The 288,358-nt window shown below is 43.0% G+C and overlaps 1 protein-coding gene across 1 annotated transcript; it reads right to left on the minus strand.

Moving 5' to 3' along the window:
- Window positions 1-8,529: 8,529 nt before the first annotated feature.
- Window positions 8,530-225,511, minus strand: GREB1 (growth regulating estrogen receptor binding 1). Its single transcript, XM_073625369.1, has 33 exons — window positions 225,383-225,511; window positions 156,333-156,489; window positions 137,766-137,879; window positions 137,291-137,467; window positions 112,328-112,510; window positions 111,476-111,607; window positions 110,487-110,600; window positions 104,381-104,497; window positions 102,855-102,992; window positions 101,131-101,316; window positions 99,640-99,990; window positions 98,369-98,497; window positions 97,301-97,408; window positions 88,803-89,000; window positions 87,067-87,247; window positions 84,082-84,271; window positions 78,515-78,651; window positions 74,529-74,868; window positions 70,550-70,665; window positions 70,207-70,409; window positions 68,521-68,610; window positions 65,472-66,049; window positions 59,634-59,736; window positions 54,936-55,094; window positions 42,391-42,533; window positions 38,311-38,472; window positions 37,018-37,222; window positions 30,449-30,623; window positions 24,636-24,854; window positions 23,205-23,340; window positions 21,375-21,575; window positions 14,032-14,170; window positions 8,530-12,246 (listed from the first exon to the last, which is right to left on the minus strand). The coding sequence occupies exons 2-33, from the start codon at window positions 156,487-156,489 to the stop codon at window positions 12,083-12,085; spliced, it is 5,745 nt and encodes a 1,914-aa protein (XP_073481470.1). The 5' UTR covers window positions 225,383-225,511; the 3' UTR covers window positions 8,530-12,082.
- Between the last annotated feature and the right edge of the window lie 62,847 nt (window positions 225,512-288,358).

The following is a 288,358-nucleotide window of genomic DNA, read 5'->3' on the forward strand; positions in this document are numbered from 1 at the left end:
CAGCACTGATCGCTGTATAAATGTCAATGGTCCCAAAAGTGTCCGATTTGTCTGCTGCAATGTCTCAGTCCCGATAAAAATCGCAAATCACCGACATTATTAGTAAAAAAAAAAATAATAAAAATGACATAAATCTATCCCCTATTTTGTAGACACTATAACTTTTGAGCAAACCAATCAATATATGCTTATTGCAATTTTTTTTTACCAAAAATATGTAGAATACATATCGACCTAAACTGATGAAGAAATTCAGTGTTTTTTTTTTTTTGATATTTATTATAGCAAAAAGTACAAAATGTGTTTTTTTCAAAATTGTCACTCTTTGCTTATAGCGAAAAAAATAAAAACCGCAGAGGTGATCAAATACCACCAAAAGAAAGCTCTATTTGCGGGGAAAAAGGGACATACATTTTGTTTGGGTAAAACATTGCATGACCGCACAATTGTCAGTTAAAGGGACGCCGTGCCGTATCACAAAAAATGGCCTGGTCAGGAAGGGGGCAAATCCTTCTGGGGCTGAAGTGAATAAACTTGTAATCAGTGGTGGCTGGTGGGGTCACCCGCAAGCTCCCGCCTCTGACTCTCATCATGTGCTTAAAAAAACCCAAACATTGCAATCCATGCGTCCCTCGCCCTGCATGTAGATTAGGGGGCTGGACGCATGGATAGGGGTGCAGCACCCCTGCGTGCTGCATTATGGGCTGCCGCTGCCTTCAATACTATTTTAAGAGGAGTGGCTACACACAGTAAAATATATACCCCTACCCATATTGTTCTGGAGCCACTGAGAGCAAAGCTGTCCCGTGTAAACATAGAAAGGCTTCTATGTTTACAAGTGATAGCGGGGAGCAGAAGCGCTAGAGCGGGAGGTGGTGGAATGGAGTTCTGCCACATTCAGGCTGCAAAACTGGGTGCGAGGGCCACATGACAAGGCCTGGCGGGCCAGATTCAGCCCGCAGGCCTTGTGTTTGACATACGTGTTATGCAGGTTTTTATATAGTGCCAACAGTTTGCACAGCACTTTACAAAATGAAGGCAGACAGTACAGTTAAAATAAGATTTATTACAAGGGGAATCAGAGGGCCCTGCTCATTAGAGCTTACAATCTAAAGCTGAGTCTACATGTATTACAATTTGGCCAGTTCAGCAGGAACCAGACAAATGTGGGTCTGTGTGTTCCTGTCTCTGTTCAATGGAAGCTGGTTAGGAGATAGGCTTCTGATGAACAGACCTGTTGGAAAACCAGGATTCGATCAGCCGCTGCAGCGCAGATTTGTGTATTTTGACAGGGGGAGACCCCTCTGTCAGAAAACAATAGTGCGGAAGGGGAAACCTTTTCGTTCAACCCACTGATTGAATAAAAAAACTCAACATGTATACCCAGCTTTAGATGGAGGGTCTAGTGATACAAAAAGTAATAACTGCGGAGGGTGAACTGATAGAGAATGTAAAAAGACAGTGAATTATTAGCTGGAAGCAGGATAGGCTTTTCTGGATAAAGTAGGAAATATTCAGGCAGATTGGGGTAGAGAGTTCCAGAGGATGGAAGATGCTGTGGAGAAGTCCTGGAGGTGAGCATGGGAGGAGGTGACAAGGGAGCTAAGAGAGCAGGAGGTCTTGTGAGGACTGAAGAGAGTGGTTTGGTTGGTATTTTAAGACAAGTTTGGTGATGTAGCTGTGGGCAGAGTTGTGGATGGTTAAGTAAGTTGTTAGTATTTTGGATTTTGTTCATTGGTTGAGTGGAAGCCAATGGAGGGATCAGCAGAAAGAGGTAGCAGACGCTGAACAGTTGGTAAGGTGGAAGAGGCTGGCAGCAGCATTCATGATGGAATGAAGGGATGTAAAGGAGGGACTTGCAGTAGTCATGGTGAGAGATAACCAAGGAATGAATTAGAAGGGTGTTGTTGGTTAAAGCGGTATTAAACCCAAAACCAAAAATGTGTTGTATTAGTTTTCTATTTTAGGCTTTTTCCTTCTGTTTGCACCTGGACAGTAACACACTTTCTGTGTTATGCTGCATACACACGGTCGGAATTTCCATCAAAAAAGTGTGATGGGAGCTTTTGGTCGGATATTCCGACCGTGTGTATGCTCCATCCAACTTTTTCTGTCTGAATTTCTGCCAGCAAAAGATTGAGAGCTGGTTTTCTATTTTTCCGACGGAAAAAGTTCTTGACGGAAATTCCGTTCGTCTGTATGCAATTCCGACGCACAAAAAAACACGCATGCTCGGAAACAATCCGACGCATGCTCGAAAGCATTGAACTTCGTTTTCTCAGCTCGTTGAGGTGTCACCGCGTTCTTGACGGTTGAAAGTTCCGAGAACTTTTGTGTGACCGTGTGTATGCAAGCCAAGCTTGAGCGGAATTCCGTCGGAAAAACCATCCAAGATTGTTCTGACGGTAATTCCGCTCGTGTGTACGGGGCATTAAAGTTCCCCCACTCTGCACGAATGAGCTCAGGGGCACCTTTGGACAGCAGCAACGTCAATCTGGGGGGAGAGTGTTGGATGTACTAGCAGATTTACATACACTAGCAAATTGAAGCTTAACTCCGGCTCAACACTGCAGTTACACAAGCAGTTACAGCAACAGTTTTTTCTTTTGTGATAAAGATTTTACATACATTTTTAAATAAAAGCTGATCATTGTAAGCAACCCTGTCAGTGGTAAATGTTTTTTCCCAACACTCTTAACAGTTACATTTGCAGGACAGTGTGTTCTGTTGAAAAACAACAGACTTACTGGCTGGACCACCAGGCAAAAAAACAAAGGAAAGTTATGAAACCATCACATCTAAGAGTCGGTAAGCTGCAATATGTTAAATGTTTGCTTTCAGGTTTAATACTGCTTTAGGACCACTATAGGAAAGAGGTGTATTTTGGAGACGTTGAGGCTACACGCTTCGGACAGTGATTGGATGTGGGGCCAAAAGGAGAGTACAGAGTCCATCATTCCATCCCCACATACCTAGCACCTTGGTATGTGGGGATGGACTGATAGTTGTGCCATCAGTCATGACAAAGATGTCAGGAGAAGCACGTGGGGGAGGAAATATTATGAGTTCAGTTTTGGATAGACTGAGTTTGAGGAAGTGGTATAGGCATTCTTTACAAAGTGAAATTTCACCATATTCACTAAGCTCTGGACAAGTGGCCGTGTAATTGGAAGTTAAGACAGCAGTATTTTTTAGTTGGTGAAAAAAAAAATAGGATTTTTATAACCGCTTACCTGTAAAATACTTTTCTTGGAGTACATCATGGGACACAGAGCCATAGTAGTAACTATATGGGTTATATAGGCCACCTTTAGGTGATGGACACTGGCACACCCTAGACAGGAAGTTTACTCACTATATAACCCCTCCCCTTACTGGGAGTACCTCAGTTTTTGTAGCAAAGCAATATACGTGTATACCAGAAAAAGGGGAGGGACCTCTGTGTCCCGTGAAGTACTCCAAGAAAAGGATTTTACAGGTAAGCTGTTATAAAAATCCTATTTTCTTTATCGTACATCACAGGACACAGAGCCACAGTAGTAACTATATGGGATGTCCCAGAGCAATGGTATCTGAGGGGAGGGAGACACAAACAAAAGTAGGGTGCCATCAGACCTGAGGACCTATACTGCTGCCTGCAGCGCATTGCACCCAAAGGTGATATCCTCCTGTCTTTTTACATCCATCTGATAGAATCTGGTGAATGTATGGACTGAAGACCAAGTTGGGGCCTTGCAGATTTGAGCCATGGAGGCCTGGTGATGCACTGCCCACAAAGCACTAACAGCCCTGGTGGAGCACGCTTTGATTTGAAAAAGTGGAACCTTCCCTTTCAAACCGTAAGCTTGAACAATTACTTGCCGAATCCACTTAGAAATAGTAGATTGCGACACTGCCTGTCCTTTTCTAGGACCTTCAGGCAACACAAACAAAACATCTGTTTTTCGAATCTGAGCAGTCGTCTTCAAATAGACCTTGACTTGACTGCTCTCACTACATCAAGAGCATGTAGCGACTTTTCTTCCGTAGAACAGGGTTCTGGAAAAAAATGAAGGTAGAACAATATCCTGGTTTAGATGAAAACCTGACACCACCTTCGGCAGAAAGCTTGGATGACGCAATACCACCATATCCTTTTGAATAATCAAATATGGCTCTTTACAAGAAAGAGCAGCCAACTCTGATATCCTTCTTGCAGAAGATATGGCAACCAGAAAAATTAACTTCCTTGTCAAAAGGATCAAGGGAGTATGCCGTATTGGCTCAAAAGGCTGTTTTTGTAAAGCCGACAAAACTAAATTCAGGTCCCAAGATTTCAAGGGTGACCTCACCTCATGAAATTATGGAACTGAGAATGCGAAGCAAGTGGTCGTTGGAACAATACCGATAAGGCCATGACTGGCCTTTGATGGTACTTAAAGCCAGCTTCATCTCTAATCCTATTTGCAGAAAGGCAAGGATTCTACCTATAACATATTTTCTACAATGCCAACCCCTGGATTCACATCAGGAAACATATGCCCTCCAGACTCTATAATAAATGACTCTGGAAGCTGGCTTACTTGCATTAATCAAGGTAGATAGCACTGATCCTGAAAGCCCATGGTTCTTCAGAATGTGGGTTTCAATAGCCAAACCGACAAATTTAGTGTTTGTAAGGTAGGATGGAATACTGTTCCCTGCAAGAGCAGGTCTGGACGTGGTGGTAGGGTCCATGGTGGTCCCCTACTGCCATCCTTATGATCTCTGCATACCAAGACCTTCTGGGCCACACTGGGGCCACAAGAACCACAACTTCCTTTCCTGCTTGATCCTGTGAAGAAGACAGGATCAGAATAGGAGGGAATGCATAAATCAGTGAGAACCGATCCCACAGGGTCACTAAGGCATCCATTCCGCACGCAAGCGGATCCCTTGTTCTTGACACAAAGTTGTCGACTTTGTTGTTGAACCTGGACGCAAACAGATCCACATCCGGGACCCCCATCTTTGGCATATAACCAGGAAGATGTCGGGGTGAAGGGACCATTCCCCCGGGAACAACTGCTGGCGACTCAAGTAGCCCGCCTGCCAATTCTCTATCCCTGGAATGAAGATTGGCGATATGCATGGCACATGCTCTTCTTCCCAGGCTAGGATATGGTTTACTTTTCCCTGGGCTGCATGACTTCTGGTGCCCCCTTGGTGATTGATATAAGCCACTGCTGTGACACTGTCAAGTTGAATCCTGACCGGACAATTTCGCAACCTGAACGTCCAAGCCCTTAGGGCTAGGCGTGCTGCCCGAATCTCTAGAATGTTGATTGGCAAGGTCCTTTCGGTCCTGGACCATTTTCCTTGGACAGTCGCTTCTTCCAGGACTGCTCCCCAACCTAAAAAGGCTGGCATTTCTTGTTACCACCTTCCAGGTAACTGGCATGAAGGATTTCCCCTTCTGCAGATTCTTGGATATCCTCCACCAACTGAGGCTCTGGCGCACCTTTGGCGATAGACGCATTGGAAAATCTAGCGCTTGGACCTTATTTTTCCAAACAGATAGGATACTGTTTTGCAGCAGTCTTGAATGAAACTGAGCATAGGGAACCGCTTCAAATGAAGCCACCATCTTTCCCAACAACCTCATGCAAAAGAAAATAGAAGGATCTTTCTTCGCCCTGACCACCTCAACCAGCTCCTTTATGGAGCTGATTTTTGCCTGGGGTAAAAACACCCTTTTCTGGGCTGTATCTATGATCAGACCCGAGTACTCTAGTCTTCTTAATGGTTTTAAAGAAGATTTCTCTAGGTTGAGGATTCAACCTAGGTATTCCAGGTAGTTGACTGTGGTGACCAAGCTTTGGTCTATACCTTGAGCCCTTATCTTGGCCAGAGGAGGAGCCAGAACTTTTGTAAACACCCGAGATGCAGTAGCTAGACTGAAAGGTAGAGCTACAAACTGAAAATTGAGTTTCTCTACCTCGAAACGTAGATATTTCTGGTGAGCGGGGAAAATAGGCACATACGGGTATGCATCCTTGATGTTGATTGATGCCAGAAGTTCTCCTTGTAGGATGGAGATAATTGATCGGATTCATTCCATGCAAAAAGAGCGGATATTCAGGAATCAGTTTAGATCTTTGAGACCTAGAATGGGTCTGACATCTCCATTTGGTTTTTAATTTTTTTTGGTTTGAATAAAACCCCAACCCCTGCTCATCCATGGGGACCACCATGATCACTTTTTGAGACAAAAGTCGGTCTAATGCTTGAAAGAGAGACTTCTTTTTCTCTAGATCTTTGGGAATGTTTAAACTGAGGAAACGAGGAGACAGGAACTCTCGGAACTCTAGTTTGTATCCTAGAGCTATTGTGGAGATCACACATCTGTCTCGAAACTCTTCCTACCAGACCCTTGAGAACTGCAGAAGTCTTCCCCCACCTCGAGCGAGCAGGGGCGCCCCTTCATAAAGAGGCTTTAGTATTCTGTCTTGTAGGTTTCCTGCCCCAGGACTTATTTTCACCCTGGGCTTGACCCTGAGGTTTACCTGGAGGCTGATGCCCATAGCCCTGGAGAAAGTGCCCGTTTAAATGAGGGACATTTACTCCTTTTCTTAACTGGCAAAAGGGTACTTTTTCCACTTGATATTTTTTGGATATATTTGTCTAAATCATCTCCAAACAGCTTTTCACCGTGGAAAGGAAAACCAGCCAGGAGCTGTTTGCATGGCGCTTAGGCTGAACAACTTTTCAACCATAAGATTCTACGCATATGCACCAACCCAAGTGTTTCGGTAAGAGATTGCACCAGCAATTTCTCAGATTGTGAAGCTGAAGAAGGTTCATCCACATTTGACCCCTCGGAAGAGGAGTCATCAGCCTCTTCATGATCCCCTGAGGGGAATTCATCTTCTCCCTCCCACTGTTCCTCTGCTTGAGGGTTCTGGGTTCTGGTAGATGGGGACCTATCGCATTTTCTCCCACTCTGGGAAGATGCGATTAAAGCCGTTAAATTTTCTTCCAATCTCATCAAGGCTGAGGAGAAAACCTCCTCAGTAATATAGACAGGGGCTGAAATGTTGGAAACAGTAGCAACACTTTCCGAACCCGATGGCTCACTCTGAGCAGCCCCCCTAGTTCCTTCAGGGGAGGATGGTGTTGCAGAGGCAATACCAGGGTCCTCAGAGCCTTTTTTGGGTTGTTTGCACCTCCCCTTCTGCCAACCATAGTGCCAAGCACAAATGCAGAGGTACTGACAGAAAAGTGCACCCACTGCTGAGCAAATAGTCCAGCAACTGCTGCTGCTATTAACTCTCAGCCTGATGCAAAGTCAATGTGCCTGGGGAATGCCTGTGTCACCACACTCACATGCCCCCATCTGCTCTGTGTCCCTCCGTCAGCTAAATGCAGCCTGCAAATGTTGCACTTTTAGCCTACATAGTCCTGCGTATGGACGTTGAAGCACGTCGACGCCGCGCTAAGCCACGCCCCTCCTCCTCGGTCTTCCTACTGCATCCCCCCACTCTTTTCAAAAGAGATTGTTTCCTGGATGTGTGGCCTCCGATCCGACCAGATCAGCATGTGGGGGGTGGTGGAGAGGAGGAGAGTCGATGCTATCTAAGGGGAGGACGGAGAAGCCCCGGTGGCGACTTCAGGCATGACAACATTTACATTAAAAGCCCATAAGAACTTAAAAATTCCTTAGGAATCTCCACTTACCTTATCCTGCTGCAGGGTTCTGTGGTAAACCAAACAGACCCAATCTTCACCCCTCACGGAGGGCTCCGTTACAAAACCTTCAAGGATCGGGGTCCCTTTTTATCGGGGGTTCCACTCCCTTGGACCCGTATAGCACCCCGCCAGGAAGCTTTATGGCTGAAAAAAACCAAAGCACTGAATCCCAAGATCCAGCTCTCGAAAAAAGAGAAGCGTTACAGGTTAAATCTCGTTTCTTCCGCCACGGGGCCCGGGTACCATTCAATTTGGCCTAAAAAGACACTTTGAATGGTTCCAGCTGCATAGCTTGCTCCAGCAAAGATTACTCCAGCGGAGCTCAGCACAGCACATCTTTACTTGTGACCAGCACCTTAGACACTGGCGAAAAAACTGAGGTGCTCCCATCACCTAAAGGTGGCCTATATAACCCATATAGTTACTACTATGGCTCTTTGTCCCATGATGAGAGGGAGAGGTGAAATTCTGTAGTATATCAGTGAAGAATTTAGGCAGAGCTGAAGACATTGCTTGTGAATTCAGGGCAGCAGAGGTACTATTTACTTATAGGGATCATGAGATATTTCTCTGTACTTGCAGCACTTTTAACCCTTTTGCTGCCAATGATGTGTCCTACACATCATGGCAATAAAATGGCTGAAATAAGCCAACATTGGCAATAGCAGCCATGAGCTTATTTTGGCTATATTCTGCAAACTCTAGGATCGTAGGTGAGAGATAGATAGATAGATAGATAGATAGATAGATAGATAGATAGATAGATAGATAGATAGATAGATAGATAGATAGATAAAAAATCAAGGACTCCATTATACAGTATATATATTTATTTAAAAATGAACATATTAAATTAGACAAATCATTACAAGACCAAAACAAATTGCACATACACTATTTACATGAAATAAAAATAATTTTAAGATTAACATGCAAACCTAAAATCCATGAAGTCGTTTTGTAGCTTAAGAAACTGTGTAAACAAGATCTCCCAGTCATGTTTTACACTGGGGACCAGAAGGGTGACTTATGGTAAGATTTAAAGAAATAGTAATGGATATTATGTAAATCAAAAACAAACTACAATGGGAATTCACTTTTAAAGCTACTCATATATTTTAGCTTTGTACACTATGGCAATGTAAACAAAACATTTTAGACTTCACTAGAAGAACCATATACAGCAGTGGACACTCTTGACAAAATTGTATTATAACGTACAATTGCGTCTGACCTCTATTTCCGAATGGTTTTGTGTTCAAATATTTTATTGATAAAAAGATTGGGAAAGTTCACAGACAGTAAAACCAATAGGCTCAAACAGCAAATGGCTCCTAGCAAGGAGCAAATTTGCAAATGATTTAATGTATGTGTCACCCTTACAATGCAAACATAGTGGTGGCAGCCAATAGAGAGTTTACAAAATACCTACTCCATGGTGAGAAGAAGCTGGTTCCAAGCACCATAGCAAAGACCTAAACAATTTGCTTACTATAGGTCTGAGACAGGCTGCTTATACATTATTGTTGATACTACAGATTAAGGGTGAGCTTGAGCCCAGTCTGAACCCGGAAGGCAGCTGTCAGTGCCGTGCCAGTGAGCTGCGGATGGGCGATTCCTTACCCCGCAGATTCCCGTACACAAAAGGGCAGAGATGCTCATGGTGTCATTGACCAAATATAGGCATGTGCCCATATTAGGTCAATGATGGTACAAGCATCCCTGTTCTTTTGTGTATATGAAGCTGCAGACAAGGGGATCTCCTCCCTCAGCTTAGTGTCCAGGGAATTAAATCTGCCTTTTGGGTTCAAAACCAAGAGCCAAACCAAGCTCATACCTACTGCAGATAGGTTACAGTTAGTTGCCCTTCAGCACACACAGGAGCTGCCAGTATTTGACATGCAGGAAACTCTGGGAGGGGCCATTAGGATTCTGGCCGTCCTAATTCTAACCGTCAAAGCTAGATTTATGCTAAAACAAGTTAGTCCACCCAGAACACAGATTTTACAGTCTAGTAGATGCTAGAAAGTTAAACTAGGCCAACAGTTTCTTATATCTCTCTAAAAACTCTTGTGGTGAGATCATTGTAGTTGGCTTCTCATCTCTGAAGACCCGCTGAATCATTATAGTGGGGTTTCACTTTTCCTGTTGTATTTCTAATATATTTTATATTATGCAGAATGCAGCAGGAGGAGTGCTTTAAAACCCAGTAGGCACAAAGTCAGGGCTATAACAAGGAGATCTTGCCAATAGAGAGCTCAAGAAATATAAGACATACATAATTGACTTGGTCCACCAGACTCCAGCATATTACTGAAGTATCACAAACTCCCCTGTTATGATGGGGCTTATGTATAAAAGGTGTGCTAACAATAACAATTGGTCTACCTTATGGTAACCAATCACCTTCCAAATGTAATTTCTTTAGAGCAAGTGGAAAAATAGTTATGGCTGCTGTAGACCACAAGAACTGTTCTTATTAACACACTATGCATGAGCCCATTGGTAGTAATCCTTTGAAGGAGAAGTGTAGGAGAAATACTTCCTATAATGAAGGTTTTTGGTGCATTAAATGTTATGCAAGTGAACCTGTTATGATAGAAACATAAGGGCTACCATTATTCTCCTCTTGTAAAAAAGCCAGTGGCTTTGCTGTTATTCTAACCCTCTGGCTTTAATACCTTCTTAATAATGGACCTTGAAGTATGCAGACCAGGAAAGGCAGGAGTTCTGTTCTACATACATGTTCTGGATCAGAGTAACCATAGAAAAATTCAAAACAAAATATATATAATGCAGTCAGTCACTAACAGATGAGTTCTTCCTTTATAATAGTGTATTTCCTGTTGATCCTGCCAATAGATCTGTCATTTTTCTACTAATTCTGACAGGCCAAGCTATCCAGCAATATGGGCACTTACATTTAGAGCAGTGGTTCTCAACTCCTGTCCTCAGGACCCACTAACAGGCTAGGTTTGTAAGATAACTGAAGTACATCACAGGTGATAATATTTGCTGATCAGTGATTGCACTATTCTAGTCTGCCTCTCCCCAAGGTAATACTTAAAATCTGGCCTGTTAGTGGGTCCTGAGGACAGGAGTTGAGAACCATTGATTTAGGGTAAGCCTCAGTCTCACACAAGCATAGGAAGACTACTATCCTGCATGATTGGGAGCTGGCTGTCAACTCTATTAAAAAAGCCCCCAGAAAGGGAGCAAACTGGTAGGATCACTAGGTATATATGAGACATGTACTCACAGCAGTATAGAAAATAAACTTGCACAGCTACATATACAGAGAAAAAACTGAGCTATTTATACATATTTCATTTTTGGGTGTGGATACACTTTAATGCAAGTATGTGAGCAGGACAGCCAGTCAGCTAGCATTTTTAGAAGGAGAGATCAGCATAGGCAGCCCCTGTGTTTTTCTCTTAGACACACTCCAGGCTTGTGTGACCCAATACTGTATGTCTGTTACCATAGCACAAGCAGATCGGAGTTCTAATATGCCAGGCTCCATTGTCAATCAGTAACTCAGAACCTCACTATGGGACACCAAACCTTTCCATGGTGTAGTTTCAGCTGTATATGAGACGTGGGACATGAGTCATGGCGCTGAAGGCAGGTTTTGACATAAACCTTTTAAATATGCCTAATAACTATGAAAAAGAAAGCAGCATCTAACATCCTTTGTTTCCCTGCATACAATTTCCTGCAAAACTAAAGGTGCACATTAATCTCTATGGTAACTGCAGGTGCCTATACTGACTGCAAATGCAGCATTTGACAGGCATATGGTTCTGTTTATAGAAAGTAAGACTCATGGAGGCACCAAAGGAAGGAATGGTCTTTATAAAGCTAGGTGTAAACACAGCTGTATTTCTGCTCAGGAAGCACATCTCCTTTGCAGTATATTTCCCTAACGGTGGGTGGTATGGCTACCAGTGTATGGGGTTTGGCTAATCATGTGGCAAACTAGCGCCTACTCACTAGCTGCCTTTATGTTAGCCAATTCCCTATTGCTACATTGTAACATACATGTCATTAAAAATGAAAATACTCTAACAATACATATTGACACAATAAAAAATAAAACATGATCTACAATTTCAGAAAAATAAAAGGTACAAAATTCCCTATTTTTCAGTGCTTCAAATATATACAAATACTTATTAAATACTAAGTATCAGTGGGGAAAGTCATAAATGTTTGTGTCCACTGTGTAATATTTTTTATGCAAGGTTTTGTTGCTTGTTTCAATACAGTGTTTCTTCAGTGCAACAGAAATAAGACCAGTGCTTTTAGACATCATAGAGAGCATGCACTTGGAGTATGTGCTGCCACAGTAACATCTGGTTAAGGTCCATTTGTGTTAAACATGGCGCCCAGTCAGGATGAACAAGGGTTTGTCTTCCTTGGCATTGGCTGTTTGGAACTCGTCCCGTAGGCGGAACTGCCATTCATCCTCCAGTTCTAACCTAACTACTGTCTGGCGAAGGGAGCTGCGGTCCTGACACACAACACACAATGTGGCATCTGAAAAGAGAATGTAAAAAGTTAGCACACCTCTAGAAAATTTGTATGGGATGTCCATGAAGCCAAACTTCACCTTTCTGGCAAATATGATGTGCAAGGAAATGCTTATAAAGTGTATGCAAAAGGTAAGAACTACAAGCAGGTCTAATAGGTCTGACTCTAGGAGCACCAGTGTCTGAGGACTGCCTGCTCTCTAGTGATGAGCCCCCTTCAGCACTAATATGTAAAATCCTCTAAAATAATGCACAGGGCATAGTTGGTGTCTGAACAAGAATAAGCTTTCCTCTCTACCAGCATTCTGGCTGTGCATAAAAAAAAAACTATTAAGCTTCCAATAAAAAGACAGCATGAAGAACACATAGTGTGTCACAGTAGTGTCCTATGCCCCCCTTCAGATCCCCCCCCCCCACAGTAGCATCCTCTGCCCCCTTCAGATCCCCCCCCACAGTACTATCCTCTGCCCCCCTTCACATCACCCCCACAGTAGTGACCCCTGCCTCCCCACAGTAATGTACTCTGCCCCCCCCCCCACCACAGTAGTGACCTCTGCCCCTCTACATAGTAGTGTCCTTTGCCCCTCCCCCAGTGGTGTCTCTGCCCCCCATAGCAGTGTCCTCTGCCCCTTCACATCACTCTACGTCACTGTAGTGTCTTCTGCCCCCCATAGCAGTGTCCTCTGCCCCAGCACAGTAGTGTCCTGTACCCCCCAAAGCAGTGTCCTCTGCCCCCCTGCAATGTCCTGTACCACTCTGCCCCCTCCACCCATAGCAGTGTCATGTGCCCCCCAAAGCAGTGTCCTCTGCCCCCTTTTACATCACCCCCCCACAATAGTGTCATCTGTCACCCCATAAATAGTGTCCTGTGCCCTCCCAAAGTGTCTGCTGTCCCTCTGCCCCCCCCCCCAAAAGCAGTATCCTATGTCCCCCTTCCGCCAAGCAGTGTCCTCTGCTCCCCCCTCCCTGAAACAATGTCCTATGTGCCCTTTATATCACCCGCCACCACTGTAGTGCCTTCTGTCCCCCCACATCATCCTCCACCCTCTTCTCCCCCATAAAAACACACAGCACTGTGTAGGTACCACTCTCTTACCTCACAGTGTGTTCACAGCAAAGCAGAGAGTGGGAGGCAGCACAGTACTGGATGGAGGGTGGGAGCGGGAGCTGACAGAGTTAACGTTTCATATTAACAAGGCGGTGATTGGTTGCCAGGATCGCCCGACGTCCTAGCAATGAATCACCTGCTAATTAACTCAAAAGTTTAACTGAAGTAGCTCCCGCCCTCCAGTACAGTGTTGCTTCCCACTCTCTGCTTTGCCGTGAAGATGAGAGCGACGCAGGCCAATGGGTAGATCATGATTAATGGCTTGCCAACTCCTTGCTTGAAGCCATAGGAGAAGCTATGTAAAAATAGCCTAAAGCTCCAAATGCTAGCCTAAATAATATACAAAACATTACAATGCAATATTTTTTTTTTTTAACAGACTATAAAACTGGTCTTTTTAAGGTGATTACACTTTCTGTCCTAGAAACACAACAGAAAACAAAAGTATACCTCTCCAAAGTGAGCGGAAATCCCTTTTTTGGCAGCTGTCATCAGAACAGGGGTCCCTATTAGATTTCCCATTTATCCCTGTTTTGATGTTAACTGTCAAATTTTGGATTTTCCATCACTTTCTGTTCTGGGGACAACGATTAACAATAAAAAATCTAACGCAAATTTTAACAGTGTCTCACTCTATCCAAAACTAGATAGACTCTAATGATAAGGAATCAGTGTATTGCTTACCTTTCAGAAATTGGAAATTTTTCAAGAAACTGGCTACAACAAAGGAATCGCACAGGTGGAGCAAGAGTCCACTAAATGTTACCCCAGTGCAGTTTACGTTGATGGAGTGAGGCCGTGAACTGACATAGCACACTGTAATCTGAAATGTAAAAAAAGTTACATTTGAGTCATTGATAAAAATTAACCTTTGATTGTAAAAAAAGGTTTATTGATTTACTCCTGCAATTGTATCCACATTCATTACATTTCCTCGAACATGGTCTAATAGTCACAGAAATAATATGACCATAATCAGTTGTGGGCAAGTTAGGCTCGGTTCACACAGGGGCAACACGATTTCAGCGCGACTTTGTACGGCGGCTTCAACGCGGCTTCAGCGCGACTTCAGAGCGACTTCAGCGCGACTTGAGCGCGACTTCAGCGCGACTTTAAGCAAATTACAACGCGACTTCAAGTCGCCTCCAGGACAGGCGACTTTGGCTGTGGCCAATCACAGGACAATCAGCTCTCTGGGAGGGAGGGGTTTGCCTGGGCAAACTAAATTTTTTCCCTGCAAAGTCGCTTGACTGTAGAGAGAGATCCGACTTGGAGGCGACTTCCATTGATTTCTATGGTACAGGTCGCCTACCAAGTCGGATCCAAGTAGTACAGGGAGTACGCTCTGAAGTCAGAGCGACTTCAGTAGTGTCTATTAAGACGCTCCCATTCACTGTAATGTGAATCTCTTTCTGGGGCGACTTGGGGCGACTTGAGGGCTTACAAGTCGGATCCCAAGTCGTCCCAGTGTGAACCGAGCCTTAAAGTGTCACTAAACCTACGAACCTACATCCACTATGTCTGGTCTCCCAGTAATATAAACTGATAAATACTTTTTCTCATCAGCAGTATGTAACAGTCTTATGACTTCTATCAGTCTCTGGTTAAAGCTTGTAGGAGGAGTTTTCATTCTATTCTGACTGCCCTATGAGACTACAGGACCCCTTACCCTCTGTCTGGCCAGTGCTGATTGGCCCTGTGTCCCGATTATATGCACCCCTCCAAAAAAAAGATAACTTTCCAGCTATACACACCAAAGTGAGCATGTGCAGAGTGCCCCCAAGGCTCTGTACTGTTAGGAGATGGATTGGGGACAGTGGATGAAGGGAAGGACCAGAGAAGGCAGGATCAAACAGCCTTGTTACACAATATGCAGGATTAACCCCTTACAGTGCCTTGAAAAAGTATTCATACCCCTTGAAATTTTCAACATTCTGTCATGTTACAACCAAAAACGTAGATGTATTTTATTGGGATATTATGTGACAGATCAACACAAAGTGGCACATATTTGTGAAGTTGAAGGAAAATGATAATTGGTTTTAAAAATGTTTTACAAATAAATATCTGAAAAGTGTGGCGTGCATTTGTATTCAGCCCCCCTGAGTCATTACTTTGTAGAACCACCTTTTGCTGCAATTACAGCTGCAAGTCTTTTTGGGGATGTCTCTACCAGCTTTGCACATCTAGAGAGTGACATTTTTGCCCCTTCTTTTTTGCAAAATAGCTCAAACTCTGTCAGATTGGATGAAGATTGTCTGTTAACATCAATTTGCAAGTTTTGCCACAGATTCTCAATTGTATTTAGGTCTGGCCTTTGACTGGGCCATTCTAACACATGAATATGCTTTGATCTAAACCATTTCATTGTAGCTCTGGCTGTATGTTTAGGGTCGTTGTCCTGCTGGTAGGTGAACCTCTGCCCCAGTCTCAAGTTATTTGCACACTCACTTTTTCTTCTAAAATTGCTCTGTATTTGGCTCCATCCATCTTCCCATCAACTCTGACCAGCTTCCATGTCCCTGCTGAAGAAAAACATCCCCACAACATGATGCTGCCACCACCATGTTTCACGGTGGGGATGGTGTGTTCAGGGTGATATGCAGTTTTCCATCACACATAGCGCTTTGCTTTTAGACCAACAAGTTCAATTTTGGTCTCATCTGACCAGAGCACCTTCTTCCACATGTTTGCTATGTCCCCCACATGGCTTCTCGCAAACTGCAAACGGGACTTCTTATGGCTTTCTTTCAGCAATGCTTTCTTCTTGCCACTCTTCCATAAAGGCCAGATTTGTGGAGTGCGTGACTAATAGTTGTCCTGTGGACAGATTCTCCCACCTATGTTGTGGATCTCTGCAGCTCCTCCAGAGTTACCATGGGCCTTTTGGCTGCTTCTCTGATTAATGCTCTCCTTCCCTGGCCTGTCAGTTTACAGTGCCTTGCAAAAGTATTCACCCCCCTTGGCATTTTTCATGTTTTGTTGCCTGGAATTAACATGGATTGTTTGAGGATTTGCATCATTTAAATTCAGAGAACATGGCCACAGCTTTGAAGATGTTTTTTTTTATAGTGAAGCAAAAACAAATAGGACAAAATAACAGAAAAAGTCGATGTGCATAACTATTCACCCCCGAAAGTCAATACTTTTGCGGCTATCACAGGTCCAAGTCGCTTTGGATAAGTCTCTATGAGCTTGTCACATCTTACCACTGGGATTTTTGCCCATTCCTCCTTGCAAAACTGCTCCAGCTCCTTCAAGTTGGATGGTTTTCGCTTGTGAACAGTAATCTTTAAGTCTGACCACAGATTTTCTATTGGATTGAGGTCTGGGCTTTGACTAGGCCATTCCAACACATTTACATGTTTCCCCTTAAACCACTCAAGTGTTGCTTTAGCAGTGTGTTTGGGGTCATTGTCCTGCTGGAAGGTGAACCTCTGTCCTAGCCTCAAATAACACACAGAGTGGTACAGGTTTTGCTCAAGAATATCCCTGTATTTAGCACCATCCATATTTCCCTCAACCCTGACCAGTTTCCCAGTCCCGACTGCTGAAAAACATCCCCACAGCACGATGCTGCCACCACCATGTTTCGCTGTGGAGATGGTGTTCTTTGGGTGATGTGATGTGTTGGGTTTGCGCCAGACAGCGTTTTCTTTGATGGCCAAAAAGTTAAATTTTAGTCTCATCAGACCAGAGCACCTTCCTCCATACATTTTGGGAGTCTCCCACATGCCTTTTCGCAAACCCAAAACGTGCCATTTTGTTAATTGCTGAAAGTAATGGTTTTCATCTGGCCACTCTACCATAACGTCCAACTCTATGGAGTGTACGGCTTATTGTCGTCCTATGTACAGATACTCCAGTCTCTGCTGTGGAACTCTGCAGCTCCTCCAGGGTTACCTTAGGTGCTTCCTCTCTGATTAATGCCCTTCTTGCCCGGTCCGCGAGTTTTGGTTTGCGGATGTCTCTTGGCAGGTTTGCTTTTTATGCCATGTTCTTTCCATTTGGTTATCATAGATTTGATGGTGCTCCTAGGGATCATCAAAGATTTGGATATTTTTTTATAACCTAACCCTGATTTGTACTTCTTAACAACATTGTCCCTTACTTGTCTGGAGAGTTCCTTGGTCTTCATGGCAGTATTTGGTTAGTGGTGCCTCTTGCTTAGATGTTGCAGCCTCTGGGGCCTTTCAAAAAGGTGTGTATAGGTAATGACAGATCATGTGACACTTACATTGCACACAGGTGGACATCATTTCACTAATTATGTGACTTCCGAAGGTAATTGGTTGCACCAGAGCTTTTTATAGGCTTCATAACAAAGGGGGTGAATACATACGCACATGCCAATTATCAGTTTTTTATTTCTGAAAAATAGTTTTATGTATATATTTTTCTAATTTTACTTCGCCAACTTAGACAATTGTGTTCTGATCAAACACATATAATTCAGATTAAAAAAACATTGAACTAAAGACTGTAATGTAACAAAATAGGTAAAAAGCCAAGGGGGGTGAATACTTTTGCAAGGCACTGTAGGTGGAGGGCCATGTCTTGGTAGGTTTGCAGTTGTGCCATACTCTTTTCATTTTCGGATGATGGATTGAACAGTGCTCCATGAGATGTTCAAAGCTTGGGATATTTTTTTATAACCAAACCCTGGTTTAAACTTCTCCACAACTTTATCCCTGACCTGTCTGGTGTATTCCTTGACCTTCATGATGCTGTTTGTTCACTAAGTTTCTCTAACAAACCTCTGAGGGCTTTACAGAACAGCTGTATTTATACTGAGATTAAATTACACACAGGTGGACTCTATTTACTAATAAGGTGACTTCTGAAGGCAATTGGTTTCACTAGATTTTAGTTAGGGGGGTCAGAGTAAAGGGGCTGAATACAAATGCGCGGCACATTATTCACATATTTATTTGTAAAAAAAATTTAAAACATTACTTTTTTTCTTTCCACTTCACAATTATGTGCCACTTTGTGTTGGACTATCACATAAAATCCCAATAAAATATATTTACATTTTTGGTTATAACACGACAAAATGTGGAAAATTTCAAGGGGTATAAATACTTTTTGAAGGCACTGTAGGTTTCACAGTGAGTATAACTAGCATGCTTCGCTGCATATACAGACTGATTTTACTGTTGTGGACTAAGTAACACTTTAAAGCAGAACTTAATTCTCGCAGTCAACACTGACTATTTTTAACCCTCATGCTGCTAGCACTAGTATATAGATAGGAAAGTGTATCATATTTACTTGTTTTAAACTTTTTTTTACATCAGTTACTTGTAGTCAGGTTTCCAGGCCTATGAAAATGATGTCATACATCACAGGAGTCTTCAGGGGGGAGGAGGGGCTTAATCAGCTAAACACGCCCTTTTGCCAGCATGCCTAAGCTAGGGGCAGATGAATTCCAGGAAGTAAATGCTACATGAATCATCTGCCCTTACTCAAGATGGCCACAACCAGAAATGCTAGGGTGGGTGTTTTTCAAAGTGTTTTTTAAACAAAATATAGCGTGGAGATAGGGATGGATGGGGGGGGGGGGGGGGTGCTGAATGAATGAAAAAAATGAATGAAATTGCTTTTTGGGTTTGCAGTGCTTAGATGCAGTGTTGTTCTGCTTTAAAACTGTCTTTCCTGGATGACGGACACCTATTAGGATATCAAGGGAGGGATGAAGAAAATCTGATTGTAGGAAGGCTGGATTATATGGTAAATGACTTAATACATTCACTTCTCTTGTTTTCTAGGAAAACATAATTTCTGTTTTTGCACAGGATGTATACACACCATATATTCCAACACCATGCTGGGAAATGTAATCTCACTCTGCATGGCTGTAGTTAAATGAATGAACACTGTTAAAGTTGTAGTCATCAATTTACAAATTTGCATTTCAGTCTTAGGCATTGCTTGGACCCAGATTGAGGTGGGTGTAAATTACAGACTAAACTGCTGTATTATATAACTGTGACCAAATAAATACAAAATAGTTTAAGAATGTTAAGAATGTTTTATTTGATTGTATACCCTCTCTATGGAAGCAGTCAGCACAACTAAAATTAGATTAGTACGTTTTCACTATTTAACAATAAAAAAACCTAACAATTACCTTCTCTTATTTGTTCCTTTTTGGTTTGTTAATTACACATTGGAAAGTGTTCTGTTATATCTGTTACAAAACTGCAAGAATAAAAAAAAATGCAGATGATCCTGCCAGAAATGCAGTGAGCTTCTAAATCCCTGTGAATACCGCAGTAACACCTCCTCCCTATGTTGTGGAGATAAAGAAAGGAGGGGGGAGGTGCTCTCTAGTCGTAACACACTTCCTGTGCTAGGGTGACAGCTTTGCTCCTCCAGAGATACAGTACAGTGAGTAACTGTTGTCTCCCTAGGCCAGCAAGTGGTAACTGCAGGACCAGCAGCTAACAAAAACAGAAAACTTCTGCTGCCAACACATCTAAGAACTGGTAACCTGAGATACACTATATATCTGCCTTTGCACGCACATGAACTTTAATGGCATCCCAGTTTTAGTCCGTAGGGTTCAATATTGAGTTGGCCCACCATTTGCAGCTATAACAGCTTCAACTCTTCTGGGAAGGCTGTCCACAAGGTTTAGGAGTGTGTCTATGGGAATATCTGACAATCCTTCCTAAAGCGCATTGATGAGGTCAGGAAATAATGTTGGACGAGAAGGCCTGGCTCGCAGTCTCCATTCTAATTCATCCCGAAGGTGTTCTATCAGGTTGAGGTCAGGACAGTCATGTTCCTCAACCCCAAACTCACTCATCCATGTCTTCATGGACATTGCTTTGTGCACTAGTCCAAATCATTTGGTGGAGGGGGATTATGGTGTTGGGTTGTTTTTCAGGAGTTGGGCTTGGCCCCTTAGTTCCAGTGAAGGGAACTCTTAAGGCGTCAGCATACCAAGACATTTTGGAAAATGTCATGCTCCCAACTTTGTGGATGGCCTCTTCCTGTTCCAACATGACTGCGCACCAGTGTACAAAGCAAGGTCCATAAAGACAAGGATAAGTGAGTTTGGGGTTGAGGAACTAGACTGGCCTGCACAGAGTCATGACCTCAACTCGATAGAACACCTTTGGGATGAATTAGAGCAGAGACTGCGAGCCAGGCCTTCTTGTCCAACATGAGTGCCTGACCTCACAAATGCGCTTCTGGAAGGATGTTCAAACATTCCAATAGACACACTCCTAAACCTTGTGGACAGCCTTCCCAGAAGAGTTGAAGCTTTTATAACTGCAAAGGGTGGGCCATCTCAATATTGAATCCTACGGACTAAGACTGGGATGCCATTAAAGTTCATGTGCGTGTAAAGGCAGATATCCCAATACTTTTGGCAATATAGTGTGTGTTTATATATATATATATATATATATATATATATATATATATATATATATATACACATTTGGTCTTTTGGTTTAGATACACTTTAAGTTAATATTGTATTAGCAGACATACATTGGTATGTCCCATGTATCTCACAGTTCAAAGTGCTTGCTTTCAAATTGTTTTTCTCTTGGAACCCTACGGATCAGGTGAAGAGGGTGAAGGGGGAGCACAGAGTAACTCATTCAGCTGTGCCTGCTATTTGAGCTTGAGCTATTGAACTATTTAGAATATTCCTATGTAAATGTTATAATTACCTGTCTAAAAAGGTAAATATTTTGAAAATGCATTTTAGCTCCTAATCTAAAAAAGAAAATATAATAAAACTATATATATTCCCCAAAGTGTACCTGTCTAACCCCAGTAGAAGCAGTCTTTTATGTGCTAAGTCAATATTCATAAAATGTTTGAGAAACATCTGACATTTTCAAAATATGTGATGTCAATAATTCCAACTAGCCAGTGTATTGCAGACTCATGCATTTTGGTTCTGGTCAAAAACTGTCTGCCAAACTAGAGAGCAGGTGACAGAGTTTGGAAGCAAATCAGGGACAAGGATATGCAAGTAGGAAAGTTGAAGTTCTAGGTACCTGAGGGCCAAGGTTAAGATAGCAATCTACCACCAGCACGGGGTGGCTTGAGTCAGTCACTGACAGAGGAAAGAATTGCTGGCTGTGAAATTGGAGGAATTTCTCCAGAAGTAGATGAGCCGGCGCAGCCAAGACGGTATGGTTGCTGTCAGGAGCACAGATGTAGTGAGCTGTCGAGACTGACATTGATGAATCGAGAGCCTGGAGGATAAAAGTTGGAAATCAAGATTCATTGTCAAGCTAAGACACTAACAGGAAGGGTTTCAGAGCTGGTAGAAGATAAAATGGTAAAAACAGCAAAAAAAGGTAACAGCATATCATAACTGCCTTTTCAGGATCAATAATATTCAAGCATATGATTGCCACTCTGGATCATATCATGTGCTGGACTAAAACAACACTTTTTTTGATAAACAGGGAAAATAAAATATATGTGTAGTCAGAGCTAGATCAACCACAAGCAACCTAGACAGGAGTCTAGGGCCCAAAGGTTATCCAGATACAACATCTAGTATACTGCAGTAAACCAGGAATCAATCAAGAGGATGGAAGGGGCTAAGCTGCTACCTTGCCTATGGCCCCATTCCTCCTTTATCCTTTCCCTGATAGTAGCCATTCACATCATTAGCCCAGTTCCAACATAACTTCTGAAGATTAATTAAGGATTTGACCTCCTGGTCTTCCCTAGGGGCAAAACTGAGTGTTTACTATTGTCAAAGTATTTGTTATTTTCTAACTTTTTCTATCTCTGTGTAAGCAGCTGCTGATAGTAGTGTCAGAGCTTTATCAGGGAGTGAAAATAGTCATCATATCAATATCATTTGGGAAACTTCAACTTACTCATTCTGGTTTTCTCTAAGCTCCATTTCCTAGGACGGGGATTGCCTGCTAAGATTACAGGGTATGCACAGATATTCCTATCATTGTGCAGTCCTACCAAAGCTGGCAGGATCAGATGATTACTGAGGTCCTACAGGTAATCCAAGCATCACTTCAGAATTGTAGCATATTGGCCATACCAAGTACCCATAAGAGCCTATTTCCAGGATTGGTGGACAAGCCCTTATTGTGGCCACTCATGTTTAACAACAGTCTTTTCACTCATCTTTTGTTTGGAACGAATCCTTTGACCTTGCCTGTGGTGGATGGAAGTGCCATTCAGACCCTTTTGGATGGAAGTGATTTTTGAACATGTGCCCACTTATATACATATCCTGTAGAGATAAATATTTTGAAAACTATATGATTCAGTCTGGGTTGCCCTCGTCCTGAAGAAGCTGGCAAGACCTGAGAAATGCGTAGACATCCTATAAGGAGATTGTAAACTATGCATCATTCTAGGTCACTGTACATGTACATTGAAATAGGGCTATAAAGTATGTCTGATGGTCAAGGTTACTTTTATTCTGTTTGTAAGCTGGATGAGCTACTTGTTTTATGGAGATGATATATGCATAATAAACTATGTGCATTTTATTGGGCTAGTTATTTGTTAGCATGTGTTGATCTACTTGACAACCTCTTTTTAGATATCCGTGGAAACTTGGCTATTTGAACCTTGAGGTAATCAGTGCAGCATAATAAATATATCATTTTGGATTACCAGTAAATATATGGCATTGTGTGAATATTCATAAATTCAGTTACAAAAACTGCAGCAAAAGGAGACCTATGTGCTACACTGGATAAGGCAGTTTTCTAGTATAGGTTAAATAACAAAAGCAAACCCCTCTTTCAGTTATTATAAATAAGCCTTTATGTTTGTCTTTGTAAAGCTCTGGCAGACTGAGATTTGGCTTGCCAGAACATTGAACATGCCATTGTTCTCACTTTGGGTTTGATGTGCAAAGACCGGTGTCCTCCCACAGCAATTTGCTTCTTCATGACGCTAAACCGATTAAAACGACAAATAAGCAGCCCAGAGCTGTTCACTCGGAGATTAAAGTCTACATCATCACAAGTATACCTGCAGGAAAGGTAAATACAAAAAAACAGATCATCAGCCTATAGAATACTTGTAAATGAAAACAAATATAATGTATATCACTTTTAAAGTGGAATATACCTAAAACTGTGATGTTTGTAATGTAATGCTATCATAAATCTGTTTTTTAACTGAATCGAGCTATGATTTTTAGAAATGTTAAAATAAATCAATATATATATCTTGCAATGGCGGTGACAGTATTTATCTGTAGACATGATTTCCCAAAATCTTCACACTTGTGCTCCAATAATTGGCTCACCGACAATGCAAAGAACTAGATGACAAATTGAAGGCAGTAGTTGCATGATTTCTAGCATCCCCGGCAATAGCTTTAGGTTTACTTCACTGGGAGTGCAATATTTGGTAAGAAACAAGATTAGTCTAGTTGCTAATTCATTGCAATTTTTTCAGCAAAACTGGAATTTCACTCTAAAGCTGACCATAGATGGTTCAAATCGATTTGAACCATTGAACCATGTATGAGCAGGCTGATTGTACCCAAGTTGACCGGTCCATCAACTTGGGTACAACCAGCATGTTGGGTTTTTCATGCTATAGCCGCTGGCAATAATCACTCTGTTCTCCCGACAGGGATGACTTCCTGCACTCCCAGGCCCACCACCAGGAGAACACAATAGCTCCATTGGAGGGATTTTCCCATCAATGGGAAAGAAAATCACTCCATCTCCAATCCATATAATAGGGTTGATCTATAGTGGTGGTGTTTGCAAAAATATGCAAATTCCATGAGAAGATTGCTACAGGGCAAGGGAGAAGATTGCTAAGGGGAGAACATTGCTAAAGCTGTTGAGCTGCGGTTTTACTTCCCCACCCATCTAAAAGATAACATGCAACAGCTCAGTTTCTTAACATGCAAAGTATTGCAGTAAAAATGATACCCCATGTCATGTCTGCCACAAAACATGACACAATTAAAGTAGAACTAGAGGCAAAACTTTGAGCTACAATGGTCAGTCATGTTCGTTGAACGACCTGAAAAGTGCTTGTGTTGTCAAGTAAATTAATCAGATTTCTGATCCATTTTTAAGTTTTATTAACAAATTGATCTCTGGAACTGACCGGAGGCTGTGAAAATAGAGACACATGTTCTCCACTTGCTATAAGTTACCGTCTACAGTTAAAAAGCAAAAGAAAATCTCATTATTAGAAGTAATTTTTGCAGAGCTTCCTATTTCATTCACAGCCTCGTTCTTGCAGGTTTCTGAGAGCCTTTTCTTCATTATTGGATGTGTGTGGTGTGTTTTTCCTCCTACCTGTTCTGGTTGTACTGAACATCCTGTGTCAGATCCACATTGAGGAGGAGGAAGTCATGTAGGTGACAGCGGGAGAAAGGTTCTCTCAGGTCTCTACTTTTAGTTTTACTGTTCCACTTCCACATGCCCAGCATGGCATACTGAGTGATGTTCTGCGTTGCCTCCATTTGCTGCAAGATGTACTTCAAAGATACATTTCTTTCCGTCCATGAGCACTCCCTAGGGTATATTAAAGTGGGTATGATTAGATACAGGTTATAAACATATAACAAGGGTTATAATGTAACATTATGTGGAAGGGAGACTTTGCATGTCTCTTCTTCCAAAAACTCCTTTCCCTTTCTCCTAGCAATGAAGTGGGGGGGGGGGGGGGGGTAATTTAACTCTGGTGGGTATTATCAGTGTCTGCCCAATGGTGGAAGAAAGCAGAAGAAGCAGATAGGATCGTGGCAGATACAGAGCCACAAGGGAGAGAGCAAACTTGTCAGTACTGCAGGGGGCCAAACTAGTGTACAAGTATGCTGTGCAGCCCCACAACATTTACTTCCACTTAAAATTGGTTGTAAACCTTTACATATGCAGACTGAAGTGAGTAGCCTCAGGTGATACATACAGATGATGCAAATCCTCCTACATAAGTTGTACCTGTTTATCTGTTGTACTCCTCTACAGCTGTTCAAAGTGCACAGTTTGCACAGCATTTCTGAGCTTCAATCTGATATACCCGGAAGAGTCGGATGCTAAAGATTCTAGTCTAGCTCTATAAGAGGGGGAAGATTCGATTTTGCAATGGTGCTAGTGGTATTATAACTGGTTATTACAATTCTGTATTTGTTTAAACTGTTTTAGAATTAACAACAGTGTCTTTAGAATTGTGGGTGTCTATGAAGTTTCCATTTAGTAGAGAAGAAACTGGAGCAGTGTGATGTGTAGATCAAATACCAATTAATGAGAAATAAAGGTTTTATTGTCACCAAAGAGCCTATAAGTGTGGAGCAATCTTATGAAATGCCTATGGTGAAATCTCTCTGCCAGGCCTTATTACTCCCCACCATGGCATTCTACAACTCCACTTGTAGCAGGAGTACAGAACTGGGAATTCTAAATCAGAGATCCTACCTCCAGAGGTTCTCAAAGATATTAAAACGCATATTTACTTTAAAGCTGAAGTCTAGGCAAAAAGCTAGATACACAGATGAAATACAAACAATGGAGCTATTTTATTGCAAATGGATTTATACATCTGTCCAACCAGTTATGAGATTTACACAGCAGGACAGACCTGTATTTTCTCTGCTGCAGTTAGATCAAACTTAAGCCTAGTACACACTAGTTGTTTTTCTTGTTCAACCCAGCAGGGCTGAATGAAAAAAAAAACTAAAAGCTTCAGAGGAGCCGCTGTACTGACCATGCAATGTTAGTACAGCAATCACCCCTGCTGCGCTATTGTGATTTGACAGGGGGACGGCCATTGGCTGAGAGCACTGATCAGGTGCCGATTGGCAGACCTTTTTCCATCATACCCCATCGACAGAAGCCAGGTGAACGGCCGGCTTCTGCCCGACCGGCTGTAAATGTTGGCCGGTTTCTATTGAACTGGCCGATGCCGCCTGACATTTAGCCCATCTGTACTAGGCTTTACAGGTCTTGTTTACAACGAAAAACCTAGCTAAAGAATAGAAGACTTTAAACGTACCAAACATATATTTTTTAATCAAGTAATCTTTATGTAGAAATTTTTTTTTTTTTACAAATACAAACATTCACCACAATTATCTCATACATTTACTATACTATATTTACTTACATAGTCATATTGCACTACTTTTTATATCTTAGTATTCCTATACATTGTATTTTCTCCATGTAAAAATCACTTATCTGTCTAATTAGACAGCATGATTATTGCACAGATGTGCCTCAGGCTGGCCACAATAAAAGGCCACTCTAAAATGTGCAGTTTTACTGTTTTGGAGGGTCGGGGGTGTCCGAAAACCAGTCAGTATCTGGTGTGACCGCCATTTGCCTCACACAGTGCAGCACATCTCCTTCGCATAGAGTTGATCAGGTTGTTGATTGTGGCCTGTGGAATGTTGGTCCATCCCTCTTCAATGGCTGGGTGAAGTTGCTGGATATTGTCAGAAACTGGAACACGCTGTCGTATACCCCGATCCAGAGCATCCCAAACATGCTCAATGGGTGACCTGTCTGGAAAGTATGCTGTCCATACAAGAACTGGGATGTTTTCAGCTTCCAGGAATTGTTTACAGATCCTTGCAACATGAGGCCGTGCATTATCATGCTGCAACATGATGTGATGGTCGTGGATGAATGGCACAACAATGGGCCTCAGGATCTCGTCACAGTATCTCAATAAATGCACCTGTGTTCATTGTCCATAGCATACGCCTGCCCATACCATAACCCCACCGCCACCATGGGCCACTTGAACCACAACATTGACATCAGCAAACCGCTCACCCACACAACGCCAAACACACTGTCTGCCATCTGCCCTGTACAGTGAAGACTGGGATTCATCCATGAAGAGAACACCTCTCCAAAGTGCCAGATGCCATCGAATGTGAGCATTTGCCCACTTAAGTCGGTTACGATGACGAACTGCAGTCAGGTTGAGACCCAGATGAGGACGATGAGGATGCAGATGAGCTTCCCTGAGACGGTTTCTGACAGTTTGTGCAGAAATTATTTGGTTATGCAAACTGATTGTTGCAGCAGCTGTCCGGGTGGCTGGTCTCAGACGATCTTGGAGGTGAAGATGCTGGATGTGGAGGTCCTGGGCTGGTGTGGTTACACGTGGTCTGCGGTTGTGAGGCCGGTTGGATGTACTGCCAAATTCTCTTAAACGCCTTTGGAGATGGCTTCTGGTAGAGAATTGAACATTCAATTCAAGGGCAACAGCTCTGGTGGACATTCCTGAAGTCAGAATGCCAATTGCACACTTCCTCAAAACTTGCGACATCTGTGGCATTGTGCTGTGTGATAAAACTGCACAATTTAGAGTGGCCTTTTATTGTGGCCAGCCTAAGGCACACCTGTTCAATAATAATTATTATTATCATACAGGATTTATATAGCGTCAACAGTTTGCACAGCCTTTACAACATGAGGGCAGACAGTTCACTTACAATACAAATCACTACAGGAGGGATCAGAGGGCCCTGCTCGTTAGAGCTTATAATCTAGAAGGGAAGGTCAAGTGGAAACAAAAGGTAATAACTATGGGGGGTGAGCTGATGGAGAAAATGAAAAAACAGTTGTTAGGTGTGGGTAGGGTAGGCTTCTCTGAGGCCCCTTTCTCACTGGGGTGGTGTGTGCGTCGGCGGTAAAGCGCCACTATTTTTAGCGGCGCTTTACCGTCAATTTTGCTGCGCTATTCGGCCACTAGTGGGGCGCTTTTACCCCCCCGCTAGAAGCTGAGAAAGGGTTAAAACCACCGCAAAGCGCTGCTGAAGCAGCGCTATCCATATATAGCTATATAGCCGTGCTGCTCATTCATTTCAATGGGCAGGAGCGGTTTAGGAGCCGTGTATACACCGCTCCTTCACCACTCCAAAGATGCTTCTTGCAGGAGTTTTTTTACAGTCCTGCAAGCGCATCGCTCCAGTGGGAAAGCACTCGGGCTTTCACACTGGAGAGACAGGAGCGGCGCTTTACAGGCGCTATGCAGACGCTATTTTTAGAGCTGTAGCGCCTGTAAAGCACCTCAGTGTGAAAGGGGTCTGAAGAGACGGGTTTTCAGGGATCTCTTAAAAGCTAATAGAGTAGGAGATAAGCGGACAGATTGGGGTAAGACAGTCCTTAGGATTGGAGAGGGAAAAGTCCTGGGGGTGAGTATGGGAGGAGGTGATGAGGGAGCTAGAGAGCAGAAGGTCTTGAGAGGAACGAAGAGAAGGAGTAGGTTGGTATTTAGAGACTAGGCTAGTGATGTAGCTGGGGGCTAAATTATGGATGGCTTTGTAAGTAGTTGTTAGTATTTTGAATTTAATTTGTTGGCTGAGCGGAAGCCAGTGGAGGGATTGACAGAGAGGGGTAGCAGACACAGAGCGATTGGTAAGGTGGATGAGTCTGGCAGCAGCATTCATGATGGATTGAAGAAGTGATAGACTATGTAGAGGTAATAATAATCATGCATGTTGATATGCCTCACCTGTGAGGTAAATGGATTATCTTGGCAAAGGAGAAGTGCTCACTAACACAGATTTAGACAGATTTGTGAACAATATTTGAAAGAAATAGGCCTTTTGTGTACAAATAAAAAGTCATAGATCTTTAAGTTCAGCTCACGATAAATAGGGGCAAACACAAAAGTGTTGCGTTTATAAATTTGCTCAGTATTTGCTCAATCTTTTATTATACATATATTAAAAAGACATCTGTATCATTAAAAGACAAACAATTTTGCAGTTTTGTCAGTATTGCAGATACATATATTGCTGCATGTCAGTATTGCAGTTACATCAAGTTATATTGTATGTTCTCACTTATCATCCCGCCAAACTTGGGCAGTTAATTGCTTGCTGTAACTTCAATGCGTTTCTCGGGTCCATGGCCGCTTCATCAGGAAAACTACAGTCAAGCTCTGTACTTTACAAGTGAAACATCAACAAATATAATTACAGATACCACTAACAATTTCTATCTTCTGGACGGAATCGATCAAGTCCTTTTAAATTTGTCCACAAGAGTCCTATACCAGGAACCAGGCTTGTGTCATAACTGGTTCTATGTCCCATTTAGGAACGCTCTATTGTCATCTTGCTGTATAAAAAAATCACTCTAGCTGTCCAGCTTAGGGCTTAAATAGGGACGCAGAAGGTCCTCCCAGGTGGTTGCTGCAGTACCTTCTGTGCCCCTATTTAAGCCCTAAGCTGGACAGCTAGTCTTTTGCCTTTAGTTAGAGTTCCACCCAAAAGTGGAACGTCTGCTCATTTGTTTCCTTCCCCCTCCGGTGCCCCCCTCCTGTTCCCACTTCCAGGAGCCTCAGCCGCAGATATTGACGTCACGGCTCGGCTCCCTTCTCTTCCCCCTGTCGCCGGGCCAGTAGAAAAGAGGAGCGGAGCTTCGCACATGCGCATTAGGGTTCCTGGTGTGAAGCCGTAAGGCTACACTGCCCGGTTCCCTTACCCGCAATGGCGGTGGCAGCACCCAACAGATGATGGAAACATCAGCTGCGGTGCTGACATCGCTGGACTCCAGGACAGGTAAGTGTCCTATTATTAAAAGCCAGCAGCTACAGTATGTATAGCTGCTGGTTTTTAATGTTAGCAGCAGTGGGCAGACCTCTGCTTTAAGCTTTAAGAAAGATTTTTCCTCATTTTCTGTCCAAGTGACAGATGTCAAGCAGATCCAGAAGTGTCCTCAACAGAGACAGCATTTAAAACCCGACATGAGCTCCAACCCTTCTCCAATCTATCTAAAGGGAATGTTTTGGCTGGAGCTGAGCTTTAACCAAGTCCCTGCCAAGTATATGACTGTGCTTAAAGGGTTACAAAAGATTATTCATGACTACTGACTCTCCTGACTATACTGCACACACAAGTAATGGCTGTTATCTCACATAAGCAGCATTCGAGAACCGAGTGTTTGCTCTTTTATTGTAAATCCTGCATACTTGATTCTTTACAAAAAGGAAAATTGTTTTTCGAAAACCCCACAGGAATTTTACATGCAAAATAGTGCTAAGTGAAGCTTTGCTTTACCATTTTGCAGTAACTCTAACAAACATTTAAGCAGCACTACAGAAATTATAGACATGGAGACCAATGAAATGTGTCCATTCTGGCTTGTACCTTGCATGGTCTCCTGTCACAGTGACATCCACAGTGTTCCACATCACACAAGAATCATCTGCTACAACTATGAAAGGCCAGACATCTTGGGGCTGAACCCCTAGCTCTGCCTGTCTGTTCCGCTCCAGTTCCAAGTTGTGATAAGACAGCTCCTTGATGAGGAAATGAGCAGCACCTAAGGAACAAACAAAACAGTGGGCATTATTGCACTGAAATGACAGATCCTTGTACAAACCAATATAGACAAAATAAAGGGTATGCTACATTGCAGGTGCATTTACGCTGTGCACACAGAATTATTTATTACCATTTTTGCTATTTCTTGATGACCTGGTAGCTGGATTAAAGTCAACCTGACATTATTCCTAACATACTAGTGTCTTACATCTGTTTGTCATTAGGCATCTTATCGCCCACACATACCCTTCTTTATTGTCAGAAAGGCTTTTTCTCACCCTAGGGACACTCATATCTGACAGGCAGAGGAGCGCATTATGATTTGTTGGAAATGGAAGCATATTACGGCTAATAACTGGAGGTATAGATTTATAGAAAGTCCTTGCCCAGGTCCTGAGGTCTCTAAAGGAGCCATTCTCAGACAAATAGATGTCTATGTCAAGAATGGTGACAAGTAAGTAGTTTGTGAAAAAATTAAAGCTTGATGAAAGGCACCAACATCCTATACTACAATCGAAAAAGGAAAATAATAACAGACACCTAGAACATCAAATAGGTAAATAGTTCACAACTGAAATAAGAACAACAGATAAGATGGCCTCCGTGGGTAGGCAGTCTTGCTCAGTCTCAACATGTTTCACTTATTCGTTATTCTTAATTGAGTTGAGAACTATTTACCTATTTGGATTTTTAGGTGTCTGTTATTCTGTGGGAGGTACCTGAGGGAGGTTCATTTTATTGGCTTTGTTTTATATGAATAATGTTTTTATACATATTTGGAATAATAAAATATATTGATTTTACGCATGTGTTCTTGCTGGCACCTAAAAAGTCCATTTTGTTCTTTTCCCTTTTTTGATGGTGACAGGTAAAGCAGTAAGAGTCTCAATAAACTGTCTGCTTGTACTGTGTTAGTTCTACTCTGTCCTTTCTCTGCAGAAAGGACAATAGCTCTTCATGCCCCTCTATCTGCTGCTGGCAACAACACAAAGTCAGTACTATAAGCAGGAAGAAGTTACTGAGAGACATCACAAAATAAAGAAGTAGGGCCAGTAGATTGTCGGTTCGAATTCCAACCACGACACTACCTGCCTGAAGTTTACATGTTCTCCTGTGCCTGTGTGGGTTTTCTCCCACACTACAAAGACATCCTGGTAGGTTAATTGGCCCTAGTGTATGAATGTGTGTTCTGTTGGCAGGGAGGGCTCCCCACCGGCAGACCACAATAGCGCTATGGGAGGGATTCCCCCATCAGCATTGACTGGGTTGATGGGCAAATCAAGAGATTTTCCTTACTGCATGAAAGAAAACTGCATCATCTGTAGCTTGCTTTAGGAACCTTAGATTATAAACACCTTGAAGACAGGGACTGATGTGAATGTGTATATATATATATATATATATACTATATTACTAAAGTATTGGGACACCTGCCTTTACACGCACATGAACTTCAATGGCATCCCAGTCCTAGTCCGTAGTGTTCAATATTGGGTTGGCCCACCCGTTGCAGCTATAACACCTTCAATTCTTCTGGGAAGGCTGTCCTCAAGGTTTAGGGGTGTGTTTATAGGAATGTGTGACCATTCTTCCAGAAATACATTTGTAAGGTCAGGCACTGATGTGGACTAGAAGGCCTGGCTCGCAGTCTCCGCTCTAATTTATCCCAAAGGTGTTCTATCTGGTTGAGGTCAGGACTCTGTGCAGGCCAGTCAATTTCCTCCATCCCAAACTCGCTCATCCATGTCTTTATGGACCTTGCTTTGTGCACTGGTCCAAATCATTTGGTGGAGGAAGGATTACGGTGTGGCGTTGTTTTTTAGGGGTTGGGCTTGGCACCTTAGTTCCAGTGACGGTAACTATTAAGGTGTCAGCATATCAAGACATTTTGGACAATTTCATGCTCCCAACTTTGTGGTAATAGTTTGGGGATGGCCACTTCCTGTTCCAACATGACTGCGCGCCAGTGCACAAAGCAAGGTCCATAAAGACATGGATGAGCGAGTTTGGGGTGGAGGAACTTGACTGGCCTGCATAGAGTCCTGACCTCAACCCGATAGAACAACTTTGAGATTAATTAGAGCAGAGACTCCAAGCCAGGCCTTCTCGTCCACATCAGTGCCTGACCTCACAAATGCGCTTCTGGAAGAATGGACAAACATTCCCATAGATACACTCCTAAACCTTGTGGACAGCCTTCCTAGAAGAGTTGAAGCTGTTATAGCTGCAAAGGGTGGGCCATCTCAATATTGAACCCAACGGACTAAGACTAGGATGCCATTAAAGTTTATGTGCATGTAAAGGTAGGCGTCTCAATACTTCTGGTAATATTGTGTGCATATATAGATATATATAGGTTTAGCTAAATGGGGTAGGATTAGAATACACATAAAGTGACAGATGGATGATCTGTCTCTTTAAACAATGCAGATATTGACTTGTGAGAGCCTGTATAGGCAGGAAAAGATGAATAAGAAAAAGTACACAATAAAGCTCAGGTGGATTTGGTCCACAAGGGTCGGACATTGGGGGTCTGGGCTGAATAGCCCGTGCTGCAGTGGCAGCCAATGTGGAGGTACAGACAAGGGCCCTAAGGCTGAGGACCGGAGCCGAATGCAGGAGGCTGAATGTGTATTTTGTTAGACGTATGCTAAATAACCCTAACATAGGTAACTCCCCTTGTGTTATATGTTTTTTTTCCTTTTATTAACAGTGGGCAAGGAGTCCTTAGAAGTACTTTTCTGGCTGGAATTTAGTTCCTGAAAAGCTCTCCTCAGAACAGTTGTCACAACATAGTTGGTCAGGCTGAAAATAATGACAAAGGTAAACCAACCTGTTCAACCAAAGTTCAACCAAACAACAAAAATAAATAAAAACTGTGTATCCTCAGAACCTAAGAACCCTGAACTTTTGTCAGTTATGTTGGGTGGCTTTACAGGGGTGTAGCCCCTTACTTACCTGAGCCCATCTCGATCCAGCGATGTTGCACAAGAGACTTGGCTGTCCGGGACTCTCCCTCCTTATTGGCTGAGACAGCAGTGAAGCGCCAATGGCTCCCGCTGCTGTCAATCAAAGTTGGTGAGCCAATAAGGAGAGGGGGGGGCGGGGTCAGGCTGAGGCTCCACTTCTGAATGGAGACAAGGAGCTGGGGCTCAGCTTGGGTGCCCCTATAACAAGCTGCTTGTTGTGGGGACACTTAACAGGAGGGAGGGGCCAGGAGTGCCAAAAAGGGACCAGAGAAGAGGAGGAACATGGCTGCTGCGCAGAGCAGGTAAGCATAACATGCTTGTTATTTTTAACAAAAAAATGAGACTTTAGTATCACTTTAAGGCTCCATTCACACCTTGGCGTTCCATTTTGTGGGGCAGAATCGCTGCAATTCTGCCCGCAATTCGGAAACGCTGCAAAATGCGGGACGCCCTTGCGATCCCCACTATTATGAATGGCACCAAATCGCGGTGCAATTTTGCAGTGATTGTCGCCCAACGAATCGTGGTAAAACAACGGTAAAATGCGCAAACGGAATCGCGGGACGCCCAAAAGAAGTTCTTGTACTGTACTGTGCATTTTTACCGCAATTTTACCACGATTTATTGGGCGACAATTACAGCAAAATCGCGCCATGATTTGGTGCCATCCAAAATAGCAGGGATCGCAAGAGTGTCCCGCAATTTGTGACGTTTCCGAATCACGGACAGAATCGTGGTGATTCTGCCCGCAAATTGGAATGCCAAGGTGTGAATGGAGCCTAAGTCCCACTTTTTTTATTGCAAAGTTTATTGATAGTGTGTGTTGCAGTGTGCAGAGGGTTCTTCCAGAGTCTTTAGTGTTAATATGCGGTAACACCCCTTTAGCACCTGCTAGGTTATTTACATGTAGAAGCTATTGGGATTGGAGCACAAGTATATCTTTCCTCATTTTATATCCAATCACACAGTCACTTGCCCTAAATTGAACAGATTGTACAATAATGTTGTAATCTGTGTTGCTGGTTTTAGTTGTCCCTATGGACCAGAGCTAAGAAAACTCCAAATGTGATACCAGAGCTAGATTTGTAACAAAAGTTTATATACTCGCTGACTGTGATAATATAGACAAGCACATCAACAATTATTTACCTGAAACAACCTCACAGTGTTCACCAATATATGCCGAGATAAAGCTGTAATTAACTAACAAAGTGTAAAAGACAGAGAATTTAAGAAAAACAGAAATAAGTTGAAATAGAAGTTAGTAAAAAAAGGCGTTTTGTTTCAGAGGTCAGAGGTGTCATCGCTGTGTGTGTGCGTAATGAGGAGACAAATAATACAAAACTGATAACGAATGTCAAGTATCAGCAAACAGCTCAGTGTTATTACAACCCGCACCGCAGTCTGATTTCAATTAATCGATGTAATTCTCTGCCCTGCTGTACTTCAGTCTATGCTCTGATTCATGCTGAGACCTTTACTGTAAAGTAAAGCATTTTGCAGATAAATACATACCAAAAATGTTCTACAGGAAAGAAATTAAAAAAAAAAAAAAAGCGTCTTTATTCTTAAAGTGGACCTCCAAGGCCACTTTCTGCCATGCCACCGCTACCCACCTCTTTTCTCACAGTAGCAAAATTATTATTTTTTATTATTTTTTTTCTAGGGAAATTCGCTCCATATTTACCGGTACTAGATTCTGCGTTATGGTTAAAAGTTAGGTTTGTAATCAACAGGAAGCCATCTGAAGCTTACCATTAATTTGAGGACCATATTAACAATAGATTCCATCATCTCGGTAGGGGAGCATAATTTGAACTTTGCGTCAGTTCTAATGAGTATCATATAAAAAACCCCAACATTTTGATCTACAGATAGCACCATCACCTTGGTCCAACCACAATGGAAAGGGGGATGTCATTGTCTATTGTCTCATCCTGTACTTAAGCCGGCCATAGACAGAGCGATTTTCTTTTCTGAAATCATGGGTTGCAGGAAAAAAAATGCTCAATTTCCCCATCACCACAGTCAATACTGATGGGGGAATCCCTTCCACAGAGCCATTGTGCTCTCCCTTCCCCAAGACCCCCCTCCCTCTGGTAGAACACAGTGATTACTGCTGCTAGCTTGGGTACATTCAGCCTGTCCATACATGGTTTGAATCTCATACGGTCACTGCTGAACCAACCAAGATTTGAACCATCTATGGCCAGCTTTAGGCAGATGATATTGTCTATTGTCCCATCATTTCCTTAGACAATAACATCTGTCTTTCCATGATAACTGGATCAAGGTGTCTGTGCTACCTGCATGGATATAAATGTCGGGATATATTCCTGACATTCATTAGAACTGAAGAAGTGGCTTGGATAAGCTAAGAAACATCTTCAACATTACAGAGCAAGTCCAGTTGAATGTGACTAGCTACTAGAAGACAATTAGATTTATGGTTAAAGTGATTGTAAAGGTACATTCTTTTCCTAAAAGAAAAATGTTATACTTATCTGCTCTGTGTAATAGTTTTTGCACAGAGCAGCCCTTTACCTCCTCTTCTGGGGTCCCCCGCCGGTGCTGTCCGCTTATACTCTTCTCTGAGTCCCCCCATAGCAAGCAGCTTGCTATGTAGGCACTCGTGCACGTATGCTCCTGAGCTGGGCTGTGTGCCAGTTTAGCAGGAAAGACTATCCTCCAGTGACAAATTAACAGGCTCCACAAGCCAGCAATGTAGATTTAAGACAAATGCAACTGGTGACTCAGATGCTTCACAGCATAAAATCCATTTATTTAATGTAGGCAGAGGTAAAACATCCAGAAAACAAGCAGCTAACATGCTTCAGCCCTCAGGGAGTCTTAATCATAGCTTAGAAGGTATTTTACCTTAATGCAGAGAATGCATTAAGGTAAAAAGAAACTTTTGCCTTTATAACCAATTTAATAAAAAGAGAGCAATAGTCTTGGCTTAGAAGCATGAGAACAAGGCTTTCAAACCTGTCCAGTCCAACCTACTCTCTACAGAATCATTGGATGGGTCTTTCTGAAGGCACCACAGCCACAAGACAGTCAGTGGACAGTTTGAGAAATTCCAGTCTATGGGTTCCCTAACCTCTCTTACAATGCAAGCTTTCCAATCTGGAGACTGGTCAGGAACAATGCCCTCTTTAAATCTTTATTTTTATCTTAGCAGCTATAAATCCAGAAGGCCAAGTTCATAAAGAAAAATATGCTCAGCCGCTACATGGAATATCATCAACATATGAAATGCAATAGCAGAAACATGGTACAGTAAGCATGTTAAAAAGTAAAGTTCAATATGACCTTATGGTAAACATTACAATAAGGGCCCATCATATAAGCACACTGAAATACACTATAAATTCCCTTTTCGAGGAGGATTTTATAAGGCTAGATACTGTTGACACTTACCCACTCCGGAACTGTTGAAGATACTAGGCAAGACCAGCATAATGTGGTTGGGCCAATACTTTTTATAGATCGCCATCTCATACTCCTTAACGACTAAGATGTGTAAATGGCTGCTGCCATCCATAGCATGATACAAGTTAAACAGACCGTGTTCATGGCGGCCCGTCGTGGGTGTGAAGATGGGGCTTTTCACACAGTCAGCACTCTGGTCATAAGAGAAGAAAGTCTATGTTACAAAAGAAGAAACTATACCCAGGATTAGTGCAAACTACCGAATTTACAACAGATTTTATGTATCAAAAGTGAGCCATAGGTGTCTGCTTATCAAGCAGCAGAAAATAACCCCTGCTGAGTTCTCTGACATTCTCAGAGGAGATCTCTCTCCTCCGAGTGCCTGTTTATGAGGAGTGAAGCAATCTACATATGCTTCGGGCTGTGGAGAACGCCTCCTGGTTCTGTAATCTTGCGAGACATAGCAAGATTGCAGTACCAGAAAATCAGTGAAACACAGAGGTGTCCATTTATTAAGTAACAGTGCATTGCCGCTGCTGAGTACACGGCATTCTCAGAGGAGACCGGCCATCTTAGTACATCATGCTACACCGCAATAATAAAATAATAAAGTTAAAATCCCCCCACACAAGATATATAGAGATATAAATATATCGATAAACATGGCAGGGGGGGGCATTTTCACTGTCTTGGGGGATCTGACTGAGCAAGAAGGAAGTCAATAATCTCCCTCCTCAGTGTTCCGTGGACTCTCTCTTCTCTCCCCGATTCTCCACTTCTGGGCTGGAGAATCTGGGAAGGAGAATTCTGATACAGATCACCAGTGAGGTGCTGAGATCGCACCTTCATAAACTGGTCATTTCTGTTTCTGTCAATGACAGATTCTCTGTGTACTGAGATGATCAGCGGACATGTTCTCTGCTGATCATCTCAGTTTCATAAACAGCTAATGATCTGAGATGAGCTATGATGATCATCAGGATCGCAGCTCATCTCGGTTTCATAAACAGACACCACTGTTATTAAGAAGTCTGGAGTAAAATTCACTTGAAACATGAAAGAAAAAGTCTAATATGTTGCAATTCTACAATGACAATGGTCCATGACATACAATATACTAAACAATACTTCGACCAGAGAGTCTCTTGTATCTGACAGTAACAATCCAACAGCTTAGGCCCAGGGACAAATCCAACAGCTTAGACCCGGGGACAAATCCAACAGCTTAGGCCCAGGGACAAATCCAAAAGCTTAGGCCGAGGGACAAATCTTTGCTCTTACCTTATCCGAGACAAGTGGTAATCTCATGCTTTCAAGCTGGCCGCCTGGTTGACTGAACACAAAATGGTGCTCTTTGGATTTAGGTATGATGAAGTGTAACTGTATTTCCTCTCCCAGCATGGAATAGGAGAATGCAAAAGCGTGTAATGTAGATTCATACATCTGTCCACAAAGATAAAAAGATAAGTTGAGTAATATTATAAGAAAATATACCAACATTTCTGCTCTTTGCTGGTTTGGAAGACAAATGCTAATTCAACAGGTGGACCCAAAATAAGAGGTCTTATTCAATATAGAGTTAAAAAGTCTTAAAGCTAAGCTCCAAGGAAACCGCTAAATACACAGATGAAATACATAAAATAAAAGCATCCTGTTCTGAGATTTACACAGCTCTGTCTGGAAGAAAAAAAGAAAAGGAGACCTGATTTTTCTCTGCTTCTGTTAAGTAACACAAATCTTGTCCTTTCCCTAGCCTATGACTGGACAGTGAAAAAAGAAGCAGTAGACTGATAAGCTAATTTCCCTTTCCCTCTGTTTTCTTCTCATGTCCCTTTTTAGCACAGGGCACTGCCGCACAACTGATTGACTGTATGGGGGAGATTTACTAAACCAGTGCACACAGAATCTGGTAACCAATCAGCTTCTAACGTCAGCGTGTTCAAATTAAGCTTTGACAATACAACCTAGAAGCTGATCAGTTACTATGCACAGCTGCACCAGATTCTGTGTGCACCAGTTTTAGTAAATCCCCCCCTTTGTGTTGTTAAGCCTCTCCCATTCCAAGTTCTGCTGTACATGGGATTGCAAGAGGTACTTACACTGCTTGCATATTAAAAATACATTTAAAGTACCATTCCAGGTGACAATGGTGTTCAAGACAAAGAAAGTGAATCTCCCTAATAGGGGCACAGACAGCAATAGAACCCTGACAGCAGTTCTAAACCCTCACTATTCTATCTAAATCTAAAAAAAAAACGTTGGCATTTAGTTATACTTTAGGCTGGGTTCACACCTCTGATGGATGCGGCTCGCAGCAGGGGTCCAGTGTGTCCCCGTTCTCCATTTCAGGGACGAATCAGAGCCAAATTTTTGCCTGAATTCGGCCCTGAAACAGAGCCAAAGATGCACAGCACTCCTGTACTAGCCGCCTCTACAGTTGCAATGGAGATATGTGAACCTGCTCCATAGAGAGCAGGTCACAACTTCCTGTAATTCGAATTGGAGCATAGGTGTGAACCCAGTCTTAATGATGTATTAATGAAAAATAAGCTGCGTCTATTTGCCTGTTATATATTTCTGGAGTTCAGCTTTAACTGCTAATTCCTTTGAGCAATAAGCCACAGCAACCAACTGCATTCTTTGCAGTCCTGACTTGTGCAGACCCTAAGGCTGGGTTCACACCTATACGAACTGGATGCGGCTTATACCGCATCCAATTCGCAGGTCATTTTAAAATCTGTTCATTTGAATGAGGCTGGTTCACATATGTGCATTGCATTCACACTCTGCATTGCCCAAAAAACGTGTGCGTTTTCTGGGCATTACGGTGCGAATTGCAGGCACATAATCTTCTATGGGAACGCATCTGATTTGCAGATGCGTTGCGTTGTGAATAAGAATTCTCTCCCCCTCCTCACTACACCTCCCCCTCTCCCTGCTCAGCTGATCCGCAGATAAAATGGAGAGGAATCGCTGAGCAGCTGCCTTTTCTCTTCGCAGAAAAAACGAAGCTGGAATTTGAACTGCACATGTGTGAATCCACCCTAACTGGTTGCTATGGGTTAATGAACTAAAGAATTAACAACTAAGGTGGAACTAAACCCTCCTATCCTTTACAGCCAAGGAAGCTGCCATCTTAGCCTCTGTTTGATCTGCAACTGCCATAGTGCTGCTCATGTGATCAGTTATGACACCAGCCACTTGATGGGTTAATGCAAAAGCAACTGTGACAGTTCTCATTTACAGCATAGCCTTAAATATAATTGATCTGTGAAACAGTAATAGGCAAACCCAAATACACAGCACCGCGCCAAATCTTTACCTCCTAAAATATTCAAGGACCATTTGCGCGCTGGCTCCTTGCAGCTCATATCTGCACCAACGAGGATTATCGAAAGATAAGACCACTGGGGGAATGTGGTTCTTTAGGTGAAGACAACATACTTTGTATGCAGCCTTTTTATGGATTATTAAATAAAGCACCAAACCAAATTTACAACAGGGTGTAACCCTTTTCTTTCAATATTTCTTCTTTTGGAAACGGTTGAATCAATACGTTTATTTCCCCTTTAAGAACTATTTACTCAATAAGTTACACCAACAGGAATGCCACACTATTGGGCCCTACACACGATAGGATTTTCCGACAACAAATGCTGAATGTGAGCTTGTTGTTGGAAAGTCCGACCGTGTGTATGCTCCATAGAACATCTGTTGTCAGAATTTCTGCCAACAAATGTTTGAGAGCAGGTTCTCAAATTTTCCGACAACAAGACTTGTTGTCGGAAATTCCGAGCGTGTGTACAAAATTCCGACGCACAAAAGTCCACGCATGCTCAGAATCAAGCAGAAGAGATGCACTGGCTATTGAACTTAATTGTTCTCGGCTCGTTGTACGTGTTGTACGTCACCGCGTTCTTGACGGTATTTCCGACAACATTTTTGTGACCGTGTGTATGCAAGACAAGTTTGAGCCAACATCCGTCGGAAATAAATCCAGGATTTTGTTGTCGGAATGTCCGATCGTGTGTAGGCGGCATAAGAGTTGCAAATTAATACTCTTCCTGTATTAAAACTGCCACAGGAACGCTAGATACAGCTCTTTGGCTCTCTTTGAGAAGCGCTGTGCCTAGCAGGAAACATGTCAGAATAGAACTTGTTCCTGCTGACTCTTCAGATAAGACAAGAATATTATTTTGCATCTCGGCATGTGGTAATCCTGTTGTTGGTACAATTGATTGCTTCAGTGGAGACTAACTGAACCAGCACCTGAGACACGATTGTGGCATGTGGAGCCTGATATTGCCTGAAGCAGCATGTGACATATTTGACATTTGATATATTTATTCAATATGGTTGTATGTGCAGAATACAGTAAAAAAAAAAAAAAACAGACAATTAGCTTCCATCACTTTCCTTGGACTTCAGCATGGGTGCTCAACCTGCGGCCCTCCAGCTGTTGCAGAAGTCCCATCATGTCTTTGCGAGTCATGCTTTTAACTGTCAGCCTTGCAATGCCTCATGAGACTTGTAGTTCTGAAACTGCTGGAGGGTCATAGGTTGAGCACCAATGGACTACAGTACCCTTATTTCTTATTAGTTGCTTTAAGTTACTACACTTTCGTTTGCCCTACCTGAAAGAGGCTTATTGCAAAGAGTAAGGATTTATTCTTTTGTAAGCATTCTTTTGAAAGGCAATTGTAACAAATGACAACAAAAGGTTGAGTTAGACCTGCAGTTTAAAACACACCTCAGAAAGACATGCTGCCGTGTCCAAAGAAATGCAGTGCAAATAAAAGCATGTCAAATGCAGTCTCTGAACTCTCATCTGCACTGCTCAATTAAAGTCAATGGGATTTTTTTGACCCACATTTGACATGTTTTCCAATTGTATGTCAAAGACAGGAAGCGAAAACACCGGTCAACATGAACCCTAATAACAAACAATATCCTAATGCAGATAAAAAGTTTATGGACTGTGTCAACGGGCTTTAAGATTATTTTGATGGCATCAGTTTGAGATGCTTCTGAGGTCAATCAGAATTAATTGGCAGGTGCATTTAACCTGCAGTTGATCTCCTTCTAACCTGGCCTGAGGTACAGAAATATGGTTTTGGAACAGTTGTTATTGGCCACTACATTTAGCCCTTCAATATAACATATACCCATATATCATAAAATGTACACAGACTCACAACTATAGATCCTATTATTTATATTTCCTTTTATATTTATATTTTTATTATATATAATACATTTATATATATATATATATATATATATATATATATATATATATATATATATATATATATATATATTTTTTTTTTTTTTTTTTTTTCTTATATTCATGTTACTTACCTGAAATCTGGGGTTATATCCCATGTACTGATGGCACTGCTCACAATGGTGGTAAGTATTATAAGAGGCATATTTTGATAATCGCATTCGTGTTGTTGGTCGTTGTACATATAGATCTTCATTTTTCCGGTATGTTGATTTATCTGTGAGAAAATAATAATATATAATTATTGTGTATCAATAAAAAAAAAATCCAAGTTTATCTAAAGCTCAGTCCTTTCATCTTATCTTATCCTGGTCAGTAATACTTAAGCCAGCCATAAACGGTTAAACGAATAAACGAATCTCGGCAGTTCAGCAGGGAGTGGCTGAGAATCGAACCATCTATGAGCAGGATGATTACACCCAAGTCAATTCATTGATCGAATGTACGCTTTCCACGTTATTATTTACACCGCTGGGGCAAAAATCACTGTGTGTTCTCCCAACAGGGACGCTGGGAGAACACAATAGCTCCTAAGGGATTCCCGTGGTTGCAGGAAAGAAAATTGAACAGACTATTGCTGGCTTTACTGTATACTGTACATCATCACATCCAAAACTGAAGGCTGGTTTGGGTTCACTCCACCAAGAGGGTGTGATCATTTTTCAAAAGAGGCTTAATAAGGTCCCTTTTTTCCCCTTTGCTCAATTTGTCACCATAACTATATAGAAAGTGGACCATTCATTAAAGACTCATGTATCAGTAGAGCACATACTAAGCATTAGCAGTCAGTGAGCTACTAATGCAATGCAGGAAAATTGCATTTGCCCTTAAATCAAAAAAGTTGAGATAGACTTATGAGCCCATTGCATTCTCAGGATTGTTGGAGATGTGGTGGTTCTCCAGGAGATTTTTCTCATATTTCCTGGACCTGCCCCATTATTATTATGTTTTGGACAGAGGTTTTAGGCATAATTGCTTAAGTTACATCTGTTAATTTGGAACGAAAGATGGGGATTTGTTTGTTGCTTGCCTATGGTGGTAAAAAGAACACAAATAGGTTTACTCTTATTTTATGCGAGAAAGGTAATTACATTATGTTGGAAAAACAACAGCTTCCCCCTCATTGGCCTTCTGGAAGTATTTAGTGAATAATAGTTTACCATTATATAAAGATACATATTTGAATAGAGGCTGTCCAAAAAAATATGAAATGTTATGGTCCAGTTGGTTAGCAGAACCTACAACCGCCTCCGAACAGGCTATGGGTTAAATGCAAGATATATCAAAGAAACCGATAAGGATAAATAGAGTCCAACGCTAAATAAATAGAGTTTGTAGTATAAAGTATGGAACAATCTTTGATAAAATGAACCAATGGGTATACAAATCACACCATAGTATTAGTTATATTGGGTGCAGGTGAAATTTTATTGAATTTTATTGTATTATAGATGATCCGTATTGATGCTCCTGCAAGAGCATATTTTAGGAGATGTTTAGTAGTTGTCATATGTATATTTATGTTATGAAATGCTTTAATAAAAAGAATTATACAAAAAAAATACAACAACAAAAAAAAAACAATATTCATTGAACTGTATACAATGCTAGTAGGTAGTACTACAGCCCCTGATTACATGATTTTCTGATGTGTAAATAAAACCCAGCATCATCCAATCATGTGCAAGCAAAAATGCTGTTTTTTTTAATTTTCCTTGCACGCAATTGGGTACTCTTTGTAAAGTGAAGCCTTGTCTCATTTACTAAGCTCTGGAGCAACTGCACTTGCAGAAGTGCACAGTCTATTTGTCTTTAGTACATCAACCCCTCAGCGACCAAAATGCTTCAGCTAACAGGACAAGAGAACATAGAAAATGAATGCTATGGCCATAATGAGAACCACTGAGATGGTAGGCTGTGTGCAATGAGTCAGTTTATGCAACAATGTTTGGCTGAAGGCTACCTTTATTGCTCATTCAGAAAATAGCTTCTACAAATTCATATTATGGGTAATCTTGGGAATCTCAGAGTGTAATCCACATTACTCATGAAATATATTACTTTTGGGAATAACTACATCAATCATAGGCAGCCTAGTTGCCTCCATCTTACATAAATAAAAGCCACAGTAAACAATGCAGCCCACATAAAATGCCAAATGCATTTACACACAATAATAGATAAAGTAACAATATAACAAAAGTTTCTAAATATAGCCAGTAAATCTATCAGAAGCCCATATCAGAAAATAACACGGAGCAGAAAGGTAGTAGAGAAGACACACAGGAAGAATTCTACACTTTGATTATTTGTCAGATGGGAAGACCAAACAACAATGTCCATCAAATCATTCAAAAGAAGATGAGCCAATGCAAAGACCTGACTGATGGAATGGGATACAAGCAGGCAGATAGATTGAAATCATGATGGAATGGTACACTGGACACATCTCACAGGAGATGAGCAACCAATTACTGGGAATGGCATGGCAGCTACACCGAATCCATTATCTAGGAGAACACGTACATTCCTGTATACACTGTTACCGTTACTGTCTCATTATGTGACACCTTCTGACTAGGGCAAGGTAGCTGTCACTACGAATTAAAGGAGATCTTTACTGAAACGTGTCCAGTCTTATTCAATAAATACTGCAAGGAGCAAAATGCAACCGTCTATAATAAGTTAAATCAAGAATTTGCTTTATGAAAGCCAGACTAGTACAGGATGGATTCTCGGGTCACACATCGATGTTGTATAGAACATCCAGTAAGTTTAATGGGCAGGAAGAAAGAACACTCCAGCACACGCCGGAAAGGTCCCACCTGAGGCCATGCCACTAACACATTTCGCTCATTCCAGGTCTTAATCATAATTCCTGAACTATCTATGTATGTTATGTGTGTGCACACTTACCCCACCTAAGCAGAAAAGAATCGGGCCACACATTGAGAACATACAGAACATTCAGTAAGTTTATTGAGCATGAGGAAAGGACACTGCAGCACACACCACAAGCCTCTCAACTGAGGCCATGGCACTAACGTATTTTATGCATTCCTAGTCTTAATCATTATTCCTGAAGCGTCTAGGAATGTTGTGAGTGTGCACACTTACCCTACCCATGCAATGCTTAGTACATTAGCTATTAATCCCCACACACCCCACCCCGAGCACTCTCACATAGGACCCAGACTTAACTCTAAGTAAATACTAACATTTACAAAGTTGGTATTTGCCTAGGATTATTAGAGATGTAGCAGGTGGTGCTATCACTGCCACTTTAGGGTGCCTGGTATCAAGGTACATCACAACTTTTCTTTACCAGGCTTCATTACAGGTATCCAAGGGCCCATTCATATCATCTGTTTGTGTGTGTTACCGATTTCTGAATAGAACCCTAATGCACCCTCCTATGGATGTGCTTTAAAGCTCAGAACAAATAACAGCAATGAACTTAAATACATTTCGGTGTACTGCCAAAAATTAGCACATCACAGGTTAGTGCATTGCCACATGTTGTGCTAAACTGTAATGCATATCAGTGGGAAGGTGTGTTGTAGAGGTATGCAAAAGGAATAGCATTGCTTTGCACCTGTGTACTTATTGTGACTTGTCACATGTTGCGGTATAGCAAGCAGTAATGTGCATGTTACCCCAAAAACATGGTGTGAACGGGCAAGCAATGGAGTCGAACTGCAGTACCAGTGTGGACCTATGCCGCTGATGCCTCTGATGTTTGTTTTACAGTGATCATTCTTGATGTGAAAACCGTTAAGTGGACTTGCAACAGAAACAATTAAAGTGGATGTAAGCCCTCACATATACCCAGTGAAGTGAACAGCCTCAGATGATACACAGGGATGAAACAAATCATCCTACATAAGTCTTACATGTACTGTATATCTGCTGTCTTCATCTTTATATACAGTTTACAAAGTGCACATCACATTAAGAGATTTTCTCTTCCTGGTTAGCACTGCAGTGAAGCCTGGGCATACAGAAAAGACAGCTGATTGGAGGAAAGGCACAACCCCCCCTCTCCTCATAGGTAGAGACTTTCAGCTCTGTTTGTTGAATCGTTCAGCTCTGTGATAATCTATTTATAGCATCCTCCCCAACACAAAACTCAGGCTGCTTTTATCATATGTGACAGAGAACTTGTCAGGAGTTATCAGGCTGATAACAGAAGAATGGAGCAGGAGACAGCTACAGGACATAGTGCTTTGAAGAGAGATAACAAAACACTGCAGAGATATGTGCCCAGCTCAAATTTTATGAACCAGGTTTACATTCACTTTAAAGTGATTGTAAGGGTAATTTTTTTTTTTAGAATTTTAAAATAACAAACATATCATACTTACCTCCACTGTGCAGGTCATTTTGCACAGAGTGGCCCGAACCTGCTCTTCTGGGGTCCCCTGACGGCTCTCGCGGCTCATCCCCGCATCAGATAACCCCCCGGGAGAGTGCTTCTCCCAGGGGATTACCTTGCGGGCATGCTCCTGAGTCCAGCATTCGGCGTCCATAGAGGCCTAATGCAGGATTCAGCCCAGCCCCCGCCACCCGCGTCAGTGAATTTGGTTGACAGCAGCGGGAGTCAATGGCTGCACTGCTGTTAATATATCCAATCAAGAGCAGGGAGCCTGTGGAGAGAGAGACAGCGCCCCCCCCCCCGACTGAATGAAGGGTTTCAGGTAAGTAAAACGGGGGGGCTGGGGGGCCGGTGACTGCCAGGTGTTTTTTCCCCTCATGCATAGGATGCATTAAAGGGAAAAAACACAAACCTTTACAACCCCTTTAAAGCGGAGTTTCGCAAAAAATTTTTTTTTAGATGTCAGCAGCTGTAAATACTGCAGCTGCTGACTTTTAAAATAAGGACACTCACCTGTCCTGGGGTCCAGCGATGTCGGCACCTGAGACTGAACCGTCCCTCGATCCTCGGGTGCTGCCGCCGCCATTCTCAGTGAGGGAATCAGGAAGTGAAGCGTTGCGGCTTCACTGCCCAATTCCCTACTGCGCATGCGCGACTCGCGCTGTGCGTCTACACTGGTCCCTGTTGTGTTGTGGGAACTGTGTATTTCCCACAACACAACAGGGGTGGGCGGACATTTGCGGCTAGCTATTACCGGAAGTGGGTGCAGATACCTGTATTATACAGGTATCTGCACCCCCCTCCCCCCTGAAAGGTGCCAATTGTGACACCGGAGGGGGGGGAGGAATCCGATGAGCGGAAATTCCACTTTAGGGTGGAACTCCGCTTTAAGTACTGTCTGTGATACTTTTTTATTTGCACTGACATCCAAATTTTCAGGACAAGCTTCGAGGTGTACCACCTTCTTCAAAGTCCAAACAGTGCTAATACACAAAGTTTTATCAGAATTTAAAGAGGACAATCTCTGAGGAAACAAAACACAAATGTACATAGCAATGGTAATTAAACATGGAGAGTTAGTGAGATAAAGCAGAGAGAGGGAGAGCTATGAAAGCCAGCATTGGGGGTTGTTGGAATGTTTCTTTCAGAGTTTCATCCTCTATTATGAATCTTTGATTATCTTTCTTATCCTCTCTAGTGTTGAATTTGATGTGGTTACTAGAGGCACACGGTTCTTTATTTTTTTGTATTGTAGGAGATTTTCTCTTTGGGTTTTCAGGGCTGTAATTATGCTTCTATTGATGATTTTGTCTATGTTCTTGTGGAGGGAGTCTGCTAGTTTTCTGAAATGTTTATTTCTGTCTTCAGAGTCCAAGCATATTTAATGGTATCTGATGGCCACTGAATATTCTTGGACCCAAAAGACAGAGATAAATACCTCAGAATACTAGCAGACTCCTTCCATAAGAAAAGTTACAGTGCATCCGGAAAGTATTCGAAGCGCTTCACTTTTTCCACAATTTGTTATGTTACAGCCTTTTTCCAAAATCGATTAAATTCATTATTTTCCTCAAAATTCTACAAACAATACCCCATAATGACAACATGAAAGAAGTTTTTTTAAATATTTGCACATTTATTAAAAGTGAAAACAAATCACATGTATATAAGTATTCACAGCCTTTACTCAATACTTTGTTAAAGCATCTTTGGCATCAATTACAGCCTCAAGTGTTTTTGAGTATGATGCTACAAGCTTGGCACACCTATTTTTGGGCAGTTTCTCCCATTCTTCTTTGTAGGACCTCTCAAGCTCCACCAGGTCAGATAAGGAGCGTCAGTGCACAGTCATTTTCAGATCTCTCCAGAGAAGTTCAATCAGGTTCAAGTCTGGGCTCTGGCTGCTCCACTCAAGGACATTCACAGAGTTGTTCCGTAGCTACTCCTTTGTTATCTTGGCTGTGTGCTTAGGGTTGTTGTCCTGTTGGAAGATAACCCGTGGCCCCAGTCTGAGGTCCAGAGTGCTCCGGAGCAGGTTTTGATCAAGGATATCTCTGTACATTGTTGCATTCATCTTTTCCTCAATCCTGACTAGTCTCCAAGTTGCTGCTACTGAAAAAACATCACCACAGCATGATGCTGCCACCACCATGCTTCAATGTAGGGATATTATTGGCCGGGTGATGAGTGGTACCTGGTTTCCTCCAGACATGACGCTTGCCATTCAGGCCAAAGAGTTCAATCTTTGTTTCATCAGATGAGAGAATTTTGTTTCTCATGGTCTGAGAGTCCTTCAGGTGCCTTTTGGCTTCCGTCTGGTCACTCTACCATACAGGCCTGATTGGTGGGGTGTTGCAGAGATGGTTGTTCTTCTGGAAGGTTCTCCTTTCTCCACAGAGAAACACTGGGGCTCTGTCAGAATGACCATTGATTTCTTGGTCACCTCCCTGACTATGTATTTTGGAATAAGGTTGTAACATAAAAAAATGTGGAAAAAGTAAAGTGCAATACAGCACTAGAAGGGATAAGAAAGATAATCAAAGATTTGCAACTCATCATAACAGAGGATGAAACGCTGAAATAAATATTCCAACAACCTCCAATACAGACTTTCAGGCAACCACCCAACCTCAGACATAAACTAATCAGCAGGAAACTTAATTCTGATCATAAAGTTACCAATAAAAGAACCAAGCCCTGCAACAAAAATGCTGCAACAGATGTATTGCGGTTCCTACCAAACTTTAATGTAAGTGGGTATTGAATAAATGTGTTTTATTTTACTGGCAGTATTGCGCTATGGTTATTTTTGCTCTCTCTGAGTGAATAATGGTCAAGAGGCACGTTACTGGAGTTCAAGCAGGCGTGTTGGAGCTTTTACAGCGGGGACCCTAGCAGATATCCTTTGATATCAAAAGCTTTGTCTGACCTTTTGGTCATTTCCTGAGGTGAGCGGCCAATTCTTTAATTGGTGGTGGTGGTTGCTGTTTGTTTCACCGGATATTTTTTACTTCAATCACGTTATGGACTGAGCGTTTTTTTTATACTTATATTGAATTTTTGGATTCACTATGTATTGCAATTTATGTTTATGTTTATATTTATGATTTTATCGAATTTTAGTTAATTGAGCAAGAGCACCATTTCATTTATATTACCAATAACAACAAGTTTTCTCTCACACACCATATGCATACCACAAATTACACCCCAAAACACATTCTGTTACTCCTCCTGAGTATGGCGATACCACATGTGTGAGACTTTTACACAGCCTGGCCACATATAGAGGCCCAACATGTAGGGAGCACCTCCAGGCATTCTAGGAGTGTAAATTACATGTCTAATTTCTTGACTACCTCTTACACTTTTGAAGGCCCTGGGGCACCAGTACAATGTAAATTACCCCATTTTGGAAAGTAAACACCCCAACGTCTACCGTAATCTATGAAGCATAATGAGTTTTTTGAACATGTAATTTTTTTCCACAAGTTTTTGGAAAATGTGGAAAGAAAATGAAAAACATTTTTTTTTTTACACAAAGTTGTCTATGTATAAGATATTTCTGACACATAGCAAAAATTACACCCCAAAATACATTCTGCTACTCATCCTGGGTATGACGATACCACATGTGTGAGACTTTTACACAGCCTGGCCACATACAGAGGCCCAACATGCAGGGAGCAACAGCAGGTGTTCTAAGGGCATAAATTTCAAATAATTTGACTACCTATTACACTTTTGTGAGGCACTGTAGTCGCATGGATGTGACACGGATGAGCACTTATGTGGCATGGATATAGCAGAGATGAGCATGAATGTGGCACGGATGAGCACTGATGTGGCATGGATGTGGCATGGATGAGAACTGATCTGGCATGGATGTGGCACTGATGAGCACTGATGTGGCATGGATGTGGCAAGGATGAGCACTGATGTGGCATGGATGTGTACTGATGTGGCACGGATGTGTACAGATGTGGCATGGATGAGTACTGATGTGGCACGGATGAGCACCGATGTGTCATGGCTGGGCATGGATGAGCATGAATGAGGCATGGCTAGGCATGAATGGGCATGGATGAGCATGGCTAAGCATAGATGAACATGGCTGGGCATGGATGAGCATGGCTGGGCATGGCTGAGCATGGATGAGCATTGCTGGGCATGGCTGGGCATGGATGAGCATTACTGGGCACGGATGAGCAAGCCTGGACATGGATGAGCACGGCTGGGCATGGATAAGCAGGGCTGGGCATAGCTGAGCACGGCTGGGCATGGCCGAGCATCGCTGGGCATGGATGAACACCGCTGGGCACAGATGAGTATGGCTGGGCATAGATGGGCACGGATGAGCATGGCTGGGCTTGGCTGAGCACAGCTAGGCATGGATGAGCACAGATGAGCATAGCTGGGCACCGATGAGCATGGCTGGGCCCAGCTGGACATAGTTGAGCACGGCTGGGCGCGGATGAACATGGCTGGGCACGGATGACCATGGATGAGCATCGCTGAGCACAGATAAGCATGGCTGGGCACGGAAGAGCACGGCTGGGCATGGATGAGCATGGATGAGCATGGCTGGGCATGGATGAGCATGGCTGGGCACAGATGAGCATGGATGGGCATGGCTAGGCAGGGATGAGCATGGCTGGGCTATGGATGGATGGATGAGCTAGAAGGGGCACAGATCAGCCCACAAGCACTGCTGCACCTGGCTCCCTCCTCTCCTCGCACACTGTACCGATCAGTGCGGGGAGAGAGTGGAGCTGAACCGGACATGCGCCGGCTTGCTGACAAGTGATCGTTCCATCATTGGACGGAATGATCACGTGGTAAAGGGCCACTGTCATTGGCCCTTTACCCCGATACTTGACGCGCCGGGTCTGGAAGACCCAACGGTCACGGACATTCCCGGGATTGCATGGGGACGCGATTCTGGGAGGATGTCATATAATGGCCTCCCAGAGTTATCCGACCACGCTGTAGCCATCATTCGGCTATGGCCCGGTCAGCAACTGGTTAAAGAGCATAAGGAGGATGATTTCTGCACTCCTGTGTGACATCACTTCTCACAATCAGGCCACACAATGGAAGACATGAATAGTAAGTTCAAAACTTCAATGGAAGGGAACTTCAAAACTACTCATGAAAGTAAGAATGATAATTCTACATGACATAAAATATAATGGACTAAATGTCCTCAGTTTTCTAAATCACTATCCAACAGTTTTATAACCAGTATCACCTTTGTGACTTTTTCCCCCCTCCCACTCCATAGCTCTCTCCCTACCTTATCTCACTAACTATTAGACTAAATGTAATTACCATTGTCGTGTATGTTTGTTTTTGTTGTGTATTAGTAATGCTTGGACACTGAACTCGGAGGGGTAAACCCCAAAAGGTTGTCCAGAAAATTTGGATGTTAGTGCAAATGCTGTTTTCACTTTTTTTCATCCTTTATTACATTGCTGTGTTGCTGATCTTCTCCAACCTCTTCCAGCCACTCTCAGTCTACATGCACTCCAGCATTGGCTGTGCATCATTGTTCTCAGGGCCAGAATACTGATAGTGACAATGGTGGGTCATGAATGTGCAATGTGTGTCAGCACGTCCCCTTGTACTGTCCTCCAGGGGAGGATATGACAAGGGGAAAGCACAGGAGAGCATTTGGGAGATAGTCGTCACCCTATAACAAGAACTGACTGAACAAGGACTGTCATGACAATAGCAACAGGTATTAACGAAAACTGCTGATTAAAAAAGATTCAAAACAACAAGAGTGCGATAGGGAGAGATGGAGGAGAGGAAGCGGTAAAGGAAAAGAGGGTAAGGGATTGAGAAACAATGAAAGAGCAGGAGATAGAGAATAAGAGAAAGGCAGGGATAGGGATATCACAGATTTTCTGCAAACCCACACTAATAAATGTATATACAGCTCGTTGGTGAACAAAGATTAGATAGGCCTCATTCACTAGGAAATACCATAAAATGTTTGTGAAATGAATATACTTCTATTTCTCAATTCTTCAGAATTATGTGGGCTGTGAATTGCTGCTCTGCCCTTTGTTGTAGGTAAATTTCCAAAAACTCCAGTTGGAAGAACTTTGTGTGTCAAAGATGCTGTTTAATCCCTGCGGATATTTTTGATGACATATGAGACTATCATAAATACAGGACAATGGGTATGTAATGTCTATGGACACCTTCAGACTTCAACACAGATATTCCCATCATTACAGTAGAGAGCATTATGAAACTCTGAATTTTCTTTTTTATAATGTAGCCGTTTTTAAACTGTAAAATATAATTAAATAATAGTGAACACATTAAACTCTGTTATACTAAATCAAGATGGTAACAGCATACACTGAAAATAATATTTAATACCTGTCAAGTTTCATTATGGTCATACACAGTGTTAAATTATTCAGTGTTAGCAATGAGAAATATAAACATGTTGGTTGCTTTCACAGTCGTCTACTGTTGTTTCCTAGCAATAGGTAACTAGGTAGTTAAAACACGTAGGTAATTTCCAGGTGTTGTACCCCCTGCTGGGTAAAAAGACAGCCTTTAATTTGTTTGATGTGTTGATCGTTTTATCTTAACTCACATGTTGGGTGAGCTGGCTACATTTCAAGTTCACATCTGTCCTTACTGCCCTTCTTCACAGTATTAGATTTGGTGGAAATGTAAGAACACACTGTAGATTTGTCTTTCTCAACTATTTATCTGTGGAGAAACCCTTGAAATAATTTTCATGTCTCAGGGGACCCCAACTAGAAACAATTATATCTGCAGCTCACGGTATATTAGCCACATCACACTGGTGGTCAATAGGAGAAGAGCCCCCTCACCCTGCTGGTCAATGAAAATAATGCCTTGTCACAGTGGTGGTTAGTGGAAAGGATGTTCCTTATATTGGTGATCAGTGGGAAGAATATTCCTTACATTGGTGGTCAGTGGGAAGAATGCCCCTTACATTGGTGATTAGCAGGAAGAATGCTCCTTACATTGGTGGCCAGTGAAAAGAATGCTCCTTACATTGGTGGTCAGTGGGACGAATGCCCCTTACCCTGGTAGTCATTGGGAAGAATACTCGCCATACTGGCGGTTGGTGGGAAGAATATTCCTTCCATTGTTGATCAGGAGGAAGAATGCTCCTTACATTGGCAGCCAGTGAAAAGAATGCTCCTTACATTGGTGGTCAGTGGGACGAATGCCCCTTACCCTGGTAGTCATTGGGAAGAATACTCGCCATACTGGCAGTTGGTGGGAAGACTATTCCTTCCATTGTTGATGAGGAGGAAGAATGGTCCTTACATTGGTGGGCAGAGGAAAGACTATTTCTTACATTGGTGGCCAGGAGGAAGAGTACCCCTTACACTTGTAGTCATCGGGAAGAATACTCGCCGTACTGACGGTCAGTGGGAAGAATACTCCTTACATTGGTGATCAGGAGGAAAGCATGACCCTTACATCGCTGGTCGGTGGGAAGAATATTCCTTACATTAGTGATCAGGAGGAAGATCGATCCTTACATTGGTGATTGGTGGGAAGAATATTCCTTACATTGGTGGTCAGTAGGAAGAATGCCCCTTAAATTGAGGGTCAGTGGGAAGAATAGTTTTTACATTGGTGGTCAGTGGGAAGAATGCTCCTTACATTGATGGTCAGTAGGAAGAATGCTCCTTACATTGGTGGTTAGTGGAAAGAATGCCACCCTAACAGACAGCTAATATAATCATTGGTGTCAGTGGTTATTTAAATGAGAATCAAGAGGAGAAAGCTCTACTGATCCCTTGCTGCTGGCTTTGGTAAGTGGATCTGTTTCCAGAACAATGCTGGCACAATAATGCAGGAGTACGAGTTGCTATTGCTCACTGCTCAAGGAACACCTAACAACATCAGCAACCCCTGGCTCAGGAAAGCTGCTGTAGACCGATAACTCCAATTATTTCAATGCAGTTTATACAAAAATGCATTATGGAGTTTTCTAATGCAGTGTTTCTCAACTCCAGTCCTCAAGGCGCCCCAACAGGTCATGTTTTCAGGCTAACCATTATTTTGCACAGATGATTTAATCAGTATTTAATCAGTATGACTGCCTTAGTAATTACCACAGCCGTTTCATCTGAGGGAAATCCTGAAAACAAGATCTGTTGGTGCGCCTTGAGGACTGCAGTTGAGAAACACTGTTCTAATGTAATAAACCCAGGAATAAACAATATATGATTTTACCTTCAGTGCTGGGATTGAGAAAATCAGAAGAGATAATGCTTGCATCTTCATATTTAGGGTCATGCAGCAGGTATTCAAAGTCCATCTTCCTCACTAAATCCTCACTGGGCCACATGTCTAAGATCTGATGGAAATTCTGCTCAGGCTTCTCCTTGAGGCCTGGAAAATCAGACACAGATACACCAACATGAAAAGGAACAGGAGCTGTATAGATATTAGATACAGATAGCAACGATAATGTGTAAATTCGAATTTTAAGCCCCAAGATTGATCTGTCCATACTCAAACACATCTCTCTATACTCAGATGATCTGCCACCATATCCAGAATGGAAATCTTGCATATTTGCCAGAATGGACAGTGTATACTATATAGCAGTAATTGTAGGTGGGTATAGCTCTGTTTGTACTATAGAAACAAATGTCACTGTTGACTATGCACAGTGGGTATATTTCTAAAAAAATATTGTTGAGCTATTTATCCTGTAAAACTGCTGGTAATTCTGTTCTTTGTGAATTGGGCAAAACTTAATGTTATTAGGATCTTTTTCTTCAGGTTGAATACTATTCATTCATTAAAAATAGAGTGGGTTTATAAACAATGTGGGTGCTACTTTTGAAACTGAATTGTGGGAATGTACAGCTGCTGTTTTTACTATGCTTTGTTTTTCCAATTTTTGTTGTTTTTTTTTTCCTGTAAAGCTGCAAAACTTTACATAAAAATTATTTGAGGAAACCAAATGGTTTGGGAAATACTGCATTATGGGCAAGAGATGGTGTGTACAATCATAGTAAATAAGTATTTATTTCCTATAATCATCTAGAGGCCGCAATGCATTATTTTCCACATCCGCTCTATTTTGTATGTATGAATAACATAAACCCAGTAAGAATTTAAGTTGTTAGTCCGGTTGGTGAAAACAACACCCTTCATAAAGACACCTCATCCCAGTGAAGACTAAATCAAAAAGGGGGAGTAAGGGGGATTTTTGCGGTGTCAGATGTAGAGATATACAATTGACTTCTTATGGATAAAATATAATATTTATTATCAAAATATGTTTAAAAGAAAGGAAAGAAAACAAACAAGCATACTGTGACTCGACAGTATGGAGAATATGCAGACACATTATTCATATTATATATATGCCTCATGCATCTCTCCTTTTCTTTTTCCATGCTTTTTTTTACCATTATATTAATATTTGGTTATTTGATTGATATAAATGCTATACCTAATTTTTTGGTTTATGACAAAATTGATATAAGAAATTTTGCAACTGTAGGTAAATTTTGCATTTAGTATCTTGAACTTTTGTAAATGAACCTATCTGCATGTTGGACACTCCACCTATTGGGGCCAGATGTGGTCCTGTCCCAATACCCCCATATGTGTATTCACTTTTACCCAGAAGCCCCCCATTTAGTCGGCCGGCCTCTCTTATTCCCATTTATACCGCCCCGGGGCGTTAGTACTGGCAGGCCATATGGACGCCCAGGGCCTGCCATATCCATCTGTATGCAGGCCCTTGTACACGCCTGGCATTGCTGAGCTGCCCTTTTAAATCCCATGATGGCCAGGCCACCGGGGATTCCCCTCCCCCGAAACATCAGTACTGCGTGCCTGAGCGCTGCGGTGATTGGTTGAGGGATCCGGGGGCATTCCTGTATGTGGATGAGCCTGGACCCTCCTCCTCACCGCAGGGCCTCATGGTAACTGTATTCTAGAGGGCGAAGAGCGGCTCGTGCGCATGCGCACAGGCGTCTTCACGTCCGCCTCGGTGACGTCACATGCCGGTGTTCTGCCGAGAGAGTTCCGCTCGGCGGATTAGTTCCCCCCTCTACTGCGCATGCGCAGTAGAAGCCGGCGGAAATAGCCGAAGCGGAACAGCTGAAAATCAGCTGTACACGGCGCCTGTAAGAGGGCCCCTCGCGGGCTCGCTTCGCTCGCCACGCTTCGGGCACGGCCTCGCTGCGCTCGGCACTTTTAGATTCCCCCTCTAGGTCCACTTGGATAGTGGGGAAGGAACCTGGACCCAGAGCGCAGGCGCCGTGTACAGCTGATTGAAGCGTTTGAGCTTCGGCTATCTCCGGCGGCCGACAGTAGTACGTACTGCGCAGGCGCTGCGCCTGCGCAGTACAGGGGGGGAACCTATCCGCCGAAGGAACTTATTCGGCAAGACACCGGCTCGTTGGAGGGGTGATTTAAACCGGCTATTCAGGCTGTTAGTTCAGCCTGAGCCGGAGGGAGACACTGGATCTGTGACCATTTAATAGAGAGGTAAGAAGCCATAGATCTCGACTCATGACTCTTAATTATTCCTATGCTATTTCTCAACTTTGCACTAATATGTCATCAATTGGAGACTGCTGGTTTATACTAACCAAAGCTTATGATGATCGGTGTCTTTATTCCTATTCAGCTGTGTGTCATCGCTCTCTGCAGCTGATCTACAATACATTACCTTGCTTGTATTAAGCTATTTAATTATGGAGAGCTTGTCTCCTACAATCCATTTTACTTATTATTTATTCCTTTGCTGACGCTCAGTTACAATTCTGGGTGAGTCAGCCAATCTCTATGGTGTCTCTATCTCTCTCATAGGCATACCCAACAACTCATTTATAGTTATCATGCAATCCTATCCTTTCACTCTTTCACCCTTAATATTATAAACATTACAACTATATACTAATAAATCCCTTATCATTTTTAGTTTGCCCCAGCAGCAAACCTTATACATGGTCTGACCAAAACCCTTTAAACATCACTGTGTTGTATGGACCATTAGACAACCAAACGAACATAAAATTCAGTGTGAGTATATATATATATATATACATTCAAATCCTCTCAGTAAGACAAATTTCCTTTCCCCGTTTTGTCAACCCCCCCCCCTCCCGTTCCCTCACCCTTCCCCTTCCTATTTCCCTTCAACCCCTCCCTTCCCCCCAGCCCTCCCATCTTCCCCTAAAACCCCCCACCGCCCCTTCCCCCCCCCCTCTTCCTTCACCGTTCCACATCAAACTATTTTTCCCATATATTCAATTCAGAAATTTAATCTTTGGCAATTCTATCATTATTCCTCAGTGTCTCCCTATCAGCCCTCTATGACCTTGCCAAATTGACCCCCTGGGATCCTGTCATTTGGGACCAAGTCAGGGGCTTTGCCAGGTGGCTCATGGGTATTATTACCGCATTGGGTTCATGGAAGTGGGTTCATACTCTATTCAATACTTTGTATACATAATTTTCCTGTATATTTTGTGAACTGTCGTTATAATTTTGCTTTCTCATCTATTTAGTGGTCTCAACATAACAAACTCCTTGCACATCCCCTGAGGAAGCTTGAGTAGCGAAACATGTCGGGCTAGTGTGCAATATTTTTTTGCTGTGATTTAATATTTCTCTGTATGTGATGTAGACCACCAAATGCTTGTAACTTCATACTGTCGAGTCACAGTATGCCTTGTTTGTTTTCTTTCCTTTCTTTTAAACATATTTTGATAATAAATATTATATTTTATCCATAAGAAGTCAATTGTATAAACCCAGTAACTTTTGGTTGTGCCCCCATTCATATAGAATGAATAGCTTTGCATTTATTTTTATTTTAGACATATACCCTAATATGTATAGAAACAGAAAAGTGATGACAGAAAAAGACCCAATGGTCTATTAAGTCTGCCCTATTTTTTAATTACTTTTTTTTGCATAAGGATCTGTTTATCTGTTTACTGCTGACTGACCGACTTCCACAGTGGTACTGGGGGTTATTTACGAAAGGCAAATCCACTTTGCACTGAAAGTGTACTTGGAAGTGCAGTCGCTCTAAATCTAAGGGGTAGATCTGAAATGAGTGGAAGCTCTGCTGATTTTATCATCCAATCATGTGCAAGCTAAAATGCTGTTTTTTATTCTCCTTGCATATCCCCCTCGGATCTACAGTAACTTTACTTCCAAGTGCACTTTCAGTGCAAAGTGCAGTTTCCTTTAGTAAATAACCCCCACTGTGTCAATAATAATATAAAAGACACTCTAAAATGCTTGCTTGTACACATAAAATTGACTGCCCATTATGGGACAAATCATAAAAACAAGGGGTCTGTCATCCCAAAATAGTCACATCCAGGAAGCGCAATTGGGCTGACTTACTAAAACTGGGGAGTGCAAAATCTGGTGCATATGTGCATGGTAGCCAATCAGCTTCTGGCTTCAGCTTGTTCAATTAAGCTTTAACGAAAAAAAGAAAATCTGGAAGCTGATTGGTTTCCATGCAGAGCTGCACCAGATTTTGCACTCTCCGGTTTTAACAAATAAACCCAAATACAAGCATACAAACAATCTTTCAGTAAAATTGTGCTCCCTGGAATTTAGCAATGCAGAATAAAGAATAAACAATGTTTGGGCTTTAAATACACTTCACTGGTTATAATAAACACTTCAGTTTTTTCTTTCACCAGCTCTTCCATGTACGTCTTTTTTTCTCTGCAGTCTTCCTACACATCAATTTATCTCCGAAGTCCTATAAATAGTATGTATTCTCCTTCAGTGCTGGTGAGGCCAAGCACCTGTGTAGGCTTCCAACATGTTTGCTGGTACTGTGATCTATTAAACCTTGGCAGCGCTTACCATCAGGTAACCTTCTGTAATTAACTGAAATAATCCATAATATGTCATTAAAGAAAAACAACTCACTGATATTTATCTCTTCTTCATCATACACATCCACCTCAGTCAATCGTATCAGCATTCTAGACAGGACGCTGAGAAACTGCAGATAGGCTCCCGTCTTTCCCACCTATAAGGCACCAATAATGTTGTTAATCTGGCATTTTACTGAATCCTCTGAGGAGCTAAAATAAATAAAAGCGCACAAATAATCCAACATAAAAAAAAAAGGATGATAATATTTATCAGCTTGTGGTGTTTCATTAGGGATTTGTGAACCATATGGTCTATGCTAATTAAATGCATTTGCAAAGTTCATTAGACACTCAGCTGGAAACAGACAATTCATTGGTGCCTGCAAAGGCCTCTTTGACGCATGGGATTTCTCCAATTTCCTCTCTGCCTACCAAAGTACCTGTGAGAGCATGACTAATATTTCAACAGTATAAAACACTATATTGAGGATTAGAAGTAAAGCCCACCTGTCACTTAATAATCAACAAAATGTGAAAAATGGAGAGAAAGACAAAGAATGTAGTATTTAGTCCTAGTTATGAAGCTCTTAAACTGGCCATACACTAGAATTTCAAGAACATTCATTTGATTTCCTATACATTAATGGGGTAAAATTTACGTTCATTCTTGGTCACAATGATGAGAAAATTTGAAAAAGCAGGATAAAAAATCTTTCTCTAAAGCATTTCTAACAGTGTATATAGTTTTTGTAGGGGAAAGTCCATTCATTCCAAAAGCAAACAAAATGTTGAAGTACTTTTGAACAACATTCGTCAAGTCATTGAGCGGACTGAGAATTTTCGGCCAAATTTTCTTACAAATGTTCATATGAATATGCGTTCAAAAATGTACTAGTGTATGGCCAACTTTAGTGTATTTTGGTAGCGTTGCGTAAAAGGACTGCTCTAGTCCTACATGTCTCAAAGCTATCTGAATGTTGTCATGGCACTGCTAGAAGGTTAAGAACTGTAAGGCTGTTTTTCTCTGTTTTAAAACTGTTGGTTAAATCACAATATTCCTCTTTCTTCCAATGCCCTTTAATGAATCTTCTCTGCTCTGCTCAAATCCTCAGATCAAACTAAGACCCATCGCTGGCTCTTGTCCCCTGATGATATCAGCCCTTTAAGAGAAGTGAGCATTGCAGGTTATCTTTGCAGAGTTTGCAATGGAAAATTTAGAGGTAGGACAGGAGGGTTGTCCATGCAAAATGTCATACCCTTATTTCACTCAATTGCACCAAGACACTATGCTCGCTAGGATATGTAGTGTGTGATAGAAAGGAGGGTGTCACAACTGATTGTCTGTCTGATCTTTCTGAGCTCTAAATGTTTGTAGGTGGGTTGTCAGTCACTACTAACCCCTGAACTCTGCGTCACTTACCACTGACCCCCAAACCCTGTGTCAGTTACTCCTGACCCCTGAACCCTGCCTCACTTACTATTCCTGACCCCTGAATCCTGCATCACTTACTACTGACCCCTGACCCCATAACTCTTTTTCACTTACTACTGGCCCCTACCTCTTTGTCGCTTACTACTGACCCCAGAACTCAACATCTCTTAATCCTGACCCCTAAACTCCACATCACTTACTCCTGACCTCTGAGTCACTTACAACTGAACTTTTGCGTCATTTACTACTGAGCCCCAGCACTCTCTTTAAGCCATGGGCAATATCTAGTGCAATCAAAACCACGCCCAATTTTTTTGTACCACACTTTCTTTTTTTTAGGTTGGAGGACCCAACTTATTATCTTGCACACAGGCCCACTGCTTTCAGAAAACACCCCTGTGAGAAACAGTTGCTTTTGGCATCTCAGGACATTATTTTCATTGATACCAAGCATGCCCAAAACCTATACACAGAAATTTGCTATAGTGATATACATGTAATAAGAGTGAGGTTCTTGATAGTAGAAAAGAGGAAATAATTTATTGAGAAACAAGGGCCCAAAGCCGATCATAAACGGAGTGATTTGCTTTGTTTCAACCACAGGTTGCAGGAAAGGAAATTGCTTGATTCCCCTATTAACACAGTATTGATGGGGAATCCCTCCCGTGGAGCCATTGTGGGGGGGGGGGGGGCAAGGGAAGCTGCCCCCACGGGAGAACACAGTGATTATTACTAGTGGCTATAACAGCCGCTAGCAATAATTGCATGTAAAATCCGGCAGGCTGGTTGTACCCACGTTGATGAATCGATCAACTTGGATACATTCAGCCTGCCCATAAATGGTTTGAATCTCGGCCGGTTCAGCATTGAACCGCCTATGGCCGGCTTAACACAATCCTTACAAGATACACAAACTTACTGTGTGCCTTTGAGTGGTATTATGGATTGGATCACAGTTCCCTGTAAGACCCCATACGCACTATACAACTTTTGTTGTCTGATTTCCTTTAGATTTACCAAAACCATGCAGTGCAAGGGCCTGCCTGATTGCATACAAATTGAAACTCTTAAGGTTTGACCTCATATTATACGGTTTTGGTAAATCTGAAGGAAAAAATCTACAGAAAATTGTATAGTGTGTATCCAGCTTAAGAGTTCAACTCGGCTCCTGCCCTGCCCATATCCTGCCCTAACCAATTGGTTGATGAGGAAACCAAGTATATTTAAATCCAGTAAGGTTTAGAAGGCATAAAGGGGCTGGGCTAAGCTTGACGTTTACAGAAAATGTTAGGATTTGTTTATTACTTTAACTGCGGGGTGTAGTTGCTCTGAATTTCTAACATTCGATGTTCCTTGTTTTAGGACCATTAGATACACCTTGCCATCTCTTTGCCACTCCCCAAGACAATGCATCAGCTCATACTGTTGTAGGTAGGTAATCCTAAGACACTTTCACACTGAGGCGTTTTTCAGGTGCTTTTGGGCTAAAAATAGCGCCTGTAAAGTGCCCGAAAAATGCCTCCCTGCAGTCCCAGTGTGAGAGCACTAGTTCTTTCACACTGGGGCGCTGCACTGGCGGGACATTAAAAAAAGTCCTGCAAGCAGCATCTTTGGGGAGGGGGGGGTGTTGGAGCAGTATATGCACCGCTCCTCCAACGCACCTCCAATGAAATGAATGGGCACCGCTGCCTAAGCGCAGGCGCATTTAACCCTTTATTCGGCCGCTAAAACTACGGTAAAGCGCAGCTAAAACTAGCGGCGTTTTACCGTCAATGCCCGCCCCAGTGTGAAAGCAGCCTTAAGGCTGGGTTCACACCATCCCTGCATCCAATTCACAATAGCAGGAGATTTTAACCGGCTCTCCATGGAGCTGGTTCACATATCTCTGCAGCAGATCTGGTGCGTTTTGCAGAAAAACGCTATGTGTCTTTTGGTCCATTTCAGGTCCAAATTCAGCTCAAAATTCGTACCTGAAATGGTGAACCAGCATGCACCAGACCCCTGCTGTGAGCCGCATGCGGCTCATATGTGAACCGAGCCTGACACTGCCTCAGCTGGAAAGTTGAGAGTTAATGGTGTTTTCTTTGGGTGGGCTTCACTGGGTCCAACCCACTTGTTCGGTGTGTTAAAAAAGGAACATGGGGTTCAAGCCTAAGGGGGAAACCTAGGAAATATATGGGTGTGTTCGTGCTGCTGTTCTGCCAGAGTCTGGAAAGCCAGTGATGCGTCGAATTCAGAGTTCCCACTGCCCAGGAAGATCTCTGAGACGTATAGTCCCTATTGAATATGCCAACTATGGATTTTTCCAGAGATGGACTTTCTCCTCTACAGATTTGCTGGGGCAGCCACAAGCCTAAGTTAGGGACTAGGGATGTTAGGGAAATGACTGCACTTTCTTTCGGACTGTTATCTGTACATATGATCATGTTAATTTATTCAGGTAAAGCTTTTAAACCTTTACCTCTGCCTGGTTTGAAGTTACTAAAGGAGTGTAATGCAAGTATCCGACACATATAGTCTACAGCTCGGGTCACCAAACACATTGGAGTATGAAGAGATCAATGTAAGAGTTAATACAGTGTGAAGATCATAGGTGTGCACAGCCTATTGCATTAGGGTGTGCACCTCAAAGCTCAAACACATGTGTGTGTGCGCATGTGCATGTATACTGATGGTGTCAGTAGGGCAGGGATTGTTGTCAGTAGGGCAGTGCATGGTGATAGTAGCTTTTATTTTTATTTTATTTTTATTTATTTTTTTTACAAAATCTTTTTTGGAGCCCCGTTAGGGGTTTTGGTGGAATATCAGTGGTTTTATTGGGGGAATCTGCACCACACAGGGTGATTAGGGTGTGTCCAGGTACACCAGGCACACTTTTGCACACGCCTATGGTGAAGATACAGTGGTTACCAAGGGTAATGGAGGTTTCTCTAGCAGCTTATCGTTAAGGGTGTACATGTGGCAGGCGAGATAGCCTCTTACAGCGAGGCAGATGTTATTAGCACTCCTTCGGCCGCGATCTGTCTCCCATAGCAACAGGAGCAGATCTGCATCGCCGGGGCCCTCATACTATACACAGGTATGGAAGAGAAAGAGCTACAGTAACTGAAGTGCATGCCTGGAGTCTGTGCTAGGTGCACGGTGGGACCCCATATCCTTACTGGGAATGAGGTAGCGGTGTTATGTTGGACAGGTGGAGAGGGCAGGGGCTCTGTGTGTCCCTCCTAAATGCACAAGTGACCGCGGTGATGCTTAAAGCAGAATTCCAGTCTGGGGGGAAAAAAAAGTAAATTCAGCAGCTACAAATGCTGTAGCTGCTAATATTTTAATATAAAAGACACCTACCTGTCCAGAGATCCAGCAATGTCGGCACCCCAAACCGATTTGTCCATCGGCTTCGGGTGCAGGCACTGGCATTGCAAGTAAGGAAAACCAGCAGTGAAGCCTTCAGGCTTCACAGCCAGTTTCCTACTGTGCATGTGCAAGTCGCACTACACTTACCGAATGGTCCCGCTGTCTTCTGGGACTTACATAGGTCCCAGAAGGCAGCAGGAGGAAGGAGAAGGGGCTGGACTTGACAGGAAGTGGGAGTGGGTACCTGTAAAAACCAGGTACCTCCCCCCCCCAAAAAAGTGCCAACTGTGGCAAAACAAGTGGAGCTTCCCCTTTTGGTTGGAGCTTCGGGAGAGTCGGGGGAGTTTAGGAGAGTTTATTCAAGCTCAGTTGGTTGTTAAAGTAAAGGTACTACGTGTCTAGTGACCCTAACCAAAGTGCCTAGCGTAGCCCAGAAGAACCCACCCCGGGGTAGGCCGGTGTGACCCTTGCTTGGTGCCCAACTAGGAGGGAAGCATGGAGGACATGACGGCCACCACACGACACCTACTCTTACACTGTCACCAAAAATGAGTGCAGATTCACAAATCGAATAACCTGGGCTTTCCATGTAGTCTTTGAGGAAAAGTACGAAACCATGTGAAGACCAAGTAAAGCAGTGAGTTCTTTCTTATCTCTCACTTCTTTCAGCTATGTTTCTATTCCTAGTTATTGAACACAAGTACAGGTAGAAAACAAAGTGATAATATTACTGTATGCTTTCATCTGTAACCATGGTTAACAAGAAAAAATTGTATGGGAATAGTCTGTCATTGAGTGCCTCATAAATTTCTATTTTAAAGGCTCAGTGCACCCAAGACTGATATTTTAAATGTGATTTGGCTGCATCTGTGCACTTTTTTAAAGAGTTGTTCTCCCTAAACCTATTAATTTAGTTGTGACGTGACAACCTCTATGCACTCATTGGGCTTAGTCCACCAAAGACTGATATTTTAGTTACTGTTAAGTGCTGGTTAGTTTCCTAGAAAAAACATATGAATGAAATATCACATATGAGTGAATACCCTGTTAAGAAGAATATATATTAAATTTCCTTATATACTTTTTGGGAAACAGACTAGGTACCTGAGGTGGCCCACTAAGCAACAGTCTTCTTGGATGGAAGGTGTCCATTCTACCTTCATTTACATTGCTGTAGTCCATGTGGCTTGGTTTTGGCACTGTCCACTGGCGGTAGTACAAAGATTGTTCTGTACAAGTCATCATTTTACTCAGAAGTGGGCGGAATGAGCTGGCCCAGGCCACATCACAGTGCGGCAAGAAAGATGATGACTTAGAAAGACCACTGCTGTCAGTGGAGGTGATGATATCATACACTAGTTTGGAGAGGAACACCACAGGTGGCTGTTTATAAGCCTTGGCCATAGGACACTGGTAGATTTGCAGGCCATTGGTACCATTAAAGCAAGATGATGATGATGAAGAAGTGGTGGATATGGAGCTTGGATTCTTCATGGACTTGGCAGAACTGTTGCTGTCCATCTGTTCACTTGTGACAGTCTTGGTGTTCCTATCAGTTGACAATTTTATTTTCTCTGATGCAGCTGTGCAATCTTCACTATTAGAAACTCCTGAGTGCTGAGTCGGCTTTGCAATGTCTTCTGCCATAGGGGAATATGAGGACTCGCTATCTGCTATGGAACCTAAAAAATACAATATAAAGTAAAAAAAAAAGTTTTTAGCATTGAATAGCTTTACAGTCTCTGTTGGGTGTCAATCTTGCTGTTTGTGCCCATGTTGTGAAGACTTTTCCCAAATTTCTGTGAGGTCGCTAGAGAGGAAGTAAGGAGACACCTGATTGAGGTTCTAACCTTTCCCTACTCTACTAATAAATTTTTCTTCACATCTTATCCAAGTGACACATCAGGACATGCAGGAAAATTGTGCTAATAAGATTACATACAGAAATAGAAACTAGAGATTCTACTCCTTTTTCACTATATCCAAAAATAAAAATTTGACTAGAGTTCTATGTTAAACCCCAAAACTATATATATGTTATAAATGTTATAATCTTCATTTTTCTGTCTCCATGCCTGCAATATCGGCGAATAGAAATTCAGTCCCTGACAATTCCTGTATAAGTCCTTGTTTACACGGGCAGCTGAGCACCAGTACAAATAGGTGGTTGAGTTGCATTGTAGTCACCACCGAAAGGCCAGTTGCAAGTGATCATGACAGTGCACATCTGTGGCATTGTAAAAATTTAACATTGGCTATGAATTGTGAGAGAGGCCTGGTTATTGAACTCGTTGGGGACCAGAGGTCCAGTCCTGTCTTAATGGGGAATCCCAGAGCGCAATCTAGAACTATGTTTTGGGTAATATTTTTAAGGTGAGTGGCAAATTCACACGATGTGGAGCACGGTTGGATCTTTATTGGTTGATCTATGATAGAACTGTATCTCCGTGTATTCACGGTCCTTGGAAAAACTACAGTTTATGAACTGATCACATTGGGTCTTATGGACTCACCTCCAACTCGCCTGTCAGGCTCTGTTCACACTAGTGCGATTTTAGATGTGAATCACTGCCAACTTCTTTTCAGAGGACAGCTGCATGTGTAAACAAGGCCTAAGAGTGATAAGACTACCTTTCTATACCCTGCATGCAGTGACAACATTGTCACCCTGTGAACTGAGCTCCCGCTATGGCTACTGCCATTTTATTGAATGAATGCAAAGCATCCTCTGATTGGATGAAGTGGAGAGCTTGATGTCCCCTACCCGCCTCTCCACCTCATCCAATCAGAGAATGATTTGCATTTATTCAGAAAATGCAAAACCTTCTCTGAATGATATCCATGCAGAGCAGCCAACCTCCTGTGTTCACAAGACATCAAACTGGCCACACAACATGGGACCCTGAAGCAACTGGAGATAACTGAAGTAGCAGTGTTTACTTCAGTAATTTCCAGCTTCCAGCAGCATTGCCAAGTATGTCATATACAGTTACATGTAACTATGGCTAACATGCTTATGCCTGAAATTATCCTTTAACTTATTAAAGTGGAACATCACTCTCTCAATCAACATTAGGTATTTTAAAGAAGAACAACAACCAAAGATCGTTTGGCTGTACTTCTCCTGTGGATCACAAGAGTGCAGTTCATTCTGCACTCCTGTGACCCGTTTTCAGTAGACAGTGGGCTGAAGCTGTCCTCACAGAGCCAGTCTAGGCTCCGGTAAGATCATGACAATGAAGTCGGGATCCGCCCACATGCCTAGACTGCCACCTGGCTCAGCCTCTCAGCGAGCCGCTGAGAGCCTGAATCCGACTCTCCCGCCCCCTCCACAGCCCAGCGCTCCAGTGAGCGCGGAGGGTGGGGGCAGAGCAGAGAGCTGGAGACTGACAGTCACCAGCTCTTTGCTCAGGGAGCCCTGAGAACCGAGCAATCAGCGGTGTTTGATCACTCGGTTTTCAGTCTTAGAGCCGGTGGGGGACAGATGCAGCATCGCACGGATGCTGCATCCACCTGTATAAGTATAATTCTGTAATTAAAAAAAACATACTTCTCTTTCAATCCTTATGCTGCTAGTTTTAGTAAATAGACAGGAAAGCATATCATATTTACTTGTTTTAAACTTTGTTTTACATTTCTTAAGTTACTTCCTGGCTTTCAGACACAAGCAAATGATGTCATACATCCCAGAAGTTTTCAAGAGGGGAGGAGGGGTTTTCTCAGTCAAGCACACCCTCCTGCCTGCATGCCTGAGCTAAGGACAGATGAACTTCAGGAAGTAAATGCTACATGAATCATTTACCCTTACTCAAGATTGTCAAAGCCAAAGCTAGAAATGCTAGGGGGTGTTTTTCAAAATGATTTCACAACAAAATAAAGCATGGAGACATGGATGGATGCTTTGTATATAAAAAAAACAAATTAAATAGTGTTTTTGGTTTGTAATGCTCAGATTCCGTGTAGTTCTGCTTTATGCTGATTTGAAAAAAAAAATAGAGGAAAGAAAATGCGCAGAGTTGATGACCATACAGTCGCAACCAGAATTCATATTTTTTTTCTATACAATAAAAAAATAAAACTCCATTTGTATGCTCATTTCTTTATTTCAGTTTTCATTAGCTAGCCCCAATGTTTAAAGTAGGAAGAATCTTACCAGAAGCTTTAGAACACACAGATGAAGAGGAGGAATCATTTGATTGAGATCTCTGCCTTTTACCAGGGCTCTGCTTCTCTGAATTAGACCCTGGTTCAGTGGAAAGAACAGAAAACCTATTAATATTGCTGGAGCCATATACAAAGTCAGTATCCCCTTGACCTGCAGAGTAGTGAGCAATTACTTATCTAGTGCTTTCTAGATGTCATCTTGCAATAATCGCCAATTATGCATGTATCCTAACACAACATTTGGTAGAATTAATTTTAAAACTCATAATGGATGTCATTTATGTAGAAAATGGAATATAACATCGGTAATGTCATTAGGAAATTGGGACAAATTAAATTGTCAATTTAATTGAACCTGTGATGTTCCTTGGAAGCTGCGGGCACAGAGTATATGTGTGTCTTAGAAGTGGCATGAACATGGCATGAACATGGAACAAAGTGACTGGCTCTTAATTACTGCTAATATGACAAGGTCTGCCACTTTTCAAAAGAGGTTTTTAAATCTATTAAGGGTGATATTCATTTTTTTATATACTGCAGCTTTGTTAAGAGGGAATACTCCTCTTGGTAGGGGCAAGCAATGTACATACTATTTCTTTGGCCCCCACCATTCAAGATTATACATAATTCAATCTATTTTTGTAGATTATTGTAACCAGTACAAGTATTTAAATAAAACCTCCTGTTATCCCTGAATCAAAAAAGTCAGGCTGGGAATCCGAAAGGCAGCGCTAGAAACCAATGGCGTATGCTGTATGAACATGTGCTACAAAGGAACAAGCTGATAGGAGGAGAGAGCAGGAGGATGACCTCATCATCAGTCTGCTGCTGCTACTTCACTGTCCAATCACCAGTTTCTCTATACAGCCTTGTTTCGGGCCCATAGGCTTCCCCTGCTGCAATGGAATAGTGAAAGGGCCCCCACTCACAAAGAATGGGTTTCGAGTATGGGATACACCCTCAGACTTGAAAAAAATTAATTTTCCAGCATCGGGACAAGTTTGATAGGATCTAGCATGACTGGCTAGCAGTACCAGGTTTTGCACCCTTGGACTTGGTGTTGGATAGAATACTGGGCTGATCTTTCTTCTCCTATATTTCTTACAGAGTGTGGGAATATTCGCCTATTTCTGATACCAGGCTGTACAGCTCTGTAATGTTTTTCTGCATATGCTTTATGAGTACCTACTGTTCTCTGATTATGGTATGCTGTATATGGCACATAGATGCTCTGAAATTCCTTTATTGTCATGCATTTTGACTGTGTATGTCATGTTGGTTGCTAAAGTTTAATAAACCGTATTCCAGATCTTTTAAAAAAAAATCACCAGTCTCTCCGAAAAGGTCCAACATACTCCCTGCTGACTGGAAAGCTCTAGCTCTGACACAGCAGGGGAGTGCTGGACCTCTGCAGAGAGACCACTGCTTCCACACAAAGGGCAGGGCTCCTTTTATTTTATGCACCTGTATTGTATTTAGCAGATCTAAACCAAAAGTTTAGTTGAGCTATAATGAATGTGATAATGGTGCTGCGTGAAGCATGCACAGGATCCGTAAAAGAAGACTTGTGACAAGATGAGAGGAGTGGGCACCTGGCCTTTTTTTCACAGAGGATCTATAACAGCTACAAATGCTGCTACGATGATAGATCAAGTACAGTTGGAGAATAGCTTACCATCAGTCATCATTTCTTCATCCTCATTGTCTGTGCTGCTTAGCTTGTCTGGGTCACTGTCCATCATCATTTCCCTTCCAAGCCCTTTGTCCTGAGACATCACAGTGTCTATAAAACATGAAGCAAATCCCAGCTCTTGCTCCACCTTTGTTCTTTCCCATGTACTGAACTGGACTAGACGGAGGTCACAGTACCTCAATGATCTGGACAAACATTGAATAAAAAAAATGTCACAAAAAAGCATTATAGGACCATCTTCAACTTGTCCAAATGCTGTCCCATGCTATCAGTTTTGGTTACATTTAACCCCTTTTCAATTCTACCAAAACAGGGGCATTCATACCTTGGTAGAGATTCTCCAAGAGGTTCCATGCCACTGCATATCAGAATACACGGGAGACCCTCTAGTTCTAGATAAGTCTGAGGCTGCCAGTCTTCATCCTCGATTTTCTGCCAGATCTATCAAATAAAAAAAAGAGACTTAGTAAAGAAAAAAAATACACATATGCTAATAAAAGAACATGCTGAGAGTGTGAGAGCTGAAATGTGAACATAGAAGTGAACTGCTGCTGTTTTTTCACTGTGCAATTACAGGCTCAGGTAGGGAGGTGATCTATCTTTTAGCAGACACTGTGGGGTTGATTTACTAAAGGCAAAAAGACTGTGCACTTTGGAAAGTGCAGTTGCCCTCTGCAAAAGCAGTTGCTCCAGAGCTTAGTAAATGAGCAGAAGCTCTGCTGACTTCCATCAACCAATCATGTGCAAGCAAAAATGCATTTTTTTTATATTCCTTGCATGTGATTGGGTATTCTTTGCAAAGTGAAGCTTTACCTCATTTACTAAGCTCTGGCGCAACTGCCCTTGCAGAGTGCAATTGCACTTTGCAAGATGCACAGTCTATTGACCTTTAGTAAATCAGCCCCACTGCGTCTTTTGGGGCTCTGCACCCGTTCCTGCGGACCTGCCATACAGCCAACAGGGTTGATTTACTAAAATTGGAAAGTTCAAAATCTGGTGCAGTTCTGCCTAGAAACCAATCAGCTTCCAGTTTTTTTTTTTTGTCAAAGCTTAAATGAACAAGCTGAAGTTAGAAGCTCATTGGCTACCATGCGCAGCTGCACCAGATTTTGCACTCTCCAGTTTTAGTAAATGAACCCTAGTGTGTATCCATTTAGTTAAATAAGCTGCCTGCACCAGCTGAATGCTAGTGCAAAAAGATAAACAAATGGCTCTTCGCACTCTACATGGTTTTCCAGCCATATGAATGAGCCCCTAATCTCAGGTCTGGAAAGACAGAAATACAAATCTCTGAGCAAATAAAGCAGCTCCCATATATCTATAACAATGGTTTGCTTGAAGTGTAGCTTTACAGTAGATGTAAACCCAACCACGAAAATCTTACATTCTGTGATAAATTTTTTATAAAAATAATTTTACATTTTTCTAAATCTCCAACATTTATTAAAATATTACTCAGTGATCCTACCATGAAGTTCCTTGTTCAGGCACTTCCTGTTATGAAGTGACAACTATGAGTCCCTAACAGCTCTCTTGTGTTATCAGCCTGTCACAAGTGCTTCTATTGCAGGCTATGGCCATGATAATGCACATTGATAATGCACACTGCACAGGCATATTCCACCACTGTCCCTATCATGAAACCCACCAGGAGCAGCCGGTCCATTAGGGGCACAGGGGCTTTATTTGGATTGAAAAAGGTTATGCCTGGGGCGCAGAGCACTGTGCCCCAAGCCCACCCACTTGTGACACTAGCAAATGAATATTCGCTATCGTCTTCCAGCTTCTCCTTCCGGCCAATCAGGACAGGAGGCAGATACAGTTGGTCCAGAAGAGAAGCTGTGGAGGGGAGAGTGCGGGGGGACCATCACTGTGGAGGGGCTGAGTGCGGGGGGGGACCATCACCGCGGAGGGGTGAGTGCTGGCGGACCTGGGGGGGGGGGGGGGTTGCCACTCCCCCTCAAAAAAAAAAAATTAAGCACCAGCCGCCACTAAAACCCACACAATGTAATGACAAGCAGCTAATGAAAAAATAAATGGCAATTGTTAATGATGTGCAGTGCTATAGCTACTAAAAGTCATGCACTTAGGGTTTACATAAAAGGAAACACAATGGGCGAGATTTACTAAAACTGGAGCACCCAGAATCTGGTGCAGCTGTTCATGGTAGCCAATCAGCTTATAACGCCAGTTTGTTCAATTAAGCTTTGACAAAAAAAAAAATTGGAAGCTAATTGGTTTCTATGCAGTTGTACCAGATTCTGTCTCTGGTTTTAGTAAATAGCCTCCAGTGTGTGTCAAAGTGAAAACTCTCTTATATGTATCACACTACTTGATCACACTAATGCCGCGTACACACGGTCGGATTTTCCGATGGGAAATGTTCGATGGGAGCTTGTTGTCGGAAATTCCGATCGTGTGTAGGCTCCATAGGACATTTTCCATCGGAATTTCCGACAAACAAAATTTGAGATCTGGATCTCAAATTTTCCGTCAACAAAATCCGTTGTCATAAATTCCGATCGTGTGTATACAATTCCGACGCACAAAGTTCCACGCATGCTCGGAATCAAGCAGAAGAGACGCACTGGCTATTAAACTTCATTTTTCTCGGCTCGTCGTACGTGTTGCACGTCACCGCGTTCTTGACGTTCAGAATTTCCGACAAGATTTGTGTGACTGTGTGTATGCAAGACAAGTTTGAGCCAACATCCGTCGAAAAAAAAACATGGATTTTGTTGTCGGAATGTGCGATCGTGTGTACGCGGCATTAGGCTTCATGCACACAGTATTCTATCGATGCTTTTTTCTCCTACATGAGTTTACCAGCAGCAAAAACGCAGTAAAAAGCTGTGTATTTGTATGCACAATCCCGCGCCTGGCGTACATTTTATTGGCCAGAATTCTGGCTATTAAAATGCATTAACCCGTAAATGCAGAATTGTGTCTAAACACGTCTAGCATTAACACACGTTTATGCGCATTTAGGCGCTTTTTTGCGTTTTGTATGCACAAAAGCTCCTTTCCTGAATGCACAAGTAATGGGTTTTCTTTTTCTGTCTCTAAACACCCCTGCCTCTAAACTCCCGTCTCTTTACTCCAATGTGTGCATGGACACATAGGTTAACATGGAGGGGCAATTAGAGGCAGAAAAAGTGTGCATTTATGCTCCCTATAAATATATAGTGTGGAACGTTTTAGAGGGTTATGCTTTTTACTTAGATACATTCTAGCATGTAGAGCTTCAGAGTACAAATTTATTGTCTTTTAATTGCTATCACTCTGCAAGTGATATTAGCTTGTGTGTAAATTTTTTTCTGATCTTGAATACACTTAGAAATATCAGATAAGTTATGTCTTTCTAAAACATACTGAGCATTTTTATAACCTTTTATTATAAATGCGATTTTTATCCCTCATATTTATTTAGTAGCCGGCCCTGAACCTCCTCCAAAACCCCTATGCTCTTTTTATTATTATTATTATTATAATACAGGTTTTATATAGCACCACCCATCTACGCAGCGCTTTACAACATGAGGGCAGACAGTACAGTTGCATTACAATTTAATACAGAAAGAATTTATAGCGTCTTGCCCAAAATATACTCTGTATTCTAAATGTAGCCCTACCAGTTATTTTCAGGGGTAATACTAGTATATGCATCCCTTGACTATATCTCACTTTTTATTCAGCCTCAAATTTTGTTTGCCTTTGGAGCTGACACCTAGAATTAGGCAATACCGTTAAATCTGTATTCCAGATATGGAAGATATGGATTTTATTACATAGCTACATTTCATATCTACATTGGTCCAGCTCCACATATTTTATTAATTATCATTTTTGAATATTGTAGATGCTTTTTGCACATTATGAATGCTGTGTTGATTACACATGTCTTAAGTTTGTAATATTCTATATTTGGAGGCGCTGCATTATTTTCTTTGTATTTTTTTTTTTTTTAGCTCTTTAATTCTTTAATATGTGTTCTCTTTTCAGTTAAAAAAAATATCTTTTCAATCTGTTTCTAATGCTTTTTAAGAACCACTGAAAATGGAGCTGCAAGATTTGTTTGCAAAAATGAATAAAAACTACTAATGCAGATTATGTTTCAAGTAAATGCATCTGCAATTTCTTTCAGTCTTCCTGTTTTTATGACAAAAAGAAAACTGTCCATGCACGCTAAAGATGGAGACTTTTTTGTTGCATGACCTGGCAGAGGAATTGTATTTGAAATAGAGATCTGTGCCCCAGGGCCTATGATAGCTTCTTTCATCATTAGATATGGATAAGATAGATACCTTCAGCTGGTCTACAAAGTGCTTTCCAATAGTGAATGATGAATTGGCTTTTCCCAGAATAACCTCAAATCCATGCTGTAGACCGAGGCGTTCTCTAACATGGCAGAGACGTTCATAAGCCAAGGTGGCCAGTGGAATGCAAGGAATCCGTAAGAGAACCATCAGCCCGTGTCTGCTGGCACACTGCTTGGGAGAATTCAGGAGGTTCTGAACAATCTCCAGGGTTTCCACCGAGGTGTAATTCTTCATCTGAGAGAAACCGCACACAGCCATCATGGCCGACGAGTAATGCTGGATGAGAAGAAATGTCCGTATCACGGCACTGTGGAGCTTGGGAAACCTACCATAAATGATTTCTGCATTAGATAATGAAATCAACCACAAACCCTTGGGATAAGGAAAGATGATGACACCAATTAAAGAAGAATTTCAATCACAAATATTGGTGCAGAGTAATCTGTACCTAAACCTGCATGTTAAAATATACTTTACAGTCTACAAAGATTGTAGTCCCACAACTAGGGATGAGCCCGATGTTCGAGTCGTGCGCAGGTTGGACTCGAACATCGGGTGTTTGCCGAATAGTGAACAATTTGGGGTGATTAAAGGGAACACCCTTTAAAAGTCTATTGGAGAAATCAAAAGTGCTCATTTTAAAGGCTTATTTGCAAGTTATTGTCATAAAAAGTGCTTGGGGACCCGGGTCTTGCCCCAGGGGTCATGTATCAATGCAAAAAAAAGTTTTAAAAAAACTACCGTTTTTTCGGGAGCAGTGATTTTAATAATGCTAAACCAGCTACAACTTATCATCCCATTGCTGCAGCTCTTTCTCACGCGTAGGTTCACCAATAGGAATAGCAGCAGCTGCCAGAGGAGGCATTTTTTGGAGGAACAGTGCTGAATCCTAGTTGTGGGTAGGGATGAGCCGAACACCCCCCGGTTCGGTTTGCAGCAGAACATACGAACAGGCAAAAAATTTGTTCGAACACGCGAACACCGTTAAAGTCTATGGGACACGAACATGAATAATCAAAAGTGCTCATTTTAAAGGCTTATAAGCAAGTTATTGTCATAAAAATTGTTTGGGGACCCGGGTCCTGCCCCAGGGGACATGTATCAATGCAAAAAAAAGTTTTAAAAACGGCCATTTTTTCGGGAGCAGTGATTTTATTAATGCTTAAAGTGAAATAATAAAAGTGAAATATTCCTTTAAATTTTGTACCTGGGGGTGTCTATAGTATGCCTGTAAAGTGGCACATTTTTCCCGTGTTTAGAATAGTCCCTGCACAAAATGACATTTCTAAAGGAAAAAAAGTCATTTAAAACTACTCGCGGCTATAATGAATTGTTGGTCCCGGCAACACAGATAAAAAAAGTAATTGAAAAAAATGGCATGGGATCCCCCCAGTCCATTACCAGGCCCTTTCGGTCTGGTATGAATATTAAGGGGAACCCCGAAACAAAATTTAAAAAAAAAAAATTGCGTGGGGGTCCCCCCAAATTCCATACCAGGCCCTTCAGGTCTGGTATGGATATTAAGGGGAACCCCGCGCCAATTTAAAAAAAAAATGGCGTGGGGGTCCCCCTCAAGATCCATACCAAACCTGAAGGGTCTGGTATGAATTTTAAGGGGATCCCCGTGCCAAAATTAAAAAAAAAAATGGTGTGGGGTCCCCCAAAAAATCCATACCAGACCCTTATACGAGCACGCAACCTGGCAGGCCGCAGGAAAAGAGGGGGGGACGAGAGAGCGCCCCCCCCCCTGAACCGTACCAGGCCACATGCCTTCAACATGCCCCCAAAGCACCTTGTCCCCATGTTGATGGGGACAAGGGCCTCATTCCCACAACCCTTGCCCGGAGGTTGTGGGGGTCTGCGGGCGGGGGCTTATCGGAATCTGGAAGACCCCTTTAACAAGGGGACCCCCAGATCCCGGCCTCCCCCCCTGTGTGAAATGGTAACGGGGTACAAATGTATCCCTATCATTTTACAAAAAGTGTCAAAATGGTACAAATGATAGGACACGGCTTGGGGACAAGTCCTTTATTAAAAAATAAAAATGTCCCATGAAGTCCATTCATCTTCTCTTGCTCCGGCGACGGACCGAAAAAAAAAAAAAGCCGCGACCGACCCGCCTCCATGGGAGGCACCCGCCGTATGACACGTCTTTGCTTTGACAGTTCTTTTATAACTGAGGGCGGGACCACATGGTGACATTCCCGGGTGACCCCGCCCCCCTCTGACGCACTTCCCTATGGCTTTCCCGGGGGGGGGGCGTCAGAGGGGGGCAGGGCCACCCGGTTACGTTAAAATTTTGGTTTGGGGTTCCCCTTTAATATTCATACCAGACCCAAAGGGCCTGGTAATGGACTGGGGGGGATCCCATGGGGTTTTTTCAATTACTTCTTTTATCTGTATGTCCGGGACCGACAATTCATTATAGCCACAAGTACTTTTAAATGACTTTTTTTCCTTTAGAAATGTCATTTTGTGCAGGGTCTATTCTAAACACGGGAAAAATGTGCCACTTTACAGGCATACTATAGACACCCCCCAGGTACAAAATTTAAAGGAATATTTCACTTTTATTATTTCACTTTAAGCATTAATAAAATCACTGCTCCCGAAAAAATGGCCGTTTTTAAAACTTTTTTTTGCATTGATACATGTCCCCTAGGGCAGGACCCGGGTCCCCAAACAATTTTTATGACAATAACTTGCTTATAAGCCTTTAAAATGAGCACTTTTGATTATTCATGTTCGTGTCCCATAGACTTTAACGGTGTTCGCGTGTTCGAACAAATTTTTTGCCTGTTCGCATGTTCTGCTGCAAACCGAACCGGGGGGTGTTCGGCTCATCCCTACCCACAACTAGGATTCAGCACTGTTCCTCCAAAAAATGCCTCCTCTGGCAGCTGCTGCTATTCCTATTGGTGAACCTACGCGTGAGAAAGAGCTGCAGCAATGGGATGATAAGTTGTAGCTGGAAATGCTTAAAGGGAACCTATCCAGCTAAAACAAAGAAACTTCCATTGACACTTGGTTTTCAAAAGTGCAACCTCTTTTGCTTTATTGTTTACTAAATCGATGGAATATACAAGCATCAAAGTTGGGATTCCTGAGCAGCATACTTTTTTTCCAGTCAATTTCTAAACACTAGTGCTTTAAGGGTCACTATTTCTGCATTAGAAACAAATCAACCTGTCTCCATTGCATTGTACAGAGGGCCCCTGCTCTCTGTGTGAGCGATGTGCTACCTACCAAGTCACAGGTGTTGTGCAAACAGCAGGGAGCGTGAATATTGCTGATTGCACCAGTTTTAGCTCTGCCTCAATGGGGAGCGTGTAAGATCACGCCAAGCAGACCTCTTTGCAGCTAAGTTTATTTGTTCCTAAAGCAGCACCAGTGCCAAAAATATTAACAGTTAGACCCCTTTCACACAGGAGCGTTTTGCAGGTGCTTTAGCGTTAAAAATAGTGCCTGCAAAATGCCCCAAAACAGCTGCTACATTCATTCCAGTGTGAAAGCCAGAGGGCTTTCACACTGGAGCCGTGCGCTAGTAGGACGGTAAAAAAAGTCCTGCTAGCAGCATCTTTGGAGCGGTGAAGGAGTGGTGAACTGACCGCTCCTCTACCGCTGCTCCCTATTGAAATCAGTGGGTTAGTGCTGCGATACCTCCGGCGGCATTTTGCGGGTGGATTTAACCCCTTTTCGGCTGTTAGCGGGGGTTAAAACCGCCCTGCTAGCGGCCGAATAGCGTCGCTAAAACGACGGTAAAGCTGCGCTAAAAATAGCTCCGCTTTACTGCTGACGCCTGGGCGTCGGCAGTGTGAAAGGGGTCTTAAGGAGAAATAAAATGACATGGATAAGATACAAATGGAGGGATTAAGTTTTTGTAATTTTTGTATAGGTCAGTGTGAAAATACAGCATATTTCTGTTAATGTGAAAAAAATCTAGGCTTTGACTTCAGAGGAAAGAATCTGACCTTTTTCCTAATGCCATCACAATGCCTTCAAAGGAGTTATCATGGCGCAGTAGAGGAAGACTGTGCCCTGACAGCGTGGATTCGATGTACTGAGACAGACCAAAGTATTTTCTTTTTTCATTGTACAGATCCATTCCCTGCAGGAATACATAGTGAAACATTAATCTCAGAACATGCACATATTATATACCAAAATATGCTGTAGACATGGTCATTCCCTGTAGCCATTTTTACATCCTACAATTACAAACATATCTATGCTACATTATACTTATAGAACAATTCCAGCCATTCTTGCCCCACTAGGGAGATATCCCTTCTATTCCTACAAACTTCAGAGTGAAAGAAATCATCTCATAGTATTCATTCACACCTGTCCACTTACCATTACCACAATGCAATAGTGTGAATGGGCCCTTGGACATCTGTCAATGCAAAAAGGGTCCCTATTGGAAGATTCCCCCTCCATTCCTTTTACAGTGACAGTTTTCAGCAGGAACCAGCCGAGATTCAAACCACTTATGGACAGGGTGAATGTACCCAAAGTTAGTTGATCAATCAACTTTAGATTTACCAACATTATGTAATATGAGGACACATCTAAACAATTTATTCAAATAGTATCAAATTGAACAACCCCTTGTACTACATAAAGGCATACCCCACTTTTAAGTACTCAATGAGTTTATTTACTAAAGCTAGAAAGGGCAAAATCAGGCTCACTTCTGCAAAGAAACCAATGAGCTTCCAGGTTTTATTACCAAAGCTTAACTGAACAAGCCGGGGTTAGAAGCTCATTGGTTTCTATGCAGAAGTGAGCCTGATTTTGCACTTTCTAGCGTTAGTAAATAAACCCCATTGTGTACTTAAAAGTGGGGTATGCCTGTAGTTAATGGTAGAGCTAAGGGAGATTGTATAGTGTATGGCCACCTTAATGGTGACACAAACAGCAATAAAAACCTGACATAGGATACTAATCCTTCACCACTTCCAAAAATTAAGCTGTCCATAGATTAATCAAATTTTGATCCTTGTGTGGCCATCCCTGTTTAACAGAAGTTGATCATTAGGAAAAGCTGGAAAACTTTTCTTCGATCAGTGGCTGCAGCCAAACAGCTGCAGCTGCTGAGCAGTGTATTCTGACAGTGGAGTTCCCGCTGTCAGAATACAATAACACAGCAGGGTGGAATCCCTCATCAACCTTGAAAATGTGGATTGGGGAATCTGTTTAAAAAAAAAAAAAAGAAACAATGTATCTATGGCCAGCCTAAGAATCTATCCAAGAGAATTTATTGTCTCTACCTGCCCTGCTCTGGGATTACTGCTGTGTCTCTCTTGTAAATGTTCTGAGAGGTGCTCCAAGCCAATTACAGCAGTGTAACACTGGGATTTTTTTTTAAACCTTCTTTAATCTGCTAATGACAGCATGGTTATTTATCCAGATTCCAATGCAATTAATAATGCACTCGTTTTTTATTTTTTTATCTTTTATTAAACTTCTTCTTTTTTGGGCATTTATTTTTTCTACCTTTGTATTGGAAAGATATCTGCTGATCTTAATACCTGTTGTTTATGCAACATTTCATTATTGTATCACTAGGACTAAGACCCCATACACACTATACAACTTTTGTTGTCTGATTTCCTTTAGATTTACCAAAACCATCTAGTGGAAGGGCCTGCCTGATTGCATACAAATTGTAACTCTTAAAGCGTTTGTTAACCCAAAAAAAAAAAAAAAATCATATTCTTGTCCCTTAAAGCAGATTGCACAGCACAGTGCTTGTGTTGTGTAATCTGCACCCCACTAAACTGTAAAAAAAAACTCTCCTGAACCTGTCGCTTCCTGTATCCCCCTCTCTGCGCTGACCATGAAAATCATCAAGCCACAGCAGTCATGACCACTGTGGTCAGAGTACATCTCTCCGTCTGCTCTCAGCTCTCCTCTCTCCTTCTCACCCCCTCCTTCCTGCCTCTCAGCTCCCTCTCTCTGTCTGTCTCTGGCATACCACACTGTGTGAAGCATTTTTAAAAAACACGAGCAGTGTAAATACCGTTTTTCAGCTGTCTTCAGGCCGGTCACGTGACTTGCGGCCGCTTTACAGCTACGAGATAGGGCTTCTACGGGTGGAGCCAAGCGGCCACGTGATCTACCCGGCTGACGTCAGAGGGAGATCACGTCCCCTCCCGCAGAAGCAATCCATCGGAGCTGGAAAGCGTCTGCGAGTCACGTGACCGGCCTAAAGACAGCTGAAAAACAGTATTTACACTGCTCGTTTTTTAAAATCTTTTACACAGGGTGGTATGCCAGCCTCTAATAGAGGGACTGGCATAGACTTAGACAAATGGGTTCACAAACCCTTTAAAGTTTGACCTCATATTAAATGGTTTTGGTAAATCTGAAGGAAAAAATCTACTGAAAATTGTATAGTGTGTATCCAGCTTAAGGCTCGGTTCACACCAATGCATGGTCTAAGATCGCATGTGATTTGCACCGCACTGCAGTGCAAGTCACACGCAATATCTGTGCGATGCGATTTCAGCCATACAGATAGTATGGCTGAATTTGCATCACATTCGGACCAAACTCGCACATGACCCTTTTTTTGGTCCGCACCAGATTCGGATTCCATGGGTGTTCACACCCATGCGATCCGATTTATGTCCGAATAGTCAAGCATGAGCTCTGGTGTGTTCGTAATGCCACATGCCTGCGCCTGCCAGGAAGCTTACACTCCGCAGCGCTAATTACAGGCAGTGGGACATTTCCCGATCCACGGCTGCACGGATCGGAAATGTCTCACTACTTGTGATTAGCACTGCGGAGTGTCATCTTCCTGGCGTGGGCACGCAATGCTCATCCTTAATTGACACTCCCAACAGTTTGCATATGACAGTGTGAACTGCCTTGCGAGTCAGGTGTGATGCGGGGGGGTTCCCACATCGCACAAGTGTCAACCGGGACTAAAACACAAGAAAGCTCCTATAGATTCATATCTGTGCAGCTATGATAAATAAGGGCTTTTTTGTAATTTTTTTACATGTATTTGACTGTTGCTTTGGGAAGCCCATAATGTGGTGTTATAAAACTGAATTCTGGGCATATACAAAAGACAAATTGATGCATCACTGTACACATCAATACGTCATTAAATATATATTTTTTCAATGTGTGCAATGGAAGTAACTGATTTTGACCTGGTATCAATCTCCTGTAGTCCCTGCACAGCCAAAAAGGAGAGAAAGAAGCAGCACAAGGGAGCAGCCTAAGAGCCCTTTCACACTGACAGCGCGGCTGCGTTAGCGTTAAAGCGCTGCTAGTTTTAGCACTTCTTTACCACCGTTTCAGAGGCGCTTTTTGGCTGCTAGTGAGATGCTTTTAACCCGACACTAGCGGCCGAATAAAAGATTAATAGCACCCGTAAAGCGCCACTGCCGAGGCGCTTTGCAGGCACTTCGGCGGCGCTGCCCATTGATTTTGATGGACAGGGGCACTTTAGGAGCAGTGTATATGATTCCTCTGTACTGTCTAGTTGCAGGCTGGAGCAGGCTCAACACCTATAAAGCTGAGCACACACTAGAAGTTTTTTTTTTCCTTCAACCCAAAAAAAAAGAAAAAAAAAGAAGAGAGATCCCTGTGCTAACTCAAGCGATGTTTGTGCAGAGATTTCCCCCAGTGTGCTATTGTATTCTGAGAACGGACAGTTGTACACATGGATCGAAAATCAGCCAGCTCCTGTCGAACCGACAGATTTTGGTTGGTTTTCCACCCATGTGAACAAGGCTTTAAGTGTCAGGTTACTGCAGAAAAATCAAATCTCCTGAGCTATAAAAATCTCAGACCTGGATGGATAGAAATACAATCCTTTGGCAGGTAAAACAACCCTGGTATATATTTAATCTGTGTATTTATTTGTTTGCCTGATGTTCATCTTTAATTGCTTCAGCCCCAGAAGGATTTATCCCCTTCCTGACCAGAGCACTTTTTGCGATTCTGCACTGCGTCGCCTTAACTGACAATTGCGCGGTCGTGCGACGTGGTTCCCAAACAAAATTGTCGCCCTTTTTTCCCTCAAATAGAGCTTTCTTTTGGTGGTATTTGATCACCTCTGCGGTTTTTATTTTTTGCGCTATAAACAAAAACATAGCTACAATTATGAAAAAAACGCATTATTTTTTACTTTTTGCTATAATAAATATCCCCAAACAATATTTAAAAAAATGTTTTTTTCCCTCAGTTTAGGTACGTATTCTTCTATATATTTTTGGTAAAAAAAAAATCGCAATAAGCATTTATTGATTGGTTTGCGCAAAAGTTATAGCGGTTACAAAATAGGGGATAGTTTTATGGCATTTTATTAATAATTTTTTTTTTTACTAGTAATGGCGGCAATCAGCGATTTCTATCGTGACTGCGACATTATGGCGTACACATCGAACATTTTTGACACATTTTTGGGACCATTGTCATTTATACAACAATCAGTGCTATACAAATGCACCGATTCCTGTGTAAATGACACTGGCAGTGAAGGGGTTAACAACTAGGTGGCCGTGTAAGGGTTAAGTATGTCCTGGGGAATGTTTCTAACTGTGGGGGGGTGTGGCTACGTGTGACACGTCACTGATCTCTGCTCCCGATCACAGGGAGCAGAGATCAGTGACACTGTCACTAGGCAGAACGGGGAGATGTTTGTTTACATTAGCATCTCCCCGTTCTTCCTCTCTGTGAGGCGATTGCGGGTATCCCCACGGCGATCGAGTTCGTGGGACCCGCGACCCGACTCACGGAGCTCCAGGCCGGCACGCAAGCGCGCTGCCACCAGAGCGCACGCAATGGCATGGCTGCAAATTTAAAGGGACGTACGGGTATGCCCATTTGCCCAGCCATGCCATTCTGCCGACGTACATCGGCGTGCGCCGGTCGGGAACTGGTTAACACATACTATGGGGTTTATTTACTAAAGGCAAATCCACTTTGCACTACAAGTGCACTGAAAGTGCACTTGGAAGTGCAGTTGCTGTAGATCTGAGGGGGAGATCTGAAATGAGGGGAAGCTCTGCTGATTTTATCATCCAGTCATGTGCAAGCTAAAATACTGTTTTTTATTTTCCTTGCATGTCCCCCTCGGATCTACAGCGACTGCACGTCCAAGTGCACTTGTAGTGCAAAGTGGATCTGCCTTTAGTAAATAAAGGCTATGTGTGCCTTTACTACAATTTTTTCCACACCTTATCACTATTTCCATACTAACAACCACATACTGTAATGCAGTCACTGGTGGAACTATCACCATAGCGCTCCTGCTGCAATGGGGCCTGAACCCGGGGGGTAACTGGTCAAGGCCCCAGGCATGAGAGGAGTGGTAGGTGCCACTGTAGTTAAATCATTTCCTATTTAGACCTCCATCAAGACAAAATAGGTAATACATTAGATGTAAACAGCTCTATCATTAGAGAATGTCAGAAACGTCCCCATATTGCCTGCACTCATCCCTTTACCCACCCCATGTCAACACAGAAATGTACGATGAACACATTCCAGTTCTTTTTTACACAATACTTACATGGCTATGAGAGGAAGGCCAATGGATCTCGTTGTACGGACTGATATGTGTGTTCTGGGTCTGCAGAGCGTAAGGGCAGGAAGTTACATGAAGAATCAGAATGTTGGGAGAATCTCTGACTTCCCTGCAGTTCAGCAGCCGGTCCACCAGCCCGAAGGACTCATTCTGAGGGTATGGACTGTATAAAGAGCTGCACAGGAAAAGACATGAAGGGGTTACAGTGAGATGTAATGACCATTGATTGAGAGGAAGTGTAGACACACATTTACTGCATATCATTCTAATGTGGGAGGCAGGCTGCAGAGCATTTCCCACTAATGCATGTATGTCATTGTGACAAGGAACGTGACTTGTACCTTAAAGGTTCACTTAGTAATGACAAGTCAGACAGTGAAGTGGCTTTTGGGTAAGTGAGCACACTAGACTTCTGATTGGCAGTGTCATTGTTTCCTGACCATCAATACAAAGGTTTTATTATAGAGGGAAAAAAAAACATATATTTATGTTACTGCTTATTTCTACCCTCCTACTGTACCTGTATCTGGTGCGTTGTTAAGACTGACTGGTATGTTACAAAAATGTTCACTACATAACAGGTGACTAAGCTATTAAAGTATCATAGGTGATATAGCTCAAGAAGGGTATATGCTGTAAGTGATATGTGCCCATCCAATGACCACAACTGTGGATACATTGTTTAATTTACTCCTTTACAACAGTAATACTCATTAATAAATGGGCACAAATTAAGGCCCACCTAACGCATATATGCACTGCCATTTTGTGCTAGGGAGCTCTTCATCGACACTGTGATCGAGCTGGAATCCGGCTGATGTCAGCTCTGTGCAGCCAATTACACTAAGTGTGGGTGGGAAGACCCATTGAAAGTGAAATGTCACTGTCTGCATTCAGGGCCGATCATCCACAGGTAATCGCTGTATGAGCAATTACATGCGAATGCCACCACACTTATTCGCATGGATCCCCACTGGGTCTCCCGGGGGTAATCACAAACTGCCTCATTCGCAAGTGTGAATTGGGCCTAAAAAAGGTAAAATCAAATTATGCCTCTTTACAAAGCATTAGAAAGTCCTTATCTGAAATATACAGTTCAGTTTTGGGCAACAGTTCACAAAAAGGATATCGGGGAACTGGAGAAAGTGCAGAGAAGGGCAACCAAACTGATAAGAGGCATGGAGGAGATCAGCTATGAGGAAAGATTAGCTGAATTGAATTTATTCTCTCTTGAGAAGAGGTGATTAACAGTGGGGATATGATCATCAGGTATAAATACATAAATGGTCTATATAGTGAATGTAGTGCAAAGTTGTTCACTGACAAGGGGCGCTCCTCTATGGAAAAGCTTATTTACAGAAACAGCTGTTAAAATGTGTATTAAACTTCCACAGAAGCTAGTTCTCTGTAAAGTGTTTCAATGAAGGCTGTATGGGTTTCTAAAGCCTGATTCACACCTATGCAGGTTGCAGTTTGCATATTGCAGGTGCATTTTGCATTTTTCAATACACACTTTTGACCCATTGAAGTCTATGGAACTAAAAACCAGAAAAAAGTCCCTGGCCCTTTCCATAAGATGCACAAATGTGAACTTCATCCATAGTAAACCATGTTAAATGGACTGTAGTGTGTTTTTGCAATACTGAAAACTAACTAAAAAATGCATAGGTGTGAACCAAGTCTAATTGCACAGGATATAACTGAACGTTAACATTTATTTAAAAAAATACAGTAGATCAGCCTTTCTCAACCATGTTTCAATGGAACCCTAAGGTTCCTCTAGAGCAGGGTTTCTCAACTAGGGTTCCTCCAGAGGTTGTTAGGGGTTCCTTGTGCAATGAACAAGTTTTGCCTCTCAGATGAGTTCCCACTGACACCATTGATCTTATTAGTTATCTATAAGGGGGTCATTCTTCCTAATGATCCCAAATGTAAATAGCATTCCTCCCACTGACTGTCACTCAATTAACAAGTTGTAGATATAGTAATTTTAAGCAGGGGTTCCCTAATGCCCCATACACACGACCGGACTTTCCATCAGAATAGAGTCCGACGGTCTTTCCGACGGAGTTCCGCTGAAACGGACCTGCCTACACACGATCACACCAAAGTCCGATCGTTTAGAACGCGATGACGTACGATGGGACTAAAAAAAGGAAGTTCAATAACCAGTAGCCAATAGCTGCCCTTACGTCGTTTTTGGTCCATCAGAATAGCATACAGACGAGCGGTTTTCCCGATAGGAACTGATTCCATCGGAAAGATTTGAAACATGTTCTATTTCTAGGTCCATCAGAATTTTAGAAAGAAAAAGTCCGATGAAGCCCACACACGATCGGAATGTCTGATGGAATGATTCCGTCTGACCTTTTCTGCCAGAAAGTCCGGTCGTGTGTATGCGGCATAAGACCGAAAAGTTATTTCAAAGGTTCCTCTGTGTTGAAAAGCTTTTCTGTAAGCAATGAGCAATTTCTGCCTTTCATATACAGTGTGTAACTATTGACATGGATGACCTTTAGATATTTGTAAAGGGGGATTCTTCTCACTAACCACTAGTGTAAGAAGCATTCATCCCATCATGCTAATAATGTACAGTGAGCTGTAGATGTAGTAATTATTGTCAGGAGTTCCTCGAGGCCTGAAAGTTATTTCCAGGGATTATCCATGTGAAAAAGATTGAGAAAGGCTGCCGTATATTGTCAATCCAGGGAGTATCAAATTGTATTAGGGGTTCAGAAAGGGATTTGTTTTTCTGTTGCAGCAAATTGGACGACACTTTGAAATGATTTTTGCCTTCCTCTGGATCAGTTGTTTAGGGTTTTGTGGATGCAGGCTTGTAACTCATTTATTTTTTGTCTATTGGTTTAACTCAACCAAACAATATAACTGATAGACTGGCAAGCTTCGAAAAAAATAATGGATTGATCAAGCAGTTGTCTTTGCATCTCCTAATATGCAAATAAAAAATACCTGGCGAGATCCCAGTGTGCGTGGTCATGAAGCAAGATAAACAGTGTGTGCGGATTCTGCATGGCTTTTTGTAGAAAAGATTTAAATTTACTGGGAGCCTCTGTATCCAACTTCATGACGTACTGCTCCAAACAACTCTTAGTGAGCTGCTTCCTCTCAATGCCAATTTCTGCGAGAACACCTGTATACAAAAAGACACAAAATTATTCAAATACAATGGAGTATCTTCGTTCAGGCTGGTTCCTGTTGCTTAAGTGTGGAATTGTTATTTTCCTGTCCAATGAATTAATATTTTATCTTACAAAGTTCTATGTTATCACTCCTAAAAATATTTCATTGTCGTGCTTTTCTTCTTGGCAATTAAAATAAAGTTACAATTTTAGCTTGCCAGAGAATATTGGCATTTTAAAGACTAAATACATGGGTGACCAGTGCTGAACTAGTATAAGAATGCTAGTTGCCAGGTTGTCTTTAGCTGCAATAGGTTCTGAGTCCCTGACCCAAAGCAAGCACCCAGATCAAGACGTTAGAACTGATCTGTGTCTTTCTTTCAGATCTGTGCCTCAGCTACTGGGTCAGCATGATAGATATGTGATCTGATTTAAAAAAATGTCTGGATGTCCGCACTCCAATAAAATCACCTTTATTGAATCCAAAGAACATACAACGGCAGTCCATACAGCAATCAAGGGAAAGAGGTACAGCATACAATACAGCTGTACCTCTTTCCCTCACTTGCTGTATGGACTGTCATTATATGTTCTTTGGATTCAATAAAAGGTGATTTTATTGGAGTACGGCCATGCAGACATTTCTTCACATCAGATCTTCTGCTACATGCAGGGCCAGCACCTTTTATTTGTGCAGTCGAAGTGGAACATAAGGGTGACTACCTTGAGCGGTGTATTACTTTGCCTTGATAGATAGGGGAAGTCAGCAATGGCATTCCATATTCCCCTATGACTTGTTTCTTTTATGGAGTAATAAAGCATAAGTAATATTTGTGAAATGTTTTACAAAATAATGCAAAACTGATAATTTAATGTGCATAAAATCCATAGAAAATTGAAAACATGATTTGCAGATACAAATTACAATTACATTCCTTATGCTTTAGTGATTAAACAATTTTCTAAATGATAATGAGCATTCATATTACTGTGTTGGAGTGTTACAAGTGCAATTAAAAAAATTCATGAAAACACACCTTCCATGGGGATAAATGGTAAAACGCGCTAAAAAATGCACCACGCCTGTCAAGTAAGGGAGTAAATGCAGTTACCGTATATTGTTCTAATTGCCTAAAAGTAATTTTTAACAAGCTTGCTTGCTTGCCACGTCATATTTCTTTTTACTGTATTTCTTATACAAGTTTGTAATTTCTCCTTCTAGAGGTAATCTGCATATCTGACAAGCCATGTTAATATTAGAACATCCAGCAAATCTAATAACATTATGAGTACCGGATTGAGCTTGGATTTGTAATGGGGGGAGCTAAGAATCTGTTGCCCACAGAATTGTAGGCTTAGGATGAAGTTTCCCCCAGAATACCCAATTACCACCAACTACACTATTTTATACCTGGGATTCTCAAACAATGGCAGAATTGAAAAAAGAAGCACTGGGCAGGTAAGATGAATCTCCTATACATGTGTTTTATTGAATTTTGACTTTGGCTGCAGAACGACTTCAATTCAAAAATCCTTTTCAGTGACAAATATATGACTATTTCTTACCTGAATTCCAAACGTGGGAAAGTGTTTGCTGATAAGTGACTTCAGAAGGAGGGACACAAATTAGAAATTCAACTTTCTCAAAGGAGCCCAGGTCCAGGTTCTGGGTGCTGGAGTCCGCAATGGAGCACACATGAGACAACAGCTTCTGTGCCACAGCCAGTTGGGAGGGACGAAGCTGATGCCACTCCAAATTATAACCTGCAATTAAGAACATTTACTTGCTGTAATACAGCGCATTGTATGATTTTTAGAGAAGGGCTGAAACTTAACTTCTTTGGACCACCATGCAGAATGGAAACTAGTGATCCACAATATCTACTTCTTACTAACAAAGACTTTAGGCCCCGTGCACACAGACGCCTGGGATTGTATGATGTAAAATTCAGAGATATTTCCCCTCCAAGAAGCCAAAGGTGCTGTGTACAGCAATTCAAAGAAATCTATATCTGTATGGCAGATATACACTGGTACTTACATAAACACATGGCCCTGGACACACTGGAGTTGATTTACTAAAACTGAAGAGTGCAAAATCTGGTGCAGTGGTGCATGGTAGCCAATGAGCTTCTAACTTCAGCTTGTTCAATTAAAAAAAAAACTGGCAGCTGATTGGTTTCTATGCAGAGCTGCACCAGATTTTGCACTCACCAGTTTTAGTAAATCAACCCACTGTCTTTTAGATTTTATTTATCTGTAACCATACATTCCCAATTATTTCATAACAGAACTTATGATCTGATCTGTAACTACACTCTCCTAAATCTTTTTAGAATAGATCTTATTTATCTGTAACAATGTTTTCCAGGTGTTTCCTACTAGATAATATTGATATGTAACCATATTCTTACCAGTGTTACCTAAAATGGTGTTGGACTGCCTTTGGCATCCAAGACGGTCTGAATTCTCCTGGGAATTGACAAATACAGTTATGCTCATAAGTTTACATACCCTGGCAGAATGTATGATTTCTTGGCCATTTTTCATCCAGTGCAGCACTGAATGAAAGATGCAAGGGTCTGTCAGGAGTCCAGAAACTCATTGACCTTTTATACACACACACTAATTACAAGCAAACAGATCACAGGTGAGGATGGTTATCTTTAATAGCCATTCAAACCCCTTTATGTCAACTTGTGTTCATGTTATCAGGCCAAAATCACCAGGGTATGTAAACTTTCTGTTGACATTATGATTTAAAAAGAGTAAACACAGTTGATTGATAATAAATGGCTTTGGCCAAACACTAACCATGAGTGAAAGAAAAGTTTTTATGTTATCATTCATATTCTCTGAAAAATGGCCAAGAAATCATAAATTCTGCCAGGGTATGTAAACGTATGAGCACAACTGTATAAGTTTTGCATGGTGGATAATAGAATCTGATACCACTCTTCATGCAACAATCAGATCACAATCCTGACCAATGTCCTTTTGTCTAATTCTGTCAGTTGACCATGTTGACTGCACTTATGCTTATCAGACAACGTCTTCCCAGAAACTGTATATGCCCTCATAACCCTTGATACTGTATCTCGCAACATAGCAAATAAATTGGCAACTTCAGTCACAAAGGCACCAGCTAAGTGGGCACCAACAATTTGCCCTCTTTGAAACTCAGTAAGCTCTAACATGACTCCGTATTATTAGCAGAGCACCTTGTTTATCTGTAACCATGTTTTCTAGGTTTTTTTTCTACTAGATGGTATATATACAAGGTGGTATCAAAAAATTTAAGACTAGTTTTGTAGTCTGATCAATATTCCTATCGCATACATTCCTGGTAGAAATGGCTCATAAAATGGTGGGTGCTGCAGCGATTACCAGTTGGGTCCTGGAAACATCAAACAAGTGTACATATTCGCCAGCATTCCATGGATCAGCAATTTTTCGTCCAAAAAGTTTTAATGAAAAAGATCACAGCACAAAGGAAGGTGCAACATTTCGGAGCCACGCAGGACCCCTTCGTCAGGCATGTTTTGTAGGACGCCAACAGATCGCAGCACAAGGCTGCACGCACAGTCACCGGGAGCACCGACCTTCATAAGTCAGTGCCCCAAAAGACATCATCCTGTGTACATCAGGAGCTGTGCAACTGGTACTATTCTGACCATGTGCATTACCGGTTCTGCTATTTCATCATGGACAGCAAGTTAGAGCAAAGGTGGCACTAAGCATATACAAGTGAATATACAGTATATATCATGAACCAAAATCATAAACGTATATCATTGCAAGAAAACACATATATTGTTAAAAAGTCCATTAGTGATGGTGTCCCCAACACCAAAAAAATTATTTTAAATGAAGCTTCTAGTTCTTCCACCACAGGTGCTCAGTGGAAAGGTGGCAACTCACCACAGGTGTTTGACCACTTTTTAAAGGTAGGTCAAATTGCGCATTTGGAATAACAAATTGATTCCCACTGCCAACACCACTCCGCTCCAGTGGACCCTCCGGATGAAGCTAGGGCATAAAAATTGACTTCACGGGAGACGAGAGAGAAAGTCTCATAGTGTAGTATATTTAATAAAATTTAAAAGCAATGACAAAGTATTAGGTTGCACTCACATATAAAAGTGCCTGCCTGGCACTAGGAAAAACAGCGTGTGCGGATCTGGCTGGTTCCTAATGCAGTAGTGTGCATTCTGTGTTCCGCTCGTAGGGGTAAAGCCTGGTGTGGGGTGACAAATCATGACCCGGAAGTAACGAATTCTCTGCTCCGATGTGCGTTTCGCCGTAAATGGCGTCTTCAGAACACTAATGGACTTTTTAACTTGCTATATGTTCAACAATATATGTGTTTTTTTGCAGTGATATATGTTCATGATTTTGGTTCATGATATATAATGTAAATATATTTGTATATGCTTGCAAGTTTTTCATAATAAATCTTTTTTAGCTGTATCCATATTCCCCTAAATTTTTCATACTAGATCTTATTTATCTGTAATCTTATTCTCCTAATTTTTTTTCACTATGCTGTCTGATATGTACAGTCTCTCCTGAAATAATGTAAACCCTCCATAGCGCTACCCATGCATGCCACAAACTCCATTTACTTTAACAGAAAGTCCATGCCTAATCTGTCAGCCTGTTAAAGGACTTTACATTGAAGTCTAAGGCGCACATTTGTTTAGCACATCACAATATACAGAAGTTTCAGGATTAAAGCTGTGCTTCGATGGGCACAGTGAGGTTCTCAGAGAGGGGGTTTACAGATAAATATGACATTTTCCAAAAGCACGGGGGCAGGGGCAGTCAGAAAAGTCAGAAAAGGATGTGTGCACTAAAAAAAAAAAGGATTTGTCATTTAAAATAAGTGAAAAAACTTTATTATCCACTTTGTGTCCAGGGCCATTTTACATTTTTCACACTAAGCAGCTATGCTGCTTAGTGTAGAAAATTACTTAGAACCCCCAAACAATTACAGAGGCCCTGGTGGGCGTTGCTAATTTTTATATGCTGCAAGATATTTGCGCAGATGTTTATCAATGAAGTTTAGTGTACACAAACACAATATAATACCTATTTTTCGGGAAAACATAAAATATGAGGTTGTGTTAAGTGAATACTGTTGATACCAAACATGTCAGGACTTAAAATTGCGTTCACCCTTGAAATGGGCGAAAAATGATGGTGACAATAATATATATATATATATATATATATATATATATATATATATATATATATATATTATTTTTCATAGGTGACACTTTTAAAGCCTTTACAGGTTATCAGTTTACAGGTAACTATGAAGTTTGAGTCTAGAATTATTGCTCTCACACTGACATTCGCAGTGATACCTCACATCGCAATAACTGTTTGCATACACATGCATTTGCAGTTGTATGTATGCATGTGGGTTGATGGGGTGCTTTTGAATTTGTTAAAATTACTTTTTAGTTTATTAACCACTTAAGGACCAGCCTCGTTTTGGATTTTAGGTGTTTACATGTTTAAAACAGTTTTTTTTGCTAGAAAATTACTTAGAACCCCCAAACATTATATATTGTTTTTTTTCTAACACCCTAGAGAATAAAATGGCAGTCAATGCAATACTTTTTTTGCACCGCATTTGCTTTTTTGAATAAAAAAATAAGACAACAGTAAAGTTAGCCCATTTTTTTTTATATTGTGAAATATAATGTTATGCCAAGTAAATTGATACCCAACATGTCACGCTTCAAAATTGCGCCTGCTCGTGGAATGGCGTCGAACTTTTACCCTCAAAAATCTCCATAGGCGACGTTTAAAAAATTCTACAGGTTGCATGTTTTTGCGTTACAGAGGAGGTCTAGGGCTAGAATTATTGCTCTCGCTCTACCGGTCGTGGCGATACCTCACATGTGTGGTTTGACCAGCGTTTTCATATGCGGGCGCTACTCATGTATGCGTTCACTTCTGCGCGCGAGCTCGTCGGGACGGGGGGTTTTTAAAAAGAAAAATTGTATTTTTATTATTTATTTTACATGATTTTATTTATTTTTACACTGTTAAAAAAAAAAATTGTGTCACTTTTATTCCTATTAAAAGGAATGTAAACATCCCTTGTAATAGAGGAAAGCATGACAGGACCTCTTAAATATGAGATCTGGGGTCAAAAAGACCTCAGATCTCATATTTACACTAAAATGCAATAAAAAAAAAAGTAAAAAGTAATTTAAAAAAATGACATTGAAAAAAATGTGCCTTTAAGACGTATGGGCGGAAGTGACGTTTTGACGTCGCTTCCGCCCAGCAGTGTCATGGAGGCGAGTGGGCGCCATCCTAGCCTCACTTGTCTCCAGGCACAGCACGGAGAAGGATGCGATCGCCTCCACCGCTACCGACGGCACCGGATCGCGGCAGGAGGGGGGGGGCCTCTCTTGCCACCGATAAAAGTGATCTCGTTGCGAATCCTCCGCAGAGACCACTTTTATCTTAAAGCCGACTGCCGCACGAAAACGAGGATACTGAGGTTATGGCAGCTGGCTGCTGCCATAACAACGATATCCGCCGCCAAAGTTTGGACATACATCGGGGTGCGGAGGTTGGCAAGTGGTTAAAATTGAATTTTTTTTAAACTTTTTTTTTTTTAAATGTAACTATTTTTATCTTAAGGAGGCTAACAAGCCCCCTACGTGATAGCATAGACAGGTGACAGGTGCTCTTTATGAAGACATCAGAGGTCTATTAGACCTCTCTGTCTCCCTTGCCTTCCACTGCAGCTAATAAAGAGATTGGGCTTGATAGCTGCTTGCCTGGCTACAATAGCCTGAGAATGACAGCTCTGAAACTGGAAGTGACAGAATCCTGATCCAAGTTCATTAGTCAAGGAGGAGATCTGCATGTTCCTTCTTTAGATCTCACTATTGGGTTGGCAGCCCTTCTCACTACAGTAATAGCAATTAGGTGAATGTAGAGCTGCCTAGATTGGATCACTTTTACTGAACAGCCGATCGCAGGCTAAAAATAATTAGCTTGTTTACCACTTTAAGTCTAGAACATTTCAAAATAGCCTAAGGATGTGAAATGGTTGAACAGTTATATAAAACAAAATCAATGAGTATTTTTTTAAATATAAACTTAAGGGACTGTTTAAAAAAATAAGAAAACAGATTTAAACGGTACTGTCAATCGACATAAAGACTTGAAACACAGACTGGGACATGTTTTAGCAATTATTTCTGCACATAACACAAGACAAGTCACTTTTTTTAGTGTCTGAGCTCCATCTGGTGGTAACATCTGAAAACGCAGGGAGATATTATGTATTTATTCTAGGTATTCATTCAGTGTTTACAATTTTGCATCAGTCCCTGGTCTCAAAGAGCTTACGATCTAAAGTCCTTATCTAACATATACGCTAGGGCCAATGACCCTATCAGCATGTCTTTGCAATGTGGGAGAAAACTCACACAAGCACAGGGAGAACATGCAAACTACATGCAGATAGTGCCATGGTTGGGCATCCAATGCAGAAGTGCAAGTAATTGTCTATATATACAGTATATATATTTATATATATATATATATATATATATATATATATATATATATATATATATATATATATTATTTATATTTAATCGTTTAGAGGTAGTTTTACCCTGGAAGAGCAGTAGCTCTTGTGGGTTATCCAGAGCATTTCTATAGGCCTTCTTCAATGACTTGCGACTGTAGCCTCTCTTTAGCTTGTCTGACAAAATCTGTATTATCACTGCAATTGCATTTGATCCTACAATATTGGGCCTTTAGTATCAAATTCACTAAATGTGGTGGGTGGGCACTTCTAACATGGAGTAGGGAGTTACCTGCTGTGCTTTTACAAAACAAATCTGTGGAAACTAATCCATCTGGTCCCTTTTAGATATAAAGATCTAGAAAGGGCAATGTGTCCAGATGCCAGTTCAAAGTGAGCGTTAAGTTAAATTTGTTATTGTTTAAAGCGGGGGTCCACCCGCACCGCCAAAAAAAAAAATATTAAAAGCCAGCAGCTACAAATACTGCAGCTGCTGACTTTTAATACATGGCCACTTACCTGTCCCAGGGTCCAGCGATGTCGGCAGGGGACGCCGAGAACCCGCTCGGTTCTCGGCAGCTGCCGCCGCCATCCTAGGTGAGGGAATCAGGAAGTGAAGCGTTGCGGCTTCACTTCCCGGTTCCCTACTGCGCATGCGCGAGTCGCGCTGCGCGTCCCAAGTGGTCCCCGCTCTCTCCTGGGAGCTGTGTGTTCCCAGCAGACAGCGTGGTGGGGACGGGAAGTGGCATAGACTCCCACTTCCCGTCTATGCCGGGAAGTGGCATAGACGGGAAGTGGCATAGACATGGGAGTCTATGCCGGAAGTGGGTGCAAATACCTGTCTTAGACAGGTATCTGCACCCCCCTCCCCCCTGAAAGGTGCCAAATGTGACACCGGAGGGGGGGAGGGTTCCGAAAAGCGGAAGTTCCATTTTTGTGTGGAACTCCGCTTTAAGGATCTGACAAATTATGTGAAGCATTCCAATGCCTGTGCCATGGGAGAAAGTGGCACAGATATGACAACATACATTCAGATGCGAACACCTCCCGCTCCCACCCCTCCAGGTGCAGGTTGGCATACGATGGGGCACAGGTAGTCCCCATCGTTACCCCCTGCACATGGAGGTAGTGGGAGCCATCGAAGGTGAACGTGTTGTGGGTTAAAATTAGACTTAAATTTCCCAATGTGAAAGCATTGGATGGGGAAAATCTCTTTCATTTTCATACCCATGGTGGATAGGATTTTGTTGTATGTTTTCTATAAAGAGTGAATATAAAACGTTGAATGACACTAGGCCAGTAATGGTTAAATGTCTTGTATAACCGTAATAATATATTTTATGACATCATGTTAATGTTGAATAAGTACCTAATGCACGTTTATATAAAATTGCAGTACCATTTAGGGATCCAAGGCCCTGATGAAGCGGGGCAGTCTGCAAAACGTGTACATACTAGATCCCAAGGCCAAGACAGATACTGTATCTATATGGCTACCATCTGTGTGAATATGTTTTTAATATATGTTTTTTCAAGTGGTTGTAAACCCCATTACACCACTTTTACCTACAGGTACCCACAGGTAAGCCTATAATGAGGCTTACCTGTAGATACCGTGAATAACTGTAGCTCCTAAACTTTCACAGTTTAGGAGATGTTCACTGTATCCGCTTGTGCCTTTTCTTCAGTAGCCGTGCCGTGACCGGCGGCTCCCGCGTGCATGCGCGGGAGTGATGTAATCGCGGCTCTGGACAATCACAGCGCCGGAGCCCACGAACCCAGAAATAAATCTGGGGGACATGTCTCCAGTCGCAGCGGTGTGCGGGGACTGCTGCAACAGCTTCGATCTAAGGTAAGTATTTCATAATGAGCTAGTATGCTATGTATACTAGCTCATTATGCCTTTGTCTTGCAGCTTATTTTTTTTCTGAGTTTACAACCACTTTAACCCTTATAAGATTTCTTATACATCTTATGAGTTGGTATCTAATATACCCTAGAATGTACATCTAAGGTCCCACTAATTTCCAGGGGTCTGTACACATATTGTATTCTATTGTATTCCTGCAGCACTGTTCGAGCGTCTTTTTTCCAACAGGGCAGTCTCACAGAATTTGATCGATAGATTAACTTCTGTTCAACCACAGTGGCAATACATAGATCAAAACTAGGCTAGTCCCTGCTGAACTGGCCGAATCTTAATCCATGTATGGCCAGCTTAAAGCGGAAGTAAACTCGTCCATAAAACAGTTTCACTTCCGGCAGGTGCCGGAAATATAACACTACTATTGGTTGTGCTCTCAACCAAACTGTCAAGCCATCCAATGGCTGTGGTCTAAACTGATCACATGTGCAGCATCATGGCAGTTGTGGATTAAACAGAGGCAAAGATGGCAGTTTCCTTAGCTGAAAACGATAGGGGGGTTTACTTACACTTTAAGTTGTATAATGAGATACATATAACCATAATAAAGAAACTGCAGTTGCAACTTACTAGTACATGTAGGCGGTCTGGGATCTACATTGTTTTTTTTCGTTGTTGAAGAAATGATGCCAAGGTTTTCCTGATAATATTTGTCCAGCAGAACATCTATGTCCCCATCTATAGATAGAGTAGATAACCAATTCAATCAAGTAAAACATAGAGCACACCTTCCATATGGGCCTTGGAAAACTCATTTTTTTTACATACCACAAACAGTAGGGATTGACTATAAATGGGTTATTTCTATGCACCGAATGGAAATTTTGGTGCCGAAACCAAAAATGCAGGATGCACTTTGCTAAAAAACCAAAACTGAAACCAAAAATGACAGTTTTTAAAAAATATTTAGATTTTTATATATAATTGTATTATATTCTACTTTTTAATTAATATCCTCAATTTAAATTTATATGAATTTATTGTTGGTCATTATTAGTGCAAGAAAGGTCAAGAAAAATGCAATCTGCAGTCTCTAAAAATCTCTTGTATCATGTCGTCAGTCTAACCATCTATTGTATCATGTCTTCAGTCTCTAACTATCTCCTGTATCATGTCTGCAGTCTCTAACCATCTCTTGTATGATGTCCTCAGTCTCTGACCATCTCTTGTATCATGTGTGCAATCTCTTACTTAAACTTAAACACACTGCTAATGGTATTAGCAAAATTTCCATTTGGTGCACCTCTAGCAGACATGATACAGGAGATGATCAGAGACTGCAAACATGATACAAGAGATCAATGCAGCCTCACCAGTGCCTGTCAGATGCAGCCTATCTGTGCCTGTCAATTGCAGCCTTGCCGATGCATGTCAGATGCAGCCTACCTGTGCCTGTCAGACGCAGCATAACTGTGCCTGTCAGATGTAGCCTACCTGTGCCTGTCAGATGCAGCCTACCTGTGCCTGTCAGATGCAGCCTCACCTGTACCTGTCAGATGCAGCCTACCTGTGCATGTCAGATGCAGCCTACCTGTGCCTGTCAGATGCAGTCTTGCTAGTGCCTCTCAAATGTGTTTTTTCCTGGAGTTCTCATTTACACAGACAGGTCTACAATGATGTACGTTTAGCCAGAAGTACCTGGACAAAGACTGCTGAAGAAGGTTCCTAGAGATTCCACCTTGCCACTGACCAGCTCATAGTTGACCTCTTTCAGGAATTCCGCTTGTGTATACATAGTTTCCATTAACATCCGGGACTGATATTTTCCTAAAGGGGCCAATGGAGGTTACACATTAAAATAACAAAAGAATAAGTTTCAGGGGTTCAAGATGGTTCCCCTGCAAAACCTTTCCACATATTTTTCTATGTATATCATAAATAAGATGCCAACATCCCTTTCTCACATCTATTCCAGAAGAAACCAAATGCTTTGTAACAGGTAATATTTACACAACTTTTGGAGTAACAGAGGAAAAAGAAAAACCAACGCCTAAACTATTGAACTAGCCATGGATTGTCAGAAGTTTACCTGCCCATGGTAATAAAAGGACAGTATTTAACTATGTATAAAATAATAAACACTACGTACTGGTAAACGGACAAAGCTGCTAAGAGTTAACTTATTGTTAATATTAATTCATTCTTAGCCTTTTCAACCTAAAAAGAGGTTGACCATAAAAGCAGAGCCCCCTAGTGATATAAATGAATAGATTGTGACTTACACCAACCCAGATTTAATGCAATCTTGCAAAATAAAAATTAGACTGAGTGCCAGGATTCAATCAGCAGGGGTCATTTACTAAAGGAGGATATTTTGATTTAGCCAAGTCACTCAGAATGTTCAGTCATGGGCAGAAATTAAAAATGATCAATTCCCTTTGCATATGACTAAATGATCAATGTGAGCCCTCTTTAACTAAGCTAGGACGGAAATGCACCCGGTAAGTAAATCAGCTGCACTGAGTTCACTTTCTACATGTATACTCACTAGGGGATTCATTTGCAAGGTTACTCCACACAGTGGCCATGAATTTTGTAGTTCTGATATGAGCCTGTGGCATCTTATGGAGTTCTCTTTTTTCTTAACGCAGCAGAGAAAACAACTTAAATGAGCCTGTTACATGACTTTGACAGGTCACATTACTGGGTTCTCCTACCATTTTTACTTTTTTTTCCTAATGCATTTATAATGCACTTTGTCCACATGGAAAAACAATCTTTACTTCAAAAAGTTGAAACATTCTCATGCCACCGCCTCAGCTGTGTTCAGATTTGGTTTACATGTCATTCATGTATCCAACGTTAAAATCCCATCATATCAATCTACGAAAACTTAAAGTGAAGGTTTTTAGGAATATCCCACCAAATCAATACTTTTAAGTCAGATGTCAACAGATGATCCAAACTACCTGTTATAGTAATGCAGGAGTCTATGCAGTTGGGTCTTGACGTGCAGATTATTACCACATAGTTGGTCTTGGTCAGTTTTCCTTCCACCAGCAGTTTAAACATCTCAGACAGCCCTTCTGCTAAGGAATAGCTGCACTCAATGATCTTCACACTCTCATTGCAAGAACTGGCAGCCAGACCAGCCAACCAAGGTAGCTGAGAGGCAGTCACTGCCGTAATCGGACTTGGGAAGTGAGGTAAGGCCTGCGACATGGTTTGTTGGTACTGGCGAATTTCGGCAAGGTGTGTCTCCCGCCAAGATCGCATGAATATCTGTTCTAGATCTTCTATAAGAGGCACCTGGTCTGGAGCTGAAACAAGGAATAGATTAATATATTTACAGCTCTTCTTCTACACTCCAAACATGTTTAGAAATACGAGTAAAAGCGTTCTGGCCAACACTTCTGAGCTTGTGGACCTAAAGCTGAGGGTGATAAACATTCAATAATGATTTACTCAATAATAAATCATTAACTGCATTTTTAATGCAACCAATGTAAGTACCTGATATCAGCATCGTTTATACCCTTGTACAGCAGCACTAAAACTAGGAGAAGGAGAAGCAGCATTAAGAGTCAATCAGGTGTGCTGCATGCAAATATGCTGACAAGGAACATACTGATAGGAAGAGAAAGCAGAGTGAGCAGAGAGATGACCTGTCTGTCTGATGCTGTTCCTTTACTGTCTAATCAACAGTCTGGGGACAGGGTGGTGTCAGCAGTGTATTTCAGAATTGTAACAGAAAGTGAGAGAGTCAATATATCATGTGGTCAGCGGGGGTCGGTCCATAAGGGGCGCAGGGCACATGATTAGAGCCTAGGGCTAGTCTAACTGGCTTCAAAAAGGCGCCCCAGGCCCACCCACTTGTGACATTAGCGAATCAACATTCGCTATTGTCTTCTTGCTTCTCCTTCCAGCCAATCAGGACAGGAAGCGGGTCCTAAGACCAGATTGGCCAGGAGGAGAAGCGTCAGGATTGGCCGGGATGAGAAGCCGGGGAAGCCGCCCGCGACCTGGATGGGGTAAGTGCGGGTGGCGAGCGGGCACCAGCTGCCACTGCATGTGGTGTGGTCTGATGACAATGCATTTCAGAGGGATAGCTCAGCTGATGCATGGAAATTCATTTTTAGAGCACTTTTATGGAGTATTGAGCACTTTTTAATTGCTAAGCACTGGGGATGCAATTGGACAATTATAGGGATTAATGTTTCAGCTTTGAGGGACATGTATTGCTTATTGCTTTTTTATTTGTGTTATTTAGTTAGTTTGATTTTATGAGTGCAGTGCACTTTAGGATTATAGAGCTGTTGGGTGGACGTTATTTCACTAATCTGAAATAGATAGGGTGTGCAGTAAGAGCACGGAGTGTGTTGAATATTTAATTTAAACTCCAGACTAGGAGCACTGGACTGAGGCTAAATATGTTGAAATAATTACAGGTCTTTACTTACCAAGCTGGACAAGATAATAAACAGTCAGCAAAAGCTGCATTTCCTCTGAAATAGGCTGAATGGTGGTAGGCCCATACTGTTCGTAGGTCTTGGGCACAGCTTGGGAGTTCTTGTAGCAGTTATATAAGAGAGGGCTCACAATAACATCACTCACATTGCCACAAAGGTAAGGGAAGTTTCCATGACCTGCAAAAACCATAAAAATAATATCAACGTGTGTAGCTTTTACAATACTTCAAGTATAAATAACTTTTGGAAAAAGTAGGACATGGTTCAACCCCTATGGATCGACGGTACTGAAACCTGGTATTGCCGCCTCACGGCTCCGGGGCTTAGAAATCCCTGAAGCTTAATCTCCTAAACGTACCCCATCAGGAGGTACGTTTAGGAGCATTCTAATTGGTTGGCACCGTCACATGGGCAGCGCCAACCAATCAGAACCCGCATAGCCCATCCTCTCAGCGGGGAAGAAAAAGAGTGAAAGCTGAGGGGATTTCTAAGCGCCGGAGCCGTGAGGCGGCTATACCGGGGCTCAGAACGGGAAATCGCCAAGCTGCAGGTCAGTGGGACTGGGGGGGTTAGGAGGGGGTCCTATGTAAGTTCTACTTACAGATTTTTCTGTAAAGGTGAACTTACACTTCAAACACATTGCTAATAGCATTAGCAAGATTTCCATTCGGGGGAAACCTATAGCAGACATGATACAGGAGATGGTCAGAGACTGCAGACATAGTACAGGAAATGGTCAGAGACTGCAGACATGATACAATAGATCAATGCAGCCTCATCAGTGACCATCAAATGCAGCATCACCAGTGTCTATTAGATGCAGCCTCACCAGTACCCATCAAATGCAGCCTTTACCAGTGCCCATCAACTGCAGCCTACCAGTGCCCATCAAATGCAGCCTACCAGTGCCTATCAGATGCAACCTTGCCAGTGCCCATCAGATGCAACCTTGCCAGTGCCCATCAGATGCAGCCAACCAGTGCCCATCAGATGCAGCCAACCAGTGCCCATCAGATGCAGCCTTACCAGTGCCCCCTTTTTGGTGCCATTGTCGGCACCTTTTCTTCTTTCGGCCGAATTAGAAAAACACAATTTTTTGGTCGAAATTTCAGTGGACCTCTAATCAAAATGTAAAAAAAAAATAGCGAACAGGCAGGCTTTTTATTACAGAAGAGTCCTGCTATGTCTCTTCTGCATTAAAGTATTCTTACTTGCATGTTTGCACTATAAACTTAGCTGTGCATGTGCACCATAAATCCTCCCACTGCAAAAAGTATTCCTATTAGAAGATCGCACCTGTTTTATGTCAAAGTGATAAAAACCTATAAGAAATTGTCAGGTGGTTTAACTTTTTGGCATCTACCAAAACCTGAAATTCTAATTATAGGTTACATTACCCTTTACAGTACAAAGTTTAAAAATAACCCCTACCACTTAAATGCAGGCACTTAACAGGGCCTGCTCATATGTCTAGGTCTCTTCTTGATCACCCATGTATCCTTTAAGATCTCTAATATGCAAATTCCAACATTTTCCAGAAAGCGCCTTGCACCACCTGAATCCTATGAAGGATAGAAATGCAAGAGTAGCTTTCACCATTGCTGGGGAATTTCTGCAGTATGTGGTATTTGCATAGTAGAGCATATTTAGCCCTCATTCCAGTGAAGGACAAATATTTTACTGGCAGGTATATTTTAAATCAGTGGAATACACACCTTTAAATATGACCGGAGTGATCATGCATGACTTAAAAAGGTTGTCAGGGACAGAGACTGGCTCTCCTGTAGCCACCAGAGAAGAAGAGAGTACGTTCCCCGCAGTGGATGTTGGAGCACAGAGCTGAGATAAAGAATCTAAAATAGAATAATTGGTATTTAAAATGATTCACTAAATCACATTAAAGAAAAACTACACTCAAAAGAACAACATTCATTCACTTAAAAATATATATTGTTTTTGTGATTACTTGTCCATAACTGAACATCTAACATATAATTTGTTCATAAACGACCTGGAGGATGGGGTAAACAGTTCAATCTCTGTATTTGCGGACTATACAAAGCTAAGCAGGGCAATAACTTCTCCGCAGGATGTGGAAACCTTGCAAAAAGATCTGAACAAATTAATGGGGTGGGCGACTACATGGCAAATGAGGTTCAATGTAGAAAAATGTAAAATAATGCATTTGGGTGGCAAAAATATGAATGCAATCTACTCACTAGAGGGAGAACCTCTGGGGGAATCTAGGATGGAAAAGGACCTGGGGGTCCTAGTAGATGATAGGCTCAGCAATGGCATGCAATTCCAAGCTGCTGCTAACAAAGCAAACAGAATATTGGCATGAATTAAAAAGAGGATCAACTCCAGAGATAAAACGATAATTCTCCCGCTCTACAAGACTCTGGTCCAGCCTCACCTAGAGTATGGGGTCCAGTTCTGGGCACCAGTCCTCAGGAAGGATGTACTGGAAATGGAGTGAGTACAAAGAAGGGCAACAAAGCTAATAAAGGGTCTGGAGGATCTTAGTTATGAGGAAAGGTTGCGAGCACTGAACTTATTCTCTCTGGAGAAGAGACGCTTGAGAGGGGATATGATTTCAATTTACAAATACTGTACTGGTGACCCCACAATAGGGATAAAACTTTTTTTGCGGAAGGGAGTTTAACAAGACACGTGGACACTCATTAAAATTAGAAGAAAAGAGGTTTAACCTTAAACTACGTAGAGGGTTCTTTACTGTAAGAGTATCAAGGATGTGGAATTCTGGGTCTGGGTCACAGGAGTACCTTAGTAAATGTCTGACATTGCACTCACGATCCACTGATCACAAGTGCAATGCTTTGCTTGCTCCTATTGGAAAAAGTAGTAAATGCATATTTCTTTCCTGCAAACATATGTGAATTTATTATTTTTTCCTTAAAGTGGAAATTTTAATTTTCCTGACACCAGAGATAAAAAAATGACAGGGGAGGGAACTCCAGCATGCAGTGAGTTATTCACAGCCTCAGCTCTGTTCCTGTGCGCTGTGTGAAGGTGAGTGTGTACCTTCCCTCCAATCAGCTCTCACTGAACTCTGCAAAGTATAACTTCAGCTCCCCACCCCTTGTTTTCTGAAAGCTCAGACAAGCTGTATAAATTCAGCACTCTCAACAGCTGTGGAGAAGAGAAGACTGTAGAAAAACAGGTACAGCTTATGTATATATGTATATTATGTAATAAAAATACACAATTGTATACTTACCAACTTTTCCACCAGTAATTGTGCTGTTTTGCAGGAAGCCTGAGTCTGTGGAGGAAGGGAACTCTGGAGACCAACCTTTATGTCTTTTTTTCGGTGGTCCAGAATTTGTTACATTTCCTTTGAAGTAAAGTAACAAATGATCAGAACACCAAATACAAAGTGATATCCCAATTGTATTAATGTATCCAGGCTTTGAAAATAATAGATTAACTATAGATTAAAGAAGTTTTCCTCTTTTATAGAAATTTAGAAAAATGTGCATGGATGAATCAATGAGAAAGCCGCCTTTCTAAGGCAATGAGCAATTAGCAGCAGCCCTGCAAAACTCAAAAACAGTGGGTAGGAGTATGTTTTCTAACCTTAATCATACATTAACTAAAAGGCACATCCTACGTTTCTTAATAAAAAAATAAAAATGAATTCAAAAGTCCAGTTGCTTACGGTAAATGTTATAAAATTACAGATAGTTATATGTATATTTATTTCTTATCATCCTCTCACTGCCCTGTAATGTATTCATTAATTGAAAAAAAGCCAAGATCAAAGTATTGGCATTACTTTCATAGAAATACAAGATAAAAATATAAAGAGTTTAAGATGGACATCCGAATATAAAAACACCTGCTCTGAAAAATACAGTGGCTATGCTGATCACAATCAGAAAATGCTTTAATGCTGCTGTACAAGAAACTGTCCACATGGTGGCAGCAGAGCAGTACCGGGTGAGGTTTACTGACAGCCAGCTTGGCAGAGTTGTGTACTGTGTTGCCCTCGATTAAAGAGGAGCTCCAGGCTGCTTCAGAAAAAATTCAAGGTCAGCAGCTACAAATACTGTCGCTGCTGACTTTTAATATGAGGACACTTACCTGTCCTGGAATTCAGCGGTGTCTTCAGCCCAGCTGATTTTTCAATCTGCTCTCGGGTGATGCCGCCGCCATTTATTGTAAGGGCTTCACAGATGGCTACCTAATGCACACATGCATGACGTGCGCTGTGGTTTGTGAATGGCCCGGCGGCGGGGGGAAGGAGGAGGGGGCCTGAGCTGCGGCAAAGTCACCTGGAAGTGGGAGCGGGTCAAAACCAGGTACCTGCTCCCCCCTCCCTTTTTAGGCTTTCTTTCTTCTTATTTTTACCTGGCGTTCCAGCCAGTAAGTCTGTTGTTTTTCAACAGAAAAGCTCTCTTGCAGTTAAAGGGTTGAGACAAACCATTCAATACTGGCATGGGTGCTTTAAATGATCAGCTTTTATTTACCGTGTTTATGTAAAACTTTTATCCCGTAGACTGCTTTCACACTGGGGTAGCGGGTCAGTTACTAGCGGGATGCTTTTAACCCCTACTAGCGGCCGAAGAAAGGGTTAAAACCACCCACGTTGCGGTGCTTCAGAAGCGCTGCCTATTTATTTAAAGGGGCAGGGGCGGTTAAGGAGTGGTGTATACAGCGCTCCCAAACCGCCTCAAAGATGCTACTTGCAGGACTTTTTTTCCCGTCCCGCAAGTGCACCGCCCCAGTGTGAAAGCACTCGGACTTTCACACTGGGGAGGCATGAGAGGCAGTTTTCAGGCACTTTACAGGCACTATTTTTAGCGCTAAAACGCCTGAAAACTGTCTCAGAGTGAAAGGGGTCAAAAGGAGAAAAATTGTTTGCTTGCTGTAACTGACTTTTATTGGCTGGAGTTTGGCATTAATTTGTGAGTGTGTTCAAATCTGTTAGTTAATCTAACACTCTCCTCCTCCCAAATTTGCCCCTATGCCCATTCATACAGAGTGGGGGCACTCTAATACAGAAGGTGTGTTAATGGGCAGATCACCAGGTGAAAACAGAGGGGAAAAAGAGCCTAAAATGGAAAAACGAATACAGCCACCACACCTAATGTTTGGTAAGCTGCAATATATTAAATTTTTGGTTTTGGGCTTAATGCCGCTTTAATAATGTTTAAGTTATTACCATTAACATTTGCAAGTAAATAAAAAATAAATCCCTTTTCAGAATTTTTTGGATTTTTTAGACACGCTTAGACACAATTTTTTAGAACAACTTTATCTCCTCATGTATTAAAGTGAATCTGCCATTATTTTATTTATTTATTACAGGTACTTATATAGCACCATCAATTTACGCAGTGCCTTACAGTGGCTTGAAAAAGTATTCATACACCTTGACATTTTCCACATTTTGTCATGTTATAACCAAAAATGTAAATGTATTTTATTGGGATTTTATGTGATAGACCAACACAAAGCGACACATAATTGTGAAGTGGAGGAAAATGATAAATATTTTTCAAAGTTTTTTTACAAATAAATATCTGAAAAATGTGCAGTGCATTTGAATTCAGCCCCCTTTACTCTGATATACCTAACTAAAATCTAGTGGAACTATTGCCGCGTACACACGGCCAGACTTCCCGACAGAGAGTCCGATGGGAGCTTTCGGTCAGACATCCTGACCATGTGTATGCCCCATCGGACTTTTTCTGTCGGCATTTCCGATGGACTCAGATATAGAACATATTCTAAATCTTTCCGTCGGAAATGCCGACGAAGTTTAGCCTGTTGGCAAGTCCGGCCGTGTGTACGCGGCATAATTGCTTTCAGAAGTCACCCAATTAGTATATAGAGTCCACCTGTGTGTAATTTATTCTCACTATAAATACAGCTGTTCTGTGAAGCCCTCAGAGGTTTGCTAGAAAACCTTAGTGAACAAAAAGCATCATAAAGGCCAAGGAACACACCAGACAGGTCAGGGATAAAGTTGTGTAGAAGTTTAAAGCAGGGTAAGGGTTATAGAAAACATCCCAAGCTTTGAACATCTCACGGAGCACTGTTCAATCCATCATCCAAAAATGGAAAGAGTATGGCACAACTGCAAACCTACCAAGACATGACCGTCCACCTAAACTGACAGGCCGGGCAAGGAGAGCATTAATCAGAGAAGCAGCCAAGAGGCCCCTGGTAACTCTGGAGGAGCTGCAGAGATCCACAGCTCAGGTGGGAGAATCTGTCCACAGGACAATTATTAGTCGTGCAGTCTACAAATCTGGCCTTTATGAAAGAGTGGCAAGAAGAAAGCCATTGTTGAAAGAAAGCCGTAAGAAGTTCCGTTTGCAGTTTGCAAGAAGCCATGTGGGGACACAGCAAACATGGAAGAGGGTGCTCTGGTCAGATGAGACCAAAATTTAACTTTTTGGCCTAAAAACAAAATGTTATGTGTGGCAAAAAACTAACACTGCACATCACCCTGAACACACCATCCCCACCGTGAAACATGGTGGTGGCAGCATCATTTTGCGGGGATGCTTTTATTCAGCAGCGACAGGAAAGCTGGTCAGAGTTGATGAGAAGATGGATGGAGCCAAATACAGGGCAATCTTACAAGAAAACATGTTAGAGTCTGCAAAAGACCTGAGATTGGGCGAAGGTTCACCTTCCAGCAGGAAAACGACCCTAAACATACAGCCAGAGCTACAATGGAATGGTTTAGATCAAAGCATATTCATGTGTTATAATGGCCCATTCAAAGTCCAGATCTAAATCCAATTGAGAATCTGTGGCAAGACTTGAAAATTGCTGTTCACAGACACTCCACAACCAATCTGACAGAGTTTGAGCTATTTTGCAAAGAAGAATAGGCAAAAATGTCACTCTCTAGATGTGTAAAGCTGGCAGAGACATCCCCAAAATGACTTGCAGCTGTAATTGCAGTGAAAGCTGGTTCTACAAAGTATTGACTCAGGGGGGCGGAATACAAATGCGCACCCCACTTTTCAGATATATTTATTTGTAAAAAAAAATTGAAAACTATTTATCATTTTCCTTCCACTTCACAATTATGTGCCACTTTGTGTTGGTCTATAACATAAAATCCCAATAAAATACATTTACATTTTTGGTTGTAACATGACAAAATGTGGAAAATTTCAAGGGGTATGAATACTTTTTCAAGGAACTGTATATACTGCACATCTACATCAGTCCCTGCACCCATAAGATTACAATCTAAGGTCCCTAACTCACATGTATACATGCACATCCTAAGGCCAATGTGGACAGGATCCAATTAACCCACTGGAGTGTGGGAGGAAACCCATGCAAGGCACCGATGACCCTAGTGCTGCCAGGCGGAAGCGCTAACCATTGTTCACACTTCCCATGAATCAACGGGCACATGTCATGTCAGTATTACCAAATTGCAGCATTGCTTGAAGAAACCCCTTTCTTATTGTGAAGATAAAACACTTCACTTTCCTTCTGTGAGCCTAAAGCCTAGGGAAAGGTAAATATGAGCACAGATATGCCACTCATTAGAAAAAGCGGAAATTCTATTCTTAATCAAACAGACTGTCGGGTAAACCTCATAAAGATATGGAAAGCAAGGCACATTTAGAAAGCACATTCTGATAATGTAATGAGAAAATATAAAATATACAGTATATATCACACAGATGGAATGCAGCATAGGTACTCTTGCCTTTTTTTTTAGCTCACTTAAAACGGAGTTCCATCCAAAAATGGTACTTCCGCTTTAAGTGAAGGTGACCCCCTGACATGCCACATTTGGCATGTCAATTATTTTTGGGGGGGGAGCGGATACCCTCTTTTTAGGGGCATCCAACTCCCACTTCCTCCCGGGGCTCCGCGGAGCCAGAAGGAAGTTCACCTCTCCCCCCTCTGTTCCGTGTAATCTTCTGGGGCATGTCACAGGTCCCATGCGCAGTGCGTGCCCGGCTGGGAAGCCACAACCGGGCGCCAACAGTCACAATGCCGGCGCCGAGGAGAGGAGGGGAAGAGGAGCGAGGCTTCATTCGCCCACATTGCTGGACCGTGGGACAGGGGAGTGTCTGATTATTAAAAGTCAGCAGCTACACTTTTTGTAGTTGCTGACTTTTATATGGATGGAACTCCTCTTTAAATCCACACTGGAGCAATAGATCTAGTAGAATCAGTAGAATTAAGTGAATAAAGGACAGTTCAAGATTACTTGTGTCATATATATATATATATATATATACACACACACACACATTATTAGGTACACCTTGCTGGGTTGGACCCCCTTTTGCCTTCAGAACTGCCTTAATTGTTTGTGGCATAGATTCAACAAGGTGTTGGAAACATTCCTCAGAGATTTTGGTCCATATTGACTTGATTGCATCACGCAGTTGCTGCAGATTTGTCGGCTGCACATTTATTATGCAAATCTCCCGTCCACCACATCCTAAATCTGCTCTATTGGATTGAGATCTGGTGACTGTGGAGGCCAATGGATGGATCCATGTTTTCATGTTGTTTACTCCCAATTCTGAACCTACCCTCTAAAAGTTTTGGTAAGATTGTGCAAGTTGTAGCCATAGTTTCCTGTTCTTAGGAGTGGCACCTTGTGTGGTCTTCTGATGCTGTAGCCTATCTGCTTCAAGGTTCAATGTTTTGTGTGTTCGGAGATGGTATTCTGCATACCTTGGTTGTAATGAGTGGTTATTTGAGTTAATGTTGCCTTTCTATCATCTCAAACTAGTCTGCACATTCTCCTCTGACCTCTGACATCAACAAGGTATTTTCGTCCACACAGCTGCCACTCACTGGATATTTTCTGTTTTTTGGACCATTCTCTGTAAACCGTAGAAATGGTTGTGTGTGAAAAACCCAATAGATCAGCATTTTATTTTTTTTAAATACTCAGGCCACCTTCGAAGTCCCTTAAATCCCCTTTCTTCCCCATTCTGATGCTCAGTTTGATCTTCAGCAGGTCGTCTTCACCACGTCTAGATGCCTAAATGCATTTAGTTGCTGCCATGTGATTGACTGATTAGCCATTTGTGTTAGCAAGCAATTGAACAGGTGTACCTAATAATGTGGCTGGTGAGAATATATATATATATATATATATATATATATATATATATATCAAAACCCATATTATAGATATGATCAGCCCAGAGCTCAATGCTCAATCAGTTTATCAAAAAATCATAACAAGAAAACCAATATGAAAGGCACCTATACTTTGCACCATGGCTCTACCTGGCCTTTAGGGAAACTAAACAAAGACAAGGTGAACATGCATTCTGCATGACCTAGTATGTGATGACCCTATGTGATAAACCTACCTAATACCATGGGTTTGGTAGCAGTTGAATTCAGTTTATTTGACTGCTGGGTACATGAGCCATTCACATTCTGATATGGCACTCCTGTTTGTGCCTGTAGATAGCCATTATCTCCTGTACAAGAGAGAGAGATTAGAATTGTGCCATTCTATTAGTACAACCTATAATGTATCAACTATACGATAGAGCTATTGGTATTGTAGCAAGTTATAACCTATAAGATCATACCTTTACAATAGCATTGTGCCATGTTAAACCCTATAGGATATCATTTATAACATAGAGCTGATAATTTTCTGCCAAGTTATGAGATACTGTGTCACCTAAAAGTTCAGTTTCAGCATTGTGCATTTCTCTGCTATAACCTACAGTATATCACCTTTAAAATAGAGCTGTTATCATTGTGCTATGATATAACTTATATCTACCTATCTACCTATATATGACCTATACCTATAGGATAAGGGTATTATTATTATCATTATTATTATAAAGGTCAACAGTTTCCGCAGCACTGTGTGCATTATGCTATTCTACTGCCGTACCAGTATAGTATTCTATATTATGCTATTTTACTGTCGTACCAGTATAGACAAAACACAATTTCCCATTACGTCACTGGAATGTGTTATATACATATATGTGTGTTCTTTATTACATTCAGGACTACATCTACTGTTTCCTTTTAAGTGAATCGGCCCTAGTATGTGTGTATGCATGTGAGACTGTAAGCTCCTTGGGAATGATGTCAATGTACATTAAGTAAAGCGCTGTCTGTGCTATATAAATACCAGTTATGACTATTTAATCAAAATTAGGAAGACCAAGGATGATGTGTATAAACCCACAGCAACCAATCAGGCTTACTGGAGCCTGATTATTTTAAAAATGACTTCTGATTGGCTGCCCTTAAACTGCTTTATTGCTCTTTGCACTGTCTTTATATGTAGTACAGTGGAAGTATGCCGAGTTCTTAGCTTGTCCTTTACCTGCTAGGGAGTTGTTGCTGGTCATTTGTGGAGCGGGGTCACCTAGTTTGCTCGCCATGGGAGTTGTAGTGTCCTGCAGAGCTAACCCGGTGCTAGAGCACATACTGGATGAAGAGTGCCGGCTCCGCACCTCTTTAAGAAGATAAAATGAAAATTTTTTTATTATTGCCAAGCTCCAATGATAGATTTTCATCTCTCATAAGACCAGTCTAATGTACAAGATGTGCAAATACAACAGTTCAAACAGACAAGAGAAAATGTATGCCTGAAAAAAATTGCAGAATTGATCTCAGTGACACACTGATAGCTAGACAGAGCCACAATATTATCATACAGAGAAAACAAATAGCATACGTTCAAGATCAATTTAGAATAAAACCCCATGTTATATATATATATATATATATATATATATATATAACACTACACATTCCTTTTTGTAAGCTCACCTTTACAGAAAAAATGTAAAGTTGAACTAACACTGGATAACTCCCCACCCGCTCCCTGCAGTACTTACCTTTGGGGGTGTTGAGCCCCCGCTGCCACTCCAGTGGTCTGGGGATTTGAAATGCTCTTTTCCTTCTCCATGCAGGATGGACCAGATTGATTCACTGTGCGGCACTGACCAATCAGAATTACTGTGGTCTGTCCTGGAAGCACTGCACAGAGAAGAGAGAGAAGAGCAGGATTTGCGAATCCCCAGACCGGTTGCGGGGCAGCTGACAGCTCAGCAACCCATAAATAAGTACAGTGGGGGCCGAAGGGGTTGGAAGGGTGTTGGTTAACTTTAAAAATTCTTCTGTAAAGGTGAACTAACACTTTAAGCATACTTTGGTTCTGACACTGGCTCACCTGTACCCTTCCAGGATATCAGAGCACCTTTCGTCAGGCACCCCTGGGTATTCCTGACCAGATAATACTTCAAGTGTTTCTGCTTTTTGGGCTGGGTGGTCAGCTTGAGGTTAATGTGATTGGAAAACTCAGTAAAATAGCGGAACCCTTTCTCTCCACATCCAACACAATTGCCACTAAATCCTGTATAGGAGAGAAAAGACAGAAGATATATGATTATCGTTTCTCCAAAATATTACAGCGGACTATTCGCCAAAATAATACAAAAACATGTATACATACTAATCAGAGGATATCCTGTTCTAATTGCTAAATGTTTTGTTTTGTTTTTTGTTTTACCCCACACGCACACAGGCATAAAGACTTGCCTCTTTAGAAAGAGTAAGCCCACCAAAAAGTGATATTTTAGGTATAAGTGGAGTCTGTAGAGCTGAGTCACCCATTTACTTTTTACTGTAAATCTCTTGAAGATTCTAGATGAAGTATAGGCCTCAAAAGTTTACCCAATTAGATAGAGTGAGGAGGGTATTATCATCCTAATATTTATAGACAAAGGAAGGATTTAAGGGCATCCCTCATATGCCCACCAAAAGGAACTGAATGGACTATCTCGTTACCCAAGGATCATAAACATGTTTTTTTGATAAAAAATATAATTTTATTAAACTAAGGTTAAAATCAATCAAGACATATGTCCATAATTATAAAAAACATTGGTTAGAGCAACATATCTGGTGTCATTGTGTCTGACACCAGATATGTCGCTTTAACCAATGTTTTTTTATAATTATCGACATATGTCTTGATTGATTTTAACCTTGGTTTAATAAATTGTATTTTTTATCAAAAAACATGCTTATGATTCTTGGGTACCGACATAGTCCATTCAGTTCCTTTTGGTGGGCATATGCGGGATGCCCCTAAACCCTTCCCCTTTGAGGACTCTAGATGTTGGATCTCCCTGCTATAATTCCTAGCTCAATAACCATCACCATAAAGCTTTAGGTATTCCGAACTACCTTGGAATGTTCTCCCATCTACTGTACTCTCGAGTCTAAGCAATATAATTAGAGTACAGGCAGTCCCCGGGTTACGAACACAATAGGGACTATAGGGTATGTTCTTAAGTGGAATTTGTGTGTAAGTCAGAACAGTGCATTTTTAAATGTAACTTCAGCATGTGCAGGGATGTGGGATGTTCCGGGCACTTCTGGGCATGCAGTTATGTTACCTGGAGCTCTTCTGGCCATGCAGTACATGTAGTACTGCAGTGTGGGATGTGTCTGACACTGCAAGATAGCTGCTCAGAGGTATCCAGGACCAGCATGGAGCAAAAATGGCTGGCACTGAGGTCTGTTTGTAAGTAGGAGTTGTTTGTAACTCGGGGACTGCCTGTAGAGCTAAACCCAATCACTAAAATCTCATAAAATTTTGAAAAAGTTCATTCCAAATTCCAAACCTTTTGATCAGCAGCTTTCATTAAAACAACCTTCAGTAAGGTGACATGTACCCTCTAAATAAGAGAAACTCCCCTCATACTGTATCTGTTTCTGTTGTTATATGTTACCTTTTCTTTTTATTTTCTAATGAAATGACAATATCTGTGTCACCACTAGGGATGAGCTTTGAGTTCAAGTCGAACTCATGTTCGACTTGAACATTGGCTGTTCGCCAGTTCGCCGAACAGCGAACAATTTGGGGTGTTCGCCGCAAATTCGAAAGCCGCGGAACACCCTTTAAAAGTCTATGGGAGAAATCAAAAGTGCTAATTTTAAAGGCTTATATGCATGGTATTGTCGTAAAAAGTGTTTGGGGACCTGGGTCCTGCCCCAGGGGACAAGGATCAATGCAAAAAAATTTTTTAAAACGGCTGTTTTTTCGGGAGCAGTGATTTTAATAATGCTTAAAGTGAAACAATAAAAGTGTAATATCCCTTTAAATTTCGTACCTGGGGGGTGTCTATAGTATGCCTGTAAAGGGGTGCATGTTTCCCGTGTTTAGAACAGTCTGACAGCAAAATTAAATTTCAAAGGAAAAAAAGTCATTTAAAACTACTCGCGGCTATAATGAATTGCCGGTCCAACAATACACATAAAAGTTCAAAAAAACAAAATTAAAAAAAAAAAATGATGTGGGGGGCCCCCCTAAATACCATACCAGGCCCTTCAGGTCTGGTATGGATATTAAGGGGAAACCCCAGCCAAAATTTAAAAAAAAAAATTGCGTGTGGTCCCCCTCAAAATCTATACCAGACCCTTCAGGTCTGGTATGGATTTTAAGGGGAACCCCACACCAAAATTACAAAAGAAAAAAAATTGCGTGGGGTCCCCCCAAAAATCCATACCAGACCCTTATCCGAGCACGCAACCTGGCAGGCCGCAGGAAAAGAGGGGGGGACAAGAAAGCGCCCCCCCTCCTGAACCGCACCAGGCCACATGCCCTCAACATTGGGAAGGTGCTTTGGGGTAGCCCCCCAAAACACCTTGTCCCCATGTTGATGGGGACAAGGGCCTCATCCCCACAACCCTTGCCCGGTGGTTGTGGGGGTCTGCGGGCGGGGGGCTTATCGGAATCTGGAAGCCCCCTTTAACAAGGGGACCCCCAGATCCCGGCCCTCCCCCCTGTGTGAAATGATAAGGGGGTACAAAAGTACCCTTACCATTTCACAAAAAAACTGTCAAAAATGTTAAAAATGAAAAGAGACAGTTTTTGATAATTCCTTTATTTAAATGTTTCTTCTTTATTCTATCTTCTTTCTTCTATTATCTATCTTTCTTCGGTTTCTTCCTCCAGCTTCTTCTGGTTCTTCTGGTTCTTCCTCCGGTGTTCTCGTCCGGCATCTTCCTCCGCAGCGTCGACGTCTTCTTTCCTTCTTATGATTCTTATGAACCGGTGACCCCGCCCCCCTCTGACGCACGGGACTTGACGGGGACTTCCCTGTGGCATTCCCGTGACGTCAGAGGGAGGCGGGGTCACCGTTATGTAACCCCGCCCCTTCTGACATCACAGGGAATGCCACAGGGAAGTCCCCGTCAAGTCCCCATGCATCAGAGGGGGGCGGGGTCACCGGGTGGCCCCTCCCCCCCGTTATTTAAGAACCATCAAAAAAGGAGAAGCATCACACAGCGGGAGCCTCCCTCCATGCCATCATGGATGCGGAGCGGCCCGAGGAGAAGAAGGAAAGAAGACGCCGCCGCCGCGGAGGAAGATGCCGGACGAGAACACCGGAGGAAGGACCAGAAGAACCAGAAGAACCAGAAGAAGAAGAAGATGGCGGAAGAAACCGAAAGAAGGTAGAAGATAGAAGAAAGAAGAAAGAAGATAGAAGAAAGAAGAAGCATTTAAATAAAGGAATTGTCAAAAACTGTGTCTTGTCATTTTTAACATTTTTGACAGTTTTTTGTGAAATGAATGAATGAATGAATGAATGAATGATTTGTAAAGCGCTGCAAATGCGAACTGAATCGCCTCAAGGCGCTGGATGCATTCTCTGATGTCAGCTTCTCAGAAAAGGAAGGTCTTTAGTTTTTTTCCGAAGGCCTGGTGGTTTTCTTCCATGCGGATGTTAGTTGGAAGAGCATATACATATACTTTTGTACCCCCTTACCATTTCACACAGGGGGGAGGGCCGGGATCTGGGGGTCCCCTTGTTAAAGGGGGCTTCCAGATTCCGATAAGCCCCCCGCCCGCAGACCCCAACAACCACCGGGCAAGGGTTGTGGGGATGAGGCCCTTGTCCCCATCAACATGCACCCTCCCAATGTTGAGGGCATGTGGCCTGGTACGGTTCAGGAGGGGGGGTTCTCGTCCCCCCCTCTTTTCCTGCGGCCTGCCAGGTTGCGTGTTCGGATAAGGGTCTGGTATGGATTTTTGGGGGGATCCCACGCCATTTTTTTTTAAATTTTGGCGCGGAGTTCCCCTTAAAATCCATACCAGACCTGAGGGGTCTGGTATAGATTTTGAGGGGGACCCCACGCCATTTTTTTAAAACATTTTGGCCGGGGTTCCCCTTAATATTCATACCAGACCTGAAGGGCCTGTTATGGAATTTAGAGGGACCCCCACGTCATTTTTTTTTTTTTAAATTTGGTTCGGGGTTCCCCTGTGGGGAATTCTCAAGCCGTTTTTATCAATTAACTTTTATGTGTAATGTCGGACCGCCAATTCATTATAGCCGCGAGTAGTTTTAAATGACTTTTTTTCCTTTGAAATGTCATTTTGCTGTCAGACTGTTCTAAACAGGGGAAACATGCGCCCCTTTACAGGCATACTATAGACACCCCCCAGGTACAAAATTTAAAGGGATATTACACTTTTATTGCTTCACTTTAAGCATTATTAAAATCACTGCTCCCGAAAAAACGGCCGTTTTTAAAACTTTTGTTTGCATTGATACATGTCCCCTGGGGCAGGACCCAGGTCCCCAAACACTTTTTATGACAATAACTTGAATATAATCCTTTAAAATTAGCACGTTTGATTATTCATGTTCGTGTCCCATAGACTTTAACGATGTTCACGTGTTCGAACAAATTTTTTGCCGGTTCGCAAGTTCTGGTGCGAACCGAACCAGGGGTGTTCGGCTCATCCCTAGTCACCACTACTACTGCAAATGTATGTCAAGATGTGACCAAACTTACTAAACAAAGTTTATAAAAAAAACAACCTTCAGTAAGCCTGCTATCAAGGTCTTTGTTTAGACACACTGATAAAAATGATTCTGTTGGCTTGTAATTTTAACATAAAAATTTTATAATTTTCAACATAAAAATAAATGTTGATTAATTTACTTTGATATTTTAAGTACCTTATTTAATTTTCATTAGTTCTTAAAACTCACCTTTTACATTTACAAAAATAATGTATAATATTGAGTAATCTAGACAAAACTTTTAAGGTATGTGCATTTCCATCTTCTACTTGAATTAGATTTACTTAAAAAAATTATCTTTTCAATTGATGTGTTGATATATTTGCCAAACGTGCAACCGCACAAATTTTGATGCTGTATATTTTAAAGAGTTTGATATCTTTTGGTACTTTGAAAGCCTGCACAAGGCAGTTTCCAGACATTTGAGGCCCATCCGGACAAAAGAGCACCACCAGTGACAAGAAATGCAATGCCATGCAATGCCATTAAAAGGTAAGAGTGAACATTCAACAAATTATCGTTCACACGCTTTAAATGTTGCTTAACATACCATCCAAAATGTTTATTTTATTTGCAGATTAATATATTTATAATAAATGGACATACGTGCGTTGTATATACCTATTGAGGCAACTCACTTGTGCGCACGCAAAGTTTGCGCTTACAGCACGCGGCAGAACCAGTGGCGTTTCTAGGTGTCAAAAAGATCAGGGGCTTCAGCCCGAAGTCCAAGGCCAGCAGGGGGGGGGGGCTGCGGCGGCGTGGGGTTTTTTGGCTGGGCGGTGGGGTTGTGTGGCGGGGGGTAAGCTCACTTGCTGGTTGCTGCCTGGCTTACCGGTGCCCATCAATTCTGACCACTAAACTCACCTGCCTGCCACACTGACCTACCTACCTGACACGCACTGACCTACATGACATACATACACTGACCTACCTACCTGACACGCACTGACCTACCTGACATACATACACTGACCTACCTACCTGACACACACTGACCTACCTGACACGCACTGACCTACCTGACAAACATACACTGACCTACCTACCTGACACGCACTGACCTACCTGACACGCACTGACCTACCTGACATACATACACTGACCTACCTACCTAACACGCACTGACCTACCTGACATACATACACTGACCTACCTACCTGACACACACTGACCTACCTGACATACATACACTGACCTATCTAACATACACTGACCTACCTAACATGCATACACTGACCTACATACCTGACATACATACACTGACTTACCTAACATATACTGACCTACCTAACATACATACACTGACCTACCTACCTAACATACACTGACCTACCTAACATACATACACTGACCTACCTACCTGACATACACCGACCTAACGGTGTTCGGGGATCTGCCTAAACAAAGCGATTTCCTGTTCTGCCAGATGACATGTCAGAGATCTTCTGTTCCCAGTGATCTCTGTCATGTCCCTGGTAGCCCATCCCCCCTACAGTTAGAACACGCTGAGGGAACCCACTTAACCCCTTGATCACCCCCTAGTGTTAACCCCTTCCCTGCCAGTGTCATTTATACATTGATCAGTGCATTTTTATAGCACTGATCATTGTAATATTGTCACTGGTCCCCAAAAAGTTTCATTTAGGGTCAGATCTGCCGCAATGTCGCAGTCCCGCTAAAAATCGCAGATCGCCGCTATCACCAGTAAAAACAATAAAAAAATAAATAAAAGTCCCTAAATCTATCCCATAGTTTGTAGACATGATAACTTTTGCGCAAACCATTCAATATACGCCTATTGTGATTTTTTTTACCAAAAATAAGTAGAAGAATATATCGACCTAAACTGATGAATGCATTTTTTTTATATATATTTCTGGATATGTGTTATAGCAGAAAGTAAAAAAAAATATTTTTTTTACAAAATTGTCAGTCTTTTATTTGTTTATAGCGCAAAAAATAAATACTGCAGAGGTGATCAAATACTACCAAAAGAAAGCTCTTTTTTTGGGAAAGAAGGATGTCAATTTTGTTTGGGTACAGCTTCGCACAACCGCGCAATTGTCAGTTAAAGCGACGCAGTGCCTGGTCATTAAGTGGGCAAATCCTTCCGGGGCTGAAGTGGTTAACCACTTGCCGCCCGCCATATAGCAAAATGACGGCGGCAAGTGGTTTCAATATCCTGACCGGACGTCATATGACGTGATCAGGATATTAAGTCGCTGCGTGCCCCCGGGGGCGTGCATCGCGGCGATTGTGGTTGTGGTGTGTCAGTCTGACACACCGCAACTCCGATCGAGGTAAAGAGTCTCTGATGGAGACTCTTTACCACGTGATCAGCCGTGTCCAATCACGGCTGATCACGATGTAAATAGAAAGAGCCGGTGATCGACTTTTCCTCACTCGCGTCTGACAGACGCGAGTAGAGGAGAGCCGATCGGCTGCTCTCCTGACAGGGGGGGTCTGTGCTGATTGTTTATCAGCACAGCCCCCCCCCCCAGATCCCACCCAGGACCACCAGGGAAGCCGCCCAGGACCACCAGGATGGCCACCCACACTGGACCACCAGGTATGCCCCCTAGACCCCCAGGGAAATACCAATCTGTGCCCAGGCAGCTGCCAATCAGTGCCCAGGCAGCTGCCAATCAGTGCCCACTCCAATGCCTACCACTGCCAGTGCCACCAGGGATGCCTATCAGTGCCTCATATCAGTGCCGCGTATCAGTGCCCATCAGTGCCACGTATCAGTGCCCATCAGTGCCCAGCAGTGCCGCCTATCAGTGCCCATCAGTGCCGCCTATCAGTGTGCATCAGTGCTGCCTATCAGTGCCACCCATAAGAACCCATCTTGGCAGCCTTTCAGTGCCCATCAGTGTCGCCTATCAGTGCCCATCAGTGCCCACCAGTGCCACCCAGTGCCACCCAGTGCCACCCATAAGTGCCCATCAGTGCCACCTATCAATGCCCATCATTGCTGCATATCAGTGCCACCCATCAGTGCCGCCTACCAGTGCCCATCGTCAGTGCCCGTCAGTGTCCGCTCATTGGTGTCACCTCATCGGTGCCCATCAGTGAAAGAGAAAACGTACTTATTTACAAAATTTTTTAACAGAAACAAAAGCAAAATTTTTATTTTTTTCAAAATTTTCGGTCTTTTTTTATTTGTTTAGCAAAAAATAAAAACCACAGAGGTGATCAAATACCACCAAAAGAAAGCTCTATTTGTGGGAACAAAATGATAAAAACTGAATTTGGGTACAGTGTTGTATGACCGCGCAATTGTCATTCAAACTGCGACAGCGCTGAAAGCTGAAAATTGTTCTGGGCAGTAAGGTGCACAAGTGCCCTGTATTGAAGTGGTTAAAGTGCAAATTACTTTCCTAAAGGGCCTAAAAAAAGGGCCCTTTCACACGAGGCGGACTCCGTTTCTACGGAGCCCGCCTCGGTCCGCCGGCTCAGCGGGAGATCAGTCCGTTGATCTCCGCTGAGCCGGTGGATGACAGGTCCCTCTCTGCTCACTGAGCGGGGAGGGGCTTGTCAGGCGCCGCTGCCGCCTATGGAGGGATCGGATGAAAACAGACAGCATGTCCGTTTTCATCAGATCTCACCCGATCCGATCCGCCAGCGACGGACCTGGACGTAGGGCCATCCGTCTGCTTTTAGCGGATCGGACGGGGTCTGATGTCAGCGGACATACATGGAGCGCCCGTCAAAACTGACAGGCGGACCTGAACGGTCCGATCGTGTGAAAGGGGCCTTACAGATATACTGTATATACATGTGTGTGTTTCAGTTTGATTTGTTAGCTGGGAAAGAGGCATTTTTTTCTTTTTTTTTTTAAATGTTTACATTTACATTTGATGCTGCTTTAATAATATTATAAATAATATATGTTTATTTGTTTTAAAAGCCTGTTTCATGAGACTATTCCTTTTTTTTAAAACATATTATTGTATTATTTTTATATAAAAACCTTCAAACATATATCAAATACATTTGGAAAATAAGTTTTACCAACTTAAAAAAATTGAGTAAGTTAAAGTTACTTAAAGCTGAGTTTCGCGTAAAAAAAATTTTTTAGATGTCAGCAGCTGCAAATACTGCAGCTGCTGACTTTTAAAATAAGGACACTTACCTGTCCAGCGATGTCGGCACCCGAGACCGAACCGTCGCTCGATCCTTGGGTGCTGCCGCCGCCATTCTCACTGAGGGAATCAGGAAGTGAAGCGTTGCGGCTTCACTGCCCGGTTCCCTACTGCGCATGCGCGAGTTGCGCTGCGCGTCTACACTGGTCCCCGTTGTGTTGTGGGAACTGTGTATTTCCCACAACACAACGGGGGTGGGCGGGGAGTCTGCGGCTAGCTATACCCGGAAGTGGGTGCAGATACCTGTATTACACAGGTATCTGCACCCCCCTCCCCCCTGAAAGGTGCCAATTGTGATACCGGAGGGTGGAACTCCGCTTTAAAGCTTAAAACTACCTAAGTAACTAATCAATAGGACAGCACAGTGGTGTACTGATTAGCACTTTCACCTAGCAGCAAAAGGGTCACTGGTATGAATCCCAACCATGACACTACCTGCCTGGAGTTTGCACGTTCTACCCTGTGCCTGTGTAGGTTTCCTCCCACACTCCAAAGACATGCTGGAAGGGTGATTGGCTCCTGTGTAAATTGGCCCTAGTATGTGTATGTATGAATGTGAGTTGGGTTGCAGATTAGATTCAAGGCTCCTTGAGGTCAGGGACTGATGTGAATGTACAATGTATATGTAAAGCGCTCTGTAAATTGACAGTGCTATATAAGTACTTGAAATAAATAAGTTAATCTATGTGTTCCTAAATTAAACTTCTCTAGAAACTGGAAAAATTGAGTTGGGTTTACTTAAACCTATGGTCTATAAACTGGAGAAATTGAGTTGGCTTTACTTGAACCTATGGTCTATAAACTGGAAAAATTGAGTTGGCTTTACTTAAAACTATAGTTCCAGACAAGTTAAGGTATGTATTCCTAACTTAAAACACTATGGTCTATAACCTCAAAAAAACTGAGTTGGCTTTACTTAAAACAACAAAGTTGAAAACATAAAGTCTAATGAGTCAGACAAAAATAAGTTTAGTTGACAGTACTTAAAAAGCTGATGCAAATAGTTGCCTCAATTTTTTTGAGTAGACCCAGTACAATATTTTTTACAGTGCACTTCCTGTTATGGAGGGACAATGCTTTGTCCTGTCTTTTAATTGCTCTTCTGTGTTGTCCACGCTTCACCCTGCCACCTCCTGGAAACTAAAAATCTGGTGATGTACCAGGAGAATTTTTCTCATGAAAGTATTTTTGGAACGTTCAATTAATTTTCTAACAGTTATTGGGGTCAAATCGATGATTGTTTCTGACCGTAGTGATAAGGAAAACTGAAAGAGGATGGAAATTTTTTCCTAAAATGAATTAAATTTTAACTGTAAATGTGGTTTTCATTCGGGAAAAATCATTGACCTGACAATCGGACGTGATTGCTAAGGGTTTTCATACAAATTTTGTCAAGCCAATTATCATACTATTGAATGCTCTGATGAGTGATATTCCTGAATTTCCGTATGAACATTAAAACAAAATTCCACTGATGTATGAGCAGCTTAAAGTGGTTGTAAAGGCTGAAGTTCTTTTACTTTCATGCATTCTATGCATGAACTTAAAAAGCCTTCTGTATGCTGCTCCTCCCACAGCCCCCTAATACTCACCTGAGCCCCGTCTCGATTCAGCGGTGTGCACAGGAGCCTTGGCTGTCCCGGGTCTCTCTCTCCTCATTGGCTGAGACACAGCAGTGGGAGCCATCGGCTGTCAATCACATCCAGTAAGCCAATGAGGATAAAGGGGGCGGGGCCGAGCCACAGCTCTATGTATCTTACAGACACCTGGAGCACCAGTGCCCCCATAGCAAGTGGTTTGGGGAGGAGCCAGGACCGCCGGCAGAGGACCCGAGAAGACAAAGTGCACAGAGCAGGTAAGTATAAAATGTTTGTTATTAAAAAAAAAAATAAATAAATAACATTTGAAGTCACTTTTACAGAACAGTTGCTTATATTCCCCACTTCAAATGCATGTGCCAGAGTGACAATGAAAGAGCAGAAGTGGGAGGCAGGAACACACACCTCCCAACATTTGTACTTTAGAATGAGGGACACCGGAGGACAGACAAGACCTACGGCGCTCCGATCCCATCCCGATCCCATTCTGGCTCCATCCATTCCATCCGATCCCATTCCAGGTCAATCTACTACCCTGATCCCATCCCAACTCCATCCATTCCCCCCGATCCCATTCTAGCTCAATCTACTCCCCCAATCCCATCCCAACTCCATCCATTCCCCGATCCTATCTCGGCTCCATCCATTCCCCCAATTACATCCCGTCTCCATCCATTCCCCCCAATCTCATCCCGGCTCCATCCACCACCCTGATCCTATCCCAGGTCCATCCACCACCCTGATCCCATCCCGGGTCCATCTACCACCCTGATCCCATCCCGGCTCCATCCACCACCCTGATCCCATCCCGGCTCCATGCACCACCCCTATCCAATCCCAGCTCCATCCACCACACCGATCCAATCCCTGCTCCATCCATTCCCTTGTTCCCATCTCAGCTCCATCTATTCCCCTGATCTTATCCTGGCTCCATCCATTCCTTCGATCCCATCCCAACTCCATCCATTCCCCCAATCCCATCCCAACTCCATCCATTCCACCGATCCCATCCCAGCTCCATCCATTCCCCCAATCCCATCCCAATCCCTTGCCAGCTCCATCCAATCCCCCGATCCCATCCCAGCTCCCAATCCCTTGCCAGCTCCATCCATTCCCCCAATCCTATCCGGCTCCATCCTCCACCTCGAACCTATTCCAGCTCCATCCATTCCCCCGATCTAATCCCAACTCCATCCATTCCCCCGATCCCATCCCAACTCTATCCATTCCACCAATCCCATCCAGGCTCCATCCATTCCCCCAATCCCATCCCAATCCCATGCCGGCTCCATCCAATTCCCTGATCCCATCCCAGCTCTATCTATTCCCCCAATCCTATCCGACTCCATCCTCCACCTCAAACCTATCCCGTCTCCATCCATACCCCCCATCCTGGCTCCATCCACCACCCCGATCCAATTGCGGCTCCATTCACCACCTCAATCTAATCCTGGCTCCATCTATCCCCTGATCCCATCCCTTCTCCATTCCCCCCCCCCCCATCCCAGGTCCATCCATTCACCGATCCCATCCCAGCTCTATCCATTTCCCTGATCCCATCACGGCTCCATCCATTCCCGATCCCATCCCAACTCTATCCATCCCCCAATCTCATCCAAACTCTATCAATTCCCCTGAATCCATCCCGGCTCCATCCATCCTCCGATCCCATCCCGGCTTCATCCACCACCCTGATCCCATCCCAACTCTATCAATTCCCCGTAATCGCATCCCAGCACCATCCTTCCCGCCCCCCTCACCCTCTTCCCCATGCCTCCCTCCTCTACAAGTCTTGTGTACAAAAAATCATCACAGACCTCATATCAGCCCCATTCTGGCAGAGTGATGTGCTGCTCCCCACCTCCTCCTCTGTGTACAGGAAAACACAGGAGGAAGAGGGGTGGGTTCAGTGCACTCCACTCTGCACTGTCTGTGTGTCAGAGACAGCCGGGAAGAGATGCTGGCTGCCATGCAAAACAGGAACAGGAAATGTCATAACACAAGGACCTTCGTGGCAGGATCAACACCTATTATTTAGGTTACGTTCACTGTTTCTAAAGAAATAACCTATGTGGTTATAGATATTAAAAAAACGTGTAGCTTTGTAAAATGTTTATTTTATTGTCATACTTTTAGGCCAGTTGGTCTTCCTCAGAAACCTTGCTGAAAAACTCCCAGTTAGTAACCCCTATGCCCTATCTTGTTGTTCACTCACTCACTGTAGCATTACAAGAGTGAAAACCTTGGTTTTCATGTTCTAGCAACAAGACAGGACATAGGAGTTGCCAACTGGGAGTTTTTAGGGGGTGGAGTGAATGGCATATGTGTGACAATAAAATGAATAAATGTTTTACAAACCTGCACATTTTTTAATGGGTGACATCGGGGCTCTGGGAGTACACAGCCATCATTGAGCATTCCCTTAGGCTGCATTCACACTTTTGCGTAGCAGGAAAAGGCGTTCCCAATTGCAATTTTGGTTGAGTGATTCTCACGCCATTTGACGACACGCACGGGTGCACTTGTCATTCAAAAAGAAGCTCCTGCTCCTTTTCAGGCGACAAGCTTCAAGCGATTTTAAAAGAGCAGTTTGTCTCATTTGCCACGTGATCCTGTCACGTGACAAACGCAGCAGAATCGCAATGCGTTTGGGGTGCAGTTAAAGGATAATGACACCCAAATGTGCACCGCTCACTGTGCAGCGATTGCCACACGTTTTGGAATTGTGGGCAGAATCGTGGCGATTCTGCCTGCGATTCCAAATCGTGAGGTGTGAATGGAGCCTTACTCAGGGTGCTGGAGCTGAAGAATCATGTTATAGACCAGAGTGGATTAAATATAGGTAAGTATACATGTCTTTCTTTTATACAGGGTAGGCAGGATAGGTGGGAGGTTCTGACTGGATGAATTTCAATCCATGTATGGGCAGGCTGGTTGTACAGAAGTCAATCTACCATTCGACCTTTGTCCAACAATCCTGTCAGGTTTGTCCCAAACGATTAGTGCCGCCAGTTATAGCCAAGAGCACCGATCAGTATAGTCTGACGGAAGGGAAGTCTTCCCACATTGAAATACCGCACCAAAACGGTAAGCCAAGTGCTTGGCTCGCATTTTCCCTGTAGTCGTGTTGACTTCAATGAGTAGGTTTGACAGGCACTACTTCCTGTCAAGCTCAACATACCAAGTTAAAGCGGGGCTCCAACCAAAAGGTGGAAGCACCGCTTGTTTGCTTTCACTCCCCCCCTCCACTGCCACATTTGGCACCTTTTGGGGGGGAGGGGGGAGCGGATACCTGCCAAAGTCAAGCACCCTTTCCCACTTCCAAGTAAGTTCGCTGCAATCGTTGTGCGGCGATCTATAAAACTTTTGGCCCCGCCTCCTTCCCCCCTGCTGCCTTCTGGGAGACACAGATTCCAGAAGACAGCGGGACCATTTCGAAAGCGCAGCACGACTTGTGCATTCGCAGTAGAAAACAGGCTGTGAAGTCACAAGTCTTCACTTCCTGTTTCCCTTAGCGAAGATCCCGGCGCCTGCACCCGGAGCAGCTTGGGGCGCCGATGTTGCGGGATCTATGGAAAGGGAAGTGTCCTTATAATATACGTCAGAAGCTACAGTATTTGTAGCTGCTGACTTTTATTTTTTTTCCCCAGGCTGGAACTCCTCTTTGCCACCCTGCGAATCTAAGGATCGTGGCTGTGGCAATGTGTACCAGAGCGGCCGCTGTGTTCATTTGGAGGTGGGCAGTAAAAACATAAATCGACTGCCTGTTTTTACCGCCCCTGTGCCACCCGTGTGAACCTAACCCAAATGGCAGAATCCTAAAGGGTTAGTTCGCCTAACTGAATAATGCCCTTGCTATAAGTGTAGGCCATTTACATACATTTCTGGAGCCTGACTGGAATACTCCCAGGATGTTGCTAAGTTAGGCCTAGTAGTTATTGTTCACCTTCATCTTCACAGGGCTGAGCTCTCAAACGCTGAGCTCAGAGCTACTGTATCAGGGGAGAGAAAGTATATATGAGGGGGTCTGATTCAGAGAAAAAGCTCACTGTTGTGATGGAAGAGGTGAGCAGTAATGTCTAGGCCTCAGTCCTGGGACTATTTTAGTCAGGCTTAATGAGGCATGTAAATGGCCTACACCTATAGCAAGGGCATTCTTCAACTTTAATCAGAGCTGCATGGTTTAAGGTGTCTACAAATACACCTAAATAGGAAGTTTTTTGTAAATGTGAACTAACCCTTTAACCTGTTCCCGACCAGCCGCCGCAGTTATACTGCGGCAGGTTGGTTCCCCTGGGGGAGCCATCATAACTGTACGTCGGCTCTTTAAGACGCTGCAGGAGGCGCGTGCGCGCCCGCAGCATGTCCCCGTAGCCACTGCGAGTGCCCGGCGGGCGCAATGACCGTTGAGCACCCGCGATCGCTGGTGACAGAGCAATAACCGGGATCTGTGTGTGTAAAAACACAAATCCCAGTTCTGTCAGGGGAGAGGAGACCGATCGTCTGTTCATACTAAGTATGAACACCGATCGGTCTCCTCCCCTAGTCAGTCCCATCCCCCCCACAGTTAGAACACACCTAGGGAACACAGTTAACTCCTTGATCGCCCCCTAGTGTTAACCCCTTCCCTGTCCATGACATTTATACAGTAATTAGTGCATTTTTATAGCACTGATCACTGTATAAATGTCACTGGTCCCAAAAATGTGTCAAAAGTGTCCGATTTGTCCGCAGCAATATCGCAGTACTGCTAAAAATCGCAGATCGCAGCCATTACCAATAAAAAAAATAAAAAATAAAAATGCCATAATTCTATCCCCTATTTTGTAGACGCTATAACTTTTGCACAAACCAACCAATATACACTTATTGCGATTTTTTTTTACCAAAAATATATAGAAGAATACATATCGGCCTAAACTGAGGAAAAATGATTTATTTTTATTTTTTTAAATTGGGATATTTATTATGGCAAAAAGTAAAAGATATTGGGGGTTATTTACGAAAAGGCAAATCCACTTTGCACTATAAGTGCAAACTACAAGTGCAAAGTGCACTTGAAATTGCACTGAAAGTGCACTTGGAAGTGCAGTCGCTGTAAAACTAAGGGGTAGATCTGAAATGAGGGGAAGCTCTGCTGATTTTATTATCCAAACATGTACAAGCTAAAATGCTGTTTTTTATTTTCCTTGCATGTCCCCCTCAGATCTACAGTGACTTCACTTCCAAGTGCACTTTCCACTTGTAGTTTGCACTTGTAGTGCAAAGTGGATTTGCCTTTAGTAAATAACCCCCATTGTTTTTTGTTTTTTTTTCAAAATTGTCGCTCTTCTTTTGTTTATAGCGCAAAAACTAAAAACCACAGAGGTGATTAAATACCATCAAAAGAAAGCTCTATTTGTGGGGAAGAAAATGACGTAATTTTTTTGTTTGGGTGCAACATTGCACGACTGCGCATTTGTCAGTTAAAGCGACGCAGTGCCGAATCGCAAAAAATGGCCTGGTCAGAAAGGGGGTAAATTATTCCGGGGCTGAAGTGGTTAAGGTGAAAAGTAAAGCTTCACTATTGGGCATAATTATGAAGCAGTGTATCTGACATTCAACAAACAATCACTGCAGCCAAATTTTCCTGGTGATAGTAATTGATTCAACAATAGCGGATGTTTGGTGAAAGTCACATTTACCATGTACTGCTTTATAAATATAAACCTTTAGGCTGGTTTCACACTATTGCTAATTGGATGTGGCTTTCGCCGCACCCAATTCGCATGACAGGAGACTGTGACCGGCTCTCTATGGAGCCGATTCACACATCTCCGGGGCGACTGCAGAGCGGACTGCACAGGGGTCCTGTGCATCTTTGGCTCCCAAATACAGGCAAAAAATCAAGCCTGAAATGGAGAACAGGGACGCACCAGACCCCTACTATGATCCACGGCCGCAGCTAGCGTGAACCAAGCCTTAAAATGGAACTAAACCCTCATTTCATTTACATCTAAGGAAGCTGCCATCTTAGCCCCTGTTTGATCTGCAGTTGGCATGGTGCTGCACATGTGATCAGTTATGACACCAGCCATTTGAAGGCTTGATTAATAGAGGTAACTGTGACAGTTATCATTCACAGCATGCCTTGAATGTAACTGTTTTGGGAAACTGTTAAATTGATTTGCTCAGTTTTAAAGGCTATGTTCACCTTTTAATACATGTTACATGTTACACCCATATTTAGGGTTCCGTTCCTAAGCAGCCCCCACACCCAGCAGAGGTTCCTTTCCTCTGCAGCCACTATCACATTTAAAAATCACAGTTTTGTTTCCTGCAAAATTATGTTATTCCTATTATTTTTTCCTTAAAAGTGAACTTAGTGCCATTCAGTACTGAGTTTAGAATATAGTGGTGCATTCCTTTAAATACTGAATAAAATAGGGTCTGTTTTTTTACAAGGTGGTACAGCCCTTTAAATACTGAAGACAGCAAGTCAAATCAGAAAACTCACTCTGTACCTAATTTCAAAATCAATGTATACTGAATCACAGTGGTGCTTTGATGCTGCCGTCTTCATTTAGACAGCATTTTAATAGATTTCATTCATAGAGCAGCCAGTCTGGTTTCTATGGGTACCAGGCAGTGCTGGAAACATTCGTGGATGCAGGAGGTAGCATCACATGTTATGTTATACAGGTTGCTACAGGTCACAGTGACTTCTTAGGTCAAGCCAACCCGACACAGCAGAACAATCCTTGGTGCTAATCAAGGTATTTGCAAGCCATCTGCTTAACATCCCACGGAAAAGGCAGCAGGAACTCGTGAGCCCGGAGGAATATTATATCTGAACACTGGGTCATAAAATAAAGGAAATGTAGAACTGTGAAATCAAATCATACACGCTGACATAAAAATGAACTGCGCTTTACAGCCAGGAAGGGGCTAAAAAAACAATATCACATCTGCAACTCTACAGCAGGCTGCAAACTTTTGAAGAGTTCTCAGAAAGCCTGCCAGAAACGACAGCTTGAATCTAACAGGTTGTTAAGGGGAACGGGTTCTTTTTTCATTGGCTCTATACATGTTTCACAAAACAGAACGAACGCATATTCTTGCAGTTCTGAAATATCTGTGTCCCCTTATCATCATGTTAATCTTCAGCAACTGGAAAATGTGGGGGAGGTATAGGCTGGGTCATGGTAGTAAAGATGGCTCTACAAGGAGTGAATTTTGGATAGTTCCCCATGAACCAACCAAAATGGACTCTGTAGGTGGCTCTGACGGCCAAAATCAAGGAGCTGGGTGGAAAATGGTCAGCCAAACAACACATGCATCCAGTCAGATGCAAGCACCATTGAGATATTGTGACGGGGCTGGCTGTGAAAATACAATTGCCGCAGCAGGAGATTCTCCCATCTACGCTGTATAGCGTACATGGATGAATCCGTTCCATTTCCTCCATTCAGCCTGCATGCTGGATAGAAGTAACCTCTATTTGTGTGGCCAGCCTAAAGTGGACCTTCACCCAAAACTTAAAGTGCTGTTTTTTTTTTATCCCTTCTCCACAACCCCTAACTAGTTTTTAAACTTTTTTGATAGGTACCCATTTCCACTTCCTGAATTCTGGCCTAGGCAAAGATGACCTCTGTCTTACCCTCCATCACTCTGCTGCAGACCCCAGGGACACGTCACACTTGCACAGGCATACCTCCCAACTTTCTGAGATTGGAACGAGGGACACCTATAAGCAAAACTATGTAGTCATAGGACACACCCCCTACACACCCCCTACCACGCAAAAAAATTAGTTAAACCTACAAGTGATTTTTTTTTTTTACCACTACTATACCTTTATACTGGCTCCTGAAGTTTACAAATGCAGCAATTTAGAAATCAGACGAAAGGTTTAGCACTGGGAAACACTTTTTGAAAGATAAATAGTGTATTTTATACACAACTATATAGACCAGACTAAAATGAGGGACAAATGAGGAGGAAAGAGGGACAGAGGGACATTGTTTCAAATCAAGGACAGTCCCTCAAAATCAGGGACAGTTGGGAGCTATGCACATGTGCAGTGGGGACCCAGCTATGACATATCAGGAAGTCGCAGATGGCTCTCACATCCAAGATTGTGGTGCTCGGGATACGAAGATCAGTGAAGAATCGGCTTCAGGGAAGGCAGCATTAGACCCTACAGGCAGGTAAGTAACTGTATGTTAACATTTAACAGTATTTGTAGCTGTCGACTTTTAATTTTTAAAAACCCTGTGGAAGTGGAACTTCACTCTCTCAATCAACTTTGACTATTTTCTGCCAGCATTAGTAAATAGATAGGAAAGCATATTGTGTTTACTTGTTTTAACCTTTTTTTTTTACATTTCTTCCATTACTTCTTGGTTTAAAGGCACATGATGTCATACATCCCAGGAGTCTTCCGAAGGGGAGGAGGGGTTACGAGGGGTTTTCTCAGCTAAGCACACCCTCCGGTCTGCGTGCCTGAGCTTAGAGCAGATGGATTCCAGAAAGTAAATGCTACATGAATCATCTGCCCTTACTCAAGATGATCTTAGTCAGAAATGCTAGGGGGGGGGTGTTTTTGAAAGTGATTTGTCAACAAAATAAAACATGGAGGCATGGATGGGTGGGTGAGTTTGCGTTGGATAACAAAAATTTAATGAAATAGTATTTTTGGTTTGTGGTGCTCAGATGCAGAGTACTTCCACTTTAACCACTTCTCGACCGCTGCACGCCGATATACGTCGGCACAATGGCAGCGGTGGACAAATGGGCGTACCTGTATGTCCCCTTTAAGAGGCGGGGATAGCAGGCGCGCGTGCGCCCGCCGCGTACAGCGTGACGGTGCCCACGGGGCCGGCAGACCCGATGTCCACCGGTATCATGTCACGGAGCCTCAGAACAGGGAAGTGCTTATGCAAACAAGGCATTTCCCCGTTCTGGCTTGTGTCATAAAAGAGATCACTGCTCCCTGTCATTGGGAGCAGTGATCGCTGTCATGTGACTTGAAGCCCACCCCCCCCCACAGTTAGAATAACTCCCTAGGACACACTTAACCCCTTCCTCGCCCCCTAGTGGTTAACCCCTTCCCTGCCAGTGTCATTTACACAGCAATCAGTGCATTTTTATAGCATTGATCACTGTATAAATGACAATGGTCCTAAAATAGTGTCAAAAGTGTCCGATGTGTCCGCCATAATGTTGCAGTCCCGATAATAATCGCAGATCGCTGCCATTACTAATAAAAAGAAATTAAAAATAAAAATGCTATAAAACTATCCTCTATTTTGTAGACGCTACAACTTTTACGCAAACCAATCAATATACGCTTATTTCAATTTTTTTACCAAAAATATGTAGAAGAATACATATCGGCCTAAACTTAGGAAAAACATAGTTTTTTTATATATTTTTGGGGGATATTTAGTATAGCAAAAAGTAAAAAATGATGCGCTTTTTTTTCAAAATTGTCGCTCTTTTTTTGTTTATAGCGCAAAAAATAAAAACCGAAGAGAAGATCAAATACCACCAAAAGAAAGCTCTATTTCTGGGAAAAAAAGAATGTCAATTTTGTTTGGGTGCAATGTCGCACGACCGCGCAATTGTCAGTTAAAGTGGCGTAGTGTCAAATCACAAAAAGTGCTCTGGTCAGGAAGGGGGTAAAATCTTCCGCGGCTGAAGCGGTTAAGCTTGGCCATGCAGGGAACCCAATCAAAGCAAGTGAAAGATAGCTTGTGCTGGTTAGGTCATTTATAGATTTGAAATGGTTGATATGGATAACAAGACATATTCTTGTTAAAGTTGACCGTACCTGGCTCAAATTTTAGCTGATTTCTTCTGAACTGGCTGAAATTCAAGCCATATCGAGTCAGGTGGAAAATTGTCAGCCGAACAGTGACCGCATCCTATAAGATGTAGTCCCTGTATGGGTATTTAAGCAGCTGTAGGTGCTGAGGCTGTCTGAATACAATAGCCAGTGGTGTGGATTTGGCAATATAGTATATATATATATATATATATATATATGTATATATATATAAAAATAAATATAGATATGTAGATATATATACACACACACATAGTATATATATATATATAGTGCCACCTAGCAATAAACAATATAGACTTCTCACTAGTGTCCAGATGTTGCTCAGTGTTTACACCCACTATCTTGGCTGCATACCTTGTCTAGCATTACCTGGCCTATCTATCCCAGTCTGGAATGTGGACAAAGGAACAAGCAGACATGTTTATTGAGGAAGTGAGGGGGATAAAAGTCTGTCTGCAGCTGCCTCATTGGTGGCCTGCCTCGGACTATTCCCCATTATTGCTCTTTTGTGTCTCTGTTTAAAGTGCAATTAATACAAATACTTCCTTAACACTAATTGCTGGCTTTCAAGTCATAGACTGATCTAAGTTTCACTTGAATTTTACAATCTACAGCAGAAAGGGAAATAGGCCGTACAATACAGGATCAATGCTGTGACAGGGGAAGTGATATATTGTATAAAGCTGTACCTGTACCAGAAGTCTTTGGATTTTTCAATTAGAAATGATCAGGTATTCAAAAGATTTTTTTCATCCACGGCACACAGAAGGTATCCACATGTCCCCATCCATCCCATATGCCATAATCCTCTTATTTGTGGGACATGTGATGGAATGAGACATATGAGTACCTTCTGTTCTCAGAAAGCTTTCTTATCCCATGCACTGATTAGAGGGCTTTTTGATTTCTTGTACACACTATTATTTTTTTTTTTTTCGTTCAACCCAGCAGAGTTGAATGGAAAAAAAACTGACAGCTCTAGAGGAGCCACTGTACTAACTATGTGATGTTAGTACAGCGATATCCCCTGCTGTGCTATTGTGTTCTGACAGGGGGGTGGCCCTCTTGCCAGAACACTACGATCAGCGCTCTCTGCCATTGGGTGAGTGCGCTGATCGGGAGCTGATCGGCAGACCTTTTTCGGTCATGCCCCTTCCTACCCCAGTACACACAGGCCGAATGGTAGCCGGTTTCTGTTGATCTGGTCGATGACGCCCCACATTCAGCCTGTGTGTAGTAGGCTTTACCTTTCCCTTCTCACAATAATCTACAACCCTTATTCCAAAAAAGTTGTAATGCTGTGTAAAATCACCTAAAAATATATAAAAACAGAGTGCAATGATCTCATAAATTCATATTTTTTTATTTCAGGTACTTATATAGCACTGTTTACGCAGCGCTTTACATATACATTGTACATTCACATCAGTCCCTACCCTCAAGGAGCTTACAATCTAAGGTCCCTAACTCACATTCATACATACTAGGGACAATTTAGACAGGACCCAATTAACCTACCAGCATGTCTTTGGAGTGTGGGAGGAAACCGGAGTACCCAGAGGAAACCCACGCAGGCAAAGGGAGAACATGCAAACTCCAGGCAGGTAGTGTCGTGGTTGGGGTTCGAACCAGCAACCCTTCTTACTGCTAGGCAAAAGTGCTAAACTGATAAAATGTACCTTTTAAATAAAAAAAAGGTAACTTTAAAATCTATGGCAGCAACATGTCTCAAAAAAGTTAGGACAGGGCAACAAAAAGCTGGCACGTAAGTAAGCAGTACTAACAAGGAGTTAGTAAGCTGGAAGCTGGAAGAACCCAAGTTTACTGCAGTGTAGCATCTCCTCTTCTTGTAGCCTCCCTGGCGGTACGATTATGTCAGATTTTTGCGTCTCTATATTGTAGGCCTGTAATTCTTAACAATAACACACTTAAATCTGTCACAAAACAACAGTCTAGTAGATATCCCGGGTATGATGAAGTTTGAAACACAAAATCATAAATTATAATATAATAAATAAATATAAATAATTATAAAAAAAAATAATATAATAATAATAATAAAATGAATTTCCCCACGATTCACTATCGCTCAATTCTGCAAGTGTTCTAATTTACTATCGCTGTTTTCCAGCTGATCTAAAGCCACTTTTGATGTAAAGGGACACTTTTTGGTTGCTATGGACAATCTCAAGTTTCCAGGCAGAAAGAACAGTATATATAATATAGAACTGCATGCAGGGCATTGGACAAAGCACTGGGGACAAAAGGGATGTGAAATGATTTCATACAGTAATGTAATCTGTAAGACTACAGTGTACTGTATGTGTTATGATTTTTCACTTTTTTTAATTTGCCGCCGGGCTCCGCGCCCCCATGCGTCGCGACGCTCGCAGGGAATAGAGCCCGGCACAGTGAGGCTTTGGGAGGAGGACAGAGCCTGCGGACACAGCGGGGGGACATCGCAGGATCCTGGGGACAAGGTAAGTACACCGCACCAGGATCCTGCAATGCAATCCCAAGTGTGGCTCGGGGTTACCGCTAATGGTGCTGAAATTTAACCCCGAGCCACACTCGGGAAAACCGCCAGGGAGGTTAACAACACTTGGTATACATCTGGGAACTGCGGTAGACCAGTTGCTGGAGTTTTGGGAGAGGAATGTTGTCCCATTTTTGCCTGAGCATATGCTTCTCCAAAACCTGGATATATCTTCCAGCATTAATGGTACCTTTCCAGATGTGCACACTTTTCGCTACAGGTAAGCCTATAATAAGGCTTACCTGTAGCTACCCTGGATATCTCCTAAACCTACCCTGTATTTGCATGTGCTGACTTCATCGGTACATGTACACTGAAGCAAACTGAAGCAATTGCACTTATGTGCCGTTGCTTGAGTGAGTGTGCCGTTACTGGCGGCTCCCGCGTCCATGCGCGGGCGTGACATCATCGCGGCTCCGGCCAATCACAGCGCCGGAGCGCGCGATACCCGGGTCTTCCGGAAATAACTATGGGAGCGATGTCGGCCGCCGCAGCGGTGTACGTGGACGGCTGCGGGTGCTTCGATCTCAGGTAAGTAATTCATAATGAATTACACCTTTGCATTATGCCTTTGTCTTGCAGGTTTTTTTTTGTCCTAGGGTTTACAACCACTTTCAGACGGCTCTCATAGGGAAAGATTGATTTTCACACATTGTGCGACATGAGCTCCCAGTGTCAGAGCGCGTGCAGTGTGAACCTAGCCTTAAAGCGGGGTTCCCATTTAAAAATAAATAAATAAAAGTCAGTAGCTACAAATACTGCAGCTGCTGCCTTTTAATAATCGGACACTTACCTGTCCCAGGGTCCAGCGATGCGGGGGATCGAAACCTGGCTCGTCCCCCCCTCCACTTGGAGGCGACGGCATTTTAACTGTGGGTGCCCGGCTGTGGCGTCACAGCCAGGCACCCACTGTGCATGTGCGAGCTGTGCCGCACCGCGCTCCGTCACTGGCTGCGCAATCATCTGGGACCGGTCACATGTTCCAGATGATTGACAAGAGGGAGGGGGGAGAGGCGATCTCCCTTCCTGCGCCGAGGGAAGTGACGTCAGGAGCCCAGGCACCCGAAGGGGGCAGACTACGAGGGACCCCCTAACAACAGGGATTTAGAGGTGAGTAAAAAAAAAAATTTTCTCCAAATGTTTTTTTTTTATTTTTTTTAGCACATTACTATTTTTTTGGGGTGGAACTCCACTTTAAGGTGTCTTACATGCTATCAGGATCTATGCACCTTATTGAGTAACTTTCAGTAAGCATGCTGATTATCTGACATACAGCTCAATCCAAAATCTACAACGCTGTATATGAAAAGTCATTATAGAATTATAGCTCAGAAACAATGTAAAATGATTTTCAGCTACACTTTCCATTAATTAGTAAGATGTGTACTCAATCTATTTTAAGCTAAACTCCAGGCAGATATAAAAGACACATTAACGCAGCTCTGTGTTAATTAATGCATCATGAAGTATATTATATAAATGAAAACATTATAAGTATCTAAATTTGACCAGTTATCAGTCTCTCACAGCCCCCTACACAGCATAGCTCAAGCTGGAAGAGGGAGAAGCAATGGTGCTGCAGGGTTGACATGTTAACAACGAGTATGCTGAGATGAAAGCAGAGATAACAACATCAGTGTGTTCTTTCTCCTTCACTGTCCAAAAACAGGCTGGGAAAAGGACAAGGCCTATTTGTATTTTTTAACTGCAGTAAGAAAAAAAATCAGGCTTCTTACACTGCCAAACAGGGCTGTGATTTGTGGCAGAGCTGTGTTAATCGCAAGACTGGATGGACAGAAATACAAATCTTTTGGCAGGTAACAGGGCTCCCTTCTATGTGTTTCATGTGTGCATTCAGCTAATTTCCTGGAGCTCAGCTTTAGGGATTTCCCCTGTAGTATACAACACACACACACCACACAAACACATGTATACAGAAACATAGATGCACACACATAAATCTCAGTATACAGGTCATACATTTCAGTCATGGCCTCCAATGAACATCTCTTCTCGATTATTGCACATTCATAATCTCTGGATCTGATCTTTTTTTAGCTCTGGCTTTGTCTCAGCAAGAGGTCACACTGCCCTGACTTCCTACTGCACTCTAATCACAATATGTAACCATTCTGCAGCCATCGGGACAAATCACAATCTCAAGGAGTCAGATATAGAGCATCCAGTTAATAACATACCCAGGAGCGCATTGCGACCATTGTCATCAGGGAGAAACCTCTTATCCACAGCGCACACTAGAATGTGGTCCGGTAAACTAGGGGACTTGGCACCGACCAACAGGAATCCGGGAGGCACGTCAAACTGTTCTGTACCCACAGTTGCCAATCTAAGGTCTTTACCGGCCTGGCAAAATCCTAAAACAAGGAGCAAGAGTTTAGTAAACTACACACATATATATATCTATATTTATATATATAGATATATATATATATATAGATATATATATATATATACACACACACACACACACACACAATATTTTTTTTTACTCATTAACTCTAGGGCCTATTTAGACCTTTTTGCTTGATTACAATGTATAATTGAGCATGCAAAAATAAGTAGACAATATAGTACATACAGTAATAAGTACAATAGGTTTGCTTATCATTACACCTAACAACTAATTAGTACATAAAGGTCTGTAGCACTTACCATCAGTTGTACAACAGCCTTCAGGGGGAGGTTTGTTCTGATATGAGTGAGGTGGACTGCTTGATTCAGACCCATCATCGTCTTCCTCTTCATCATCATTATCCAAACGGCCTCCTGTCAAGAACACAACACATGACTGCTGAGGTGCAATAAACCAAGGTCCACACCATGATCCATCCAACTTAGACCTTACCCCTTCTACCCATCCAATGAAGACCACTTACCACCATTCATGTTGGAAAGGGCAAGGCCACAGCTTTTATTAAATTTAACTCTTTAACAACTTAAACATAACATTTAACATTCCACAGTGCCAGTCACAGTAGCACCGTGAGCACTCAGTTCCGACTGGTGGAAAGGGAGATAACTGAGGGGCCTGTCCTTACCATAAGTGCCGGACTGCCGTCTATCTCCCAATTAGCGTGAAGGGCGTACCTCTTACCGCCGTGTTTTGCTGGCAAGGTCACCAAAAACCGCAGCAAGCTGTGACATACCAACCATAGGGAGGGTGGGCAGCTCTTACCGATCTTCTTCACCAAAAGGCCCAGAATCCCTTGGGGCAATCACCTTAGTGAGCTCAGGCCCAACCCCACCCCGTCCCCCCACCAATCCACCGTGACCCCTAGTCACCATACTCCGCCCTGGTTATGCCCCCATCAGTCAGGGCTCTCTTTCCCAATGGGTTCAAGAGGCCTGCATGACTGCTGAGGTGCAATAAACCCAGGTCCACACCATGATCCATCCAACTTAGACCTTACCCCTTCTACCCATCCAATAAAGACCACTTACCACCATTCATGTTGGAAAGGGCAAGGCCACAGCTTTTATTAAATTCAACTCTTTAACAACTTAAACATAACATTTAACATTCCACAGTGCCAGTCACAGTAGCACTGTGAGCACTCAGTTCCGACTGGTGGAAAGGGAGATAACTGAGGGGCCTGTCCTTACCATAAGTGCCGGATTGCCGTCTATCTCCCAATTAGCGTGAAGGGCGTACCTCTTACCGCCGTGTTTTGCTGGCAAGGTCACCAAAAACCTCCACCCGCCTGTCAGTAATCTTCTTCACCAAAAGGCCCAGAATCCCTTGGGGCAATCACCTTAGTGAGCTCAGGCCCAACCCCATCCCGTCCCCCCACCAATCCACCGTGACCCCTAGTCACCATACTCCACCCTGGTTATGCCCCCATCAGCCAGGGCTCTCTTTCCCAATGGGTTCAAGAGGCCTGCATTATAAGCATTACAAGACATTTCATGCCATCTTCTAACATGCATCTCTTCTGGATGGGACATTCGTATTTTACTGCTCCTCCTGCTGATGAAGGAGCAAAGGCGTGCGTGTAGGGTGTGCCAGGCGTGCCCAGGCACACCCTAATCACCCTGTGCAATACTGATTCCACTGATTCCCCCTACTTCTCCACGCAGGGCTGCTGGATTCCCATACCTTCCAACTGTCCCAGATTTGAAGCAATGTCCCTCTGTCCCTCATTCCTCCTTCTGTATATATAAAATGCACTTTTTATCTATCAAAAAGTGTTCACCAGTGCTAAACCTTTCGTCTGATTTCTAAATTGCTGCATTTGTAAATATAAAAAGCCAATATAAAGGAATAGTAGTGGTAAAATAAGCACTTGTAGGTTTAACCAATCTTATTTTTTTGTACAATTCTCCTTTAAGGGGGTGTGGCAAAAGGTGTGTCCTATGCCTGCATACTTTTGCTGATAGGTGTCCCTCATTCCCATCTCAGAAAGTTGGGAGGTATGGGACTCCCTCCTCTCCCACTGGCTATTGCTGCAGGGATATTTTTAAGGTGGGTGAGGTGAGGTGGGGGAGGGGGAAGGGGCTGGTAATTATGTAATTTACCTGCCCCTTACCTTTCTGAATGAACATTGTGAGTGATTGGTAGTGTGTGCGTGTTTGAGCTTTGGGGTGCACACCCTAATGCAATAGGCTACGCACACCTATGTGAAGGAGGTTATGTAGAGTAACTTTGAAATAATAATCATAAGAATTACATGTTAATAGGTCCAGTAAGTCCTATTCTACTTTTTATTGTTGTAGAGCAATATAAAAGTTGTAGCCTTATCTTCTCTCCTAAAGGAGAGCACCTGTATTCAAGGACCATCTCTCGATGATGATGGAGTGACCACTGATGTTGCCCCAATCCTACAGCTGCACCAAACAAAGGCTGAAACCAGGTCAGAACCTTCTGAGACGCCAACAGGGAATGCATAAAACAGTAGCACAAGGAAGCTAAAGAATCACATTTTCATTTTAAAATACATCACTTCCGTACATTCGTTAGAATGTTAGAACCAACTTTATTACATCATCTCCCCAATGTTGAGAATGTGAACTGAAAGGTGTGTGTGCAGCAAGAAGGCTCCTATAAGGACAGGTAATTAGTGGGACTTGAGGCGGGTTTTGTTGGATCAGCCTTTCTCAACCTTTTAAACAACGGGGAACCCTTGAAATAATTTTCCAGTCTCAGGGAACCCCTGATAATAATTACTATATCTACAGGTCGTGGTACAATAGTGATGTTCACTGGGATGAATACTCCTATGGCTGGCTATACATGAGTCATTTTATTTTCTGTTGAACCAATGGATGTGTAGATGGGGGGAATTTCTCCCCTCACTGTGCTTTTGTATTCTGACAGCGGGGAGACTTCCCCACTGTCAAAATACACTGATCAGCACTGCTGACTATAGCTGACAGTGCTGATCGAGAGAATATTTCCCAGCAGGCTGGCCGTACACAAGTACAACCACTCGCTGTTGAACAGGCTGCATTTTGATCCACGAATGGCCGGCTTTACACTTGTCATTGGGAATAATCCCCTCTACAGATAGCTAAAAAAAAGAATATTGTTTTCAGTAGTTACTTATCTGAGTGGCAGAAATTGCCCTAAGCTCAAGCAACCCCTAGCAACCTCTGGAGGCACCCTAGTTGAGAAAGTCTGTGTTGGGCAGTAAAGATCTGCTTTAACCACTTGCAAACCGCCCGCCATCTACTGCGGACGGGTGGCCTGCAAAGACAAAGCGACGCACCCGTACGGCGCTGCCTGCTTCTGGGTTTAGGTCGCACGCATGCAAGCCTCCCCCCCACCCCCGCTGCCACCCACTGTGAATGTACACAGACGATCATTTGTTTGATCTGGAATATTTTTCTTATGTAATAAAAATTGTTTTTCTACGCATGTCAGTGTTTGTGGCCTTTAAAGTCCCACTTAAGGGGGAATAGTCCTTTTGTTTCACATATTTACATATTTCAGGGATGTGGCCACTACATTGACCATTCTGATATGGTGGTAACCTCCTCTCTTTCCAACACACTGATTGCCCCCCCAATAAAGAGGACCTGACACCAGCTATCAAAGTACCTGTCACAGTTCATCTGAATACCTGAGTACCTGCCACAGTCCATCTGAGTACCCGAGTACCTGTCACAGTTCATCTGAGTACCCGAGTACCTGTCACAGTTCATGAGTACCCGAGTACCTGAATACCTGTCACAGTCTATCTGAGTACCTGTGTACCTGTCACAGCCCATCTGAGTACCTGAGTACCTGTCACAGTTCATCTGAGTACCTGAGTACCTGAGTACCTGTCACAGTCCATCTGAGTACCCGAGTACCTGTCACAGTCCATCTAAGTACCCGAGTACCTGTCACAGTTCATCTGAGTACCCGAGTACCTGAGTAGCTGTCACAGTCCATATGAGTACCCGAGTACCTGTCACAGTCCATATGAGTACTTGAGTACCTGTCACAGTCCATACGAGTACCAGAGTACCTGAGTACCTGTCACAGTCCATCTGAGTACCGGAGTACCTGTCACAGTCCATATGAGTACCTGAGTACCTGTCACAGTCCATCTGAGTACCTGTCACAGTCCATCTGAGTACCTGTCACAGTCCATATGAGTACCAGAGTACCTGAGTACCTGTCACAGTCCATCTTAGTACCTGAGTACATGCCACTGTTCATCTGAGTACACGAGTACTTGTCACAGTTCATCTGAGTAACCGAGTACCTGTCACAGTTCATCTGAGTACCTGAGTACCTGTCACAGTTCATATGAGTACCAAGTACCTGAGTACTTGTCACTGCCCTTCAGAGTACCCGAATACCAGTCACCAGCCCATCAGAGTACCCGAGTACCTATCTGTAGCCCATCAGAGTACCCGAGTAACTGTCACCAGGCCATCAGAGTACCCGAGTACCTGTCACCAGCCCATCAGAGTACCCGAGTACCTGTCACCAGCCCATCAGAGTAACCGAGTACCTGTCATCAGCCCTTCAAGTTACCTGAGTACCTATCTGCAGCCCATCAGAATACCTGAGTACCTATCAGCAGCCCATGCCTCATAGAATATACGTTGGGGTGTTTGCTTTCCAAAATGGGGTCATTTTGTGGGTAATTCCACTGTCCTGGTGCTCAAGGACCTTCAAAAGTGTGATAGGTAGATATGAAATGAGATGTAATTTATGCTCCTAGAACGCCTGAAGGTGCTACTTCAATGTTGGTCCTCTGTATGTGGCCAGGCTGTGTAAAAGTCTCACACATGTGGCATCTCCATACTCGGGAAGAGTAGCAGAATGTATTTTGGGGTGTAATTTTTGCTATATACATGCTATGTGTTAGAAATATTTTATAAATTGACAACTTTGTGTAAAGAAAATGCGTTTTCATTTTTTTCCACATTTTCCAAAAACTTCTGGAAAAAAAATGAACCGTTCAAAAGACTCATCATTCCCCATAGATTATACGTGTTTGCTTCCCAAAATGGGGTCATTTTGTGGGCAATTCCATTGTCCCAGGTCTCCAGGCCCTTCAAAAGTGTAATAGGTGGGTGAGAAATGAGATGTGTAATTTATGCTCGTAGAACACCTGAAAGTTCTATTTCAATGTTGGTCATCTGTATGTGGCCAGGCTGTGTAAATAGCCTCACACATGTGGTATCGCCATACTCGGGAAGAGTAGCATAATGTATTTTGGGGTGTAATTTGTTGCATGGATATGCTGTGTGTGAGAAATAACCTGATAATATGACAGTTTAAAAAAAATAAAAAATAAAAAATCTTCATTTTGCAAAGAATTGTGGGAAAAAATTACAACTTAAAAACACTCACCATGCTACTTACTTAATACCTTGAAATGTCTGCTTTCTAAAAAGGGGTCTTTTGGGGGGTATTTGTACTTTTCTGACTTGTAGTGTCTCAAGAAATGAGATACACCTGATGTACTGAAGGCCTGATCAGATATGATCAATTTTCAGTGATTGGCACCATAGTTTGTAGACTCTATAACCTTCACAAAGACCAAATAATATACACTAATTTGGGTTATTTTTACCAAAGGTATGTAGCAGTATAAATGTTGGGCAAAATTTATGAAGAAAAATTACTACTTAGCAAAATTTTATGACAGAAACAAAGAAAAACGCATTTTTTTCACAAAATTTAAGGTCTTTTTTATTTATAGCACAAAAAATAAAAAACCCACTAGTGATTAAATACCACCAAAAGAAAGCTCTATTTGTGTGAAAAAAGGACGCAAATTTCATATGGGTACAGTGTTGCATGACTGAGTAATTGTCATTCAAAGTGTGAGATCACTGAAAGCTGAAAATTGGTCTGGGCAGGAAGGGGGTGTAAGTGCACTGTTTTGAGGTGGTTAAATAAATATATCAATGCAGCACCTGTACCCCTCTAACATACTTGGCAAACTAATAAATATCCCACAAGTAACAATGAGAGCAACTTTATCAACAAAGAGTAATAGACAGGCCCATCGTGTCTATCCAACTAGATCATATTGTAGCAAACTTATGTAGAGCATTCTGAAAGAGGTACGTATGTTTCGCAAACAAAATATATTTATTCACTTCGGATTTCCACTCATCTACTGATGGCGGAGTAGAGGATACCCATCGTGAAGCCATCAGTTTTCGTGCAATAAAAAGAGATCTTAAAACTGCAACACTTAACTTTGAGTCCAATGTATTGAAATCAACATCATATCCCACCTGCGATCGCGGGCACGAGAGCCAGAACGAGGATTTGTGTGTGTAAACACACAAATCCCTGTTCTGACAGGGGAGGAGAGACAGATCGTCTGTTCCTACTAATTAGGAACAACGATCTGGCTCCTCCTCTATTCAGTCCCATCCCTTCACAGTTAGAAACACCTCCCAGGGAACACATTTAACCCCTTGATCGCCCCCTAATGTTAACCCCTTCCCTGCCAGTGACATTTATACAGTAATCAGTGCATTTTTATAGCACTGATCGCTGTATAAATGTCAATGGTCCCAAAAAAGTGTCAAAAGTGTACGATCTATCTGCCGCAATGTCGCAGTCCCTTTAGAAATCGCTGATTGTCACCATTACTAGTAAAAAATAAATAAATAATAAAAATGCCATACAGTCATGGCCGAAATTGTTGGCACACCAGAAATGTTTCCAGAAAATCAAGTATTTCTCACAGAAAAGTATTGCAGTAACATATGTTTTGCTATACACATGTTTATTCCCTTTGCATTGTGTGTCTGTGTGTGCCACACTAAGCATGGACAACAGAAAGAGGAGAAGAGAACAGTCTGAGGACTTGAGAACCAAAATTGTGGAAAAACATCAACAATCTCAAGGTTACAAGTCCATCTCCAGAGATCTAGATTTGCCTTTGTCCACAGTGTGCAACATTATCAAGAAGTTTGCAAGCCATGGCACTGTAGCTAATCTCTCTGGGCGTGGACGGAAGAGAACAATTGATGAAAAGTTGCAACGCAGGATAGTCCGGATGGTGGATAAGCAGCCCCAAACTAGTTCCAAAGAAATTCAAGCTGTCCTGCAGGCTCAGGGAGCATCAGCGTCAGCGCAAACTATCGACATTTAAATGAAATGAAACACTATGGCAGGAGGCCCAGGAGGACCCCACTGCTGACACAGAGACATAAAAAAGCAACACTACAGTTTGCCAAAATGTACTTGCGTAAGCCAAAATCCTTCTGGGAAAACATCTTGTGTGACAGATGAGACCAAGATAGAGCTTTTTGGTAAAGCACATCATCCTACTGTTTACAGAAAACGGAATGAGGCCTACAAAGAAAAGAGCACAGTACCTACACAGTGAAATATGGTGGAGGTTCAATTATGTTCTGGGGTTGTTTTGCTGCCTCTGGCACTGGGTGCCTTGAATGTGTGCAAGGGATCATGAAATCTGAGGGTTACCAAAGGATTTTGGGTCACACTGTAGAGCCCAGTGTCAGAAAGCTGGTTTTCCGTCCGAGATCTTGGGTCTTCCAGCAGGAAAATGACCCCAAACATACCTCAAAAAGCACCCAGAAATGGATGGCAACAAAGTGCTGGAGAGTTCTAAAGTGGCCAGCAATGAGTCCAGATCTAAATCCCATTGAACACCTGTGGAGAGATCTTAAAATTGCTGTTGGGAAAAGACGCCCTTCCAATAAGAGAGACCTGGAGCAGTTTGCAAAGGAAGAGAGGACCAAAATTTCGGGGGAGAGGTGTAAGAAGCTTATTGATGGTTATAGGAAGTGACTGATTTCAGTTATTTTTTCCAAAGGGTGTGCAACCAAATATTAAGTTAAGGGTGCCAAGAATTTTGACCAGTCCATTTTTGGAGTTTTGTGTGACATTATGTCCAATTTGCTTTTTTTTTTCCTCCCCTTTTTTTGTTTTGTTCCAATACACACAAAGGGAATAAACATGTGTATAGCAAAACGTGTTACTGCAATACTTTTCTGTGAGAAATACTTGAATTTCTGGAAAAATTTCTGGGGTGCCAACAATTTCGTCCAAAACTGTAAATCTATTCCCTATTTTGTAGACGCTATAACTTTTAGCGCAAACCAATCAATATACGCTTATTGTGATTTTTTTTTTTTACCAAAAATTTGTAGAAGAATACATATCGGCCTAAACTGATGAAGAAATTTGTTTTAAAAAAAATACATTTGGGGGATATTTATTATACCAAAAAATATTGTTTTTGTTTCCAAAATATTCTGTCTTTTTTGTTTATAGCGCAAAAAATAAAAAGCACAGAGGTGATCATATGCCACCAAAAGAAAGTGTGTGGGGAAAAAAGGACGTCAATTTTATTTGGGTACAACATCGCACGACCACGCATTTGTCAGTTAAAGCGATGCAGTGCTGTATCCCAAAAATGGCCTGGTCAGGAAGGGTATAAATCCTTCCAGGGCTGAAGTGGTTAATCCTGGGAGTTTTCTTTCACCACATCAAATTACTTGAGTGGGATCCAACAGGGAACTATTTTATGAAAAAAAAATAAAAAAATTACAGGGTCCTTTAACAGTGAATGTTCATGGATTACTTTTGGAGACTATTGATATTGTTTAGATTGATTTTAAAGGTTTCTGTACATAGCTCATTAAAGCTCATTAACCATTTCAATAAAGGGCACTTTCACCCCCTTCCTGCCCAGGCCATTTTTCAGCTTTCAGCGCTGTCACATTTTGAATGACAATTGCGCGGTCTTGCAACACTGTACCCAAATGAAGTTTTTATTATTTTTTCCCCACAAATAGAGCTTTCTTTTAGTGGTATTTGATCACCTCTGCGGTTTTTATTTTTTGCGCTATAAACAAAAGAAGAGTGACAAGTTTGAAAAAAACACAATATCTTTTACTTTTTGCTATAATAAATATCCAATTTTTTTTTTTAAACAATTTTTTTTCTCAGTTTAGGCCGATACGTTTTCTTCTACATATTTTTAGTAAAAAAAAAATCGCAATAAGCATAAATTTGATTGGTTTGCGCAAAAGTTATAGCATCTACAAAATAGGGGATAGATTTATAGCATTTTTATTATTTATTTAATCTGTGATTTTTATCGTGACTGCGATATTGTGGCGGACATATCGGACACTTTTGACACATTTTTGGGACCATTCACATTTATACAGCGATCCATGCTATAAAAATGCACTGATTACTGTATAAATGTCACTGGCAGGGAAGGGGTTAACACTAGGGGGTGATCGAGGGGTTAATTATGTTCCTAGGGAATGTTTCTAACTGAAGGGGGAGGGGACTCACAAGGGGAGGAGACCGATCGGTGTTGCTCTATACTGAGAACACACATCGGTCTCCTCTCCTCTGACAGGACGTGGATCTGTGTGTTTACACACACAGATCCATGGTACTGCCGTGTTACCAGGCAATTGCGTGTGCCCGGCGGACATCGCGGCCGCCGGGCACGCTCATCGGGTGTCCAGTGACTCGGCGGGCGCGCGCAATTGCCACCGGCGGCGCACGCACACCCCCTGGTGGGCCGGGCAGGCGAGGGCTTCATATGACGCCCTCCCAGAACGAGAGCTGTGCCGCCTGGCCATCATATGACAGCCGGCGGGCGGCAAGCGGTTAAAGAGGAAGTAAACTTCCCTTGATTGTATGTACCTATAGGTAGGAATATAATAAGGCTTACCTGTAGGTACTGTAAATATCTCCTAAACTTGCACCGTTTAGGAGATATTTACTGTATACGCCGCCGATGACGTCATCGGCGCATGCGCTCTGAAGGGACGGCTGCCCATGCCGTTTCTTCAGAGCCCTGTGCCGTGCAAGCGCGGGAGTGACGTCACACAGGCCGAGTCCGCTGACCCGGAAGGAGGACGGGTGAAGATGGATGACAGTGACAAAAAAGGATGGCAGGGATGACGATGGCTTTGCTTGCAAGTAAGTTTTACATAATGTGCTAGTATGCGATGCATACCAGCACATTATGCCTTTACATTGCAGGTCACCAAAAAAGCAATCTGACCAATGCTTGCATCATTTACCATGATCTGGTGATAACTAGGCAGTACAAGAGTTAACTAGGTAGCTGTAATGAGCATCTGGAATGTCCTTGCTCTACAGATTCTTTCTGTGTTACTGAACACCAAGACAAAGGTGAATGAGCCTTTATCGGTTTAACCACATGCGCGATTTAACCACATGCGCGTCCCATCCAATTATCTGCCAAGACATGCATGGAGGGTATAGGAAGTACAGTAGTCTAAGCACAGATAGGCTTATCTCTTACTACTTCGGTCATCCATATATAGCCATAGGAGAAAACAGAAAAGTTCAGACACCACTTACAGCAACAAATTAAACAATTGTAAAAATGCTGACATGGATTTTGTCATCACTGTTCATTGGCCTTAATCCTTGGCAGATACCAACTTGTATGATTATGGAAGAAAAACCACAACAGCTTGCTCATCTCCTAAAATCCAGCCACCTTATATTATTAGTACTATGAATATCGCTGGCCACACAATCCCTTAAAACATTAAAATTCCGAACCTTGTTATGGTAAAATGATAGTCTATTTGAAAGTGTTTAGTGGAAATGAGTCCATGAAAAGGACTCACAGCAAGCATTGTGATCAGACCGGGCACTTGGGATCTTAAAGAAAATGCTAATTCCAGCTCCTAAAGCATAGACTGGGAGGAGGAGGAAGCCAGCGCAGTGCTTATGAAAAGGTGCTTTGAAAGCACGGATGCATATAAAGGTTTTTTGTGTCCACAGGAGTCTTTCTTCAACCAATTGTTACAAAACACTGATCACAAGGCAAAGCGCTCTTTCTCCTGCGGTTGGTTTTGTCAAGAATGTTACGCCTCCAGAGTTATTTAAGCTCATATAAGAACTTGTCTATTCAGATTACTTGCAACAAGCTTGGATAAAAAATATAATAGATACAAAACAAACAGTTCAGCATATATTTAAAGAGTATGTAAACCCAATATTTCACATTCTTGATATGTGCCTACGTTACCATGTACTTGTATGAAAAAGTATCCTGTTCTCTTTGTATTGCTTCCTTTGTGTGAAATCCCTGGTGTTCCTGCCAGTCCCTCTGCTTTCCTATTAAAAACTGACCACACCAAGCAGGAGAACACGCTGTGGTCAGTTCTCTAGCTTTGCTGGGAACTCAGTGTGCTCTCCTCTAATGATCAAACTTCTGCTCACACGCCCCCCAACCCCTGCACAGCCATTCACTGGAAAGACCAGTGTCCTGCTGTTTCTCCTTCCCTAGCAATCTGAGCTCCTTATGCACTTGAGAACAGAGGGTATGTGATCACTTATACAAAAAGGGGAAATAATAATGCCTTTCATTTCTATTTTTTTTCCCTAAAGAATTTCATTAAGCTCATACAGCTGACAAGTACAATGTCAACATAAAATAGATATACCAGGAGTACAGCACAAGCAACACTTGGTAGAGATATGACGTGTTAACCAAATGCCGACCGACTGCTATAGTGTTACTCAGAATCACGTCTATGTATATATTATACAGTTCAGAGTATATAGTGCAGTTAGTGTAGTATATCCAGTATGTGATCCTGCTGTTCTGGGTAGGTGACGCGTGTTTGTGCCGCTGGCGTGCCGGATGTGCTGTGATTAGTCAGCGGGTGCTGGCCAACGGATGATCGCTGGCACCCGCTGATCGGTGAGGAAGAAGACAGGACAGAGCTCTGTCCTGCGAGTAGGGTACGGTACAGGACGGGTTCGCTGTTTTGACAGACCACTGGGTAGTCCACCCCCTAGTAACCAACAACATGTCCGCCTCCAAGGCGGCAACAAATTTTTTCTTCCTGTATACGCTGCTGGCGTTCTGTGAAAACAGCCAACTCTAAATCTCCAATTATTGCTGAAATCTCTCACCGGAAGTGATGTGGTTGGAGATTTCGGCGAGTTGGAGTTTTCGGCAGAACACCAGAGTCAGTACAGGAATCAAGGTACCATGGGATATATAGTCCTTAGAAATAGAAAAGCTGCAAAGCATGCAGGGAATTCAGGAAGTTGCAGAAAGAGATGGCCAGCAGACAGGCAGCACTCACAACATGAAAGGAGATTTGTCAAGTAAGCTTATACTGGATAGCCAAAATAACTATTGTTTGTATTCCCATTACAATGCTGATGTTCTAAAATGAAAGTGTATGCTGTGACAATAGAACTCATTTAATTATAAAACTTCAGCTTCTTTATATGTGTTTTAAAATATTATAAGTTCCTCTTTGATTTACAGGTCCTTTAAAGATGAATTCTGGTCATGGGTTTGTTATACATAGATACTTTGGTCTGAGGGGCTGATCTATCAGGCTCCATCTATAACTCAAATATTACTTTTGGACTAGCCCTTTAATAAACTAGTGTAATGTGCAGCAACTATGTGCAAAATGCAGTAATCTGCTGAAATCTAGTGTAGTGGGTTCATTAAAATGCTTTAAAAATCATTATTATTATCATATTATTAAAGTGGCTCAGACATCAGAATTCATCATACACAGAAAAAAAACTGTACTTTATGTCCTCAGAAAACAATAATAAAAAGAAGACTGCTGCACACAAATATCTGAAGACTAGATATGAGAAATTAGAATTGGCAAAAATGCCCTGTCTATTTAAATGAACAAAAGTTCTCAGTGCTAAAAATTATGACAAACAAATAATTACATAAAATGATATAAAACATTTCTGTATGTATTAGATTTTTTATGTAACTATATATGTATCATGAATGTTAGCGCTGAGCACATTTATTCATTTAAATAGACAGCGCACCTTTACCAATTCTCACAGCTTATGTAGGGCAATGAATCCCTCTTATCTGTGGGACTTTATAGCAATATAGATATATAGACACGTTTTTACAAAAAATCTGCAATCTTTATTTGTACAATTTTTTTTTTTTTGCAGTAATAAGGATTGCAGATATTTTGTAAAAATGTATCTATATATCTGTGTTGCTATAAAGTCCCACAGATAAGAGGGGTTAATTGTTCTACATGTACTGCATAGGGATGATGGCAACATAAAATGATCTTCTCTAATATTGTTTAATCATACACAGCTTGGACAGCGCATCACCCTTAATACAATGAAATGGCGAAGAATTATATCTCATGAACATTTTGTAGAACAATACAGGTCATGGGAAGATCCCAAGTCATCCAATAAACTATTTTATTTGCAAAACTAAGAACAGTCTTGTAGTATGCACTTTTGGCAAAGTCCTTGTTTCTGTACCTACCTACAATGGACACAATCTGCATGGAGTTTGCATGTTTTTCCTATGTTTGTGTCAATTTCCTTCTCAACCCAAAAACACACAGGTATGGTATTTAGCTGAAGAAAAATGTCCCTATCGCTGTAGTTTAATCTCATTGGGAACAGAGAATTATGTGAATAGTTTAACCCATTCAGTAAATGCTGATGCTATACAGGCTATATATTGGGTGTTTGGAATAGGCTTCCAAGTGAAGTAAATAGCAATATTTAAACCTAATGTGATAAAAATTGTGCTTTCCAAAGTTCATGATATTATTAGGAAATGAAATATTTTACCTAATAAATACAAAGGAAAATTAAGAATTGGTAGACTGGGGTCACCAGAGCACAAAAATGTTATTAATAATCACTGTAATCATAAAAAAAGTGATTTTACAGCATCGTACTTAATTATCATTTTTCATTTCTTCATTACAGGTATTTATAAAGCACTAATAATTTCTACAGCATTTTACATAGTATACATTCACATCAGTACAAGGCGCTTACAATCTAAGGTACCTACCTACATACCTTTCAAGCATACATACTAATAGTATGATACTATGGTAAATAAAACTTGTACATGTCTACGGAGTATGGAAAGGAACCCACACAAGCATAGGCAGAACATACAAACTCCAAGCAGATAGTGTACTAAGCAGAATTTAAACTGAGCACACCAATGCTGCAAGGCAGAAGTGCTAACCACCAAGCCACTGTGCTGCCATCACACCCATTCATACAACGGGTCATCACAGCCACTGTGTCAAACATTACAGGACAATGTGTCCATCTGCAAGAGGTAAGCTTCCTGTGTGGGATCCCACCTGAGAATTTACTGATTGTATAGTCTTGGTGAATTCAAATAAAATAACATTCTTGATGCAATAATTGCTTTGCTTCCTTCTTATAAATTCAGATACAAATTAAGCAAATCCAAAAATATCAAACCTGTCAGGAATATGTCAGGTTCTAAAGCCAGAATATTTTTTTACCTTAATACATTACCTTCATTAAGGTAAAATACCTCCCACTAGCTGTTCCCCCCACTCCCCTCCCTAAATACTTACTTGAGCCCTGTATCAATCCAGCGCTGTGATTGTCTGCAGCAGTGCTGGTTCCTTCTCTCCCCTCTCACGGGCTTAGAGACAGCAGCAGGAGCCATTGTCATTGTCAATAGTCACACACAGCTTGGTTCACTTGCAGGTGCGTCCCAATAGGAAGTAAAAAGGAGCAGCTGAGAGCGCCAATGTGGGACCCCAGATGAGGGGGTTCAAGGCTGCTTTGTGCAATACCATTGCATAGAGCAGGTAAGTATGACATGTTTATTATTTAAAAAATATAAAGTATCTCACAAAAGTGAGTACACCCCTTACATTTTTGTAAATATTTTATTATCTCTTTTAATGTGACAACACTGAAGAAATCACACTTTGCTACAATGTAAAGTAGTGAGTGTACAGCTTGTATAACAGTGTAAATTTGCTGTCACCTCAAAATAACTCAATACACAGCCATTAATGTCTAAACCGCTGGCAACAAAAGTGAGTACACCCCTCACGTGAAAATGTCCAAATTGGGACCAAAGTATCAATATTTTGTGTGGCCACCATTATTTTCCAGCACTGCCTTAACACTCTTGGGCATGGAGTTCACCAGAGCTTCACAGGTTGCCACTGGAGTCCTCTTCCACTCCACCATGACGACATCACGGAGATGGTGGATGTTGGAGACCTTGCGCTCCTCCACCTTCCGTTTGAGGATGCCCCACAGATGCTCAATAGGGTTTAGGTCTGGAGACATGCTTGGCCAGTCCATCACCATTCCCCTCGGCTTCTTTAGCAAGGCAGTGGTCGTCTTGGAGGTGTGTTTGGGGTCGTTATCATGTTGGAATTCTGCCCTGCAGTCCAGTCTATGAAGAGAGGAGATCATGCTCTGCTTCAGTATGTCACAGTACATGTTGGCATTCATGGTTCCCTCAATGAACTGTAGCTCCCCAGTGCCAACAGCACTCATGCAGCCCCACTCCATGACACTCCCACCACCATGCTTGACTGTAGGCAAGACACACTTGTCTTTGTACTCCTCACCTGGTTGCCGCCACACATGCTTGACACCATCTGAACCAAATACGTTTTTCTTGGTCTCATCAGACCACAGGACATGGTTCCAGTAATCCATGTCCTTACTCTGCTTGTCTTGACCATGGTGAGGCCTGTTCTGAGTGGAACCTGCCCTGTTAAACTGCTGTATGGTCTTGCCCACTGTGCTGCAGCTCAGTTTCAGGATCTTGGCAAGTTTGGTTGGACAGGGGAGAGGGGACAGCAAAGTTACACTGTTTTACAAGCTGTACCCTCACTACTTTACATTGTAGCAAAGTGTCATTTCTTCAGTGTTGTCACATGAAAAGATATATTAAATATTTACAAAAATGTGAGGGGTGTACTGTATATCTATATACTTTTATAGCTGCTTTAAACCATAAAATGCACAGCCGTAGATAATTACTCAGGGATTCTTCTGGGGAGATCACAACTTGCAAGTCTGTCTGGACCAGCCTATCTCAACCTTTCTACTAAGGAGGAACCCTTGAAATAGTTTTAAGATTTCAGGGAACCCTCACTAAAAATGATTATATTGACAGCACATGGCACATTAGTGTGATCAGAAGGTTGTAGAGAGTTTTAAACAAAATAATAAATAATTGGGTTTACTTAACCCCCTCTAACTATATTCTATATGACAAAATTATTTTCAATATTAATCATGAAATTAAGTGAATGGTAATAATGGCCAGAAAAGAACAGTAAAAATTGTAATGAAAGCAGAACTAAAGTCAAATAAAGAATCTTGCCTGCAGACAGCCTGTTTACCGCAGAAGAGGTATGCTATGTCCCTCCTGCAATAAAATAAACCTACCTGCCTGCTGGTATTCCTCTCTACAATATACCATAGCTGCACATTTTTACATTTCTGGCACAGTGCCAGTCTGCCGGGATGAATAACGAATGCATGGAAATGACGTCATCCCGCACTGGCTGATCAAGACAGCCAAAGACTAGCACTTGGAAGAAGCTGGGAAAAAGATGCCAATGCTGGTGAGGGTCCTCGTGAACATCAAACCGTTGAAAAGGAGGTGAGTATCTGTGGCATTGGTTTAAAGTGGTTCTAAAGCCTGAACATTTTTTACCTTAATGCATTCCTTGCATAAAGGTAAAAAATGTTTAGGCATTGATTTTTCCCCTCACTCCTCCCTAAAAATGAGCCCTCATTTGATCCAGAGCTGTGCACTTCTGCAGCTCTACTCGCCCCTCACTTGCTGGCTTTGCTGGGGCACTGGAGCTGTTGACTCACAGTGCTGTCAATCAAAGCCAGTGATGAAGGGGCGGGGCCAAGTCCGGCTGTCTGTGTCAATGCGAGCACACATGAGTGCCCCCACGGGAAGCGGCTTCCTGTGGGGGCACTGGACGGAGAGGAGGAGCCAGCAGTGCCAGGAGGGGACCCGAGAAAGGGCGGTTTGGGGCCACTCTGTGCAGTTCCAGAGCATGTAAGTATAGAGATGTTTGTTATTTAAAAAAAGAAAAACAACCTTTACAATCACTTTAAGGAACCCCTAGAAACCTCTGGAGGAACCCCAAGGCTCCACAGAACCCTTATTAAAGCGGTAGTAAACCCGCTGAATTTTTTTTTTCCCTACACCTGTAATGGAAAAGCAATAATGAGCTAGTATGCTATATACTAGCTCATTATGAGATACTTACCTTAGAACGAGGCGCCGGCATCTCTCCCGGTCCACTGCGAGGGAGCTGACATTTCCCCTCGGCGTGTCTTCCAGGTATCGCGCGGGAGACTTCTTTCCGGCAAGGTCCTGAGTTTGCCGTGCTCTCAGCCGAGACTCCCCTGTGCACATGCGCCGCTGCAGTCAGCGGCTCATTGCGAGGGGAATATATAGGCTAACCTGTAGGTAAAAGTTTCAAAAATAAGTATACAACCACTTTAAGAGAGGCTGGTCTGGACACTTCTATGCAGTATCCCCCATATAACACACATCTGTTAAAAATATTTAACTACAAAATTTTATATATATATATATATATATATATATATATATATATATATATATATATATTATTGCTTTTATAAGCAGAAGGTCAATCTGCCACAGATTTCTCCTCAAGGAACCCATAACAACCTCTGAAGGAACTCCAAGGTTCCATGGAATCCTGGCTGAGAAAAGCTAATCTGGACTAGTTTGCAGTATCCCCATGTACCACACACCTGTTAAAAACAATTCACTGCAAAATATTGATGTTTATAATACTGCTTTTAAGATCAATCCAGATATAGCTTTCTCATCAATGAACCCCTAGCAATCTCTGGAGGAACACAAGGAATCCACAGAAACTTTATTGAGAAGGGCTGGGGTGGACTCTTGTTTGGAGTATCCCCATATAACACACACTTGTTAAAAACAATTCACTACTAAACAATTAAGAATGTTATTGCTTTCATAGGCAGAAGATCAATCTGACCATAGCTTTCTCTTCAAGGAACCCCTAACAACCTCTGGAGGAACTCCAAGATTCCATGGAATCCTGGCTGAGAAAAGCTAATCTGGACTAGTTTGCAGTATCCCCATATACCACACACCTGTTAACAATTCACTGCAAAATATTGATGTTTATAACACTGCTTTTATAGGCATAAGATCAATGATCAAGATCAATATATTTATCACTTGTTAAAAACAATTCACTACAAAACAATTATGAATGTTATTGCTTTTATAGGCAGAAGATCAATCTGACCATAACTTTCTCTTCAAGGAACCCCTAGCAACTTATGAAGGAACCCTAGGGTTCCATAGAACGCTGGTTGAGAAAGGTTGATCTGGACCCTTGTTTGCAGTATCCCCATATAACACACACACTTGTTAAAAACAATTCACTACCAAACAATTATGAATGTTATTGCTTTTATAGGCAGAAGATCAATCTGACCATAACTTTCTCTTCAAGGAACCCCTAGCAATTTGTGGAGGAACCCCAGGATTTCATAGAACGCTGGTTGAGAAAGGCTGATCTGGACCCTTGTTTGCAGTATCCCCATATAACACACACACTTGTTAAAACCAATTCACTACAAAATACAAATGTGTCTATAACTTCTTTCATTGATTTAAGCAGTGTCCAGAATAATTTCAATACATTTTAGAATACCGAAAGAAAAACCCTACGTGGACATTAAAGGCACTGGCATGGTAAATTGTTGAAAAAAGTATACTTATACTTTTTTCAACAATTTACTACGCCAGTGCCTTTAAAGTCCATTTAGGGGTTTTCCTTTCTGTGTTTAACTAGTTTGGATGTTGGCACTCTATAGGAATATGATCACCGATGCAATATATTATACATTTTAGAATATGGGAACACTACAATGACAGCAGCAGTGTATACAGGCTCACAATCTCTTACCTTCCAAGCAAGAGAGGTGCTGTTCAGCTTCCAAATACAGCTGTGAAAAGATGGGTCTGGGGACCAAGTTGTTCGACCTCAGAGATGCCTCGATGGAGTTGTGCAAAACTTCCTCAAAACGCGTCGTCTTGAGCTGCCCAGCGTACGAATTCCCCATCTTCCATAGGAGTAGAAAAAAAATGATAAAGATTTAGCTTTCCAAAAAAAAAAAGGGTAACAGTTCCAATGGATTCAGACAATATATAATCCTGTAGTCACGTATAAGGGTGTCGGTTAACAGTTCTCATAATGATAGACGGAGATAGAGTGATGTGAGCAGGAACACTGCAATGAGAATCTGCAGAGAGGCAGAGGATTCCTCCTCTTTTACTGTGTGATCTGACCCTGTGTGGTTTGATATATTACAGGAAACAGCCTGCCAGCAGCCACTTCCAAGTCACCAATGACCACAGGCTGACACCTTATAAAAGACATTAGAGTGCCTGTGATCCTGGAGGCTCCCCACTGTTTACAATCTGTACAGGAACATCACAGTTAGAACTCTGTGTCACACAATACACTTCTTATTGCTTCTAAAGGAGATAGCAGTCGATTTGTGCAGACACACAAAGCTAGTCTTTCTCATTAAGAGCTGACAACGTCATTGCTACATCTGAGATGAGCCGCCGTAATTGCTGGGTGTCCTATACGACACAGCGTGTCCTAAAAACACAAAGCTTTTTTTTGTCAAATTGAAGTACTTTTCCGAAACAAAATGTATTTTTCTTCGCACTTTTTTTTCTGTTCTGATGAATCAAGAACAGACGTCTGCAAAATATTTAAAGCTGAACTCAACACATATATAAAAAAAAAAAAAAAAAAAAAAAAAAAAGGTAATAAATAAATAAATAAATAAATAAATCCTACTGAATGCAGTTATATATTTATAAAAAAATAAATAAAATCAATTACATGTATTTTATATGTAACTGATTTAAATACCTGAATTTGACCTGATTTCATCTGCTTGTAAGGCTAGCCATACATGCTTAGATTTCTCTTGTTCTTCCCCACAGGGATAATTTATTTATTTATTTCAGGTACTTATATAGCGCCATCAATTTACGCAGCGCTTTACATATACATCGTACATTCACATCAGTCCCTACCCTCAAGGAGCTTACACTCTAAGGTAGAAAATGAGCGAAACCAATAAATTCCTCCGTCCATGATAAATAGCATTGATGGTGGAAGCTACACTGTGGGTTATTGTATTCAGACAACCACAACACCCATGGCTGCTCAAATACCGGAACAGTGACCGCATGGACACTACCTGCCTGGAGTTTGCATGTTCTCCCTGTGCCTGCGTGGGTTTCCTCCGGGTACTCCGGTTTCCTTCCATACGCCAAAGACACGCTGGTAGGTTAACTGGATCCTATCTAAATTGGCTCCAGTATGTGTATGTATCATTATTATTATTATTATTATTATTATAATACAGGATTTATATAACACCAACAGTTTACGCAGCGCTTTACACTATAAAAGGAAGACAATACAGTTACAATACAATAGAATACAAGAGGGTTTAGAGGGCCCTGCTCAGAAGAGCTTACAATCTAATAGGGAGGGGCAGGTATGAATGTGAGTTAGGGACCTTAGATTGTAAGCTCCTTGAGAGTAGGGACTGATGTAAATGTACAATATATATATGTGAAGCGGTGTGTAAATGTGTAAATTGATGACGCTATAAAAGTACCTGTAATAAATAAAGATAAATAAAATCTTATAGGATGCAATCACTGTTTATGGGACAGTTCACCCAGCTACTTCAATTATGAAATTGACTTTTGTTGAGCCGGGTAGTGCCAACAGGGCCATCCACAGCTCATATTTAGCTAAATTCAGCAGAGTTCAGACAGAATTCAAGTTGGCTTAAAGCGGAGTTCCGCCTGGGGAAAAGACATTTAAAAGTCAGCAGCTACAAATACTGTAGCTGTTGACTTTTAATATAAGGACCTGTACCTGTCCAGGGAGCCCGTGATGTCAGCACCTGAAGTCGACCCGTCCCTGGGCTCTGAGTGCAAGCGCCGGCATCCTTACTAAGGGAAGTGAAGGCTTGTGGCTTCACCGCCTGCTTCCTACTGCGCATGCGCGAGTCACGCTGCACTTTCTGAATGGTCCCTGCTATCTTCTGGGACCTGTGTGTCTCCCAGAAGGCAGCAGCGGAGAAGGAGGAGGGGCCGGACATTGCATAGTTCGCCGCACAGATTGCGGCGATCTTTCCCCGGAAGTGGGGGCAGATACTTGGATTTGACAAGTATCCGCTCCCCCTTCCCCCCAAATGTGGCTCTGGGGGGGGGGAAGAATCCGATCAGCGGAAGTTCCATTTCTGGGTGGAACTCCGCTTTAACCACTAGCCGCCTGCCCACTGTCATATGACGGCGGGATGAAGCAGCTATTGTTCTGGGCCGCCGTCATATGACGTGATCGCCTTCCTGGGCCACTAGGGGGCGCGTGCGCCGCAGCGTCACTGGGGACCCAATGCGCGTGCCTGCGATGTCCGCCAGGCACCCGCAATTGCCCAGTAACTGAGCAGGTCCGTGGATCTGTGTGTGTAAACACACACAGATCCACGTCCTGTCACAGGAGAGGAGACCGATGGTGTGTCCCTTGTACATAGGGACACCGATCGGTCACCTCCCCCAGTCAGTCCCCTCCCCCCACACTTAGAATCACTCCCAGGACACACATTTAAGGCCTCGATCACCCCCTAGTGTTAACCCCCTTCCCTGCCAGTCACATTTATAGAGTAATCAATGCTTTTTCATAGCACGGATCGCTGTATAAATGTGAATGGTCCCAAAAATGTGTCAAAAGTGTCTGATATGTCCGCTGCAATATCGCAGTCATGATAAAAATCACAGATCGGCGCTATTACTAGTAAAAAAAAAAAAATAATAATAAAAATACTATAAAACTATCCCCTATTTTTTAGACGCTATAACTTTTGCGCAAACCAATCAATATACGCTTATTGCAATTTTTTTTTTACCAAAAATATGCAGAAGAATACATATCGGCCTAAACTGAGGAAAAAATTTGTTTAAAAAAAAAAAAATTGGATATTTATTATAGCAAAAAGTAAAAAATATTGTGTTTTTTTCAAACTTGTCACTCTTCTTTTGTTTATAGCGCAAAAAATAAAAACCGCAGAGGTGATCAAATACCACCAAAAGAAAGCTCTATTTGTGGGGAAAAAATGCTAAAAATTTAGTTTGGGTACAGCGTTGCATGACTACGTAATTGTCATTCAAAATGCGACATCGCTGAAAGCTGAAAAATGGCCTGGGCAGGAAGGGGGTGAAAGTGCCCAGTATTGAGGTGGTTAAAGTGGTTGTAAACCTCAGACAAGAAATGTCCAATCATTGACAAATGTTTGTAGAATTCATCTTCATAACACCTCTAAAATTCGCCCCTTTTTAACAAATGAAACCACAAAGCTCCTCATTCACTCCCTTGTTATCTCTCGCCTTGACTATTGTAATTCCCTTCTCATTGGCTTACCGCTCCATAGGCTATCCCCTCTTCAGTCTATCATGAATGCTGCTGCCAGACTTATCCACCTTACCAACCGCTCAGTGTCTGCCAACCCTCTCCTCCAATCCCTACACTGGCTCCCAATCACCCAGCGAATTAAATTCAAAATACTAACCACAACATGCAAAGCCATTCACAACTCTGCCCCGAGCTACATCACCAATCTTGTCTCCAAATATCACCCAAATCGTCCTCTCCGCTCTTCTCAAGACCTCCTACTCTCAAGCTCTCTCGTCTCCTCCTCCCATGCTCGTCTCCAGGATTTCTCCAGAGCCTCTCCCATCCTCTGGAACTCGCTACCTCCACCTGTCCGGCTATCCCCTGCTCTTGCTACCTTCAGGCGATCCCTGAAAACTCATCTCTTCAGGAAAACCTATCACGTCTCCAACTAATCTCCTACCACTTCCATCAGCTCATTCCCCACAGTTACAACCTTTTGTACCACCTGCCCCACCCTATTAGATTGTAAGCTCTTCTGAGCAGGGCCCTCTTAATCCTCTTGTATTTTTTTGTATTGTAACTGTATTGTCTCCCTTTTATATTGTAAAGCGCTGTGTAAACTGTGGGCACTATATAAATCCTGTATAATAATAATGACATATGAACAAAGCATATCCTTCAATAGTGTGTACTTGTCTCAGTTAAGAGCACTAAGTGTCACTTTTGTCTGCTGCTTCGTTCCTCTGCAATCTGCATAAATCACTTCTGACAAGTTTTCCTGACACCAAGAGAGAAATGGTGACAGGGGAGGGACCTCCAGCTGATTGACAGCCTCAACTCTGTGCCTGTGTGTTGTCTGAAAGTGGGTGTATTCTCTTCCCTCCAATCAGCTCTCAGAGCTATTCTCATTTAGCTCTGCAGAGTGGGGGAGGGGGGTTTACACACATTCACCATGGCTACAGCCACCAGAATTGTGTGTAAATCTGACAAGCAGACTCCTGCCTGTCAGACAGAAAGACAGATGTATTCAGGTGGCTGCGCTGCCACCCAATTGCTTACACACACGCCCAGTAATGGGATTGCATTACATTCAGTGGAGCACAGGGAGACATGCAGGGTCTTTTAGATCCTGGATGTCTCATTAAAGAGAACCTAAAATCACCAAAAAATGATTACATAGGGGACTTTTTGTGCCCTATGTGATAAAAAAGAAAGTTAAGTAAAAAAAACTGTGTTTCACAGTAAAAATTTAAGTTAACCCCATATATATGCATCCGAACATAAACGCATGTGTCAGGGGCACCTACGCATGAAAACAATGATTGCAATAAACATGTTACATATCGCCGCACGCACCCGAGTGAGAGCAATATTTCTAGCACCACACCTCCTCCATAACACTAAACTGATGACCTATGGGGGGCTTTTAAAGCGTTGCATATGGAAAATATAGGATACTGACGTTTGTTGCTATTTCACGGGTGCACGCAAATTTAAGGTTTGACATGTTGGGTATCTATTTACTCTGTGCAACCTCATCTTTACCAAATTGGGTAATTTATTGCGTCTGTGTGCCCTAAAATTAACTTTAGTGAAATTTTGTACTGAAATGTTGCATTTCCTAGACCTTTGCGGTAATGTAACAAAACTATTTTATTCTCTAGGGTGTCTGCTTTCAGAAAATATATCATGTTTTGGGGGGTTGATGTAATCTTCAGGCCTAAAATGATTTTTTAACCATGTGTGAAAAACATGCAAAAACGGCTCTGGCAGTGAAAGGGTTAAAGGATATTTAAAAGTCAAGAACAAAAACTCAATATACTGCAGCTTACCATTCCTTAGATGTGAAGGCGCCATTCCTTTTTAGTTTTTAAGCTTAAGGGCTCGTTCACACTAAATGTTTGGATGGGGATAAAGCTTTAACCACTTCAATACCAGGCACTTCCCCCCTTTCCGCCCAGGGCAATTTTTAGCTTTGAGCGCTGTCGCACTTCGAATGACAATTGCGCGGTCATGCTACACTGTACCCAAACTAAATTTTTATAATTTTCTTCCCACAAATAGAGCTTTCTTTTGGTGGTATTTGATCACCGCTGCAATTTTTGATTTTTTTGCACTATAAACGAAAAAAGGCGGACAATTTTGAAAAACTGATGGGCACTGCTAGGCGGCACTGATAGGAAGCATTGACAGCACTGATAGGTGGCACTAATGGCACTGATAGGCGGTATTTATGGGCACTGATAGGTGGTATTGATGGGCACTGATAGGCGGTATTGATGGGCACTGATAGGTGGCACTGGATAGGCAGCACTGATGAGGAGCTACTGACAGGCATTACTGAGTGCTACTGATTGGCACTTTGTTGGGGCAATGACAGGCATTGCTAATGGGGCACTGTTTGGCACTTTTTTGGGCACTGATTGGCACTGTTGTGGGCACTGATCGGCACTGTTGTGGGCACTGACAGGTGTTTATAGAGGGGTACAGGCTGGCAGGTGATGGGCACTGATTGGCAGCTGATGGGCACCTTTTGATGGGGGTTGTGCTGATAATCAATGTGTTCATTATTAGCACAGACCCCCCTCTGACAGGGAGAGCCGCCGATTGGCTCTCCCTGTCAGCGTGAACCGAGGAAAGCCGTTTACCGGCACTTCCTGGTTCACGCGATGATCAGCTGTGATTGGTCAGAGGCTACATACCACGATCGGAGTTGCTGTGTGTCAGACCGACACACAGCACCCCCGATCGCCGCGCTGCGCGCCAGCTCTGCTATCTTGATCACGTCACATTACGTCCGATCAGGATAACACAACAACTTTGCTAATGTCATTTTGCTATACGGCGGGTGGCAAGTGGTTAAAGTCCACGAAAAAACTGAAATCCCTGCATCTATAGCCACCAGCATTCTAACACTTACCTCTCTAGCCCTGTAAAGAAAAAACGAGTACACATACCTTTCTTTCCGACCGGATCCCATGCTGAGTTGTTAGCTACGGCTTCGCTGTGGAGGTGGGTGCAGGGGACACATCTGACAAGGGAAGCCCCATAGTATATGGGTGACATCACTTCCCATTCATTTCACAGCCATGTCCTTTGCAGAGCTTCTGCTGCTGGAGATCAGATCGGGTTCAAAAAAGGTATGTATACTCATTTTTTCTTTACAGGGCTAGAGAGGTAAGTGTTAGATCGGTGGTGTCTATAGATCCAGGGATCTTCATTTTTGCATGGACTTCAACTTTAAGTCACATTTTACCACTCCCTCCTTAGTTTCAGAGGCAGCGGCCATGGATGTACATACGCTGTGGTCGTGATGCTTTGCTTCCTGGGTAGTAGCTGTACCTGTAGCTTAAGGTGCACAACTTCTAACTGAACGTGACCAATTCAAGTGAATGGGGCCACACTGCAACTGCTTTGCAATGCAAAGCAGGCAAGTGAGGAGGCGATGCAACACGTCCTCATCGCCTGTCAAATGTTCTCTGTACAGCGATCTGAGCGCGGATCGCTCTTCAGGGAGCAACAATACTGTGAATGAGCCACAAAACATTTTCTGCATGTACAGAAAATATCTGTTGATTTTGAAATAATTGCAGTGTCCTTGTCACTTCCTTTGAACTGAGCTGAAAAGAAATTTTCCTATCTGCCTTCCAAGCAATCTGATGTAAAGTACTAATTCCTCAACCGAATGGAGATAAATAGAGGAAGACTTATTTTTTTTCAGTAAAAATCAGGAGAGCAGCCTCCCTCCATAGAATCAGTGGAGGGGTAAGCATAGCCACCCTAGAACAGGTATGGTATTATTCTCAGGATTATAAAAAAAAAAAAACAAATTCAGCCACCACGTATAATAACTAGTTAACTGAAATATACACCGACCAGCCATAACATTATGACCACCCACCTAATATTGAGTATGGCCCCCTTTTACTAAAACAGCCCTGACCCACTGAGACATGCACACCAAAGTATCATAAACATGAATGACAGGATCCAAGGTTTCCCAGCAGAACTTTGCCCAAAGCATCACACTGCCTCTGCCAACTTGCCTTCTTATACCGCATCCTGGTGCCATCTCTTCCCCAGGTAAGTGAAGCACACTTACCCGACCATCCACATGATGTAAAAGAAAATGTGATCCGTCAGACCAGGCCACCTTCTTCCATTGCTCTGGAGTCCAGTTTTGATGTTCATGTGACCATTGTATAAGAGTTTGGCTGTGGACATGGGTCACCATGGGCTTCACAGCCCCATACACAACAAACTGCGATGCTCATTTTTTTTCTGCTTTCACCACATAAACTTCATAGACAACATGTTCACTTGCTGCCTAATATATCCCACCAATTTTAAGATGCCATTGTAACGATATATTCCCTTTACCTGTCAGTGGTCATAATGTTATGGCTGATCGGTGTATATATATTGCAGCAGCTGTCAGAAATGTCAGGCCACCAGACTAGCTGAGCTGTGTGGCACTGGCAGGGCTGTGTAATTCTCAGGACTTGATTGACAGAAATACAAATCCTTTGACAAGTAAAACAACTCTTTTCCAGAGAGAATAAGTTCAGTGCTCGCAACCTTTCTTCAAAACTAATGTCCTCCAGACCCTTTATTAGTTTTGTTGCCCTTCTGTGGACTCTCTCCAGTTCCAGCACATCCTTCCTGAGGACTGGTGCCCAGAACTGGACAGAATACTCCAGGTGAGGCTGGACCAGAGTCTTATAGAGTGGGTGAATTATCGTTTTATCTCTGGAGTTTATCCCCTTTTTAATGCATACCAATATTCTGTTTGCTTTGCTTGCAGCAGCTTGGCATTTCATGCCATTGCTGAGCCTATCATCTACTAGGACCCCCAGGTCCTTTTCCATCCTAGACTCCCCCACAGGTTCTCCCCCTAGTGAGTAGATTGCATTCATATTTTTACTACCTAAATGCATTGTTTTACATTTTTCCACAATAAACCTCATTTGCCATGTAGTCACCCACCCCATTAATTTGTTCAGATCTTCTTGCAAGGTTTCCACATCCTGCGGAAACGTTATTGCCCTGCTTAGCTTAGTATCGTCCACAAATACTGCGATTGAACTGTTTACCCCATTCTCCAGGTCATTTATGAATAAATTAAATAGGATTGGTACCAGGACAGAACCCTGGGGGGCCCCACTTTCCACCCTTGCCCAAGTACTCCCTATTTATCACCACCCTCTGAACTCGCCCCTGCAGCCAGTTTTCAATCCATGTACTCACCCTATGGTCCATGCCAACGGACCTTACTTTGTACAGTAAATGTTTATGGGGTACTGTGTCAAAAGTTTTTGCAAAATCCAGATACACCACGTCTACGGGCCTTCCTTTATTTAGATGGCAGCTCACCTCCTCATAGAAGATTAATAGATTGGTTTGGCAAGAACGATTCTTCATGAATCCATGCTGATTACTGCTAATGATACCGTTTTCCTTAATAAAATCTTGTATATAGTCCCTTATCAACCTCTCCAAGAGCTTGCATACAATTGATGTTAGGCTAACTGGTCTGTAATTCCCATGGATGTATCTTGGCCCTTTTTTTAAATATTGGTGTTACATTAGCTTTTCTCCAATCACCTGGTACCATTTCAGTCAGTAGACTGTTCGTAAAAATTAGGAACAATGGTCTGGCAATTACTTGACTGAGTTCCTTAAGGACCCTCGGGTGCAAGCCATCTGGTCATGGAAGTCTATTTCTAATTCTGTCCTCTGTTAGCCATGAGGGTGCTTCCTGTGACGTGTCATGAGGATAAACATTGCAGTTTTGGTTAAAAGTCTGATGTTAAAAATATTACTATACTAAAGTGACATTAAACCTTCGTTTTTTTCTAAATTAAAATAACAAACATGTTTACACAGAGCAGCTTCGATCTTCCTATTCTGGGGTCCCCCGCCGACACTCTAAACCCCTTCATTTTGGTGAGCCCCCGATGGAAAGCCACTTTTCATGCGGGCTCGCTCCCAAGCCTCCCAGTCTGCGTCTATTGACACAGACCGGGCGACTCGGCTCCGCCCCCCCGCTCCGTCGTCACAGCATTTGAGTGACAGCAGCGGCAGAGAAGGGAGACAGTGGTGAGAGCTGCTGATGCTCTTGTGCACGTTGCTGGATCAGATCAGGCTCAGGTAAGAATAGGGGGGGGGGGGGGATAAGGGGGGGGGGCTCCTGCCGGACAGAAGGTTTTTTACCTTAATGCATTAAGGTAAAAAGCCTTGAGACTTTAAAACCAGCTTAAATATACTATATCAAAATTATAATAATATTATATTTTACTATTTAAAATTATTTAATATTTAACTTATGATATAAAAGTCAAGCTTAGCCTTACCCTTTCCTGTCTCCCAAGCCTCTTTGCTGGTCCTTTAATGTTGAATGGTGCTCTCAATGACCAACAAGGTAAACTGAGGGGTGGAAAGTGTAGGGCCAACTTTGCACCCTGCCGAGAAGCCTCCACCTTGAGACCCAGCATTATTATATTCATTTTGATGTCGGCCTTCAGTTAACTCAGAAAACTGAGGACATCTTGTGTTGAAAAGTAGTTACTATCAGAGACATCTCAGGACTAAAGGTGAGTTTTGGAGTGATAACGCCTTAAGTTCTTTTGTTTATTTTGCATTTGAAACCTCCAGAGAGACATTTTGGAAAGTAAATTTAGACTGTAGTTGGGCTTTACCTTTGGCAAGAAAAGTTGAGATTTGCAATAACTTCACTTGCCACTATCCCAGGATCTACTGATATTTTGGACGTGCTCTTTCCTTTAGAGGAAAACTTTGCTTATGCCTCTTTTAATGACAGGCTCAATTCTTATTATCCAGATTAATGACAGATTAGTGCTAACTGGTGTTTTAGATTACAAACTACCAGTTACATATTTAGAAGTTTGACTGGTGTAGTTTTCCAGATAGAAACACTGTTCTCTAATTAGAAACTTGTATACCTGTTGGGGACTGATCACTTCCCTTATTTTAGGCTAGGTCTTCACCTATGCATTTTGCAAATTTGCAGAAATGCACTACAGTTTGTTTAACAGTAGTTCCTTTGGGTCACATTCCCATCTATGTTTCTTGCATTGCATCTTTTGGAAAGGTGCAGGGACTTTTTTACCCGGTGGTTCCATAGACTTCAATCGAATCGCCTAAAAATGCATCCAAAACGCATATACAACAGAAATCTCCTCCTAGCAACATTAACACATCCCAAAAATGTAAAATGCATCAAAAATGTGCACAAAAAATGCAGAATACGCCAGAAAATGGGCCTCAAAAAAGCATCAATCAAAAAAGCATTGGTCGTTCTGCTCTGGCAAACTGACACTGGCAAACAAAAAACTTTGTATCTCTTCTGAGCAGAAGTCTACTTACCATCACAGACACAGGAAATCAGGGGAAATATAATCAAAAGGACACAGACTGCAATTAAACTATTTGTTTTTAGTATAGTGAGGAGGGGACTCAACATTCTGAAAGGATTTATTGCTGTTCCTAAAAGGAAGAGTTCCCCTTCCTCCCTGTTCTAAAGACAGGACAGGTAATGAAGGGAAGTTTTGTGACACAACATTAAAAACCTGACAGCATTCCAATTCTTCTTCGTCCATCTACATCTATCTTTAGAAATATGAAGAAATATGGCTGGAGTTCCGCTTTAATGAGGACCAGACCACCACAAGGAAATCTGTTGCTGAGAAACACATAAGTACGTGCCCTTTGAATACTATACAACCATCGACACAGCTCAATAAGCAGTACAGTGACAGAATGCATGCCATAAATGTTCCATTATTGTGGACAATGCATTATCCTCTGTTAATCTTAGCTATCACTGCTCTGTTTTATGGTCAGAGAGCGATCTCCAGACATGCACATTATTTGGTAGCGTTAGGGAGATGAAGCCTTCTCCTCACGTCATAGAACATACTGTTCTTGTTCAGAGGAACACAAAGTTCTCTCCACTTCTATCAGTTATAGTGAAGAAAAATTAGATGTATTATGTCTACTGTAAAGCAAGGTTCCTGGGTTTCTACAATTTATTTTAAAGTGTACATACAGTAATGGTTTTTGTTATCTGTAGTGTTTGGTGAAATCTTCCTAGTAGTTCTGGGTAGAGAATGTACGTTTAAAAATAAATCCTACTGAAGACATACTGTTTTGTCCTTACCCAAGAACAGGGGAGGTGTAGCTTTCCCTCAAAATGTCCTTGTATTTCCATGCTGCTTCCTTAGTTAGGGTGGCTGATGGGTGTCATGGCCAGCATACTAAATTGTGGACCCGTAAAGGAACAGGATCTTATCTCTTCGGCACTTACTTCCTTGCCCTGGACAGATCCTTCTCACCGGCTCTCCAAAGACTTCTTACTTCTCACGGTTCATGCTACTCTACAGGTGTGGGATACATGTTTGCATAGAGGCCTACTCTCTCCTAGGCTGAGCCCTTTAACCCTGATGTTTGGTAATGCCTCCTTTTCCCCAATGGTCCTCAGCACTAAGTTCCTTGCTTGGTCACAGAGGGCTAATCCCCAGTTGAGTCAGGCTCTTAGCGGTAGAACCCTTATCAACCTTTCTTGCTTAGTACCCACTTGTCATAATCCCTCTAGTGCATGGTTGGAGAATAGGCAGCTGCAGCATTACTTAAGCAAATCATCTTTCATAGATTTCCTGATGAGGCCTGACACAGACTTTGAATCTTTCCCTATCACTCCCTATCTCAAATCTACGGTATTTTGTTGAGAGAGTCATATCCTAACCCACTTCCATCTCTGACTAAATGGGAATACGAGCTACAGGTGCTTGTGGAGGATGTCAACTGGGGCAAAATACTAGCAGTCTCTTACAAATTGTCAATTTCCTCCCAATGCGCAAGAGCGCAATTATCATGTCCTGTCTAGATGGCATCGCTGCCCTACAATTTTACACAAAATTGATCACTCTGTTCCCGATACCTGGTGCCGCTGTTTGCAGGCCCCTGGCACCATGACACACATTTGGGGCACCTGTCTAAAAATTCTCCCGTTCTGGGACAAAATACTGCATTTACTTCATACATTTACAGGAAATCAAACTTCCCAATGAACCTTTGTTTACTGTGCTACCAGGATCCTACAGACAAGTCAAACGCAGTCTTAGCAGACATTTTATCACTGCTGCTCGCTCTGTGATAGCTAGACACTGGGAGTGTTCGGAGGTCCTTTTGATGGCTGAATGGGCTTGTGAAAAAGAATATGCTCACCTGGGATGAGGGCAAATCATAATTATATAACCACACGTGGAGAGCATAGTCTTACTTTCGATATTCCTTTAATTTTAACTCATTTGTCTCTACACCACTGTGAAACACAACTCCAAGGTCCTCCCGAGAGTGTCTTGCCGTTCCTTTTTTCTCCTCTTCCCTCCCCTCTCCCCGTTCTTGTGTTTTTTTTTCTTTTCTTTTTCTGTCTTCTCCTCTATTTCCTCTTTTTTCTTTTGGTCTACAATTATCAATACTTGTTGGGCATCAGGCCGGAAAGACAATTGTCTTTAAATACCTGTTATCATTCATGTTTTAATTTGAACAGAATACCTTATGTTTGCTATTTTATAAACCAATGACTGGTCCTGTCTCAGGACTAGTGGGTTTCGTATGCTGATAATTAAGGCTTGATTTAATGTTGGCATTGGCATCCTCTATTTTTTGTTTAATTTGTGTGACTTATTTTTCATGTTTCTGTGCTATATACACTATGATACCCTTATCTGGTTACAATCTACTATGATCTTGGATGTTTATCATCTTTGTAAACTTTCAATAACCAAGTTTAAACATAAAAAAAAAAAATCCTACTGGAATTCTCCTAAAAAGAAATCCTAACTCTACAGTATATACAGTATGTAAAATTACTCTGCATGATGCATGATAAATAGGGTTTTTGTACTCACTGTAAAGTCATTTTCTTGGAGTCCACTGAGGGACATAGGAAGCCATTCACCTTTGGGTTACAGGAGGACTGGACACTAGGGATGAGCTGAACACCCCCCGGTTCGGTTCGCATCCAGAACATGCAAACAGACCGAAAGTTTGCGCGAACATTCGAACACCATTAAAATCTATGTGACTCAAACGTGAGAAATCAAAAGTGCTAATTTTAAAGGCTAATATGCAAATTATTGTCCTAAAAAGGGTTTGAGGACCCCAGGGGACATGTATCAATGCAAAAGAAAGTTTTAAAAACAGCCGTTTTTCAGGAGCAGTGATTTTAATGATGCTTAAAGTGAAAAAATAAAAGTGAAATATTCCTTTAAATATCGTACCTGGGGGGTGTCTATAGTATGCCTGTAAAGTGGCGCGTCTTTCCCGTGTTTAGAACAGTCCCTGCACAAAATGACATTTCTAAAGGAATAAAAGTCATTAAAAACTGCTCCTTCCAGCCACGTACAAGTCCATGGGTTTCTGAGGACTGAAAACGATCCCTTGAAGACTGCTGCTAATGCTGAGTGCCAGGCTCCACCTCCATGCTGACACAATCCTGCTCCCCGTCCTACTCCACCTCCTCTTCCTGTGTGATAGGCGGGCCTGCAGGAATACTGTCTGGACAAAGGGGGCCTTGAGAGGTAAGGAAGTCCTCCTCTTCCTCCCTCTGTTCTGCCTCAAGTGCCTTGTCCATTATTCCACGCAGCGTGTGCTCCAACAGGAAGACAAGAGGGACAGTATCACTGATGCATGCACTGTCACTGCTCACCATCCTCGTGGCCTCCTCAAATGGTGACAGGACAGTGCATGCATCCTTGATCATTAGCCACTGGCGTAGCGAAAAAAAGCCAAGCTCCCCTGACCCTGTCCTGGTGCCATACTCGCACAGGTACTCATTGATGGCCAACTGCTGCGTGTGAAGCCGCTGCAGCATTGCCAACGTTGAGTTCCACCTGGTGGGCATGTCACGGAAGAGGCAGTTCTTGGGCAGGTTGCATTCCTTTTGAAGGTCAGCCAGCCGAGCACTGGCATTATATGACCGGTGGAAATGCCCACAGACTTTCCTGGCTTGCCTCAGGAGATCCTGTAAGCCTGGGTACCTGCACAAGAACCGCTGCACCCCAAATTAAGGATGTGAGCCAAACAGGGAACATGGGTCAAGTGTCCATGTCGGAGGACGGAGAGGAGGTTGGTGCTATTGTCGCAAACCACCATTCCTGCCTGAAGCTGGCGTGGCGTCAACCACCTCTGAACCTGCAACTGCAGAGCTGCCAGAATCTCTGCCCCAGTGTGGCTCCTGTCCCCTAAGCAGACCAACTCAAGCACCGCGTGGCATCTTTTTGCCTGAGTGCTTGCGTAGCCCCTATAACGCCTACGGAGCACCGCTGGTTCCGAGGACAAATCTGCGCAGGAAGAAACCATAGAGGAAAAAGAAGTGGAGGGGGTGGAGGAGAGAGGTGTGGCAAGAAAGGTAACATCCCTGTCAATGCCTGCTGGACCATGAGTCAGCGGTAATATGCACCTTACCGCTGACCGCCCTGTCCAACTAGGCCAAGACATTGCCTTCCACATGCCGGTAGAGAGCCGGAATGGCCTTCCGAGAAAAAAAATGGCATTTGGGAACCTGCCACTGAGGTACTGCACATTTCACAAATTCTCGAAAGGGGGCAGAGTCTATCAGCTGAAAAGGCAGCAGTTGGAGTGCTAGCAATTTAGCCAAACTAGCATTCAGCCGCTGAGCATGTGGATGGCTGGGACCGAATTTCTTTCAACAGTTTAGCAACTGGGGTAGGGAAATTTGCCTGCTACAATCGGATTTAGGTGTACCGCTAGCAGATTGCCCGCAAGTGCTTGGGACACCTAATTGTACACCTTCATTCCTCCCAGTGCAGGTCTCTGAGACGACTGAAGGTATAGTGGGGCTGCTGTTTTGGCCATGCTTGATACGCTTCAGACATATGTTGCAAACAGCAACGGTACGATCTGCTGCACACGTCTCAAAAAAGGCCCACACCAAAGAACTTTTGAAAAAACATGAGTCAGCAGGAGGGCATCCTGCCTCGTTGGAGATGTGCCGCCTCCTCCTCTCTTCTATCAGGCACCCACGTAGAGTCAGTGACCTCATCATCCCCTCCCTCCTCGCCTCTGGAGCAAACCTGGTAGTATGCTGCAGCTGGGGGAACATGACTGCCAGTTTCTTGTCCTTCTTGGGCACCCCCTCTCTCTGGGCTCACGTTACTGCCTTCATCCTCAACCTGGGTACCATCATCGGAGCCTTCAAAATGCTGCGCATCCTCCTGCAGCATGTACCCGTCACTGTGGTCAAACAGTTCGGGGGGCCCCTCAGGACATGATGGTGGAGCTAGAGAAGGAGTGACTGATGCCATTGAGCCAATGGAATAGGCTGCTTTGGCAGCTGCATTGGCCGCCAAACTTGTCTTAGTCTGGGTGACAGAGAATGAGGAGGATGAGGACGGCTTTGTGATACACTCTACCAACTCTTCTGCATGTTGTGGCTCAACACAACCAGCTGTCAAAAATAAGGACAAGCGTGCCCCATGGCCATGCGCTGAGAATGCACCGTGTTCACGACCAGCACTGTTGGCTGTAGACATAGAGCCTGCTTGCCCTCTTTTAGTGGCCTGTAAGCGTCTGCCTTTCCTTGGTGGCCTTCCAGACATGCTGTAAAATTGGATTAGCTAAACACCGCCTGAAGTTTACTAGAAAAATTACACTAGGAATGGCCTGCAGTCAGGTATAGGCTTGGCTAGAGTAGAATGCAGTGGATATATATGTAGGAGACTGTATATATATCTTTATGCACTGCAGATCACTGAATCACCTGCCTGGCCTGCCTGCCTGAAAGTGTATTTAAATACGTACACCAGGAACGGTCTGCAGTGAGATCTAGCTAAACTGTATTCAGTGGATATATATATATAGCAGTCTGACTGTATATATATATATTAAATACACTGCAGCTAACTGAATCAACTGCCTGCCTGAAGTATATTAGAAACAGTACAGCAGGAACGGTCTGAGGGGGAGATCTAACTAACTGAATAAACTGCCTGCTCAAAGTAAATGAAATGACAATCTCTCTCTCTCGATCTCTCTCTCTCCAATGAGCCATAATTAGCCAAAGGCACCCTGCCTTTGGCCAATTATGGCTCTCTTTGCTGACGGCGATGTGATTGGCCAAAGCATGCGGGTCATAGTGCATGCTTGGCCAATCATCAGCCAGCAATGCACTGCGATGACGCAGTGCATTATGGGGTGTGACGCGCCGCTCGAATTTGGCGCGAACATCCCATAATGTTCGACCTTCGTCGAACGATCGAACAGCTGATGTTCGAGTCGAACTCATTTTAAACTCGAACTCGAAGCTCATCCCTACTGGACACTGGCAAACAAAAACAACTTTAGGCCAGTCTAGACTGACTCACTACTTCCAGCATGCCTCAGTTCAGTAGCAAAGTAAGAGCATGACCATAAATGCAGAACAGTGGGACTTATGTCTGTCGGTGGACTCCAAGTAAATGATTTTACAATGAATACAAAAGTCCAAATTCTGTCTCCTCCATTGAGGGACACTGGAAGTAAATTACCTCCAGCAGGACGGCTGCAAAAACAGACAAATGCTTGTTGATTTGGAGATGTGACTCCAACAACCAAGTCCCCTGTATCGGCAGGCTGTCCAGGACCCCTCCTAAGCCCAATAGGCTAACACCCATCTTGAGGACCTTCCAAAAGACGGGAAGGAAAGACTATTCTAGAGCCTGAAGTATTAAGCCACGGAACATTTTAAAATTAAATAAAAATTGCAATAAAAGATGGAATACAATAAGCACACAAGACATGAAGGAAACCCAGCATGTAGGGAACCAGTAAAGTAGTACCAAATACAAATTACATTTGTAAAAAAAAAAATAAAATTTATAAAACTATAAACATCCTACAAAGAAATATAACAAACTGCAATAAAAAGTGTTGTATGAATCTTGTTAAAAGGCATTTGTTATGTGTCCTATGTATTAATGTGCTCTAATGCCGCGTACACGCGGTCGGACTTTGCGGCAGACTTTGCCCGGCGGACTTTTCGACAAACTTTACGACGGACTTTCTGAATGAACGGACTTGCCTACACACAATCAACCAAAGTCCGTCGAATTCGTACGTGATGACGTACGACCGGACTAAAACAAGGAAGTTCATAGCCAGTAGCCAATAGCTGCCCTAGCGTGGCTTTTTGTCCGTCGAACTAGCATACAGACGAGCGGACTTTTCGACCGGACTCGAGTCCGTCGGATAGATTTGAAACATGTTTCAAATCTAAGTCCGTCCAACTTTTGAGAAAACAAAGACCGCTGGAGCCCACACACGATGGAATTGTCCGACGAAATCCCGTCCGCCGGGCAAAGTCTGACGTAAAGTCCGCTCGTGTGTACGCGGCATAAGAACTGAAGGTATTAACCCACAGTCACTAATCGGATTCAGACTTTCAGGAAAGGTCTGATGCTAATTGGTGCTAAGAGGGACTGCAATTTTTAATGGGAAAACTTTGATCCATAAGGCCTTCTCTGGCACATGCGTGTTTGTTTTTTTGCTTTTGACATGCATTTGTGAACAGAATGGAAAGAGTTGGAAAAAATGTTAGAATTTTGACCTGGATCTGCTGGAGAAGTGGTTACTTAAAGTGGTTGTAAAGTCGTAGAACACAATTATTGTATCCTCTCTGTTTTAGCAAGATATAAAATGCAGTGTGTTTGTTTTTTGAAAATTATAATCCTAAATACCTTCTTGCACAGCTCCGCTGTGCGGTAACGTGATCTCCCTCCGCTCTCCTTCCCCAAGCCAAGGGGATCAGTGGGAGCGGCTGAGATTCCCCTCTGACGTATGCCAGCCAGCAGAGGGAGGTCATGTGACCACAGAGCCGCGTAGTGAAAAAAGGTATTTAGCATTATAATTTAAAAAAAACTGACCCACTGTACTTAATATCTTGCTAAGACAGAGAAGATACAAGTACAGTAATTGTGTTATGTATTATAGCAGAATAGAGGCAGGAGGAGAGGAAAGGGGAGGGGAGGGTTGGGGAGGAGATTGGCTCTTACACACAGACCCAAAAAGCCAGGCAGGGAGGGAGGGGGAGAGGGATAGACTGTGTCCACACATACAGTGGGATGACAGAGGCACGTAACAGACCACGGTATCATGGATCAGCAGCCATGATTATCGTGATCAGTATACATAGGGGGACATAGGAACAGGAAGGATCAACAATGTATTTTAGAACATAGAAAGGGACAAATAACACTGCAAATGCACTATGCTACTGATCATGCTTTAAAGGAACAGGGGCATTTTTTTTTTTTTAGGATTATTTACCTTGCTTTACTTCACTCTGGATTAGTGGTGGCCGCTCCATAAGGAGCACAGGGGGGGTCGCCCCCCCCATCCAGCCCCCTAATCTACATGCAGGGCGTTGGACGCATGGATTCCAATAGGGTTTTTTTTTTTAAGCATGTAATTAAAGCCTGAGGCTCTAATAGGCTTCAAAAAAGGGTGGGCTCAAGGGCAGAGCACTGCAGAGCACTGCTCCCCGAGCACACTCACTTGTGTGACAATAGCAAATGAATATCTTCCGCATTCCCCACCTGGCCAATTTAGGAAGCCCTATTGGCCAGGGAGTGGGGGGTGGTGTTGCATAACAAGGAATTTGCAAGAAGAACAAGCAGGTGCCATTTCACACTATCCTAATTATTCCAGTTCTGGGAAAGTTTTACATTTGGCTGGAAGCTGGCAGTGTCTGCAATGCTGCACAGGTGCCATTGTACATCAAAAAGTATAATGCCAGTGCCCATATTCCTTTGCTAAGCATTGAAACATTATGCCTAGTGCATGCGCATGCCCAGAACTGCAAGGGTCACCAGCTCACGACAAGGTATAAACACTTCCCAGCTGGGCCAGACAGGGCACTAAGCAGCCTTCTTCCTCCACCCCTCCAGCTCTTACCAAACTATTCTTTCCACTGGTTGTTTGTGGGCAATGAGCCCTCATAGACTTCCATGGGGTTATCTCCTGAGACTGAAGACTTTGGGAGAAGGTTTCATGGAAATCTACAGTATGACAGCTCACTGCATGTGTTAGGCCATTGGTAAGGATGATCGGATGTTAACAGTTTTACAGGTCATGGTTGTCCCACTTAGGTAGGTAAGAAGTTGAGGGAAGTAGTAGTGTAGATCATGTGGGCTAGGAAAGGTGAGCAAGTATACTTTGTCAGAAAGTGCACTCAGCCTTCATAGTGTTGAAGACTGAGATGTAAACATAGAAGACAACAGGTCCATATGGAAATGGAATTTTTTTAAAAAAAAGGAGAGCTGCCCGTACTTTAAAAATATTGCTCCCTTCATCTACGGAAGTTTTCCTTGCACCTCAGGCAAGTGTATCAGTCATAACTTGGACGATTTTAGACGCTGTTCCAGGTGCTGTGCCTATAATCACGTAACGCTCCTTGCTAAGAGGAGAAAGCTGCTAAATATTCAGTCAGGTCGTCATGACATGAATGTACTTTGGTCCTCACAGCGCAGGAGACATTTTCAAAGCTATCTATTCAGCCCGAACAACAACAAAAAAAACACGCCACAATACGAGAGAAATGTTTTCTGTAAATGTGCGTACCCAGGGCTTTGTCTGCTTCATAGGAAGATTTAACGTCTCTTTAACACTCAAACATTTGGCTGGGTCAAGCTGTGCTGGGCCAACCACCTAAAGCACAGCCATTGTGATTGATGAGTAAACTCATGACTGCCTTTCTTAATGGCTTTGCAGAGAATAGCACAAACCATTTCTGAGTCTAGCAAACACAGCCGAAAGTCATAGTTTATCATATGTTGTTGTAGTGAATGAATGAACAAATGAATGAATGAACAATGAAGACCACTGAGCAAAAAGGGACACTTAAAGTGTATGTCTAGTTTAAAAATATATATATATTTATATATACATATATACAGTACAGTACTGTGCAAAAGCTGTAAAAGGTGTAAAGAAATGCTGTAAAGTAAGAATGTTTTCAAAAATATATATTTTAATTGTTTAATTAATTTTAAAAGGTTTATTTTTATCAATTTACAAAATGCAAAGTGAGCAAACAGAAGAAAAATCAAAATCAAATCAATATTTGGTGTGACTACCCTTTGGCTTCATAGCAACACCAGTGCTGTCTAATCTGTCCCTCTGTAAGCTGTAAAAAGCCTGGCTATTCCTGCCAGTTTCTGCCCCCCCCCCCCCCCTGTAAACTGACCACTGTTTATCATGGCTACGGAGCCTTGACACCGTGGTCAGTTTACGTGCCTCCGTCATCCGCTGTGTCTCCTCTCTCCCCCCTCTCCCCCCCACCTGTCAGCTCCTGTGTCTGTTTGTGTAAGCCGTTTCCCCTCCTGCCGCTATTAGTATAAAAGTTTAACAAATGTCACTGGCGGCCCCTCTCTTGTATAACACATAGAGTATGTTTTTTTTTTAAAACAAAGCCTCTAAATTTTTTCACATATCATTAGGCCGGCCTCCTACTCTGATCTAGGGCTACAGCAGGAGGGGCTGAGCAGCCAGCATGATGGTCACATGACCTCCCCGGCTGACATCGGAGATCTCAGCTCCTCCCACTGTAGCCCTGGATCGGAGTAGCAGGGCGGCTGGGAGTCATATGACCGGCCTGAAGATATGTGAAAAAAAGGTATTTAGAGGCAATGATAAAAAAAAAAAACACTTATACAGTGTGTTATTGCTGCATACAAGAGATGGGTTGGCAGTGAATCACTTCTTTGGGTTAAAAGCACTGAAACTAAAACAGAAACAGCTGTGTAGGTGGCTTAAAACTGGGTGAGGAACAGCCAAACTCTGCAACAAAGGTGAGGTTGTTTTAGGCAGGTCATGTCACAGGTCCTACACCATGTCAAGACTGAGCACAGCAAGGTAGTTATACTGCATCAGTAAGGTCTCTCCCCGGCAAAGATTTCAAAGCAGACTGGGGTTTCAAGATGTGCTGTTCAAGCTCTTTTGAAGAAGCATTAAGAAACAGGCAACACTGAGGACCATAAACACAGTGGTTAGCCAAGGAAAAAATGCAGCAAATGAAAGACACATCATGTCCAGCAGTGCCATCAGTACAGAACTGGTAGAAACCAGTGGGACCCAGGTACATCCATCTACTGTCAGAAGAAGTGGTAACAAGTCTAAGCAACTCAACTATGCATGAAAACATAGGAAACTGGGGTGCAGAAAAATGGCAACAGGTGCTTTGAGCTGATGAGTAAAAATGTGAAATATTTGGCTGTAGCGGGAGGCAGTTTGTTTGCTGAGGGTCTGCAAAACAGTACAATAATATGAGTCTGCAGGCAACAGTAAAGCATTGTGGAGGTTCCTTGGGCCTGCATTTATGCGAATGGAGTTTGTCAGAATTTAGTCAGGTTTGTGTCCTCAATGCTGAGAAATACAGGCCCCAAAGTGATTCTGCAGCAGGGCAACCACCCCAAACATACAGTCAATGTCTTTAGAACTATCTTCTGCGTAAAGAAGAATAAAGAGTCCTAGAAGTGATGGTTTGGATCCAACAGAGCCCTGTTCTCAACATCAAGTCTGTCTGGGATTACATAAAGAGACAGAAGGATTTGAGGCAGCCTACATCCATAGAAGATCTGTGGTTAGTTCTCCAAGATGTTTGGAACAACCTACCTGCCGAGTTCCTTCAAAAACTGTGTGCAAGTGTACCAAGAAGAATTAATGTTGTTTTGAAGGCAAACGGTGGTCACACCAAATATTCATTTAATTTCTCTTCTGTTCGTTTACTTCCCATTTTGGTAATTGATAAAAAAAACTATTAGCACTTCTATTTCTGAAAGCATTCTTAATTTACAGCATTTTTTCACACTTGCCTAAAACTTTTGCACAGTAATATATAATATATATATATACATACAGATCAATTCAGTATATCTCATACACATTTTCCCTTTTTTTTTATTTTAAAGGCATATTCCATTTTCGGGAAAAAATAAATAAAAAATAAATACACTCATATTGCAAAAAGACAAAAAGTGCATTCATTAATTTTCTTTTTTTTTTTGCATTGAAGCTCGCACAGCACTGCAACCACAATCAGTGTATAGGTTCTTGCAGACCATTCCTGTATCCACAGGTCCGTAAGAAGGTACAGACTTTAGGTTATGAAGCTGGAGGCAGTAATCAATGGACTACGGGTACGGTGACGTCACCACATTTGTGTTTGATTGTTTCCCAGTGCCGGATGGGATTTGTAGTTTTTCTATTCCCCAATCCTGTGAATGGATCTGTGAATGAATAGCCCTGAATTAAAAAATACACAGTATGCTGTGGTGATTAATAGGGAGAGGGGATGGTTTAAGGGTGAGTGGCTATAGAATGGCACCAAGTTACATGTTACAGCCATTTTTTTTTCTTATGGTGCTTGTCAAACCCCTCTGAACAACAAAAGTGAACCGTTAACTCACAGCACACAAAAGAACTTGCATGAGGGTACAGAAATGGCCTGAACCCCCTGGGTGCAAGGATCCTGTCAAGGGCAAGGTACTTTATGGTCTACCTAGGCCAAAGCAAGTTGAACCCTGCTCCTTAGGGACCAGCCAAAGCCGCTTCACCAACTACTTGGTAAGGGGCTCTTCCGAATAGAGACCCCTCTGGCTGTGGAGAGGAAAAGGACCCAAAAGCCACAGATCCTCCCCCTGACATCAGGGCAGGCCCCAATAGCCTGCACCCTCAGTCTCTGTGCAGAAATAGAAAACAAAAAGACACATGTGCAGTAAAGTGCTCATGAATAAATAGTAAAAACAAAAAAGTGCTATGTGGAATTCACACAGGGGGTCTTTCGGCCAATATAAAAAAAATTCCAGGCTAACCAAAACCACCCAGGAGGTGTGTGCAAGTAAAGTATTGAGTGATGTGTCCTAGTGCCAGTGAAACACTTGTGTACCAATTCCAAAGTGTTTTCTCTGGGCCCCTGGGACACCACTTCCAGGAGGCACATCACCAGGGGCTCCTTGCACCTCCCAGCTCGTGGCCAGACAAATGCACCTCCATGCCTACCAGAAAGGTGTTAGCACTTAGGCTGGCCATGGATGGTTCAAATTTCAGCCGGTTTAGCAGGAATCGGCTGAGAATCGAACTGAGTATGGGCAGGATGAATGTACCCAAGTTGACTGATCGATCAATTTGGGTGCAGGAAGCCTGCCGGATTTTACATATGATTATCACTAGTGGATGGTACATTTTTTATAAGCACTGTCCAGTTCTTTAAAGTGACCCTGTCACTAAAGTGTCAAAACAACAGTAAGGCATACTGTGAAAAGAATATGCGCTATACTCACCTTTCTGGAAACTCGTAACTTGAAATGCCACTGCAATGCTGGCCCCTGGCTGCAGCAGATATTCAACACATCCTGGTGTGTGAATACCTGCTCCTCCTGCCACACACTGTGGTTCCTCCCACTGTCCCCTCATGCCATTACAGGGTCATTGTATTTGCTTGCATGTCAGGTTTTAAATCTCCAGCCATGTCATTGACTATGTTGGACATATGCAGTAGGACAAAACATAAAGCAGAACTAAACCCTCCTATCCTTTTTAGCCAAGGAAACTGCCATCTTAACCTCTCTTTGATCGGCAACTACCATAGTGCTGCACATGTGATCAGTTATGACACCAGACATTTGATGGTTGTATGCATGATACAATCAGACATAAAATCTTTTTTAGATCTACCATCAATTAAAGGTCTATCAGTTCAGATATATATTGAATGGATTGTGTAAAATTAATGTATAGATGTTTTGTACTTATTTTCTTTGTTTATTATGGTCAGGACTATTTTTTTCAATCAAGAAAGTATGAAATATTGCATATTAATATTATGTAGTCTTCTATCCAGCCAGCAGGTGGCGCTATTGTCTTCTTCCTCTAAATTCCATGTTGTAGTGAAGACTGTCATTGTAACTCACACTGTATTATTCTCTATTTTCCTAGCTGTAGGGAAGACTGTCATTGTAACACTTTATTCTCAATTTTCGTTGCTGTATTGAAGAATGTTATTGTAAGACAGGCCATACATTATCCGTTTCTTTTTTCTCGTTCAACCACCGAGTTGAATGAAAAAAAAATGACCCCCATCCATACACTTAATGCAGATGGGGGAATCCCCCCCCCTCGGGTATAGCAAATGATATAACAGTTCCACTGTCCCTCCTGTACCCCATCAGTTCAAAAGGGGGATCCAGACACCTGATGAGCAGGAGAGATAGCTGTACTGTGTTAGCAATGACACCGATCCTTTTGTGGCTCCCACTGCAGTGCTGACGGCTTCTCCTCCTCTCCCTTCCTCTGGCTGCGCTCCAGGATGATCTATTCAAGTATCTGTGCCCCTACCCCCCTGCTGTCCAGACCCCCCTGTTTGCCCTTTCCCTTGCAGCACTGCCAGCTTCCCTCCTCTCCCGCCAGCTGCTGAGGGGCACAGGAGGACCAGACTCAGAATGAAGAGCAGGGGGAAGGCAGTAAATATGTCATATGTCTGTACCAATCAATCCTGTGTCCATTCAACACTTTCAATAAACTATGTTTACTATGCTTCAGTTTGTGAATGAACAGGAAGGCTCCGAGTGCTTCCTATTCATTAATCTGTGCAGCTGAGGCTGCAGAGAAAGGAACTGAGGAATCTCTGTCCTCATTTTCTTTCTCTGTTCCAAAATTAGTCATTAGGGGTCTGTTTAGACCCCTGATATTTCACCAAAGCCCCGCAACAGGGCAGTTAAACAAATGTAAAAAAAATTTATTTTATTAAATTCTAAAAAAAAAAATTTAAGAAAGTTCAGGGGCTCATTCACGTGTGCTTTGCTCTCGGAAGAGTGGCCAGTATTTGGATCACTTTTCAGACAGGCATTTGACAGGCAGTGAGGAGGTATATTGCCTCTTTACCGCCTGCTTAAACCTCACACTAGCGCACCACAACCATATACTTTGCACATGGTTGTGGGGCACTTGCAGAGCAGCCCTATTCACTTAAATGTGTATATATGTATAAATTATAGCATGGCTGCGAAGCATAGCATCATGATCGTGACACGAGTACACCCTTAGCAACTGCCTCTGTTGCTAAAGGGGGTAGTGGTTGGTGGGTGATAAATAGCGCAGCTCAACTGTGGGCTTTTAATGCCCCCCAACCTCACGTGTGAATGAGCCCTAAGGACGCATTCGCACAGTTACTCTGGCCATGTGAATAAATGGATTGTTTATGCTGCTGGAGCCTGTGGGGACGCAGGGGCCATATGAACACAGCCGCAAGTCCTAATTTGTTAGGTGTGCAGGCATGAGTGAGTGACCTGTCAAATGATGACCTGCGGATGTGTTCCTACAGCTGCTGCGTCCCCATAGCGTAACATAGGATGCCGGCATACAGCTCCAGGCAACTCCAGCCGCATAAACAAACCACTGATTCACAAAAAAAAATCACATTTCAAAAGTGGCGCTGTGAACATATCTCCACCGTTAAATAATTAAAAAATGGCATACATCATCAAAGTGTTATATAAAGTTGACCAATAGTCCATAAACATGTGCAAACAAATGTGCTGCGTTTCCTCACAGCCTTTCACCACACACCACTTGTGAGGACCCTCTGCCCTCAGGAAGAAACTCACGGGAGCTCAATGCCACCCATTCTCACGACTGGCATAACTCGCTTTATGTAAAGGTTACACACAAACTCCTGGATATCTTATAGCCGGGACACTCCTCCATCCGGCTCATATACTGTATCACCACAAAATATATGGAAGAAAGAAGAAACAGCTTTCATTGGTACAGTAAACTAATCCATAATCAATGTATTAATAAAAAAGCCACTCACAAATTTAAACAATCAATTGCGCTTATCAAGAATGCATAGTGGCGTCAGACACTAGTATAGTGTGGTCCCTCCGTATCTTACCACCCCCGGAACTATTGGGCACCTCTGACGTCACTTCTGGTCATTGTATATCTACACCCCGACACGTTTCGACCTTCCAAATTGGTCACAGGGGGTAGCTACATGGCACGGCAACCAGACCAATATACCTATCCTCCTCCTCAGCGTTAATTCCTTCCTATCCACCAAGTGCCTTCATGGTCAGCAGAACTAGGCCAATATAATGTAGTCACGCTTATCCAACTATTCATTTAATCCCTCCTATACCAAATTCCGCCACCCCAATTAATGCTAACAATGCTGGCAATTATGGAGCAAGATAAATCACATATATAAATCAAAAGGGCCCATTTCTGAAAAGTTGCTATAGAGGAAGTTATATTTGTCAAAATAATCAATAAAAAAATTTACATTAAACTTTCATTAAAATAAATCCAATTACATTAAAAATATTTCATTGAAAATAATACTTAAAACTGGACAATGAAATCATTAAAAAAATAAATATAACAAAATTAATATAAAAATGTAAAGTCAAGCACTCTAAAGGCTCCCTGTCAAAAAAACTAATCTAATAATTACTAAGAAATCAATTTATATCAAGTTCAATATTCAAACCCTCAGGTGCCAATGTACACAAAGTGTAAATCCATTTGGTTTCCCTCTTGGAGAGGTCCCTAACCCTATTGGAACCTCCCCACACCTCAAAACTGCAAAGCTGATGGATCCCTAGCATGAAACCACCTAAAATGGTCTGATACACTATGATGTTTATAACCTTTCATAATATTTTGTATATGTTCAGCTAGCCTCTTTGGGATAGTATGTTAGTATGTCCCACATAAATTAACCCACACGGGCATTGACATGCACAGACATGCATCATATTACATGTAATAAAATCTGAAATCTCATATTCTCGTTGAGTGACCTAAGAAAAAAAAAATATTTGGACTCCTTAAATTACCTAAACACTTTGCATTTCCTATATGCAATAAAATCTTTTTGATCAGGAAAAAAAAGAATATCTTAGCAGGGCATCCAACACTTTTTTTACCACTCTCTCACCATAATTACGTGCCCTCCTATAAACAAAACAAGGTCTGCTGGGTAACACTGAACCCAAACCTTATCCATTCGTAGCCTTCCTGGCGGTATGATTATGTCAGATTTTTACGTCTCAAAACGGTACAATTATTTTGAAAAATAGAAATTTGGCGTTTTATATTGTAGGCCTGCAATTCTTAGCAATAACACACTTAAATCTGTCCACCAAGAGTCTAGTAGATATCCCGGGTATGATGAAGTTTGAAACACAAAATCATAAATTATAATATAATAAATAAATATAAATAATTATAAAAAATTATAATATAATAATAATAAAATTAATTTCTCCACGATTCATTATTGTTCAGTTCTGCAAGTGTTCTAATTTACTATCGCTGTTTTCTAGCTGGTCTAAAACCACTTTTGATGTAAAGGGACACTTTTTGGTTGCTATGGACAATCTCAAGTTTCCAGGCAGAAAGAACAGTATATATAATATAAAACTGCATGCAGGGCATTGGACAAAGCACTTGGGACAAAAGGGATGTGAAATGATTTCATAAAGTAATGTAATCTGTAAGACTACAGTGCTGTATGTGTTATGATTTTTCACTTTTTTGAATTTGACACCGGGCTCCACCCCCGTGCGTCACGACGCTCGCAGGGAACGGAGCCCGGCACACAGAGGCTTCGGGCAGAGGATGGAGCCCACAGACAGCGGGGGACATCGCAGGATCCTCGGGACAAGGTAAGTACACCGCACCAGGATCCTGCAATGCAATCCCGAGTGTGGCTCGGGGTTACCGCTAATGGTGCTGAAATTTAACCCCGAGCCACACTCTGGAACACCACCAGGGAGGTTAAAACATGCCAGTATTTCTAAAAAAATAGCTTCTACTTCTTTATACTGACAGTGGAAATCTGAAATAAAGCTCCATTTATGATCACCCTCATGTTCCTGCCTTTCCACATCCTGCAAGCAATGATCCCTAGGATTAGTTACCACTGATTCACAATTTTACAGGCCACAGCACCCATTCAAGACCTCATTCACACACAGAGCTTTATTTTATTAACTAGCAACAGTTTTATCATTTAGATTTAGCAGGAATTTTGTTGTGTTTGTGTCCACCAATAATAATTTTAGTGTAATTTTAGAGAAAATATAATATAAGTTCTATATTCCTTTCTGTAGTGGAGAATGTCATTGTAAACCTGGGCACACATTGAAAACATTGAGAATTGGCCGATTCAGCAGGGACTGGCCAAATTCCAATCTGTGTGTAGCCTTCCCAGTTTGTCAGAAGCTGATTTCTAAGCCCTGTACCCACAATCAAAAAATTGTACGAAAAATACCGATTTTAGGGCGATCGTACGATAATCTGATCGTTAGTACAGAGTTTTCGAGAACCGATCAGGACAGTTCATCCGATATTATTTGATCGGACATGCACAAAATAATTTTTTTTGGACGATGCCAGATCGTACGATTTTCATTTAATCAGTACAGTTGTCCTTCGAAAATGCAATATAAATGCATTACAACACATGACATCGCTTCCAATTTTTTATTCTATCGTACGAGAATTTTTGTGACTTTAGAAAGCTCTTTAGGTTCAATCTGTGATTAGATGGAAAAAAAAATGGACATTCATTCGTTCGATAATCTCATCGTGTGTACCAGGCACTAGATCGAACGGTCAAACTGTTCAGCTGGAAAGCCTCCTTCAACCATTGGCTTGCAGCCAATCTGGTGCTGTGTTGATCAGTATATTCTGACAGTGTGGATAACAGTATCACAGTCGGGGGGGGGGGGGATTCCTGTATCCACCTCCCTTGTGTGGATGCAGGAATCTGTTATGCCAGCCGTACATGGATCCAAATTCACCCGGTTCAGCAGGGCCCGGATGCATTTTGATCCATATATGGGCAGGCTGGTTGTACAGAAGTCGATCTATTGATCGACTTCTGTACAACCAACCTGCGGAGTTATTCCCGAATGATCGGTGCCGTCAGCTATAGCTTACAACACTAAGGGGTTGATTTACTAAAGGCAAATCCACTGTGCACTACAAGTGCACTTGGAGGTGCAGTCGCTGTAGATTTGAGCGGAAGATCTGAAATGAGGGGAAGCTCTGCTGATTTTATCATCCAATCATGTGCAAGCTAAAATGCTGTTTTTTACTTTCCTTGCATGTCCCCCTCAGATCTACAGCAACTGCACTTCCAAGCGCACTTGTAGTGCAAAGTGGATTTGCCTTTAGTAAATAACCCCCTGTGTGTCCCTGCTGTCAGAATACAATAGCTCAATGGGAGGGATTCCTCAATCTACATCGAATGTGTAGATGGGGGAATAGGGTCATTTATTTATTTATTTATTTATTTATTTATTCAACCTGTTGGATAAACAAAAAAATATGAGAAAGGTATGGGCTGCCTTCGTTTTTCTTTTGTTCAGCCCACTAGTTGAACGAAGGAAAACTAGCTGTGTGCGTCCAGCTTAAAACCAGCCATAGATGGATCCTGCTGAACCGGTCAAATTTTCGATCCATCTATAGGATGGCTGATTGTACTGAAGATGATCTATTGATTACCTTCAGTACAACCAGCCTGTCAAGTTTTTCCATACAATTTCTGTCGCTTGCCATGGAGGTTTCCCCGCTGTCAGAATACAATAGCACAGCGGGAGGGATTCCTTCATCAACACTAACTGTGTTGATGGGTGAATCAAGTGATTTTCTTTCCTTCAAGCTGTGGTTGAAGGAAAGAAAATTGCATAATGTATGGTCAGCCTAACTCACATTGTATGTTTCTTTATTTTCCTTGCTGTCATTGTAACTCTCACTGCAGTGCACACCACCCAATGCATAGGGCCATGTGATAATCTATCACCTGCAGGCCTAGACATAACATGCAGAGTGGGGGATGTCATAGAATGTTAGGAATACTTGCCAAGTGTTAATATTTTGGCTGTGAAAACTGAGCAAAGGACATTTTAAGGACAACAAGCCATGTACTTTCTTCAGATTATAAAGTGTAAATGAAAAGTGTCAGCAGAATAATAAGCCTGAACTCCAGGAAAAGTATAAAAGCTCCCTTTTATAGGGACTGCCCTTAGTCTCTAGGGCAGGGGTCTCCAAACTTTCTAAACAAGGGGCCAGTTTATTGTCCTTCAGACTTAGTGCCGGTTCACACTAGACGCGGCACGACTTGCAGGTCGCCTCACCGAGGCGACCTGCACATGACTGCCGGGGCGACTTGCAAGACGACTTCTGTATAGAAGTCTATGCAAGTCGCCCCCAAAGTAGTACAGGAACCTTTCTTCTAAGTCGGAGCGACTTGCGTCGCTCCGATTAGAACGGTTCCATTGTACAGAACGGGAGGCGACTTGTCAGGCGGCTAGGTCGCCTGACAAGTCGCCCCCGTGTGAACCGAGCCTTAAGGGGGGCCGGACCATGGCCATTGGGAGTAGAAAATGTTCAGGTGTCCAGCGGGAGTAAACAATACCCTATCTTTGGTGTCAGTGGGAGGACTATTGCCCCAACGTTGGTGTCAATGGAAAGAATTGTGCCCTTTTGATGGTGTCAGTTGAAGGAATAGTGTCCCATTGCTGGTGTCAGCAACAAGAATGATGTCCTATTGTTGGTGTCAGTGGATGGAATAGTGCTTTAAGGGCCGGATGAAGGCAAGCAAAGGGCCTCATCTGGCCCCAGGGCCGCAGTTTGGAGACCCCTGCTCTAGGGGAACAAGAGAAGCATTTTTACTTACTGGATGCTCTGCTCCTGCACGCTACCTGCAAACTGTTAGACCAGTCCCTACAGCCTCTTCTCCCCTATGATCCAGCAGTCACAGGTCACCTGACCTCAAGTCTAATGCAGGGTCTCTAGCCCTGCGCTGGATGTGAGAACACAGAGGACAGCCCACTGCTGGAGCATAGGCGAGTAGAGCAGAGCTCTGGCTACTGTGGCAGTGGAGGATCAGGTAAGTAAAACTGCTTTTTTTGTCCTTTAGACCTACAGAAGCATTAAAGCATAGCTCCCAACTGTCCCAGATTTCGAGGGACTGTCCCTCTTTCCTCCTCATTTGTCCTTCATTTTGGTCTGATCTATATAGTTGCATATAAAATGCACTTTTTATCCATCAAAAAAGTACTGTATTTCCCAGTGCTAAAAAGTGCTAAAAGTTCTACATTGCTGCATTTGTAAATTTCAAAAGCCAGTATAGGAATAGTAGTGATTAAAAAAAACACTTGTGGGTGTAACGAATCCTTTTTTTTGTAGGATTCTCCTTTAAGGGGGCATGGCAGGGGGTGTGTCCTATGTCTACATACTTTTGATAACTGGTGTCCTTCATTCCCATCTCAAAAACTTGGGAGGTATGTTAAAGCCCCCGTCCACACCGGTGCGACTTGACATGTGATTTCATAGGTCCAAAAAGCATGACAAGTCGCACCCTATTGTCGGCAATGGAACTGTTCAAATTGGTGCGCCACCAACTTCATCGATTTAAAAAAAAGTAGTTCCTGCACTACTTTTGACGATTTCAGGTGCGACTTGCATAGACATCTGTGCATTAAGTCGCACAGATGTCAGCCAAGTCGCACTGATATGCCTCCTTGAAAACGTGAGATTTCAAGTGAAGTTAAGTAGCACGATTTCAAAGTCGGATTTGGTGTGAACCAAGGCTAAACCTTTGCAGTGCAGGACAGCCCCACTGCAAAGAGAGGGTCTTTTATCTTTCCCGTAGTTGGGCTTAATGCCAGCACTAGGGATGAGCCGAACACCCCCTGTTTGGTTCGCAGCAGAACATGCGAACAGGCAAAAAATCTAAAAATCTATGGGACACGAACATGAATAATCACAAGTGCTAATTTTAAAGGTTAGTATGCAAGTTATTGTCATAAAAAGTGTTTGGGGACCTGGGTCCTGCTCCAGGGGACATGTATCAATGCAAAAAAAAATTTCAAAAACGAAATGCAATAATGCTTAAAGTGAAATATTCCTTTAAATTGCGTACCTGGGGGGGTTTCTATAGTATGCCTGTAAAGTGGCGCATGTTTCCTGTGTTTAGAACAGTCCGAGAGCAAAATGACATTTCTAAAGGAAAAAAAGTAATTTAAAAGTGCTAGCGCTAGTTCCGGCTATTAATGAATTGTCGGTCCCGACGCCATAGGGGTGTCCCCGTGCATCAGAGGGGGGCGGACTGGGAGGCTCCGCCCCCTCTGACACTACAGGGAAAGCCATAGGGATGTCCCCGTGCGTCAGAGAGGGCGGGGTCACCCGGCGACGTCACGTGTGGCCCCGCCCTCAGTTATAAAATAACTGTCACCTGCGAGGACAGGTCATATGGCATGTGCTTCCCATGGAGGCAGAGCTTTTTTTTTCATCCCATCGGCGGAGGTGAATGGACTACGTGGGACATTTGATTTTTTTGATTTTTTCATAAAGGACTTCCCCCCGTGTGTGTTGTTTTTTTTGCAATTTTGACACTTTTTTGTGAAATGGTAGGGGTACAATGTACCGTTACCATTTCAAACAGGGGGGGCGGGATCTGGGGGTCCCCTTGTTAAAGGGGGCTTCCAGATTCTGATAAGCCCCCCACCCGCAGACCCCAACAACCACCGGGCAAGGGTTGTGGGGATGAGGCCCTTGTCCCCATCAACATGGGGACATCCTCCCCATGTTAAGGGCATGTGGCCTGGTACGGTTCGGTGGGGGCGCTCTCTTGTCCCCCCCCTCTTTTCCTGCAGCCTGCCAGGTTACGTGCTCGGATAAGGGTCTAGTATGGATTTTGAGGGGCACCCCAATGCCATTTTTTTTTAATTTTGGCACAGGGTTCCCCTTAATATCCATACCAGACCTGAAGGGCCTGGTATGGAATTTGGGGGGACCCCCACGCATTTTTTTTTTAAATTTTGTTTCGGGGTTCCCCTTAATATTCACACCAGACCCAAAGGGCCTGGTAATGCACTGTGGGGAAATCCCATGCTGTTTTTATCAATTAACTTTTTTGTGTATTGTCGGGACCGACAATTCATTAATAGCCGGCACTAGCGCTAGCACTTTTAAATTACTTTTTTTCCTTTAGAAATGTCATTTTGCTCTCGGACTGTTGTAAACACGGGAAACATGCGCCACTTTACAGGCATACTATAGACACCCCCCAGGTATGAAATTTAAAGGAATATTTCACTTTTATTGTTTAACTTTAAGCATTATTAAAATCACTGCTCCCGAAAAAACGGCCGTTTTTTAAAACTTTTTTTTGCATTGATACATGTCCCCTGGGGCAGGACCTGGGTCCCCAAACACTTTTTATGACAATAGCTTGCATATTAACCTTTAAAATTAGCACTTTTGATTTCTCCCATAGACTTTTAAAGGGTGTTCTGTGGCTTTCGAATTTGCCGCGAACACCCCAAATTGTTCACTATTCAGCGAACGGGTGAACAGCCAATGTTCGAGGCAAACTCATGTTCTACCCGAACAGACAGCCCATCCCTAGCCAGCACACAAGTTCAGTAAGTTGCTTTTTGGAGTTGGTTCTTCTAAGCACAAATAAAAGGATATCCCCAACCGTCTCTGACCTCTAATCTATCCCTAATCCTTAAAGTCAAACTCCAAACAGCTAAATACACTTTTAAACTACATAGAGTATATAGTATCTGAGCTGGCTTAACTGCCAAAGGTTTTGTAGGGGAGGGGGAATGGGAACCTGGTTTTGACAGGTACCCACTCCCACTTCCGGCCAGATCGCTGCGGCAATTCAATTGGAAGTCGTCGTCCCCTCCTTCCCCCGCAGCCTTCTGGGACATATCATGGGTTCCAGAAGACGGCAGGACCATTCACAAAGTGCAGCACGGCTTATGCAAGTGGAAACTGTCTGTGAAGTCACAAGGGTTAAAATACGTGCATGCTCAGTGACACTTGTGGGTGTGAACTTAGCCTAATGAAGGCCTCTTGATCCCCTTTAGGGAAAGAGAGCCCTGTCTGATGGGGGCATGGCCAGGAGATGGGAGTATATGGGGTTGGGGCTGGGTCTGAGCTCAGTAAAAGGATTGTCCCCAGGGAATTCTGGGCCTTTTCTGAAGAATCCATGGCTAGAAGAGCTGCCGACCCTTCCGCCCCCCTTTTTTTGGATGGTCTGTCACAGCTTTAGTGGCGTTTTTTTTTTTACCTTGCCAGCATTTAAAGTTGCTTTAATGGGCTATGCCCTTGATAGGAAATTGGAATTACTGTAGGCTGTCTGTCCAGCACTTGTGGTAAGGAAAGGCCTCCTTTGGAATTTGATTTGTAAATGTTAAAGCGTGCTCACAGTACAACTGCGACTGGCACTGGTTTAAAGTGTTTACATGCTCTGTGTTGGAAAATTAAATAAAGCCGTGGCCTTGCCCCTTTTTCAACTTAACAGTTGTAAGTGTGTTTTTTTATACTTCTTATTTATGCTTCAGCAGTCAAGCTCCTTCTTCCAGTATTATTACAGATAAAAAAGCAGAAGCAAATTCAGAATTTCACATTACTGAGTATCGGGCACATGCACAAAATCACACGCTTTCTCAACACATACAGAAACAAGCTGCCCTTCAGCAGACGCACGGTGGTGACATTATTTGTTAATGATGCCCCCGTGCATTTGCTAGCAAGCGCATTATAGCGTGCCAAACTGCTTGGTGCTCCAGCACCATGCGGTACGGTGCTGCACATTTTTGGAAGAAGGTCTCTTAGACTTCTTCTCAATGCTTCTCGTGAGTAGGGCAGCCCATTGAAATGACTGGGCTGCCCTACACACGACATGCAGGATCAACAACCCCTTCTGTGAAAGCAATACTTATGCATTGTACACACGATCTGATTTTCCGGCAACAGCCTAACATACAACATTTCCCGTCGGAAAATCCTCCTAAGGCCCCATACACACTATTGGATTTTCTGCAGATTTTTGTCTTCAGATTTACCAAAACCATATAATATGAGGTCAAATCTTAAGAGTTTCAATTTGCATGCAACCAGGCAGGCCCTTGCACTACATGGTTTTGGTAAATCTGAAGACAAAAATCTGCAAAAAATCTAATAGTGTGTATGGAGCCTAATGAGGACTCTATGGTTCTAACAGTCGATGTGGAAGAATAAAAATAAAAGAAAGAAATGTATGTGACTTCTCTGCACATACTTGTACAATCAGTGCTGAGGAGGGCTCAGAAATCTCAAAGCTTCCACAGACTTCTAATATACTGTATTACTATATGGGTCAATTCACACCGCAACCTGTGCATTGAGCACTGGGTAACGTATATGGGTTGATGTGCACTGAAATGCTACGTTGTTTTAACATGAACTTTTCTCCTCTCTTCCTGGAACATGCAAAGGGTCACAGGACCCAAACTTATACTGGCCTGCTGTTTTTCCTATAGCCCCGTACACAGGATAGGATTTTCCGGCGGGAAATGTTGGATATCAGGCTGTTGGCGGAAAATCCGACTGTGTGTACGATCCATCGGACAATTGTGGTTGGACTTTCCGACAACAAATGTTGGCTAGCATGTCTTCACATTTTCCACCAACAAAAGTGTGTTGTCGGATTTTCCGATCGTGTGTACACAAGTCCGTCGGACAAAAGTCCAAAGTACAAACACGCATGCTCGGAAGCAGAAGCGGTCGGTCTTGTAAACTAGCGTTCGTAATGGAGAATAACTATTCGTGACGTGGCAAATTATGAAATCTCCAAATGCAGAGCACAATTCTCTTCTTCTTTAATGGGATAATAATGAAGCTGCTTTGCTGGTGATACTGATGGAGTTATTGCAAAGTAATTTTCAAAGGCTTTTTTTTTCTATATCAAGAATAATATTATTATGCTTTTTTTTTGTGTATTTGTGCAAGTAACCACAACACCATTATCCCCTAGTTTTTAAGAACAAAGATGCAACTATGTTGGTGTCCCCTGTCAATTTTACATTGTATTTTTTAAAATGTATATGCCTACTCCCAAACTGTCATTTGAAGTAAAACACATAGCCAAGTATTATTCTACACAATTTTTTAATTTTTTTATTGTGCATTAAAAAAAAAGAAAACAAATAAAATTAGACATGCTATCTGCCAATAGAACTTAACCAAAAAGTGCGTTCTTTGCTTTCAAAAATATAGAAAATATACCAAATCAAATCATTATTCAACCAAAAAAATAATGTCAAAGCAATAACTCCAAGGCCAATAATAAATAACACGTTATCTCCTCCTATTCCGCAACATGGCTGGTTGACGAACGGCCATTCAGAAAAGAACTGAAAAGCATGAACTGAAAAGCGATAAATGAAAAAGGCGAAAAGAAAAGCGCAAATCAACACTCACCAAACTTCTACTAACATGAAATTAGCAGACGGAGCCCACAGGGTGGCGCTAAAGAGCTGAAAAACCATGTAGTACGTCTAGTACGTCACTACATTCGTAATTGTTGGCCAACATTTGTGTGACCGTGTGTATGCAAGACAAGTTTGAGCCAACACCCTTCGAACAAAATTCCATGGTTTTGTTGTCGGAAAGTCTGATCGTGTTTACGAGACATATGAGTTGATGTGATAAGCATTAACCATGCACTGCGCTGAGAAAAGGTTTGGCTTGCTCTGCAGTTTTTCCACCACAAACCAGGCATATCATATAAGCATCAGTTTAAACTGCTTCCGTTCACATACCTTATCTTTTACAGGTCCTTGTGTTGGAATGCATTGAAAAAAAATGTGCCAGCGCATCTGGTGTGAATGGACCCTTAAAGTGATTGTTAAGTCTCGTTTTTTTTCTATAAAAATAACAAACATGTTATACTTACCTGCTCTGTTGCAGTAGATTTGCACAGAGCAGCCCAGATCCTCCTTTTCTCGGGTCCCTCTTCTCTGCTCCTTGCCCCTCCTTCCTGTTCAGTGCCCCACAGCAAGCAGCTTATGGGGGCACCCGAGCCAAGTCCCAGCTCCCTGTGTCCATTCAGACACGGAGCCCTGACCTAGCCTCGCCCCCCCTCCCCTGATTGGCTAGCTGACTTTGATTGACAGCAGCAGCAGCCAATGGCGCTGCTGCTGTGTCTCAGCCAATCAGGGAGGGAGAATCTCAGATGGGTGAGACACTCGTGGACATGGCTGGACAGAGAGAGACCTCAGGTAAGTATTAGGGGGGCTGAGAGGGCTGCTGAACACATGGCTTTTTATCTTAAAGTGTTTGTTAACCCCAAAAAAATGGATCCTGCTCCTTTAAAGCATGTTATACAATTCAGTGCTTGTCCTGTGTCATTTGGACCCCTGTAACACCTAAAAAAACCTGGATGCTCCTGCCAATTTCTCCCCGCCCCCCTGTAAACTGACCACGTTGTATCATGGCTGCTGAGACCAGACACTGTAGTCAGTTTACGTGCCTCCGTCATCCGCTGTGTCTTCAGCAGCCTGCTATCTGCTCTCCTCTCTGCTCCTGTGTCCTCCTCCCCCTCCCCTCTCTGTCTGTGTGTGAGCCGCCCCTCCCCCCTCCTGCTGCTCTCATAACACTAACCTGTATACACCATCAGCACTGTCTCCTATTGCAGTGGCCCCCTCTGTTAATGATTTATAAATATAAATGTTGTAAATACCTAATTTAAGGCCCCTTTCACACTGGGGCAGCGTCCGTGGTAAAGCGCCTATTGTAAGAGGCGCTTTACCGTCGGTATTCGGCTGCTAGCGGGACGGTTTTACCCCCGCTAGCGGCTGAGAAAGGGTTAAAAACCACCGCGGGCGGTGCTGAGATTCCTCTGCTGATGTCAGTCTGGAGGGGAGGAGGAGAGGAAGAGAGAGCTGGCTGGTCATGTGATCACAATCTCGACTCTTAAGCCCCTTTCACACTGGGGCGGTTTGCAGGCGCTATTGCGCCTCTGCAGAGGCGGTATAGCCGCGCTGTCCCATTGATTTCAATGGGCAGGAGCGGTGAAGGAGCGGTGTATACACTTCTCCTTCACCGCTCCGAAGATGCTGCTAGCAGGACTTTTTTCCCATCCTACCAGCGCACCGCTCCAGTGTGAAAGCTCTCGGGGCTTTCACACTGGAGAGACAGCAGCGGCTGTATCGGATCAGTTTGCAGGCGCTATTATTAGCGCAATATCGCCTGCAAACCGCCCCAGTGTGAAAGGGGCCTAAGAGTCGAGATTGTGATCACATGACCAGCCAGCTCTCTCCTCCTCTCCTCCAGACTGACATCAGCAGAGGAATCTCAGCATTGCCCGCTGCACCTCTCAGAGGAGAAAAGGAGAAAGGTGGCCAGTCATGTGATCGCAATCTCAGGTGTGAAATGAGGTATTTGCAGCATTTATTTTTAGAAATCACACACAGAGGGGGATACTACAATAGGAGGCAGTGCTGATTGTGTATACAGGTTAGAGTGGCTTAACAACCACATTAATGCATAGAATGCATTAAGATAAAAAAGCTTCTGACTTTACAACCACTTTAAATACTTTTAGTATATTTAAAGCAGTATTAAACCCAATACCAAAAATGGAATACATTTCAGCTTACCAATCATTAGATGTGGCGGCTGGATTAGTTTTCTTTTTTTTAGGCTTTTTTCCCTTTCTGTTTTCCCCTGGTGATCTGGATAGTAACATACCTCCTGTATTATACAGACAGTGATTATCGCTAGCGGCTATTGCATCTGCTTGCGATAATCACAAGAAAATCAGGCAGGCTGGTTGTACCCAAGTTGATCGATCGATCAACTTGGCACATTCAGCCTGCCCGTTAACGGTTCGAATCTCAGCCGGTTCCTGCTGAACCAGCCGAGATTCGAACCATATATGGCCAACCTAACAAATTAAAGCCAAACTCCCGCTATTACTTTATATTCAGTTAGCCTCGGTTCACACTGGGGCGACTTGTCAGGCGACCTAGTCGCCTGACAAGTCGCCTCCCGTTCTGTGCTATGGAACCGTTCTAATCGGAGCGACGCAAGTCGCTCCGACTTAGAAAAAGGTTCCTGTATTACTTTGGGGGCGACTTGGGGCGACTTGCATAGACTTCTATGCAGAAGTCGTCTCGCAAGTCGCCCCGGCAGTCGTTTGCAGGTCGCCTCGCTGAGGCGACCTGCAAGTCGTGCCGCCCATGTGTGAACCGAGCCTTACAGCCAACTGTTTTTCTCTTTTGGGATAAAAGTTTTACATAAATAAATAAAAGCTGATCATTTTAACCACTTCCCGCTGGGAGGGCATACATGGACGTCCTCCCGTTTCAGTGGTTATACCAGGACGATACCTGCACCTACAGGCATCATCCCAGTACTTATCTTTTCAGCCGGCAATTACCTGCACCGTAAGAATAATCATAGGGGCAGTCCAGCTGCTTGATTGTTCTTACAGACAGCGGAAGGGGACGTCCAGCCCCCCCTCTGGCCGCCCTCTGGTGCGTCTACTGGCTCGCCCGTGCGATCGGTGAGCTGAATCCGCCAGCGCCGGAAGTTGACCATAGAGATTTCCGAGGAAGAGATGGTCCCTGGTCATCTCTATGACTCTCAGAGGCCTGAGTGTGACGTTATGAGATCCAGTCTGGCCTGGCAGTTATAAATACTGCCGTGTACTTGGCTGGAATGCAGAGATTGTCTTGTTTTGTTTTTTTTATTTCAGGCTTTCCAGCCTGGAGGAGAGATGTGGGATCTTATTGACCCCACATCTCTCCATAAAGAGGACCTGTTATGCACTCTTCCTATTACAAGGGATGTTTACAAAAAACAAAATGATGATTTTTACATGTAGGAGCAAAGTGCCAGAATTGGCCTGGATGGCAAGTGGTTAAGCACCCCTGTCAGAGTTAGGCTTCGCGTACACATGGCCTACTTTGGCTGGCAGATGCAGGAAAACGCAAAACTCAGCAAAATCCCACTGCGACTTTAACGCGTTTTTGGCCCGCAGTCAAAACTTTCCTATCCTGAACGTGATTCTTCCGCATTCAGGAGAGGGAGGTTGACGCTCCCCTAACTGCAGCAGCTTCTAAACTTTGCAAAAAGCCTATGTGTACATTGACACTTAGGCTTTTATGAAGTTGGGTTTAGGAGCTTTGGCAAAAAAAAGTTTAGGAGCTGCTAGTGAACATGAAGGCTTAAACGGTTTGTCTCATCCCTGTAACTACAAGAGAGCTTTTCTGCCAGACTTCCTGGATGGATCAACCAGGTGAAAATATAAGAAAGAAAGCCTAAAAAAAGAAAACTAATGCAGCCATCAGATCTAAGGATTGGTAAGCTGCAATATAAAAAATATTTCCTTTTAGGTTTATTACTGCTATAAAATAGAGTGACCATGGGATCTCATCTATGTAGTGCTTACAAAGCAGAACAGCTGACTCAGAGGCAAGGAAGGGTCAATTTAATCCTGACCCCTGGGACACAGGGAGCAGACGTTATCCTGTATAATAGAGACATGGGAAAGAACAGTTAGATCCCTTCCGAGTGTAATGTGATTCCAACGTCTGGCCCTCTCACCCAAAACAAACCAAAAGGGAGCATTAGCATGACAATTAACACAACCTTTCTTCCAGGTGCTCTGAGGGTACAAATCCCTGGAGATCCAGTCTGGGGCTAATGCCTTTGCTAACATGCTGTCACTAAGAGATACATCAATAAAACAAACAGCAGACAGTGTGTATCCCACACATCACTCACTAACAATGCATTGCCAATTGCCTCTGATGATCTTGCAATTTGCTTTACATTTATGGCTTTTTAGCACTCTATGCCAACAGACAAGAATGCAGCATTGTAGAGAAATGTCAAAATTACTGTTTAGATTAAAGTGATACAAAAAAATGTTTTTTTAAACTTTATTTAAAGAGGAGTTCCACCCAGGGGCTCCATTAAAAAAAAATAAATAAATAAAAGTCAGCAGCTACAAATACTGCAGCTGCTGACTTTAAATTGGATACTTACCTGTCCCTGGGTCCAGCGATGCGGGGGATCGAAGCCCCGCTCGCCCCCCCCCCTCCGCTCGTCGGCACCGGCATTTCAACTGTGGGCGCCGGGCTGTGGCTTCACAGCCTGGCACCCACTGCGCATGCGCGAGCGGCGCCGTGATTGGCCGCTCAATCACCTGGGACCTGTAATGGGTCCCAGATGATTGACAGGAGGGAGGGAGCAGAGCCGAGCACTTCCTTTGCCGAGGGGGAAGTGATGTCACTAGCCCAGGCAAAGGAAGAGGCAGACTACGAGGGACCACCTAGCAACAGGCATTTAGAGGTAAGTAAAAAAAAAAAAATATTCAAATGTTTTTTTGGGTTTTTTTTTACAATTTTTCAGGTATTTTTGTTTTTTTGGGTGGAACCCCACTTTAAGGAAGTATGTACAGTATCTCACACACATGAGCACACCCCTCACATTTTTGTAAATATTTTATTATATCTTTTCATGTGACAACACTGAAGAAATTACACTTTGCTACAATGTAAAGTAGTGAGTGTGCAGCTTGTATAACAATGTAAATTTGCTGCCCCTCAAAATAACTCAACACACTGGCAACAAAATTGAGTACACCCCTAAGTGAAAAGGTCCAAATTGGGCCCAATTAGCCATTTTCCCTCTCCGGTGTCACGTGACTTGTTAGTGTTACAAGGTCTCAGGTGTGAATGGGGAGCAGGTGTGTTAAATTTGGTGTTATCGCTCTCACACTCTCATACATGGCACCTCATGGCAAAGAACTCTCTGAGGATCTGAAAAAAAGAATTGTTGCTCAACATAAAGATGGCCTAGGCTATAAGAAGATTGCCAAGACCCTGAAACTGAGCCTAAGACCATACAGCGGTTTAACAGGACAGGTTCCACTCAGGCCTCGCCATGGTCGACCAAAGAAGTTGAGTGCATGTGCTCAGCGTTATATCCAGAGGTTGTCTTTGGGAAATAGACATATGAGTGCTGCCAGCATTGCTGCAGAGGTTGAAGGAGTGGGGGTGAGCCTGTCAGGCTCAGACCATACGCCGCACACTGCATCAAATTGGTCTGCATGGCTGTCGTCTTAGAAAGAAAGCCTCTTCTAAAGATGACGTACAAGAAACCCCACAAACAGTTTGCTGAAGACAAGCAGACTAAGGACATGGATTACTGGAACTATGTCCTGTGGTCTGATGAGACCAAGATAAATTTATTTGGTTCAGATGGTGTCAAGAGTGTGTGGCAGCAATCAGGTGAGGAGTACAAAGACAAGTGTGTCTTGCCTACAGTCAAGCATGGTGGTGGGAGTGTCATGGTCTGGGGCTGTATGAGTGCTGCCAGAACTGGGGAGCTACAGCTCATTGAGGGAACCATGAATGCCAACATGTACTGTGACATACTGAAGCAGAGCATCATCCCCTCCCTTTGGAGACTGGGCTGAAGGGCAGTATTCCAATATGATAACAACCCCAAACTGGGCCCCAGGGCAGTATTCCAATATGATAATGATTCCAAACACAGCTAAAGAAGCTAAGGGGAAAGGTGATGGACTGACCAAGCATGTCTCCAGACCTAAACCCTATGGAGTATCTGTGGGGCATCCTCAAATGGAAGGTGGAGGAGGGCAAGGTCTCTAACATCCACCAGCTCTGTGATGTCGTCATGGAGGAGTAGAAGACGACTCCAGTGGCAACCTGTAAAGCTCTGGTGAACTCCATGCCCAAGAGTGTGAAGGCAGTGCTGGAAAATAATGGTGGCCACTCAAAATATTGACACTTTGGGCCCAATTTGGACATTTTCATGTGAGGGGTGTACTCACTTTTGTTGCCAGCGGTTTAGACATTAATGGCTGTGTGTTGAGTTATTTTGAGGGGACAGCAAATTTACACTGTTATACAAGCTGTACTCTTACTACTTTACATTGTAGCAAAGTGTCATTCCTTCAGTGTTGTCACATGAAAAGATATATGAAATATTTACAAAAATGTGAGGGGTGTACTCACTTTTGTGAGCTACTGTATGTATATATATATATATATGATTATTATGCTTACTTACTATGTAGAGTCTGCTTCATTAAAAATGTGCCTTTTTTGTTTTCCTGGCCTGTCCCTGAACTGCTGCCCCCCCCCTTCTGTTTACGGGTGTCTCCTAAAGCTAGCCATCTGGTAAGGGGATACCCATGCATGCGCGCTCCTGGCCAGGGCTATGTGAATCTCGTGGAACACACAGCACCTGGCAAGCCATATCCCTTCTCCTTTCTCTTCTCTACATGTTGAAAGTTCAGGAAATGGCACAAATCATCAAGGGACCTGGTGATGGTGACAAAATACAGAAGGTAAATGTTTGGGGGTGGGGCTTTGTGAATTTACTGGCCAATGTTTTATCTGGTTATTGTTAAATGGTTGTAAAGGCCTTAAAATGATATTAAAGTTTTTTGTTTTTTATTATTAAAACAACAAACATTTTATCTGCTCTGTGCAATGGTTTTGTACAGAGCAGCCCTGATCCTCCTCTTCTGGGGTCCTCTGCCGGCACTTCAGGCTCCTCCTTCATCCAGTGCCTGGCTCGGGAGCAAGCATGCACAGGTGCCCCCATGGAAAGCAGCTTTTCATGGGGGCACCTGTGTGGGCCCCCACCCCGCTCACTTGGCACAGCATTTGATTGACAGTAGTGGAAGCCAATGGCGGGCGGGCAGCTCGGCTCCCCCACTCACTCGGCACAGCATTTGATTGACAGAAGTGGGAGCCAATGGCTCCCACTGCTATCAATCTGCCAAGGTGGGAGGAAGACAACAGCGAAAGCCGCTGCACTCACGCACATTGCTGGACCGGATCGGGCTGAGGTATTAAGAGGGGGGGGGGCTAGGGGGGATTCTGCATCATAGAAGGTTTTTCACCTCAATGCATAGAATGCCAAAAGGTGAAAAACCTTAAGGCTTTAGAAACACTTTAATGCCTTCTATGCATTTCCACCGTCTGTATCTTCCCACCACCAAACACTTACCTGACACCACTCTCGATCCAGCGCTGTCCCCACTGGCAGCCCTGCTCTGCTTTCTTCCTGCATTCACAGGCTTTACTGGGAGCAGCAGGAGCCATTGGCTGGGGGCTGGGTCAAGCTGCACCGTGTGTGTCTGTGGATGCACACAGCCCGCCTCATGAGCACGCCTGCACCAGTGCCCTCACAGCAAGTGGCTTGCTATGGGGATACTCAGAGAAGAAGCAGGGGGCCCCAAAAGAGGAGGTTTGGGGCCCCTCTGTGCAAGACTATTACACAGAGTATTTTAAAAGTTGTTAATCCTGTGAATGCATTAAGGCAAAAAGCGCTTAGCCTTTCGTACTATTGACGCATCAGAACACTTAAAAAATCTGTTCATATAGTGAATAGCAGTAAGATAACTTAAGGGTATTATTTATGAATACACCTGAGGAACCCATTGCCTCAGTTTACATTGTCCAAGACCCACAGCAATTAACATTCTAAATTTCCTCTCCAAATTGGTAATTGTCTGGAGAGGTTTGAATATAATAGGCTGTTCTGGGCAGTAAATGCAATCCCTATTTTTGGCACTGTGATACCCCATGTTGAATTTTTTGGAATTTCCATTGACATGTATACATTCCCGCAGACCACTGCAGAGTGGAGACAGGCAACATACCAGCCAACTGCCAACTATTGGATTTGTGTAGCTAAAGACATAAAATGGCCATCTTAACTCTGTCAATTAAAACTTCCATTTCAAATCTATGGTCACCGGACGCTGGCCAGAGGACTTCAGGAGAAACAGCGATCAGACCAGTAATGCCGCGTACACACGAGCGGACTTTTCGACCAGACTGGTCCGACAGACCGAGTCTGGCGGACAATTCGACCGTGTGTGGGCTTCATCGGACCTTCAGCGGACTTTTTTGGTCTAAAATCTGACGGACTTTAGATTTGGAACATGTTTCAAATCTTTACGGCGGAACTCCGCCGGACCCAGTTCCTATCGAAAAGTCCGCTCGTCTGTATGCTAGTCCGACGGACAAAAACCGACACTAGGGCAGCTATTTTAGTCTGGTCGTACATCATCATGTACTAATCCGGCGGACTTTGGTGTGATCGTGTGTAGGCAAGTCCGTTCGTTGGGAAAGTCCGTTGGAAGTCCGCCGAAAGTCCGTCGGACCAGTCCGGTCGAAAAGTCCGCTCGTGTGTACGCGGCATTAGAAAGTATTGTTTACTTGGTATTTCTTTCAGGATAAGACATCACCAGAGGTGCCTGCAGGCATTCAAGGGTAACCCAAGGGTTCACGTTTAGCATGGTTCTGGATTTTTACAGTTACATACTTGCTGAACCATACTTTGATAACTACATCATCAAGTTTCCCTTCTAGTGGGTTTTTGTATATTGTACAGGGCAGTTGTGGCTGAACGACTGCAGCCATTTTCTAGGGATTGTGCCTGTCGAGTTATTCATATGGTTACTGACAAATATGGGAAGCATTGTTTTACTTGCACCTGTCTAATCACTATATCAATAAAGTGGGACAGCTCTGCTAATCTTCAAATCTTTTCACAAAGCTTCTAACTCCTACCAAATAGCAATAATGTAGGCAGGAGGCATAGGAAGGGGTGAAATAACCGCGCTTAGTGCTTCTTTGAAGCCCGCAGACATAAGTCATGGCAAGTGACCACTTCAGACAATGGAGCCACTGGGAAATGCGCTTCTCACCATCTATCTGAGCTTTCTATAGATGACCCATGACCCCTGGCACAAAGCCTCTATGTGAACTAGTCTCAGTTATGTCAAGAGCTCTTACCAGACCGGCCATCCAGACTGATTCGCGCTGTCTTTGTCATGGCAAAAAAAAAAACAACTTATGTAGTAAAGTCAAAACATATTAGGGGATTCAGTAAAGCTTTACTTTAATCCCTCTTGTTAATGTATAGCGCTAAATTCATGCAGTACTTGCGTCACTTTTGGTTCTGACAATGACACCTGCACCAAGTTCAGGTAGTTCTGAGATGATCCACTTTTGCATTGTAGTGCAATGAATGCACCAAATTCAAAATAAAACACTGGCTTTTCATATCTTACGAAAGTGGATCTAATTAAGACCAACTCACTTTTGACATATAGAGAGAGAAACTGGCGCAGACAGATTTTGCAAAAAAGTGGAACAGAATGTGCAAAATTTGAGTAGAAGTTCTAGACAGGTACGTGCATTTGGCGAATGCTGCATCACCTTTAGAGAGATAATTTTGCTAAATCTGTCTGCACCAATCTTTAAGATTTCCAGAGATTCTCTGTAAAATGAATTTAAGGTCATCGGTATTTGTGAGCTCAGTTTTATTCTTATATAGCGGCAACAGTTTACGCAGCACTTTAAAATAAAAGGGGGACAGTACAATTTACAATACAGTTCAATACAGAAGGAATAGGAGGGCCCTGCTCATGGAGCTTACAATCTAAAGGGAGGGGGAAGTGGTACAAAAGGTAATGGCTGCAGGGGATAATCTGATGGAGAGGACTCAAGTACAGTTCTTAGGTGGAGGTGGGTTAGGCTTCCCTGAATAAGTGTGTTTTCAAGGATCGACTAAAGGCGGACAGGGTAGGTGCTGACCAGACATACTGGGGCAGGGAGTTCCAGAGGATGGGAGAGGCTCAGGAGAAGTCCTGGATGCGAGCATGGCAGGAGGTAACAAGGGAGCTAGAGAGCAGGAGGTCCTGGGAGGAGCGGAGAGGACGATTTGGGCGATATCTGCAGATGAGGTTGGTGATGTAGCTGGGGGTGATGTTGTGGATGAACTTGTATATTGTGGTTAGTATTTTGAGTTTTATACGATGGGGTCGTGGAAGCCATTGAAGAGATTGGCAGAGAGGGGAAGCAGTCACGGATCAGTTAGTAAGGTGTATTAGTCTACCAGCAGCATTCATAATAGACTGAAGGGGGATAGCCTGTGAAAGGGAAGGCCAGTGAGTAGAGTTGCAGTAATCAAAGCGAGAAATATCCAAGGAGTGAATAAGTTGTTTTGTGGTGTCGTTAGTCAGGAAGGGGCAAATTCTAGAGATGTTGCGAGGTAAAGGCAGCAAGATTTAGCCAGTGATTGGATGTGGGGGCAGAAAGAGAGGTCAGAGTCTAGGATATGTCACCAATTCCACCACCAATCATTTTGAACCTAATGGACCAAATAAAAGAATAAGTGTAGCGCTAATATGACAAAAATCAAATAACCATGTGTTATATAGTGTGAAGACCACCTCTCTCTCTCTCTCTCTCAATGTCAGCTTTGGACTCTATGCTCCATGTTCCGTGTACGCTCCCTTCAGTCCAAAGCTGACATTGAGAGAGCGAGTGCAAGCTTACACAATCATACAGATTATCCTTGGATCTTCTTCCACCCTCCACGGAACTCCATCAACCGTTCAGGATTCAAGCTTGTTTGACCCAATTGAACGTACGTTTTATTGGGTTCAAACGTTCCGGTAAGCCTCCTCACTGTCGGTAGTGGTGTTTCTTCAGTCCAGATGTTTTCTGCATATTGACATGTTTTAATATGAAGTCACATACATATTGAGGACTCTTATCCCAATATTTTACATGATACATTTTTTGAGGACTTTTTTATCTTTTGATATACTTTTTTATGTCCCCCCCTGTACATTTTGATGTGCTGATTTGAGGAACCTAATGGTCTTCACATTATATAACACATGGTTATTTGATTTTTGTCGTATTAGCGCTACACTTATTCTGTTATTTGTTCTATGCTTATATCCTATTGGCTGTGTTAGCTGCTTGCCATTTGGGTAGCGCAGAATTACTTGTTATACTCTGAACCTAATGGACCCCATGGATTCTTTAAATGGATGATATCAAGGCCCACGCCTAAGCCATAGTCTATACTAAAATACAGAAAAGTATATTCACTTGGTGAAAACATCTTTGATGTGATTGCGGGTTATCTCTCTCCTACTGTCATCCTAATCCATATAACTTACCCCTACATTACCCCTCACTTCCTCTGCCTATCGCCTTCCAACCTTATTTTTTCTATCAGACTTGATATAGAGTTGCACTTTGCACCATGGAATACTTTGGGGCCTCCACCATCTAAAACTGAGCGAGGTCTGATCTCTAAAAAAGGGTCATCTCAGCATGAGTCTGCTCACTGTCTTGCAGAAAAACCTAATTCCCACTGGCAAGCCAGAAATGATATTCGGTGCCCACAAATCTCACAAATCACATAACTAAAAGTGCTGTGGTGCAGAAGTGGAGATCATATCGTTCATCTGCACCTTCTCCAATCACAAATTGCATACCATTCATTGAAAAGACTACAAGAAGTTTTAAAAATGGACAAGCTACAGAGCGATTGACCTGCTGTGATTTACCCCAGCTGGTATTTGAAAGGTGCCCCTATTGCATTCTAACAGTCTGCGGCCTTGGCTGTTCAGCCGAAAATCTTCCATTCCGGGCCTTTCAATTATTCAAATGAAGGATGTCGGGTGGGTGGGAGGTAACAGGGACACCAATAGAGCAAATCTTGACTAATTTGCATAGAACGGTATATGGCCAGCTTAAAGTGGTTGTAATTTCTTACATATACCCAGTGAAGTAACTCGGCTTAGGTGATACACAGAGATGAAACAAATCCTCCTACATAAGTTGTATCTGTTTATCTGCAGTCCTCTCTTCTCTACAGCCATTCAAAGTGCTGAATTTACATAGCTTGTCCGAGAGTTCAGAAAAAGGGTGTGGAGAGCTGAAATCACACTCTGCAGAGCTTAATGAGGAGAGATCTGAGAGCTGATTGGAGGGAAGGAGAAGGAATAGTAAACCCCCAAGTACGAAGTGGGACATTCAAGGTAACTTATAACTAATACATTTGCATAAAAGCATGAATTTTATTACATCTCTTTAAAATACATAGCGGCAATACAAACATTAAAATGGTCATGTAAAATAGTCATGAAAATGTTACATGACCATTTAAATGTTTGTATTGGCGCTATGTATTTTAAACAGATGTTATAAATTTCATGCTTTCATGCAAATGTATTAGTTGTCCTCAAAGTTGCCTGTAGCCACCCTGGCGGTATAATTATATCAGATTTTTGCGTCTCAAAGCGGTGCTTGTTTTGCATGGAAATTTGGCGTTTTATATTGTAGGCCTGTAATTCTTAGTAATAACACACTTAAATCTGTTCAAACAAGAGTCTAGTAGACATCCCGGGTATAATAAAGTTTGAAACACAAAATCATAAATGATAATATAATAAATAACTATAAATAATTATAAAAAATAATAATATAATAATAATAAAATGAATTTCCTCACGATTCACTATCGCTCAATTCTACAAGTGATTCTAATTTACTATTGCTCTTTTCTAGCTGGTCTAAAACCACTTTTGACTTAAAAGGATTCTTTTTGGTTAGCATGGACAATCTCATGTTTCCAGGCAGAAAGAACATTTTATATATATATATATATATTATAAAAGTGCATGCAGGGCACTGGACAAAGCATTAGGGACAGGGAACGGAGCCCAGCACACAGAGGCATCGGGCAGAGGACACAGCCCGCAGACACAGCGGGGGGCATTGCAGGATCCTGGGGACAAGGTAAGTAACCTGCACCAGGATTTGGCAATGCAATCCCGAGTGTGGCTTGGGGTTACCGCTAATGGTACTGAAATTTAACCCCGAGCCACACTCGGGAATACCCCAAGGAGGTTAAAGTCCCACTTTGTACTTGGGGGTTACTATTCCTTTTCCACATAACATGGGGATGTTGGCAACAATCCTATGGCCTTCTCTGGTGGTTCCCTTTTCATTGCAGGGAAGGGAAACCCCCCCTCTACACAGCACCCAGGAACAGAGCTAAGGCTGTCAATCAGCTAGAGATCCCTCCCCTGTCACCTTTTTACTCTTGGTGTCAGGAAAACTTGTCAGAAGTGACTCATGCTTATAGCAGGGGAATGAAACAGCAGACAGAAATGACACTTTGTGCATGTAATTGAGACAAGTACACACTATAGAGGGATATGCTTTGTTTGTATTTCATTTCTGAGGTTTATAATCACTTTAAGTTTCAATGCCGGACTTTCAGCACTAACTGTACTGTACACAGGGAATGAATGTAAGAGTATTGCATAGCGCAGCAGTGGCTGCACATTGCACACACTTCATTAGTGTTCATTTTTTTTTTTAACAGTGCAAATGGGCAAAAAATGTTTATTTAGCCACCAGACATCAGCTTTCATTCTTTCAGCAGGATAGTGTAAAATCACTTCTGCATATCCATATTCCCGAAACACAGAAGTTTTGCCTTTAGGAAACATGTGATAGACACATGCAATGAGGGCTGATCCTGGGCGGGTGCACGGGGTGCACTGCTCCCTGGCGCTGTAAGCTGCTGCAGAGGAGGGGCGCCGTTGCGCCGAAGCTGTGGCACTGGCTGACTTGAAGTTGACTGCACTGGTTGCTAGAATCGCCGGCCGCCCAGCGTCTAGCTAGCAACCAGTGACGTCAGAGGCCGCGGCTGCCCCAGCATTCACAGCATGCCGCGGCCACCCCAGCATTCATAGCGTGCCGCGGCCACCCCAGCATTCATAGCGTCCCACCTCCTCAGCTAGTAAACTAGCTCCACCCACCTCTGCTGACTGCTTTGTTCTTCAGACAGTGTGGCTCAGAGGGAGCGGAGCATATCTGAAGAGAGCTGCCTGCCTTGGCCTTGCTGTGAGTGACTGCACTGCACTGCACCAGCACCTGACCCTCAGAATTTACCCTCAGCCTCATCCTCACCCTCACGTAAGTATAAGTTGTGTCATGTCCCCAGCAAATGCAGCCACTGTGCCCATCAAACGCAGTCATTGTGCCCATCAAACGCAGCCACTGTGCCCAGCAAACGCAGCCACTGTGCCCATCAAACACAGCCACTTTGCCCATCAAACGCAGCCACTATGCCCTCAAATGCAGCCACTGTGCCCATCATACGCAGCCACTTTGCCCATCAAACGCAGCCACTTTGCCCATCAAACGCAGCCACTGTGCCCATCAAAGGCAGCCACTGTGCCTATCAAACGCAGCCACTTTGCCCATCAAACGCAGCCACTGAGCCATCAAACGCAGCCACTGTGCCATCAATCGCAGCCACTGTGCCCATCAAACACAGCCACTGTGCCCTCAAACGCAGCTACTGTGCCCATCAAACACAGCCACTGTGCCCATCAAATGCGGCCACTGTGCCCAACATTTATTTTGACTTGTCAAAGCCGTTAACTAAGTTATTATCAAAGCAAAGTGGTGGGGATTACAGATGGAGAGGTGGAGTTGTTGCCATAGAAACATTAGTAAAGGGGAGGAGTTAGTAAGATGACCATGCCCATGTGGGTGCACCAGAAATATTTCTGCACCCAGGCACCTGTGACCCTAGGATCGGCCCTGCATGCGATTGCTTCTGCCGGTGCACAAAAACATCAGTGTATACCCGAATATGGCCACATACAGCCATTCACTTTCTGACCGACTGTACGTACCAGCTGTGGCTCCCTAGATGAGGAAAACCATCAGGCTTTTACAATGGACCACATTTATGCCTGTAAGCATCCGTGTATATGAGGCCTTTATTGCTACTGTAGCAGCAAGAATAGGAATTTTATGGTTTAGGCGGTAAGATGTGAAAACCAGGAACATTCCATAGACCAGTGGTTCTCAACTCCAGTCCTCAGGACCCACCAACAGGCCAGATTTTAAGTATTACCTTGGGGGAGATGCAGACTAGAATACTGCAATCACTGAGCAGCAAATGATATTACCTGGGACTGTCCCTAAAAATCATGGGACACTTAAAGTGTAACTACACTTCATCGGAGCACCACATATCAAAAATGCTATTTAATTCTTAGGCCTCATGTGCACTACTGCTGAACTCTCCTCTGTGTTATCTTATCAGTACACAGGGTCCTTTACAGTCCTTTCTTGGCAGTTGAGTTTATAGGCATTTTTTGGAACGCAAAAAAAAAATTGTTTAGAGACATTTCAAGCAGCAAAATGCTGCTAAACACGGCATGTAAATGTGGCAAAATGGACGTTTTAAACATGGGTTACTATCTGTCAAGTTAAATCATTCAGGAGAGTTTGTAAAAACGTCCCGTGTACATGAAGCCTAAAGCTCGCAGGAGCAGGGCCCTTCTAACTGTCTTGTCTTGAATTGTATTGTTGCTGTATTGTCTCCCTTTATATTGTAAAGCGCTGCACAAACTGTTGGCACTATATAAATCCTAAACAACAAATCAAAATATGATTTCGCGCAGTGATCTAATAACCTGGGAAGGATTTCCTCTAGGTAAAGTGTGGTTAAAAATATATTAACGTAAGACTAATATATTGCATAAGGTGCATACGTGCATACACAATCTGTAATAGAGTAATATATTCATAAATACATAGCTGATACACATAAATGGATGCTTTTACATAGCTAGTGAGTGCTACCAAAAATACCAGTGAGTAAAGTGCCAATGATAATTAGTAAGTGCAATATATAGTGAATAGTCCAAAAGTGAAATAAATGGAAAGACTGGGTCCTAAAAAATAGTTGAACTGTATTAGGAAGTCCTGAATAGGGATATAATATGCTTCCAATAGATGGTTTCTTAATAATAGAGTATAGTGGTGTTGCCCTTAAAATCTTCCTGTAAATATGGTCTCCCAGAACTCTCACCTCAAAGCTGTTAAATCATAGCATCTGTGAGTTCTGGTCCATAGATGTTGTCACTGCTGTGTGTCAGTGCGGCAGACCGTGGGTCTCTCCCCCAGGATCCCCTGCTGTGACTCCTAAAATAGTTCCGGTACAGCCAGCACAGTAATAAGGGTAAAAAAGGGAGAGAAGAAAGGGGGCTCCACTGGTGTAGTATATTAAAATATAGGGACATCTATTTAAATGAATAAAAGTGGACTCTTACATTTAGACACAAGTTTAAAAGCAGCTAAAGCAAACAATGCTAGTGTGGCGCTTTCAGCGCACTCTCACTTCTTCTCTTGTGTACGTCTCCCTCCGGCCAATCCCTACGCGTTACGACACCGTCACGTGTCTTCATCTGGGGATGGGGATGCCGCACTGACACACAGCAGTGACAACATCTATGGACCTGAACTCACAGATGCTATGATTTACCAGCTTTGAGGTGAGAGTTCTAGGAGACCATATTTACAGGAAGATTTTAAGGGCAACACCACTATACTCTATTATTAAGAAACCATCTATTGGAAGCATATTATATCCCTATTCAGGACTTCCTAATACAGTTCAACTATTTTTGAGGACCCAGTCTTTCCATTTATTTCACTTTTGGACTATTCACTATATATTGCACTTACTAATTATCATTCCCACTTTACTCACCGGTATTTTTGGTAGCACTCACTAGCTATGTAAAAGCATCCATTTATGTGTATCAGCTATGTATTTATGAATATATTACTCTATTACAGATTGTGTATGCATGTATGCACCTTGTGCAATATATTAGTCTTACGTTAATATATTTTTAACCACACTTTACCTAGAGGAAATCCTTCCCAGGTTATTAGATCACTGCGCGAAATCATATTTTGATTTGTTGTCTTTATTTATATCACTGTGCACATTTCAGATTTTGCTGCATTTATCTTGTTTTTATTTTATCATACATTATTGATAGCGCGAAGGACACTTAACACTAGTCACTATATAAATCCTGTATAATAATAACTAATTTGTAATATTCAATGCAAACTCCCCATCCATCCATGTCTCCATGCTTTATTTTGTTGATAAATCATTTTGAAAAACACCCTCCCAGCATTTCTGGCCGTGGCCATCTTGAGCTTTCTAAACAAAGGGCCAGTTTACTGTCCTTCAGACTTTAGGGGGGCCGGATTGTGCCATTGGAAGTGGAAAAGGTCCCGACATCACTGGAAATAAAAAAATGCCCCATCTCTGGTGTCAGTGGGAGAAATTGTGCCCCATCATTGGTGTTGGGGAAAATTGCGCTATCATTAGAGTCACTGGGCCCCATGGTTAGTATCATTAGGAGAAATGGTGCCCCATCATTTGTGTCATTGGGCCTCATTGTTGGTGTCTGGGAGGAATTGTGTCCCATTGTTAGCATCAGTGGATGAAATAGCACCCCAAGGTTTGGATAAAAGCAAGAAAAGGGCCGCGTCTGGCCCCCCGGGCTGCAGTTTGGAGACCACTGATCTTGAGTAAGGACAGGGGACTCATGTAGCATTTACTTATTGTAATCCATCTACCCTTAGCTTAGACATGCAAGCAGGAGAGGGTGTGCTTAGCTGAGAGAACCCCTCCTTCCTTACTGAAGACTCCTGGGATGTATGACATCATTTGCCTAGGTATTGCAACCAAAAAGTTTAAAACAAATAAATCTGATATAATTGCGTATCCATTTACCAATGCTAGCAGCAAAAGGATTAAAAATAGTCAAGGTTGATTGAAAGAGTGAAGTAGCCCTTATCTTTAGAATAGCCCTAACATTTACTATAAGGCAATGTGCAGTTGGGCAGTTTTATTTTTTCCCTTTGAGAACAAGCCAGCTTTGTCACTGTACCCCAGTGTTCCTGCTTCAAAAGCAATAACCTAACCATCACTGTCCAAGCAATAGAGCAGCATCAAAGGAGCAGCTATGGTGAGGACAGAGTGCAATTCAAATACCTGCAGTTTTGTAGGCAGGCAGTCTACAGACAGGGTGCACAATAGTATAGACACAAGCTTGACACTAGCTGCCTAATTGCCTGAGCCTGGGAACAAAGGATCAAAAAGCAAGTTTACAAAAAAAGGAAATGAAGGCTGAGATTTCAGCACCTTGGCGTTGAAGGCTTATCACATAACACTTTAAAAGTCAGTCCTTGGCTGGTATAGTCAATTACCAGGACGTAGGAGGAGCACAGTGAATAGGACACAAGGCCGATGAGTCTGCGAATGACAATGATACTTCCCTATTTACGTCTATCAGGAATGTTACTTTTCCAATGGGAGACAGAGAGCTGCAGTGACCTTCAGACAGGGAAACGTCACACACAATCGGAGGTAGCAGGCCCACTGACCAGAGGCACTACAACAGGGTTCATTCAAGTGGATGTCATTTTTGGGTGGGCTTAATAAAAGCCATGTGACAAACTCTGCAGTCATGGGTGATTTTCCATCTGGCTTCACCATGATGGTTCCCTCTAATGTATAACAAATCATCTAATATCTAGAGTTTGCGCTGTAAAATAAGCACTTAAAGTTGAACTCCAGAGAGTTATAAAAGATGCAAATGAATGCAGCGCTGTATTTATTAGCTTAGGCTGACACTAAAGCGGTGTGGGAAACCTTGCAATCCGTGCGCATTTAGACCCCTTTCACACTGAGCTGTCGCGGGCATCAGCGGTAAAGCGGCCACTAGCTGGGCGGTTTTAACCCCCACTAGCGGCCGAAAAGGGGTTAAATCCGCCTGCAAAACGCCACTTTGCCGGCGCTATAGCAGCGCTGCCCCCATTGTTTCCAATGGGCAGGAGCGGTGTAGGAGTGGTGTATTCAATCTGGGCAGTCGTTGCAAATCTGAGGGGTAGATCTGAAATGAGGGGAAGCCCTGCTGATTTTATCATTCAATCATGTGCAAGCTAAAATGCTGTTTTTTTCTTTTCCTTGCATGTCCCCCCTCAGATCTACAGAGACTGCACTTCCAAGTGCACTTTCAAATGCACTTGCAGTGCAAAGTGGATTTGCCTTTAGTAAATAACCCACAGTGTGTTTACCCACACTGGATCACATGGTACAAAAGTACCAAGAAATCTGGCTGCAGTGCAGTTCTAAAATTGCTGCATGCATGACTTTGGTGCACTGACTTTGGTGCATGCACTGAATCGCATGTGAATTGAATAGGAATGTGGTGCAGTTCCTGTGTGATTCACATTTGGTTCATAGTGTGAACTGAGGCCTAATGCATTAATACATGTCTTTTTAAACTACAAGCAGTGCAAGTACCTAATTTTATATTTTCTCTGTACAGCAGTGCGTAGAATGAAAAAGGAGAAGCAGCACAAAGTGTCAATCATTTGTGCTGCAGTGCTCATGTGCTGATAGGAGGGTATAGAGGTACATGCTGATAGGAATGGAGAGCAGAGTGACAGGGAGAAGAGCTAATCAAGTCTGTTTTTTCTACCTGCATTGTCCAGACACAAGCTTGGAAAGGGACAAGACCTGCAAATGTTGCTGAAATGCGAAAGATAAAAATCAGGTCTCTTCCCCTGTCAGGCAGGAATGTGTTGTGTGGAAAAGCCTTTTAAATCTCAGGACTGGGTGGAGAGAAATACTAATACTTTTACAGGTAAAACAGTTTTCGTATACAGTAAAACATTGGATTGCGAGCATATTTCGTTCAGGAAACATGCTTGAAATCCAAAGCACTCGTATATCAAAGCAAATTTCCCCATAAGAAATAATGGAAACTCAGATGATTCCTTCCACAACCATTTATTCATAAGTCCTCCAGTTTATAGTCCATATAAAAAGATTATAGCAATGTGATAGGCTGTGTAACCATAAAATGTCCATCCACAAATGGAAGCCTCCACAAGGGGAATAAAAGAAAAATCCAGCAGGAGCTACAGAGTATCAGGTTCACACTGGCAATTAAAAGCAGGCGTTTGAGGGGCATTAAAAACACCCCTCAAACGTCTATGCAAATGATACAATTGACAGTAAATAGTGCTGTTCACATTATAAAAACATGAAGCGTTTGCGTCGTTTTGCTTCAAAATTGAAGCCTCATGTCAAGTCAGGATGCGTTTGAAGCCCTTTAACACCTCCCATTCTATGGTAACGTTCAGCAAACGCTCTGGCGCTGTTGCAGTGTGGTTGCAGGGCGTTAAAATCTGTTTATTTCTGTCACTTTCCATTGTGGAGCAGTTTTACCATGCCTTAAAGCTCATCAAACGCTTCAAAACTGTCCATAGGGCGTTTAGGGAGCATTTTTAACGCTTGTAAAATGCCCCATACTAAACCTCATTGACACCAGTCTGACTCCCATACTAACGCCATACAAACGCTATAGGAGCGTTTGTTAAGCGTTAGAAATTTAGTCAAGTGTGAACAAGCCCTAAAAGAGATGAAGGCGCCTCTAAGTGTAGCAATATGGTTACATTTAATGAAGGCACAACATTTAGCAACTCACATGGCTGATGATTAAAACAGGAACATCTAAGTATGCCGGCATCCGGGGTAATGCTGTCCACATAGACCATCCTCCACACCGCCGGGTATGTCTAAGACCCCTTTCACACTGGAGGTGTTTTTCAGGAGCTAAAGGGCTAAAAATAGCGCCTGTAAAGCGCCTAAAAAAAGGCCTCCCCTGCAGCCCCAGTGTAAGAGCCCGAGTGCTTTCACAGAGGAGCTGTGCTCTTGCAGGACGTTAGACAAAGTCCTGCAAGCAGCATCTTTGGAGGGGTTTAGAAGCAGTGTATACACCGCTCCTACACCGCCCCTGCCCATTGAAATAAATGGGTACTGCTACCGAAGCGCCTGCAAAGCACTTTGGCAGGGGAGCTTTTCGGCCGCATTTAACCCTATTTTCAACCGCAAGCGCCGCCCTAGCGACCGAAAAGCGCAGCTAAAACGTCGGTAAATCCCCACTAAAACTAGCGGCGCTTTACTGCTAATGCGGCCAAGCTGTGAGTGTGAAAGGGGTCTAATGATCATACATCAGTATTGTATGCAAGTACCCCTAAGCTGCCTACATATAAAGACTGATAAAATATTGGCTTCACTCTTTTTTCAAAGTTGCTAATTCTGTGAAGAAAAGAAAATTAACAGATGGAATGCTAAAAAAGTTTTTTGCATGTTCCCATGACATGCATAAGGTGCCGTAAATTCCTAAGGTAATACAAGGAGCTCTTTTTAGATGCACCTTGCTGAAGTGCTGAAAAAAACATTAAAAAAAAACAAAACAAAAAACTCCTGAATACCGCTGAAAACTCCAAATCTTGTTAAAGTGCAGGATCTTCTTCTCAGCGAGATTTGGGCTACTCAGCATTCCACGGGATCTCACTTAAATGAAGGATGACATCACCCTCACTTAGGCACCATGGGCAAAAGCTAAGGGAAAGATAAGCGTGTTATTTAATGTTTTACTCCCTATAGATGTTTTTTCTCAAGTTTTTTTTTTGTTTATTTTTTATTTAGCTAGTGGGCAGAATAAAAAAAAAAAGAACAGATTTTTCTAGCCACACAATAACATGAGCCGTTGTATTTTGACAGTAAGACTCCTCTGCTGTCAGAATACATTGCTTCGCAGCTGCAGCCACTGTTCAAAAAAGTTTTCCAACATTACCGTTCATTAGATCAACTTCTGTCAAGTTGGAACAGTCATAGATGAATCTGCTTAACCCAGACACATTTCAATTCATCTATGGTCAGCTTTAGATCCAGTTTAAGTAAAATGTATAGTGAAAAAAAATGACAGACATCTTTACTAAGAGGTGAAATGTACTCTGGACTATTCAAAGTGAAGAATATAGAGTAGGGTTGATAAATAGGGACAATTGCTGGGATTGTTATTTGAACCGAAATAAAATATATATATTAAGACTCAAAGTGTTCATATTATAACACAGTCTTTCTCAACATGTTTAACCCAAAGGAACCCTTAAAATACTTTCAGGTCTCGAGGAAACCCATGTTAAAACAAATTTGTTGTGGGTCAATGGGAAAAATGCCCATTACAGTGGTGCTCAGAATTCCACCCTAGACAGTTATTAAGATTTTTGTAGGTGGTACAGGGTCCTTGAGATGTTACATCACATGTTCCTCGATGTGGACCTTAAGTGCTGGAGATGGAATGGCCAGGGGCATGCTCCTCCACATTTTCTGGTTTTGTCCATGGACTCACTCCTTCTGGCAAGATGTCTGCACCCTAATTCAAGTACTCATGGACCTCTCCCTTGAACAGGATCCAGCTGCCCGTCTGTTGCACGGTGCGCCTCAGCTTACTCTCTAAGCATAAATAACATCACTTGTTGGTAAGATACCTCCTGTTTGCATTTATGATCTCCTCAAAAGTAAAAAAGATCGTTGGTGTTATGCAGCTGGCTCTGCCAACAGTGCTAAGTGAAGATGGGCCCAGATCTGTGCAGGCATCAGCAATCCGGGGGGTCAATCAGCCATATCTTAAGGAACCCTTGGCATCCTCTGAAGGAACCCTGAGAATGGCTGTTTTAGTTTGTAAAATGTAATGCTGTCTTATTCATACCTCCCAACTGTCCCTGATTTCAAGGGGTCTGTCCCTGATTTGGAACAATGTCCCTCTGTCCCTCTTTCCTCTTCATTTGTCCCTAATTTTTATCTGATCTATATAGTTATATATAAAATGCACTTTTTATCTTTCAAAAAGTGTTTCCCAGTGCTAAGCCTTTCATCCAGTTTCTAAATTGCTGCATTTGTATATTTCAAAAGCCAATCTAAAGGAATAGTAGTGGTAAAAAAGCACTTGTGGGTTCAACTAATCATTTTTTTTTGTATAACTATCCTTTAAGGGGCGTGGCGGGGGGGTATGTCCTATGCCTACATACTTTTGCTAATAGGTGTCCCTTGTTCCCATCTCAAAATGTTGGGAGGTATGCTTATTAGAACCAATAAGGTAGGAAACACTGGGGGTTATTTACTAAATCTGGAGCATGCAAAATCTGGAGCAGCTCTGCACAGAAACAAATCAGCTTCTATGATTTATTGTTAAAGCTTAAAGTGGAGGTCCACCCTGTAAAAAAAAAAAAAAATGCACGAAAAAATACCTAAAAAAATGGAGGAAAAGAAAAAAAAAAATGTTTACTTATGTGAAATGGCTGTTGCTAGGCAGTCTTCCTAATCTGCCTCTTCCTACACCGTGGTGATCTTCAGTCTTCTCCTCCCCGCGTTGTCTTCTGAGGAATGGGGCGCAGTGTGTTATGGGAACTGTGTGTTCCCACAACACATCGCATCCCATTCACAAAGCGCCGCACCGCTCGCGCAGTAGGAAACTGGCAGTGAAGCCGCAAGGCTCCACTGCCTGTTTCCCTTACTTAGGATGGCGGTGCCGGGACCCGAGAGCCGAGTAAAAGGTCGGCCTCGGGCGGCCGACATCGCGGGCACCCAGGACAGGTAAGTACTTATTTGAAGTCAGCAGCTATAGTGTTTGTAGCTACTGACTTTTACATTTTTTTTTTTTAATGACGGAATCCCGCTTTAAGTGAACAAGCTGATGTTAGAAGCTGATTGGCTACCGTGCACAGCTGCACCAGATTCCGAGTGCACCAGTTTTAGTAAATCTCCCCCAATTTACAAAGAATTGTAACCCAAAGCAATCAGCTTTCAATATTCTGATGTCTCTAGTGTAGGGGGGAATCAAAATGGTTGCTAGAGGTTACAATATTCAATATATCACCACTGTTTTTGGCATTAACAGTATACATATGATGGCTTGTCTATAACTTCCATATACATGCACAAGCCACCAAATGTACTACATCAGAACAAAGGATGGGGTGTGAATATATAGCGGCAGTAACAGGAAATGAAAGGCTGCCTGGATTGTTATGAGGTGCTGAAGACATAAATAGAAACACCATACATAGATTAGATTCTTATGCAGTAGACATTTTGAACTGTTGAGAACCGATAAAAAGCTCTATATGTCTAAGAACACAGTTTAATAGAACAGTCTACAGAGATGGATACATACTGGTGTGAAAAATGTTACCCAGAATGTTGGGAAATTAGTTATTCCTTTGAAATGTCCATCTACCTAGGCCCGTGCAGCATAAGCAATTTCCATCCAACCATTCAATAAGCAGCCTGATTAACACTAAAGGGTTGATTTACTAAAGGCAAATTGACTGTGCACTTTGCAAAGTGCAATTGCACTCTGCTGACTTCCATCATCCAATCATGTGCAAGCAAAAATGCTGTTTTTTTCCCCCTTGCATCTGATTGAGTATTCTTTGCAAAGGGAAGCTTTACCTCATTTACTAAGCTCTGGAGCCATTGCACTTGCAACTGCATTTTGAAAAGTGCACAGTGCAGTTGCCTTTAGTAAATTAACTCCTAAGTTCCTCCTTATCCTTGCTTGATTTGGACAATAACGTAGAGTTAAAAATCTTGGCATATGATGACTTCCTACTGTGTAATATACATTACCTTAAAAGCACTCTTGACTTGCACCACCGTGGTCCTGAGTTTAATTCCCACTAAGGACACCTTTTGTGTTGATAACCAAGAAAACACCTTCTCCTAAACAAAAGCTATAAGAATTTAACAATGAACCTCGATGAGATTCTCTCTTTTCATGGTGCTAACCTGAGTGTGAGATTGTTATCCAATATGGTGGCTGAACTAACCAAAATGAAGGTGTGGAAGATGAAATGGATGAGGTCAACTTTACCCGGAGAAGTTGCATATTATTCTTCCTGGCTTTCGGGGTTCTTGGAGTCATTCAAGAAAATGTTTTATGGGGCTTGCATTTTATGTATACTTTCACTTTAGTAGCTTATATGGAGCCAGTACAGAACTTTTTAACAGGATTACAACTCTACTATTTAGGCAAACCAAAACTTTGTGGTAAACCTAAACTTTTTAATCCGCAACCCATCTGAAACTACAGCCCAAAGTGCTATGCTACATTACACATACCAAATCATCTGCAGCATTTTGTCTTTGCATTTTGTAGAATTCAATGGCCTCTTTTAAGAAATTATTCTTTGTGCCTTGTTAAAGGGGGGATTCTTGGCACTTCAATCTCCCAACACTTACCTATATTTAAGGTGCAGGTGACTTGAAGCCTTATATACTAAAGGCCTGTACAGACAATCAGAAAATTGTACAAAAAAATACAGATTTCAAAGCAATCATACAATAATCTTATCGTTAGTACACCAGATGTACGATTTTCATTTAATCAGCACCGTTTTCACCCACAAATACAATAGAAATACAATACAATACATTACACCACTTACAAATTTTTATTCTGTTGTACGAGAATTTTTGTACTTTAGTAACCTCTTCATTTTCGATATGGAGACTAGCATGCAAAACGAAGCAAACAACATTCGTCTGATAATCTCATTTTGTGTACTAGGCTTTAGGCAGCATACTGATCAAAGAGCCAGCAATTAGAGTATCTAGGTGTAAAACAAACAGAACAATAGGTGTAAATTCCTACATTTACAGAGGACTAAAGCTAGCCATACACTGTTTTCAGCAGGCAGAACAAAAGCACCTGCTGTATGGCTGCAGCTGCTTGACAAGGAAAATCTTCCATTCCAACATGTCCTTCGGCAGTTTAGGCCTGGTTCACACCTATGCAGGTTGCAGTTTGCATATTCCGGGTGCATTTTGCGTTTTTTCAATACACATTTTCGATCCATTAAAGTCTATGTAACCAAAAACCAGAAAAAAGTCCCTGGCCCTTTCCATAAAATGCACAGATGTGAACGTGACCCATAGGAAACCATGTTAAATGGACTGTTGTGTGTTTCTGCAAAACTGAAAATGCACTAAAAAATGCATAGGTGTGAACCAGGCCTTAAAGCTAGCCATACACCTATAGATTTCTCTAAATGAGAGTAACCAATCTATTCCTTCAACCATGCTATGTTTCAACCATATTTCAGGAACAGCTGCAATCATTTCAAGAAATGTAAAAGGTCAGCCACACACAGGGCAGTTTCACAAGCAATATGATTGATCTAAAACAAAGGTCTCCAAACTTTCTAAACAAAGGGCCGGTTTACTGTCCTTCAGACTTTACGAGGTCGAATTGGCCAGTGGAAGTAGAAAATGCCCAAGCGCCAGTGGGAGTAAAAAAATTACAGAGTGCCTGTGGTCAGTGGAAGGAGGAATAGTGCCCCATTGTTGGTATTAGTGGGAGGAATAGTGCCTAATTGCTTATATTAGTGGGAGGAATTATGCTTAATTGCTGGTGTCAGTGGAAGGAAAAATGCCCCATGGTTGGTGTCAGTGAGAGGAATAGTTCCCCACTATTGGTGTCAGTGAGAGGAATAGTTCCCCACTATTGGTGTCAGTGGGAGGAATAGTGCCCAGAGGGCCAGCTAGAGGGAAGCAAAGGGCCACATTCGGCCCACAGACCGCACTTTGGAGACCACTAATCTAAACCCAGGGGAAGTGCATATACATGAAGCTGTAACTATGACAAAACAAGATGCTGGAGCAACTAGAAATGAGAACTTTGCCCACATGTACTTACTAAAGATGGCCATAAACTGTAATATTTCTGTCCGTAAGCTTTCTATTCCACACTAAACAACGTAACTAGAGGAATATCCCCTGCCAGCTATTTTATTCTGAAAGCTGGCACCCGGGACTGTCAAAATACCCAATCAGGATGCAGTTTCTGTTCGGCTTACAATTTTCTACTCCACAATTTTCATTATGAGCTGGCCAAAATTTGCTTTGTATATGGCAAGCCTAGGCGACCACAACCGTTAGAGTGTCTATGAACTGTAGGCATAGGGCTGTACACTATTAGACAAGCAACAGTGGCATTTCATCTTACTTTGGCATCCAACATTTTGATAAGTTTAATCATACATAGCATACTAAAAGTTTCAAAATGTGTTGGATAACAGAAATGTAATGTGAATCTATAAAAGCATGACCAGGGTGAATTTGATTTAAATCAACTCTATTTAAATCATAATTTTTAAAGCGCATCTGTCATCTCTGTCCTGCAGCAGCTCCTCCTCTGACCCGCTGTTGACTCACTGACAGTCCCATTCACTTTAATGGAATGGCTGGTGATGCGGCAGTGACACAACAAGGTGAGGGACGTGGCGGCAGCAGGTGAGTGGATGCCCGCTAACAGGCGCTGCCATGATGGATCTGAAATGACAGGTGCTCTTTAAATGTAAGGACTTATTCTTGCTGGTAGTTAGAATCTTTTATATTTGCAAACAAAATGAAAGTTTCCTATTGAGAATAATACGCTTTCAGGTTAGTAAAACAGCGATATCAGAACCGATTCAATCATACAGTTTGTAGTGTACATAGATTTGCAAAATAATGGGATAGAGGAATATTCCTGAACTGTGAAATTGTGTGAATGCATCAATGCAGTGCATGTTATCTCAGCTTGCAGAGCTTGGATTCATTGAATGAGTTTACTAAAATTGTAAATATTGCAGAATATACAGCCTCATGCTACATAACTAAGCTCTATTTAATGTTGAATAAACTAAATTTCTTAATGTATCTTAAATAGAAAACTATCTTTAGATCGGTTTTTACTCCAAAAGCTTTTTTTTTAAATAAATTTTATAAAAAAATCAAAAAAATCGATTTAAATAAAAAAAATCAGATTTTTTAGATTTTTGCAAAAAATCTTTGATTTATATGTATATATAGACACACACACACACATTACTACACACCCTAAGGAGTAATAGGAATCAGAACAGGTCTCTTCTTTCCTGTTCCCGTTCCAGACTTCTGTTATATTTAGGAAGACTCCCAGTGTGTCATCCTATTGATGGCTACCAGCATGAATGCTGAGATCTCCAGCCAGACAGACTGTCATTAGGGTTATAAAACCAACTTTCACATTCCACTAGCTAAATAACAACAGTCCCTGGACACAGGAGACATAAAACAATCTAAAAGCCTACAGATAAACCACAGCTGCTTTTCTTAGCCCTGTGTATTGCTGGTGACAACATTAGAGCTAACAGAACTGCACAACTGTGTCAGACCCAACACTATATCGACCAAGTTTCCCAAGTGTGCTGTAATCCTAAATACCCTGTTCATTTACTGATCAGAATGGTAAAAAGTATTCTGGAAAACACAGGGGTTGATTTTCTAAAGGCAAATGGACTGCACTTTGCAGGTGCAGTTGCACTCTGCAAAGACGTCTGCGCCTGAGATTAGTAAATGAGGGGAAGCTCTGCTGACTTCATTATCTAGTCACGTGTGAGCAAAAATGCTGTTTTTTTATTTTTATTTTCCTTGCGTATGATTGGGTATTCTTTGCAAAGTGAAGCTTCACCTTATTTACTAAGCTCTGGAGCAAATGTCCTTGCAGAGTGCAACTGTGCTTGCAAAGTGCACAGTCTATTTGCCTTAAGGCCTGGTTCCAGTGGCGGCTGGTGCTCAAAATTTTTTGGGGGGGCGCAAACAAACTGAAAAATACTGAACCCCCCCACCCCCATCAATTGCAGCCTCACTGTGCCCATCAATTGCAGCCTCACTGTGCCCATGAGTTACAGCCTCACTGTGCTCATCAAATGCAGCCATTGTGTCCATTAAACGCAGCCACTGTGCCCATCATATGCAGCCATTGTGCCCATCATATGCAGCCACGTGTGCCTATCATATGCAGCCACTTGTGCCCATCATATGCAGCCACTTGTGCCCATCATATGCAGCCACTTGTGCCCTTCAAATGCAGCCACTTGTGCCCATCATATGCAGCCACTTGTGCCCTTCAAATGCAGCCACTTGTGCCCTTCAAATGCAGCCACTTGTTCCCATAATATGCAGCCACTTGTGCCCATCATATGCAGCCACTTGTGCCCATCATATGCAGCCACTGCGCCCATCATATGCAGCCACTTTTGCCCATCAAGTGCAGCCACTTGTGCCCATCAAATGCAGCCACTTGTGCCCATCATATGCAACCACTTGTGCCCATCAAATGCAACCACTGTTCCCATTAAACACTGCCACTGTGCCCATCAAATGCAGTCACGTCACTTGTTCCCATCAAATGCAGCCACTTGTGCCCATCATATGCAGCCACTTGTGCCCATCATATGCAGCCACTTGTGTCCATCATATGCAGCCTTTTGTGCCCATCAATTGCCACCACTGTGCCCATCAATTGCTCCCACTGTGCCCCATCAAACGCAGCCACTATGCCATATCAAATGCTGCCAGTGTGCCCCTGCTGGCCTGCCGTCTGCACTAACCTGTCTCGGTGGGACAGCTCCTCGATGTCTTCTCCCATCCTCACTTTCCATCCTCTGCTATGATGCCTGCCGTCCAATCACAGCGCCTGTCGTTTCAGCCAATCAGGTGACGGGTAACAAATCCGAGCACCTGATTGGCGGAGAGGTGCCAATCAGGTGCATGAATCTATCTATTGGTGCTAGAGGGGTGGCAGGAGAGAGGGGGCGGCACCCGTGCGCCCTTATGGACGCACCGCCATTGCCTGGTTCACACCTATGCAGGTTGCAGTTTGCATATTCCAGGTGCATTTTGCGTTTATCAATACACATTTTTGATCCATTGACGTCTATGGAACCAAAAACCAACAAAAAGTCCCTGGTCCTTTCCATAAAATGCAAAGATGTGAACGTGGCCCATAGGAAACAATGTTATATGGACCATAGTGTATTTCTGCAAAACTAAAAACGCACTAAAAAATGCATAGAACCAGGCCTTAGTAAGTCAACCCCACTGCCTAGCGTTGCCTGCTATATAAACATGGAAAATGATATATTATAACATTGACACTAGTAAAGAGTGGCATATTTTACAATTATACATTCTGACAGCCACTAAAGACTCTTTATTATTTTATTTTTTTTTGCTACAAATATGCAAATAATGTAAACTATAATGAAATATTGGTAGTGCAATGAATGAAAAGTAAATTACATTGTTCAGCTTATGTATATGTTTATCAACAGCAATTCTTTACTGATCTTAGTTTGTTTTACTTGTGATAATTTTATATATATGTACATACATACATATATACAGTGAGAGAGACAGAAGCATAACAATACTATTATTTTTTTTATCATTATTATTATGATTGTTATTATTATATTATTCAGCTTTTGTATAGGCTTACCCTGTTTCCCCGAAAATAAGACCTAGCGTGGTTGTCGGTGATGGCTGCAATATAAGCCCTACCCCCCAAATAAGCCCTACCCCCAAATAAGCCCTAGTTAAAGTCCTTGTAGGTCTTATTTTCAGGGTAGGGCTTATTTTCGGGGAAACAGGGTAGGGCTTATTTGGGGGGTAGGGCTTATATTGCAGCCATCACCAACAATCACGCTAGGTCTTATTTTCGGGGAAACAGGGTATCAGCAGTAACTTACTACTCATCTTAGTTTGTTTCACTTGGTATAATTGTACAGTTTTGTAGATGTTAAAGTGATTGTAAAGGTTCGCATTTTTTTTTTTTTAAATAACAAACATGTCATACTTACCTCCACTGTGCAGCTTGTTTTGCACAGAGTGGCCCCGAACACTGACTTCTGGGTTCCCTCGGCGGCTCTCGCAGCGGTTACCTTGCGGGCGTGCTTCCAAGTCCAGCATTTGCGTCCATAGACACGAATGCTGGACTCAGCCCCGCCCCCCCGGCGCCCGCGTCATTGGATTTGATTGACAGCAGCAAAAGCCAATGGCTGCATTGCTATCAATCTATCCAATCAAGAGCCGAGAACCCCAGGCAAAGGAAGAGTGTGTCTCCGCCAGGTGAAATTCCAGGGCTCGGGGGGGGGGGTTGGCTGGGGGACCGGTGACTGCCAGGCGTTTTTTCACCCATAGGATGCATTAAGGTGAAAAAAACATGAGGGTTTATAACCCCTTTAATCTGTGCAAGGAATCTATGCAGATAATAAAAATGAAAACAACAATAATAATAACAATAATAGTAATAGCAGTAGTGTAAGATATTAAAAAAAAAAAGACACTCCCCACATCAGCGGTAGATTAATCTATATGATACTACCGATCATACATAAAATTTAAATCTAAGGTAGACTTTTGATTAGATAAGATTAGTATTTATCTGCTGCATGATTATGTTTTGTTTTCATCTTTAACAACACAATTTTATGGTGTCATTTATGACAACTAACATACTTTCCTGTAATATGATTATATATATATATATATATATATATATATATATATATATATATATATACACACACACACACATATATATATATATATATATATATATATATATATATATATATATATATATATATATATATATATATTATTCTTTTTGTATATTTTTATATATTGCTAGTAGTGTATGTTTATTGTACACTCTGCAGTAAAGTGCTATGATTGAGCTATTTTAAAAATTATTAAAAAAAATTATTTACATAACAAAAAATGAAATTCACATTAAAAAAAACAATATAAAAAACAAAAAGAAATAGCTAAGTAAATCTAAAATTGTTAAGGGTGAATATGATGACAAGATGTGACAACAGTGACATTATTCATACAACTTTTGTTAACACCTCTATCGCCACATTTAGAAAGTGTGGGCTTTGTTAAAAGTTCTGATTGGCCAGCGGAGCACAGAAGGCAGCGGTTACTTGTTAACCGATTACTGTACATATTTTCCCCAGCACTTTGTCCATAGAAGAGTGGTGATCGCTGCAATGGGTCATTTTTATGAAATGACTAGCAGTCCACTTTTTAACTCCTTTAGCCCTGCAGGCTGCTACCAGCACAAACATGTTGAACCATTGCACAGTGCAGAGACTTTCGCCATTGCAGTGATCTGGACACAATACACCTGATAGCTCTCCTATAATAATATGAAGTGCACTCACCTTTGGGGTTTCCCCTGCTAGTCTGGCTTCTCAGTAGAAGGACAGGGTGCTCAGGAGCAAAGTTTACAGTGCTGGCCAGAGAGCCCCTGGAAGGCTCATAGATGCTGCAATGTGAAAGCCTCCTGTTGCTGCTGCTCCCCTCCCCCCCCCCCCTGCCCTCTTGCTCCCCCACCTCCTCTGGAACTAGCTGTTCTTGTTTGCTGGGAAAGATGCAGGACTTCTCAGGAGGGGGGAGTAGAGGAGGAGGGGGTGGGGGATGCTGGACATTAGGGAGAAAGGTGTAGAGAGTGATGAAGGAGGGCTGAGGCTGGGCTGCCCCCAGGGGCAGGCTGAGACCTTACAGCCAGGGGTCAGGGAGGCAGTGACAGATCCTGGCTAGTCCCATCACCGGCTGACAATAGCTCACAGACCAGAAATGTGCACTAACACATATTCCCACCATTAGGCCAGCCAAGGAAAGAAAAGATCTGACAAGAGGATGTCATGGAAATAAAGAGAAGGAATATAGAATGACCACCTGGCTCCACATTACTACGGATTACTAGGCTGACCATAGGAGTGCAGATGTCTTATGACAGGTAATGAGACATCTGCCCTTTCTCGGTCATATAGATAGGTCACTGTGGTCTGCTCTCACTTTCTCTCATTATTTTACCCTTTAATTACACAAATGACTATCTGATGGTCGGAAGCACATGTTACTATCCCCAAAATGCCTAATGTTTGAAAACGATGCTTGAATTGGGAGCATCCCTTGAGTAACTCAAGACATGTATAGATGCCCTATGGTCAACAATGGAAGTCACAGAGGGCATCCGAAAGAGGGGCACTATGATGGCACTGCTGGGAGTTAATCTGTGTATAAGTCCTAAGCTGGCCATACATTATACAATTCACTTTAGATTTACCTTCAACAATGTAGTGCAAAGACCTGCCTGATTGCATACAAATTGAAAGTGTTTAGGTTTGACCTCATGTTATATGATTTTGTTAAATCTAAAGGAGAATTGTATAAGAGGATTGTATAATGTATGGCCAGCTGTGGTCCATTCACATAGCAAAGAGCACGTAATCACACATGCATTGGCATGCATTTGCATTCTGCGTTACATTTTAAAAAAAGGTGCTGCTTGTATTATATTATAAAGTTAATATACTAAAGCAAACTATATTCCTCAAATATCACAATGTATATCTGGCCCTTTCCTATGTGTAAACTACCTGTAAGGTACTTTCATCTGGCATATAACAAAGCTTTTTTTGTACCATCTTTTGTACCAAATAAAAATAGTTTGTAAACAAAACAAAAAAAAAAGGCGCTGCAATATTTTTAATAAAAATTCAGGAAGTTATATTTGTAAAGAAACTTTAACTATTTGTTTTGACACTTGGGTTTATGCACATTGAGGTGCACTTACATGCTTTTTCACGTGTTGCAATAAAAAAGTAGGGCATGCTCTATTCTTTTATTAGCACTGCGCAGCGCACATCGATGTACACATACATTTTTTTTTATGGGAATGCTTTGGCACGTGTTGATCAACACATGCCAGCCTATCAGATGTAAATGGACCCTTAGTTCATTAAAAAAAATATATATTTTTTTTTTTACAGAAACTACTAGGTTTTAGGCATACATTTAAAATACATCCAGTTAATTTTAGTTAATACATTTCTGTATGTTGCATGTTTTTATGTACTCCAAGAGTTCTGCTCTTAACCTGCCCATATTGTTATTATGCTGAGATCCTTCTGTAATATAACATAATAATGCCACATAGAATTCTGTTAGCACAAAAGGCAGCATTGCTTGCTTTTCCAACCACCAAGCCATAAAAAAAAAAAAAAAAGAAGTGGATCTAATATGCACTATCCCACCTTCTTTTACCAAGTTTATTTTACCCATCACTTTCCCCTTTAGCTTTTTTTCCATTCTCCTACTAGTCTTTTCATTCCCAGCTTCCATACTATTTTCCACTAGTCCTACCATGATTGGCATTCAAACCGTGCTCTTCTGGTCATTGCACCCTCATACTCCATATCATTCTCCCTCTTTGCATCCTCATTTTCGATACCATTCTTCCCTGGTGCTTGTATCCTAAGTTTTTATATCATTCTCCCCTAGTTCCTGCATCCTTGGCTACCATATCATTCTCTCCTAGTCTTTGCATCCCAGGTTTTCAGACAGTTCCTCCCAATCCTTGTATCCTCAGCTTCTATACCATTCTAACCCCTTTAATCTCCTGTTTGCATACGATTTTCCCCTTGTCCTTGCACCTTGAGCCTCCATACCAGTCTCCCCTGGTTGGTTTTTGTATCCTCAGGTTCCATATCACTCTCCTTTAGTCTCTGCATCTTTCACTTCCATTGCTTCCCCTGAAGTTTTTTATATTATCAACTTTCTATACAATCTTCCCTAGTAACTGCATCCTCTGCTACTATAGTATTCTGCCCTTGTCCTTGCATCTTTAGCTTCTATACTATTCACCCTAGCCCTTGTATCTCCAGTTTCTATGCAACTGTCCCTTCACCCTTGCAGTCTTTGCTTCATAATATTCCACCCCTATCCCTGCATCCCCAGGTTTTAAACCATTTTTTCATAGTCCTTGCATCCTTTGTTTCCATAAAAAGTCCCCCTAATCCCTGCATCCTCTGCTTCTACCCAGTTCTACCCTAGTCATTGCATCCAGTGTTTCCAACCTATTCTTCTCTAGTGCTTTCATCCACATCTCCTGCATCATTTTCCCCTGGTCCTTGCATCCTCAGTTCCCATTCCATTCTCCCGTGGTCCTTGCTTACACTGTTTGATATTAAGCTCAATGGGACCCTAGACCCGGTTCTGCTGAAATTGAGGTTACACAGGTGACGGTAACAGCCTGCTTTAAACCAGCAGCTCCACCGTGAGTTATTGCTACATGTGGGGACGTCGTCTGGGATTGTTAGCCGTCAACCTCCCGCAACCCTGAGAAGTATTTCACCTGGAGTTTATGTTAAAAGAGTTTCTGGACTTTGTCACTTTTGCCAGGGAAGAAGGGGTTAAATTGCAGGACTTTATTTCTGACTGCGTACGCTGCAGGTGAGAAGTAAAAGCCCGCGAGCTACGTGATCAGAAGAACAAGTGGGAGGAGCCTAACCTACTTGTTACCGCGTGGGATGCGCGTGTGTGTGTTTGGCGCCAAAGGAGAAGAGAGGCCTCGTGATCCTGCTGAGAGGATCAGAGTGCAGCCATGTCTTCTTTTCCATTGGTACCGTCAACTATGGGATCTAAGATGTTCCCTACAAGTACCGCTGTGGGTGCTATGCTGACCGGAACCCTGCTGACAGATACCGGCATTCGTTTGAAGCCGCAGGGGCGGTTTGTGCTATACACTGTTGGAGATATCGAAGGGCTGGGCATGCTTTGCCACAAGTGTGAAGGACTGGCCATACATGTCCGTCCATTTGTCCGATGTTTGCAGTGCGGAGAATATTTGTTCACAGTGGAGCAACCTACCATGTCGCCCCGTGCTTATCGTGTGGATTGGGCTACAGGAATTGCCACAGTGGAAACTACTGCCATTGCTGCTGGAGAGCAACAGGCCGCGATCTCTTCTGCTACCGTGAGTGCTTCCGAGGAAGATGTTGCTGTTACTGATTCCTCAGCGGACATCACCTTTATTTCTACTTCTACCACACCTATCCCCGTTGCACCTGTTCCAAGGAAGGTGGGATATGTGAAGGCTTCCCGCGGCCGTGGTCGAGGCCTACCCCAGAGACTACCCAAACCGGAGCCGGAGAAATACATGGATCCGGAGAAGTCCACGTCAGGAACGGGTGAGAGATCAAAGGGGAACATATCTGGGACTCTTTGTAAATATTTGCCAGCAGAAGAGTTGAGAGACTCGGAGATAGATTCTATGTGAGATCTCTCCAGTGATGATGATTTGTTTGAAACAATGTCACAGGAACTATTGTGGGCCCAGGGTGAAGATGTTGCTTCTGCCCTTACTTTTTTCAGAATGGATAGCCATGGATTCTGGAAAGACATCACCTTGTGTGGAGCCGCACAGTACTACTAAAGAGACATTGTCGAAAGTTGCTAGTTTGCTTCCGACACCCGTCGGATCTATGGTGAGTAAATCACCGAATTCTTGTGTGCCTCCTGGTTTGGGGAAAAATAGACATTTGCCTAAACTTGCCTGTTTACAGAGAGTGCTCACCAAACGAGTTGCCACAGAATTATGGAAAATTATGGAAATTATGCAGGAAATTGAGGCCAACAGGGAACAGTGGTACCGTGAAGCTGTTTGGGACTATTTGTCTGTGCCAAAACCTTTCCGGAGAGCTGGGTATTCTGTTGCCATGGATGAACGCTTCAATGGCAATCTACATTGGAACTATGGTCGGCACATCTTTGCTGACAAAGTGGTCATTTGCAGACCTGGAAAAGATGATGTTGTGTACTTTATCACTACCGTGGATAAACTGGGAAAGAAACTGACATTGCCAGGACCCCGGTTTTATTGGTGATTATGAAAAGTAACTTTGGGGTGTGTAGTTAGAAAGTGTCAGTGTCTAGAGATCTCCGTGGTCAAAAGATAATATTCATCCCAGCGTTTTCAAATCCAAAGACTCTTTGCTAGCTGGATTTTCTTTATTGATAGGGATGGACTTTTCAAGTTACTTTAGTTTATTTCCATTAAAAGGTAAATATGTGGAAAGAGAGTGTCATTCTTCTGCTGGAATGAGGCTTTGCTCCTAACTTGTCTAGTGACGATACTGTATATTTTTGTGTGTGTCTAACTTTGTTTTTTTTTCAGGAACCATCAGATCTCCTATCAAGCTGTTAGGCTTTTCAGATAAATAGATAGTGAGGGTTTGTGACATGTCTTATGTGAATATGTTATTGTATAAATGTTGAAACTGTAATATTTCTATACTGCCTTTTCTTCTTCCTCTTCCTCATCCAAGTTTTAAAGTTCAAATACCTACTCTCAGGCTACGTCTATTGTAGTGGGGGGAGTATGTAGCGCTGGTAGATTTTCAATCTACCTCTTATAGGTAAATTTAGTGGGCTGTTTCATACATAGTCAGATTTAGCCTCTGTTCCAGTTTGGCTGTGTTGCATGTAGTTTCACACTGTGCCTGTGGGTGTCGTTGTCGCCATGGGTCGGTGTTGGAAAGGCAACATGTTAAAGCGTATGAGTGCTCATCTGTCACGGAGATAACTCGGTGGAGGTGGTCCTCCGAGTTGCATTCTGGGAGAGGGTATTTATGGGACAGACGCCATGTTTTAGGGTCTCTTTCGTTCCACCTGCTGGCCCTCCTGGCCGACAGGTATGTGTTAGGAGTACTACCGCGTGGTCCTCCTACCGGGAGGACCACGTTGCTGCAGCGTGTGGGTGGGCCCAGAAGCCTGTCTGGGGCCTACCACAGCGGCGAGGGAATGGTCCTGTGCTGTCTGTCCTACGGGAAGAAGCTGGACAACTGAGAAGATCCCAGGGGAGGACCCGTCATGGAAGGATCATGCAGAGTGCTGGTCTGGAGAGGGGCCTGGTGATTCAGTTGGAGGACGCATCCTAAAGTTATCCTACCACATAGTACTTCCGGGTCGGCTTAAAGGTTCTAGTGCTGTGTTTGCTATTCATCATAAACCATTACATCCTGTGGCAGAGGATCGTATGGGTTTCTATTCCATTCAAGTCTGTGGAAGAGACTTTTGTTCGTGCTGCGTACCGGGTGCTAGGTTAGTGAGAGAAACCTATCCAGGCGGGCAAAGATTCAACTCTAAAAGGAAAGTACATTCATCTACAAGATTGCAATTCTTAATACTACATCAAGAAAAGGTATTTGAACTTCCCTGCAACTCTTCTTCTACCTCTTTCCTGCTACTTCCTTCAGTTACTCTTTATTAAAGCATTGGAAAAGATACTCAAGTGTCTGGTGCTTACACTGTTTGATATTAGGCTCAACGGGACCCTCTGGTGAAATTGAGGTTACACAGGTGACGGTAACAGCCCGCTTTAAACCAGCAGCTCCACCGTGAGTTATTGCTACATTAGCCATTTTGCTTTAGTTTATATAAGAGGTAGTACAAAACAAAGTAGCACCTATCCCTAATACCGATGTTTTAAAGGGGTTGTAAAGGTAAAAATTTTTTCACCTTAATGCATTCTATGCATTAAGGTGAAAAAACTTTTGACAGTACCGCCGCCCCCAGGCCCCCGTTTTCCTTACCTGACGCCTCGAATCTTCGCTCCTCGTCCTCGTCAGTTTCATTGCAGCTCAGCCTGGTCGCTGATTGGCTGCAGTGGATGGATTGAAAGCAGCGCAGCCATTGGCTCGCGCTGCTGTCAATCACATCCGATGACGCGGCGTGCCGGGGGGCGGGGCCGAGTGATACAGCGAGCGGCTATAGCCACCGGCTGTATCACGGGAGCGCGCCCGCAAGCACTCACCACCGTGCGAGGGAGCTCGCATGAAGGTGGTAAATGCTTGCGGGGAGGAGCTGAAACAGCCGCCGAGGGACCCCAGAAGACCAGGTTCGGGGCCACTCTGTGCAGAACGAGCTGCACAGTGAAGGTAAGTATAACATGTTTGTTATTTAAAAAAAAAAAAAAAAATAACTTTACAACCCCTTTAAGCCATGACGGGCTCAAGCTAAGAGCAAAATAGAAGCAGCTCCTGCCTCCTATCAGCATTCTCCTTGCACTGCAGCACACATGATTGGCTATTCGCGTTCCTACTCCTACTCCCTCTCTTAACTCTGCTGTACAGACTGTACAATAGACTACAAGAGACTTATACCAAGTCAAATTCAGGTGCTTATATGAATACAAAGCTACATTATTTGTGTGTTTTATATCTGTCTGGAGCTTAATGTTAGGCTGGGCATAAAAAAACAAAAGGATTCATTTATTCACACAAAACGAGGTGGATGGAGGAATCCTCCTCGCTCTTCTATTGTATGCAGACAGCAGGAATTCCTATGCTGTCAGAATACACTGATCGGTGCTGCATCTGATTGGCTAGAGATGCTGATGGAAATTAAAATTTTACAACATTCACGTTGGACAGGAGTCGACCTAACAATAACAGCAATGTAGGAACATTTTCATTCAATCAGCAGCTGCAGCCAATTGGTCAGTGTATTCTGAGGGTCATTCAGCCATTCCCCCTCAACATAAGTCAAACTAATGGCCTCTGTTGAGAGGGAACAGCCATGGATGGATCGAGATTGGTCAGTTCCTGCTGAACTGACCACATTTTGATCCATCTATGGCTAGTTTTAATTATTTTTCAACCTATACAGCTGCGTACACTAATAATTGGACCCAAAGTTAATAAAGCTTGTGAAATGCCACCAACAATGCCTTATCATTCATGTTCCAGCTGACATTGCAAGTTTAAGTTAAAAAGAGTACACAAAAATGACAAAACAGCCTCAAAGATTGGAATTTACAATGACTGCAGCTTGTCATGTAAAGGAGCAAGATCTTTGTAAGTGTACCTTTCACCATAAACAATAAAGGAAAGCAGGACTCTACCTGTTATTAAAAGGCAAAGTAATATGCGTGTCACAGGTGGTCTTAGGGTTGCTACTTTTCTTCAAGTCAAACCCGAACACTTTAGCGGCACACAGCATTTCTTTTTATAGAATAAGCTATATATATATTTTGCAATTAAATAACATTTCTAATCATATAAAGTTAATCACAAGAGTCCCCCTTTACATCAGAGTCCACAAAGTTCCCCTTTTACATCTGAACTCGCAGAATTCCCTTCCACTGTAATGGGGGACTCTGCAGACTCTGATGTAAGGGATGCTCTGGGAACAAGGGATGCTCTGATTTAAGGGGGAACACTGAGAAATCTGAACATCTGTGAATGTGTGTGGGGGGTGGGGGAGTGTTAGTGCTGGCTTTGGGCAGCATGAAAGAGAGTGTAAGGCCCGGTTCACACTTGTGCGATGCCAAACATCGCACAGGCATCGCATGTAATTCGCAGCGCACTGCCATTCACATTACATGCGATGTCTGTGCGGTGCGATATCAGCCATAGAGATAGTATGGCTGCTATCGCACCGCATTCAGTGCAAACACGTACAGGACCCTTTTTTCTGTTCGGACCAGAATCGGATCGCATGTGTGTTCACACATATGCGATCCGATTCATGTCCGAACTGTCAGTTCGCAGTGCGATATGCAAGCTGAACTGGGGGTGTCGTTAACAATGTATTGACACTCCCCAGCGATTCGCATATGGCAGTGTGAACTGACATGCGAGTCGGTGCGATGCGGGAACACGCAGTGGATTCGCAGTGTTCTCGCATCGCACCAGTGTGAACCGGGCCTAACAGACACTCTTGGTTTAGACAACTGCAGCCAGCAACCTTGCTGGGAAGCCATAGTCCGGTCTGAATAACGTGTCCTGGTTTCAGGCAGTCTAAAACCCAGACGCATGATTCCAAACCCAAACTGTCTGAGTGAATCCCGGACAGGTGGCGACCCTAGGTGGTCTCCTCTAAGGCGTTGCATAGGGCAATGTCCTTATAGTCTTTAAATACACTTTACATGTGCCTGGTCCACAAAATCCCTTTGAATCTGCTCAATTTGCACAGCCATGTGTCTTACTGAACTTTATCAGATAGGATACCAATAATGCTATTAGTATGTTCCAAATAGTATGGTCTATATACACAAATATCTGAAGAATATAAAAAGTCAATGCAGATAATTTCCTGGTCTAAACTGAATCCAGGACCCCAGTTCTGCAAAGTAGTAGTGGTAATCACTAACTTTTTCTTTTCACTTATTATACAGCATAGTTTCCAGTTATTATGTAGTACTTTATTGGAAGCCAAAGTAAGAAGTGCTGTAATCACAGCCCTAGATTGTTACACTAGGCATTGTAGAAACATACACAAGTTATACAAGTCACTGTAAGAGGAGACTATGGTGCTGTTAGGCCCCTTTCACACTGGGGCAGTGGGGGCGTCGGCGGTACAACAGCGCTATTTTTAGCGCTGCTGTACCGTCGTTCTTGCACCGGTATTCGGCCGCTAGCGGTGCGGTTTTACCCCCCGCTGGCGGCCGAAAAAGGGTTAAAATCCCTCGTACAGCGCGGCTATAGCCGCGGTATTGCCACGGTATAGCCGCGCTGTCCCATTGATTTCAATGGGCAGGAGCGGGGAAGGAGCGGTGAATACACCGCTCCTTCCCCGCTCCAAAAAAGCGGTTTGCAGGACTTTTTTCACCGCCCTGCCTGCGCACCGCTTCAGTGTGAAAGCCCTCGGGCTTTCACACTGAACAAACAGCGGAGGCTGTTTAGGGGCGGTTTTCAGGTGGTATTTTTAGCGCAATACCGCCTGAAAACCGCTCCAGTGTGACAGGGGTCTAAGTGGGGACACGTAAACCATATATGTGACATCTACTACTCTTGATGGTTAGTAGATCAAACTGGCCAAATCATTTCAAAGCTTATAAAGGGTATTTTATTCTTGCAGTACAAGTTGAACATGTAAATGTATTGGACCAAATAATAGAAAAATAAAAAGATCTTACCATAAAATCTTTTTCTTAAAGCCCATTGAGGGACACAGGAAGTTAGAAAATCTAATACATTTGGATCATACTTAATGAAAAAAATCAATCAGCGCAAATCAATAAATTATACTAAGCAGCTGAACACTAAGGGTCAACAAATTTATTTTACTATTTGGATTATACTGCCATCTACAGGAGGTTGGAACACTAGCAAACATAAAAAAACCCCATAAAAGCGGAACTTAAAGTGGAGCTAAACTCTCCTAATCAACATTAACTATGCTTAATCCTTATGTTGCTAGCCTTGGTAAATAGATAGGAAGGTATATTATATTTACTTGTTTGAAACTTTTTTTTACATTTCTCCTGCTGTTCCCTGGTTTCTGGCCCTGGCCAAAATTATGCATTACATCACAGAAACCTTGATAGGCATTTTTTTAGGGGAGGAGGGGTTTTCTCATCTAAGCACATCCTCCTGCCTGCATGCCTGAGCTAAGGGCAGATGAATTCTAGGAAGTAAATGATACATGAATCATTTGTCTTTACTCAAGATGGCCATGGCTAGAAATGCTAGGGGTGTTTTTCAAAGTGATTTTTCAACAAAATAAAACATGGAGACTTAGATTGCTTCGAATATTAAAAATTAATTAATTAATTAAATGTAAATGAATTCAATTGCGTTTTGGGTTTGTGGTGCTCAGATACAGTTGAGTTCCACTTTACCTCCCAGGAGGCTGCAGGATCGGTACACAGAGGGGCCAGAGGGGAGGCCGGGGGGGGGGGGGGGGGGGGGGGCAAGTCCAGCTTGTCATCAGGGCTGGCTTCCTGCATCTAGCAAGATGTAAAATGGAATGCAGTAAAACAAGTCCAGAAGTGGTGACCTGAGCACCCAAATGCTGGGGAGGTTAACTACCCTAACAACCCAGCATGGTGAAAAAACAGCCCCCCCCACTTACTTAAAGTGGTAGTAAATACTGTTACACCATTTATACCTACAGGTAAGCCTATAATAAGGCTTAACTGAAGGTATGGTGAATATCTCCTAAACCTGCACTGTTTAGGAGATATTCGAAGTGCATGCAGCCGATTACATCACTGGCGCATGCGCTCTGAAGGTTCGGCTTAAAGTGCCAGATCTTTAAAGCCTGTGCCGTAAACGATGGCTCCCGCGCACATGCGCGGGAGTGATTTCATAGCGCCCCTGGCCTCGAATGTAGCTGGAGGCCGTGAACCCAGAAGGAAGACCAGGGGAAGATGTCAGTCCTCTCAGTGGTGACAGCGCAGCGCTGGAGGGCTTTGTTTTAAGGTAAGTTTCTCATAATGTGCCATTAAGCAATCCATACTAGCACATTATGACATTACCTTGCAGGGGATTTTTTTTAACCAACTGCAGTTTACTACTGCTTTCTGTGAAGGTTCATTGATACAGAAGAGTGAGCAGAAGATTAGAGGGCTTTAAGCCCCATGGCTTGAGTGGGAGCAAGGCTTGGACTGTCAACATGCTACTATTGCTGTAGTAGAAGAATAAGAAGGGGTTCTTTCCACTAACCTCCATTGAAGCAGGAGCACACTTCATCCACCAGAAGCATTGCTTAAAGCAGTATTAAACCCAAAACCAGGGGTGTGGTCGAGCTGGCGGCCTGAGCAGAAGTGTTCGAGTGGAGCTCCGCTCCCACATGCCTTAAAAATCTGAAAATTCGGGATATGCTCTGTTATTCAACCCTACAGACACCTAGGGCATGAGAAGGGGCAAATCCGGTTCGGGAAGGAAGGGTGGACCGGCTCCTAAAGCATCCCCACAGCTGCAGAGACAGCCCGCTATAGGCCGCGCACACATGGCGTCTCAAACCAACATGGCGGATCCAGCGACAGCGGAGGAGGATCGCTTCCAGGCCTTGATGCAGGCGATCTCTGGATGCCAAACGACCCTGACGGCAAAAATTGACACCCTCCAAATGCATTTCGGGCTGTTGCGGAGGGACATGGACAATATGCGGGGGCAGATGGGTGAGGCTGAGCGCAGAGTGGGGGACGCGGAAGACTCCATCCGGGACCACAGAGCATCCATCCATACCCTGCAAGTTAAGGTGAAGGCCCTGGAATCTAGAGCGGAGGACAGTGAGAACAGGAGCCGAAGGAATAACTTGAGGGTTGTGGGGCTGCCGGAGGGGGCTGAGGGTCAGGACCCCATGGCCTTCACGGAGTACCTACTCCGCACCCTCCTTCCGCAGGCCCAGTTCTCCCCGCATTTTGTTGTTGAGAGGGCCCACAGAATGCCGCCCGTGCGAGGCCAACCTGGAGCCCCCCCACGCACCTTCATATTCAGGCTTCTGAACTTCCGGGACCGGGACCTGGCACTACGTGAAGCCCGCAAAGTTGGGGAACTACGCTTTGACAACGCAAAACTTATGTTGTTCCCGGATTACTCCATCGACACACAGAGGCTCAGAAGAACCTTTGATCATGTCAAAGCACAGCTTCGTACTAAAGGGATGAAATATAGTATGTTGTTCCCAGCCCGCCTTTGTGTGATTAATGGAGAATCCACCCGCTATTTCACTTCACCGGAAGATGCCTCACAGTGGCTGGATGGCCTTTCCCAGGCCCAATAACGTATGTACACCCTGTTTAATACTTCAGCTTGGACAGGCTTTCTCCCCCCCTCTTCGCCCCCCCCCCCCCTTAATTTTGCTCCATTACACTGGGGAATCTCAGCCACATTACTGTTTGTCTGCAGCATTCCTCTCCCCTCCTGGCTGAGATATACCTCACCTGCCTAACCATGTGACACTGGCCTGATTCAAGCCACCGTGCTGGAAGACTTGGTCACTTGTTTACTTATGGCGCCCTTGTAACAGATAATGCATCACTTTCTATACCCTACCTAGGGGGAACATTCACGGACGGGAAGTAAACTTCCTGGTAGTGACACAGGTGTTTTTTCTTTTATTATCCGTGTACAATGAAGGGGCTGTGGAGGGATTCATGCCCGTTGAACTGACAAGAATATAAAGCTTCCCTCTTTTCTGAGGATGTTAACTGTTGAAGGTTCTAAGTGTGTTCCCCTAGCTAGTACTAGGTGTTTTTTTATTTTTTCTATATGCACATAAGCTAACCCTAATTGACTTTTATTTTTTCTGCACTATGCTATAGGCGTGGGGGCGGAGACTCTTGTGTGGGGGGGCGGAGGTCTTGTGTGAACTTGTAGTCTGCCTGTGCTTGGGAGGGCCGCCTGCCTCTCCATTTGCCCCCACAGGAGACTTTCCTGCGATTTAATGGGTTTGGTTTTGGGTATAGGCACTCCGAGTTCCCCAACGGACGTGCGGGGGGGGGATTGGGTTTTTACATTTTGGTTGTTTCCCTTTTTTCTTTCCTTTTGTTACTGTTTTTCCCAGTTTGATGAGGACAAATGCAGTGGTCTCTTTTGGTCATCTCTTTCAGCCCTTGGCTTATCTGAGGACTGGATGACCAATGTATTACAAGTGGATGGTTGTGTATTCAGGGATGTGCGCCCGGTGATGGGTCAGTCCTATCGATGTCCCCCTTATAATAATTTGCAGGTTCTACATATATGGCTCCTCTGAGAATTATTTCCTGGAATGTTAGGGGACTAAATGACAAAATCAAGAGGTCCCTGATTATGACGTACCTGAAGAAATACAGCCCACATATTTGTATCTTGCAGGAGACCCACTTAGTGGGCAGCAGGGTCCTCAGCCTTAAAAAACCGTGGGTGGGGCATTATTATCATTCCACTTACTCAGGATACGCTAGGGGGGTTAGTGTCCTAATCCATAAGACCTTATCCTTCACCCTACTTAATGTTAGGACTGAACCGGAGGGCAGGTTTATCTTGTTACATGCTGTGATAGATACTGTGGAGCTGCTGATTCTGGGTTTGTACATACCCCCCCGACCACGATATCTCTCCTTAAATACTTGACTCCTATCCTGGCTACCTACCCTACAGACAACCTCATTATAGCTGGGGACTTTAATATGGCCCCAAATCCATCTCTGGACAGGTTGGCTCTGGAGGTAGGTTCTGATTCCCCCCTTAACAAATGGGCAACTCTTTACGGTTTAACTGACGTTTGGAGGTGGCGATTTCTGACTGATAGAGCCTATACTTCCTACCGCACACTGTCCAGGATAGACTTAATGTATGCCAGTGGGGGGTCGCTTTCCCGTGTAAGAGAGGTGACTATACTCCCCAGGAGCATATCAGATCATGCCCCCATGCTTCTTACCCTACAAACTCAGACTCCCCCTTCAGAGAGAATATGGAGACTGTCCCGCTATTGGATTTCCGAGGAAAATATAGAAGCAGATATGTCTAAATATATGCAATAAATGAGAAAATACAGCGCTGTCAGAAAGGATAATGGACAAGGTGAAATTATTCACCGGTCCAATGTAATAGATGTAAATACAAAAAATCAAGCAGCAGTTAGAAATGTGAGATACCCACACTAAACAAGATATTAAAATGGAAAAACTGCGCTAAATGAGATCAAAGCAGAATGAATGTCCACTCAGTGGAAACATAATATTGAGAGTCCATAAGAGTGAAGAGTAATAGACAAATGATGTTGTTCTTCAGAGGAAGATCACAAAAAAGGCTTCTTCTTCCTAAGCAGAGGTGACATCACACATGAAATACACCGCAGAAAATAGTGATATGGATAGGATAGTCCTTCACCCAGAAAACCGCAGCCTCTTACCAGCTGTTTTGATCTCTTGTCAGGAGATCACATACGCCTTTTAGCTTATGACCCAGCCACAGTCTCAGGATGAAACGATAGGACAACACCTCTCTTCCACTCAAAACTTTTCTATTGGCCCACAGACAGCATCTCAATGACAGCCACCAGTCACATAGAAGAAAGAAGGGCTCCCATAGTGTAAAACTGTATATAACTTTAATGCTTAAAAAGAAATGCACTTACACACATCCAGATATGAAATGGCATCTAATAATGTTCGAGCCGGCCGGCTCTCTCAAACAAACGCCCGTTACTTCTGGGACTGTGCGTTGTGTTCAGGTGGCGTCAGCACAGCGCTCTCCCTAGTTATAGCGTCATTAAAGCAAAGTTCCCTCAACAGCTTGATGTGCGGTTCACTAAGAATGCTCTGGAACTCTGCGATTTTGCTCTTGTGCGCGGTCCACGAAAAAATATCCCTATACGCAGATGATACCCTGTTATATTTGAGGAACACCTCTGACTCCTTGGGGGCCGCCCTGTCACTTATCAACACCTTTGATGAATTCTCTGGCGTCTGCATTAATTGGAGTAAATCAGTGATTTTTGCACTACATCCAGGGGAAGCCGCGATACCAGCAAATACTCCTCTAAAGAGGGTCTCACAATTTAGGTATTTAGGAGTTGAGATACATAGGGACTTGACACAGTTTATCCCTCTTAATCTGACCCCGATAATGTCCTTCCTGACTCAGAGATGTGCTGCCTGGAAAACACTGCCCCTGACCCCAGTGGGCAGGGTCAACCTGGTCAAGATGTCTATACTACCTAAATTTTTGTATATCTTTAGACAAGCATCGGTACATATACCAAATGCATTTTTCAAAAAACTTGACACCGTGATTACTGCTTTTATTTGGAATGGTAGCATACCTAGAATATCTAAATCTACCCTGCAGCTGCCTCTTTCGCTGGGGGGGGCTTGCTCTACCATGTTTTCTCAAATACTACTGGGCTGCGGTACTGGTCACTCTGCGTTGGTGGCTGTCGGAGGAGCTGGCAAATCCTGCCTCCACTTTGGAGGCGGCTTTGCTGAGCTCTTAATCCGAATTGAGGAATTTAATTCACCGGGGACCTAGATCTAACCCTAACATTTCCCCCTCGATGAAGACCACCCTAAAGGTTTGGGAAATTGTCAGAGGCAAGGTCCGGAGGTCTGACAGCTGGCCGCACTCCGTTATGGGGGAACCCGCGATTGCCACACTTCCAAACTATTCCGGATCCAGTGATATGGGCCCGCCATGGAATAGCCACATTGGCGGACATAATGTCCCCGAATGGCCTACTCTCATTTGACGCCTTAAAGCAGCAAAAAGGGCTATCCAACCGCATGTTCTTCAGATACTTGCAACTTCAGCAGGCCTATCGCTCCCAGTTCTCCACGCCACTGGTGCTGGGAACCACTGGGATTGAGCGGCTGTTGAGCGAGGAAGGGGAAAAAAGAATCTTGTCTACTTTTTACACTGCTCTGGCGGGCCTGGACACCTCTAAGGTCTCACAGTTGTTCTCGGTCTGGCAAGGAGATATACCCTCGCTGGCTGATGATGACTGGGAGGAAGGTATTCAGCAATATCTCCCTTTAATAATATCTTCCAGAGATAGATTCATTCAACTAAAATTCCTGCTTAGGGCCTACTTCTCCCCACAGCGTCTGGCAAAAATATACTCTACTAACAACCCAGTTTGTACCAAATGTACAGCGGAGGAGGGTTCCTTCTTCCATGTGGTTTGGTTCTGCCAGTATATTCAAACTTTCTGGAGAGGGGTAGTTAACACGATAAATTTAGTTAGCAAATTAAAAGTCCCGTGTGACCCGATTCCACTGTTGCTGGGAATTGTGGATACACTGGATGCTCCCCAAGCCAAGAAACTGTATTTTATGCAGCATTTTATGCCAGGAAAGCGATCCTGCTGCATTGGAAGGGATCCACCCCCCAACAACACGCTTTTGGAAGAATCTCATTAATAAGGCCCTCCTGCTATATAAGTTAACCGATCTTGGGCGTAATTGCCCTAAAAAGTTCACAAAAATATGGGACCCCTGGGTATGTGAGGAGCAGCTGGCCCTAGAGTAAGCAATAGAATATAAGGGACTTCACCTTACACCTTGTGGCTGCAGTAGCGATGGCACTCGGCCATACATGCTGAAACTCTGCTATGGTGACACTACCTGGCTTGCTCCGGGATCCCAGTAAAAGGGTGACTTACCCCCCTCACCTCCATACCGGGGCTTCCTCGGGAACAACACCCCCTGCAACTTCTCTCTACTGGACCCCATATGGGCAAACAATGAAGACTGAGACTCTCACTTGTAGATCCATATTGATAGCTCCCACTGAGGATGGTGATGTTGACATTATTGCATGGGGTTTTTTTTTTTTCAATATATGTAATTGTAGGTGAAGCTGCTTCCCACGATAAGATGGTAATGTTGTAAATGTGATACAACCAGATTGATACCTTCTCACTCTGTTCCCCCCCCCCCCTTCCCCCATCTTCTCCTGCTGGTTACTTAAGGGAATTATTGATGGATATGTAACATCTACTTCAATATCTATATATGTTGTATAATATGACCACTGCTCAATGTCTTTAATTGTTCTTCCTTTCTGTTTTGTTGAAAATAAAAAACTTTATGTTAAAAAAAAAAAAAAAACCCAAAACCAAAATATATCATATTGCAGCTTGCCAATCATTAGATGTGGTGGCTGCATTAGTTTTCTATTCTTTGGCTTTTTTCCCTCTGTTTTCACCTAGTGATCTGGGCAGTAACACACCTCCTGTATTAATGAGACACAACTCTGGAGAAATAAGAAAAGGGGGGGCGTGGCTTGGCGCGCGATGCGAGCGGCAGCACACTGAGGGAGCTCCGCTGACCCACACGGCCGTACACAGCCCTGAACCGTACTAGCAGCTCACAGATGCCGGGAAAGAGGTTCCCCAACACCCCTCACACCCGCTCACGCTGTGGATCTGATGTGTACCCGGCTGGGAACATTCCTGAGCTATTTAGGAACACAGCAGTGGCACGCTGCAGCGTCCTAGGATCCAAGATGGCGCCGACCAGCCACGAGGACGAATTCAGTGAGGACTCACAGTCTGCACCAGAGGACTCAGGCAGGGGTAAGAAAAGATCTGATCTCCCCCTCGCCTACTCCGACATGTCTGTAATCGCTGCGGATATTAAATTAACCTTCTCAGCAGCGATCACTAACTTAAAGACAAATTTACTGATCCTTAATGAAAAACTGCTTTCTGCTGAGGCCGCAGGGAAACACAGAGACAGAGCCATTGCTAAACTTGAAAAAGCTTCTTGTGCACAAGCCCAACATTTCATAGAAATGAAAAGGGACATTGAAGATTTAGACAACAGGGGCAGAAGATGTAACATTAGAGTGAGAGGGATCCCCGAAACAGTGGAGCATGACCAGATCATCCCAGCACTTCAGAGGGTATTCAATAGTTTGCTTGAAAGACAAGAAGATACTGAGATAGACTTTGTCAGAACGCACAGGGCCTTAAGACCGAAGGGCCCTGATACCTCTCCACCGAGCTTCAACCTAAATGAAAATATAATGAGCAAGGCAAGAAGAAACGAACAAATAGTGTTTAATGGAGAGAATATAATGCTCTTTCAGGATCTTTCCCAAATCACCTTAAAAAACAGACGAGCCTTACGCCCTCTGCTGGAGAAACTTAGGAACAGAGATCTGCGATATGCATGGCGTTTCCCCTTTGCCCTCACGGTTTCTCACAATGAGCAACAACATGTCTTGCACATACCTGCTGACCTGCCAGACTTCTGCACGGCCCTGAACCTAGGCCACACAGATCTTCCTGATTGGTATGCAGAATTTCTTCAGCCCCCTCCAGACTATGTTCCGCCTAGGTCCCCACTGCATACACCGGATAAAAGGCAAGTGAAGAAACAAAAGCAAAGTCGTGGCAGCGGATCCGGATTTGGGACTCCAGGGCCGCATATGGATCCTGTCGGGGATCAAGAAGATGATTGATATTCCTGCAAACTCTCTTCTCTATTGTTTTGGCGTTTAATGACTTCCTGAGATGAACACCCACCAGCGGATGCATAATACCCATGGTGACAAGTTCCTAAACTTTTGTTCCCTTGCCCAAGGACATTCACCATACTCTTTTTGATGTCTTTAGCTAGTTTTGATAACGAGGGACTTTGATATCTATTAAGGTGCCATCTTGTCCTACCTGGTCATACCCCGTTTGCCAGACTGAGCAGAATTCCCCCTACAACCTTCCCCTGATGGAAGATCTCGGCCTTTAAGCACAATTCTGGTAGGTGTTGTCCCTTAGACTCTCAGGGCACTTGGCGAAATAACGCCAGGATCCATTCAACCTCTTTTTAAGGATTTAATCCCATCTTTTAAGTCCGGTTCACAAAGTTTTTAAGTTAAGGTATTAATGTCGCATAAGTGTGCCAGTTTATATCTTTCACCATTTTTTTTTTTTTTTGTTTGTTTTAGACCCACACTTATGTAAAGTTCAGATTTTCTGAATTTTTACATTTAAGGTCACGGCTATGTGTGGGCACCAGCTAATTTCTCTCATACCCCACTTAGTTCAATCCTCCTTAGGATATGTTTGGGTGGCTGCAGCCATGTCGTTAGTGCCTCCCTTCTACCCCACAGAGTGACCTTGTGCTCTGATTTTCTGACACAAGGTACACTAAGATACAAACCAGGTACCCTCTCCTGGGTGGGGGGCCGAGGGGACGGCTCCCTGTTATACGAACACTTTTCTTCTCTACATATACTTGAACTTACTCTCATTCCTTACCTGTTTCTTTTCTTTATACACTTTATCTGTGTCCATCTCCTGCATATGAGAATAATCATTAATTGCCTCGATCTAACTCTAGTACTTGTGTTAACTTGCCTTTGTCAGTTTTGCCTTTTGCAGTGGGATCCTTGGAGCATCTCCTCCTGTGCCGCCCACATGGCCTACTCTTCCCTGGGACACGCTCCCTCGGTGATATCGCACAATGTCAGAGGGCTGAACATCCCAGAACGTCGCTCGACCTTACTGCGGGAGCTTAAAAAAGGTAGGCCCCACTTCGTATTCCTCCAAGAAACGCATTTCAAGACAAACCACATCCCCAAACTCACAAACCAATATTTCACGAGGGCATTTCATGCCACCAATAGAGACTCCAAGTCTAAGGGGGTCTCTATACTAATCAGTAAAGACGCACCGTTCCACTTATTAGAACAAAGATCAGACCCAAATGGCAGATTCATATTTTTAAAGGGTACATATGGAGACATTCCAGTAACTCTCGCGAATGTATATTTCCCTAATAAAAAGCATGTCACGTTCTGCCACCAAATTACTGAAGAGCTTCGGGGGTTCTCTGCAGGCTGTTTAATATTGGGGGGTGACTTCAATGCACTATTAAACCCTCTGACGGACATCTCAAATGGCAAGTCATGCCTCACCTACAGAATTCTTAAAAAGATAAAAACTATGTTACATTCCCTCCAATTGACAGATACATGGCGCTTTCTTAATCCCGAGGGTCGAGACTTTACACATTACTCCGCCCTCCACTCTAGATATGCCCGACTGGACTACTTGTTCATCACACAAAAAGACCTTCCCTCAGTAGAAGCAGCGAATATAGGGATTCAGTCATTCTCGGATCACTCACCAATCTCCCTGAAGATTGACATATTGCACCCTCCTTCCAGACAACCAACCTGGAGACTTAATGCGTCTCTACTAACAGACCCTACAATATTCCCTTCGATCTAAGCAGCCCTGATGGACTTTTTCAAACATAACTCTACCCTAGATGCAGACCCGCTTATGGTGTGGGAAGCCCATAAATATACAATTGGGGGGAACTGATTAAATGGGGCTCAAAATGCAAAAAAGAAAGAGAAGAAAACATTCTTAAATTGGTCAAGAGTATTCACACTTTAGAAGCCCAGCATAAACACTCACTCTCGACACTCACGGCCGGAAAGCTGCTTGAACCTTGAACCTCGGAAAGAACTCCAGCACATTCTTGACGCTAAAGCGAAACGCATGCTCTTCTTTAAGAAGAAATTGTATTATGAATCGGGTAACAAGCCGGGCAGTCTATTGGCTAGGGCGTTGAAGGAACAAGTAATTTCAAATAACATTGCGGGCTTAAAAAAACAAAACGGGGAAACATTGATAACTATGGAAGCTATTGCCGCACAGTTCCACAAGTTTTATACTAAGCTATATAACCTTCCACTGCAACACAGGCCTCAGGATATGGCAGGCGACAGGTCACGGCTTATCCAAGATTTTTTGATTAAAAGCGGTTTACCGAAATTACAAGATTTAGATGTCTCCTCACTAGAAGCACCAATAACCCAATTAGAAATCAAACAAGCTATTAACCACTTGACCACTGGGCACTTAAACCCCCTTAATAACCAGACCAATTTTCAGCTTTCGGTGCTCTCACACTTTGAATGACAATTACTCAGTCATGCAACACTGTACCCAAATGAAATTTTTGTCCTTTTTTTCACACAAATAGAGCTTTCTTTTGGTGGTATTTAATCACCGCTGGGTTCTTTATTTTTTGCGCTATAAAAGAAAAAAGACAGAAAATTCTGTTAAAAAAATGCATTTTTCCTCGTTTCTGTTATAAAATTTTGCAAATTAGTAATTTTTTCTTCATATATTTTGGCCAAAATTTATACCGCTACATATCGTTGGTAAAAATAACCCAAATTAGTGTATATTATTTGGTCTTTGTGAAAGTTATAGAGTCCACAAGCTATGGTGCCAATCTCTGAAAATTGATCACACCTGAATTACTGACGGCCTATCTCATTTCTTGAGACCCTAACATGCCAGAAAAGTACAAATACCCCCCAAATGACCCCTTTTTGGAAAGAAGACATTCCAAGGTATTTAGAAAGATGCATGATGAGTTTTTGAAGTTGTCATTTTTTTCCCACAATTCTTTGCAAAATCAAGATTTTTTTTTTCTTTTTTTTTTTTTTCACAAAATTGTCATATTAGCAGGTTATTTCTCACACACAGCATATGCATACCACAAATTACACCCCAAAACACATTCTGCTATTACTCCTGAGTACGGTGATACCACATGTGTGAGTCTTTTACACAGCATGGCCACATACAGAGGCCCAACATGCAGGGAGCACCATCAGGCATTCTACAACCCCTGGCAAAAATGATGGAATCACCAGTCCCTGAGGATGTTCCTTCAGTTTTTTATTGTTGTAGAAAAAAAGCAGATCACAGACATGGCCAAAAACTAAAGGCATTTCAAATGGCAACTTTCTGGCTTTAAGAAACACTAAAAGAAATCAAGAAAAATAATTCTGGTGGCCAGTAACAGATTTATAGAACAAGCACAGGGAATAAATTATGGAATCACTCAACTCTGAGGAAAAAATTATGGAATCACCCTGTAAATTTTCATTACAAACACTAACACCTGCATCAGATTAAATCTGCTTGTTAGTATGTAGGTAAAGAGGGTAAATCATCACGCAGTGTTGCACAAGATGTTGGTTGTTCACAGTCGGCTGTGTCTAAAACATGGACCAAATACAAACAACATCATAGTTGCCAATAGTCCCGAATTTCCCGGGACATTCACGAATTTTGGAGCCTCGTCCCGATTTTATTATTTCCCGCTATTTGTCCCGAATTTTAACGCTTGTCCCGAGCATCGGAAAAAAAATTTGGGCAATAAAGAGTTAATTATTATTTAGCCGCTGCCTCATATCCTCCCCTACTCCAGTGCGTCCCCCCTTGCCTCATTTTGTCCTCCTTGTCTTCTATTGGACAAGGAGGACACATGCTCTTTCTGCCTGCCTTGATTTGCCAAGTATGGCATGCAGGGGCGTGGCTACTTCGCAGTCGGAGCACATGGATGGATGGGGGAGGAGGTGCGCACCGCTGTGTTGACTGCTGCTGCTGTGTCAGTGCCAGGACGCCAGGACTCTCACTCGGAGGAGGAAGTTTGCCTCCTCCTGTTTACACAGCACCTGAGGCTCAGCCTGGGAGGGACCCAGAGGAGGAGAATGTGAAAGGTCCGGGGGAGCCCGAGGCCGGGACCACCAGGGAACAGTCGGCACCACGTGGGGGGAGCTAGTCTGTGTCACTCGGTAAGTCAAAGTGCTCCCAGCTTCTGTTTGAGGGGGAAAAAAAAATTCTCCCTCACCTCCGCTGCAATGTCTGATGTAAGGGGGGCTTTGCTGGCAATGTCTGCTGTAAGGGGGAACTCCACTGCAATGTCTGATGTAAGGGGGGGCTCCTTTGCTGGCAATGTCTAATGTAAGGGGGAACTCCACTGCAATGTCTGATGTAAGGGGGGGCTCCTTTGCTGGCAATGTCTGATGTAAGGGGGGACTCCGCTGCAATGTCTGATGTAAGGGGGGACTCCGCTGCAATGTCTGATGTAAGGGGGGACTCCGCTGGAATTTTCTGAAGTAAGGGGGGACTCCGCTGCAATGTCTGCTGTAAGGGGGACTCCGCTGCAATGTCTGCTGTAAGGGGGGACTCCGCTGCAATGTCTGCTGTAAGGTCGGACTCTGCTGGCAATGTCTGATGTAAGGGGGGACTCTGCTGGCAATGCCTGATGTAAGGGGGGACTCTGCCGGCAATGCCTGATGTAAGGGAGGACTCCGCTGGGGACACCTGATGGCATCTGGTGGCAGGCGACGTGGCAGGTGACACGCTCAGGGATCCCACTGATTCTGCATTATGGTGAGTTAAATAATTTCATTTTATATTACAATGTAATAATAGAAATAATGCGCTTCAATCATCCTGACACCATAACAACCATGGTGCCGGGATGATTGAAGTGCTAACACCAGGTGTTTGGAGTATCTTTATCTGCTGATTGTTAAACTTTCTAGAATACACATATTTTTATTGTGTAGGATCTGGGCCTGCTGTCCCGTCATTCCCCTCTCCCCCTTTCCCCCTCTCCCCCTTTCCCTCTCCATCCCTCATTCATCTCAGACTCTAACCACACCCCCTTGAGCCACGCCCATTTAAACCATGCCCACGACTTCACGTAAACCACGCCCATTTTTTGCTGCGCCGCACAAAGTGTGCTGCACTTGTATTTTTTTGCTAAGCCACGTCTACAAGTGAATGCCCCCGCCCCCTAATTACTGTACGGCTCAGCATACAGCCAAAAAAGTGTCCCACATTTTTTTTTTGCAATGTTGGCAACTATGCACTACATACTGGTCACTGATTGCCCCACAACTCCATACTGCTCACTGGCTGCCCTGCTCATAGGTGTGTGTAGCCCATTGCATTAGGGTGTGCACCCCAAAGCTCAAACACACATGTGTATGTGTGTATGTGTGTGTTTGTATGTATACATTGTCAGTAGGGCATTGGATGGTGTCAGTAGAGCAGTGGATGTATCAGTACGACAGAGGTCAGTGTCAGTAGGACATTGGATGGTGCCAGTCAGTAGAGCAGTGGATGTGTCAGTAGCACAGTGGATGTGTCAGTAGCACAGTGGATGTGTCAGTAGGGCAGAGCTCAATGTTAGTAGAGCAGTGAATGGTGTCAGTAGAGCAGAGATTGGTGTCAGTAGGGCAGTGGATGGTGTCATTAGGGCAGTGGATGTGTCAGTAGTTTTTTATTTGTATTATTGTATTTATTTATTTTTTTCTACAATATTTTTGTTTCCCTGGGGGGTCCACAAAGGAAAATTTACGATCTACCTTTCACCTGCCCATGATTGATTGGTAGATCATGATCAAGGGGTTATCAAGCCCCAAACTAGGGTGTGCCCAGGCACACCCGACACACCCTGTGCACCTGCCTATGACCCTGCTACTGCATACTGCTCACCGACTGCTCCAGCACTCCATACTGCTCACTGAACAGTGAACACCCTACCACTACATACTGCTCACTGACTGCCTTACCACTCAATACTGCTCACTGACTTCCCTGCCACTACATTACGCTCTCTGTCTGCCCTTTACTTTCCATGTACTTCACAACTACTCGCTACCATTTCTTACTGTCCTGCGCTTCATACTGCTCATTGCACTTTTCTATGTACTGCTCTGCACTGATACTACAGTCACATCAAGCAGAACAAGGGAGGGGGGTCCTGACTGGTAGGCTGTATGGGATCCCATGATTTCTAAAGGTAGCCCTGTTTAGACACAGTAAACGGTTATAAATCAATCATGGATAAACCTTTGCAAACATATTAATTTGGGACCTAGGGCTCATTCAGCAAGCCACACTGAAGGCACGACTGTTGGTTTTACACGGGAGGAACAGTGCCAACGTAGTGATCCTGGCGCATTGCACAGTTTACTTAATTGACACGTCACAAGCGACATTTCATTATGTTCTAACCGCTGTGGCAGCATTGCAATGGGGTACTTTGCAGCGCAACACACTGTGCTAAACAAAGTAGTGCATACAATATTTCTTTCGGACCACCACAGTGCAGTGATGGAAACTTACGTTCCATGTCTTTGCATTGCGACTGAGCTGATCAGCCAGCCCTGTGCAATTGCTGTGGAGGAGCCCATAATACTGACCTTACAGTAAAATGCAAGATATGCTTTCAATACCCAGGCCCCCTCTCTTTTCACAAATCACCTACTATTAGTAGATGTAATGTACTTATAAAGAAAAAAGTTTGGGTTTACACTTACCTCACCTGCATCTTCTGCCTGTGATGCCATAGATGACATCACACTCCTTTCAGATGGATCCCGTGGAATTCAAAGCAGCCAAAGTCTCATGGAAATCTCTCTTGGACTGCAGTGTCTTTTTTTGAAATTGTGCTGTTCTGCATTTTCCTGGAATCTTTCCAAAAGGATGGTGACGTCACGCCCAGCAATTCAGGAGAGGGGGGTAAGGTAAGTACATATCTAAATTTTTTTCTTTCCAGCTACATTTTTATATCTGCTAACAGCGGGTTAGGCGGTCGTACAATGTGAGTGGACCTTGCATTTTACTGCCCAAATGGTTCTCTTTAGGACTGTTGTTGTGCTGCCCCCCCTCCCCCCCTCCCACATGATCCACTGAATAGATGCCCAGGGTTCTTTTCCCAATAATTGCCCCGCAGCCAGGCACACAATTCCAGTCATTTTTTAGACTCATTAACCAGTCTAGGGGTATGCCTTTTGCTGCTTTAATGAAAACTTGAACTTGGGAAGGAGGGTAATTGTAGGATACTGCAGTAACTCCTAGCAACAAACTTGAGGATATTAATCATCCTCTTAGGGAAGTGAGTCCTTGCTTGCAGCAAAAGTTGGACTAAGCTTGTCAGGGACACTATAATGGTGTGAAGTGGTGTAGTTGCCACTAGTAACAAACATCCACCAATTCACCCCGCTGCCAGACTCCCATATATCACTTGCAGAGACAATGAACAGTCCTTTGCTGGTTTTGTTTTTGTTTGTTGGGTGGTACAACTTGGTTGGGGAAAAGGGGTATAAGGGATGCCCATAGAGTAGTTCATTTCGCCATCATACTTAGAGATTTTACAGATTAGCACATAGTTTGAGCCTGAAGAAATGATGTGCATGTTTAACAGATATGATCTTTCTCCTGCATCACCATGCAGATTATTGCTCCCCCTCTGCATAACTCCTGTAGACTATTACTTCCAGAATTTCCTCACCCATGCCCGTGTAAGAATGAGGACATCACTCTTGACCGTGTAAGGGTGATGTTCCCAGAAAACCTCTCCTCCTGCACAAACTTATCCTGTAGACATCAATGTAATGTAATGTCACATCTTCTTCTGTAAGCAAGAAGGACCCACTCTGGATAGTTCCTCAAGCTGGCGCTGGTTGCTCGCTGCTACTAGGCCAGAGGCCAGCAACACCTCTCCCCGGAGGCCTAGTAGTTTATTGAGCGGTGGACTACTGTTCCCAGCTAGCCCAGCTTGCTAATCCTGTGCCCTCAGGCCACATCGATTTGACACAACTCCCTGCAGTCTCTCCTCTGATCCAGGACTCCTCATCATTGACCGTGTAATGATGAGGACTTCACTAATGACTGTGTAGAACAGACTTCCTGGCACATCCAGCCCTCCACTGTGGTACACTCACCAACCTTTCTCTGCCCCGAGTCCTTGATGGAGAACTTGACCGGACCGTATGTTCCGACAGCTTCACCTGCCCCTCTGCTCCAGGAGTTCCTCATCAATGACTGTGTAATGATGAGGACATTGCCAATGACCGTGTAAAGGCAAAGTTCCTTCACAGTTCTCCCCGGGCCTCGTCCTGCGATCGGCGCACCCCTCCAAATGGGGGTGCCCTTCTGCTGCTGTCTAGTCCATTGTCCACTTCACCCGGCCGACAACTCCCCCCAGTGGCATGTTACCTCAGCTTATATAGGAGGCCCGCCCCCTGCCAATTCCAGTTGGGGATTGGTCAGGGCTCCCACATGAGCTGTCGGCCACTCCAGTTCTAGGCCCTGCCCCTCTTCCAGAACATTCTCCCTGGAAGCAGGGGAGGCACCTCAGAACCACAGGTGGTCACACCCACTGCTACACTAACCACTCCCAGCCCTCAGATCAAAACAGATAGGCCTAGCTTGCAGCATAGGCCTGCCTAAATTTACCTGTGCTGACTAGTCTATTTAGTAAAAATCATATTACTAGCACCTACCTATTGGTAGAGGGTGCCACAGGTGCATCCCCTTTAGGGAGAACTGACTCTGCTACAAGAGTTTTAACAGCAGCAGTAATATGAGCAAAAGTCCTTGTATAAATAGTTAATGGAGTGAGCTCTTCAGGACACCACAGGCAATGTCCTCTTTGAATGACAATGCCTTTAGCACAAGAGGGTTGGCAAAAGCACTCAGTCTCGAAGATCTTTCACATTAGCGTGTACTCACTACTGTCCTTGGATAATTGGTTACCTCCTTCCAATATCTTCCAGACATTCTCCCATTGATCGCAGACTAGATCCCTAGACAAAAAAAAAAATCCCTCAGTCAGCTTCAGCAAACTTTCAGTAGAAAAGGCCCCAGCTATCTTAGCTGGATCTCCGATAAACCCAGACACATGACAGGCTTGCCCCCCCCCCCACAGGCTGTAATCTCCTCCTCAAGGACAAGACTCCTTTGTTCCAGGTCTCAGAGTATTTATACACAGTCCTAGCCACCACCTGGGCAACCCTTCCCAGGGACCGGCCAGGGCTGCATAAATTTTCAGCTGCCAATTTGACTTTTCCAGCCCTCTATCTTCCAGAACATTTCCAACCAAGCAGGGGGAACAGTCGACCCTGCAGCCAGTGAACCAGCCAGTGAACCCTGCAGCCAGTGAAACACAGAACAGACCTAACTAATCACATACAGCTACACTGACTACAGTAAGCCAGAACTACATTTTAAAAAAAATGAAATGCAGATCCACCGAATATAGTGAGCCATAACTAAATTTACCTAACCTATCTAGGAGGGTTCCACACTGTTTACAGAAATTCTTCCAGATGGTTTATTTGAAAATGTATAATTTATCATGTTTGGCATATACTGTATATATATATAGTAATGTTGTGGCAATGTTATAAGTTCATTTGACTTATACAGTCAGGCATGTTTTTTTTGGAGCGTGCCAAGTAAACAGTAAAGGAATGTCAATGATATTATTCAGTTATGCCAGGATTCCTCCGCTGAGTTCCATGTCCATTCCCTCACCAGGAATGCAGCTGGGTGTGCAGATCGGGACTCTTGCTTCTCTCCAATACATGTAAAAAAAAGACCTGTCTGGCTTTTGTAGCTAATGGATGAAGATCTCACTAACAACCCCTCTGCATCTGGAATCCAACACCTCCTGGTGACAGATTTGAGGGAAGCGGCATTGTATTTTTTTCCCTATTAAAAGAAATGACAAGTCCTTTAGGCTGGGCATACACTAGTAGTAGTAGTATTTTTAAATGAACGTCCTGTAGCATACCCCATGTAGGAGCCGCAAGAAAAATGGGATCCCCACCCCTGCACAGCCTGGCACATTGCATTTCCACAGGCACACGTGAGTCAGAAAACAGTCCAGTGCTTTCTTTTTTGTATTTTATTGAGGGGATAAAACTTGGATAGGGATAAGGGTATTATGGGATGCCCACTTGACTTTAGAAAACACTTCAGAAAACACTTCAGGGACAACTCTTCCTATATACAGTATACAATTATATACAGTCTCACTCCTCTTCTTCCTCCAGCACTCACTTGCTTTCAAAAAACAGACTCAGCTGGGGACACTTTTAGTGAATCTGGCAAAGCACTCAGCCAGATCAAAGCAAAAGCCCTTTACAGGCAGGAACTTGAGGTCCCCTTTAAGTGTGTAGCAAACAGTCAGTGTCCAGCTCTACATCCCTGTGGTTACTGATCCCAGCACCACCTCTTCAGGCATTGCCAGCCCGCCTAACTACAGCTCCCCCTTTCACTAGCCCTCCTGGCTACTTCTCCTCAGTCTTCCCAGACTGACTCCACAGTCCTTCCAGACTGCTCACACATCAGCCCACCCGGCTGACTCTCCTGGAGAACTCCTGGATGTGCTGTCCTGTTCCTTCTGTCTTCTCCTTGATCCTGTGACTCCAGGAAGGATATCCTCCATGTGTTGTAGAGGGTCCCTCCAGCACCCAAGCCCACGGCCTGAGGTCAACCCCCCCAGACTAGGGGGCATTGTCAAGGGCCACCGACAGCCTCCTCAGCACTCCTCCATCTTCCTCCCGACTGCCCTTGCTAGCATGACCCATGAGTATTTAAGCCAGCCAACTTTGCTGGGGATTTGCTGGGGCCCTCTTCAATACTTCAAGCAACCCTTCCTAGACTCCACCCTCTATTTCTGGATGCTTCTTCGAGGTTCCAAAGAGCCAGGGGAGTCACCAGTGGTGCTTTCCTACACTAACAACTGTGTACACTAGTACCTAGCTAGAGGGTGCTACAGTCCATATGTATGAAATTTTGTAGAAAAATTCTCAGAACATTCGTAAGCTTGACTGACAAGTATTTGACGAAAGTAGTTCAAGATTTTGCTTGCTTTTTACATTCTATTTTGGAGTGATTGGACTTTACTGAACAAAACACACATACACTGTTAAAAATGTGTTTGCGTAAGAAAAATTTTCAGTCCTGCTCCTTCGAAATGTTCTCATAACTGCAGTCAAAAGCGAACATCGATGTGACCCCACTAAGGATTAGGAAATTGAACAAACGTTCTTTAAATTATTTTTTTTTACCAGAACTCTAGTAGTGTATACCCAGCTTTAGCAGGGGAGAAGGCTTTGCCAGCTGAGTGGGGAGCATTGGGGGGGCAGGAGAGAGGAGCCCAGATTTAATATGGCAGTAGATGGATTCAAATTCAGCTAGCTGACCTCTACTGCTGGACAGAAGTCAGAAGTCAATCTAACAATCAACTTCCATGGAATTTGCTTTTTGGAAAATGTTCTCGATTAACGGCTGCAGCCAATGGGCTGCAGCCTCTGATCAGTGTATACTGACAGCAGAAAATTCCCAGCAGTCAGTATACGTTTTGATTGTGTGGATGGACAAAAAAAAAATCCATCTATGGCTAACTCTGAAGTTTTAAAGTGTATCTAAATGTCCTTCCCGCCCTTCTGCCATGTGCCCCCACAGCAAACAGCTTGCTGTGGGGGCACCCAAGCAGGCTTGCTCCCAAGCCTCAGCCCTACGTTTCCATTCACACTCAGAGCCTCGACTCAGACCCGCCCCCTCTCTCTTCTCATTGGCTCACTGGCTGTGATTGACTGCAGTGGGAACCAAAGACCAAGCTCTCTGCTTTCAGATATTTAAGTTTATTTCTCCTGAGGATGTGATTCTTTACACAAGCATCTTGTCCTTGAATCACCAGTCATGTTATGATTCATGTAACTATTGAATCTTATGTATATCTAATTCGAAAAATTTCCTAAGATTTTAAATGTGTAAAAAAAAAATAGATATTGTTTTTGAATAAAATGTTTATTTTTTATAAAGAATTTTTGCATGTCTCCTAAAGTCCCTTGAGTACCCTTGTCCTGTATTATGGTAGGAACATGCATTGGTATGAGTGCTTCACAGTATGTGTGTGACCCCGCATGTCTGGTATTCATGTATTCTTGCGCACATCCAGTGCTGAACAGGCTTTTTAAGACTCTCCCCAACCTAGCATTCTTGCTGAGTGGTTATAAAATTGATCCGCCTTGACCTGACCTGTTTTTCCTGTATATAGTGTTTGTGACCTGGCTTTCATTCCTGACTCATTTTTGGACTGCCTTCTGCTACTGCTCCCAGTGCTGCAATTGTACCTCACTGTCGGTTGCCCTTGTGCTTGCTATTGTCACTACCGGGCACACTCGGTCCAGAGACAGAAGAGGGGCTACCTGGCCCCCTCACACGCAACCCCCCCCCCCCCAGGCAGGCTCTTGCACTACATAGTAGTTGGCAGATCTATAGGAGATTGCACAGACTGTATTGTGTATGGTCTGCTGAAAAAGGGGATTGGACAGAGTATGGTCAGCTTTAGGAAACTACCAAGAAATAAACTGCTTTCATATAGGAAAGAGGAGGAATAGCCAGGATATACACAACCAGCAGGAAGGGGTGTGCAGGGATGGATGAACAGGTAGGTGAGTAGGTGGGTGGATGGATTTATGGATGGATGGATAGGTGGGTGGATGGATGGGTGGGTGGATGGATGGGTGGGTGGATGGATGGATGGATGGATGGATGGATAGGTGGATGGGTGGGTGGATGGATGGATAGGTGGATGGATGGATAGGTGGATGGATGGATGGATGGATGGATGGGTGGGTGGATGGATGGATAGGTGGATGGGTGGGTAGGTGGATGGATAGATGGATGGATGGATGGATGGATGGATGGATGGATGGCTGGATGGATGGATAGGTGGATGGGTGGGTGGATGGATGGATGGATAGGTGGATGGATGGATAGGTGGATGGATGGATAGGTGGATGAATGGATAGGTGGATGGATGGATAGGTGGATGTGTGGATGGATAGAGGGGGTGGATGGATAGGTGGATGTATTTGTGGGTGGATGAATGGGTGGCTGGATGGATGGATAGATGGATGGGTAGATGGATGGGTGGGTGGATAGATGGGTAGATGGATGGGTAGGTGGATGGATAGATGGGTGTATGGATAGGTGGATGGATGGATAGATGGGTGGATGGATTGGTGGGTGGATGGATAGGTGGATGGGTGGGTGGATGGATAGGCGGATGGGTGGGTGCGTGGGTGGATGGATGGATGGATGGATAGATGGATGGGTGGATGGATAGGTGGGTGGATGGGTGGGTGGATGGATGGATGGATGGGTGGATGGATGGATGGATGGGTGGATGGATGGATGGGTGGGTAGATGGATAGATGGGTGGGTGGATGGATGGATGGATGGTTGGATTGGAGGGATGGGTGGATGGATGGGTGGATGGGAAGGTGGGTGGGTGGATGGATGGATGGATGGATGGATAGGTGGGTGGATGGATAGGTAGGGGGGTGGATGAATGGATAGGTGGATGGGTGAATGGATGGGTGGGTGGGTGGATGGATGGATGGAGGGATAGGTGGATGGGTGAGTGAATGGATGGATGGATGCAGCGAGGAAGGAGATATATAATGATCAGGAGATGGTAGATTTGCCTGTCAGTATTCTGATCCAGCACAGATCAGTGTACAGTGAAGGAAGCTTGTCTTCCCCTACAGATGTCATCTCCTGTCCTCCCAGCACAATGTCACCATACCACCCAGTATGATCAGATCCCCCTTGCCAGGGAGAAGCTCTAATCTCTGCTCTCAGACTGGAAGTGAATGCAGCTGGGTGAGAGGAAAGGAGAACTTGAACAACTAGCATAACATTACCCACTGTGTGCCTGGCTGCCCCTCCCCCTACCTGCCACAAATTTAACCCAGCAGCCCCATCCAGATGTACTGTCCTGGGAATGCCTAAAAGCTTTGCAACCCTTCACTGCCTCTACACTCCCCCCTCCTCCTCCCCAGATCCACTACACAGGCAGCTGCTGCGATCACACTGCAGGTCTGAGAGTACAACACAAGTGTGCTCTGTTTAATCTTACCTCCTAGCAGCCTCTTCAGTGATATGCCCCGATCACCAGCTGACTCCCCTGCTCATGTTTCGTGTTCCATCGGACCAGCCAGGATGAGTCACTCAAAAAAACGGAAGTGGTTGGTGGGTTCGATAAAAGTACCGCCCTACATCCTACGGACCCGCCAATCACTAACCACCACAGGACACATAATGCCAGTGGGAGTGCAGAGATCGCAGAGCTTTGCGCTCCATGGGCAGTCTAAAAGGCGGCCGATAGATTTGCTTGCCCGCAATCACATGATTGCGAAAACATAATGCTTTCCATAGCACCTCTGTGTCCGGCGCCATGCCACCCCCCCCCCCCCCACCGCAAACACTTAAAGAGACATTTTTTGAAAAATACTTTTTTTTTTAATGAGTAGCTTTGGGGGGGGGGGGGGGGTGTTGTCCCCTGCGCCCCCTATGGGCGGGCCACCACTGGCCCGGGCTACCCTTGTCACTGTATCATCTCATAGGTAAAAAGAAGATATGTCTGCTCCAATAAACATATATCTTTTACAAACTATACACTGAAATGAAAGTTTTACAACGATGACATACTGTTAAACTTATTTACCGTATTTATCGGCGTATAACACGCACCGGCGTATAACACGCACCTCAATTTAGGAGGGAATTTTAAGGAAAAAAAACTTTTAGGAGGGAAGTTGAAGGGAAAAAAACTTACATTTAAATGCCCATCATTGCAGCCTTCTCAGTGCAGCCTTGCCCCAGTCCAGCCTTGCCCAGTGCAGGCTTGTCAGTGCAGCCTTGTCAGTGCAGCCTTGCCAGTGCAGCCTTGCCAGTGCAGCCATGTCAGTGCAGCCTTGCTAGTGCAGCCATGTCAGTGCAGCCATGTCAGTGCAGCCTTGCTAGTGCAGCCATGTCAGTGCAGCCATGTCAGTGCAGCCTTGCTAGTGCAGCCATGTCAGTGCAGCCATGTCAGTGCAGCCTTCCCCAGTGTCCAGTCCAGCCTTGCCCCAGTCCAGCCTTGCCCCAGTCCAGCCTTGCCCCAGTCCAGCCTTGCTGAAGCCTGTGAGCTTCAAAATCGCCGACCGCGATTTAAAAATGGCGCCGCCGGCGCCGAAATACACAGAGCCGGTCCTCGGCTCTTCTCGGCAGCTCTCGTTTACTTTCGGTTCCACTCGAACGGTGAGCGGAGCTATCCGAAACTATCCGAGTATACTCGGCTAGGTTCGGGCGGCGCTCGAGTGAAACCGAAAGCCGCCGAGAAGAGCCGAGGACCGGCACTGTGTATTTCGGCGCCGGCGACGCCATTTTCAAATCGCGGTCAGCGATTTTTTAATTCTGACAGGTCAGGATCGCAGGGGATCAGCGTATAACACGCACCCACGATTTTCCCCTGATTTTAAGGGGAAAAAAGTGCGTGTTATACGCCGATAAATACGGTATATTACTCATCTCACAACCACCCATACTATATATGCAACTACAGGCATAGCCTAATGTCCCTTTCATAAAGGTGCTCAAATTATTTTTTATTTAAAAAAAGGAATGGAAGCTTTTGTTATATTTTGTGTTTTTTTATATGGTGGTACAAAAACAAACAACAGAATGTGTGAAAACCTGTGTATTGATCCTTACTAATACTACAGCAATGTCATTATTCTGTAAATAAACAGAATGGAATTAATAATGGGAGTCATCTCAAGAAATGTCAGGTGGTCACCAGATATGAGTCTATATTTATGTTTCCTTCCTTTGTTATGCTTTCCGTGATCTTAAATGACATGACTCCTTGTTGTCCTTCCACTGGAAAATCCCTGGGTGAAAAAAGACTGCAGACATTTGTGGTACAGGGGTGTTGCAATTTAATATTGGAATCTCAAGATTATTACATAGTTACATAGTAGGTAAGGTTAAATAAAGACACCAGTCCATCCAGTTCAACCTCAGTGAGTGTGTATTTGCTTATGTCACTACCATTTTCTAGACCCCTGTACATTACATTCGCTAAGAAACACATCTAGAAGTTTTTTGAATTTATCTACCCTCTCTGCTGACACCAACTGTGGAAGGGATTTCCACATCCTCACTACTCTTATGCCGCGTACACAGGATCGGACTTTCCAGGAAATGTTGGATGTGAGCTTGTTGGCTGAAAGTCCGACTGTGTGTATGCTCCATTGAACATTTCTTGTCGGACTTTCCGCCAACAAATGTTGGCTAGCAGGTTCTCAAATTTTCCGCCAACAAAACTTTGTTGTCGGACTTTCCGATCGTGTGTACACAAGTCGGTCGCACAAAAGTTCACACATGCTCAGAATCAAGTACGAGCCAGAAGCGCTCAAACTAGCATTCGTAATGGAGATATCACATGACTATTAAACTTCTTTTTTATCGGCTCGTCATACGTCTTGTACGTCACCACGTTCCCACGTTCGTAATTGTTGGCCAACATTTGTGTGACCGTGTGTATGCAAGACAAGTTGGAGCCAACAACCTTTGAACAAAAATCCACGGTTTTGTTGTCGGAAAGTCTGATCGTGTGTACGGGGCATAACAGTAAAGAACCCCTTACGCAGTTTAAGATTGAACTGCTTCTTGTCCAACTTCATTGTGTGGACACGTGTCTTCCTTAGAGAGCTAAGATTAAATAGTTTACTCCCAATGCTAGAGTCCCCATTTTAAGATTTGTTTATTGTAATTTTTTCCCCTCCTAAGCTGGCCATAAATGAGTGATGCCCCGTACACACGGTCGGACTTTGTTCGGACATTCCGACAACAAAATCCTAGGATTTTTTCCGACGGATGTTGGCTCAAACTTGTTTTGCGTACACACGGTCGCACAAAGTTGTCGGAATTTCCGATCGCCAAGAACGCAGTGACGTCAAGCACGTACGACGAGACTAGAAAAGGCCATTTCAGAACCAAGCGCGGCACCCTTTGGGCTCCTTTTGCTAATCTCGTGTTAGTAAAAGTTTGGTGAGAGACGATTCGCGCTTTTTCAGACTCATGGTTTTCAGATCGTTTTCTGACATTCAGTTTGTGCTTGTGGGTTTGTATCTGCTCTTCAGTGCGTGCAAGCAAGTTCCGCGTGACTTTAAGTAGTCATTGTGTTCTTGTGCGTTCGTTACTGTTTTTCAGGTCGCTCTTCACAGGCCTTGCTGTTCTTCAGTGCGTTCTGTTACTTCCGAGCAGCCGACCGTTTTCTAGCCATGTTTCGTATGCGTACTCCTCGTAGAGTTCGTGCTGTGCGTGGGCTTGGTGTTGGGGTCCTGACCTTGACACAAGTCCAGTCCATGAACAGGGTGGGGAGGAGTTCATGGACCAAGAATTGGTTGCTTCAGCGTGACCAGTTCTCTCATATGCCTTTGCTCCGTGAGAATAATCCTAATGATTTCAGGAACTTTCTCAGGATGACGGACCCCGTATTTCACCGTCTGTTGGCTTCACTGACCCCTTATATTAGCAGGCAGGATACCTGCATGAGGCAAGCCATCACTCCGGAGCAGAGGCTCGTCGCTACCCTGCGGTATTTTGCGACAGGGAGAAGCCTGCAGGACTTGAAGTTCTCGACAGGCATCTCCCCCCAGGCTCTGGGGATCATCATCCCAGAGACCTGTTCTGCCATCATACAGGTCCTGCAGAAGGAGTATATGAAGGTAAGATTTTTATCCTTTAATATCACATTTTATTGTATTTAATGATTGATAATATATTATATTTCTTTCCTCATTCCCTAATTACCATGATTGGAATATGCTGTGAATGTCCCCTTTGTCCTCATGCATGCTGGATTTGTATGTAATTAATTTTTTAGTCCTTCATACAGATTGTCCTTCAATAGCCTCCCCAGCATGTTCTCCTGCCCTATATTCACCTAATGTAGTCACTTAACAATGTATTTTATCATCTCCATAGTAGTGCTTTACCCCAAACACCCCCTAAAATGTTTTGAAATGTGATTTGTGCTTTAAATTCAGGCAGAGTGCCAGAGGCTTTTTTTGTGGTGTCCCCAAATCATTTTTCTTAACCCTCCCTCCCCCCAACTGCTAAGTCAGCTGATCCCAATTCTCTATCTATCCTCAATCATCTATCTGATGACTTTGCCAAATCCATACACACTATACCCATCTCTTTTGTGCTCTGATTTATTGATGAATTCCCCAAAGCATGTAGTGCAAGGGCCTGTCTGTATACTTTCAAATGGTACTGTTTGAAGTTTTTAGATCCTATTATTATCTTGAGACAGGTAATAGCAGAATGTTCAAATGTGCTCAAATGTGTACAGCGTGTATTTATATCTTTATATTCGGACACTTCTTACCTGTCCAATGGGCTGCCAATAGTGTAACTAAGGAGGGGCTGTTCCAAGCAATACCCTGTATTTAGGCATGCATCTCTCAATGAAGTGAAGAGGGTTACCTGTCCAAGATTTCCACACCCCCCATAATGTTAGAAATGGCCCATGAGAGGGGGGGAGGGGGAATATGATAGGTGTACCTTATACTTTGGTATTGTTAAATTCCCCTTAATAAATGCTATCTGGAGGTTGCCCTAGAATGTTTGTGCCTAATCTGCTTGCCATGTTTCTGACCAAAAATATTAATTTATTTTTTTTTCCTCAACAGTTTCCTTCCACGCCACAGGAATGGCAGACTGTGGTCTCCCACTTTGCCCAGTGGTGGGACTTTCCTAACTGCGCAGGGGCAATTGATGGGAAACACGTCCACATCATCCCACCACCCAACTCAGTGTCGTACTATTTCAACTATAAGGGGTTCAATAGTATTGTGATGTTGGCGGTGGCGTCGGCTAATTACGACTTCTTGTATGTGGACGTGGGGAAGAATGGCCGGATGTCCGATGGTGGAGTCATCGCCCAGACGGAGTTCTACAGGCGTCTCCAGAATGGCAGCTTGGACTTGCCAGCTCCAGAGGACAATGTGGAAGGACTCCCATTCGTGTTCGTTGCTGATGAAGCGTTTGCGCTGGGGGACCATCTTATGCGGCCATTCCCTATGAGGACCCTCACCCCAGAACAGAGGGTTTTTAATTACCGGCTGGCCAGAGCCCGAAGAGTGGTGGAGAACACATTTGGAATCCTGGCCAGCCGGTTCCGCCTATTTCTGACACCTATCCATATGGCGGAGTATAAACTTAATCATATAATCATGGCGTGCTGTATTCTCCATAACTTTTTGCGGAAACATTCGGCCAACTATGCTGGCTCAGTTGGGCCTGAGGCCGGAGTGATACCTGAAACAACACTGACGGCGCTTGAAAGCGGCCGTCCTGGCTTGCCCTCCCTGAGTGCCCGTGATGTCCGGTTACGATACCTGGAGTTCTTTGCGTGTAGGGGGGCCATCAATATGCCTTCAAATTTGTGAAGCCTTTTTCAAATAAAAAAGCAAAAAAAAGAAATTCTTTGTGGACATTTACTGCTTGTGTTTGTTTTAGCTGACCCTGACAGAAATGTGTTGAGTCCAGAAAATGGCATGATTGTGTAACCTTATACAAAGCACTGTTGGGTGTTATTTACTAAAGGCAAAGACACTTTTCACTACAAGTGCACTTGCAACTGCACTGAAACTGCACTTGTAGTGCAAAGAGGATTTTCCCTTAGGAAATAACCCCCATTTTCACAGAAAACACCAATTACATCACCAACAAAGTGTTTTATTAGCGTTGACACAATAATCCACACATTCTTGCTTAACAATCTCTTTAATACCTGCACAATCACATGTGCATTTCGAAAAGGTTTTTCTAACAAAGCCACATGTTTGTTGTTTTTCAATTTTTGGGGTAGCATTATAAACCAGATAAAGGTCCATTTATTTAGGATAAAACAGGCATGTGTAAAACCAACAAGAAAGACACAAATCTTGAACTTACAAAGTTCACCTTTGGTAGAACTTGAAGGCAATATTAGACATGAGTATTTATGAACTGTGTTTGATATTGCGTTCAGATGGGGTGAAGTCACCCCAGGAAAAGGCAAATTTGGAAGATGCACACAAATTTACCAATGTCAATAAGTGCGACCTGCCATCACGGGGGATCAAGGGACATGTTTTGGGGGAGAAACCCCTTCCTCTTAGCTACTTTATTATTGAGGAAGGGGTTGCACCCCCAAAACGCGTCCATTGATCTCCCGTGATGGCAGATAGCACATGTTGGCACACTGTGTGCATCCTACAAATTAGGCTTTTCTACAAATCTTGCAAACATTTTGAACATTGGAGCACACCAAAAAACCAAGGGATTGGGAGGGGTTTTAAACTCGCCCCAAAACATCAATGATTTTTTATTTTTTAGAATAACATCATTGATGTTTTTCTTTAGGTTTTCCAATTGTAAATTACACCCCATGATCTCCCCGATCAGGATCTGGGCACTTTCTGCTGTGAAAGGATCTGGATCCCCAACATCACGATCACCTAAAAAGAGATAAACCAAACAAAAACAGGTATCAAAAATATGCCGGCATCCATCTCTTACCTGAGCCTGTGGTCGCAGACACTCACCTGTTGTGGTGACTAGTTCCACCACGTCTTCTTCATCCTCCTGCACTTCTTGGTTTGGGGGAATTTCCCCTTCTTCCAGAGGTGGGGGGTCTCTGGTCTCCTCGGATGAGGGGTGTCCTCTGAGTCTTTTTTCCCCTATGTAAAACACAAATGCTATACTTAGCACACAGTGATTTGATGGCAGAACTATAAATAGGAAACATTGCTTGGAAGTGGGGTACAATTGTCTATTTTGGCCGAGTGAAAAAATGTAGCGTTTTCAGTGTCCTTTGTCAAGCTTCAATACTTTACCTGTTTGGTACAAGCTTCACAGATGGAGACCCCCCATAGTATACACTGGAGCACCTGTGTGGCCCCCTAATAAAAATGGTGTTCTTGTGTCCCACACTAGTGCTCCAGTGTCCAGATGTGAAAGCAGCTGCTGAGTGTCCTCTCGTTACCCAGAATCTAGTTTGCATTTCATTCTAGTAACAAAGCCATCTACACAACCAAAATAGTTTCTGACAAGTAGGGCGTAAAAATTGTGGCCAAATGCATATGGCCTAAACAATGGTGTTTTAGAGGCCGAAAGAAAAATCTTTGATACGAACGAATAATGTGCCCATGAACATGAAAGTTGCCATTTTAAAATGTACACTTGTAAGAAAAACACATGGAGTAGCACTAACGTAAGAAACATAAAGAAAAGGAACACAGGACAACTACTTACTTTTTTGCAGCGCTCTCCGGATCTTTCTGTACTGCTCATGTTCTCGTAATTTGAGGTCCGACCACCGTTTCCTGAGCTGATCTTTCGATCGTCATACCCCGAATTTCCGGTGCAGACTTTTGGCCACTTTCGCAATTATCTTGGCCTTTCTGACATTGGGGTTGGGGTAAGGTCCATACTTTCCATCATATTCGGCCTTCTTCAGGATGTCCACCATCTCCAACATCTCCCCAAAGGACATATTTGAGGCCTTAAATCTCCTTCTGGATCAGGACGTTTCCGGCTCCGGGCTTTCCTCTTCCTCGTTGCTATAATTAGCACGATGCTGCTGTGTATCCGCCATGTGCTCTTCCCCCACTGCGCAGAACGAAAAGGGGCGGGGAATAGACTAGAAAGAACGTCAGGGGCGGGCGGAGTTACACGCATGCGCAGTGTGTATAAAGCGTAACACGCGTGCGTATTACATATGATCTGTGAGCGGAGGAAGGAGCATCGAAAGCGCCGATTGTGCTAACGAAGGTAAGATCTAAACTTGGGCCTATACTGCTTCGAAATGGAAGCCTATATTGTAACAAGATTCGGAGAGTTTGGCCTGACCTTAGGGTTTGTCTTGTGTTGTGTCTTGCAGAGAAAATGGATGGCTTCAATGACCACAACTTCCTCCCCCTGTTCATAGACAAATACAGGGAGCTGCCCTGTCTGTGGCAGGTGAGACATCCCCATTATAATAATAAACAAAAGACGCAGGCAGCGCTGGAGAAACTGCTGGAGTTGGTGAAGCCGGTGGTCCCCACAGCAACCATCCCCTATTTAAAAACCAAAATTGGTGGCCTGAGGAGCACTTATCTTAGGGTGCGCAAGAAGGTCACAGATTCCCAGAGATCCGGAGCTGCAGCAGATGACGTTTATGTCCCCAGGCTGTGGTACTATGAGAGACTGCGATTTCTGTCAGACCACACTGAAGTCAGGGAATCCCTCTCCACTCTTCCTTCCACTCTTCCTTCCACCCCAGCTGAGGCTTCCGATGTCCAACCTGGGCCTTCCAGCCAGGAAGAAGTGGAGGAGCCCAGCTGGAGTCAGGTATAGCATTCCTCTACAGATTTCAGGACAATAAAGAAATGTTGTTTACTAGATGTTAGTATTGATCACTAATTGCTGATTGCAAAAAGTTTTTTACATATCAATAGAGAGTAGTGGGCAAAAATTATTGGGACAAGAATGAAAAATGCTGGGCTCAGAATGATAGTCTGTTATATTTGTGAACATTCAAGTTGCAACAGTCAGAAGGTGAAAATTGAGTGTGATTGATGAATAAAATACTAAAACAATGTCCCTTTTTCATACACAGGAAGACCTCAGCCAGGAGGAGGTTGTGGAATGTGGCAGTCAGGAGGAGGCGGGGATTAGTGGCAGCCAGGAGGAGGCGGGGCTAAGTGTCAGCCAAGAGAAGCCTGGGACCAGTCGCAGCCTGACCGAATTGCAGGTTCCTCCCCTCCGCCTTCCATATAAAAGAGCGAGGAAGACGACTCCCATGCAGGATTCTGCGCTCAGGCTCATTCAGGAGGCTTCTGCATCCCTCCGAGCCTTACCCACTCCTGAAGAGGCCTTTGCCTGCATGGCTGCCACAAAACTGCAGGGCATGCAGGAGGGTCAACGCAAGCTGTGTGAGGACCTTCTTTATAAAGTCCTAAGTAAGGGGGTGAGTGGGGAACTAACACCCAAGACCGACGTGATTGAGTTGGACCATCCTCCTCCTCCTCCTGCTGCCACAACTCCACCACCAGAGCCACCGCGTGGAAGGAAGCGTGGAAGGAAGACCAGAGAGTGATGACCCTGGGTTTAGTCTGGTCTGACAAAAGCTGCAGTCTCTTGTATGACCACAGCCTGGGGACACAGATGTCATCTGCTGCTTTCCGGATCTCTGGGACTGATGGACCAGACTGCACTCCCTTAGATATGGACTCCTCAGGCCACCAATTTTGCGTTAAAATTATTGATGTCTGCCCTGGGGGTCCAAGGCTTTACCCATTTCTGCTGTTTCTCCAGCATTGCCTCCCTCTTTGTTTAGTTGTGACCCCTTAATAAAAGTTTTTTATTTGGGAAAGTATACTCTCCTGTGTGTTTTCATCAAAAAAGGACAGTTTGTTGGTGACGATTCAGGTACATTTCTAACATAAAATGTGAAATTAACAAGGGACAACAACACCAAACAATCTCCTACAGATTAAATAGAACAACATATTAATGGTGTTGTGGTAACTTGACCCAAAAAACACACACAAAAATTTTCACGAGTACAAAAAAAAATCCCAAAAACCAAAAATACGCCTTGAAAAAAATACAAACCCTAAAAAAATTAATCGGCCTTAAAAACCAAAAAAAAAATAAAAATAATGATGTCAGATGTGACAAATCAAAATATATCAAAATATATTGAGAGAATCCCGATAAATAGTAAAGAAATTAATTTGTGAGAAGTGTGTGTGAATATGAGCAGCAAAACTACTTAATTCTTGTCCCATTATAAAGAAGAAGAAGAAGAAGAGAGTGCGCTGTATTAAACCATTTTTAACATTGCAGTGTGACGAAAGTGCTGTATCCATTGCGAACGCTCGTTTTACCTGACCGAGCTGTTCCGTGTCGGAATTTCTTCTGAGCATGCATGGCACTTTGTGCGTCGGAACAGGCCACACACGGTTGGAATTGACGCGATCGGATTTTGTTGTCGGAAAATTTTATCTCCTGCTCTCAAACTTTGTGTGTCGGATTTTCCGATGGAAAATGTCCGATGGAGTCCACACACGGTCGGAATTTCCGACAACACGCTCCGATCGGACATTTTCCATCGGAAAATCCGACCGTGTGTACGGGGCATTAGTGTTGTTATTCAACCAGCGGGTTGAGCGAAAAAAAATAAAAACCTGATTCCCCCATCCACACATTCAAGGTGGATGGGGGAATCTTTCTGCTTTGTCATTGTATTCTGACAGAGAGTTCCCCACTGTCAGAATACACAGACTGTAGCCTGCAGCACGGATGGAGTGGAAATTTTTGTAGCGTGGAGGTTGAACAGAAATTAGTCAATCAGACTGACTTCTGTTCAACCACAGTGCCCATACATGGATCAGAATTCAGCTGGTCCTTGTTGAACTGGACAAATATCAATCTATCTATGCCCAGCTTTAAATGTCTCTTCTTCAGGGAGACTTTTTTGTAGTAATTTCTTATAACTGAGGTTCTCCAGCCTGCTTATTGGCTTTGTTGCCCTTTTCTGGACTCTCTCCAGTTCAATCTCATGCTTTCTTGGAATTGGTGACCAGAACTAGACATCTTACTCAAGATGTGGTGAACCAGAGTTTTGTAAAGTTATAAAACTATAGTTTTATCACTTGAGTAAATACCTTTTTTAATGCATGTTAGCAATCTGTTGGCCTTGCTTGCTGCAGCTTGGCATTACATGCAATCGAGGAGTCTATCATCTACTAGAACCCCCAGATCCTTTTCCATCCACGATTCCCCCAGAGGTTCCCCCCAAGAATTTCACTTGCATTCATACTTTTAGTTCTGAAATGCATTACTTTACATTTTTCAACATTAACCACTTGCCGACCGTCGCACGCCAATGTACGTCCAAAGTTTGCCAGCGGATATCGTTGTTATGGCAGCAGCTAGCTGTCATAACCCTGGTATCCCCGTTTTCGTGCGGCGGTTGGCTTTCAGATAAAAGTGGTCTCTGCGGCGGATTCGCTGCAAGATCACTTTTATCGGTGGCGGGAGAGGGCCCCCGCCGCGATCTGGTGCCCTCCGCCTCTAACCGGAGCTGTCGGTAGCGGCAGAGTCGATCGCGTCTGTCTCCCTGCTGTGCCTGGAGACGAGTAAAGCTAAGATGGTGCCCACTCATCTCCATGACACTGCTGGGCGGAAGCGACGTCAAAACGTCAGTTCCGCCCATACGTCTTAAAGGCACATTTTTTTCAATGTCATTTTTTTAAATGACTTTTTTTTTTTTTAATTGCATTTTAGTGTAAATATGAGATCTGAGGTCTTCTTGACCCCAGAGCTCATATTTAGGAGGTCCTGTCATGCTTTTTTCTATTACAAGGGATGTTTACATTCCTTGTAATAGGAATAAAAGTGACACATTTAAAAAAAAAAAAAACAGTGTAAAAATAAATAAAATCATGTAAAATAAATAATAAAAATAAATAAAAAAAAAAAAAAACCCCGTCCCGCTGAGCTCGCGCGCAGAAGCGAACGCATACGTGAGTAGCGCCCGCATATGAAAACGGTGGTCAAACCTCACATGTGAGGTATCGCCGCAATCGTTAGAGCGCGAGCAATAATTCTAGCCCTAGACCTCCTCTGTAACGCCAAACATGCAACCTGTAGAATTTTTTAAACGTCGCCTATGGAGATTTTTGAGGGTAAAAGTTTGACGCCATTGCAGGAGCGGGCGCAATTTTAAAGCGTGACATGTTGGGTATCAGTTTACTCGGCGTAACATTATCTTTCACAATATAAAAAAAATTGGCCTAACTTTACTATTGTCTTATTTTTTTATTAAAAAAAGTTAAATTTTTCCAAAAAAAAAACACGCTTGTAAGACCGCTGCGCAAATACGGTGTGAAAAAAAGTATTGCTTGACCACCATTTTATTCTCTATTCTATTCTCTGTTAGAAAAAAACAATATATAATGTTTGGGGGTTCTAAGTAATTGTCTAGAAAAAAAAACTGTTTTAAACATGTAAACACCTAAAATCCAAAACTTATCTGGTCCTTAAGTGGTTAAACCTCATTTGCTTTTTTAGCTTCTTACCACTCAATGTTCTTCTGTAAAGTTTCTATATTTCTCCTATTGTGAAGTTAGTGCCCTGCTTAGCTTTGTATCATCAGAAAACATTGAGATAGAACTATTTATTTCAACCTCTATATAATTTATAAACAAATTAAACAGAACTAGTCCCAGGACCCCACTCACAACTCCAGACAATTCAAAAAATATGCCACTGATCATCACTCTCTGGACGCGCTGCTGTAACCAATTTTCTGTACAGGTACATATGATCACATCAATGCCAAAAGACCTTAATTTCTAAATTAAGCATTTGTCATGTAGAGTACCAAATGCCTTAGGTAAATTCAGAAACACTGCATCCACAGGCCTTCCTCTATCCAATTTCCACCTTAACTCCTCATAGAATGTTAAATGTTAGCATTCTTCATAAAACCGCACTGGTTGCTACTAATTCTTGGATATGGTCCTTCATCATTCCTTTCAATAGTTTACATACTATTTATGTTAGGCTGACTGGTCTGTAGTTTCCAGGTATACAGTATATCGCATCCCTTTTTTGAATATTGCTACTACGCTTGATATATGCCAATCAGCTGGTACCATAACAGTTCCTAAGCTTTTCTTAAAAACTAGGAAGAATGGTCTGCTATACATTGGCTAAGATCTTTAAGGACTCTCCAGTGTAAGCCTTATGGTCCTGGTGATTTATTCACATTAAGTTTTTCCAGTCTTTTTTGAACACTAGTCTCTGTCAGACACAAGGGTACATTGAATACAATGTTATAAACATTTCTGTCTTGTTTATTATACCATTCGTCTTCATTTGTGTAGACTGAGGAGAAGAATGTATTTAATACAGTTGCCTTCTCCCTGTCAGTTGTTACCAACTTCCCATGATCATCTTTTATGGGGCCAATATGTTCTGACCTTGCCGTTTTACTGTTAATATATTTAAAAACTTTTGGTGATTTGTTTTACTCTCGTCCACAATGTGTGTATTTATCATCTATTTTAGCTGCCCTGATGGCGCTCTTGCATTTCTTATTGCATTCTTTGTAGTTTTAGAATGCTGATGTTCACTGATTTTCAAAGGGCATTTTTTTCCTCATTTATAGTGATATCTCGGTTCTTTAACGCTTTTGTTCACGAACAACTCGGTTCGCGAACAAGAGCCGCAGCCATCTTCCCTGCACTGACACGTACATATTGATAAGAGCAGTGCTAGATGAGAGTCTTTGGCGAACCAGTCCACTCAGATAGGGGTTTCTCCCCATGACTACCATGAGGGTGGGCTCGGGAATCATGGAATAACAGTTTATATGAATTCTACAACTTTATTATGCCCTCAGATGATCTATTCCTGGATACACAGTGCTGTTTTCTGGCCCCTAGATTAGTCATTTAAATTGGGGTTTGGGATTGTTTCAAACAAGTATTAAAGAGGAGCTATAGTTTTTTTTTTTTTTTTTTCTTTTTTCTTTAGATGTACACATGAAAGAAGTCAGCTTAATGTAAAAGACTGTATGTAATATATGTTTAAAATCCTTTCTTTGTACATACATTTGATAATTTTACTATATATATATATATATATATATATATATATATATATATACACATACAGAAAAAAAAGTTCAAAACAGATTAACCTGATGTACATTGATCCCTTTGGGAAAATTTGCCTCTGTTCACAACTAATTCGGCACGCGACCAGAGTCGTTTCACAAAGTAAGTTCGTAAACCGAGGTACCACTGTATATGCCTTTTTACGTTCATATTTAGCCACCTTAAAGCACTCTCACTTCTCTTCGGTGTTCTTTGTTTCAAGAATTTGATCCCATTTGATGTCATGTAGTATAGAGCGCAGCTTAGTAAAGTTCACTCTTTTGAAATTTAGTGTTCTTTTTCTTCCCCCGTGTCTCCCTTTCATAGAATTGATAACAAATGTATTTACTCGGTGATCACTGTTTTCTAAGTTATCCCTACTTCCACATTTGTAATCTGCTCTGTTTTGCTTGTAATTAGTAGGTCCAGCAGAGCATTATATTTAGTTGGGGCTTTCACCATTTGACTCGTGAAATTGTCTTGCATCATTTTCGAGAAAAAAATTTGCCTATTAAAGTGGAGCTCCACTCAAAAGGGGAAGCTCTGTTTGTCTGCCTCCTCCCCCTCCGCTGCCACATTTGGCACCTTTCGGGTGGGGATTGGGTACCTGATCTTGACAGGTACCTGCTCCCACTTCTGGGTGAGTTCGCCGCGGCCACTTTAATTGTGAATAAAAGAGTGCAAATGCTGGGTGTACACACTATGCGGCCATGCAGCTTTCATCGTATGAATTATTCATTGTGAACATGATGACCCCAGGTTATATTGGTAAGCGGCTGCATATTTCATCCTAAGTGCCTCTAGCAGAAGACCAATTTTCGGCTAGCCAGCAGCATTTTTCTTATTCCCTGCCATAGTAGCATGTCTGCATGGTCATTAGCCTTATGTCTGCATGTCTCCCAGAGCCTGAGAGCTAGCTTCTCCTAATCACATTCATGCTTCATTTCCACAAAGGATCAGTGTGTCCTGTACACTGCTGATGTGTATGTCATGTGATGACAAGGAAATCATGTATTCTGTAACAGCTACACCACCACATTCATGTCTAAATAATTCCTGACAAGTGTAATTGTTCTATACGGCATACATTACGTCACATTGGGGGTTATTTACGAAAGGCAAATCCACTTTTCACTACAAGTGCAAAGTGCACTTGAAATTGCACTGAAAGTGCACTTGGAAGTGCAGTCGCTGTAAATCTGAAGGGTAGATCTGAAATGAGGGGAAGCTCTGCTGATTTTATTATCCAATCATGTGCAAGCTAAAATGCTGTTTTTTATTTTCCTTGCATGTCCCTCTCGGATCTACAGCGACTTCCAAGTGGACTTGCAGTGCAATTTCAAGTGCGCTTTGCACTTGTAGTTTGCACTTGTAGTGCAAAGTGGATTTGCCTTTCGTAAATAACCCCCGTTGTACTTTATTACCAAGTATGTGTTATGGGACAAGAGAAATAAACATATATTGTTGGTAATGGTCTTTGTTTTCAAATTTTCTAAATCTGCAGCTTTCTTTTAAAAGGATACCTGGCGATCTTGCCATAAATTGTTGTTCCTGTGTTGTCGCCCTGTCACATGTGCCCCTGGTGGGGACTAGAAGCCGCAGTGACAACAAGAGTTGTCACCATCAAGAAGATGGACCAAAGCATTGAGTGTGAAGCTGATGCACGTAGACAGCAATTGGCTGAAAAGAGGCTAAGGGCTCATGCACACGGACACATTGAGCTATTCAACGTAAAATATGGTTACAGGTGTTGCGTATAGCCACCTGTACAAATAAATTACAGGATGCGGCTTTACGCAGGTATAGGCAGCTACGAGCATAAATGTGCTTTCATGTAAGGATGTACGGCTCTAAACACATCTTGTCTGTGTCCATTGGCATACGCCTGTATGTGTATGCATGCTTACGCTTAAAGTTAATGTAATTCATTTGTACAGTTGCTATAAACAACGCCTGTGGCTCCCAAGCGCTGTAATACAACTGCATTTTATGCAAGAGCCCTAAACAGCGACACTATGGGGTTAATTTATTAAAGGCAAATCCACTTTGCACTACAAGTGCACTGCAAGTGCACTTGGAAGTGCAGACGCTGTAGATCCAAGGGGAACATACAAGGAAAATAAAAAACAGCATTTTTGCTTGTACATGATTGGATGATAAAAACAGCAGAGCTTCCTCTGATTTCAGATCTTCCCCTCATATTTACAGTGACTGCACTTTCAAGTGCACTTGCAGTGCAGTGTGGATTTGCCTTTAGTAAATCAACCCCTATGATACAAAAAAAATATATATTTAACCAAAATATTTTTTTGGGGGGGTGTCATTTGTTAATGATGCTCAGTGCTTTAGCAAATTAAATGTCATTCAGTTATGGTTTTAATGTACTTTAAAGTGGGCCTTCGCCCTAAAACAAATCTCTTGTCCTGCCCCCTTCCTCTCCCTCTATTCAAATTTGATGTGTTTATTTATTTATTTTTTAATTTGTTTTGCTGCAGATCAGCACTTTTGCAACTCTAATCTGGGCAAGAATGATGTCTAGGCCCCCTGCTGGATTCTGCATGTGCGCAGATGTGCCGTAGGGCTTTGGGTCCTGACAGCCCTGCAGCACATCTGCGCAGGTCTCTCCAAAGATCCAGGCATCCACGGGCTTTACTGCACATGCGCAAGGGACACGTAGCATGTAACTGATAAAACGTCCACGTCTTTGAGCACATGCATCCCTTCAGAATATCTGCACTTGTGCCATAATAGCAGCGTTTGTATGTGGGGGGAGAGGGTACTAGCCAGGAAGAACAGGGGCTGAAGTTTTACTTTAACCACAGTAAACTCTCCTATACACATGCATGCAAATAATAATATATATTAACTTTGCAGCAGAGGGAGGCTGGAAAAGTCCCATTCACCTAGACAACTGTTGTATACATTGCGGAGTCTGCAATCTACCCCAGGTATGCACTTCTCCCGGACAAGCAATCAAGCAGTAGGTGAGTTCTTCATATAAGAGGTGGGCAGATGCACATCCGGTGCTCTTGTGGGGCTAAAAGTGTGAGTATTGGAAAAGTGCAAGTGGTGTTTGGCATGCTCCATGCTTGTACAGCCTGTTACCAAGGTCTGTTAATGCATGCCCGGACACAGCTAGGTGTTGTCTTTGGAAGCTTTCCTTTTATACTTATTTAGAGCAGTGGTTCTCAACCCTGTCCTCAAGTACCCCCAGCAGGCCATGTTTTGGGAATTTCTCTTAGATAAAATAGTTGTCCAAAATACCAAGCCATTGACTCTGATTTAATGCACCTGTGCAGGATAAAGGAAAACCTGCAAACATGGCCTGTTGGGGGTACTTGAGGACAAGGTTGAGAACAACTGATTTAGAGCACTATACAGCATGATTGTACAATACTTGTGAATAGCACCAATTAACACAAACCGATTACCTGAACTTGATGCTGAGGACTGGTAGGTAGTGGGGGGACACTTATTTCTGATCCAAAGTTTTACATTTCTACATAGTTTAATTCTCCCCACCCAATACTCCAAGGAACTTTAAAAGACAACTTTCGCAGCATCTCTTAAAACCTGCCTAGCTGGACTGGTGCCTGACTCAACCGCAACTACATTGAAAAGGTCCATTACTGATTAGAGCCTCTTTCATACAGGTGCTGTTTGGTCCATTCAGTGGGGGGGCTCCGTAAACAGATCCTCTGCTCAATCAAAGCAGAATGGGACAGACCTTTTGTAGTGTTTAGCTTTATTTTAAAAAAGATACTTCAGTGAATGATGTTAAAAGTTCTACCGATCCTGTCCAAAAGATCAGTATGCCGTTGATGTACCTGCGCCACAGAAGCATGTGGCGCAGGTACATCGACAACCACTCAGATGCGAACAGTTCCCGCTCCCACCCCCCTGGTACAGGTTCTCCTATGACAGGGCACATTCGGTCCCTATCGCCACCCTCTGCACCTGGAGGAAGTGGGAGCCATCGAAAATGAACGCATTATGAGTTAGGATGAAATGTAACATCTCAAGTATGAAAGTGTTGTATGGGGCCGATCCTATGTACCTCTTACTCAGGAATGTTGCTGTAACAGAGATTCCCCTAGTATGGGGGATGCTTGAATACAAGGCCTCCACATCAATGGAGGCCAAAATTGTATTCGTGGGGACCGATAGTCCCTCCAAGATAGTAAGTAGATGAATTGTATCTTTGAGATATGTCGAAAGGCTCTCCACGTGTGGTCGTAGATAATCAATGAGGGAGCTGGCTTTGTATGTTAAACAGCCAATGCCTGAAATTATGAGTCTCTCTGGTGAATCTGATAGCGATTTGTGGGTTTTTAGTAGGCCATAGAACGTGGGGGTTACTGGGTAACTTACCTTTAAAAATTCTTTGGTATTTTTGGAAATAGAGTAACTAAAGCCCTGTCTATGATATTGAAAAATTCCTTTTGATAGTCTGCAATAGTGGAAGCTGGTATTTTCTGGTACCATGATGGATTTTTTTTAAATTCTGTGACACATTGTCATATAGCCATCAATTGTGTGTGACAAGGTTGCCACCCTTATCTGACAGTTTTATAATTATGTCTTGCCTGGCTCAATTGATTGAAGGCTACTCTTTGTGTGTGTGTTAGGTTAGAATTATTTTGTGTTGGATGTACTTTCTGGATATCTTGGGTTACTCTTTCCACAAAGAGTTTTACATTGGAGTTGGAGAAGGAGAAACATTTCTTGGGGGTTTTTCCAGACTCCTCCTTACTTTTCCAACTGATCTAGAATAGCAGTGGCCTCCAAACTGTGGCCTGAGGGACAGATGTGGCCCTCTTCTAGCCTTTATCCGGCCCTTGGGGTACTATTCCTCCCACTAATATGGAGCACTATTCCTCCCACTGACACCAACAGGGAGGCACTATTTCTTTCACTGATACCAATGACTATACGATATAATACTGTTCCTCATACTAATAGAGGCACTACTCCTCCTCCTACTGACCACGAACCCTATGGCCATAAGCTTGTCGTGGGGGCACCTGAGCCGAGTCACAGCTCTGTGTGTCCATTCAGACATGGAGACCCACCCCGGCCCGACCCCCTCTCTCCTGATTGGCTAGCTGACTTTGATTGACAGCAGCGGAAGCCAATGTCTCAGCCAATCAGGGAGGGAGAAAATCGGATGGCTAAGACACTCATGGACATCACTAGACAGAGAGGAACCTCAGGTAAGTATTAGGGGGGGTTTCTGCACACAGAAGGCTTTTTATCTTAATGCATAGAATGCATTGTCACCATCATGTTCCTGCTTTGTAATTAGTTCATGCTGTATTTATATTTTTTATTCTTTTTTTATGTTAATTAAAAATATTTATGGCCCTTTATATACACCAAAAACTATTTTTTAATCCCTCTTTCCCCTATAGGATCCTTCAGGGTTGTGTGTGCTTGGTGGCGGTCTTAATGTGGTCTATGCTGTCCCTGTCCTAGTTTTCCTCTGGTCCGGGAGCTGCGCCGCGCACTGCGGGCGTTCCCTCCCCGTGTTCCTGCGGGGGGTGGGTGCACACGCACTGTGTGTCGACATCATACTTTCTACACCAGGCGGGCGGCGTTAGTTTCTGTGGCGCTGCATTTGCCAAAGATTATTCTACCTACGAGAGCTATGGGACCCGGTTTGGTGTCAAACCACCAGGTAGCTCTTCCGCATTGGTGATGGCATCTCCCCTTCCCTTTGCTCGCATATGTGTGACGTTGATGGGACTTTCGCGGCGGTGCCCCTAGAAGCGCCATCTTTGGAGGGTTCTAGCATTTGGCTTCTGCTTCTTCCCTTAGACACCATAAACAGCCTACCTCCCTTTTTGGTTGGTAGGTTACCTTTCCCCCATATCATTCCTTCTGCATCCCACTTTTCACTTTCTGGTCCTGTTAGTCTACTTTTGTGGGTGCTCTTTTACCTCTCGCACACTCCCCTGCTTTTTATCACCCTTCTCTTTTTTTTGTGAAATTGCATGACCCTCATGCGATTTTTCACCTTTCTATTTTTTCTCCCTTTATGGTGTGTTTTCTTTCTCTTTGAACTCACCACACCCTTTACTTTTCCAGGCAACAATTAGTGCTGGTTTCCTATCCATGATTATATATGGGTGGAGCCCAGGGAGTGTTGGGTGTTACTTATACCCCCACTGGGAGTCTTGTTCACATTCTGGCTTTCACCAGGTAACTATTTCTGATTTTCTCTCCATCACATAGACTGCACATTTTTTTTCCTCTCACTCTTTTCCCCTCGGGGTATTGCATGATTTTCATGCGATTTTTCACTTTTTTTAATTCTTTTTCTTATGATTTGGTTCATTTTCACGGACCTTCTTGCACTTAATTTTCTTATTTCGTTTATTCAATACTCATCACTCACCTTTATAAAATTCTATTTATTTTCTACAGCCCCAATTTGTTTTTTGTGATCATACATGCTTACTCACACATTAAAGCCTGATGCATGACCGTGCCTTGGAGGGTTGCCTGTTGGGCATGCTGTCGCTTAACATACCATCTCAGCTCCTGGAGGAGATGTTCCCCATCTGGGGATATTCGTGACCCTCAATACCGTACCAATTGCACATGGATGCCCTGTAAGTATCATATAGGTGTTTTACCCCCATTTCTTTTTATATTTTTCACACCTGTGATTATATTAGACCAACTAGAAATGCACAACATATCATTACAGAGATATCTTGCACGTGTACACGCTTGCTCCTGATGAGTGACATCAAGTCACGAAACGCGTTGAGCTAACAGATGTCGTGTTCAAATTGCATACTTCATCCTACCACGTCATTGTGGACTCTGTTCATGCATTATGTATTTGACTATATTCCAATCATGTGCTATCCAATTTGGGCTTTTCTATATGTATTATGTGCCATCCATTTTTTGGATTATTTATGTATTATGTATTGCTGTATGAAATAAAGTTTTTCATTTAATATCTTACTCCATGCAGGTATTTAATTATATGTGTAGTATATCAATTTTCTATCGAATATGAATTATGAGACAAATGTCCAATTCCTTTACATATATTATAGATATGTCAATTATAATGCCACACAACATTTGACCCTCCGCGTACTTCTTTTAAAGTCCCACCCCCCTGTTCTATTTTGTACATTAAGATAAAAAACCTTCTGCCTTTACAACCCCTTTATGCATGGCAGCTCATAGTAAAAAAAATACAAAATTGCCTAGCACACTTAACAGCTAGCCAGCAAAATAAAACAAGTCTAAACTGTTTCAACAATTTGTATTAGGTTTACATTGTATGTATATTTGCAAATATATGTGAAGCCACACTGCCACGTCAAGGCCCCTCTGCAAAGTGCAGTCCCTAATCCTACTCTAATGTCATTTCCAAATTGAGACATTTATGGCAATAAATACATTTAGCAGCTAAACTAGTGCAAAAATGTTGCTGGTTTGCACACATCTAGTGCCAAATGGCAAAAAGAAAAAAAAAATACTGGCCTCCAACCTCCCCTTATAGCCAGTAAACACATGCCTAAAAAAAGTACCGTCCTCCAACCTCCCCCTATAGCTGGTCCAAAGCACGCCTGGAAAAAATATTACCTGTCTCCAACCTCCCCTTTTAGCTGATCCAACACACGTCTGAAAACAAAAAAACTGGCCTCCGGCCTCCCCTATAGCCAGTCCAACACATGCCTTAAAAAAGTACCATCCTCCAACCTCCCCTATAGCTGGTCCAAAACACGCCTGCAAAAAAAATTACCAGCCTCCAACCTTCCCCTATAGCTGGCCCATTACATGCTTGAAAAAAAGTACCAACCTCTAACCTCACCTTTTAGCTGGTCCAACACACATCTGAAAAAAACACTAGCCTCCGACCTCCCCTTATACTGGCCTCCAACCTCCCCTTATAGCCAGTCCAACACACGCCTAAAAAAAGTACCGTCCTCCAACCTCTCCCTATAGCTGGTCCAAAACACGCCTGCAAAAAATATTACCTGTCTCCAACCTCCCTTTTTAGCTGATCCAACACACGTCTAAAAAGAAAAAACTGGCCTTCGGCCTCCCCTATAGGTTGGTACTTTTTTTCAAGCATTTAATGGGCCAGCTATAGGGGGAGGTTGGAGGACAGCAGAGGCGGCTCTCTAATTAGGCGAAATAGGCGGTAGCCTCAGGCCTCACAGTCACAGGGGCCTCGCACAGCTGGCTAGTTTACCTAATTATAGAGCCGCCTCTTCCAGCAGCAGAGATCTCCGCCATCACACAGTCCCGAGTCCGCTAGCTCTGCTACAGGGAGAGATACAGCCTGTGAGTGAGACGTGTGATCGGAGCTCACGTACATCTCCGGATCACAGACAGGGAGAGCCGCTCAGTTGAGCCTGCTCTGACAGATCTCCCCCCTCCCCCTGCTGCCCGCACAGCCAGACAGAAGAGGAGAGAGAGCTTCTGCTCCTCCTCCTCCCGCCCTCTCTCCTGTGTTTGCCCCGCCCACTCTCCTCGGCAGTGTTCTCTGTTCTGCCTCAGAGAAGGGGAAGTGTGGGCAAGAAGATTCAAGCTGAAGCCCAGCAAACAGAAAAGGACAAGGGGAGTCTGATCCATCCATCCAGTCCCTCCTGCCTCCCAGTGAGTACACTGATGTAGGGGATGCTCTTTCTTCCCTTCTTCCTCCATCCCCCTAGCTTTCTTTCTAGCTTTCCATTCTTTCTCTTTCTCCTTCCTTCCTTCTTTATTTCTTTTTTTCCTTTCATCTCTCCTTTCTTCTTTCTTTCTTTCCTTCTTTCTCCATCCCCCTCTCTTTCTTTTCTTTCTTTTCTCTTTCTTTTTTTCCTTTCATCTCTCCTTTCTTCTTTCTCCATCCCCCTCTCTTTCTTTTCTTTCTTTTCTCTTTCTTTTCTTCCTTCCTTCTTTCTCCATCCCTCTCTTTCTTTTCTTTTTCTCTTTCTTTTCTTCCTTCCTCCTTTCTCCATCCCCCTCTCTTTCGTTTCTTTCTTTTCTCTTTCTTTTCTTCCTTCCTTCTTTCTCCATCCCCCTCTCTTTCTTTTCTTTCTTTTCTCTTTCTTTTCTTCCTTCCTTCTTTCTCCATCCACCTGTTTCTTTTCTTTTCTCTTTCTTTTCTTCCTTCCTTCCTTTCCATTCTTTTTGTCTTTCTTTCTTTCTCCATTCCCCTCTCTTTCTTTTCTTCCTTCCTTTCCAGAGAAAACAGAATAAGTGTAGCGCTAAAACAATCTTAAATGTCCAACATAGAGACAATGTAGTCCAAGATATGGTGAAAACATCTTAAGTGAGACTTAGAAGAAAGTCCTCCATGTTTATAAGATGCATAATAACTGATAGTCCATAAAAATTACGTGACTTTATGTGAGGAACAAATCAATAAGTGCGTGACATCTGGAGTGAAGACAAAAGAAGCACACCACCACTGACAATAAGAAGGCTTACCGGATCTATTGGACCCAAAGAGACATACGCCCAATTGGGTCAAAACAGGCTTGGGTGGTGGGTGGTTGTAGGTAATCCAGAGGGGTTTGTGAAGATGGAGGTCCTGGAATGAACCGTGGACTGGTGTGTCCCCCAGGATGATGTTAGGAAGCCGATGGTAATAGTATAAGTTGGAGAGGAAAAAAGGAAAGCCACATAGTGTAAATCACTAAAACAAGTATCAAATTTATTAAAAATGAGAGATACACTCACATGTAAATCTTTAAAAATCAGCGCTGTAAACGTGTGGCGGCAGTGGGGTCCTACCCGACGCGTTTCATCCTCTTAGACGTTGACCCCCCCAGACGACGTCTAAGAGGACGAAACGCGTCGGGTAGGACCCCACTGCTGCCACACATTTACAGCGCTGATTTTGAAAGATTTACATGTGAGTGTATCTCTCATTTTTAATAAATTTGATACTTGTTTTATGGATTTACACTATGTGGCCTTCCTTTTTTCCTCTCCACCTTATACTATTACCATCTGCTTCCTAACATCATCCCGAGGGACACACCAGTCCACGGTTCATTCCAGGACCTCCATCTTCACAAACCCCTCTGGATTTCCTACAACCACCCACCACCCAAGCCTGTTTTGACCCAATTGGGCGTATGTCTCTTTGGGTCCAATAGATCCGGTAAGCCTTCTTATTGTCGGTGGTGGTGTGCTTCTTTTGTCTTCACTCCAGATGTCACTTATTGATTTGTTCCTCACATAAAGTCACGTAATTTCTATTGACTATCAGTTATTATGCGTCTTATAAACATGGAGGACTTTCTTCTAAGTCTCACTTAAGATGTTTTCACCATCTCTTGGACTACATTGTCTCTATGTTGGACATTTAAGATTGTTTTAGCGCTACACTTATTCCGTTTTCTTTCCATATGCATATATCCTATTGGCCGTGTTAGCTTCTTATTCATTTTGTTTTTCTGGGCAGCGTAGAATTATTTGGCATATTTCCTTCCTTTCCATTCTTTTTGTCTTTCTTTCTTTCTCCATCCCCCTCTCTTTCTTTTCTTCCTTCCTTCCTTTCCATTCTTTTTGTCTTTCTTTCTTTCTCCATCCCCCTCTCTTTCTTTTCTTCCTTCCTCCCTTTCCATTCTTTTTGTCTTTCTTTCTTACTCCATCCCCCTCTCTCTTTTCTCCTTTCCATTCTTTTTGTCTTTCTTTCTTTCTCCATCCCTCTCTCTTTCTTTTCTCCTTTCCATTCTTTTTGTCTTTCTTTCTTTCTCCATCCCCCTCTCTTTCTTTTCTTCTTTCCATTCTTTTTGTCTTTCTTTCTTTCTTTCTCCATCCCCCTCTCTTCCTTTCCTTCTTTCTTTCTTGTCTTTGCAAAATCAGCGCTGTAAATGTGTGGCGGCAGTGGGGTCCTACCCAACGCGTTTTGTCCTCTTAGACGTTGACCCCCAGACAACGTCTAAGAGGATGAAACGCGTCGGGTAGGACCCCACTGCCGCCACACATTTACAGCGCTGATTTTCTTTCTTTCTTTCTCCATCCCCTCTCTTTCTTTTCTTCCTTCCTCCCTTTCCATTCTTTTTGTCTTTCTTTCTTTCTCCATCCCCCTCTCTTTCTTTTCTTCCTTCCTTCCTTACCATTCTTTTTGTCGTTCTTTCTTTCTCCATCCCCCTCTCTTTCTTTTCTTCTTTTCATTCTTTTTGTCTTTCTTTCTTTCTCCATCCCCCTCTCTTTCTTTCTTTATTTCTTTCTTTCTTTCTTTCTTTCTTTCTTTCTTTCTTTCTTTCTTTCTTTCTTTCTTTCTTTCTTTCTTTCTTTCTTTCTACCAGCCTCCCATCTTCCCATATAGAGATATATAAAAATCTACGTTGGAGCTGATGGCACCTATGGTCTTTGTATTTCTCCCCATCTGCTGCTGGTGAAAGAGAACCCACAATAAAGCGGGATATGCAGGTGGAGATCCCCCCCACAGTAGGCGGACGGGAAGGTGTCGATCAACCTCCCCCTCCGCGGGAGACGGATGGGAAGGAGGTGATCAGAGGCCTCCTTACCTTAGGAGGCAGATGAGGAGGATTCGGGGTAGGGCTGCTGTTCCTCGCTCCGGGGCCGTTGTTTCTCCTCCCGGGCCGAACAGGAAGTGGGTCCTAAGACCCCCTATATGTATATAAAGAAGTAGGTGGCGCTGCCCTATATCTATACCGTCCCTAAAAAGTGAATCACACTAGTCTTTAGTGTGCTGAGTGTAGATAACAAAGTGAGAAAAATGTGTATAGGTGTATATCAAGGCGAAAATCAAGCTAGGTCTTCAAAAAAACGCATCATAAACAAAACTCTATAGATGCAGTGTGCAATCAACATAAATAAAAATAATAAAAATAAAGTGTACCACACCTATTTGTGCACTGCAAGTGCAAATTAGTTCAAGTGTAAACCAATGTAATATGATAATGAACCTTGAATTATATATAGTGAAAACTTAAAAGTCCTTAAATTAGTAAAACGTGCTAGTGCAAAGTGTCCTTGTATGCCATATTCCAAAAGTGACTTGTGCAGATATCCAAAGTGACTGGTGCATACACTTTATCACAACTCCTGTGCAGAAAGTGAGGTGACACTCGTGCTCCCCTTCGGGTCCACGCTAACCAGATCTCTGCACCCCTGCAGGGGTAAAGCACATGTAGTCAGGTCTGTCTTTGGTCTCGATATCCTGGTGTTCAAAGTGGTCACATCCTCCGTGGTGTGTCAGAACGTGGGATATCCACATATGGACAATAAGAACAGGCACTCATAGTGTGAATCCGAATGGGTAAATTTATTTAAAACGAATGCTAAAAACAGTGCATTCCATATGCTCAGTTAAAAATGTATGGGACCTATGGACTTGGTCCCATACATTTTTAACTGAGCATATGGAGTGCTCTGTTTTAAGCACTTGCAGTGCACCAATAGGTGTGGTACATATTAGTCATTGGGATTTTTTTGCACTTTATTTTTTATTTCTATTTATGTTGATTGCACACTGCATCTATAGAATTTGGTTTATGATGCGGTTTTTTGAAGATCTATCTTGATTTTCGCCTTGATGCACCTATACACATTTTTTTTACTTTGTCATCTACACTCAGCACACTAAAGAGTAGTGTGATTCACTTTTTTGGGTCGGTTTAGATATAGGGCAGCACCACCTACCTCTTTATATACATACTAAGCGCAGAATCTTAACCAATTATATACTCCTAAGACCCCCTGGCCAATTGGGTCTCAGGACCAGCTTCCTGATTGGCCAGGAGGAGAATCAGGAAGACAATAGCGAATATTAATTTGCTATTGTCACACAACTGGGTGGGCTCAGGGCGCAGTGCTCTGGACCCCGAGCCCACCCTTTTTGAAGCCAATTAGAGCCTCGGGCTTTAAACAGGTGCTTAAAAAAAAAAAACCCACATTGAAATCCATGCGTCCGGCGCCCTGCATGTAAATTAGGGGCTGAGCGCATGGATTGGGGGGACGGCGCCCTCCGCCCTGTATGGATGGAACGCCACTGATAATGGCAGAATTTAGCACGATACATATTGTTTTATAGGGATATTTGACATCACTGATAAATATTTAACAAATATGCTTTGTGAAATATCATGAATTTTTTTTTTTTATGATAGTAAAAGTGTTCAAATATGATTGAATTAAATTGTACAGGCTTTCCTAAAGTGTATGTAAGGCCTAAACAGAAAGCATTAAAAAAGCTTCCACGTTCCATCCAAAACTACAAAAAAAGTTTTACATTTACAAACTAACTTTATTGTCCGGAATCAGTCTCACTAGATGCTTGCTATGATATGTCTGGTGCCTGGGACATCTGCTCAGTGTGTGATTGTACATGTATGGACAGAGCTTTGGTAGGACAGATGTACTGAAAGTCAGACCTTCCTGCCACAATATCGTATCTAAGACAAGCCTACACTTTGATGTCATCTATGTACAGTACTATGTTCTACCTCCATCCCTATTATGATGGTACCCTATTGTCTTATCTATCTCATATCTAGAACAAGGCTACACATTGATGTGCTCTATATACAGTACTATGTTATACCCCCATTCCTATTATTTTAGTACCCCACTGCCTTACCTTATCATCTCAATAGTTAATGGTGCCCTTTTCTTTAAGAAGTTCCATGACGAAGAATAAGAGATCCTGTGCAGAGGAAAGAAAGATCCAGGTTATAGAAATGATTCGCTATTTTAATCACTATGCAGCTTTGGGTAGATTGTGAGAAAGGTAGGTGTCACAGTTGTATTCTGAGAGGATAACCATTTAACACCAACCTCTTTCACAAAATAAATATAAGGTAGTCACTTACCTTTGTCTGGAAGGTACCGTATACACGAATGCAGAATGGAGTGGTACAAACTTCCTTCAGTATGCGGCTCTCCTTGAGGACTTCTTCGTAGTCTTCACTGTTCTTAATCAGGATTTTGACAGCCAGCGGTTCATCAGTGGAGGTGTGTGATGCCAAAACCACCTGGAGGAAACAGAAAGAGAGAAATTATAGCTGAAAATTAGAGATATTCATTGCCATTTAATACTTTATTTATTGGTCCACAATAATGGTAGAATTATTATAATGGCATTTTTATCATCACAGGGTCTACAATGGTGAAACAGCTGAAATTATGGGACATTCTCTCACTCCTGGCTGGAGATAAGTCAATGAAGAATCCACCAAGAAAGGTGAGATCATCTCATTTCACTACAACTCATTCCTTCGTGAAGAAGTTGTTCTTGAAACTAAGTTTCACCACCCTGATTCCTTCTCTACGCCTAATTAAACATTGAGATGAAATCAACTAAATACACTACAGATGCATCAAAACAAAATATGTTTAATATAAGTCTTACAATTTGTTTTAATTAAAAAGCAGCAGCAGCAACCTGAATAGAATAGAAAAGCCTGCCCCCTGTCCCCCTGAAACAGTGATCTCTCTACAGAACTTTGGCATGTCTTTCTGAAGCAGAACCCAGAGCTCTACAATCCGCTTGGAATGTGAGCTTTGATGAGTGGAGAGCTAGCTCTGACTCATCAGGGGCCATGCTGAACCACTGTAGAGAGACCACTGCTTTCCAAGAGGCTCTGCTCTGTAAAATGCTGGCAAACAACAGGCTTTTATACTCAGCTGCTAAAGAAAAAAATAACTATAAACACCGTTTATGTTAATGCACCTGGAATGGAATTATCTGAATAAAATGAAAGGTTTATTTTGGGCTTTAAAGTGTATGTCCAGCTCTGCAACAGCCACACAGACAGAAATAAAAATATTTTCTTTAGTAGAGTAGAGGGAGGAGATAGCTGTCTGTGTCCTTGTTGCAGATTTTCCATCACTTCCTGCCTGGTGAAACCATTGTCAGCAGGTCGGGAAGTGAGGGGAATACTTTCACACTATATCTGAACATTTTAAAACAGAGAAAATATCTGACCACTTATCGTTCCATAACTCCCCTTTCCGAGAAGGCTAAAGAATCTGAAGCCATCCAATGACATTGGGATTATCTCCTTAGTGCTGGGGCACTGACTGTCACTTTTTGTTGGCGTCTCAATGTGAATATCACTTTTTCGTGGAGCCTCAATGTGAACTTCACATGTTGGTGGAGTCTCCATGTAAACTTCACATGTTGGTGGAGTCTCAATGTGGACTTCACATGTTGGTGGAGTCTCAACGTGGACTTCACATGTTGGTGGAGTCTCAACGTGGACTTCACATGTTGGTGGAGTCTCAACGTGGACTTCACATGTTGGTGGAGTCTCAGCGTGGACTTCACATATTGGTGGACTTCACATGTTGGTGGAGTGTCAGCGTGGACTTCACATGTTGGTGGAGTCTCAATGTGGACTTCACATGTTGGTGGAGTCTCAGCGTGGACTTCACATGTTGGTGGAGTCTCAGCGTAGACTTCACATGTTGGTGGAGTCTCAATGTGAACTTCACATGTTGGTGGAGTCTCCATGTGGACTCCACATGTTGGTGGAGTCTCAACGTGGACTTCACATGTTGGTGGAGTCTCAACGTGGACTTCACTTGTTGGTGGAGTCTCAGCGTGGACTTCACTTGTTGGTGGAGTCTCAGCGTGGACTTCACTTGGTGGAGTCTCAGCGTGGACTCTCAGCGTGGACTTCACATGTTGGTGGAGTCTCAGCGTGGACTTCACATTTTGGTGGAGTCTCAACGTGGTCTTCACATGTTGGTGGAGTCTCAATGTGGACTTCACTTGTTGGTGGCATCTCGATGTGGATTTCACGTTGGGTCTCGCTCACTAAGGCAGGCCTGCCGTGTGAGCTGCATCTGCGGTAAATACCGCGTACATCTGCAATAAAAAAAATTGGATTTAAAACCTTCATCTACATTTGATACATTTTTCTTTGTAGAATATACAATTATAGGAAGTAAAGGTCAAAACTCCATTGCCAGGGACAATTAATAAACCCACCATGACAGGGACTACTATTTTTCTTCTTATCAAAATGCCGGTTGGCAATTATCCCAGCCCACTAGATGTTATACTTTCTACAAGTCAGTGAGTGAAGAAGCCGCCAACAAGTATTTTGAGTGGTGTGATAACTGAGAGTTAAATTAGAAGGCAGGTCACAAATGAAGTTGCGAAGCTGCATCAGGAAGTAGTTGTGTCACCTGCCTGGCTGTGCATTGTGGCAGGGGTTGGTAAATCATCAGACCAGCTAAGAAAAATGACAAATGTGTTTTAAAAGAAAAGGAAAGGCTTTGTTAACTGATAATATTGCTCAGAAAGTGTGTATGTTATCCCTAAGATCAGACAGGAGATGGGTCACAGTAACTGTTTAAATGCAGTGTGATGTGGAGTTTGGCTTCAATGTGTTGGTGTATCTAAATCTGAAAGTATATCTAATACTCCCCTCCCCCTAGACTGACAGTGCTGCTGTCTGCTGTGCCCCTGTGCTCCTTTTTCCAGACTGGAGGCACTCTAGTACAGGAGATATATTACTGGCCAGATCAGGTAAAAATAGTAGGAAGAAGGCTAAAAAAATGAATGCAGCTACATTACATCACATTATTGGTTATGGGTGTAATACCGCTTTAATTATTTTTAAACATTGCATTGTATGTGGGGTTTCTTTTATGTCCAAGTTGCATGTTACTGGTGGCTGGTTGGCACCACCATCTTGTTGTTTGGCACTGAGGTCTTCAGCCCACCCCGTAGTAAGGGGCATGCAATGCTTGTTAAAAAATAAAGAGAGAGGTGGGGGTGAGTGGAGGGATTGAGACTTGGCTCCCAGTATACAGCTCTGATCGATGATACCCGGGACTCCAATGACACCCAACATCAGGAATTGAGTGTAATTCTCAGCGCCATATCACACACACAGACTGTCATCAGTGAGGATATAGAAATCATGGAAGACACAAATATCCACCAATGAGAGTCCAGTTACTGAGCCACCTAACTGAAACCCCCCCTCCCCCACTGACAGTGACTGTTGATGTTCCGTGGAAGAG

This window comes from Aquarana catesbeiana, linkage group LG04 (genome assembly GCF_042186555.1).
Source record: "Aquarana catesbeiana isolate 2022-GZ linkage group LG04, ASM4218655v1, whole genome shotgun sequence".
NCBI classification, from domain to species: domain Eukaryota; kingdom Metazoa; phylum Chordata; class Amphibia; order Anura; family Ranidae; genus Aquarana; species Aquarana catesbeiana.

Excerpts from the sequence above, each read along its gene's own strand:
- GREB1 (XM_073625369.1), bottom strand. The coding sequence starts at position 156,489 with ATGGGGAATTCGTACGCTGGGCAGCTCAAGACGACGCGTTTTGAGGAA. Across the intron at positions 89,001-97,300 it reads CAGACCGCCTACATGTACTA|GTTATAATTTGGAGTGGCAT; the intron begins GTAAGTTGCAAC and ends TCTTAATTGCAG. Across the intron at positions 84,272-87,066 it reads GCACACTGGGATCTCGCCAG|CTCTTTATACAGTCCATACC; the intron begins GTATTTTTTATT and ends TTTCCTGTGCAG.